At 46.5% G+C, this 288,358-nt stretch overlaps 3 protein-coding genes and 1 long non-coding RNA gene across 7 annotated transcripts; 2 read left to right on the top strand and 2 right to left on the bottom strand.

The window, feature by feature from the left end:
• Positions 1-65,983: 65,983 nt before the first annotated feature.
• On the top strand, positions 65,984-68,390 carry HAND1 (heart and neural crest derivatives expressed 1). 2 transcript variants are annotated; one of them, XM_075900597.1, is made up of 2 exons: positions 65,984-66,714; positions 68,253-68,390. In XM_075900597.1, the coding sequence occupies exons 1-2, from the start codon at positions 66,235-66,237 to the stop codon at positions 68,349-68,351; spliced, it is 579 nt and encodes a 192-aa protein (XP_075756712.1). In that variant the 5' UTR covers positions 65,984-66,234; the 3' UTR covers positions 68,352-68,390. The 2 variants fall into 2 exon arrangements, with proteins under 2 accessions (XP_075756712.1, XP_075756711.1); XM_075900596.1 differs by having other exon boundaries at positions 66,108-66,714; positions 68,250-68,388.
• A 19,224-nt stretch (positions 68,391-87,614) lies between these two features.
• SAP30L (SAP30 like) lies at positions 87,615-102,680 on the bottom strand. Of its 2 annotated transcripts, XM_006138276.4 has the most exons (5): positions 102,369-102,657; positions 99,544-99,610; positions 98,695-98,817; positions 97,042-97,140; positions 87,615-94,060 (listed from the first exon to the last, which is right to left on the bottom strand). In XM_006138276.4, the coding sequence occupies exons 1-5, from the start codon at positions 102,437-102,439 to the stop codon at positions 93,932-93,934; spliced, it is 489 nt and encodes a 162-aa protein (XP_006138338.1). In that variant the 5' UTR covers positions 102,440-102,657; the 3' UTR covers positions 87,615-93,931. The 2 variants fall into 2 exon arrangements, with proteins under 2 accessions (XP_006138338.1, XP_006138337.2); XM_006138275.4 differs by lacking the exon at positions 99,544-99,610 and having other exon boundaries at positions 102,369-102,680.
• Positions 102,681-103,426: 746 nt separating this feature from the next.
• Positions 103,427-204,338, top strand: LOC142818749 (uncharacterized). 2 transcript variants are annotated; one of them, XR_012896403.1, is made up of 7 exons: positions 103,427-103,752; positions 148,972-149,223; positions 199,862-199,944; positions 200,240-200,318; positions 201,910-202,053; positions 202,612-202,745; positions 204,023-204,338. It is a non-coding gene; the product is annotated as an uncharacterized LOC142818749 (long non-coding RNA). The 2 variants fall into 2 exon arrangements; XR_012896404.1 differs by lacking the exons at positions 199,862-199,944; positions 200,240-200,318; positions 201,910-202,053; positions 202,612-202,745; positions 204,023-204,338 and adding an exon at positions 181,981-182,503 and having other exon boundaries at positions 103,431-103,752.
• On the bottom strand, positions 112,845-259,766 carry GALNT10 (polypeptide N-acetylgalactosaminyltransferase 10). Its single transcript, XM_075900594.1, has 12 exons — positions 259,528-259,766; positions 189,388-189,487; positions 187,782-187,920; positions 180,628-180,794; positions 147,954-148,139; positions 144,457-144,640; positions 143,425-143,542; positions 130,199-130,306; positions 126,075-126,296; positions 125,204-125,320; positions 121,600-121,749; positions 112,845-119,419 (listed from the first exon to the last, which is right to left on the bottom strand). Exons 1-12 carry the CDS (start codon positions 259,663-259,665, stop codon positions 119,252-119,254), a joined length of 1,797 nt encoding a protein of 598 aa, XP_075756709.1. The 5' UTR covers positions 259,666-259,766; the 3' UTR covers positions 112,845-119,251.
• Positions 259,767-288,358: the final 28,592 nt, after the last annotated feature.

The following is a 288,358-nucleotide window of genomic DNA, read 5'->3' as shown; positions in this document are numbered from 1 at the left end:
GGGTTTTGTTTCAAAGCTCTTTTGCAGAGAGGGAAGCCCAAACCCATCCTGATGCTGCATGAGAAGCAGGAAGTGAAACTGACTATAAATAGGAAAGAGAAACTGACCAGCCTTTTTCCACTGGGCAAGCTCAGGGAAATGAGAAAGGGAAACAAACAGAGCAATTGGAGACAAGTCAGTTCCATTTAAAAAAAAAAAATCTTCCAGGGTGAATTTTTCCCCACGCAGAGAGACAGCTGCATGCAACCTGCATGGCTCCCAGATCGATTTAAAGCTGTCTCCTGAACATTGCTACATTAGGGAACGTCTTTGCTGCAGCTTGTTTTAAAGCCAAGGCAATTTAATTTTAAAATCTTGTGTGGACATCTTGCTCCAGCAAAGCAACCCATGCTTAACTTTAGCACGGGAATTGCTCGACTGAAGTCCGTGGGATGGCTCACAGGCTTAAAGGGAAGCATGTGCTTAGATGTTTTGTTGGGCCAGGGCCGTTAATGTTGGCTCATGCTACCTTTGGAGGACTTCTCTTTGCAGCCTTAGCCCTGGCAAGGCAAAGCACATTTTTAACAGTCAGGGCCAGGGAACTTTGAAACAACCTACGTGAGGACCTGGAAGCGCCTCTATTACAAATGCTCTACATCCAGATGGGCCATCCCCTTCTCGAAGATGTGCTTAAACTGGAGCATGACTCCCATGTCGATGTCCAGGCCGCGCTAGGCTGGAGGTGAGTCTAAAGAGGACGGTGGTCCCATCTGGCCTTAAGATCTATGAACATTAACAAGTGAAGTCAATGGCTACACGCAGGTGCTCGGGAGTGCTGCTGGATCAGGGCGCCCATAGCTCTGTGAGGCTGCTCCCCTGCCTGTGCGTCTCTTTCCCCCGTTTGGAAGAAAACAGGAGCAAGAGCAACTGGGTGTGATTTTTCTTTTGCCATCAGCCAGCTGATGGAAACAGAAGGAAAAGAGGGTCTGGAAGCTGAGAGCCCTCTCACACACACCCCTCCCCCCATGCTCTTAGAAAAGTGATGGGGGAGCCGGCTCACACCCCCAGGCGACATGCAGGGCTGGATGACCAGGGAGCATGTCCAGCCGGTCCCTTTGGCCTGAGGGGTTAACGTGAAATCCCTAGCAACGCCTGCCATTGGCTGCCCAAGAGGGGGCCTCCAAACACAAGCCAGCTCAGTGGCCGGGATGTTTTGTTTTCCTGGGGGTTCGGCTGTGTTCATACCTGGGCTTGGAGTCAGCGATCCCCCAGAAATTGGGTTCCATTTTCTTCATCTAAATATTGGGGGTGGGAAAGACTCTTTGCCTCCCTGAGCCCTCATTCTTAGTGGAGGGAAAGAAAGAAAGAAAGAAAGAAAGAAAGAAAGAAAGAAAGAAAGAAAGAAAGAAAGAAAGAAAGAAAGAAAGAAAGAAAGAAAGAAAGAAAGGAGGCACCAGCCAAGCTGGCTGAAGCAAGCATCAGAACAATTGTAAAAGTGCTTTCTGCCAGCTGCTAGACTCCTTGTCACCAATCTGATTGGTAGACTAAACAGCAGGGACCCAGGCTGATCTCTCCCCCCTCCGCGGTGAGACAAGCCCTGCAGTGCAGACAGCTCAGGCTATCTAGGAGAAATCAGCACCGTGCTCATGCGTTTTGCTGAAAACCGGAGTTTTGGGGGGCGCGATGGTTAGCATCAAAACTGGCAGCCACGTCATAACGGAGAGGGCCGGGGGACTCATCAGACGGCTTGATTGGGAACAGGGGCGCAGGGAGGGGCTCAGCCTGTCTGGGCCAGCCGAAGCCAGGGAGACCCAAGAGAGGGAAGCGCTCACCACACTAGGTATGAAACATCCAGGAATCTTAGTGGGGCTGAGCGCTCCCCTCCCGCTTACCTTGGAGGTGGCTGGCTGTTGCCTGGGGCAGTAATCGTGGAATGTTCCATAGGCCCTCTCGATAGGGGGCGGTGTCTCCTGAATGAATTCCTTCCTGGCTGCCACGTGGCAGGTTCCACTTTGCCATGGATTTGCCGCATTAAGGCAGGCAGAGCGTCCACCCCGACACACACAGCGGAAGGCTCCTATTGGCTGGTGCACCACAGCCTGGTGGGCGAGGTTTTCTCTTTGAGGACCAGTTAACAACATTAGAATGGCCGTACTGGGTCAGACCAAAGGTCCATCTAGCCCAGTATCCTGTCTGCCGACAGTGGCCAGCACCAAGTGCCCAGAGGGGATGGACCGAAGACAATGATCAAGCGATTTGTCTCCTGCCATCCCTCTCCAGCCTCTGACAAACAGAGGCCAAGGACACCATTTTATCCCCTGGCTAATAGCCTTTTATGGACCTAACCTCCAGGAAATTATCTAGCTTCTCTTTAAACTCTATTATAGTCCTAGCCTTCACAGCCTCCTCTGGCAAGGAGTTCCACAGGTTGACTACACGCTGTGTGAAGAAGAACTTTCTTTTATTAGTTTTAAACCTGCTCCCCATTAATTTCATTTGGTGTCCTTTAGTTCTTCTATTATGGGAACTAGTAAATAACTTTTCTTTATTCACCCTCCTCACACCACTCATGATTTTATAGACCTCTATCATATCCCCCCTCAGTCTCCTCTTTTCTAAACTGCAAAGTCCCAGTTGTTTTAACCTCTCTTCATATGGGACCTGTTCCAAACCCCTAATCATTTTAGTTGCCCTTTTCTGAACCCTTTCCAAGGCCAAATATCTTTTTTGAGGGGAGGAGACCACATCTGTACGCAGTATTCAAGATGTGGGCGTTCCATAGTTGCTGTGATTACCTGAGTCATCCTTATGGCCCTCTCCTTGCTGTGTCTTTTGCTAGACCCTGCGGCCTATTTCCTTGCCTCCTCCCTTCCCCGTGCCGCGAGGGGCTCCTAAGGAACGGCTGGCTGCTGTCGTCTGGAAGGGATGCTCTTATCTGACTGCCAATTTCAACTCCTGAGGGATAGGGTTTGTTTGCCATCTGCGCCCTCAAAGGGGGAATCGCAGGGGGTGTTATCTTGCTGGTCACATTGTCGTCTGGAAGAGCAACAGGAGCTATCAGGAGTTGTATCTCATGGCAGACACAGGCAGGGTGCAGAGGGGCTCAGAAGACCTTGGAAGACCTGAGTTCCCAGCATGCATCCACTCCTGGCTTCCGGTGGGGCTTCAGGCAAGGCATGGACATGCTCCGTGCCTCAGTTTCCCCATCGGTAAGGCTGGAATAATAAACGGAGATGCCCCCCTCCGTTTTCCCTGTACACATTCACTGGCTGTTACCTACATCTGTATGGCCTGCGGGAAGGGAAGGGGTGTCTATTATACATCCTTCCTGCTGCATCTTCTCAGCTCATGGGAGGAATCTCTGTAAGTAACATGGCTAGTGCTTTTTTTGTGATGGTACTACCCAGTACGCAGTACCGGCACCTCCAGACACAGTACCAGCACCTCCAGACGCAGTACCAGCACCTCCACTCAGAGCTTACCTGGAAAGAATGGAGCATACTGGCACCTCTGTACGCAAATGTCCGACAGTCCGCAGGGCCGCGTGTCTTAAAGGGGCCGCGTCTCTTAAAAGGTCAATGCCGGCCCCACCCTGGCTTTTTTTTTTTCCCCCAACAACTTTTCCCCTGGAGTACCAGCACTTTTTTTTTTTATACAAAAAAAAGCACTGAACATGGCTGAGGTCAAATCCTCTTCTCTCACAGAGCCATGGCTGTGTTGTGGGCCTCTGGGTTTGCCTGAGACATCGGCTGGGTTATGTTCACACTGGAGGCCTCCAGAGGGTGCCCTGTGGAGGCTGGGGCAGAAAAGTCGCTCAGCCAGTCGCTGGCTTCTCAGTTCCCTTCAGAGCCACCTAAAAAAATATCAGACTGGGCTGCCGTGTCCGTCAGCTGGTGACACACTTGCTCGTGCTGAACTATGAAGCAGCAGGGGCCATGCAGGGCGATATATGGATGCTCTTGCTCTTATCTCCTCTCTCCCGGGGGAGCAAGGGTGCCGCGAGGGCTCTGTGCGGGGGACACACTCCACGGAGGGACGCGGGGCTCTGTAAATCACAGCTTCCTGTGATTTATACCCAGGCTCACAGGTTAGGTAACTGCAGTAAACAGAATAAACAGAACTCGGGATGGATTTATGGACCAAGCCAAGGACCTTTAACCGCACTTTATAACCCTTTTTCGGTTGGTTTGCCGTCCCTTCCCCACCCCCGCCGCCCAGCAGCGGATGGCTTAACTACATCGAGCACAGGGGCTAGCAACCCTTTCAAACCGCAGAGCCAAATGACATCAACACTCAGAACCAGTGGTGGACAGAGAGCCGGATAAGAACGCCCATTTGCATGTCTGAAAAGATACAACTTCGTAGTATTGACATGATGACTAATAACAGCATCAATGAAACATTGTACTCGCAGACTTTATTGAATGGGACTTCTGCTGCTGCCTCTTTGCACATTTCTTGGAAGTTTACATCGTCACTGGTCAAATCCAGCTTCAAGCGTGCGTTCAGGCTGTCTTCTGTCAGTCTCATGGCAGGGGGTTGGTGTTGGGAGGGTGTAGGATTTTGTGTTGGAGTGTATGAGGGGCTCAGGGCAGAGGACTGGGGGGGTGTAGGAAGTGCAGGAGGCAGGGCAGGGCGCTAGGGCTGGGAAGTAGAATATGGCTACGTCTACACAGCTTCCCTCTTCCACAAAAGCCTATGCAAATGAAGCACGGATTAGCATATTGCTGTGCTGTATTTGCATAATTAATTAGGAGCCATTTTTGCGCCAGAGGTTTTTGCGCAAGAGCCGGTTTTCCTCATTTTTTCAGGAGGAATGGCTCTTGCGCAAGAGGGGGTGTTGCGCAGAACGGCACTGAGTACACAGCTGCCCTGTTATCTGTGTGATCCGAGTACGAGGGCTCACCAGTCTCCTCTCAGCTGCCTGCTCACGCACACGCCTCCCCAAGGAACCAGAGAGCCGCGCTCATGGGATGACTGCTCAGGAACCCTTTCGGGAAGGCTGACTTAATTGCTAACATGCAGGCAACGATGCAAGGCGAGGGCGAGGCATGATACGGAGAGGGGACACTCACATTTCACTAGCCACCATGGTGAGCAGCCCAACGGCTCTGAAGGCGTCTGGAAACAAGGGCAGCTGCCTTTGACTTCGTCAGAACGCAGACTGGCCTTATGGGTGGAGAAGTGTGTCCGGATCCATTCATAACTCTCTCTGAGGCTGGAACTGGAGCACGCTTGCTATCAGAAGAGCATGGAGCCCCACAGAGAATGTGAGACCAACCGACCAACGTACGCCAGGTTTCTGCCATGAAAAAGAGAGAAGATGTCAAGCATGGTTTGAAATAATTGCTAATTATTGTTAGGAATCATTAAGAAAGGGATAGAGAATAAGACAGAAAATATCTTATTGCCTCTCTGTAAATCCATGGTACACCCACATCTTTAATACTGTGTGCAGATGTGGTCATCTCAACTCAAAAAAGACCTCTTGGCACTGGAAAAAGTTCAGAAAAAGGGCAACAAAAGTGATTAGGGGTTTGGAATGGAGAGATTAATAAGACCAGGACTTTTCAGCTTGGAAAAGAGATGACTAAGGAGGGCTATGGTAATGGTCTATGAAATCATGACAGGTATGGAAAAAGTGAATAAAGAAGAGTTATTTACTCCTTCCCGTAAGATAAGAACGAGGGTCATCAAATGAAATTAATAGGCATCAGGTTTAAAACAAACAAAAGGAAGTACGAGGCAGAATAGCTATTCTGGGGTTCCGGAAGTATTCCGAAATAGCACCACAGTGTAGATGTACCCTAAGCCAAGTCTTTAACGTGAGTGTCCAAAGGATAGCGAGCGCAGAAATGCAAGAGCAGAAGCCATGCGGTAGGCGTTGGAAAAATGGGCCTTTCACACAATAGCGTGTGCGCATTTACACGCATTCGCCATTCAGAGAAAAGACAGTTGCTCAAAGTCTAAAGGTCTAGAGAACATGACCTATGAAGCCAGGCTTCATGAACTGGGCTTGTTTAGTTTGGAAAAAAGAAGATTAAGGGGGGACATGATAGCGGTTTTCAAATATCTAAAAGGGTGTCACAAGGAGGAAGGCGAAAATTTGTTCCTCTTGGTTTCTGAGGACAGGACAAGGAGTAATGGGCTTAAAGTGCAGCAGGGGAGGTTTAGATTGGACATTAGGAAAAAATTCCTAACTGTCAGGGTGGTCAAATATTGGAATAAATTGCCAAGGGAGGTGGTGGAATCTCCCTCTCTGGAGATATTTAAGAACAGGTTAGATAGACATCTGTCAGGGATGGTGTAGACGGAGCTTGATCCTGCCTTGAGGGCAGGGGGCTGGACTCGATGACCTCTCGAGGTCCCTTCCAGTCCTATTATTCTATGATTCTATGAAAGTTTGATCCTGGAATCCAACATTACTAAATCCTCCCACTTTATTCAAAGGGGAGGAAGCATCCAAGAAGGATCTGCCTTCCTTCTGTCTGGCACGAACTGTATTTAAAGCTAGATCCTACATCTGAAACAGAACCAAATAAACTCACAAATTGTTCCATGTCCAGGCAGACGGCCACAAACTCAGTTTAATACATGTTGAAATGGCCCATTCCTCCTGTCTGGGGGAGGCACGATGCGGTTACTGAATTACAAGCACAGCCTCTGTTTAAGAAACCTTTATAAGAAGGCTGGCGTGGAAACGCAGCCAGTGTTTTCCGTGGCTGGCTGAGGTGCTGCAATTAGCAGGGTGCTCGGGTGTCGGCAAGGGCTGGTTGGCGTGGCTTTGGGAGAACAGAGACATGGCCAGAGTAACCCATAAACGCTGGTTTGATTGGCGGGGTCACAGCGGCACGCTAAGGAGACAGCAACCAGACCCCTCCAGCAAGTTCAAGATTCTGAGATGCTTTTTCACATGGGAAGCAGCTGGGAGCAGAGGCCATGAGCTCTCCACAGTGCCGGCCGGCAAGAAGGGACAAACGGCAAAGGGGAAAGGGTGAGGAGGAAGAGTATAATACTTGCTCTTGGAATAGCCTTCGGGATGCATTGTCTATGGCCTGCTCCTTCCTTGGGATTCCGGCATCAGTGGCCGCGGAGAAGAATTGCTGCCCAGTTTGGCAGACTAGGCTTGCGTTGACGGGGCTTACCCCTACTCGTCTACCCTTGGGGGCAGCTGCCGCAGTCACTGGCCGCCGGTGGCTAAGTGCAAATGCCAAGTCCAGACAAGGTCATTGGCATCGGCACTCAGCAGGAGTTGGGGCACTGTCGCACTGCTACATAAACGACCCTCCTGACAGCCCTTTCTGGTCTGCTTGCTGCTCACCCAGGCGGTTTAAGAAGTTCTCCTTGCCCGCTACCACCATCCTCACCTCCTGGCATCCCAGCCTTGTGCCCAGACCGTCCACACACACTGCTGGCAAGACAGCGCCAGGCACTGCTCCGCAGGCACAAAAGGGTTAAAGATCAGCTGAAGCCACATGGAAACCAATCAGCATCCAGGGGTCACATCCGCGGCGGGTACCAATCTGCGTTTGCTCCATGGAATGGGCTACGCCAGCGGATGCCAGCTGAGGAGCAGGTCTGATGGGAGCGGCAGGTGATCGGTGCCACTGCAAATCTGGCCCAAGGGGGGGTCTCGGATGGGGGCCCCCGAATCGGAAGAGCCTAAACGTTGATGTGCAAAATGAGGGTTCTTACAGTGCCTTGCATTGCCGGCGAGCAGCAAGGCCCAGGGAAGGCCTGTAACGTGATCTGGGGGTCCTCTGGCAAAAGGTGCCATGCAGAAGATGCTGATCTGCTGATCTGACTTGGCTCTCCTTCAGCTGGCCTCTCCCCCTCCTCCCTTTCATCCTTCTGACTCGCCTTTGCTGTGTGGGGCAGAATGGAGGCTGGTGGCTTTGTGGAGCAGAGCGCTTGCCCAGACTTGTCTTTATTTTGTGAGGGGGTCTAGCACATTTCTGGGCACGTGGAATTAACAAAATAATAATAATTTCTAAAGACAGGTTGAACCTCTCTAGTCCAGACCTCTCTGGTCCGGAAACATCCGTGATCCGGCATGATTTGAGCGAGCCAGATGTCCGCTTTTCATGTGTGTGGCCAAGCTTCCCGCGGTCCTATAAAGGTTGTTGACAGCCCCCAGTCCTGGCTCTCAGTGTTCTGGGCTGTGATTTAGCTCCAATTGACCCCTTAGGGTACGTCTAGACTACATGGCTCCGTCGACGGAGCCATGTAGATTTGTTTGTTCGGCAAAGGGAAATGAAGCCATGATTTAAATAATTGCGGCTTCATTTACATTTAAATGGCTGCCCCGCTCTGCCGATCAGCTGTTTGTCGGCAGATCGAGGCAATCGGGACGCTCCCCTGTCGACATGAAAGCCCTTTATCGACCTCCCCGGTAAACCTCATCCTATGAGGCATAACAGGGAGGTCAATAAAGGGCTTTCAGGTCGGCGCAGGAGCGTCCAGACTAGCGCGCTGAGCCGACAAACAGCTGATCAGCTGTTTGTCGGCTCAGCGCGGCAGCCGTTTAAATTTAAATGAAGCCGCGATTATTTAAATCGCGGCTTCATTTCCCTCTGCCGATCAGCCTAATCTACATGGTTCCATCAACGGAGCCATGTAGTTTAGACACACCCTTAGTGTCTTCTAAGAGCCCAGCAAGCAGGGGAAGTGTTGGTCATGCTGCTAGACAATCTCGACCTCCCATGGTCCAGAAATGTCTCTGGTTGGGAACCAGTCAGGTCCCGAGGGTGCCGGATGAGAGAGGTTCAACCAGTAGATGCTTTGGTCAAAGTGTTCCCAGCAGTCATCTGCCACTCCTATAACCCCTTTCTTTTCCGAGACGCTTTGCCTCACTCCTACCAGCCAGAGAACCGCCAAGATGGTCCTGCTCAAACAGTCCAGCCTAACTAGCCCTGGCAGACAGCCCCCCCTCTTCTGCAACTTTGTTCGGAGACAACCCTCCTTATGAATCAAGGAAGGAGGAGAGGAGAGAAAGAATGAAACAGCTCCAAGCAGCAATGTGTCTAATCTAAACAATGCTTTCCACGATTTCCCAGCAGGCATTAATGGGTCTTTCAGGACATTTCAGGACCAAAGTTCTTCAAGGAGGCTTTCTGTTGTCTGTTATGGTGCCCTGGCTATTCTGCGGACGAAGTAGCCGTCTCCTCCTTCCGAAGCTGGACGTGAAGTCACCATGCTGCATTCGTAATATCGGCATCATCTCCTTCTCCCTGGGACGCGGGGAAAAGCCGGAGTGGGGCAGGAGGAAACGCCCCCTGCAGGGCAGATGGAGGCTCTACTCCCGCGGTTTTCAACCTTTTTTTCCCTAAACCCAGTTGAAGAAAATGGCTGATGCCGCGACCCAACATCGTTTGACTGGAGAATGGGCTCTGGGGTGGGCTGAGGAGGAGCTTTGGGGTGTAGGAGGGGGCTTCGGCTTGGGGGGGGCAGGGCTGGGGCAGGAGGGGGTTACCTTGAGCGGCTCCCGGTCAGCGGTGCAGCGAGGGGGCTAAGGCAGCTTCCTGCCTCTCCTGGCACCATGCACCAGGCTGCGCCCAGAAGCAGCCGGCAGCAGGTTCTCAGCCAATGGGAGGGCGGAGCTAGCGCTGGTGGCAGGGGCAGTGCGCGGAGCCCTGTGCGCTCTCCCACACACACACCTAGGAGCCGGGCCTGCTGGCGGCTGCTTCTGGGGTGCAGCGCAGTCTGCGGTGCCAGGCCAGTCAGGGAGCTGCCTTAGCCCCCCCCCACTGCTCACTTGACCCTCCTCCCCCGCTGCGAGGAGACCCAGGGCCCGACACCCCACCACCCAGCGCTGGGTTACGACCTGTCGTCTGACAACCCCTGGGCTACCCTTTGGCAGCATATTCAAGGCAGCTGGTGAGCAGCCCTGTGTGATACTGGACGGGCGCCCTGGATGCCAATTTGAAACATGAGTCCCTAGCCTGGCAAGTCAGGATCTACCTCCCGCAGATCTCTCCACGCGTCGCCCGGCACTCTCTTGTGCTATCAGACAGGCTGACAGTCCCTGCAGGGCCAACACATCAGCACCCCCCGCTGCACACCTAGGCTCCAGCAGCAGCTGACACAAGCCACCGGCCTCGCTCATGCCACTGAAAGAAGCGGGTCGGATCTAGCCCTGCTCCCAGTGGGAAGGTGTGTTACGTCCCCGCCCCCAACGACAGCTCCATCCCAGAGGGGACAGGGGAGCTAAAGGGGGGTGTGGGCATCTGTGTGTGTGTGTGTGTGAGAAACAAAACTGTGTGTGTGTGTGTGAGAAAACACTGGGTGTGTGTGTGAGTGAGAGAGAAACAACACTGTGGATGTGTCTGTGTGTGTGAGAAACAACACTGTGTGTGTGGTGTGTGTGTGTGTGTGTGTGAAACAACAGTGTGTGTGTGTGAGAAACAACACTGTGTGTGTGAGAGAGAAAACTCTGTGTGTGTGTGTGTGTGTGTGTGTGTGTGTGTGTGTGTGTGTGAAAACACTCTGGGTGTGTGTGTGTGTGTGTGTGTGTGTGTGTGTGTGTGTGTGTGTGTGTGAGAGAAACAACACTGTGTATGTGTGTGTATGTGAGAAACAACACTGGGTTTGTGAGGTGTGTGTGTGTGTGTGTGTGTGTGTGTGTGTGTGAAACCACACAGGTTTGTCAGGATAAAAGTCAGCTGTCAGAAACTCACCAGTTTTGGGAACAAGGGCCTGATCTTTACAGCCCTGCACAGATATAAAGTTTTGTATCAGCACCTGCATCTATATCCGCAAAAATGGACTGTGGCTGCGGCTACACGCAGATATAAAGCGGATTTCTGCGGATTTGCAGAGCTCTCCTGACCCCAAGCCCAGGGAAATCGAGACAGGCAGGCATGAAACTGATTTTTTTTAAATTTAACCTGGACCTAATTCCCCCCGACCGGGCCCTGCTCTGGTCACATCCACCTGTGCAGAAGAGGTGCAAAACGCTGGCCAATCAGGCCTTTCCCCACAGCTGCTGACGTTTGGGACGCCTGGGTGCTCCCCTTGCGCGGCGGGGACTGGCTGGGGCGGGGGGAGTGGTAATGAATCAGGCCCAGCGTGCGGGTGAAGCAGAGGGACCGCGTGGCGTGCCTGGGAGAAGGGGATCCCAGGGTGGGCTGGATGCTGAAAGGGAACCTTGTCAACATGGGAGCAAATCACAGCAGCGGACGGGTGCTGAAATCTGCTATCGAGGCCAGGCTGAGGGCTCATCTGGGATTCATCTGGGAAGGCGGAGGTGGAGGCAACGTTTTCTGCCCCCTTCCCCGGCTGCTTCCCAGCTTCCAAACAAGCATTCCAACGGGCTTTGGAGCAGCTAGACTGTCTCGAGCTCCCAGGAAGCCACTGGGCCACGGTGGAGCCAGCCTTCTCCCCATCCATCATCCTTATCAGTGGCCTCTGGCAGAGCGGCGGTCCCTGGCAGCAGGGCCTGCATGGACGGAAGATGGGGCCAGATTGAGAGTGGAGCCCGCACGGAGACAGGGAGGGGGCAGGCTAGTGATAAGCAACGCTACAAACAAAAACAACTGTCCTCGTTGGAAACTTCAAAGCGCACGGCCCTGAAATTTATGTGGGCCGGGAATGCGCCGGCCTGCATCCACGCAGCCGGGGCGGAGGCCTGCAGGTTGGCCGGGGGTGGGGGGTTCAGGCTGGAATCACGGAGCAGAACGGGGCTGCCGAGAGCTGGTTTGGGGTCTGCCCCGGAGACTCTGAAGTGCAGCGCAAAGGAATTCATTCGCCTCGCCGTGTGGCCGCTCAGGCAAGCAGGAGCAGGGGGGCATAGACTCACCCTGGAAGCAGGCAGTGCCCAGGGGAGCGTTGGCAGAGGGGCCCTCAGTCTGAGCTGTCACGCTGAGGTCCCTTCAGCTGGCTGCCAATGGGAGACGAGAGATTGTGCTGGGGGTGGGGGCAGTGCATGGAGCCCCTTCTCCCCCCCCCCCCCCCCAGCATGCAATGCAGAGAGCAACATGGAGCAGCCGGCCACTTTGCGGCAGGCAGGGAACCTGGCTGAGGGTCCCGCTGGGCTGCTGGCTGGGAGCAACCTAGGTCAGTGCCTCTGAACCAGAGCCTGCCTCTGGCACCCCGCCCCCTCCCGCATCCCAACTCTCTGTCCCCAGTCACCACCCAAACCTTCTGCTCCCCCTGCGCCAGGTCACAGCTCCCTGCCAGACCCTGCACCCTTTCCTACGCCCACCATCAGAATCCTCTCCTGCACCCATACCCCTTCCCAGACCCCTCCTGCGTGGGAGTGCAGGAGTGAGGGCAGGGGGCTGGGTAGGGGAGCTTACTGCGGCCACCTGGGACGGGCAGGGTGGTGCTGCTGCAGGGCAGCTCCTCCCAGAGGACCAGAGCTCCATGGGCCGTCCCCAGCCTCCAGCTGTCTCCCTGGCCCTCCAGCTGGTTCAGGAGGGCAAGTCCCCAGGGGCTGGCCCCGGCTTTGAGTGGCTCCCCTGGCCTGCAGCCTCTGGGTGGAGGCCAGGCTGTGCTTCCCAGCCCGTGGAGTGGTTCTGGGGGAGTCTGTGACGGGTGAGACAGTAGGTGAGGGGGACAAAAAGTGGGGGGCTCCCCTCCCTCCAGCACTATCTGGGGCATAGGGGATGCTTACCTGGTCCAGTGGCCAGTGACATGCAGAGCCCCATCCCCAGCTGGCCTGACTCCTGCTGGTGCAGCTGCCCCCAGTGGTCACTGTGAAGTATAGAGTCTCCCCTCTCTGCCCCCTCCCTTTCCAAGATCTGGAAAACATTCCCATTCCAGGCACATCCCATTGTCCTGGCACAACCAAACCCCGGCCTTGCTTTGAGTTAGGGTAAGAGGAAGCTGCCTGCCAAAGTTAGTGGCCCTGGCTCTTACCATTTTGAACAAACGGACCCACACACAGGCAGACGGATGCACAAGGCCCCCTTTTCACGGGCATAACTGTGTCCACACTAGGGAGGTGAACCAGCATAACTAGAACATCACCTCCCTGACTGGCAAATATTAGTAAAACTGCCAAATGCAGACCAGGCCTAAGGGTTACATTCGCAGTGGCTTTCATTTGCACGCCATGAACCGTGACGCGCTCTCAAGCTCTGGACGAGGCTTCTCACCACCGCTCTGTTTGCAGGTGTCCCTGCTTCCTCCTTGCAACCTCGTCAGGCCCTCGTTCCAAGCATGACATTATCTTCCCGTGAAACCCAAGACACGCTGCACAAGCGCTGGCGTGTCCAGGCTGCAATTAGCAACCTCCGCCGTGCTGTTTATTTGGGGGAGAAGGTAGGGTTGCCAGGTGTCCAGGATTGAATCAGACGGCCTGGTATTTGCGCCTTCTATTCAGTAAAAAAAATTCGGAAAATTTTCTGGTTTTCCCAGCTTGGACATCCAATAGAAGGGCTGTTGGGACACGCAGCTCAGCTTGGGCTGGCTGGCATGGAGGGAGCATGGAGCAGGCCGGGAATTAAAGGGCCACCACTGTATTTCGGCCCTGGTCTGTCCTTTTTTTTTTTTTTGGTCAACAACTTTTGCTGGGCTTTTTTTTTCCCTCAACAGAATTTTTTCCCATTTTGGGGGGGGTAGGGTTCGGTATTTTTTTTTGTTAAATCATCTGGCAGCCCTAGGGGGAGGCAGGAGGATTGGGGTTTTTTTTCTCCCACTGTTTGTTTCTGCTCACTGTTTTCCAAATTGTATCTGCACAGGTGAGAGGCAAATGACCTTTGCCCAGCTCCGGGCCCTGGCAGCCCAAAGGAGCAGACCCTACCCAGGCTGCATTCTGTGTGCCCCCCGGCTCCCGCCGATTGCACCTGATGGAGCCCCAAAGCTGTACTGCATCCTGGCTGAGGTGACAGGTCCCCTGCACACCTTGATCCAACCTATTACTATTGTTGGCCAACACGCTCTAGCTAATGTTTGAATCACTTCCCTCCTTTTATCAATACAAACTTCTTTTTTTCCTTCATTTTTGAAAAATGCAATCATTTACAGAAAGCACGTACGTTTTCCTTTTATTTTCCAAACAAACCCCAAATCTCATTATTTCACTTCAAGATCCGAAGAACACCAGGTACATCTGGTAGTAGTCCCACATAGGAATAGCTACTGTGGTATAAAACACCTTGACACTGATGGAACTACATCCACATGAGGTGGGTTTTACGACTGGACCTATACCAACAGCTAAAGCTGTACAATGTTCTACCGGGGGGAGGAGAGGGGAGGGAAAACAAGCCATTCGCTTCTCTCCAACAGCTCTTGATTCAGCTGTGGCTTGCTGAAAAACAAACCCAGCAAGGACAACAGGAACCCTGTATTTTAAGCAGAAAGCTCTCTGAACGGATTTCAGCTTGTTTTCCACAGAAGAGAAAAAAAGAGAGATTGAAAATGGTTCGGAGGCAAATACTTCAGATGCAGTGATTAAGCAGAGCTGACTAAGAACAGCAGCCACAGTTACACTATGGAGGGTAGAAAATGACAGGTTATTTTCTCTCCTCATGCTTCAGGGCACCGGCCGATTGTGCCTTCAGGTTGGAATGAAAATTCACTCTAATTTCCAGCTGACATCTCAGTTTCTATTTTTCCTGCCTTCTACACTTGGGGGACCAGTGGAAGGTGCCTAGATTAGATGGAGTTTTGGCCTGCCTGAGTATAGCACCTTAAGACAGTAAACCGATAAGAACAGATGCTTTGAGACCATCAAACCTCATGTGAGAATTACCCCTGAATGGTTGGTTAGAAATAATAATGCCCGTTTACTTTACATGTGCAATCCTCTTAACAGAGTGAGATCTTCCCCAAAACCTAGTTTCGAAAACTCTTTTGTGGACACTTAGAGTCATACATGCTACTCCCATGAAATAGTACTCCGAGGAAGAACTACTCCCATGAAACGCTCTGTCAAGTTAAATAGAACCCTTATTCTAACTGCATAGTAAGACCCAGAGTGTAATATCATCTTTGCACTGAGCACAGGTCGCACCTCTCTAGGCTGGCACCCTCGAGACCTGATTGGTGCTGAACCAGAGAATTTGCTGGATGACGGGAGGTCAATATTGTCTAGCAGCACTACCCACACTTCCACTGCTTCTTGGGCTCTGAGAAGACATTTGGGGGTAAATTAGAGCTAAATAACATCACAGAGCATAGAGAGCCAGGACTGGTGGCTGAAAACAAGCTTTCTGGGACTGCGGGAAACTTGGCCACACCATGATAAGTGGCCATTTGGCTAACTAATATCATGCCAGGCCTCAGATGCTGCTGGACCAGAGAGTTCTGGACTACAGAGGTTCAACCTATAGTACCTTAATGCTTGAGTAGTCCCAATAAAATCAGTGAGCCCCCTTGTGGTGCAAGGTGACAACCCATGTGAGGAAAGGTGGCCACACTTGTCATTTGAAACATTAAAAAGAAAGGCGCGAACATCCAATATTTTCCACCATTCCACCAGCTTGTCTAGCAAAATCGGTTGACGACGCTATTGACATGTAACGGCTGACCTGTGTGTGTTTCAGAATCCAGACGACACACTTGTGACCACTTCTGCCACATCTCCTGCTCGCAGACCTCAATTTCTGAGTTTGTGCAGTCCTTCGGGTGCGCAATAGTGTCTCCATCAGCTGGTGCGGCATAAACAGAAAGATCGGATGAAGAATGGAAAAAGTAACTTCATTCTTTTTATGCTCTTCTTTTTTAAACCCAGACTATGCCTTTAGAGAGAGGCTGTGTCTAGACTGGCAAGTTTTTCCGCAAAATCATGTGATTTTGAGGAAAAACTTGCCAGCTGTCTACACTGGCCGTTTGAATTTCTGGAAAAGCACTGACGATCTCATGTAAAATCATCAGTACTTTTCCGGAAATACTATGCTGCTCCCGTTCGGGCAAAAGTCTTTTTCCAAAAGACTTTTGTGCAAAAAGGCCAGTGTAGACAGCATAGTACTGTTTTCCGCAAAAAAGCCCCGATAGCAAAAATGGTGATCGGGGCTTTTTTTGCGGAAAACCGCGTCTAGATTGGCCATGGACACTTTTCTGCAAAAAGTGCTTTTGTGGAAAAGCATCCTGCCAATCTAGACACGATTTTTCCAAAAATGCGGAAAACTTTTCCGTTAAAAGCATTTCCGGAACATCATGCCAGTGTAGACGTAGCCAGAGTGTTTAGATCGACATCGGTCTGAAGCTTCAAGCTTGAGAACCAAACTAGAAACCCGGACCCCTGTTACCAAATAGATGAGTTACGGTGGCACAGATTGTATCTTCGTGTCTGTACAAAGCCTAAAAGTCACACTGGATTATGTGGGCTGAAAATCATGCCCTAGGGTCAGATCTATTAGATGCCTGGCTCTGTCTGGCCTCGCTGTACATTGATTTGTGCACAGGGGACACAATTTCTCTCTCACCTCCTCTGTTACTGGTTCTTGGGCTTTGTTACTGCCCCATAATCTACTTCTCTGAATAATGCCACTCCCTTATTTTTAGCAGCCAGGATTGTGACAAAGAATTATGTATCACCCCGTGTTCACACCAAGCCCAGAGCACTTCTGTTAGTTTTCTTATAGCCCTACCCCTTTTATACCTGTTGCCATGCAGCCTAGCCTTCCTGCTGCAATCTAATTGGCTGGCTGAAGTTGTGGGTGGGGAAAGGATCTACTGGGTCCCACCCCAGCCATCTCAAAGGGACAATGTGTCTCCAACTGAGGAAGACTTGGTTCCACTGGAGAAATCTGAGCCATCAGGGAACGAGCAAAACAAAAGTTTCCCAGCGGAGAGTTTTTTCCTTCTTCTCTCTCGACCTTCCCGCTAGCCGGGAGCGTGCATGCCCATCTACATACCTACATACATTATTATATCTTGTTTTAATTCCATTAAAGCAAATGATTTGCTCGCCCTGTGGTTTACATCAGCTCTTTGGCTTTGTAATTTATCTTGGCACAGTCTAGACTGGAGTCACTTTGAAGCCGTTTCAAACAGGATGAGAACAAACAATTTTTCCAAAGTGGCTGGATTAGGAAAACTGGCCGGCTATTCATCTTTTGGGGAAGGATTGTGTCACGGACAGTGTCCATGCTGGAGTTATGCCAGCTCTTAATATTGTCCCCGTAGGAAAAGGTCTTAAATCCACCTCTGGAGGGGGGAATCACACGGTAGGCTGCTGACCATGAAAAAATTAATGCAGGGTAGATCAAGGTGGCGAAGGGTCTGTTCCGTGGAGGACCTGGTTTATTGCTAATTGTTTACATGTAGTAATTTATTTCAGAGCACTAGAGAACAGACAGCTCTGCAAAGCAGAATTTTGCAGCTCAGCCACACAGAAAGCAGGTCCTTGAATACAAGGAGCCTGATTGGTTCTCTACATTTCTGAATGATGCATGGATCCAGAGCAGGCCTACAATCCCGTGTCTGTCTTTCTCCATTTCTGCAGTAGTCATCAGGGCAGTATTTAAGCCCCATACACATACGAAAGAGTCAGGTCACATTGTTTCTTGAAGTAGCTCCTACTCCTACTCATTCCTGAGCTCACATTAGCATCGTGTGGTTGATGCTGCAGACAATATATATTCTGTGGAGCTGTCAAAACTTTTTTTTTTTTTGGTTGCACAAGCTTTTCTACTAGAAAAATGGCTTTGCAAACAAAGCACAATTTTTGCGCCAAACGTTGTGGACCGTACAGACCTTCCCCCATTCACCTCTTCCCCAACTTCTCCACGATATTCTTTGTAGGAAAAGCATTAACAGCGTTTTTGATATATATTGTGTTTTCTTGCTGAACGCTTAACTTTCGAGAACCACAAAATGTGGATCACGCGACTGAAAACAACTTTGGTTAAAAAAATATCACAGAAAAATGAGCAACAATGGAAAATGGGTCTCTTTTGAATGCTGGGAGATGGGGAATACCTTTGATATTTCAGAATTCTTCAGGAAATAGTCCCTATTTTCCAACCAGTTTTAATACCCTGGGCCTACGTCTACACTGGTGCATTCTCACACAAAAACTCTTTTGCGGAAGAGTTCTTCTGCAAAAACTTTTCCAGAGGAGAGCATCTACACTAGCATGTGCTTTTGCGCAAGAGCATCCATGCCTGTATAGACGCTGTCTTGTGCAAGAAAGCTCTGATGGCCATTGTAACCATAGGGCTTTCTTGCGCAAGAAATTCATGTTGCCTGTCTACACTGGCCTCTTCTGGAAGAGCTCTTGCACAAAAGGGCTTGTTCCTGAGCGGGAGCGTCAGAGTTCTGGCACAAGAAGCCCTGATTTCATACATTAGAACGTCAGTTTACTTGCGCAATGAGAATTCTCCTGTTGACCTCAGTGAGCCAGGATTTATTCCAGTGTCTCTCCCTTTCCCACTTTTCTTTTTTTTCTTTTCCCCTATTATCCTTTTGTACAATCGTCTCTCTTTGGCAGAGCCCACGCCCAGTAAGGTTCAAGCTTGTGCTGAAAATTCAAACCAATAGGCTGCGTCTAGACTGGCAAGTTTTTTTCCAGCTGCTTTTGCGGAGAAACTTGCCAGCTGTCTACACTGGCCGCTTGAATTTCCGCAAGAACACTGATGATCTCATATAAGATTGGCAGTGTTCTTGCGGAAATGCTATGCTGCTCCCGTTCGGGCAAAAGCCCTCTTGTGCAAATGCTTTTGTGCAAGAGGGCCTGTGTAAACAATGCGATATTGTTTTGCGCAAAAAAGCCCCGATCGCGAAAATGGCGATCGGGGCTTTCTTGCGCAAAACCGTGTCTAAATTGGCACGGATGCTTTTCCACAAAAAGTGCTTTTGCGGAAAAGCGTCCGTGCCAATCTAGACGCTTTTTTCCGCAAATGCTTTTAACGGAAAAACTTTTCCGTTAAAAGCATTTCCAGAAAATCATGCCAGTCGAGACGTAGCCATAATGTTTTGAAAGGGTTCAAAATTAGAGCAGATTGGCTCACCTGACCTCCATGTAAGCCTCAAAATGATATTAAGCTTCGGTGTCTGTCACACCCCCTCCCTGCCTTACTCCACAGGTGGTCCCCCTGAAAGCTGTGGGCCTATTTGCACATGGCTGCTCATTGTAAGTCAGTAGAACGGCTTGAAACGCAGCAAGAGAAATTCAGAAAAAACACGTTGTGGACTCGAGTTCCCATTCTCCCTGAATTTCAAAAAGCTAATTGAACGCCCCTAATTTGAAATGTTCCTATGTTGGTTAAAAACTGTTAGGGGAGGGGTGGGCAGTAATTTTTGAAGCAAGGGGGAACCACTTCACAAATTTCTGAAGTGGTCGTGGGCTGCCCCGAAAGAGGCGGAGCCTTGAGCGATAGGGGCGGAGCCAGGAGGTTTTCTGTGCTCCCCTGTTCACAGATTCTGTTTGGCCTGGGGGTGGGGGAAGTGTGTGGAGTCTTTGGCCCCCCCTCCAGTGCCTAGAGCAGGGGATGGGCAATAATTTTTAATGGGGGGGCCACACCAAGATTTTGTTAAGTGGTCAGGGGCTGCACTTCTCTGGAGGGGTCTGGGACGGCGAGTGGGGTGCAGAAGAGAGCTTGGGATAGGGGAAATGGGGTGCAGGAGGGGCTGTGGGGTCTGAGAGGGAGTTTAAATGAAGGGGGTTACGATGTGGAGCAGGGGCTTGGGGTGCAGGTTGCAGGAGGGGATTGTGGCCTGGTATTACACCCCCCTCATTCACATCACCATTGTGGACGATCAGGTCTCAGTGCATCATGCCAAGCACTGAAGATCGGATCTGAAGGGAAGGCAGCTCGACAGAGTCAGTCTCTGGTTTAACAGGTGGGTTTAACTCTCTGTGGACAAGAAGCTTCTTGGGATAAGCTCCCACCCACGTGTCACTGCCAACATGCCTGCTTTTCCCTCTGGCCGGCCAGCTGGCGGTGGCATCCACAGAGGTCCAAGGCCAACAGTGGCATCGCCACTTTGCCGCAGGGGGGAAACTGAGGCAGGGCTGTGACTTGCTCCGAAGAGAACCCAGCCCAGGGCTCAGCCTCCCGTGCGACCTGGCCCCTCCTTCGATGGCGACAGCCTTCCAGGACCTGACCGCCAGTGTCTCATACGGACCCATCCCCAACGTCAGCCCCTCCCGCTGCACCCCTCCCACCCGTCTGCACCCATCACTGCCCTGTGGAGCTGGGACTGGCAGCCAGCAGCCTGCATGTAGGGCTGGCAACCAGGACCCCAGCCCACTGGCTGGGCCAGACCTGCATGTGGGGCTTGGCGGTAGGGCCAGCAGCCGAGCGGGACCCAGGGCCAGCAGCCAAGACCCTTTACATGGGGACAGTGGGGTCGGCAGCAGGATCCCTGGACGATGGGGGCATGTGGCTGATTGCCCAAACCTGGGGGTGCTGCAGCACCCCCCAATCCTCTGCTTCCTGCGCCTGTGCATCCCGGACTGTTTTAAATCAAAGTTGTCTGAGAGCTCTGCTCTAGGAGCTATTCCGTGACCATCTCTGGCCGGTGTCATGCAGGGGGGCAGACTAGAGGCTCGCCAGGGTCCCCGCTGGCGTTGGAATCTCTGAATCCGGGAACCAGACAGGTAGGCTATTAGCCTGCCCTGCCCTTCATCATGGCTGAGAAGTGAGGCTGTTTCCTGCGCCAGACCCCAACAGAACAACCCGGTGCGGGGAGCGGGCACAAAGCCCTCGACAAACATCACCCAGCGACAGCAAAGGGCACCGCGACATTGGGGTGTTCACGTGGCTGTCCGTCTTTCGGGCTGCTGCCGGGCTCTGTTCCCAGCCTCGGGACGACTCCCATGTGCCCGCGTTACGAACGGTGGCACGGCCTGCAAACACAGGCAGCACACGCTGTCAGCTGGAGACACCGGGGTGACGAATGTCTAAGCCCGGCTGGAGGAATTTTTCCATGCAGGGGGAGGCGGAGGGTGGGGCAGGGGTGCAGTTACCAATCCCCTTGCATTCTGTGCTCTTAGTTAAGGCTCCCTCTCTGCTTCCCCCGCCGTCGGGAGGTGCTTCTTTCCAGCGGAGCAGCTGTTTTCTGTCACGGCCCGTCAGGAAGGAGACGGGTGCACGGGGGGAGGTGTTTGCACATTGCAGAGGAGCGATGTTTATTGCTTGCTACCAACTCTGCACTGCGCTGAGCAGGAAAGTCAAAATGGCCATCATTCAAACCCGAAACTCCTGGACCAGCTGGCAAGCAGCAGCCCTGGGCTTGTAGACTTCGGAGTGGACTTTGTGACTCCTCTCTTCAAGGGCTTGGCTTGCAGTTCTCATGTGGAAAAAGACAGAGCAGAAGAGCAGCCAGGCTGGGTCAGCCAAAGGCCCATCTAGCCCAGTGTCCTGTCTGCCGACAGGGGCCAATACCAGTGCCCCAGAGGGAGTGACCAAACCAGGAAATCACTCCCCTGTCACCCATTCCCAGCCTGTGACAAAGGGCAGGAACACCAGCCCTGCCCATCCTGGCTACTAAGTATCGATGGACCTGTCCCCCACGAATGTATCTAGTTCTTTTGTGATCCTGTAAAAGTCCTGGCCTTCACCACATCCTCTGCCCTATGGCCTCCCGCACAATCCCATTGATTTGCAAGGGTGGGGGCTGCACTTCTCCAGGTGTCTCTGGACATTAAAGGGAAGGAGGCGCCCTGGTCCTGCATCTCACCAGAGGCTCTGTCTTTCTGGGGGTAGGGGGTGCCTGACCCCCGCTCGGCCACAGGCCCTGCCTCCCTCCATCACTTCCCCCAAATCCTGCCCCGCCTCTTCCTGCCATGTTCTGCCCCCTTCCCTCGAGCGCATCCCTTTCTCCCCCAGCCACTCCCGCATGCCTCTGAACACCTGACCCGCGGCAGATGGGAGGCGCTAGGCAGGAGAGGGAAGAGCGGATGGGGGAGGCTCTGGCACCCACTCTTTTTTGGGGGGCGTCGGCACCTCAAACACCCGGCAGCAATGTCCTGACGTCAGTGACTCTGCTGGCCTGGCCTGGCACGGCTGTGCGGGTGTGAATTGTAACACTGGCCGACGTTGGACCATGGAACCTGCATGGTCAGCTAATGAGACTAGCAGGGCCGACAGCCGCCACCGGCCCCAGGCAAGGTGTGGGAGGAGCCTGGCTCCACATCCCCGGAAGGGGCGTGGCCTTGGGTAAAGGGGCGGGGCCAGGACAGGCAGCCGTCAGCCCCACCTGGACGCAGCGTGCCCTCAGACATGTGCAGAGCGGCACTCAAGCAGAGATTTAAAGGGCCCGGGGATCCAGCCGCCGCCTTTGAATTGCTGGGCCCTGGGGTCACTGCTCCCTTTACCCGACTCTCTCTCGGCGGGCCTGAATAAGACATCCACCAGTTGTGACCGTACGTGAATGCATGTTCACCGCGTCATGTTTCACCCCGTATGGGCTGCATTTCCCCTCCCCTAGCATCTGACCCACTTAAGCGGATAAGAACCTACTTGTGCTACTGACTGAGGAAGTTCCTCCGTGCGTTCCAATGGTCGGGGCTATGCTTTGTGCGTCAGGCGCCGGATCCCAGGCCTGCTAATAACGCCAGGTGAGGAGTCAGCTTTGCAGGTGAGCAAAAGGGAGCCTTTAGAGACCCCCCCCTTACAGCGCAGTGTTACCGTCTCACAGCTGGAGAAGATGACTCGGAATTCCAGCATCACTGGAAAGGGCCAGTGGAGAGCGGGGATCTTACTGAATCCCGCCGGGTAGCAACGGGTTGGGGGAACACAGATTCCTAGGGTTGGCAGAGACCTCAGGAGGCATCGAGTCCAACCCCCTGCCCACAGCAGGACCAACCCCAACTCAATCATCCCGGGACTTAAACACCTCTAGGGACGGAGATTCCACCCCCTCCCTAGGGAACCCGTCCCAGCGCTTCCCCACCCGCCTAGGGAAATAGTTTTTCCTAATATCCAACTAGACTGCCCCTGCTGCAACTTGAGCCCATTGCTCCTTGTTCTGCCATCTGCCCCCACAGAGAACAGCCTCTCTCCAGCCTCTTTGGAACCCCCCTTCAGTTAGTGGAAGGCTGCTCTCAAATCCCCCCTCGCTTTTCCCTACAGAGACCCAATCCCCCGATTCCACTAGGGAGCGACTTCAAGGCATCCTAAACGTGCGTCTCTCTGGCCGACTCGGGAAGAACATCTGTGATATTGCAGCTTGATTGTATTTTAATCTGTTCTCATCATTGCTCTGGGAGCTCCGCGTGGCTGGTGGATACTTAATACATCAAACGATCATTGTTCTCCATCCCGGAGAGGGACATGAATTGTGCTCTGACGGTTAACGCTAAGGCCTGGAAATCAGGACTCTTTGGTTCCCTCCAGCTCCACCACGAACTGCCCCCTCCATGGGCAGGTCAGTTCATCACCCCGTGCCTCAGTTTCCCTCATGGGGATACTCCTGATTACCTCACAGGGCTCCGATGGGAGTCGTGGCGTTTGGGGCCCGCATCTAAACATCCTTGGCAGAGAGCGGCAAGGAGCAGAACCCAAAGCTTGGTGGGCATGAAAGCCACATTTCTAGCTTTGGGCCAGATTCATCTCTGGAACTGAACCCATCAGGAGTGAACGCTAGTGGCGAGGGGGCTATGCCAGCAGCCTCCCTCCCTTGCTGCCCTTTCGTGCTTCTCCGCCGTTCCTGGACCCTTTCACCTGCCTCTGTTAGAAGTCTAAGAAGCTGCTGTCAGGGAGTCGAGTTAGCAGCTGCTGGGGTGAGAAACAGCCTGCAGCTCTGTACCACTGTGCCCCATTGTGGCCTTCACTAGTGCCGCCCTGTCGTGGGTGGAAAAGCCTGGCATTGCCCTGTAAGCCAGTCAACAATCCCCTTCGTGCAGCCGCAGCCCTTTCGGCTCAGTCCAGGAGCAGCTCCAGCGCCCCAGCAAAGGTCACAAACGCGCATCTCGGCTGCTTGGTTCACCTCCGAGCCGCCCGCTGACAGCGCTTCCCTCGCCTGCCAGCTGCAAAAACCTGGCTGCTGATTTAGGAGCACTCCCGGGGCCCAAAATGTAAACCGCTTTTCACCAGGAATGCATAAGCAAGCCATAAAATAAGGGATGGACGTCTGGTCACATGGGACAGGCCTCCCATAAAATTGAAGCATTGATCTCCATGTGCGTGAACAGCCTCCGGGATGCCTGGGTGACTGAAGGCCCTGCCCCTTAATAAACGCCGCAATCTCCCGTTGTCCCCCTACGGTGGCATGTGTGAAATCGAAGGATGAGTTTTATTTATATTATTTATATCAGTGGTCCCCAACCTTTTCGGGCTGCCGGGCGCCCGGGGGTGGGGCTGTGTACGCGCCGCGCGCCCAGGGGCGGGGCCGCTCATGCGCCGCACGCCTGGGGCAGGGCCAGCCCTGATCACTCGGCGGGTGCACATAAATGCCCCGGCAGGCACCATGGCACCCGCGGGCACCGCATTGGGGACCACTGATTTATATAATAAGCAGTGAAAGGACATTAACCCAAAAGGAGACGCCAATGGCATCTCGTACACACGGGCGTGGCAATGCTGGGTGGGACGCCGCTGGGTGCTAACGCTGCATCTCTCCCTCCCGCCCCCCGCTGGACAGACAGACAACAACTACACTGTGCAACATCATCTCAAGTCCCCACACAAAACAGCGTGAACAGCTGCTCTCAGGTATTTCCTCACCGCACCAACACCGGGGAGCAACCAGGGTGTGAACAAAGGCAGGTTTCCGGCACCAGGCTCCTGGGCTCACTGGACCGTCGGTCTGACCCAGAATTGGCTTGTCTCATTGTCTTACATCTGCAAAGCCACCCCCACTTCCTCACAACCCAGCCCCCTCACCAGGCTCCACCGCCCTAGCCTCCACATCCAGTCAATTTCAGGCCAGTCGCGCTATTGCCTTCTGTTCACAGACTGGAACACATGTCCCTCTCTCCCATACACGAGGGCTGTGTCTAGACTGGCAAGTTTTTCCGCAAAATCATCTGCTTTTGCGGAAAAACTTGCCAGCTGTCTACACTGGCCGTTTGAATTTCCGCAAGAACACTGACGATCTCATGTAAGAAATCAGTGCTTCTTGCGGAAATACTGTGCTGCTCCCGTTCAGGCAAAAGCCCTCTTGCACAAATCATTTGCGCAAGAGGGCCAGTGTAGACAGCACAGTACTGTTTTGCGCAAAAAAGCCCCGATGGCTAAAATGGCGATTGGAGCTTTTTTGCGCAAAACCGCGTCTAGATTGGCCAAAAAAAAAGTGCTTTTGCGGAAAAGCGCCCGTGCCAATCTAGATGCTCTTTTCCGAAAATGCTTTTAACGGAAAACTTTTCCGTTAAAAGCATTTCCGGAAAATCATGCGAGTGTAGACGTAGCCTAGGACTGTGCCAGAGAGACGGCTTGGACCTGATGTGAAGGCAGGGGACCGGACTTGATGACCTCTCAAAGTCCCTTCCACGTTCCATGATTCTATGATTCATTTGGACTCTGACATGCTGACGATGGGATGATCTGGGGCCGCTACTCATTTTTACTGCTGGCAGGGGAATCGTTTTAAAAGCACCCAAGGCATTTAGGAGCCAACATTCAATTTTAAACAGCAGCTCCGGTGCTTAGGAACCTAAGTGTCATGGAAAGCCAATAGGGTTGAGACGCTGAAGCCATTTATAAAACGAACCATGCAGCTATCCATCTGCTCTGTGGCTGTTCTGCCCCTAATACAGCGGTTACGGCTCCGAGGCACTATGGCAATAAATACATAAACACTACGTGAAAATGTTCCTCTGGGTTAGTTATGCCAGTTGGCGCCACATTATAGTGGGGGGAAAGCTGGCAAACAGTTTTCACAAGAATCCCGACTTTCCATCACCAATAACTCGCCAGAACGTACCTTTCGGCCCCAAATGGCCCTTTTTGCAAAGCGATTTTTTAAAAACGTACGAGCAAAGTCCAAGCAACCATTTTTGAGCTACCTGAAAACAAGCCAAAGATTACAATGGACCCATAGTAATGAGTCACTGCTGATGACCCTACCTCTGCTTTTCCTTTGCTTATTCAATGCACTCAGGCCATGTCTACACTGCAAGAAAGATCAACGCTGCCATGGTCAATCTTTCAGGGCTCAATTTAGTGGGTCTAGACTAGACTCACTAAATTGAACTCCGAGGGCGCTCCCATGGGTATGGTTACTCCTGCTCCTCAGGAGGGGTGAGGGAAACCAATGGAAGCATTTGCTCGCTTCGAGTTCCCACTGCATGCACGGCACAGACCATACGTCGACTCTAGCTACGTAATAGCATATCTTAAGTCACCCTCCCACTGTAGTGTAGACTAGGCCTCAGAAAAGTATCACCCCCTAATTTACAGATGAGCCTGTATTTGCGATTTACTGAGTTCCGCTTTGGTACAGCAGACTCTTTTACTTTCCTACACAACATGGTGTGTGTCCGCAAGCCTCTGTAAGGGTCTTTACCCACAGTTGCATTCAGTTACAAAGTGTAAGTGAAGGGTAATTAAAGAGGCATGATTGTATCTCTTCAAGCTTAAGTCTTTCTGTTTTTTCCCAAACTCCTGGCAGCAGGGACCTATAGCTCATGGAAAAATAGAAAACGACTCAGGAATTTTGGCAAATTCAGAAGTGTTTTTTTTTTCCATCCTGTCATATTTGGCAGTGAGTTGATTTTTGTTTGTTTATTTACTGGAATTCTGGATGGCTAGCTGTAACTGGAAATTTTCTAATTTGCAAAACAACCACCAAAAACCCACCATCTTGTTTGTCAGGCCAATCAAAATGTGCAGAAATAAAAACAAAACCCGGAAAAACGTTTAGCAGGACAAGGCAGAAGCTGAATGTTTTCTAAAAGTCATATTGATATTTATAGTAACAAACTCTATGGCCACTCTTGGAACCAAGGAACTCAGGTTATTTGGCTTCATCAACAAGAAGGTTAAGAGGGAACTTGCAGTTGATGTCAGTAAAATTCAAATAGGAAATTACATCCTTTTTCACAATGGAAGTAACTAACAACTGGAACAACTTACAAAAGGATGTGGTAAATTCTCTGTCACGTGATGTAAAATTGGATGGCTCTTTCTTGAAGATATACTCAGGTCAGCAGCAAGTAATTGGACTTGATGTAAGAATTATTAGGTGAAATTCTCTGGCCCGCAGTTCAGAAAAGATGCTCACATTAGTCCCCTATGGTCCTACCGCTCTTTAAATCCATGAACTAACAATCGCTCTACATTTTGTCAAAGCCGAGGCATGCTAACGAAAAGGCCATTAGGGCCAGTCAAAAGTTTTCCCCCGATTTTGGCAGCAAATCTCACTTTTGATTAAATGTCAATGTTTATGGAGCCCATCAGCTTGCCTTGAAACATTTTTATTTCTCACTGCAAGCCAGTTGGTGGTGGCTGCTGTTGTGTCGGCTGTTTCAGCTGAAAACTTTTGGTTTTGGGTGGGAGAAAGGGAAGGTATTTCCTTTGGAAGAAAACTCAACATTTCCCGTGAAATACAACACGCCACTTTCCACTCACTCCGTTAGCAAATCATTGTTAAAATACACGGAGGCCGAGCAAATTATGGAAACTATACAGAGTTACTACTATGCGTTTGACATCTCATCAGCAATTCTACTGCAGCAAAATTAAGGACTCTCGCCTATAAATAGAGGGTGGAATGGCCCGGCCTCTCAGATGATGGGAGCACCAATAGCGGCGCTGTGGTTAAAACGCCTGCCCACTTATGGAAGGCTCAACACTTGAACAAGCAGTGAAGCATATTTCGAATGCTTTGGACCTGATTCGGGCTGCGCCGTTCCCAAGGTCTGATCCAGAGTGCTTCCCCCGCAGTCAGCACTGCCACCCTGCCCGGCCCCCGGGGGAAAGGAGCTCAGGACCGGCTCCTTTTTGTAGCACTGCCCAGAAAACGACAGGCCTTCCCAAAATAGCTGATGTCCCTTCAGCCAAGGTCCGCTGCCCCTCCCACTCCCGGCCAGCCACAGCCCAGCCGTGTCGGCCCGTGTGATGCGGGGACATGTCAGCCGCGTGGCAATGGGTTGGCCCGTATCCCACGGCTTGTCCCACACAGCCGGTGGCTTCGCCAGGCTGCTGGCGCGAACCGGAGAACTGCAAACCGGGCCGGGGGAGGAGGCTGGCAGGCCCAGCAGCACTGGCCTGGCCTCCTTGGCGGGCGGAGCGCAGGGTTTTCCTCCCGCCCGGGAGGTTAGTGTGCGTCAGTGCGACAGCAGTTAGCTTTGGAGAGCAGGGCCGGGGGGTCTGTTTTTCCTCAGGCGTGGAGCGCTGGAGTGAAAACGACAGGGGAAGGCTGGGGCACGGGGGCCGGCGAGCAAGGCTGCCCAATGACGGGCTCCTACCAGATCCCTTGGCAGGCGAGCGAAGGAGGCCCGGGCACCAGCCTGGTGATTAGGAAAGGAGGGGGAGGAGGAAAGCCCGAGTGTGTGTGCATGTGTGGGGGGGGGAGGGGGACTTGATAATGATCACAGTGGGAATGGCTCTTGCAAAGACCAGTTTAAACAATACAACTGGAACAGGGAGTAATTAAGTAGGTGCCTCTTAAGAGCAAGATTAAATGTAAGGCCTGATAAGAGTGCAGGAAGGTCCCCCCCTACCCCCCTCTTAATGACCAGATAGGGTATCTTACAGCCGCAGACTCAGGGGCTGATCCTACATAGCGCCAAGCACCATCTGCTCCAAAGCCACCCAGTGCGGGACCCGGGATCAGGATGAGGCCCTTCCATGGTCCCCTTACCGCTGCTTTATTCTCGGGGTTCCTCAGAGGACCATGGCGCGGCAAAGCCACAATTAACAACAGGCGTTTCGCCCTGTAGGGAAATTGCTGGGTGGTAGTTCTGCAGGGGGTCTAGCAGCGCTTTAATAACACCGCCTTCCATGAGACAGCGTGTGTGTGTCTGTGGGTACGTCTACACTGCGCGGCTATTTCGGGACACTCGAGGTACCCCCAAATCGCTACCCCGCATCTTAACAAGCCGCCCGTCATTTCGAAATGTTTTTCAAAGCAACGGGTGCACGATTTTGCCAGACTCGTAAGCCTCGTTCCACGAGGGGTAAGCGAGGTCTCGAAACAGCGCGTGATTTCAAAACTTGGCGCCGTGTAGACGAAATAGAATCGAAATAAGATACGCCATTGGTGTAGGGCAAATTGTGTCTTGTTTCGAGTTTAGGGTGCTGCGTGGCCGCACTCTGTGTGGCGGGGTGTTTTCACGATGCTTGTGAAGTTTTCTGTTCCGGGGAGGCTGTTGCAGTTTGCTACGTAGCTTTCTACACGGCCGTACTGATTTTATCACTACTCCCCCGATGGTTGGTGTTTTTCTTAAAGCCCCAATCTCCTAGACTCACAGGACCTCTCAGCTTTCATTTTTTAAAGAGAATTACTGGGTTTTTTTTAAAAAAAATCTCATGCTTTTTAAGTCAACTTCATGAGTTTTGCTGGCCTCACTCGTCAGGTTTTTAAAAAATATGACGAAGATGCAGCAAAGCTCGGTGCATTTCAAGGGCCGGATTCTCATGTTCTCAGTAGTGGCCTGACTGTAGTGCACTATTCTGGTGCATCAATTACATACGCATTCTGGGGTGCGCAGGTCACATGAACGCTGTTAAAATGTCAATCCGAGGCGCTCTAAATCCTTTTATTTTATTATACTAAGAGCTGAAAATGATTTCTGACAAGGCCGCTGCGCTAACAAATGTTTTCGTTGTTTCAAATGTTTGGAAAACTTTTAAAACCACCTCCGAGTCCCCTGTTATTTAGAAAATCCCATACAGATGGGATGCATTGAACCACAAGCAATTATTTTCCTCCGCTCTCCTGGGTTAATGAGATCATCAGAAGTTGCATTTGGAATTATTTCCTTGAGGTTCTCGGCTGCCCGTTTCTCCTCCTATAACCGCAGGCTACGTCGTATTCAGATTAAAACCTTACAACCGCTGCAGGAACTGGGGACAACGGCACAGTTTGCTACAACGGACGGAGCAGAAGGCAGACAACTGTTTCTTGCCAGACCGAACGCCGTTGCCAGCTGGTAGAGAAGGCGTCAGGTCTTTTTTTGTGAATGGGTTTGGGTGAATGTGACTCATAAAATATTAGGACTGGAAGGGACCTTGAGAGGTCATCGAGTCTAGTCCCCTGCCCATGTGCAGGATTAAGCATCATCAGATCATCCCTGACAGATGTCTATCTAACCTGCTCTTAAATATCTCCAGAGATGGAGATTCCACAACCTCCCTAGGCAACTTATTCCAGTGTTTAATCACCCTGACAGGCAGGAAGTTTTTCCTCAAGTCCAACCTAAACCTCCCTTGCTGCAATTTAAGCCCCTTGCTTCTTGTCCTGGGGTGGTTCTGAAAGTCAAGGACTCGGCGTACTGCCTGCAGTCCAACAGCTCCTGGGCTCCCCCAACACCGTGCTAGCGACGCACCTCAATCCAGCCCTGCTACTGAGCCAGCGGGGGCTGCTTTCAGCACAGCAGCCGTGTCTGAGAGGAGCAAAACTTGCTTAAGCCCTGCCCTAAATCAGAATCGAAGTAGCTGAAAGCAGCTAGGAATTGGCAGCCTGATCCTGTCTCCATGTCAGCTCCCCTTTACTCGAAAGATGCCGAATCAGGCCGCCAATCAGCAGTGAGGATCGTGCCACGTACCCTGTCTTACCCAGCCTCACTCGCTCTGCCATGGATCTATTTCGAAATAGAATCGGTTCCAATGCAGCTGGGAGCCCTGTTAGCAGCACACTCGGTTCACCAGCCTCCCTCTTGCCGAAAGTGGCTTCGGTCAGCATCCTTAGCAGCACCCGACCCCTAATGTCTGTACTCCAGTAGAATACAGGCGGAGCCTCTCTAGTCCAGAACTCTGCTCCAGAAACGTCCGTGGTCCGGCATGATGCCAGGTAGCTGGTTGTCCACTTTTCATAGGGATGGCCAAGTTTCCCGCAGTCCCATAAAGTTTGTTTATAGCTTCAGGTCCTGGCTCTCAGGGGTCTGTGCTGTTAATTAGTGCTAATTTACTCCTAATTGTCCTCTAACAGCCCAGACAGCAGTGGAAGCATTGACAATGCTGATAGACTATATTGACCTCCTGTGGTTCGGCAAATTTTCTGATTCAGCACCGGTCAGATCCCTAGGGTGCTGGACTAGAGAGTTTAACCTGTCCTCCCGTCTCAGCTGGTACCTGGGGGGAAGGGTTCCCTCCACACAAGCTGTGATGGTCCAGGGTCCAGGGTTGGGCTGAAATCTTACAAACACAATTCCCTCCGTAAAGGGAATTTCATTCTCGGAAGCTTCCCTTGATAAGAAACATTGCTGGGGCGGGGGGGGAGGGCGGTTCGTAGCAGAAGGGGCCTGTCGTACACATGGGATGGCTTGCTGCTGCTTTTCGATGAGGCATGAACTGGGGCTACACATGAGTAGGAACGTGGCTGTGCGGGAGCAGAAGTGAAACTATTTTCTTTGTGGGTCCTCTTTGCCTCCCCCCCCAGCCCCGAGCAGACCTGCCTGCTCCCAGCTCCATGCAGTGACCCACGGACTCCAGTGCAGGATCAGGGCTTTGCACCAGACCCCCAATTTCCCATTGTTGCTCCCCCCGTGGAAGAGCTGCTCTAGTCTGCACCATAGTGGGGTAGTCCAGGGCCCGTGGAACTGAACCTGGGACCTCTGGAGCTTGGTGCAGGAGTCTCTGCAGTCGGGGCTAAGCCCCAGCTAGCTGGGGAGCAGACTCACGGTGAGCGCTCTCTGGAAGTGGTGCAGGTGCCCCAGGCGGGACAGTGCACCCGGCCGGTGTGTGGGTCCCACATAGCGTGGGGGGCTGGCTCTGTCGGTCACTCGTGACTGTGCGATCACGGGCCAAGCACGGTAATGCTCCGTGCCTCAGTTTCCCCTCCCTCACTTTGCCCGTGTAACCGGGAAGCTGTGCAGAGCTGGGGCTGAGGCTGTGGACACACAACACCCAGCGTAACAGGCTCAGAGCCAGGGCCGGCCTTAGGGAAAAGGGCACCCTGGGCGAATGTGCATATTGGCGCTCCTGGCCCCTCCGGTTGTGGTGCCCCCCGTGGGTCCTGGCCTCCATGGGCACCCCCTGCTCCCCTCACCCAACTCCTGCACCTCCCTTCTGTGCCCCCACCCTGCCCCCCTTCCCTCCTACCCCTGCACCTCCCTCCTGTGCCCCCACCCTGCCCCCCTTCCCTCCTACCCCTGCACCTCCCTCCTGTGCCCCCACCCTGCCCCCCTTCCCTCCTACCCCTGCACCTCCCTCCTGTGCCCCCATCCTGCCCCCTTCCCTCCTACCCCCTGCACCTCCCTCCTGTGCCCCCACCCTGCCCCCTTCCCTCCTACCCCTGCACCTCCCTCCTGTGCCCCCACCCTGCCCCTTTCCCTCTTACCCCCTGCACCTCCCTCCTGTGCCCCCACCCTGCCCCCCGTCCCTCCTACCCCCTGCACCTCCCTCCTGTGCCCCCACCCTGCCCCCCTTCCCTCTTACCCCCTGCACCTCCCTCCTGTGCCCCCACCCTGCCCCCTTCCCTCCTACCCCCTGCACCTCCCTCCTGTGCCCCCACCCTGCCCCCCGTCCCTCCTACCCCCTGCACCTCCCTCCTGTGCCCCCACCCTGCCCCCTTCCCTCCTACCCCTGCACCTCCCTCCTGTGCCCCCACCCTGCCCCCCGTCCCTCCTACCCCCTGCACCTCCCTCCTGTGCCCCCACCCTGCCCCCGTCCCTCCTACCCCCTGCACCTCCCTCCTGTGCCCCCACCCTGCCCCCCGTCCCTCCTACCCCCTGCACCTCCCTCCTGTGCCCCCACCCTGCCCCCCGTCCCTCCTACCCCCTGCACCTCCCTCCTGTGCCCCCACCCTGCCCCCCTTCCCTCTTACCCCCTGCACCTCCCTCCTGTGCCCCCACCCTGCCCCCTTCCCTCCTACCCCCTGCACCTCCCTCCTGTGCCCCCATCCTGCCCCCATCCCTCCTACCCCCTGCACCTCCCTCCTGTGCCCCCACCCTGGCCCCCGTCCCTCCTACCCCCTGCACCTCCCTCCTGTGCCCCCACCCTGCCCCCCTTCCCTCTTACCCCCTGCACCTCCCTCCTGTGCCCCCACCCTGCCCCCTTCCCTCCTACCCCCTGCACCTCCCTCCTGTGCCCCCACCCTGCCCCCCTTCCCTCCTACCCCCTGCACCTCCCTCCTGTGCCCCCACCCTGCCCCCTTCCCTCCTACCCCCTGCACCTCCCTCCTGTGCCCCCACCCTGCCCCCCTTCCCTCCTACCCCCTGCACCTCCCTCCTGTGCCCCCACCCTGCCCCCCTTCCCTCCTACCCCCTGCACCTCCCTCCTGTGCCCGCACCCTGCCCCCTTCCCTCCTACCCCCTGCACCTCCCTCCTGTGCCCCCACCCTGCCCCCTTCCCTCCTACCCCCTGCACCTCCCTCCTGTGCCCCCACCCTGCCCCCTTCCCTCCTACCCCCTGCACCTCCCTCCTGTGCCCCCACCCTGCCCCCCTTCCCTCCTACCCCTGCACCTCCCTCCTGTGCCCCCACCCTGCCCCCCTTCCCTCCTACCCCCTGCACCTCCCTCCTGTGCCCCCACCCTGCCCCCCTTCCCTCCTACCCCCTGCACCTCCCTCCTGTGCCCCCACCCTGCCCCCCTTCCCTCCTACCCCCTGCACCTCCCTCCTGTGCCCCCACCCTGCCCCCTTCCCTCCTACCCCCTGCACCTCCCTCCTGTGCCCCCACCCTGCCCCCTTCCCTCCTACCCCCTGCACCTCCCTCCTGTGCCCCCATCCTGCCCCCATCCCTCCTACCCCCTGCACCTCCCTCCTGTGCCCCCACCCTGGCCCCCGTCCCTCCTACCCCCTGCACCTCCCTCCTGTGCCCCCACCCTGCCCCCCTTCCCTCCTACCCCCTGCACCTCCCTCCTGTGCCCCCACCCTGCCCCCCTTCCCTCCTACCCCCTGCACCTCCCTCCTGTGCCCCCACCCTGCCCCCTTCCCTCCTACCCCCTGCACCTCCCTCCTGTGCCCCCACCCTGCCCCCCTTCCCTCCTACCCCTGCACCTCCCTTCTGTGCCCCCACCCTGCCCCCCTTCCCTCCTACCCCCTGCACCTCCCTCCTGTGCCCCCACCCTGCCCCCCTTCCCTCCTACCTCCTGCACCTCCCTCCTGTGCCCCCACCCTGCCCCCCTTCCCTCCTACCTCCTGCACCTCCCTCCTGTGCCCCCACCCTGCCCCCTTCCCTCCTACCCCCTGCACCTCCCTCCTGTGCCCCCACCCTGCCCCCCTTCCCTCCTACTCCCTGCACCTCCCTCCTGTGCCCCCACCCTGCCCCCCTTCCCTCCTACCTCCTGCACCTCCCTCCTGTGCCCCCACCCTGCCCCCCTTCCCTCCTACCCCCTGCACCTCCCTCCTGTGCCCCCACCCTGCCCCCTTCCCTCCTACCCCCTGCACCTCCCTCCTGTGCCCCCACCCTGCCCCGCACCCCCTTCACCTCTCTCCTGTGCCCCTAGCCTGTGCATTGTGCCCCAGTGCCTTGGCTGTGGCTGCTGGGCACCGCTTGTTACTCTCTGAGTAGCGCCTAGTGCAGGCCGGATCCCGACAGAGGCCGGGGTTTTAAGCACTGCCCGGCCCGGCTCTGCTCTGCATGACCTAGAGCTTCCCACACCGGCAGCAACCAGGGCTCAATTGGCCCCACACTCCCGCCCCTCTGAGCCGCGCAGGGTTGCCACAAGCCGCCTGGGGACAGGCCTCCGGGTTGTTATGGTGCCGCTGACTTGCACCAGCACCTGGGCAAACCTCTGCGTGATGGAAACCTTTCGCGGGAAGCAGGGCCCGTTTCCGAGAGATCGACCTGCTTCCGTGGATTTTCAAGGGCTACATTCAGTGGCTCACGTCTCGGTGCTAGTCCGGCTCCCACGGCGCGAAGGCAGCATGCCCCCTGCACGGGAGAGGAGGGGGAATAGCCCAGACAAGCCCATGAAAGGAAATCGTGGGGCTCTTTGGCCAGAAAGCCTCAAATTGCTCCTCCTTAGCCCCCCATTTGGAGAAAGCAGGGTGCTGCCTTCCTCCAACAGCCAAGCGCCCTGGGTGCACGATCGAGCCGAGCTACGCAACAGCCATCAGCGATCGAAAGACGCAAGCTGGCCCCATGCCGCTCGTTAGGACACAGAAATCTGTGAGCGCGACGTGTTCCTGCATCCGTCGGATTCCTGTACCCACCCGCCCAGAGTGCATCAGAGGCTTTGCTGGGAAATCCAAGAGAAGTCACCCACCGGGGTCTTCTCATCTCTCCTGACCAGGAGCAGCCCTGTTATAAGGGGGAACTCTTCTTAAAAATACCAGGGAAGGGAATAAATCTTGGTGGCACAAAAGGTACTGAAAGCCGAGCTGTGAAAGAAATAGAACAACAGGCTGAACCTCTCTAGTCTGGAACCTCGGGATCTGACCGGTTCCGAACGAGAGATTTTCTGGACAACGGGAGGTTCATACTGTCTAGCGGCATTACCAGCCCTTCCGCTGCTTCCTGGACTCTTGGAGGAAATTTACGGGCAAATTAGAGCTAAACGACAGCACAGAACAGTGAGAGCCAGGACTGGGGGCTGTAAACAAACTTGAGGGGACCGTGGGAAACTTGGCCATACCCATGAAAAGTGGACATCCAGCCAACTAACAACATGCCGGACGTCGGATGTTTCTGGATGAGAGAGTTCCGGATTAGAGAGGTTCGACTGGATTAGAGAGGTTCAACCTGTATTAGCTGGATACATGTTGCATGTGCCACAATGAAGCAGATTCCATGAAAGAGCCACGTGAAGCAGTTAAGGAACACAGGTTTGGGGTTTTCCCTCCCCCCTCGTTTGTGTTTCTAACAGCGGTCTCGGGATTTCTGGGAGAAAAATAAAATCGACAATCGAGAAGAATGACTCAGGCAGACTTGCTGTGGCAAGAGGGACTGGAGAAGGTCAAACCACAGCCTCCAGCAAGGGATCTCCACCCTTTCTTGGTTAGAGCTCCATCCTCAATGTTAGGACTCTTACGTTTTGCCCTCCCGAATGCTGGGTTTGAAAGCTCTTTTATATAGGCCAAGGCACGGAGTAGCTGAGCACCAAAGCAAACGTTAACAACTCGAGCCTCACAACACTCCTGTGAATGGTCCTAACACGGCTACCCCTCTAAGACTTTTAAACACTCCCGTGAGGTAGGGAAGGGTTAACATTCCCATGGCAGAGATAAGGAAACTGAGAAACAGAGTGCCAGATCCAAATACACTGCAATCAATGGGAATCTTTGCATAGACTTCAACAAGATCTGGATCTGGTGCTAAGTGACATGGCTAAGGTCACACAAGTAGTCTGTATCAAAGCCAGGGATGCAATCCAGATCTCTTCAGAACCCCAGCCCCGGATCCTAAACATAAGACTATCCTTCTTTCTGTAGACATGTACTGACAAATTTCCCAGCATAATTGTACCTGAAATGATCTTGTGTGACCAGAAAGAAAGCTTGGGAGATAACTCATGCAAGCAGCAAGGAAGGAGAGACTCATCACCGGTGTTCCCTGTAAGCCGTGCGCTTGTGCTGCTGCTTGGGAAAGCTTCGAATGCGCCCAGCTGATTAGCAAATTGCCTACAGCTAGGTTTTGTTTCTACCGATGGTGCACATTTGCACACGCCATGGTGCACATGCAGATTTATTCCACACATGGATAAAAAAGATTAGTGGAAACATTGCTCTTCACCTGCCATTTGCATACGCAATCACCCACCCTGTGTAAGCAGAGGCAGTAACTGCTCATATACACGAGAGATCTGATGTCTCTCAATAAAACACTCCCCATTTGGAGAATCAAGCCTCTCTTCAAATAACCGCGAGTCACTAGTTGTTGGTTAAGACCTGTTGATTGGGTTACTTTTTCCATTGTCAAAAAGAGCGAAGCTTCTGCAGAAAAGGTGCAGGCGTGATCCTGCACCCACCAGAATAGACACTGCATTTTAAAATGCAACCTCGAATAATTTAATCTCTGTGGCCCATGATGCTTAGCTGCTCACAGACCTAGCTCTGTATCTCCATCTAATGGGCACCGTGGATAAATCCCTCCCATCTCAGAGTCTATCTGCTCCCAACTGGCTGGAGCAGGGTTTTCTGCTACTGTGAGTTTAAGGGTAGTAAATCTCACCTCTGCCACCGACTCACTGTATAACCTTGAGCAAATCACTTTACTTCTGTTTCTGTGCTTCACATTCCCCAGCTGTACAAAGGTGGATTTTACTTCCTTGCGGGTGGGGATGAACAAGAATGAAACAGGCAGTGCATTGAGGCTAGGAAGGGATATATTTTTCTAAGCAGTCTTATTACTGACCCCTTCTCATTCATGGACCCTGCTTCTCTATTGCAATCCCCTCCAGCCTGGACACTGGAATGCAATTCATATCTGAGCCTTCCTCCTGACTACAACTAGATCATCAGGCTCATGCAAACAGCAGGCTAGACCCACCACCGGTGTTCCCTATAAGCTGGGCACATGTACGACTGTTCAGGAGAAATTCAAATTCCGCCCAGCTGATCAACAGAATGTCCACAGACAGATGTTTTGTTTCTACTGGTGGTGCACATTCACACCTACCTTGGTGCACATAACAATTTATTCCGCACATGGATGGAACTGATTAGAGGGAACATTGTTCCTCACCTGCCATCTGCAGGAGCAATTGCCCAGCTTGTATATGCAGGAGCAGTAACACAATGCACATAAGAACATAAGAACGGCCACACTGGGTCAGACCAAAGGTCCATTTAGCCCAGGATCCTGTCTTCCGACAGTGGCCAATGCCAGATGCCCCAGAGGGAGTGAACAGAACAGGGAATCATCCCGTGAGCCCTCTCCTGTGACCCATTCCCAGCTTCTGGCAAACAGAAATAGAGGCCAGGGACACCATTTCTACCCATTCTGGCTAACAGGTATTGATGGACTAACCTCCATGGATCGATCTAGTTCTTTTTTGAACCCTGTTAAAGTCCTGGTCTTCACATCACCCTCTGGCAAGGAGTTCCACAGGTTGACTGTGCGCTGCATGAAGAAAAACTGCCTTTTGTTTGTGTTAATCTTACTACAGTACCTATTAATTTCATGTGACGACCCCCAGTTATTTATGTATTAATAACAATTCATTAATATTATTCCTTTATTTGATCATTGGGCTATACACACCTGGGGTCCCTCTTAACCCACAAGATAGCCCTCCTACAGAGCTTGCTGCTCGGCCGCCGGCTCAGAGAGGTGGAGGGCCAGTAGATGCCGAGTGGCGAGCCAGCTGATTCTCAGCCAGGCCATGCCAAGGTGCTGGGGGCATGAGAGGCCCGCGGAGCCAGTCGGAATGGATGGGTCTGGTCTGGTCTCTCCCTGCATGTGCCCGGGAAGAAAAAACTTCCATTTGTTTTAAACCTGTACCTATTAATTTCGTTTGGTGACCCCTAGTTCTTATGTTATGGGACCTTTTCCTTATTTACTTTTTCCACACCTGTCATGATTTTATAGACCTCTACCATATCCCCCCTTAGTCTTCTCTTTTCTAAGCTGAAAAGTCCCAGTCTTTTTAATCTCACTTCATATGGGACTTGTTCCAAGCCCTTAATCATTTTTGTTACCCTTTTCTGAACCTTTTCCAAGGCCAAGCTAACTTTCTTGAGATGAGGCAACCACATCTGCACGCAGTATTCAAGATGTGGACGTCCCATGGATTTATATAGAGGCAATAAGATATTCTCGGTCTTATTCTCTAGCCCTTTTTAAATGATTCCTAACTTTCTGTTTGCTTTTTTGCCTGCCGCTGCACATTGAGTGGATGTGTTCAGAGACCTATCCACAATGACTCCAAGATCGCTCTCTCGAGTGGTTATAGCTAAATTAGTCACCATCATTTTGTATGTGTAGTGGGGATTATTTTTTCCCCAGTGCATTACTTTACATTGATCCACATTAAATTTCATTTGCCAATTTGTTGCCCAATCACTTAGTTTGGGGGGATCTTTTTGAAGTGCTTCACAGTCTGCTTCAGCCTTAACTATCTTGAGCAGTTTGGTAGCGTCTGCAAAGTTTGCCAGCTCACTGTTTGCCCCTTTTTGCCGATCATTTACCAATAGGGTGAATCGGATGGGTCTCAGGATGGATTCTTAGGGGACCCCGCTAGTTACCTGTCTCCATTCTGAAAATTCACCATTTATTCCTGCCCTTTGATTCCCGCACAATGTTTAAAGCAAGGTTAATTGGATTCGACCCCAGACCCTGAGAACATCTCAGTACATCTAAAGGCAGCACCAGTGGGTATGAGCCACTGGGAGGATGCCCACACCGGTCTGTGAATTGCAGACAATGGCCTGGGGGAAATGGACAAGGACGCAGAGACAAGCATTGCCAGAGAGGCAGGAGGAGGGAAATCACAATCGAATCCATCGGCACATATAAATCTCTCAGGCCTTGATCCTGCAAAGCACATCGTTAACTTCAAGCACCGGAGTCATCTCACTGAAGCCAATGCCTGTGGGATTACACAGGTGATTAAATGCTTTGGAGGATCAAGGCCTTAAAGCTTTTTCAATCCTCTGAACATCTGGAGCACAATCATCCGACTCATTCCTTGGCTCCATCCGCAGGCATTCGGGTGACCGCCAGAGGAAGGAACCCTACCGCCGAGTCGGTCCTAAAGAGCCGCTTCAATAAACCCACCTTCTTCAGATTTCCCATGGGACAGTTTGATGTGCCGTAAAAAAGAACGGCCAGTGATGGGCATGGCTGAAAGAGCTGTGCCAAGAACCAATTCTGTCCTGCTTCCCGATGGGTCAGGAACAAAGTTCCCTCTCATCATTTTCATCCATCTGCAGATTTTTTTTCCACACCTGTGCAGAATAATTTTTCGTGCGCCCAGGCATCTGTGAATGTGCACCACAGCCAAAACACAAAACCTAGCTGTGAGCGCTCTGCTGATCAACAGGGCAGCACTGGAAACTCTCCTGAGCGGCCGCACAAGTGCGCAGCTGACAGGGAATGCCGGACAGGACCATTCTGAAATGCCTGGTCCCCACGACCCCAGGCAGCGCAAACACCCGCGTCAGCTTCCCGCTCCTCGTTTCAGGCCAGCAATTAAAATACTCAGCTCACCTGTGCGTCAGCAGCTCTCCTCTTCCTCCCAGGTATCGGCCTGGCCATCACATTGTTCCATGAGACTGGAGTAAAAGTTGGCTTGGAACATTCCCGCCGCTGGCAAGTGTCAAGAGCTGCATGTCGTCTGACAGCCGGACCCTCTGCAGCCAGACAGTCCCCTGAGGAGGTGCGGCACAGAGTAAGCGCCCTGGAGAGAGAGGAAAGGAGGAACGGGCTGGAAGCAGAACCGCGAGATGCGCCGCGGCTGCACTAGCGCACCGGAGGTAGCGCTCAGCGGTTGCTCCATACGTTCTTTTGCCAGCTAGAAAACTGCAGTCACTTCAAAGGGGCAGAACCAAAATCCACTGATGTCAATAGGCTTCCGATCAGACCCTTCAAGTCGGATTTGTATAGGGAGTTAATGTCCCATTGAAAGCACAGGGAGCTAGCTCCATACAGGCCTTTATAAATCTACAGCGGAGCCAACAGCCTCCCTGGGCCCTTGGGCAAGGCGGGGGGCGAGGCCGGCTCTGTGCTCCTAGAAGGGGTGTGGCCTCAGGCAAAAGGGGCGGGGCCTCAGATAGAAGGGGCAGAGCCAGCCAGCCCTCCAGGATGCTCCAGCGGCAATTTAAAGGGCCCAGGGCTCTAGCCAGGTTGGGACCCCCAGACGCCTTTGAATCACCAGGCCCTGGGACAACACCCCCCTCCCCATGGGCAGGCCTGTAATTCTATCCCTAGTCCCTGTGCTAGCCAAGGGTAGCTAGCTGGCAGCTACTGGATATAGTGGCGGGGGTGGTTTTGGGGATGTAGTCACGTGTCCTCTGGGCACTATGCAGACAACATAGGAACTGCTGGTCTGGATCGCTCCTCTAGTTTAGGATCCTGAGACCCGTTCAGAAGCTTCGGGGGATGCTTCTTTTTAGCCCTAGGGAGCTAGACGGCCCGGCAGTGTGGTGATTCCAGCGGAGGTCCTTCTGGTGTGTTTTCAACAGCTGCCAACTGAAGAGACTCGGTGTCGCCCCAGCTCCTAAGGGACAGGGTGGCCCCCTCTAGGAGCACTCTGTGGAACTCACCCCCTCAGCGCGAGTAGGAACAGCTGTCTCAGAGAGCCTTGAATTCTCTCTCTAGGCACCTCACCGTCTATTTTCAGGCCAGTAACATAGGGGCCAGCATTGGCATCATAGAATCATAGAACTCTAGAACTGGAAGGGGCCTCGAGGGGTCATCGAGTCCAGTCCCCTGCCCTCCCGGCAGGACCAAGCACCGTCTAGATCATCCCTGACAGGTGTCTGTCTAACCTGCTCTTAAATATCTCCAGTGATGTAGATTCCACAACCTCCCTAGGCAATTTATTCCAGTGTTTAACCACCCTGACAGTTAAGAAGTTTTTCCTCGTGTCCAACCTAAATCTTCCTTGCTGCAATTTAAACCCATTGCTTCTTATCCTATCCTCAGAGGCCAAAGAGAACAATTTTTCTCCCTCTTCCTTGTGACACCCTGTTAGATACTCGAAAACTGCTCTCATGTCCCCTCTTGGTCTTCTCTTTTCTAAACTAAACAAGCCCAGTTCTTTCAGTCTTCTCTCCTAGGTCATGTTTTCCCTCTAATTTTTTCCATCCATGGGTGGAATAAATTTTGCTATGTGCACCAAAGCATGTGCGTATGCGCACCACTATTAGAAACACATGCTGTCAGCTATGGGTGGGTATGGGTGCTCTGCTAAGCAGCTGGGCGCCACCTGATTCTCTTGAGTAGCTGCCCAACTGCTCATCTTAGAGGTCGCACCGCTCCTGTGCTTAGCTTTCTCCCAATATGTCACAAGGTAGCAGACATTGGCTATGACACTCTCTGGACATCTGTCTGCTGCTTGTCACTCCCATCCCACACTGGCATGTGTACCCTGGGATGTACTATGGAAAAAAGCTCTCCATGAATGCAGTGTATGGCTGAGCACACGCCCCGGAGTCTGACAATTACCCTGGGAGATGGCCCTCTAGAATAAATGCTTTTCCCCTTGCTATTTCCAGGCAGGCAATGGTACCTCTGGAAAAAAACAGGCTTATGCAGACTCCAGGCGAAGCGAAATGTTTGACAGAGAAGCATACGTATTCCAAACAGTGTTTGATTCATGTTTTAAAGTCTAACTTGCAAACATACTTCCGCAGCTCAGACATCAATCACGGGAAATATGTTCTTATAAACAAAGCAACACAGACTGTCTTTTCCACCGATACCATATGCAGGTCACTGGGTAGCTCTCCCAGGGAAGGAACTTTCAGGCACACCAGCCGAAGAAAAGCCTCACCAACTAACCCAGAAAGCCAGGTAGTTAGAAAAAGGGGGCTGGAAACACCCAGGAAGAACGGCATCTGCAGAGGGTACGTTTGCATTCCATTGCTACCATCACCAAGTTGACGTGACGCCGCTGTATACGAAGGTCCGAAGGGCAATAATCTACCCTGCTGATTTGTTAGAGAATCACCAAACAAAAAACCCCAAAGTCGAGGAGTAGACGTTGTCTATTCTTAACAGTTTAACGCGCGGCTGCGGCACGAGTACTCGGTGAGAGATCTCCTAGCGCTCCATGGAAACCGCCTCTGCTAGGGGAGTAGCTAACAGTGCTGGGAGTCAACTCTGGAGAATATTCTTCTTCAGACAGAGGACGTGTAAACGTCACGGGCTGTGTTTCCCGACCTTGGCCTGGCTAGAGGATGGAGACCACGAAGGAAGCGGCTTTTCTCTGCCTGCTGCAGTGATCATGAATACAAGATCTGTAACAAACACAATCTTGCCTAGAACTTGACGCTTGCATTTCTGCTGCAGCCACATCCCGGCTTTTCTGAGTCTCTCCTGAAACTGCAGATCTTCTCAAATGGAGGGCCGAATGCCTTGGACACCGCTAAGGCTGCACTGTTAATTCCCGGCCTGTTAAACCCTTAACCTCTCTGCTCATGGTGTTCACAAGAGTGGCAAGTTGGCAGCTATCACATCTAATGTGGGGGGTGGCTTTTGCGATCTGGTCATGGGTCTTCTAGGCTAAGGATATAAAGGGGGAACCGTTTAACCGGTTATCCAGTAAGCACTGCCTTACTGGCATGCTTGTCAGGGCAACCAGTTAACCGGCTCCTGGCCTGTGCTCGCAGCCCACCATGGGGTAGTGCGGAAAGGAGGCTGTTCCAGCCCAGCTGGGCCCAACATGGCGGACCGAGGGTGGTGGGCCTGTTAACTGGTTCAACATACAGTTTAACCGGTTCAGCATTTTAAACTGGATTTCACATCCCTGTTCTTGGCACTGTACAGACAATGGCAAATCATCTCAGACAGGTGTCTGCAGAGCAATGAGACGTAACATGGCCGTATGCTACGGATCGAGGCCGTCGCCACGCCAGCATCTCCATGGTGACAGACATGGCCATCTCCCCGGAGAGCCCCCTGACCCAGTCCTATCACCACGAAGACATCACTCAAGAGCAGCCCCGCCTCCGACGAGTAACACCAGCTTCAATTCTTGTGGCTCCCACCTCAGACAAACGCGAACCGAGGACAATGGTGGGAAAAGGGGGGGCTGAGTTTGAGTATTTCGGTCCTGGTCACCATTATTATGAGTGGCCTGCCATTTCTGGGGCCAGGCAACGTATCCCTTCCCCTTCCTGCCACTCCTCGACATTAGCACTCGCAAACCAGGCAAAGCCACGCCAGCCCTCTGCGCTTCAGTCACAGCCACGCAAAGCCAGCCTCAACCCCCGCCATGGCCGTGGCTGCGTCCGTGTCACTGTTTTCATCTGGGCTCCAGCGAGGTGCTGCCTTGGATACCACGAGGCGATCGGTGTTTTCTCCACAGCTTCCTCCCCCAGAATTCAGCAGTGTCCTCAAAGGTAGGTTCTGCCTCCTCTCCGGCACATCAACACCAGATTTCTTGGGTCAGACCTCCCGCCTGCCTGGAACTCAGGAGCGCCCCAGAGAGCACACGACACGTTGGATGAAGGCAGGACAGCGCCCCTCAATTGCATTGGGATCCCCTGGCAACAGGCTTCCTATGTTGAGCCTACTCATCTGCTTCCATGGTCACCCCTCAACAAAGACTAGACAAGCTCGTGTTGTGATCAGAGAAATTCCCACAAGCCACCCCGGAAAAATATCGCACGATATGCAGATCTGGTTTTCACACTAACTTGAAAAAGTTTCTTCTGTCCTCAGGCCAGACATAAAGAACCAGGATGTTTCAACATCTCACCCGTTTCTTCAACCTGCATCATATGCGGACGGGTAGTTTCAAAGCTGGGCTACCGCCTGGTTCAAAGATCCCAAGGCCCAGGGATATTGGACCTCTTGACCTAATGGGTTAGGTTGCAAACGGGAGTGTGCGTGGGGAGGGGTGTTAGACCATGGGCCACGGCAGCCAAACCCCAAAGGTCCCAGCAGGCTTGGATTAGTCAGCTCTGGTTATGCGGCCTCTGCACCTCTTCCTGCCTTTCATCTCCCAGCACAGCTGAACCCCACGGCATTCACATGCAAACCGCAGCTATCAGCCTGAATCTGCCCCCTGAGTCATCCTGAAATTGACTACAGTGCCTTACATGCTGCTCCGGGATATCACTGAGTCAATCAGTGGATGGGAGAGGGAGGGTGATTAGCAAGGAGACAGTTCCTATCTTCACACAAATGCCTTCGGGATCAGGAATGCTGGGGGCGGGAAACACGGAAACTCCGACAGGAGACTTACATGAGTTTGGGGCAAAAATCCGATGGGGGTGGGGGAAGAAACTGGCTTGAGAGGGGTGTAATTCCTATTTACCCTGGTGTGAGAAAAGTAGCTCGGAGTCTAACCCCTTTGTGGCCATGCTGGTGGTTGGGGTCATTGGGAAGGATAAGCAAAGATACTGGCAAAAACCTGAAGGCCTTGTTACTGCAGGGCTATTTAAGAGACAGCGTTATCAGCATTGCAAGATCTGGTGCTGTGCGGGCAAATGTGAGATTCTTTGGCTACTGTCATTTTCTCCCACCAGTTATGTAGGAGGACACCGGTGCAGGTCGCAGGAAACCACTGCCTGAGTCTCTGTTCTGCCACTAATCTGCTCTGTGACGTGGCAAGTAACTTCACCTCTCTGTGCTTCACCTGCCCCTCCAACTCTTCTTCTGTTTAGTGTGTTAGCGCTTCCTGCCGCGGGGCCCTGGTCTCAGCTGGAACCTCTAGATGTGCCTGCAATGTATAGAAAGAACGAAATCCAGGTTGAACCTCTCTAGTCCGGCACCCTCAAGACCTGACTGGTGCTGAACCAGAGAATTTGCCAGACTGCAGGAGGTCAATATCGCCTAGCACAGTGTTTCTCAACCAGTGGTACGAGTACCTTTAGGAGTACTCGGGAGAAGTCTGGGGGACACGTCAACACAACTGACATTTGGAGAAAACTGAGAGCCAAGACTGGTGGCTGTAAACAAACTTTTTGGCACTGCGGGAACTTGGCCACACTCATGCTAACTGGACATCCAGCGAACTCTAATGTTGCCGGACCACGGATGTTGCCAGACTAAAGTGCCGGACTAGAGAGGTTCAACCTGTACTAATCTATATGTTTCCATCCTGCAGCTCGAGCAAGTGGGACAGCAGAGAGTTACACGGCCTCTCCTAGACACAATATCCTCCACTCTCCTGTCCCCAGGTTCTTCCTGCTCATGCACTTATAATACACAGCATTGCCGAAGGGAGGGTCCAGAGCCCGGAGACAGTGCGTGAAGATTTCCTGAATAATAACTAGACACAGAGAGAAAGTGACATGGCACCATGGCCAGCAGCAGCAGCAGCAGGAAGAGCACAGGCAGATCTTAGCAAACCAATAGATCATTATCTGCGGTGTCCAGCAGTTCAACAGAGAGCAAATGGCTTTGCCTGAGTGCGGAACCACCACACTTTAACCCACAGACCAAGATTTCGGTTCGTAATGCAGGACAAAACAGCCACAGCACAAGCCCAGTTTCCAAAGCTCTCTCGTATTTCTCGAGGCGCCTATTCTGGTACGAGCTGCGCCATCCGTGACTCAGGCTATGGCTACACTACATGGCTCCGTGGACGGAGCTGTGTAGATTTGTTTACTGGGCACAGGAAAATGAAGCGGTGATTTAAATAATCGCTGCTTCATTTCAATTTAAATGGCTGCCGTGCTGTGCCGATCAGCTGTTTGTCAGCTCAGTGTGCTAGTCTGGACGCTCCGCGGTCGACACCAAAGGCATTTGTCGACCTCCCGGATAAACCTCATCCCACGAGGCATACCGGGGAGGTCAACAAATGCCTTTGACGTCGACCACGGAGCGTCCAGACTAGTGCGCTGAGCCGACAAACAGCTGATCGGCTCAGCGCGGCAGCCATTTAAATTTAAATGAAGCGGCGATTATTTAAATCGCTGCTTCATTTTCCTATCCCGGGTAGCCTAATCTACATGCCTCTGTTGCCAGAGGCTTGTAGTCTAGACGTACCCAAAGTCATAGACAACTTTCCTTCTCTTGGAAAAGCAATGTCAAGATGCCACCCGCACACCCAGGTAGCAAAGGGGCAGAAAAAGAGCTAGGTGGAAACAGCTCCAATGACTGTCTGTCTGACACCAACACACAGTTGATCACAATCTGTCCCAAGCTCCTAACTTTCCCATGAGTTTTTCTCTGGAATAAAACCCCCGTGTCCCAACAAATTCCTTGTGGTTGCCCAGAGGACGGCGAGCTGTACGGCGGAGCAGCCTGTTCCCGTGTTTGGAGAGACGCACGAGATGCCTGTGCCTATAGAAGAGGCACGGTCCAAAGAAGCTCCAGAACAGAATCCAGGCCAGTGACTTTATGGCAGTCACAAGCAGAAAGGAAAAGCTTCGGCGGCTGTCTGGGAGAGCTCAGGAAGTTGCCTGTGTCAGCAGCTATGGGAGCCTTGCGAGATTAAAGTGTTCTCGGGGGATTTCCCCCCTGGAATTTCACTGGGAGGGGTTGCCTGACTGGAGGGAGCACAGAGGTATTTGATAAAAGGCTGGGGGGAGGGAGCACCTCTAATACTTCTAGTAGAGAGGTCGAGAATGGCTCTTACCTGCGTAAGACTCCAGATCTCCGTGCGCCGCCTCTCCCAGACACGGGCTGTGACGTAGTGGGGGTACCTGGCTGGTTTCTATGCTGCTGGCTCTGGGGTAACCCCCACTGGCTGCCGTGGGTACCACGACCCAGCAAAACAGGATGAGTCACTATGCAAACGAGTATGGCCAGCCACCCCCCATGGAGAGGAACAAAGGAAGGTGGAATGCTGCCCTGGCTGGGGGGCAGGGCTGGAAGAGGGTTAGTGAGTTCCTGTCTGGAAAGCAGGGGAGAAGGAGCTGGGGAGGGGGGCTGGGACTCCCCTATCTCAAGGGGGGCACTGAGGCCTCTTAGCCCCAGTTCCTGTAACCAGATTACATCTGTGCTATGCTGTATCCTGGAGGAGCAATAAACCACCCTCAATTCCACTGGCTGGTGGAGTCTGTTTGTGCCATTTTGGGGTGCAGGAGACGGGGGACCCCAACGTGCCGTCACACGGGCCATCACCTCCAGGCGGTAGGATCCATCGCCCTCTGAAACCAACAGGATCCTTCCCGCTGACATCAGCAGGAACCGGACTGGGTCCTATCTCAGCGAGGGGCCACCGAGGCTAGTGAGCGGGCCGCAGGAGTAGCCCTCCTCCACCTCCATGGGGCCGCAAGCTCGTCGGAACCCAGACGGTCTCCTGGGATGGGGCCGTTTTGCTCACTGCGCCCGCGTGTCTCGGCAGGGCCGGCCCACAACATTTGGGCACCTGAGGTGGGGAGCTCACATGACGCCCCCGTGGCTTGGGCCAAAACGGAAAGGTCTCAATTCTGGCTCCTTCCTGGTCTACTCCTCTCATGGCACTGCCCCAGCTCTGTGCACCAGCAGCAGATACAATTTTCTACACTCTGGGGCCTAGTGGCGCCCCCCACAGTCTGGCACCTGAGGCGGCCGCCTCAGTTCGCCTCATGGTAAAGCCAGCCCTGTGCCTAGACTGTGTGTGTGTGTGTCGGGGGGAACGACTGAAGCGTAGCGGCTCGGTGACAGGTCGCAGAGGAAGCACCCGGCTCTCACAGCGTTGGGGGCCACCAGCCCCCATCTCCCGTCCCGGGCCCTGGCTTTACGTGCATGTCACCATAGCAACACCGGCAGGAGACAAACTGCATGGATGGAAACCAGCGGAATCTGGCAACCCTGTCCGTGGGCAACCGTCAACCACACATCCCCTGGGCCACGCATAGAACCCCAAAGGGCTCCACGTGGCCCTACACTGATACCCACAGGACCTCCTTTGTGGTGGTTCCTCTGCCCCTCCGGGAAATGCACTTCGCAGCCTCTCCTCCCACTGTCCCATGGCCTCGTACACCCTTGGCTCTTGCAAAGGCACTTGCAGCCGGAGGATTGCCATGTATTATTTGCACCACGCTAGCACACGGAAGCCTGAGTCAGGGGGGCAGGACCCTTCTGGACTGGGCCAAACACAGAACTCTGGTCCTTCTCCATTACTCCGGTCTACGTACTCCTCGTCCTTTGTCTCCTCCTGGCCTTTAATGTATGGAGTTGGCCAAGTGCTGGCCAAAGTTCCCGGAAGAAAAGGAGAATCTTTGCCCTCAGCTAGAGGGGGTGGATCAAGTCCCTTGGGAATGTCCTTTAAAGAGAAGTTGAATCTATTTGAAATTGGCGATACCGATATCCTGGAGTTTCCGGTGCTGGGGGGGGGGGCGGTGCCTTGCCAATATCCGATTAATTGTTAATCTCCAGCATGCCTCCATCGTGCGAGAGAGCAGTGGCTACCCCCAGCCTCCGTGCGCGCAATAATAGCATCCATATGAAGAAAAACGGACCCCCAAAGGCCCTTATCTGGCATAATCAGAGAAACATCAGCAGCAAAGCGCGAGGAGAATGTGCTTTCCACAGGAGACGCGGCCTGTCTCGAGTTTCGGGTCTGGTTAATGACACTGGAAATTCGGCCTGTCATCTTTAGAAATGATGTTTCTGTTCAGTTGGGGCTTAAGAAAACAACAACAACCTTCCAAACCTGAGATTCCGCAGGAACCGGCCTCCTGCCTGCCCGGCAAAGGGAAAGAGCCGTTGTGGCGGGGCCGTTCCCTCGGAAGAGGACACCGGAGAGAGCAAGGCCCGAGCAGGCAACGAGTCCACAGCGGCCCTTCTCAATGGGATTGTCTTTCCTGCCCAGAGCGGATGAAGGCGAGACAGCCTCCTTCAGCAATTTCCCCTCCAGAATAATCCCAACGAGGGACGTTTCCACTCCAGAAGGATCCCAGAGCACGCCACAAAACCACTTACTGACTCATCCGCCCCATTATTTATACATATTTCAGCAGAGCCGGGAGGCCCATGCTGAGATCGGGGCCTCATGTGTTGGCATCTGGGCACTTAGACATATTGTAAGAGACTGTTCCCTCCAGAGTTTACAGTCTAAATCCCTGATACTGCAACGAGACTTTTCTGGGACTAGTCACGGAGCATAAAGTTAAGCACATGCATAGGTCTTTGGGGACCAGGCCCAAAGTGCACAAGACAAAGGGAGAGAAGGGAAGTGTTCTTATACCCTGTTTACAGATGGGAAACTGAGGCACGGGCGGATTAAGTGACTCACCTGAGGTTGCATGGAAAGACTGTGGCAGAGCCAGGGACTGAACTATCTCCCGAATCCACCCACGAAGGTCACCATTCCTGGTGGCTGTCCAGTGCGGCTGCGTATTGTTAAACAGAAGCCACATTTCAGTGGTGACACGAAGCCGATAGGTATGTGAACATACAATGGAGCACCTGAGCTAATTTAACCAGGACTCAGCCTGAACAGTGGTTCTCTGGGACACCTTCCGCACATACATTGAAATGCAGCCACCTCCGGAAAAAAATGCGGCATCGCTTAACAGCACACAGCAACAGGGCAGGAACTGAGAACGCTGCAGCAAACTGAAGCTACAGGTGGGAAAGAGAACACCGTTGTCACACCTGAAATTCAGACAGGGTACTAGACTGAAGACTCCAACTCAAGTGCAGAGGAATCATTAAGAACACAGCTGGCCGTGACGGTCATTCGAAAGGCTGATTCAAAAGACAGCACTTCCTTCAGTTTTCCATCTGTAAATGGGGAATCGAAATACCTCACGTCTTCCCCTATTTTGTCTGTCTTGTGCACCTAGGTACGTCTACACTCCACGCTTATTTCGAAATACGCAATTCCAGAATAGTTATTCCGAAATAGCTTATTTTGAAATAGCACATCTAGGGTACGTCTAGACAACATGGCTCCATTGACAGAGCCACGTAAACTAGTTTACCCGACATAGTCAATGAAGCGGGGATTTAAATAATCCCTGCTTCATTAAAATAAAAATGGCCGCCGCTCTGTGCCGACAATCAGCTGATCCGGCACAGCGCGGCAGTCTAGACGTGGATCGGTCGACAAGGGAAGCCTTTGTTGACCACTCCTGTAAACCTCGTTTCATGAGCCATAAAGGAGCAGTCGACAAAGGCATCCCTTGTCCACCCATCCGTGTCTGTGCCGGATCAGCCGATCATCGGCACAGCATGGCGGCCATTTTTATTTTAATGAAGCGGGGATTATTTAAATCCCTGCGTCATTGACTATGTCGGGTAAACTAGTTTACATGGCTCCGTCGACAGAGCCATGTAGTCTAGACATACCCCTACACTGCAGGGAAACCTCAAAATGAGTCTGAGGCAGCCTTCTCTAATGTAGATGGGCTACCTTCACTTAGAGCCTCAGGAGGCAGTGGGGAGGAATAACTTAAAATGGCCCTGGTGGGGGGTTATTTCGAAATAGCAGCAGTGGAGCGTCTACACACGCCCTATTTCAAAATAGCTATTTTGGAATAGACTTTGTTCCTCGTAGAATGAGGTTTATAGATTTCAGAATAAGCCATCTGTTATTTTGAAATTATTTTGAAATAACGGAAAGGCTGTGTAGACGCTCACATTGTTGTTTCAAAATAACGCTAGTTATCTCGAAATAACGGTGCAGTGTAGATGGACCCGGAAACACCTTCCTGGGTCATTATCTCAATATTAACTCAGAGGGAAAACATCACCCCATAAAATCTCCAGTACCCACTCCCTGGTCAACCAGCTTTTTTTTTAGATGCTTCTGCCAAGTAGTGACCAGTTTCAACCCTGGTTAGTTTGGTTATTTGGAAATATGGAGGAATTTTGTCCTGTGAAAAAGTTTCATGAAAACAGAAGTGTTTTACTTTTCATCAATTGTTTTCTTATGTGTTTGGGTTTTTGTTGAAAAAAATTACAAACACGTAAATATTTTAGGCAAGTTTCCCCTAGAAATGCCTCTTTGGATGAAAAAAATAAGTTTTCAATGTAAAAAAAAAAGCATTTTGAGTAGAAATGGTGGGAAAAAATTTTTTTGGATGGAAATTTTTTTCATGGAAAGTATTTGTCTAAGTACTTGATATTTTCTCAGAAATGCCATTTCCTTCCTTCCTTGTCCTCACTACGGGAGAGCCTCAAAATTAGTCCGAGGGAGGCTCTGTTAATGTGGACACACTACCTCGACTTAGAGCTGCAGGAAGCATTGGGGAGTAATTAATTCAAATTACGCTGGGGGCTGATTATTTCAAAATAGCGGCACCAGAGCATCCGTGCTACTGTTATTTCGAAATAACTATTTCAAAATTAGCGTTATTCCCCGAGGAAAGCAGGAGTACAGATTTCGAATTAAGTGGCCCGTTATTTTGAAATAATGGGCTTCGTAGTGTGGACGCTCCACTTATTAATTCGACCTAAGGGAGGTTTATTTCAGAATAAAGTCCTGGGGGCTGTGTCTACACTGGCATGAATTTCCGGAAATGCTTAAAACGGAATACTATTCCGTTTTCAGTTTTTCTGGAAAAGGAGCATCTACATTGGCAGGCTGCTTTTCCAGAAAAGCCCTTTTTCCGGAAAAGCGTCTGTGGCCAATGTAGACGCGCTTTTCCGGAAAAGAGCCCCGATCGCCATTTTCGCGGTCGAGGCTTTTTCTGGAAAAGACTACTGGGTTGTCTACACTGGCCCTTTTCCGGAACAGTGTTTCGGAATAAGGACTTATGCCCGAGCGGGAGCAGAATAGTTTTTCCGGAAAAGCGGCTGATTTTGTACAGTAGAGCATCGTTGCTTTTCCAGAAATTCAAGCGCCAGTGTAGACAGCTCACAGCTTATTCCGGAAAAGCGGCTGATTTTCTGGAATAAGTGGCCCAGTGTAGACACAGCCCTGGTGTCGCCCAGGACCGTGTGTCCACACAAACACCGGGTGGGAGCGATCTCTTGGCTCGGTACAACAGTTCTTTTTACTCACACAATCTGGGGCTTTTCACACTCACGATGTCTATTTGGTCGCAAATACCCTAACACAGCCCTGGACAGGGAACGAAACATACAACCGCAGTCTTCTCCTGGAACCTTGCAAACCGCGCTTTGACAATCTTCCCCACAGCTCCAATCACCTTTTGGCTCGTTTTCCATTGTTGTGGAACAGTGGGTTCTAACTGCCGGTCCGCAGACCCACAGCGGGCCATGAACGCTCGACTGCCGGGCTGTGGCAGATTGCCAGGCCACGCCCCCAGCTTGTCGTTAGCTCCTCCCACTGGGGTTCCTAGGAAATTCCCTTCCCACCCACTTCCCCAGGCAGCAGCAGGGTGAGTGGGGCAGCTGGCAGTTGAGTGTATTGCGGCCGGAGCTGGTACCACAGTGAGGCTGTCTCTACTGCAGCAGCTTCACCGTGGCCCTAGTTCCGGCTCTGGCAGCCGCTACGCAGCCCGGCTGGTGGGGCGCATGGAGAGCAGCTGCCCCAGCTGGCAGGGTCAAGTGCCGCACAGCAGCTGGGGCCAAGCACCCCATGATGAGCAGCTGCCCCTGCAACGCCATTCTCCTCCCTCCGCGCTCGGCGGGAGCCTCCTCCTGGCCTCCAGCTGCTCTCAGCCAGTGGGCACACACATTATTATTAGGCGTTATTAAGTGATATGCATGTGCAGACTGTGTCAGCACGGTCAGACCGGTTAACTCTTGCCCCTTTCATTCTGGTGCAATTGAGGCCAAAGGTTTGGACTGGAGAATACTCTTTAACAAGTATTAGCAACTATTTTACTGGTTTTTTAACATGCGTGTGTGCAGCAGTTTTTCAAACTTGTGTCAGCCATCATATCCCCCCTCACTGATTTGCCTGAAATACCATTGGCTACAATCACCATAATGAACATGCAAGTATGCAAATCAATTAATTACCATGTTGAATATTCAGATATTTCAGTGCCGGTCCACCAACAGTTTTTGAATGCGTATGCCGGTCTGCGGTATAAAAAGGTTGGGAACCAGTGTTGTGGAAGGGATGGTGATTGACATCACCCAGTGACTGGCAGGTATTTTCTCTACCATAAACGCTAATGAAGAAACCACAGCTAGGAAACTCGGCTGTCTGCAAAAATGCTGTGATGAGTTATGGGGAGCTTAATGTTCCACCATGATGCATTCTGGGACATCGGCAGCAAACTTGGAACTGGCTAGTGGACTTTGCATGGACTCCAGACACAATTAGATTAGACAATTAATCTAACAAGGCTGTGCTGAGCGGCCTTCATAGCCCGGGCAGCAGGAGACTGGACACATATTTCCCTTGTCTTGGTTCCCCTTGCAGGTCACCTTTAAAAGGAACCAAGGGACATTCTGGCTTTAAGATTCAGTCCGGATGACAGTTCTTTTACTAAACCAACTAAGTTTGGGGCACTTTGCTGCAGGCGCTGACAGGCAAAATGAAACAGAGAAGGGTGACAGATAACAACACCATGTAAGCCACCTTCTTGTGATGTCCATTCGTACCGTATTGTCGTGTCTGTAATGCTTTTCAGATTGTGTATTTCAAAAACGCATTCCAGAGTAACGCCTGACATGCCGGCCTTGGAAAAACAGTTATGCACAGGCACCGAAGTGCGTTGTTTCTAAGTGACTGGCTCAGCTCTTCCAGCAGCTACAGGCATCTTACTCTTTTTAACACAGTTTCCTATGGACTTGTCTTAAAAAACCAGGTATGATGACACAGCAGTATTGCTATCGAGTAAAGCCGGTCATGTTTTTTATTGGAAACTTTTTTTTAATGAAAGTGGTTTTGTACTGCCCCCTTCAAATCCAGCTGCAAAATCTTCCAGGTTTTGAGGGGGAAGTACCAGATTTTTTCTCTCCAGTTTTTTAAATGAAAAATGAATGATTTCAGTTTTGGGCTCCCTGTCTCACCTTTTTTTCAGGTGCAAAATGGAAGAGGGGAAGAAGGAAGAGAAAGAGGAGGACGGGAGAGACTCCAACCCACACTGAAAACCAAAGAGTTTTTGTTTTCACTTTTGCGGGCCGGGGAGCGCCTGGCCCCAGGTGGACTTGGAAGAGAACGAGAAGGTGATAAAGAAGCAATGAATCCGTGTGGGCTCATGGTTTCCTGCCTGGCACATAGACAGAGGAGGTAAAACTTGCCACAACTGACCAGAGAAACAGTCCATCTAGTTTAGCATTTTGACTCCAATCAGGGCCAGAACCAGATGCCTCAAAGAAAGGTGCAAGAAACTGCCCTATAGACAAGGATGGACTGGTTTCCTCTGGTGTAAATTTCATCCCATCCCCATCCATTGGCACCTGTGTTATGCCCCTTATAAATATGGTCATTTCATTATTGTCCCTATTGTCATGCACGGTCTGGTAGCATTCCTCACGCTGCTTGCTTGAATGGGGAAGAATCAGTTACATTCTATCATCCAAACCCTGTACAACCCCCTCAGACTCTGGTCTCAGTTACACCTCTGTGTATGTTTGGAATAAAGTCAGCCCCTTGTGCAACCAGAACCCAAATGCAGCCCCATGCAAGTTCCCTCTAACTTTTTCCCACCCATGTGCAGAATACATTTTGTTATGCTCACTGAGACATGTGCAGATGTGCACCACCCATAGAAACACAGGCTTCTGGCTGTGGGCGCTCTCCTAAGCAACTAGGCAGTATATGACTCTCTTCTGGGTGGTTGTTCAAGCACTCAGCTTACAGGGAACACTGATGTGGCTTGAAGACTGAGAGTACCTTGCTTGCTATTCTTTTCTCACTGAAGTCCAGGAGAGTTTTGTCACCCATGTCAAGATCATGCCCAGGACTGGTAAAGTATCTGTAAAGAAACCAAACCAAGCCAAAGATCAGATCTATCCCCACATGAGTGATGCTCAGAGCATGCCAGCCTGTTTAGAGAAATGGGTGTGAGCTTGTTTCCGACACAAGGAAGTGAGGCTGCTGTCCGTTCCCCATTCCCGGTTGCATGTGTCCAACGTAACATGAAATAAACCTTATGCCTCACTGGGGAACACCTGCTCTGTTCCATCAGCCCAACGACCTGCCGTTGATGTGGCTGCAGAAAGTTTCTGGGTGAATTTATGGCTGCCACGCTGCATTAGCAGCAATAAATGTGGAGACGGGTTTCACCAAAATGGTGAGTTATGATTTTTCAAATAAATACGTTTTCCTATAAACCAGCACTCTGTTTAGTTTGAATGTTCCCCGCAGACACATCCATCGGCATAAAATACACATCAGAGGAAGCTGAGCTGTGACTTTGCTCTGATGACATAAAAACTTTTGTAAACACATTGTCATTTACAGTATTAGTACAGGGCGGGGGGAATAAACGCGAGCAGCCAGGCCCGTCCCTCCTGGAGCACATGGAAAATTTAATATTCTTTTTCCACAAAGCTTTGTTTGCGTTTTGATTTATCCAGGCCGTTCAGAGAGGGCAGTGGCTGGTTTACCATAAATAGGTTGTAGTTCTTTACAGAGAAACGTTGCTCTCACCGTGTACGTGGCTTTAGGAGAAGTGTATACAGAAGAGATGCCATAGATAGCTGTCTGACAAAACAACAAAGAGTCATACCACCAAGAAGGGAATTGTTCAACACCACAGAGCTGGCCACATCCTCTGCCACCTGCTTTCAGAGAACCCTTCTCAACTGCACTGGCATTTACTCCAGAATCGCTCCCCTGTCCTTTGATGTAGCTTGGATCCCTTAAGGCCTGACCCAAAGCTCTTTGACACCAATGGGAAAACTCGCAGGCTATGTCTACACTGGCGACTTCTTGCCCCAGAAATATGCAAATGAGGCTAATATCACCAAGCCTCATTTGCATACCTAATAAGCCGCCATTATCTACACTGCTCCTTCTGGCGCAAGAGCCTCTTCTGCAAAAATGGTGGCTCATTAGGTATGCAAATGAGGCTGGGCAATATTCTACGCTTAGCCTCATTTGCATATTTCTGGGGCAAGAAGCCGCCAGTGTACACATAACCCCAGTGACTTCAGTGGACTTTGAATCCGAGCCTGTTTCTGCCACCAGCACTTGTATCCAGTGGTACCTGACTCCCTACGGAATCTTAATTTTTTTCATTCGCAGCCACATAAATCAGATAAGCCTACAGAGCATCAAGATTTCAATGGGACTAGCTTGGTGGGGAAGGTACCTGCCAGCTTTAGAGCAGCAGAATGAGCTTCTGAGGTTTCCCTGGTGAGGGGACTCATTAGCTCTGGGCTCGTTTGGCTTTATTTGTATTTTTGGAGAGGGGGCGAGCGAGCAGGTGCAGCGGGGTGCGTGTGGCCCATGGCTCTGTGATATCAAAGGTGCTAACCATCACAACATTCACCCTCATCCAACGCAGCTGTGCAAAATTCTGCTCTCTGGGGAAGGCGGCTGGGGTATTTTGGCTGACGTCCTTTACTCAGCTAATTATAAATGACGTTACTTTTTTCCAGCCGGCTGGCAGTGAGTGAGCAGGTTTTGGGAGTAGGCTAGTAAAGGTCCATACCAGTTTTGCACGGCCACCATGTGTGTGAGTGCATGCGTGTGCACACACATGTGCAAATTTACACAGCCCTTTACTGAACACACGGATGGTTTCTTCCCAGCCACAAAGAATTCAACAATCCAAACAGTATTTATAATCTAGTGTCTCTGCAGGCTAGTAGGCGGCAGAGATAACTGGCCTAAACCCAGGACTACAGGTGGGGTGGGGAGTTTGAGTCAGCACTGATTTACTTCCATTGGAGGCTGATGTCTTTTTCCTGACTTCTGTGGAACGACTCCTGATTTACACCAGGGTAAGAGTGTAAAGGGGAGGAGGATTGAGCCCATGTTTTGACTGAGTCCTTCTTAGTGGTGGGGGAGTGATCCGAACATTTCACATCGCTGGCCATTTTAAAAAGTCCAAGAAAACCATTTCCGGTTGATCCGAACATTTCCTTCTGATGTTGAGCATTTTAAAAATGGGTTTGAATAAAACAAAATACGATCAAAGGCCATTTCAAGACAAAAACGTCATTTTGGACCAAAAGAATCTGACTCTCTTTCACCTTTTTCTGTTTTTTTAACCCTCTCCCTCACGTCAACAATGTGGCCAAATCCGCACCAATAAATGAAATGATTCCCTGTCACCACAGCTGTGCTGTTTGCTGAAAAGCAGCAGCTGAAATGTTTCACTGAGTGCCAGTCACATCCTACAGAAGGGGAAAGTGAGGGCAAGCAAGGCCGAAACTGCTGGCTGTCTTCTCCTGTCTTTGAGAGTGTCTCTCTCATGCCTCAGTTTCCCCATCAATAAAAAAACCCCAAGGGGAAATAAGACTTTCCAAGGGCTGGTGTTTGGGGGGTCCCTGAATAATTATTATTGCATAAGAACAGCCACTCTTGGTCAGACCAAAGGTCCATCTAACCGAGGATCCTGTCTTCTGACAGTGGCCAATGCCAGATGCCCCAGAGGGAGTGAACAGAACAGGGAATCATCAAGTGAGCCCTCTCCTGTGACCCATTCCCAGCTTCTGGCAAACAGAAATAGAGGCCAGGGACACCATTTCTACCCATTCTGGCTAACAGGTATTGATGGACTAACCTCCATGGATTGATCTAGTTCTTTTTTGAACCCTGTTAAAGTCCTGGTCTTCACAACACCCTCTGGCAAGGAGTTCCACAGGTTGACTGTACACTGCATGAAGAAAATCTGCCTTTTGTTTGTGTTAATCTTACTACCTGTTAATTTCATGTGATGATCCTTAGTTACTTCTGTATTAATAACAATTAATTAATATTATTCCTTTATTTAATGGGGAATAATACACACACCTGGGGACCCCCTAGCCCATGAGATAGCCCTCCTACAGAGCTTGCTGCTCGGCCGCCGGCTCAGAGAGGTGGAGGGCCAGTAGATGCCGAGTGGCGAGCCAGCTGATTCTCAGACAAGCCATGCCACGGTGCTGGGGGCATGAGAGGCCCGCGGAGCCAGTCGGAATGGATGGGTCTGGTCTGATCTCTCCCTGCATGCGCCTGGACCCAGCTCAGCATCCTGGCTTGATCTTGCTTTGCTTCCCCCCCCCGATCCCCGCCCCAGGGAAGCCAATTGACATTATTTATACCTAGGAAAATATTCAAGGGCTTTGCCCATCCCTCATGCTGGTGGGGCCTGATTTATGGGCTGCTCCAGCGGGCCGTCCGGGCAGAAGACAGGGCGAATATTTCACCGGGCTGCAATGTAAACAGCGCTGGAGCAGAGCCCCGTTTTATGGAGTCCCTGTCCTGACAGGGAATCTGACACGGGCCTGATTTACAGCCCTATTTAGATAAGGGAGCCCGGGGCCGGGCTGGCAAATGGCGTCAAGGTCACAGGACGCACCAAGCTACGGCTTGGCTGGGCTGCAGATAAGGAGCCGCTGCAGTCCCGGGCCAAGAATGCAGCCTCGGCTCCCGGGGATTGCAGCCCGGGGCACTGGGGGAAGGGAAGGCCAGGAGTCGGGGCTGCAGGTGATGTGGGAGCCAAGCCAGGGGGCAGCTGGCAAAATGCTGCATCCCTCCTCCCCCACCGGGGCTGGGGAGGGGACTCCGTGCCCACTCAGAGAATGCCCAGCCAGGCAGCTGACATGCAGGGGGCACTTGCCCCGGCCTCTTGCCCCCCGAGCAATGTACCCCCGAGGAAGCCAGCAGGGAGACGGGGCGTTGCTGCAGGTGTGCTGCCTGCAGCCTGTGTGTGTGAGTGTTTGCTCTTGGCATGAGTTATCCATGTGGGACAGGGCATGATTTACCTTAGCTGCGTGTGCGTGTGTATGTTTGTCGTGCATATTGCGTGTGTCCCTCGATCCACCCACACACCGGGCCATAAAGCGGGCAGAGCTGGAGCCGAGGAGCCAAATGCTTCTCCGGAGAAATGAACCCATGAAAGGAGACCCGGCTATTGCTGCGACCACAATGCACAAGGATGCAGCGGCGACCAGCTTTCCCCCCAGCCGGCTGACACATGCACAAACACGTGGGCCTTAGGTTTACACACAACATTGGCCTCTGAGGAGCGTTTAGTTGGAGTCTCAGGGCACGTCTACACTAGGAAATTATTTCAAAATAACTAAATTCGAAATAACTCAGGAAATAACAGAATTGAAATAGCGTGTCTCCACTACAGGGGAGCCTCAAAATTAGTCCAGGGCAGGCTCTGTTAATGCGGACATGGCTACTTGACGTGGAACCCCAGGAAGCACTGAGGGGTAATGACTTTGAATCGCCCTGGGGAGTCGTTATTTCGAAACAGCAGCAGTGACGCATCCACATAACTGCTATTTCCAAATAATTGTTCTGAAATGAGCGTTATTCCCCGAGGAAAGCAGGAGAACAGATTTCAAAATAATCCGCGAGTCATTTCGAAATAACGGGCTTGGTAGTGTGGATGCTCCGCTTGTTATTTTGAAATAAGGGGGGTTATTTTGAATTAACTCCCTTGTGTACACCAGGGCTCAGAGGGATACCCCTGTTGGTACGGCCACACTGCACGGCTATTTCGGTCTCCACAACCACCCATTATTTTGAAATATTTTTCGAAATAACGGGTGCACTATTTTGCCACCCCAGTAAACCTCCTTGCACGAGGGATAAGGGACGTCTCGAAACAGCACGCTATTTTGAAATCTGGCGCTGTGTCAACATGCCAACTTTCAAAATAGCTTAGCACAAATTAGCGCAAATAGCTTGTCTTATTTTGAGTTTAGGATGCCGTGTAGATGCACCCAAAGTTTAAAAACAAGGCCTCTATCTAGTCTAATCTATCTGTCTACATCAGTGGTCCCCAACCTTTTGGGGCTGCCGGGCGCCTGGGTGTGGGTGCCGCTCACGGGCCATGCACCTGGGGGCAGAGGTCACCCATGCACCTTGCGCCCCGGGGCCGGCACCGGCATGTGGCACGCGCCCAGGGCAGGGGCTGCCCATGCGCCTCGCACCCGGGGGCAGGGGTCACCCATACGCCTCGCACCCGCGGCCGGCTCCGGCATGTGGCTCACGCCCGGGGCAGGGGCCACCCATGCACCTTGCACCCGGGGCTGGCACCACCATATGCCGCGTGCGCCCGAAGCAGTGGGTGCCATGGCAGCGTTGGGGACCACTGCTCTACATAGTAGCATGAGCCTTTGTGGGCAAACCCCACTTCCTTAGATGAGCTGGAGTGGGGGGGGAAGGAACCCAGAATTTATAGCAGAAAAAGAAGGGAGGGAGAGGCGAAAAAGAAGTTGGAGGAGGGGGGGCAGGAAAGCAGGTACAGAAGCTGGGTTCTTCCCGGAGATCAGACCCACCCCCAGCCCCAAACCTGGGGTCTTTTCACAAGCCTGTGGGCAGCAGCCACATGAAAGGAACCCAGGCGCAGCTGGAAACGCGCTAAGCTGGACCAGGTCACCCGAGCCGCCTGGCTTGCTGGGGAAGGCGTGGGACTGGCAAAGTCTCCTCTCCCACCGGCCTAGGACGAGGAGGGCTGGAAGGATTTTCCACAGGAAAATCAACCCACGTGTCTCCGTATTTACTCCGCTGAGGCCTCCACATTCCCCACGCGGTCCTGTCCTTTAGAAACAATTATTGGGTCAAAAGAAGCCAGAAAGCTCGGGGCGAGGGCTCTAGAGAGCCTGCTCTGGGTATTTCAGAGGGTGTTTTCTGCAGACACAGCCTCGCCTCCCAGCCACCCACCCGCCACCCGGGGAGTAGCTCTCCCTCCGCTGGACAGCCCAGGGCAGTGGGTTTCTGGAATATTGTCTAGGCTGGGCCATTCTACCGTCCTTCGGCGCCCCCCCCCCCCGGCACCGGGGCGCCTGTACCTCGGCGCTTTTCCAGGGGAAGGAAAAGGATCCGCAGCCGGCCGAGTTTTAAAGGGATCAGGGCGTCAAATGCGGACGCGGACGTGGCGATTCGTATCTGCCGCGCCGAAAGGCCGGGCGGAAACGTGGCAGGCGCGTCCAGTCTGTCAATTTCGGGGCCGTCCCATCCACAGGAGGCGGAATGTCTCCTGCTTCGGAGCCGCGCTCGGGGGGGCTACTCCGAATTGAGCCGGGCACGGTGGCCATGCAGGGGTTAATGGAATCCCCTCTGCCCCCCCCCCCCATACATACCCTGGTTTCTTAAACCCTTTCGCCCAGCCAGCTACTCCCTTATCAATGAGATTCCTAGATCCTGGGTAGGTCGCCTCGGATTCAGCGCGGCCGGGCGCTACTGAGGATGGATCACTCCCTAGACTTCGGGGGGCGGAAAAGTATCACCAGAGCCAGGGGAAATTGCAAGGAGAGGGACTCGCCTTTCTCCCCCTCCCCCCCCCATAAAAAGCAGAGTGGGCTGAAGGGTGGCTAGGAATTGGCCCAGGGTGCAGATCGGTCTCCAGAAGGGGTCAATCCGGAGCAAAGCCCACGCGCGATTCAATCCCTTTCCTGCCCCGCAGCAGCGTGGGCTGCGAAACAGCGCTCCTGGGACGGGCCCAGAGGTGCCGGTGCCAAGCGCAGGGAAAACCTCCTGGTCCTGCCGGCCCAACGCGCCGCGTTACCCAGGCCCCTGGCACCAGCCCTCCGCTTCGTTTACACGGAGGGTGAGGGCGGCAGAGCGAAGCTCTTGGCTCCGAATTCCACCGGCGGCCGACCAGAGAGGATCCGGCCCAGACCGACAGTGTAAAGGCAAAAGCAGGTCTCGGTGGCGGTTCACAAGAGGGGCCGGCTCAGAGACCGGACCTTGCTCCACCCGGCCCAGACGGGGCCTTGGTTCAGGGGCCGGAGCTCTGTCCAGGACCGCGCAAAAGAGAACAGCATGAAATGGGAATTCCCTTGGTGCTGGGCGGAGGGGGAGGGGGAGAGAAGAGGGGCTGACGAGGTGTTTTGTAGGAAAAATCTTGCTGGACAAAATTGCCCCTGCTAGAAGGAGCCGGGTTTGAAATGGCCCCGTATTCTCCAGGTCGGACCAGGGTCTAACGCTGCCTAATTCAGACGGACAAATAATCAGGAACAAATGTTTTCCCCGCGCTCATTGAAGGAGGCTGTAAAAGCGAGGAAAGTTTGCACCGTTCTAAGAACAAAGCCACGCCGAAAACCCGAGACAGGGAAGCCACAGTTGTAAGGGAGACAGACCCGGGCTCTGAAAGGGCTGAATTCAGGGCTCACAAGCAGATCGCTATTTTTAAACCCCCCCCCCAAAAGGTATTTGCCAGTCGGAAAATCAGATGGTAACAGATCCGATGCAGACGAAGCTTTCGAGCCAGGACTTACTGGCTTTAAAACTCGCAGGGTAACAGATCGCCACGGCTACCGAATTCGCTGGAGACGGCCCCGGCAGCTGTAATTGAAAGAAGTCAAATCAAATTTGTCATCTTTAAAATGTAAAAAAGACATTAATGGTCTGTTAGGTGGGGTGATTAATACACACGCCTGAAAACAACCCGCCCGCCTTCCCACCCTCCGCTAGCAGATTAATCATCTGAAAGGGGATTTTAATCGTTAACATACCTCTGGGCTCAAACGCTTTCACACAGCACCGCCTTGGTTCGCTTTGCAAACGGGTTCCCCTCGTAGGGTTGCAAACACACGCGGATCCAGCGCCCAGTGTATGAACAAGGCGTCCTGTGGCACCTTCCAGACTAACACATTTATCGGAGCATAAGCTTTGGTGAGCAAAGACCCACTTCCTCACATGTATATGGGTCATCCCCTGCTCCACCCAGCTAGACCGGTCCATTTCTGTGCCACACAATTATTAGAAGGTCTACACAGCAGGGCAAAAGTGTAATTAAGCCAGTCAACTCCAAAGAGGATGTCGAAATAGCTTAATTCGCTTTGGCGCTGTCTACACAGCAGGAAGTGGAAGGAAGATCACTTTCCCTTCCACTGCCCTTACTCCTGGTGAAATGAGGGCTACAGGAGCCGGAGTAAGGAGTTCTCCAGATAGACATTATTTCAAAATAATGGCTTGCTGTGTAAACATTTCAGAATAACACTGCAGTGTAGACATATTAGGGTCTACCTCTAGGCTACATGGTTATTTGGGGATACCAGAAGTATCCCAAAATAGCTACCCTGCTATACACAAGAAATTATTTCAAAATATTTTTTGAAATAAGGGGTGTGCTATTTCACCATCCCAGTAAACCTCATTGCATGAGGGATAAAGGATGGCTTCAAATAGAAATGTGGTGCTGTGTAGACACGCCAAATTTCAAAATAAGCTATTTTGAAATAGATTCAAAATAAGATTTAAAATAGATTTGAAACCAGATTTGAAATAAAATACAGAATTTGTTGTTTACACAGCACTTTAAACTCCAAGTAAGATACGCAATTTGCCAATTTGCGCTAGGTAAATTGCCCATCTTATTTAAAAACTATTTCAAAATAGCTTATTTTGAAATTTGGCCCATCTACACAGCGCCAAGTTTCAAAATAACACACTATTTTGAGCCATCCCTTTCCCCGCCCATGATTTCAAAAAAATTTTTCAAAATAAACAGAGGCTTTCAAAGACGCAAGCTAGTTATTTCAGGATACCAGAGTAGAGGTACCCTTAGAGACGGGAGAGCAGGGAATATCACAGCTTTATGACACCTAGATTATGTGGAGCGGATCATCCACAGAGCTGCCACGTATCCGAGGCTTGGAAGAAGCAGCGCGCAACATGCAGCGAAACCCAATTAATGACTAATTACTGTCCTAAGTTGCTCTGTGATCGAAATTCACATCCCAGGGCCCGATCCTGCGCCCCGAACTCCTATCCCATCTGGTGCAGGATCGGGGCCCGAACCCCTCTTTAAACTGGCGGCCGCGGCGGGTTCCCCCTCTTCTCCAGCCGCAGCTTCGCCAAACCACCGGACCGAGCAAAACAGGCCGGCCGCAGCCTCCGCAAGGCAGTGCTCGGGGCAGTACACCGGCGCAGAAGACATTAGCCACTCCGGATTTGAATCCGGATTTAAAGCTGCTGGTCGGGAGGAGCCGAGCGGACGCAATCCGATTTGTAACGAAAGGAGCATTAGCGGCGGGGGCATATTTATTACCCAGGGTCATTACTGCCCCTTGCAATGGCGCGCGCCCTCTAATTAGCGCCCTCCCCGGCTCATTCGCGCCCGGAGATGCCCCGCTAGGGACCGGGGGAATCCCCCTAGGTGCGTTCACACGAGCGCACAGCCCCGCACCGGAGTGGCAAGTTCTTCGGTCCAGGCTCCGCACCAGGAAATTCTCAGCCCGAGCTGCGGGGCCATTTGGAGCTGGGGGACGGGGGTTGGCCTACCCCAAGCCACCCCCCCGGCCGGGGTGGGGGGTTGTTCTGCCCAGCGGAAGGCTCCTGGACTCATCTGGTCCTAAACGCTTCCGAGCTCCGCTTGCCCCTTGGCCACTCGGGGCTCCTATTGCTCCTTCTGCGGGCCAGGGAGGCGGGGAGCCCTCCCCCCCCAGCAAAGGGGAGGAAGTGGGGGTCTCGTTGGCAAACGCCTCGCCCCGTGTCCCAGGCCGATCCTGCGCGCCCCAAATCCCAGACCCACGGGCTCGGCCCCCAAGCGCCGCTCCGAATGGCCCCGCCGCTCGGGCCGAAGAACGTGCCACTCCGGTGCGGGGCTGTGCGCTCGTGTGAACGCACCCAGGGAGATTCCCCCGGTCCCTAGCTGCCGGGGGCGAGCTTCAGCGAGCCCAGAGCCAGGGCTGTGCGGGGCCCAAGCCCACCGCCCCCCACCGCTTCCCTGGGTCTGGCCAGCACACACCTGGGGCGGACGCTCTTTGGCGAGCTCTGCTGTCGGGGCACAGGGGCTCGCCAGCCCGCTGGGATTCACCCCCGGCCCGGCAGAGACGCGGGCGGGAACGAACCGCGCCGCCTTTGAATCCCCTTGGCCTTGAATCTTACCCCCAGCTGGCCACCCCCGGCCCCCAGCGCGCCTCTGGGTGCTGCGCCCACCCGGCGTTGTCAGGGCCGCGGGAGCCTGCGCAAATCTGGGAGGGTGGGGTGTAAGTATCTGCCTTGCTGGGGGAAAGCCCCGATCCCTCTCCCCGAGGGGGAGTTTGCAGCCAAGCCCACAGAGAAGGCACCAAGCCCCGCCGGGTTCGGTTCAGTCCCAGCTCTTGCGTTTACACGGGGGTCTCCGCGCGCTGCGTCTAGCCGGTTCTAAGCGGCCCCACCTCGCTCTTCTGAGGCAACGCAAGCGCGGGGCAGCGGGGGTCCTGACAGTGAGACACCCCCGGGCAGAACTGCGGCCCCCCAGCCCTGGCAGCGCCCCCAGCCACGTCGCTTGCTTAGCGCCGGCCCAGAGGGGTTAGAACTAGGAACTTTCCAGCCCCCACCACGCCCGATTCGCTTTTCCTGCTCGCGCCTGGCCCTTCCTTGTCGCCAGACACCGGCCCCAGGTCAGGCAGCGGGGCTCTGCCTGAGGCCTGGCAGGGCCCCGGGCCCGTGTTTGGAAAAGAAACCGCTTCGCAGGCGGGAGCAAACAGAAAGGTGCGAGGGGAGCGCGGCGCAAAGAAGCGCAGCGGGGCAAAGCAAACAGCTCGGGGGCGCGTCTCCCTCCTCCGCCCCTTTCGGCCCCGGGCCCTCCCCTTTGCAGCCGCGCTGGGCACCGTTGGACATCAAAGCCCCCTTCCCTATATAAAGGCAGCGCCGGGAGGCTGCAGAAGGGTTAAAAAACTACCCCCCCCCCGCCTCTTTTCCCCGCCGGCGGAGCGGGGCGCGCGGCACCAAGGTCCCAGCGGAGGATTCGCCAAGGAGCCGGTCCAGGCGCTGGCTGCTCCCCGCCCCAAGTAGCAGCTGCGCTGGGGAGGCGCCCGGCCAGGCTCGAGGGAGCGGCCCGTGGGGAAGGCGGGGATGGCTGCCTAGGAGCGCCCGGGGCACGGTCCCTCTCTCCAGCCGCGCGCCCGGCGCAGACCATGAACCTGGTGGGGAGCTACCCGCACCCTCTGCTCCACGACCCCTTCCTCTTCAGCCCGGCCTCGCGGTGCCACCCGGAGCGCTCCTACTTCCAGAGCTGGGTGCTCAACCCGGCCGAGGGCCCCGCCGACCTCCCCGGGCCGCCCGCCTGCTACGGGCGCGCCGAGCTGGGCGCGCCGGGGCCCGGGCGGCTGGAGGCGCTGGGCGGGCGGCTGGGCCGGCGGAAAGGCGCGGCCCCCAAGAAGGAGCGCCGGCGGACCGAGAGCATCAACAGCGCCTTCGCGGAGCTGCGCGAGTGCATCCCCAACGTGCCGGCCGACACCAAGCTCTCCAAGATCAAAACCCTGCGCCTGGCCACCAGCTACATCGCCTACCTCATGGAGGTGCTGGCCAAGGACAGCCAGGCCGGGGAGACCGAGGGCTTCAAGGCGGAGCTCAAGAAGCCCGACAGCCGGGAGAGCAAGCGGAAAAGGGAGCCGGTAAGAGCCGGGGGCAGCGCGGGCGGAGGGCACGGCCGGGCGCCCCAGCAGCGAGTCCCCGGGCCCTGGTTCCTCTCTTGCAGGGAGGACGCTGGCGGGGGAGGGCCCGGGGGTTCGCTCCGGAGGGTAGCGAGCGTTTCTGTCCGGCAGAGCAGGGAGTGCGCGCAATACTGCGCCCCCGCGGATCTACGTCCTGCGCGGCTGCGGGCAGCAGCAGCCGAACTTGTTCGCGGGGGGCCCGCGCAGCGCAGGTGAAGCGAACTTTCAGCGAGTGCAGCAAAATCCCGTTGCGTGCGGCTGCGGCCAAACGCGGGGGGCACGAGCCAGGGTGGATCCAGCAGCCCCCATGGTAGCGGGATCTGTTTTTCGACCCCCCCCTAATAAGGCGCGGAAATTCCGCGTGCATTGGGGCTGCTCCAATAGTGCGCACTTCTGCGCGGGGCGACCCTTGCAACTACACCGAGCCGCTCCGAGGAGCGGGCTTGCCAGAGCCGGCCCCAGCCGCTCCGCTGGGCCAGGGAGGGAAGGATTCGGGGCCCTTCGCTGCCATTAGTTTCCCGGGGTTCCCCCCTTTTTTCTGGACACCGCAAACACAGATCCCGCCAGGGCTGCGAAGGGGGAACTGGGCCCATCCTGTTCCAAACCGAGACCGACCGCCGCGTCCACACCGCCGGCCTGGTGCCCCGCTACAAACCGCACCGGGGGGATTTCGCCGCGGGCTGCCACGTTTCCTTAGCCCCCCAATCCAGGCCTCGGCTGCTTAACCCTCCCCGCAGGCCCGCTGCGCTCTAGTCCGGATTTTCAAACCAGCCCAAACTCCCGCAAGCCCGGAGAACAGGCCGGCTGGGGCGAACCGAATCCAGAGACAATTCGCGGCTGGATTCAAACGAAATCGCTCCTTGATCTCGTAACCCCGAGGGCACGAGCATCCCGCTAGCAAGAGCCCGCAACTGGGAGGGAAGGACCCACACCAGGCTTGCCAGTCAACCGGACCTTGTGCGGGGAATCCTTTCTCCAGCCAGCCAAATGCAGAACACCCCGCGCGTCCCTTGTTGGCCTCCCTAGTTATCTTAGGGCCCGCTATCTGCCTGGGGTTGGCCCCTTCTATTTGCCTCGCTGGGAGTTTACCTGGGCTGGTGGGTTTTTTTCCGCTCTCCAAGCGCACTTTCTTGTTTCCAAGCCTGCATTCCCGGCCGCCCAAAGGCCCTGCGCACCCCGCCTGGGTCATTGACTCGCCTCCCGGGCGTATTTACCAACAGGCGCGTGGATTTACAATAACACCCCGTCCAGCAGCCCTAAGAGCGCTGCAAATAAAGGCAAATTTATGACGCGCGCTCTCCCCTTTATAAACATTGGCCCGATCCAGGAGCCGGAGCGAAATCTCCAAGTAGAACCCAGCCTGGTTGAGCCTCGCTGGTAAATATTTGACCCCCCCCCCCCCCAGCCCTTAATCTCTTACAGTTTTGCATCTATTTTGGCTACCCACTTACCCGCCTTTCCTGCTGTGCTTTCTCCCCCTTTGCGCTTCTCCGCAGCAGCCCGATGTTTACGCGCCTTCGCTAGGCGCTGGAGAGAAAAGGCTGAAAGGCAGGACGGGCTGGCCGCAGCAGGTCTGGGCTCTGGAGCTAAATCAGTGAGAAGAGACGCACCAAGCAGAGACTGGACTCGCTTCTAAAAGGCGACCCCGAACCAGATGCCCCCGAGCGGTAACCCGCCGGCTCTGTCATGTGCAATGTTTAAGGAGGAAAAAAAAGGGGGGTTTGGGGAGAGCCGGGCAGAACCAGCCCAGAACTCGTGGGGACCGGGGACTCACCCCCACGCCCTCGGCTTTCAGGCTGGATCCGTCCCCCGGGCCGCGTTCGCCTTTCTCCCGACACGGATGCAATAGGGATGCTCAGCCCCAGCAAAGCTAAAACCGCTCGGCAGGCTCCTACTTCCCCCGGCGGCGGCTGCCCTCGGTAAACACAGCGCGGAGCGCGCCCCCGGGAAGGGAGCGAATGCAGGATCGGGACCGATCTTTGTGCGTAGCCTCCCCCCGTCCATGTATTGTGTAGCCGGGGTCGGGGTGGCTCCTGCCCTTCCGCCCAGCAGCCTGAGGGAACCACGTTGTTGTTATTTGGTGTAAATCTCTCCCCCTCCTCCCGCAAGTTGTTGACGTGGGTGGATGCCTTTAAACTACCTAACGCGTTTGGGAAGGTCTCCCGTGGCCGGGTTTTCTACCTCACAGTTGTATGACCACTTGCCGAGAAAACAGGTTCGCCAAGCCAAATATTTATGTGGATCGAAAAAAAAAAAATAAAAGTTTTATGAAAATGGAATTCGCCCTTGTCGGCCAAAGCTGGCCCGGCCGGTAACCGCTTTGCTGCGGGTGAAATCGACAAGGACTCCCGCAGGCGGTCTCAGAGCGGCTGGAGAAGGATGCTTCTTCTAAACTCGGATTTACGCACCGAAAGGAGCATTTAGCAATTGGCCCCTTTCGGCTTGGCGCCCAGAGCTGATCGCACCCACTTTCGGTGTGTGCATGCAACAGAGCCGGGCTGGGGTGGAGGTGTAGCGAAATCTACAGGCACATGCTAAGCAGCTCCAGCTAATTTTAGAGCGGTGTAGAATAGGTTAGGCTCTCGCCCTAATTAAATCGACATCTTTAGATGATTGTGCAGCAAATATAGTATGCTAAACATAGACAAGTCCTGTAAAAAAAACTAGGAAGAGTAGTCCTGGGGGGAAAAACGGTCAATAGTAATGCTGGAACTAAATGCAGTAGTAAGTATCCCATACTTAGCTTTTGATGTCGTTTGGGTGTTGGGGTAGCTGTGTTAGTCTGTATGGTAAAAACAACCAGAAATCCTGCTGCAGTGTAAAGACTAAACAGATTTGTTTGTGCATAAGCTTTTGTGGGCAAAAACAAAATGGCTTTTTGCCCACAAAGTCTAGACCCAAATACATCTAAGCTAGGTCGCCAGCTTAGGCTGTATGTAACTTTAAAACCGAGAGGTCCCCTGGCACCTTACAAAACTCTCTATATTTCTGCTAGGATGCATCAACATTGCACTGCTACTTTGAGATAGCTAGCATTATTTTGAAATAACCAGGCGAGTGTCTCTACAGCCAGTCCGTTATTTTGAAATACAGTTGAAATCACGGAGGGTTTATTCCGAAATCTGTAAACTTCATTCTACGAGGAATAATGCTTATTCCAAAGTAGCTATTTTGAAATCAGGCATGTGTAGATGCTCCATTGTTGCTATTTCAAAATAGCCCCCCACCAGGGCCATTCTAAGTTATTTCTCCCCCGTTCCTCCTGAGGCTCTAAATGGAGACAGCACACTAATTTTGAGGCTTTTCTGCATTGTAGACGTACTATTTTGAAATAAGCTCTCTCAGAATAACTATTCAGGAATAGTTTATTTTGAAATAAGCGTGGAGTGTAGATGTACCATTAGTCTCTAAGGCTACATCTACATTAACCAGGTTATTTTGAAAGAACTTATTTCAAAATAACTCCCGAAATAACTATTTTGAAATAAGCTTATTCCTCTTCACCAGCAGGAGTTATTTCAAAATAACAAGCCCAATATTTTGAAACAACAAGCTGGGTAGCGTGGATGCTTTGCTTGTTATTTCAGAATAAGGGGAGTTTTTTCAAAACAACTCCCCAGTGTAGACATGCCCTAGAAGTATGTCTACACTGCACGCTTATTTCAAAATAAGCTGTTCTGAAAGAAGCATTCTGAAATAGCTTATTTTGAAATAGCACATCTATACTACAGGAAAGCCTCAAAATGAGTCCGAGGTAGGCTCCCCTAATGCAGACACACTACCTCAATATAAAGCCCCAGGAGGCAGTGGGGAGTAACTAGCTTGAAGGGCCCTAGAGAGGGGACTTTTTCAAAATAGCAGCAGTGGAGCATCCAGGCTACTGCTATTCTGAAATAGCTATTTCGGAAGAGGCGTTATTCCTCGTGGAATGAGGTTTACAGAAGTCAGAATAAGCCGCCCGTGATTTTGAAATTATTTCAAAATAACGGGATTTCCATGTGGACACTCGCACTATTTCGGAAAAACGGCCGTTATTCAGAAAGAACACTGCTGTGTAGATGCACCCGAAGGTTCCCACAGGACTGCCCATTGTTTCCAAATAAATCTGTTAGTTTTTAAGGTGCTGCAGGACTCCTGGGTGTTTAAACATAGACAAGGACCTACTATTGGAGCGTTGGAACAATTTGTAGAATGGGGAGACAGAATTGTTGACCTACTTGGTAAACCTTGGATATGACAGAAACCATTTCAAGCCAGGGTCTAACGGCTCCCTGCTTTATAGCATAGGGGTGTGTGTGGCTTTGCTCTGCTGTACTGATAGCTCTGCTGTAGCCATATAGCTGCCCACAGAGAGGAGAGCAAGCACGGGGCAGATCCTACGACAGTGTGTTAGTGGCTGTACCCACACATCGATGGGACATACTCAGAAATGTATAGCTACTGTATATATTGGCAGCAGATTGAGAGGTGCTAGGTTCAGAGGAGTCCATGGAGTTGTGACCTTCTGCGTTACAGAGGCCTTAGCAATGCACCCAGAGATACGTGGTTATTTTTATTACAGTTGCGTGTGTGTATTTTTATTATCTAAGGATCTAAATATTCCTACAACACACAGACAATCTATTACCAATCCATCTAGAGCTATCTGTATCTAGCCTCGACATTTATTGTGTAGCCACACACACATTCTATGGATTTGAATGTACCTATCAACTCACACAGTGGCCATGCTGTGCAGTGTACAGATGTGTGGGTATGTACAGCATCTGTGTGTGTGTGTGTGTGTGTGTGTGTATAGGCATGTGTACGCACAGATAATTACTGTGGGGAACCAGGGACTTCTCAGAGCCGGAAGAGTTAATCCCCTGTGTTTTATAGGGGTGGAAACTCCATTAGTGTTAATGTGGCAGTCAAAGGAAACCTTTCTGTGGATTTCAAACGCGACGCGGACAAAACCAAATCACTAGCCCCCTCCGACTTGTGCAGGGATAAATAACCCGCTTTCAGCAAAGCCAAGAGACGCGAGATCAAAAAGCAGGGCACATTTTAATGAGGAAAAACACCTCAGCAGTAACGACCGCGCTGGGACCACGGAGCGCCAGCCGGGAGTGAGAGACCCGGAGGGCCGGGCGGCCGTCTGCAAAGGCTGCCGAGACTCACCACAGAGGCTCTGCTAACGACAGGCGCTGAGAAACACCGTGATCAGACGGCGCCTGGCGTCACTCGCCAGCGTGGGGGTGCGGTCTTTCGGACTTTTCCCTTGAATCAGGGCTCTCCCCACACAACCCCCAGGCTGGTGTGTAATTAGAGGCCTCATGCCTCTCTCCTTATGCCAGCGCGACACCACGTAACCTCTCCGGTGCCCGCGCAGTGAGTCCCGATGCACACGGGCGTCCGTCAGATGCAAATCGGGCCCAGCGCCGAGCTTGGGACAGTCAAAGCACCCGAAGCTCAAGCAGTTTGCCTGGGTATTTCCCCCTCTTTTATTTGCTGATTTAGGGGGCTGCCCATGCAAGGCCCCTGCCCTTGGTGGGCGCTAACCAGGCCCCCTCCCCAAAGTGCACCAGGGGAACGGGGAACAGGGCAGAAAATGGTGCTGAGCTCCCCCCTGGAAGGAAACAGCTGCCTTTGTTCAGCGCTTGGCAGATCTGGCATCCCTGCCGGCGGGGGAGCTCCCCCCTCTGCCTCTCGAAGCCATGCAGGGGAGGGCGAGAAACCCACAGAAGCCAGCCTGACGGGCCTGCCCTGGTCTCTGGGTCTTGGCTCCTGGGACCCGAGCGCCCCTTTGCTGTGGGAAATAGACCCAAAGCGGCTGGTGAAGCCCAGGGAAGTCTGCCCTGGGGAAGGACGGAAGGGTTAGACCCTATACGGACGGCGTTTCCCGGGCCCCGATTCAGCGAGGGGCTGCTGCAAGTGCTTTTTGACCCATCCCCAGCCAGTGCAGCACTGAGCCATGTGCTTACCCCGCAGATTGACTGTCAGCACCCCCCACTGACGGGCTGGGCGGAGCAGTTAACCCCCTGGGTCCTGCCTGGCTTGCTCAGCTGGAGGCCGATGGGGGGCAGCGACCCAGCGAAGAAACCCCTGGGGCTGCAATTCACGGCACCCAGGCCGACTGGCTCCGGCTCCGGCTAAAAAGAGCCATGTAGGGCCCAGCTCCGAGAGGCTCCCCGCCTCGCTGGGTCCCCAGCCTCGGCCCCGGCCGGAAAACCCACCCGGCTATTTTTAGAGCCCGAGCCCAAGTCAAGCGGAGAGCCGTGGCAGCAGGGCGTCTTGGCCGTCCCCTCCGCCTCCTCTGGGAGCCTGCCCCCCGCCGTGGGGCTCCAGGGGCTGTTGGGAGGAGGAAGTTACCTCCCTGCAGGCAGCGCGCCACGATCCAGGCGTCTCCAGAGCTGGAGACCAGCTCTCCCCTTCCATCGCGCCCCTGCCTGCGGGGGGGCGCGAAATAGAAACCCTGCTCCAGGCACGTTTCACAAGCGTTAGGCACTGGTGCTTAGCGAGCCTGCGGCTGGCACCCTGCCCAGGGTCAAGCACGCTCTGGGGCTGGGAGGGCTGCGTCCGAGGCCTCGCTGCACACACAGGTTCGGGCCCCAATCCTGCCTTCCTTGTGGACTCCAAACCGCCGTTCAAATCACTGCCGGCGGGGGAGGGCACGTGGAGATCACGTCAAGCCACGTCTGCTGCTGCATCTTCAGCACCCCTGGTTGCAGTGCACGCGTGCGCACGCACACACACGCACACATGCACACAAACACACGCATGTGCACACAAACACGCACACACGCGCACATGCAAACACACGTGCGCACAAACGCACGCGCGCACATGCAAATACATGTGCACACAAACACGTGCACACATGCACGTGCAAGCACACGTGCACAAACACATGCGTGTGCACACACGCACGTGCACACAAACACGCACGTGCACGCAAATACGCACGTGCACGCAAACACACGCACGTGCACACGCATGAGACATGCGCACTTGTGCACACAGACTTTGGGCCTCTTAGCCTTGGCTGTGGCATTGAGCCCTGTGGCTCTGGACACAGGGGGCTGTAACTTTGTAGGGCCTTTGGGTTATTTCAGCGGGAGCCGGCCTATTTCAAACTCAGGGTACATCAAGCCTGCGGCCACGTACTCTCAGCTGCGCTCTGGAGGGTTCTCCCCAGACTGCAGGGCAGCACCATGTCCCGCTCCGGGGCCAGCTCCATTGCCAGCTCCCCGGCAGGCGAGGAAGGGGGAAGTGGTTCCCGGATTGTGAGGCCAGGAGGGATCATGACGTCCCTCTAGTCCGACCGGTCTCACACAGGCCAGGGATCCCAGCATCCTCTGCAGCCTGTGGGTGAGCTCATAACAGGGAGCAGCCAACTCCTCCGGGCAGGGAGGAGGGGATCCAATGGCAGAGAGAAGGGATGGAGAGAGGGAGGGGCTTGGGGACAGGGAGGCAGCTGGGGAGGGGCACCGAGGGGGGTGCAGGGACGGACAGAGTCTTTTATCCACTTGAGAAAGTTGACCCACTTACAGTGTTTTCAGTACAACAGGTGAGATGCTCAGTTTTCCACCAGGATCAAAGCCACCTCTCACCTCCTCCAGTGTATAATGGCCCCTCGTTTCCCCTCACACCCTTCAACTCCACCCACCTGGGTAGAACTTACCCCGTCAGACCTCAGCCCCAGGGAGAACTACCCCCCATTTCTCCTCTCCCCATTACTACCTCCTGCCCCTCACCTGCAGATATAGCCGCTCCCCCCGTGCCACACTGTACCTCCTTCCTTCCTCCCAGTCCAACCGTCCCCCCCAACTCCTCTGAGCTGCCAACAGACCCGCTAGAGTTTTTAAGCAGGGTAGCCCCTCTGCGGTGGGCCTTGTAAAATGCCTGGCCGGGCTCCCTCCGGCAGACCTGGGACACCAGCCTGATTTTAAAATGCTGGTGATACAAAAACAAACAACCGCCCCCCCCAACACCTCAAAAACCCCAAAAAAGCAAAACGAAAACAAAAAAAACCCCACAAAAAACAAGAACAAACAGACAAACACAGGGAAATTCCCAAGTAAACACCTTTGTTAGAGAACAGCTCAGGGTTGAAACTGAAATGAAATTAATAGATAGCAGGCTTGAAACAAACAAAAGGAAGTATTTCTTCACCCAGTGCACTGTCAACCTGTGGAACTCATTGCCAGAAGATGTTGTGAAGACCAGAACTTAAAAAGGTTCAAATAAGAACTAGGTAGATGCATGGAGGGTAAGTGCATCAACAGTTATTCAGCAGGATGGGTAAGAATAGTGTCTCTAGCTTCAGTTTGTCAGAGGCTGGAAATGGGTGACAGGGGAGAGATCACCTGATGGTTCCCTGTTCTGTTCACTCCCTCTGGGGTATCTGGCATTGGCCACTGTCGGCAGACAGGACACTGGACTAGATGGACCTTTGGTCTGACCAAATACGGCCGTTCTAATGTTCTTGCGTTCTGCAAATGAACAACTATGGGATCTAGTCTGTTCGCCTCTGACATGCAATCCCTCATGCACCAACAGCGCCCCACCATCGGAGCAGGAACGTGGCCAAGTTCACGAGCGGGGAAGCAAGTCATCACCTGCAACCTCCCACCTAGGCAGCACGTCCACATGTGGGGGGCTGTCTATTAACCTAGAGCTGCTGAAACATACCACCAGCTGGCAAACAGCATGCAGGGGCGAAGAGCTAAAACCAAATTAAGTAACAGCCGCGGACTCGTGCCGTGCTGAGTTCTTGTGCCGTAGCTACTTTTGTCCACTTTTAATAAAGTGAGATAAATGAGCTTGTTCGACACAGGGTGTTTCCTTGCTTAAGCTAAGCCCCATATGATTTCCCCCTGCCCCAGCATCAAGAAATCAGAGTAAGGCCGGCTTAACGCTGAGGAACCAGGGGAGCCCAGGGAGAACCATGCTCTGGTTTTCAGTCTTACCCCGAGCTAGCTGGCTCTGCATTCGCCTGACTTATTACTTGTGTTATTGTGGTGCTGCGGAGCCCTCGTTACAGACCGGAGCTGCAGTGCGCTAGGTGCTGTACAGAGAGCATAATGCAGTCTGGCCTGGTGTTACGTGCCAGGAAAACTCTCTCTGTCCTGTGGAATAGATGGACTGGCCCCGGCAGGGACCTGTCCAGCCCTCTTCAGCCAACAGAGAGAGTCCCTGTGAAGCGCCACCTTTGAGTGTGGGCCATCATGGAATACAGAGGGAAGCTCAGAGGTGCTCGCACCCCCAAAAGAGCATCTTGTCCATCCAACCATTATGTCTGCTGGCCCACCACAGCAAATGCCACTCTCGTGTATGTCAGGGAGACAGGCAGCAGATGCACAATTCGCGCCTCGCCCAGTGACTCATCTCTGCCCTCCCAGGAATTGCACCTTTTGCCTTCGCCTTCTTCCCCTCTCCTCCCAAACACTGCTTGTTGTTGTTCTAGGTATTTATGGGCCTGTTTATCTGATCTCGCAGGAGCCTATTCTTATCTCAGAAGCAGCAAGGGAAGGGTTAAACCAGGCAGCCCCTAGACAGCAGGGAGCCAAATAAAATACCAATCTGACATTAAAAAAAATACACTCAGGAGTGGAAAAGGTAAACGAAGGCAAAGCCTGAAATGAAGGGGGCATGTTTTGCATTTCTGCGCGCGCCAATCCCACAGCTCCCAGGGCCCGGCCTGCGCAGGGCTACAGGCGAGCTTCTTTCACTCCCCGGCCTTTTCCCAGTCTCCGTTAGAAACCACAGAACATACCTTGTCACCGGAGAGAGGGACGACACCAAGCCCAATACGCTGACGTAAGCAGCAGCCTGGGACGCAGGACGTGTCCGCCTGCGCCCACCTGGAGCCAGCACCCGCGCTCAGTGCATGGGCCAGGGAAGGGACCCCACTAACTGGAACAGCAGCTGCCTGCATCAAAGGGACAAATTAAAGTGGTTGAGAAGGACACACACACACACACACACACACACACACACACACAGTGGATGAGAAGGACACACACACACACACACAGTGGATGAGAAGGACACACACACACACACACACACACACAGTGGATTAGAAGGACACACACACACAGTGGATGAGAAGGACACACACACACACACACACACACACACACACACACAGAGAAAAAAACAAACATTCTGTAGAGTTCCACCTGGACTGTGAAAGGCCATCTCCACGCCCCGGCTTTCCCTCGGTTGTGAGGCGCCGTCTCATTTTACACAGCACCAGACACTCTCGCCAGGAGCAGGCTCCACCGTGTTTTGGCACTGATCAAACACAGCCAGTCCCTGCCCCGAAGAGGGGGGAAACTGAGGCACAGAGGAAGGCTGGGACTTGCTCATGGTCCCTTGGTAGGCCAGTGGTGGAGCTGCGGAATAGAACCCCAGCCCTGATCCAGTGATCTACCCACTGGACCTCGCTGCCACTCACACACAGCATTCATTTTCAGTGGCAGCTCAGAGACAGCGGCCAAGGCTTGAAAACACCACAGAAAGCAAATATCACCTCTGCCTTGCTGGGGTTACCCCAGGGCAGGCTGATGGGAAAGCCTGCGTCATTCCCCTCATGCCCTGCTCCTGACTCTGTGGCTAGGCACCGTTTGGCTCCAGGCCTGCACACAGACTGTAAGTTCCTGGGGGCAGAGACCTTCCAGCTGTTCTCAGTTCATCCAGCACCTCGCACAAGCAAGTCCTCCAGGTGCCACTGCACAGAACTAAATCCCAAATAAAGCCAGATCACCCCTCCGGCTCCAGGGTTGGGCTGGAGCTGCAAAACTGGGACCCGGCTGCTCTGTCTCCATGGGGCCGGGATGCAGAAGACTCGCAGATTCACGCCTCGACGACTAGAGGCAGAGGCAAATCCAGCCACTGCATCGTCTCCCCTGGCCAGGCCGAGGGGGAACGGGAAGGTGGGTCTCTGGCCAGGTGGGTTTGGGGTTCCTGGCACTGCCAGCCCACTCTCCCCTCTTCCCCATCCCTCCTCCCCTTCCTACCCCCTTGTTTACCTTCTCTTAAGGAAGCGCCTGACAGTTCTTGTCATTTAAGGTGGCCCCAGCCCTCTGGATCGCTCCGCCGGGGAGGGTAATCGGGCCATAATTTGTTTTCTATGTCAAGATGGCGTCAAAGATAAGACAAAAATCTCTAGGTTTGGGGGCTAAAGAGACAGGAGAAAGCCTGACCTGGGGCCGACCTCTGGGTAATGGCCACAAACCCCAGCGAGTAACACAGCAGGTGAAAGATTTATTGTCAGGGGAGACGTTTGATCCCATCCCAGAACTCGGAGCCGCTTAGTCCAGCTGCAAGCTCCCAGATCAAACCCGTCTCCCCTGTCGTCTCAGGAGGTAACCATGACTCACTCTCCTTCCCCTCTCAAAGACCTGCAAATACCCCCCCTCCTCCGAGAGCCCTCCCTGAGCAGTCCAGCCAAAACCCTGCGTATCTGAGGGATTTTACCTGGGCATTGCAGAATGTCCTCCTCCCACCTCTGCAAAGTGCCATGGGCCGGTACATTGGCAGGGTTAAAGGGGCCAGATGGAGACCTGGAAGAGAAAAATCAGCCTGGTCAATCCTTAGACCTGTCCTTCAGGTCTTCCTTTATCTACTATATATTTCGAAGTTTGTTTGTTTGTGAAAAATGAAGTCCTATTTCCCGATGACCGACAGAAACCAAATTTTGCATAAACAGTCCTGCCACGTGAAGTAGCTGAATGTGCTACCTTTTACACCGGAATATGCTGGGTGAAAAGTGCAAATCAGTGTGTCTCAAAGGGGTCCGTGGACCCACTCTGAGAAAGCTGCTACCAGGCTCTTCCAGTTTGTTTACCTACCCTTGTGGCTCCCATTGGCGCTGTTTGCAGCCAACAGGAGCTGCAGGAAACGGCGTGGGCTGGGCCGTTGCTTCCCATGGCTTCCCTTGGCTACAAACGGCAAACCGCAGCCAATGGGAGCTAGGATCCAATAAGTAAACAAACCGGAGCAGCCCGGTAGCAGCAGACCACTTTGAAAAACACTGGCCGAAGTAATTATTTTTGTTTTTCATCGGAAAAAAGACCATGGTGGATAGAGTTCATAAAAAAAATGTTGGCTAACAAAATTAAAATCGAGTCACTGGTTCGACTGTCATTGTAGTGCAAAGAACGTTTTTTACTGTGACAAAGCACACAATAAATCAAATTAGTTATGGAAAGAGCAATGGAAGCTTTACGAGTTTCTGATTTAAATTTACGGTGCAGGGTAACGATTCAATAAAACACATAATGGTTGAAGTTGAAATCCCACAAATTTAAAACCGTTCTTCTACTTCCTGCATGCAAATTCTATGACATGTATTTCGTTTCTTGAACTTTCCTGTAAGTACAATCTATGCAAAATGACTTTCCCTGGTCCATGATGGGCCTTGCATGCTAGTGCTCTACAAAGACACGACTCTGGCAAGCCACCTAAGCTATGTCTACACTCGCAGCTTCTTGCGTGAGGGATATGCAAATGAGGCTAAGTGTGGAATATTGCCGAGCCTCATTTGCATACCTAATAAGCCGCCATTTTTGCAGAAGAGGCTTTTGCACCGGAAGGAGCTGTCTACACTGCCCCTTCTTGCGCAAGAAAACCCCTCTTGTGCGATGCCGTTACGCCGATTATTTTCAGGAAGAACGGCATCGTGCAAGACGAGTTTTCTACCACGCTTAGCCTTATTTGCATATTTCTTGCGCAAGAAGCCATGAGTGTAGACATAGGGTGTTTGGTGCTCTTAAAGACCCAGGTCCTGGAGTCATGTGACAACAGCCGGTTCCATTTTTTTTTTTTTTTTTTATAAAGAGGAAAGCTTCCTGCCCTGGGTAGAGCAGGGAAAAGCTGGCAAATAGGAGCCCGCAGGACTCAGAAAGCAGGAAGCAAAGAGCCAACGCTGATTTTGGCTTTTCAGTGCTTGAGGCTGGCTGTGCGCACCCGCAGCCACGCCCCGTGAGGACTTGGAACCCAGACGTGAATTCATGCCGTTACCGCTCAGTGGCGCCTCCGTGGGATGGAGGAAAGAGAGCATGAGACTCAGAGGGCGGCTCTGAATCCCAGGGGAGGGGGGTGTCTGACGCTCACGCCTGGATTCCATCTCCGAAGTGCACCAAGGCGGCACGAAAGGAAACCCCGGCACCCAGGCACCGGAGCTGCCGTGCCAGGCTCTGGCGGAGCCGTAGGCTGTCTGGGCTTTGCTGTGCAGCGGGCTCCTTGGCGAGCCGCACGATAAATGTCGGTGTTCATCTTGAACCGATGCTCCCTGGCTTGGCAGCTGGGCCGGCCCTCGTGGGACTTCGTCGCAACGGCTGGGCCGCAGATGGCAGCTGCGGAGGAGCGAGGGGGCCAGCCCCTCGACAGAGCAGCGAAAAAGCAGCACTCTGAGTGGGTGTTTGAGTGTAGCGCAGGTGCCCTCCCCCGACTGTGCGTCTGGGGTGCTCAGGCCTTAAAGGCAGAGGCTCCAATACCACAAAGCCTCCTGAGAAGCAAAAGATCGGGGAGGCGCCCTGACAGCTCGTGTGTGAGGTGGCAGAGAAAGGGGGAGCCGTTGGAGGGATTCAAAGTGAGGGTCAAAAAACTCGGTTTCATCTCCCTTTTACTGGCAGGGAAGCCAAGACACCCTGAAGGAAAGGGACGTGCTCCCGATCACACAGGGAGCCTGTGGCAAGGCCAGGGATAGAAGGAACCTAGGAGTCCCGGCTGCTATCGATGCTGCTTTAACCACTAGCCTCCGTTCCCTTTTCTGAGATTGACGCTCACAACACCTGCCTCCTCCTGGCGCCTGCAGCCAGAACCAAACTCCCGCGAGGCAGCGAATCCGACCATAGGACCTGGCAGGGGCAAGCCGGTTGGTTTGCAGTCTCGCGTTCCACGTGGAGCGGCGGGGTTTTAATAGCCGTCCAGCGCAGTGCTTTGCAAACGTCTTTTCTCACGACCCAGTTGAAGAAAATTGTTGATGCCGCGACCCAACGTCATTTGACTGGAGGGCGGGCTCCGGGGTGGGGCTGAGGAGGAGCTTTGGGCTGTAGGAGGGGGCTCCGGCTTTGGGGGGGCAGGGCTGGGGCAGGAGGGGGTCACCTCGAGTGGCTCTCAGGCAGTGGTGCAGCAGGGGGGCGAAGGCGGCTTCCTGCCTCTCCTGGCACCGCAGACCAGGCTGCCCCAGAAGCAGCCAGCAGCAGGTTCCCAGCCAACGGGAGGGCGGAGCTCGTGCTCGGGGTGGAGCAGAGCACGGAGCCCTGTATGCTCCCCCCACACACCTAGGAGCCAGCCCTGCTGCCTGTCACTTCTGGGGCGCAGCGCAGTCTGTGGTGCCAGGACAGGCAGGGAGCTGCCTTAGCTCCCACTGGTCACTTGATCCCCCTGCAGCCACGAGACCCAGGACCGGACATTCCTCCACCCACGGTTGCAACCCGTCGTTTGAAAACCCCTGGTAGAACTCCTGTGGCAGTGGTCATGTGCGCACAACAGAGTTGGGAAAAGAGATGCCCTAACCAGCTGTGGAGCAACACGAATACGTCCGACGCCCAGCGTGCCAGGGTCAGGTATTGGCACACCAAGCGGCTGGAAATCAAGCGTCTTTTCCACCAATGAAGCCCCTCCTCCATTGTTTGTCACACATCTCCGTACGTGCCTCAGGTGAAGCTGAGCAGGCGCCCCCGTTGGTCTCCGGACATCAACCATATTTAGCTCACAGGGCAGGAGAAACTGGACGTGCATCTCGTGAGCCGGGAGTTCGCTGCCCACTATTCTGCTCAGCAATTTCAACAGCACGGATGAACGCGGCAGGAACAGGCAGAGGTGCTGCAGAACCGGCGTGCGGCTGGCCCGGAGGCTGTATGCGTCTGGACAGACCTGGAACGCGGTGTTTGCTCAGCACTAACCAGCAACAGTGTGTGCTGGGCCTCTGCTGCACAAACTGGAGGGACAAGCCCCAAGAGGCCTACAGTTCAGGCCGACAAGCAAGACGATGCAGGCCTAAAATGGACTGGAAGCTAAGTGTGGTGAGGCTATGGATTCTAGCTGCAGAGGCGATGGTATATTTACTGAAGGGTGTTAACAGGGGGACCTGCCAACTGGAAATATGTGCTTCTGCCCCACTGTTGTGAAGGATCTAGCAATCTGAAGGATTGTTTTAAAGGTTTCTTTTTTTAATTGCATTTTAATGTTAGGTATTCAGGTCCTGGACACCCTGAAAGATTCCACGATGCCTGGAGAGCTAGGAGAATTACGGCATTGCTGGTGGCTAACAGGTTTGAGTGATGAAAGGGCATCTGAGGCTGCAGCTACTCTGCCAAAAAGTTCCATGCCTCTAAGATCGCCCATTAGCAGTTGTAGTGTTCCCAATGACAGGCTGATTTAACTGCTGGAACCCCGGAGCATTCGCCAAAGCTGGCACCCAGCAAAGCTCCAGCAGTGGCGCATTTATAAGTCTCATTGTGCCAGTGCAGATGCCTTTGCTAGATTCTTCTGACTGTGTTTGTGGACATATTTTGCTCAAATGCCTAAAGAACACTGTGGAGAAAGGATGTCCACGTGAAGTGCAAGGCATGCTTTTTGCCCATGGCGACGCTCAGTAAATCACCTCGCAAAACCAAGAACCGCTAGATGGGAAATTTCCAAAGCTTAAAACCAGCCTTTCTTTTAGGATTGTTTTGTATGCAGCCCCATACAAAAGTCTTTTGCCAGCCACCTCTAACAGCAAAAAGGTGGGTTTTGGAAAGACTGGAAGGGAAGGGATACAGCAAGGGATGGGGAGGGATGTCCAGGCAGCATGGAGGAAGGTTGGAAGATGAGAGCAGGAGTTCCCAGAAGGGCTCCATTTGTCCCACCACAGTGAGGCCTCCCCTCTAGTTATCGATTTGCTGTCACCGATGAGGGAGTTTAGCACCTTGTCCCTTTCCTCCCTAGCTCGCAAAGCACTTCCCCTGCTCTGAGTGAAGATGAGAAAACAGAAGCTCAGAGAGGGGGAATGACTTGCCCAGGGTCACCCAGTTGGGCAGTGGCAGAGGTGGGACTAGACTGTAAGCCTCCAAGAGGCCAGTCTAGTGCCCAGTGCTTAGCAGGGAGTTTAACCCCAGTAACGCCAATAGAAACGCCAGCTTGATATTGCATTAGGAAGCTACATTTTTTTTTGCCCAATGAGCACATCAATCAGCTGCGTCTTGGGGTTCCAGCGCAAACCAACAGCGAGCAGGCAAATGTTTGAACGCACCTTCTGGAGTCTCCACTGCAGCGCTAGCGGCCCTGCTCCCTTCATGGGGACTTCTTTCTTGTGGGGCCAGTTTCTCCCAGTGCCCAAATACAGAGGGGGTCTGGGATGCTCAATGCTGGCCCCACAGCATTCTGCAGGTTTGCCCCCTCCCCCTAGCCCCACTGCCCTATGGGTGGGGGGAGAGGTGGGCTATCGCAGCTCCTGCCAGCGGGGATGTGTACTTTGGAAAGCTGCACCAAGCCGCCGTTGGGGCTGCTCAGGGCTCCCTGCCAGGGCGATGGCCGGCTGGCGTCCGCCCCGCTAGACAGGCAAAGAAGCTGGCAAAACTCAGACTCCACAATGAATTTATGAGCACGCTGGCTGTAAGTGCTTTGGACACATCCCACCTCTCCCCTCGCTCATTAGTTATGGGCTGGCAGGGCCCAGGGGCTAAGACAAAGAGGATACACAGACGACTTTCATAGACACTGCCCAGCTGAACCCTCTCGGGGGCTTACTACTCGCGCCGGTCCTTGGTGCGGCACCCATCGCCGTGGTAACGGAGCCCCTCACGGCTGCCTTGCAGGATGCTCTTGCATCGTTTGGATCAAGCCAGACGTAGCGTATCAACGGGCGGCCGGGGTGACAAAGAGCCAACCCCTCTCTGACAATCCCATGCCTGCTGCCCTAGGATTTAGGGCCTTTTTGTTACCGACGATCCAGTTGCATTCCAGCTTCTTCTGTGGGCACATCCTGCATTGGTCTTATGTCTCCACTTCACACATGCCCCTCTTCCCCCCCGCCCCCGGGCTTCCTTTTTACTGCTGCATGGATCACATAAAAACCTCCAGGACTACGAACAGGAGGCCCATCCTGGAAAGCAATTTTCAGACAAAGCTATTGTAAGCCCCTTAGGGAAGAAGTCAATTCTACCTGGTGGGATAAAAGAGATATGCTATCTACTTCAGCTCTTGGACAAGTGAGATTAAGTGCTGGTAAGGCTGGTTAGTCATCACTTATTACATGCATTGGAGAGAAAAATAAAATAAAATCAAAGCAACAGCGGAGAGGTTGTTACTAAATACCCAGCCTGTTTGATAATGGACTGAGTCTATAAAACACAAAACCATTAAATCCCCATTTACATTTTTCCCCACGCCGCTGATGTGCCCTTTATAATGGAGCTGCAGAGAAGAATCGAAGCCTGGTTTATATCAAACTTGGAGGAAAGACTCCAGCCCGGCGCAGAGTATTGTACATGTTCAATTTCATTCTCCAGCCGGCTGTGTAAAAAACAACCCCCTTGCTTTATGAGATCCACAGCCCCTAATACAGCATAATCCCACTTCCTGTAGCTGACAAGTACAACCAACTCAGAGCGAGGAGCTGTTTTTGTGACAGGAATATGGCTCTGCTCCCTAGAACAGCTGTGGGGAATATTCTCTCTGCAATCAGCAAATGAACTCATGATCGGGGGAGCTGCAGCTGACTTGAGTCTTGCCTGCTTACATGGAGTTGTGTGTTATTTGGGTAACACTGCCACCCTATGGTGACGGGGAGTATACAAGGAACCGGTGGTTCTAATAGTGATAGAAATGTAGCCGTGTTAGTCTGGGGTAGTTGAAGCAAAATGCAGGACAATATAGCACTTTAAAGACTAACAAGATGGTTTATTAGATGATGAGCTTTCGTGGGCCAGACCCACTTCCTCAGATCAAAAAAAGTTCTAAGTTTATAACCTCAGCAGATGCTCGCTCAAGCTGCCAGGTTAGCATGTGAAGAAAACAGGGCGCCCCTCACCAGGTCCTGAGCTCGCTTGCTCCGCCATGTTTTCTTTCAGGGAGTCAGGATGAAGACATGACTTTGCACATCTATTAGTCTTTGTGTTACTGTCATGCCTACGAGCCCCAGGGCAATTGGTTGTCCCTCCATGACTGCATTACACCATGTTAGCTGCATCCTGGGAACGCCGCTTCTGCAGCTGCAGTAGCTGAAGCCCCACTGTCGTGCACAATTTGGAATGTGATTCTGAATTAAAAACCATCGAGAAATCATATTCACCATGGTGCTGCAACAGGCCGTGCCCACAAGTCCTAGCACACAGGGAGGGGATGGGTAACGTTCGACAAGGCTTGGAACATTTAGACAGAAATCCCAATGCTCACGTTCACCGTTAGCCCCTAGAAATCCCCCCTTGAAGAGTCACGCAATGTATTGTTTGTTTGCACACGATACGGTATTTTTGCAAAAGATTTGGTGCAAAGGGGCTACCTGGATACTGATGGGGTGGGGGAAAATATTTAGAGTAGGATTGCGGAGAGCCATTGAACTCATCTGTTAATCCTGAATAGGATGGAAGCCATTTCATGCCAGAGGCTGTGGTAATCCTACCCTCTCTCCCCCTCGCCCAGTCCTAATTCCAACATCTATGGTTACTCACCCGTCAGCCCTTGGTTCTCAGTTATGTAATTCTGACAGAGAGAGTCACATTTGCTTATTCATTGTATATTATTTGTAAGTTATAAGCATACAGCGGAGAAGTCTGAGGATCCCGGAGAACTGAGGGCCATTATTAGCTAATCAGAACTCAATCTTGCACAATTACCATATATTATTTGCCATTAAATCGAACAGGGTGGTTATAAATGTTCCTCCATCCTTCAGCATTTCCGAACCAACCACCGTTAACAAGCACAGCGGCTGCACAGCTTCTCAGTCTCTGCCCCCAGCCATCACTCCATCTAATCCTAGCTATTGAAAACAATTTAAACGCAAAAAAAAAAAAATTGCTCTGCATGTGCGGAGATTGCTGGACAAAAAAAAGTGCCTGAAGGTAAATGGACAGGTGCTCCAAGTGTGATTGCTTGTGCGGAAATAGAACGGACAACAAACATTTCCATCGATAACTGAGATTCACCAATTGGCAAAGAAAGAAAAATGTTGCTTGAGATATCAGAATGTGATTTAAGGATACGGACTTTGTCTATTTTGACACGTGATGTTGCCTTTCTCCTACAACTTCCGGCAAGTGTGACAATTTAAAACAATTTTTTCAAAATCCTTTAAAATACACATCAACATTATCCACTGAAGTTATAAAAAAGTAAAAACTGAGCGCTGCCAAGCATACTAGTGAAAAGGAACTGCAGCAGTGCATGTTCTCCTATCCCCCACCGCCAGTTCACGGCACCTATGGAGCATGGCATGGAGGAACTGACAAAACAAATGACCCTCGAGGTCCCTCCCAGTTCTAGGAGTCAATGAACCGGCAGCCAAGAACTCAGTTCCATGCCTGGCTCTGTCACTGACTCTGGGCTTGCAAAACTGGTACAGACACATTTCAAGTGTAGTTTACCAGGGTAAATCACCCCGACACAATGCAGCTGTAATACTGACAGGAGGAACACCAACCCTGGGACCCCTGGAGCTTAGTGCGTGAGCTAGAAGCCAGCTGGCACTCAGGTGAGGCTGTAGCACCCTCATTCGCTCTCTAAGTGGTCTCAGTGCGAGTAGATGGGACAGTGAACCACAGCCAGAAGGTGCATGGGTTACAGAGCTACACTGGCAGCTGTCCCAATGTAATTATGACAGCGCAAACCATCCCTGTGCCCTACAAAAAGCACCAATATAACCAGAGCTAACGATGTCACAGTCTCTTGCCTAACAAAACCAAACGAACAAAAAAAAGGGTAATTACTACTTCACAGCAATGTCAGGAGACTTTGTTAAATAGTATGTGTAAAGCGCTTCATCTCCCCCGGGCTACACAGTGGCTGAACGTTAAATATTCATCCACAAGGCAACTCTGGTCATTGTTCCCTACTTGGGAAAAACCCGTTGCGGTGAAAGATGATGGATGCCGTGCTGGGCCTAGAAGAGGAAGCGAGAGTGAAACGGGAAGAAAGATTGATGGGATGAATGGGAAGGATCCGGATACAGAGCACTTCAGGGAGTGGAAAACGAACAGCTCTTCAGGTCCTTTGAATCTTGGGATGTTGTGTCCTGCCATTTCGGTGTCAATCTTTACAGTGTGAAGATCCACTCACCTTTCATCTGGTGAGCACTCCTCAAACACAGACCCACGCGAACGGTGCGTAGAAGGATCTTTTAGCACAGTCTTTGAATTGAGGGACAAGCACGGCCCTACAGACAGACACATAAGAGTGAGTCACAAAGGAAGAATGAACCAAATGGGAGACGTGGTGGATTTTACTGGTTGCCCATGGGCAGGGAAAATCCCACACGACGGAAGGTACGCGGTCCTCTAAATAGAAGACTTACGAAGCGGTCCACTTGAACAGATCTTATTTAATCATTGTCTTCTTTACATAACACGGGGAACATTTCTTGGCTTGTACCACTTCTGCTGTAAGAGGCCTCATGTCAGATGAGCTACCCAGCCAGCTCAGGAGTTGGTGGGACTTTTAATTCGATACAGACGGAGGGCACTTTTTCGTTACTATACAGCATTTTCCCTCACACCTTTAATTCCCCTCCCGTCTCCGCACTACTTGGAGTCCCCATCAACAGACTCCCACGGAACCCAGACATCCTGCATGGCAGTGAGTCAGCCCAGGAGCCAAACCTCCTAAGCCAGACACCGGGAAAAGATCCCACTCCGAGAGGCAAACAGAGGGAACGTGAGGCTTGCTGCTAGATAGATCATTTATTAAAAGTGAAACTCAGGCATTTATATCCTTGTCTGATGCACAGAGAAAAATCTCATACACAAAGGGAGCAGGACATTTTCTACATCTCAAATTATACAGTTTCACTATAAATTACTAGAGTTACTTTGACAGTACACAGCTATAGTACATAATTAAAAATACACGTAATCCAAAACATTTGGTATAAGATCAGCACAACATGTGGGAGGCCGTAATGAAAGGGGGAATGATTGCTTTTTCCTCCCAGTAAGCCTGGTACAGAGTAAATGGATTTTTTTAAACTTCTATGATAGCGTCCTCTTGATGTTCTGGCTGGAATGGGGCAAGACAGGAGAGATGAAGGCAACGAATGAAAGGCAAAAAATTGCAAACCTACTTCCTTTAAAAACAACCTTAGAAATCTGTTAGGTTAGAGACCTTAAGACAGTGTTTCTTAAACTGTGTTCCATGGCACAGTCGGAGATGTGCCACGAAGAACAACAGAGTTCAAAATGATTGCCCTTAAAGGGGCGGACAACCTTTTTTTTTTCCTCAATAACTCCCCCCCCCCGACACTTTTCTTTTTTTTTTGCTCAAAATAAAAAAAAATCCTTGGTGTTCCTCATAAAAAAAAAAGTTATTGTTTGGTGTTCCTCGATCTTAAAAAGTTTAAGAAACACTGCCCTAAGAATTCACTGCAAACTATTCTAAGATATGGACCTGATTGTAAGTCAAATTCAGAATTTAAGGCAAGAGCCCTCCCACTCCAGGAACACTGTTCACTGTCAAGCCGAGATGGGGGCAATGGGTAACATGGAAGCGTGAGCAGGGCTCTGTTGCCCAAGTGAATGGAATTAGCCTGTGCTGTAAGCGTTCCATTTAAAAATAGAAAGCAGAAACTGTAAACGGAACATTATCACCTCTCTTATGCTCGGTAAGTCCTAGCTGACATGAAGGAATAAAAAAAGAGCCCTCATTAATATTCTATTGTCTCTGCATGATGGGCCCGTTAATTGACTAGCCTGTAAGATGGCTCCCCAACCTAAAATTTCAATGTTCCCTCCCTTCAAAAGTTTAAACTGGAAAGAGAAAATGCTAGGGCACCACAGGAGTAAAAAAGTTTTTTCTCTCCTGTCCCCCTCCCTGATCACTTCCATTTACCGACCATAATTTCCCACCAGCGTTTACATCAGAATTTACTTACAGAATAAAGTGCAAGGCTCACCCTTTCTCCTCCCCACAATATTTGTGTTTGGCATAAAACACTCATTGCAAATTTAACCCTGTTTAGGTGACACATTCCTCTCACTCACTCTCTCTCTCTCACAATTGTAATTAGCCCATGTATCTTTACAGTGTAATTATGTATCTGGTTTTCATTTGGACCACGTCCTACTCGGAGTTCTCTTTGCTATGCTACCTCGTCTGAAACATACGCCTAGTGTGAGTTTCTTTGGCTCTACATTTCCTAGCTTGTTTGGGTAAGAAGCCATCCTACTCACATGCCTTTCAAATACCAGACACATTTTTTGGGTTCAGCTTTGTGAACGACATCAGTCTGCTAGAGGTGGCTGGCAAGGGCGGGGGAGGGAAATGCGTGTAGTCTATAGCATTAACCTAGAAGCTTTTGCTTATTCGTTAATCAACTACATTATAACATCCCTAGAAGGTACCAGACTATTGGGAAAAGTCGGGACAACCTTTATCCTCCATTTTTCTGAATCTTGGGACTCCTATTCACTACAGCAGCTAGAATAGCACAGCTACGGTGCTGCAGTTGTGCTGTTGTAGCACTCCAGAGTAGATACTTCCTACACTGACAAGGTGGCCTTTCACCATTGATGTTGGTAATTCACCAAGGAAAGACAGCTGGTAGACCAACAGAAAAAAGTCTTAACTGCGTCTCCAGTGAGGTTAGATCCATCTAATTATGTTACACAGGGGATTAAAGTTTTGCAGTCCTGAGAGAGACAGCTAGGTTGACCTAAGTTTTAGGTGTAGATTAAGATTTAATGCCCAAACATTTTAGAAAGATACACTCAGTTTTACCACAACTATTTGCTCGTGATATGCAGTATTCAAGATAGACACAAAACTAGGCCTTGAAAGATGAACACAGAATATCTTAGAATAAAATGCCCCTTAAGGACTTGCCCACTTTATGAGCTGCACTTTCCAGTCATCACAACGTCCCTGCCTCTAATTTACTTCTATCACAGAACACTTTAAATGTCCTTGTTTTTTTTCCACTGAGCCCAAGGCATAAGATAATTTCTTCTTCTTCTTCTACAAATACTGGTGACCAGCATAAGACCACTGCACAGGATGAAATCAACTCACTAAAGGCATGTCTACACTAGCGGGAAGATTGACCCTCTGGAGATTGATCTTCTAGCGTTCGATTTAGCAGGTCTAATGTAAACACCGTAAATCAAACACTGAGAGCAGTCCCCCTGGCGTCCCGTACTCCCAGTTCTACGAAGAGTAAAGGAAACTGACAAGAGCATGTGCTCCCATCGGCCTCTCGTTGTTGGACGCTGCCATGGCTCGGCTTAAGGTAAGCCGACTCTAGCCACACATTTTGCCATCAATAAGGCCTGCAGGAAGCAATCCACATTATCACCATTCCATCCTAAGGGCTTACGGGTTTGATCCAAAGCCTAGTGAAGTTGACTGGAGTCTCTAATGGGCAGGGCTTGACAAATCCGTTTATCTACTCGCCTGTGGTGAGTAGATTTCGGCCGGTCGGCCCGTTTACCGGTGGTGCACGCATGCGCGATGCGGGGCTGGCGAGTAGATTTTGCCGTGGTTTGTCGAGCCCTGCTAATGGGATTAGGCTCTTACCTGGACAGAAGGATTTCCTATGGACCCGCTGCACCATGTCAATTCTACTCACAGATTTGGAACAATTAATACGCCACTACTGAAGTCTGTGTGCCGCGGTTCAGCTGGACAGCATTTAAGGCCCATCTGTGAAATACAAGTTCTAAAAAGTATCAAGGTACAAACCTACGACTTGTGTGAATGAACCACGCCAATCAAAGCAATTCTGCACAACTGCATCTCAAACAAACCCTGCTGAAGCACTGAAAAATTTTGCTACCTCAGCTTTCATCACACCTCTGGGGCTCACAAAATATTTGCTGCTGAGGATTTAAAATACGTTGGACGGCATCTTTAATTGGCACGCAGCATAATCAAATACACACAATGGCATTACACAGAACAATTGCATTGTTGCGTTCCAGGTTATTAAAGTCTAAATGCTTTGAGACCCACAGGCACTCTGAACACGGATATTGCTGCTGAATTGACGTGATGTCAGTTTCTAGTATGGGAAGAAGACACACGAGGGACCAGTCCCTCCTTCAAGACACTTGCTCTCATGCTCCAGGCATGTTACTCTAGCTGAGTGGAGAACAAGCAAATAAGGCATCTCCAAGTGTTTATAAGGCAATGGGATCAAGGGATCTGAAAACCAAAGATTCCTCCACTTCCTTGGTGTCCCTCCTCCAACCTTTCCACCTTATAAACTCCTGCTAATGGCTGGTAAACATCTTTCCATCACCACCCCCTTAGAGAATGAGATTTTTTTAAAAATCTAATTGCTTAAGTGAAACCAACAGCAATCATACATTTTATACCAATTTTGATTAGTTCAAAAAAATTCCCACCTTCTCACAAACACATTCCAACAAACACACCAGAACAGCTGGAACCTGCCAACTTATTTCCTTTGTAAATAATCAATTTGCTGCTGTGCAGCTAAAACACGACAACACATTAATTGCTCTTAAAACACACCCCCATCTATTTTTACAATTTTGGCCAGGAAGTTAGGATGAGGCATAACCTACTAATAGTTTGAAGACAGATTTTACCTTAATCATTCTCTTCCAGTTGCATGCATACAAGCTCTGAAGTTAATCATGCACCAGAGAATACACCTTCAAGGCATCTGTCTTGAGTTATCCTTCCAATACAGAAGGGACCAGAATAATGGAAACTCTTAAGACACTGAAGAAATATCGATGTGAGACATTTGCTCATCATTCTCTATGCTCCTTCACTGTGTCAAATCCTTCTGGGGGGTTTTGTCTACACTGAAATTAGTCACCTGCAGCTGGTCTATGCCAGCTGATTCAAGGGTCTGTTTAATTGCACATTTGGGCTCAAGCTTGGCTACAGCCGAAGCCTGAATGGCTACTTTGCAATTAAACAGCCTCTAGGTTCTAGCCCCAGCCCCATGAGCAAAATTCTCTCTGATCTTTTCCATCCATGAGGGGAACACATTTTTATGTGCAAATGCGCACCACCAGTAGAAACACAAAACTTAGCATTAGGCGCTTTGCTAATCAGCTGGGTGGCATCTGACTCTCTCCTGAGTGGCTGCACAAGCGCACAGCTTACAGTGAACGTTGCCTACGAGCCTGTATCAGCCGGCACGGGCCAACCACAGGTTTTCAATTTAAGTGTAGACATACGTGAGATCTAAACAGTAATAAGGTTCTTAAAATTCATACTGAATTGGCGACTTTGAGGATACTAGAAACAATCCACATCTTCAGAGATGTATCAGATTAAAATTTCTAGCACAAGAAGTATTTTCTGCATGACACTGGACTTATTTTAAAAAGGCCGAAGTTTCTTGGACTTCTATTTGGAACATAAGCAAATACTTGAAGACCATGTGGTGAACTTATTCTTTTCACAAATATTTTGGGAAAGCTTAAGATTTCCAGAAATTATTGTCTGAACTGCCCGTCTTGCACAATAAAGGATAAATACAGTATTGAGTAGTCTCTCATGTTTAGCTATTCAAAGTTACAGCCAGTTTCTGCATGTTCAAACCCACAACTGAGAGTCTAACCAAAGTTCTCCACTGTTCACATTGCTGATTAAGGCTTATTTTATATATGATCATCAAGTGGGGCCTTGCATCTTAGAACAGAAAAGACAAAAAAAAAAAGTTAAAACAGCAGGGGAGCAGAGTGACTAGGTTGAATTGAATTTGAGGTCACTGAAAAATTTTAGCCTCCCTTTGCCAATTTCGTTTAGGCTATGAAGATCTGTAAGGATACCTTGGCTTCAAAATGACAATGCTAGGTTTAAATATCAAGTTACAAAAAGGCCAGTCTGTGCCATTCTATTATCCGCCTTATTCCTAGGAAATGTACATGTAATGCTTATGAAAGGTTAAGTGGCTTAGCTCCATGCATTGCTGAAAATGCTGCAGACAGATGCGGTTCAAATATCGTGTATGCCCCTGTTTGTACACTGGCGATACATCTGCTCCTTCTGTAATGATTTATCTGAAACAGACTGGAAGTCAGATCAATCTGCGTATCTGTTTTGTGAGGTAGACCTGCTGAAGACCAGATTGAGAAAAAAGTCACTTGTGTGACCTACACCTAATTTGACCCAGTCTAGCGGCCGGTGCCATAAGCCATGGCTTCACCTATCCCCTTGAGCCTAGAATTCAAGAGACAGAACAATGACTTAAGTGAATTAATTGGAGGCATTTCTAACAACATGGTCAAATCAGAGAATTAATTCACAATATTTGCCTAGATGCCAAATATTTCCTTAAATGCCCTAAATCCAGAAAATGCAGACAGACATTCTCAAATGCTAAAAACAATGCAATTAAATAGTGAGTTTTAAATAAGGTAAAACAGATCAAAAGGTTGGCCGTACTGGTCTGATTTCCATCTGATACAACGTGAGAAATCCATCTTCGAACCAATCAAATAGCAGTCACTGAAGCGGATTTGGCGAACTGTAGCATTCACAGAAGTTTGGGACTTGTCGCATAGAGCAAGGTGGAATGTACTCAGGTTGTGAGTAACCCTCAAGCAGACTTCTGACCTGTGCACCTTGATTCTGAATTATAGCTCCATTGCTGTTTCAGTCCAGAACCAAAGCATGTTGCACGATGGATTTATGATGCAGACTGAAACCACTGAATTCTTTTTACTCATCACCTAAATCACATTCAGAAGCAGGCTTCCAGAAGCACTTTACACACTACATCAAAGAACTCCAGAGTCAGAGTCCTACTGATATCTATAATTCTTCCTATGACCTTTATTTCTTCATTCCAATGTTGGCTTTGATTGGGAAGTTAAGTCTTCTCAGGCATGTTGGATGCATGTTTTCAGATACTCCTGATCAAGAGAGTCTTGATTATGTCATTTACACACACACAGCATTAAAACAAATTTACAATATAGTTCAAGAGTCTTTACAAGCTTAAAATGCGCCGCACCACCTGTTCCTTCAATACCATGCTTATTCTCATCCGAAGTCCAATTCATCTTCATTCTAGATGCTTGCTGCTTTCTGATTTCTGGTCCAGCCTGCTCTTGTTGCTCTTTACCATGTAGATGAAATAAGCAAGTGTTTCCTTCTCATTCACAGGGATATTTCTGAAGTGGCGGCTAATGGTCTAAACATGAAAAAAAGGCAAATTCTTGAATTAAATGCAGAAATAAGCAGAGCTACAGTTTGACCTTTGTTCATCCTGACATTGATTTAAGGCCGTTAAGTGAAACACTTGTACATAAACATGCACTGATTTGAATAGTCAGTCCTCCTTTACTCTTCACTGTGGCTAGAACGTGCATATGAGCAGAGAGTTGTCTTGCTAGATCAGCAATTTCAGCAGCCAATTCACAAGTGGAATTTGGAAGCTAGGAAGTCCTTTCTTAAGAAGGCATTACAAGAGGCTAGCTCTTTAGTTAGTAGTAGAAACCACCCCCCTATATTCATTCCGTGCCAAGTTTGCTTGGAGAGTTTCCCCATGACTCAGTATTTTAAAGAAGGGTGATGGAAAGCTATTGCCAAACTTTGCTAAGGGAACCAAAAGAGGGCGAGACATGGCAATGTAAACAATGCAGCTTCAAAGGACCTTTGTCCACATTAAAACATATTGGGGAAGCTTTCAAAGAGACTGAAAGGGGATCCACAACAAACGCACGCTAGGGCTGCTACCTCAAACTTTGGCAGAAACCCCGGACGGTTAAGGTTGCTTCTCTCATCCAGAGGAGAAATCTAATGTTACAAAGATCTTGTTGGGGCAGGAATAGGAGATGTGCTTTCCCTTAGGGTGGAAACATCTTTCAGCACTCAACACAACTCCAGAATTGACTTTTGTTGCAGGTTGCACAATATGAATCACTCCAAGACGACTTATGGAAGTTTGAGTTTTCCTTACGGTGGGTTAGAAGCAGATGTCTAAGAGCCTCAGGCAGAAGTGATTCAAGCATGGGAGCTGGACGAGGATCCAGCGTAGGGTCAAAGCTGCTCAAACTTCACAGGAAATCTGGGAAGTGTGTGACAATTTTAAGTTAGGCTCCCCTTAAGGTTAAGCTCTGCTTGCATAATAGTTTTGCTGGGGATACTAACACAAATGTGCTTCAGTACATAGCGCTTGCCAACAAGAGGTAGTTGAAAGACTGCTTACTAGTCAGACAGAACACTACAAATAAACTAGATACAAATGAAGAGCTACACCCCACCCTTCACCTTCTTACGCCATGCAATACACTGTACAACATTAATTCAGTACTCGACTTTGAAAACACAACACATAATAATTTCCCAAAGCTGCCAGAGCTCTGGGTGTTGTATGGTAAAAGTCCTGGGCTTGCAAGAAACTCACACTGCATTCTCCTCAGAGGTAATGGCTAACCTGATGAGCGCAGAGCTAACCTGGAAACACATTCAGGTGAAACTGAGGCAGGAGAGAGGATTCTAAAAGTGGCCTGAAGCAGAACTGCCATGAACATTAGAATACCAGTTAAGGACACCACAGCTATCTGCAGCAGTGCGTGTATAAAAGAGCTTCCCAAACTCTTGTCTCAAGTGGAAGACTGAAGGAGGAGCCAGCTCTTTCATGGCTTATTAAGAACATAAGAATGGCCATACTAGGTCAGACTCCATGTCCATCTAGCCCAGTATTTGGTCTTCTGACAGCAGCCAATGCCAGGTGCTCCAGAGAGCATGAACAGAACAGGAGACCACTGAATGATCCATCCAGTCACCTACTCCCAGCTTCTGGCAGTCAGAGGCTATGGGACACCCAGAGCATGGAGTTGCATCCCTGACATCATTGACGGACCATCTCTCCACAAACATATATGTTTTGAACGGTTTTGTTTTTAACCTTCATGACATCCCCTGGCAACCAGTTCCATAGGCTGACCCTGCACTGAGCGAAGTAATATCTCTTTTTGCTTGTTTTACATCTGCCGCCTATTAATTTCATTGGGTGTCCCCTAGTCCTGATCCATGCGAGGACGTTCCCTCTTATCCCATGACTGATTACTTTGCTTAAGAGCCCTTGGTGAGGGACTTTGTCAAAGGCATTCTGATAGTCTAAATACATTGTATCACCTTTGTCCACGGGTCTGTTGACCTTAAAACCTCAAAGAATTCTAATAGCTTGGAGAAACATGATTTATATGCATCAGAGGGGTAGCCGTGTTAGTCTGGATCTGCAAAAGTGACAAGTAGTCCTGTAGCACCTTATAGACTAACAGATGTATTGGAACATAAGCTTTCATGGGCAAAGACCCACTTTGTCAGATGCATCTGACGAAGTGGGTCTTTGCTCACGAAAGCTTATGTTCCAATACATCTGTTAGTCTATAAGGTGCTACAGGACTACTTGTCGCTTTCGCATGATTTATATGGTAAGCAAAGTATGTCAAGATCAGGGGAGGCAAGGGAAAAAGGAAGGACTAGCAATTGCACTAGGCAGAGAATGGAGAAAAACAAGCCATATGACATTTAAAATGACTGTTAGATGATGCTGTACACAGAATAGTTGTACTGATGTTGGACCAAAAATATTAGACACACAAAGGTGGTGAGATAATTTCTTATTAGACCAACTTCCAGTGGTGGGAGAGAGAGAAGTTTGAGCCACACAGAGCTCTTCTTCAGAGGATCTGGCTCAAAAGCTTTTCTCTTTCATCAACTGAAGCTGGTCTAATAAAAGAGAGATTACCTCGCCCACCTTGTCTCTCTGTTAGAATGTGCGTCAGGCATTGGGTTTTGCATTGGTCACCAACTACAAATGTTCTAATTAATAACTATACGGGACAGTAAGAGTCCACTTTCCGATTCTATTTATTCTGCCATCACTAGCCATTCATTTTATAATCAATTAGAAGGATGGGAAGAAAGGAGAACAAATAACTGCTACTGCAAAATATTCCTCGGGATCCTTTTCATGGGAAGAAAATATGCCTATAGACTTTTGCTGGGGCAATTCACTGGAAACAAGTAGCAGAGCTTCTGGATGAACTAGTGATAAAAATCAATGCAGGCACTTGAGTCCAGAAAGTGGATGCAAGGCTGGGGGAGTGAAAAAACACATTTTTCTTATGTTATATAAAGTGACTGCCCCGCACCCTCACTTACTTCTGCTAGCTGAGCCTTATTGAGGCCAGGCCTGGTCTGTAACTTGTAATGTCTTTTGTACCGTCGCAGCGTGTTCACTTGCAGCTGGAACAGGTCAACCTGGAAAACAGATGCAGGATGACTAGAATGCAGATGCATCTGAGGAGAGTATCTCAAAAAGGCACTAACTTAACAGGCCTGCTCTGCCTGTATTCAGAGCCACATCCCCCTGCTTTTGTGACAAATATAAGTCTATTTTTTATTCTTGTTGATGTTGCAGAGCGAAAATAGTCTCAGGGGAGAGAAATTCTGTTCCGGCTCATGTACCACAACAGAATGGCTAGTCAATTTCCAGTTGTAAGGCCAAACTGTGGTCTCAATCACACCTCTGTATCCTCAGCAATCCGTTCACTTGTAAACTGAGTAAATCGGAAAAGCAGGTCATTTACACACAGAGAGCCCCCAATGCCATTCTTACAGAGAAGAACCACACTAAGAATTATCGTTTTTTGTTACAAACAGAAATCACATTCACTGCAATTCTCAGTGGTTCCCACAGAGTTTAGAAATGTGTGCTTGCAATATCAGGCGGAGGCAATATCAGGCAACACCGCTGAGTTTGTGTCACAAACTGATGGGATTTCCGGGTATCGTTAAATAATGAACTCAGTTAGGGATATTTCAAAATGTAAAATGCACAATTTCTAGAGAGTGGAAAAAAATGAACAAAGGGCAGGCAGAAAGTGTGTGCTCTGTTAAGTAATTATTTCAATTTATTAGCATACAGCACTTCAAAGTATGCTCAATGGCTAAAATACAAATAGTAATACCATCTAATACCGTTCGTAGATCTCACAGCACTTTACAAAGGAGGTCAATTTCATAAATACCATTTTACAGATGGGGGAAACTGAGGACAAGAAAAACCAGGATATGTGGCTCTTGTCTCAAAGATTTTATAATTTTTAACTCGTTTGAGAAGTATTATTAAATAATGCTACTGTGGCATGTAAAAAAAGACTGTTTATATACCAAAACTTCATAACATCCTTGAAAGTTGTTTTTTAAAAAGTGTTAAAAAGCATAACCCATCTACAAATGTAACAAAATAAAAAAATAGTTTTAGATCCAATTAAACATTTTGTTTGACCCAAAGCCAAATTTTTATTTTTGTTATGGCAAGAAAACCCACAACATTTCTGTTTAAAACAAATTACCTTATTTAAGTGGTTTGGCCCTTGAACTGAAAAATCAATTACTACTGCCTGCATATAGTGTTGTAGGGATGAACTCCCTCCCACCCCCCACAAACCTTTGCATTTCCCCTTTTATAGAAAGCTTTAAGTGGACAGGTGCACAGAAGAAATCTAAGAAATCCAGGAAGTAGGTCATTCCAGCATGATGAAAAAATGGAATATACTCACAAAATAAATCAGAATCACCTACCCCAATAAAAAAAATAATTCCTGCACACATTGCTACTTCCATAAGAATTTAGACAAAGATGCAATGACAGGGAAAGACATAACAGTCTTCTCAGCTCAAATGTCCCCATTTCACAGACTTGGAAAAATGTCCACCCATCTCCTCACCCCAAGATAATATGGTTCATGAAATCTGAACACGGCAGACATTGGCAACAGCAGTCAACATCCACTTTAATAAAACACTTACTTCTGGAACATCCATCTCGTGCTCAGGAGAGTCTCCTCCATCATCACTAGTTTTCCTTTTCCTTTTGTTTCGGACACTCTGAATGAAATTCTTGTGGAAATCACAAATGTACAGGTGCCTTACCTGAGTAAAAAGTAAGGCAAAACCAATCACAGTAATTGCTGTATAAAAAAATCTGTATAAGACTACAGTCAATTACAAAGCAATAATACAGAAGACATGTTTGCTGCAGTACATTTAACACTATGAAAATTACTGTCTTTTGAATCATGAGTTTGATGCCATACTCGTGAATTATGGAAACAAGCTCATCAAATGAACGTCAAGGGCTGGGAAAAGACAGAGGAAAATGAACGATTCCTAACAACCTGAGCTGAAATTCAATCTTTAGTAATAATGCTAAATTTATGATGTCACATTCACTTTCATAAAAGCAATCGAATGTCATAAAATACAGGACGATTTCTCTACATCCAGTTCTGAAGCAGGAGCCACTATAGTGGCTACTGCTATAGCAAACTCGCCACACTCAATCGACCAAATAGCCACACGTGGTTAGCATGATGGACACTCTGGCTCTACAGGATCATGTCTCTTCACTTCCAAAATGAGCAGTAGCTGGGCTGTGAAAATGTATGCATGTATTTACCTTGATGTATACAAGTGATCCCAATGATGTCAGTGAGATTACTAACTTATAGTGAAAGCTTTGTTATCCTGCACTTTGTTAACGGGAAAACTTACTTAACTAGTATAGCCCCCAGCCACAATACCGTTGCATCTCTAGGTGTGCAGCTTACCTTGGCGGAGCTTCTGACAGCGGGCACTGTTCCTTCCTTCTCAGCTTACCTTGAGCTGCCGGGAGCCGGATCTGCTCGAGGGCTCCTGAGTAGCTGGCCTGCTTGTCTTCCTGCCACTTAGGCGGACACAAGAAAAATACCCCAAGTGAGCGAATGTGTGTGTTGGAGCGGAGTAGCCTGCTTCCTCATTCCTCCAAGCTTTGTTAGTTCGTTCTTTCTGGTGCACAATACTTCCTTACGTGGCATAACCAGAGTGACAAACTAACCATTTGCCTTCAGAGCGTATATTCTGAATAACATTCTGAATGGCCATGCATTCCCAAGGGGTGGTCATCGCAGGACGGGGCAGGGACAAAGCAATAACCTTGAGTATCTGGCACATTCAATTAACCAACAACCCCCCACAAGTGCTGGATAACAAAGCTTTCACTGTACATGTTTTCAGGATCAGGGCCTCCCTTTAGCACAGAGGAAGGAAGACTGACTGGCTGCTATTTGTACATAAAAGTTTCTTTCTAAAAGTTCACCCCAATATGAAAGTTTTTCTTAATAAGGATGTTAAATTGCATTTAATCAGCTAATTGAGTAGTTGATGGAATTTCCATCAATTACTCAATTAGGTGGTAAGTACAGAAACAGTAGAGCTGTAGCAGAGTAGCTCTTACTACACTTAAAAGGCAGAGGTGCAGCAGGGGACCAAGTGCGAGCCAGGACGCAGCTGACTCCGTTCACACCTTGTCCCCCGCTGCATCTCTGTCTCCCCTGTTGCCCTGTGGAGACAGTGCTGGCGGGGAACCGGCTTTTTGCCTCTGATGAGGGGCAGAGGGAGAAGTGACTAGTCAAGTAGTGACTTGACCAGTCACTTACATTCCTGCTTCTTAAGAGGGTTGGAATGAAAACAGCCTCTCTCTAAACTGACTGTAAACGATGGAAATGAGTTGATGCTATCTAATACAAATGCCTTTAAACTGAAACATACAAAGAAAGCACTTCCTATCTAATTAGTTTAATTCTTTCTGCCTACATAGTTATTTTATTAGTCTGTTTTCCCTTTTTATTTCTGTGGTCTTTAACATGTAACATTAAAAAGAAAGCATCAGAGAGGTAGCCATGTGAGTCTATATCTGCAAAAACAACAAAGAGTCCTGTGACACCATAAAGACTAACCAAATTATTTACCACAGGACTCCTCATTGTTTGGGAAATAAAATACTTTTTAAAAAATAGAAAAATATGACTCACATTAGAAAGTTTCTGGGAGTACTCTGGGTGGGTGAAATGTATTTGTTTTTAAAAACAAATTTGCAGATTGCAAGTTGAATCTCTCTCTTTAAAGTGATTTTCTCCCTTGATGCTGTGTGAAAGATGTTCATAAACAGGAGAAACAGTGATATCAACCATACACAATATGCCATTAAATGGACAAAAGTAAACTCAAGTTAACTTCTAATTTATTTTAGTTGTCTTAATCTTATAGTTACCTATAATAGCTATAGGCAACAACAACAAAAATTCTGATTGAGTCTTATGCTGACAGTTACTTTAAATAGACATGCCCTCCATAAAGACTATGGCTGCTGAGCTCAGATGTGTCCTCCACCCAGTGTGGGTCTCATTTAAAGGCTTGACTGATAGATGTCACTTAACATGAATAGTCATTAGCTGACAACAGATAAGCCTGCTGGACACCAGCCAATAAACAAGCAGCATTCTTTTTCATTTAAAAATGATTGTGTGAACTTTTCTGTCAGATGACAGTTTTTAAATTACTGCTTCATGGGAACAATCCATGAAGCAATACCACCCAACTGTAGGCATCTGTAGAATTAAAGTTACTTCTTAAGTAATAACAGCAATAACAGGTATCCATCAGTGGTTAAAGTGGTACTACTGCCTCCAAAATCAAAAGAAAGTGGCCTGTTCTCTATCCTTCCACACAACAGGTTCACTGCAAGATGCTTCTCCCTAACACCAGCAATTCTTTTAAAATCTCTACTAGCTCTACTTCTCACTAATCACCAGTTGAAGATCTTTCTCTCTCTCTCTCCCCCCCCTCCCGCCCCCCAGGTCCTCTACTAAAGTTGTAAAAGAAGTAGTTCTATTATTTAAAACTAAAATGTTCTGGAATAAAGTCTGCAAAATAGTGACACACCACATATACCATCACTACAGTTAAGGGGGAGAGGAGGCTAAGCATCATCAGTCTGGTGGATTAAACATTGCCAATGTACAATGACAGGTACTAACTATATATATATATATATATATATATATATATATATATATATATATATATATATATATATAAAAAAATCAGAGAGGTAGCCATGTTAGTCTGAATCTGCATAAGTGGCAAGGAGTCCTGTGGCACCTTATAGACTAACTGAAGTGTTGGAGCATAAGCTTTCGTGGGCAAAGACACACTTGCCTCTGACAAAGTAGGTCTTTGTCCACGAAAGCTTATGCTCCAACGCTTCGGTTAGTCTATAAGGTGCCACAGGACTCCTCGCTGCTTTTATATATATATATATATGCTTGTTATTTCCACTCCAATTCATCTGATGAAGTGATGCCCACGAAAGCTCATGATTCTATATATTTTGGTTAGTCTCTAAGGTGCCACAGGACTTCTTGTTATTGCCAATGTGGTTCAATAAACACAATACAATTCAACTCACAATGCCTATCTTCGGTTTCGTCCCAACAGTCATGCCACGTTAGGTATAACTGTAGGATGGTACCAAATTGTTGGGCAAGGCTGCTGTGCCCTGTAAAGCAGACGTTGGGTTCCAGCCCAGAAGAGACCACACTGCAGCGGCACCTTAAACTCAGGACGCACAGCTAGGACGCATTCACAGCAAGGCTGCAACTCACACTTTTGTCAATATCCAGCTTGAGCTTCTTCTGGGAGATGCTCTTCTGGATCCTCTTGCTGAAGGAGGCATTGCCGGCTGGGCGCATGCAGCGGTCCCCGTCGTCGATCAGGCAACAGCTCTGGCCGTAAAAGGGGGCAGCAGGGGGCCCATCCCGGCTGTCCTCCTCGGTGCTGAAACCATTCATCGCCCAGCTCAGCCCAGCCCGGAAAATAATGGTAGGGAGAGACCCGAGGCCTCCCAACAGCAGAGAGAGTGGGACCCCGACAGTGAGAGCACCCGACACCCCCCCCCACAGCCTCCTCTTCTCCTTCTGGGCCCCTAGCCCCCCCTCCCGCCCCCAGCAACCTCCTCCTCCCTTCCTGGGCCCCTAGCCCCCCCCCAGCAGCCTCCTCCTCCCTTCCTGGGCCCCTACCCCCCCCCAGCAGCCTCCTCCTCCCTTCCTGGGCGCCTAGCCCCCCCCCCCAGCAGCCTCCTCCTCCCTTCCTGGGCCCCTACCCCCCCCAGCAGCCTCCTCCTCCCTCCCTGGGCCCCTACCCCCCCCCAGCAGCCTCCTCCTCCCTTCCTGGGCCCCTAGCCCCCCCCCCAACGTCTCCTCCCCCCTCCTAGGCCCCAGCCCCTAGTCACCCCTCCCACGAGTAGCCTCCTCGTGCGCCCCTCTCGGGGCCCTTCCCCCCCCCCGGGCCCCTAGACGCTCCCAGCTGCCTCCCCCGCGGCCCCCCGGGCCCAGCCGCAGAGCAGAGCCCAGCCCGGCCGGGCCCCGAAGCGCCGCCACCAGCCCGCCCCGCCCCCTGGGCGGCGGAAGTACCGCCCCCCCGCGCTCACATTGGCCGGCGGCCGCAAGGGGGCGGGGCTCCGCCGCCGCTCGCGCATCCCATTGGCGGAGGCGGGCGCCCGCCCCCTCCCCGGCGCGGGGCCGCTTCCTGCGGGAGCCTGAGGGGGATTTGCGCGGGGGGGGAGGGGCCCGACCAGCCCCCCCCCCTCAGGGCCCAGAGCGCTCTCCCCCCACCAGCCCCATGACCCCCCCCACAGGTACCCCTCCAGCCAAGGTGTGACCCCTCCCCCCTCGACACGGGCCGCCCCCCCCCCCCGCTCAGGCACCGCCGATAGCGCCTGGCAGCCCCCTGAGGGGCGGGGCTACCCCCCTCGTGCACAAGGGCGGGGGGAGGGGCGGGCTCAGCCCCCTGTCCACACTCAGCTCTTCACAGCCTCAGATTGGGATGAAACAGCCCCCCCCCCCCTCACTACACCACGTGACCAGGCTGGTCCCCAGCACAGATGGGACCCTCAGTGCCCCCCCCCCCCCCGGACTCGCGCAGGAGAGGGGACCTGCCCACGGCGCAGCCTGCGGAGAAGGCGGCAGCACCTCGCCGGAGAAAGGCCAGGTAGGGACCCGGGGAAAGAACATTCCTTGAAAACTGCCCCTCAATAATACCCCCCCCCCCCGGCTACAACAACGCTGACTGACCTGTTCGGCTCCAGGCTGAAGGAGGGGCAGGTTCCTCCAGGCACTATGTGCACAGCGGGTCCAATCTCCTCTTCAGACAATTACAAGGATTATACAAGACACCCAATCCTGACCCCAACATGCCTCTTACACGTGGGCCTTATGCCCTTTGCTGCTGGAAACAGGCAGTAAAAGCCCCTGAGCCAGCCTCTTGAAATCATTCAGAATCTTAACCAGTAATTAAGTACATTAGATCATCATTGTATGGGGTCAGACCAAAGGTCTGCCTACCTCAGGATCCTGTCTTCCAACAGTGGCTAATGCCAGGTGCTCTAGAAGGAATGAACAGAACCAGTAATCATCTATCCTATCACCCATTCTCGTCTTCTGCCAGACAGAGGGTAGAAACTTAGGCTGTCAATCACAATTAACTAAAAAATTGTGATTAAAATTAATCAGGATTAACCTCCGGTTGAATTGCCTTCTTAAACAACAGAATATCAATCGAAATGTATTAAATATTTTAGAACTTTTTCTACATTTTCAAATATAATGATTTCAATTACGACAACATAAAGAGTACACCACTATTTTTGTTACAAATATTTGCGCTGTAAAAATAAGAGAAAGTATTTTTCAGTTCATTTGATACAAGTTTTGTAGTGCAATGTCTTTGCAGATTGTGTGTTACGTAACTGCATTCAAAAACAAAACAATGCAAAAAGTTAGCACCTGCAAGTCCACTTAGTCCTACTTCTTGTTCAGCCAGTTGCCAAGACAAACAAGTTTCTTCACATTTTCTGGTGATAATGCTGCCCACTGATTTACAGTGTCACCAGAAAGAGAACAAGATGTTTGCATGAGACTTTTGTATCCAGCATTGCAAGGTATTTATATGCCAGATATGCTGAACGTTCATACGCCTCTTCATGCTTTGGCCACTGCTCCAGAGAGCATGCTTTCATGCTGGTGACACTCATTAAGAATGTGTTAATTCAGTTTGTGACTGAACTCTTTGGGAGTAGAATTGTATGTCTCTGGCTCGGTTTAATACAGTCTGACATATTTCATGCTATAGTAGTCTCAAATGACAGCTCAGCACATGTTCATTTTAAGAACACTTTTGCTGCAAATTTGACAAAACACAAAGGTACCAATGTGAGATTTCCAAAGACAGCTACCACACTTGACCCAAGATGTAAGAATATGAAGTACCTTTCAAAGTATCAGTCAGAGGTACAGGATATGGAGCATGCTTTCACTCTGATGTGGAAACTGCAGAATCCAAACCACCAAAAAAGAAAATCAACCTTCTGGTGGCTTCTGCACTTCTATCTAGCAGAACCTGTCAACAGAATGGACACATCCTCTGGAATGACGGCAGCTACAATAGTGCCATGTGAACATCTGTTCTTATTTTCAGGTGATGTTGTGGGGGAGACGCACCTCTGCTCACCAGCCCTAGCCCCGACCTGCTGCATCCGAGGGGAGGTGCCCCTTTGCTGGTCCCCACTCAGTCAGCCTAACCCAGACATGCCACAGCTATGGAGTGGTGCCTGTCCCCACCCCGGTCCTGCCAAAGCTGCAGTGGCCATAGAGAGGTGCTTCTCACCTGGCCCTGCGCTGCAAGGTGAAAGAGGACTGGGAGTAATCTTCTCTCCCTGGGGCAGCCTGTACCCCCTCCAAATGCCTTATTCCCAGCCCCACCCTAGGGCTGGCATCCCAGCCCTTAGCCCCCCCTCTGCGCCCCAGACCCTGCATTCCCAACCAAACCCTCACTACCCCACACTCCAACCCTCTATCCCAGCCCTGAGCCTTCTCCTACACTCAACCCCTCATCCCACTCCCACTATACCCCATCCATGTGAGGAATGAGTTTTGTGACGTGCACTGGTATGGACATTGTGTGCCACACATCACCTCCATATTAGTGCACATACCAAAATTCATTTTGCACACGGACATGAAAAACGAGAAGGAACGCTGCCTCTCTGTGCATTTGGCATAGGATGCTGTTGGAGCAAGGTTCAGTCAGTGCCTGGCATATGTTGCTTTTCCTTTTGCCTATTTTTTTTCTTTTGTGTTGAAGCAATATGAAATGTTTGTTTCAAGAGCAGGCCCTCAGCACTTGCTGGGGAGATGTACTTGTGCTGTCTCCCTCTTCGCTAAATTAAATGTTAAGTACTTGCAAACGCAATGCTCTATTGATTGCAAATCTGTCTGGAAAAAGCATGGAGGCCGCCTACAATTACAATACAGTACAGCATGTTTATCTTCATGAACTTTGTCACTCTGCTAGCCTAAAACTAGCTAGCTGTAAAATACCTGGCTTAATGGAGATATCCATCCTTTATTGGGTGCACTCACTAGCCTGATCTAATAGCTCCTTGTGCAAACAGCAATGAGGTGAGAAATGATGTTTCATAAACCCATCAGATTGGAGGCAGGTTAGTGCCTGTGGAGATATAATAATTGTCTGCTCGTCCAAGCCTCCCTCGAGTTAGAACGCTCTCTGCGCAGATCTTTAAATCTGACTGGGACACTTTCATTTAGACGCTGATTAATGGCCAAACAGGTAAACCTGCCACACAGCCGCCTCCCCTGAGAACTCACTGTTTTAATGCACTCGCTCAAAATCCTTGGGATATCCACTCTGCTTTTCTCAGCGACGGTTTGCTGTCGGAAGGCAGCTCCACACGGGAAGCAGAAACCCCTGGCAGATGTGGGCTCATGGGGCTGAGACTAAAGTATTCAAAATAGTTGTGTAGACTTTGGAGCTCTGAAGCCTACTGAGGGGCTGGGTTTCAGAGCCCAAGCTTGAGTGTCTCCACGGCTATTTGCAGTGCTGGAGCGTGAGCCTGAGTCAGCAGACCCAGGCTCTGAGATTTGCTGCTGGGGGTTTCTGCTCGCTGTGTAGACATACCCAGGTTTTCTAGGTGGGGCCTCACACCCTGCTCACTGAATCATGCGCCCAAAGTGGGGGTCACCAGGGTTGGCATTAGACTTGCTGGGACCCAGAACCAAAGCCCTAGCCCCATTGCCTGGAATTATGGGGCTCAGGTTACAGGCCCTCCCACCCAGAGCTGAACTCCTTTGTCTTTGTCCCCTAACTGGGGCAGTGGGGCTCAGGCTAGGTGCCCCTTCTGCAATCACGTAGTAATTTTTGTTGTCCAAAGGGAATTGCAGTTCAGTTAAGTTGGAGATGCTTGAAAAACCCTCTGTGGATCACTGCTGAGTTCAGAGTCTCTTGTATGTTGGATTTTCATTACATTATTCCCTTTAGAAAATATTTACTCTCTTTACATAAGGGGATTTGTGGCCTCTATATAAAAAAGGTTACTTACTTCTGTAACTGTTGTTCTTCAAGAGGTGTTGCTCACGTCCATTCCAATTAGATGTGCGTGCACGGATTCCAGAGCTTTTTCCCTTAGCAGTACCTGTTGGGTCAGCCAGGGAGTCCTCTGGAGTGGCGCCGCTATATTGGCACATATATATCCCTGCTGGCCCTCCACCCCCTCAGTTCCTTCTTGCTAGAATCTTCCGACCAAGGGGAGGTGGGTGGGATTTGGAATGGACACGAGCAACACATCTCGAAGAACAGTTACAGAAGTAACCAACCGTTTTTTCTTCGCGTGCTTGCTCATGTCCTTTCCAATTAGGTGACACCCTAGCAGTATCCTAGGATGTGGTGTCAAAGTCTACCACCACCTAATTCACAGTGGATTGCAGCACAGTCCTCCCAAAGGCTGCATCTTCCCTGGCTTGCTGAGCAATTGCATAGTGACTGGGAAACATGCGCACAGAGGACCATGTAGTTGCTCTGCAAATGTCAAGAATAGGCACCTGTGCCACAAATGCTGTGGATGACGCCTGCGCCTTTGTGGAATGGGGCACTGGCCTACTAGCAAGGTTGTAGCGAGCTCTAATGCAGGAAGTGATCCAGGAGGATGAGCACTGGGTCGATACCGAGTGCTACGGAAATAAAAAGTTGCAGGGATCTACGGAACTCTTGTCCTCTCTATATAAAACGCTAGTGCTCGTCTAACACCTAGAGCGTGCCTGCTCTCTAGGCGTAGAATGAGGTTTCGGGAGGAAAACCGGTAGGTAAATGTCTTGGGACATATGAAAATGTGAGACTGCCTTAGGGAGGAAAGTCACGTGGGGATGTAGCCTAACATTGTCCTTAAAAAAAACCTCTGGATGGGGGCTCCGGTGTGAGGGCCCTCAACTCAGATATTCTCTTGGCTGAGGTGATGGCAATCAAGAAATCCACCATCCACGATAGGTGCTTCAGCGAGCAGGTAGCCAAGGGCTCAAAAAGGGTCCTCATGAGATCTGTCAGGACTAAATTCAGATCCCATGGTGGTACAGTTGGGTGTGTAGAGGAGAACAGCCTGTCCACCCCCTTCAGGAATAACTTCCTCCCCTGGATGAAAAGCTGCAATTGTGGCCAGGTGGTCCCTCAGGGAAGATGTAGCAAGGCCCTGGTGTTTGAGGTGGAGGAGGTAATCCAAAATAAGAGGGATTGAGGTACCCATCAGCCATCCCTGCCTGCTCTGCCCAAGAGGCAAAGCGTTTCTACTTGGCCTCATACACTGCCCTGGTGGAAGGCTTTCTACTTTCCAGGACCTTCTGCACCTCCTCTGAGCCGTCATTCCACCCACATTAACCACGCAGGTTCCATGCTGTGAGGTGGAGGGACAACAGGTTCGGGTGCATAGCCTCCCCTTGCCTAAGTTCTGAGTAATTAGGTCCAGAACCAGTGGCAGTATCTCTGGGTCTTCCACTGCCAGGTCTAGTACAGTGATAAACCAGTGCTGCCGGGGCCATGCTGGCACCACCATAATGACTGCGGCCCCAAGTCTCCTGATCCTGAGTAGGATCTTGTGAATCAGTGGGAATGAGGGGGGAGGAGAAGCATACAATAGCTCCTCAGGCTACTGAATGTGTAGGGCATCCTCTCAGGATCGTTCCCCTTGACCCTTGTACAAGCAATAGCTCTGGCTCTGGGCATTCTCCCGTGTGGCAAACAGGTCCAGATAGGGATATGTCCACCTCTGGAAGGCATCTGATGGGATATCTGGTCCGATATCATGGGCCCGACATTCCCGGATGTTCTTGTTCATGGAACTCAGTCATGAATCTGACCTGGGGAAAACACACCCCTTCCACAGTGGAGGTTAGGTGGGTCCTCACAAATTCTATTATTTGCGTGGGGTTGAGTGCTGATTTCTCCTAGTTTATAATGTAGTAATGTAAGGGAATATAATCATATTTAATATTATATAAGTCAAATCCTTTAGTTAAGTATATCTCTCATATTTCCTTGTTCTAAAGTTTAGTAAGTAAAGAGACAGGATCTCATATTGTGTCTATGTCAATGAGATTTGAAATATTGAAGGCCTGGGCCTTTGTGAAAGACGTACGTGTGTGTGTGTGTGTGAGAGAGATATTAAAACGCATTTGCAACTGTTGTATTCTCAGTAAATGGGGCGTACTGCCTTTTCTCCTATAAAAGATCTCGTGTGCTTCGTTTAAACGAACAACATAGGTTCCTTAGGTCTAGAATAGGACGTAGTCCCTCTTTGGACTTAGGGATAAAGAAATAGCAGGAGTAAAATCCCCTCTCTACGAACTCCTCCGGAACGGGTTCGACCACCCCCACCTGCAGAAGCGAGGACACTTCCTGCCTCAGCAGGTGCTCATGAAAGGGGTCCCTGAAGGAGAACTGGGAAGAGAGGTAAGGAAGGGAACAACATAACTTCTTCCCACTAGGTCTAGAACCCACTGATTGGAGGTAATCGGGGACCAGGCCTGGTAGAAAAGGGAAAGTCAGCAGCCAAAAGGCGATGAAGCGGAGACTGCAATGCTGTCCTCGAGCGAACCCTCAAAACGAGGGCTTGGGCTGCTGGTTGGAAGGTGAGGCAGAACCTCCTTCCAAGTTCGATCTTGAACCCCTGCACCTGCTTCTGTTATTGCTGTTATGGCCCGTTATGATCATGAGGGATAGCCAGCAGCCTGGGGACTAAGGGGTTAACATACCTAGACCAGGTAGAGTTGGTCAATTGGAACATAGGTAGGAATTTCAAACTGGGACAAAGGAAGTTTTGGTTTTTCCCTCTCCTTTGCTCTAGGCAGTTTCTGTCGAGCTACTGAGGGAGTCAGACAGAATGTCTCCCTCCAAGAATAGACTCTTCACTATCTGTAAGTAGGGTAAAGTTTAGATCAGTCTGTTAGGTTTTATTGTTTTATGGTTTGGGAAATGGGATCTGGTGTCTGTGCATTTAAAATGGGATTTTCTCTTTTTTGCAACTAAGTTTGGGCCCATGGTGGAATTCCCCAGGAGGATATTCATTATACTTGCAACAGGAGTATTGTGGTGATAATAAAAGTTCTCTCTCTCTTCATTAACCTGGTATCGGTTGACTGTGTCCTGGTTTGTACTTTAGGGGTGAGATTACCCAAGTGATCTCTCCCCTGGTTTTCTCATCATTACTTGGGTGGCGGCAGCAGAGTATTTATCGCCAAAATCTAGGTTAAGATTTTGGGGAGAAGTTTTTTTAAAAACCAAAGCCTGGAAAGATAAGGTTTTGGGGTACTTTTGCGGGCCCCCACTTCTGCATTTATCGTGCCAGAGTGAGGAAGAAGCCGATGACACGGCCATTATTCCTTCCCCTTGGGGCTGGCCTGGGGGTGAACAGCCTCCTCTGCAGTACTAGAGTATGAATCCCCAGAGACTTTAGAGTAGCCCTAGAATCTCAGAGGCTATGCAGCCTTGAGTCCACCTGGTCCGAGAAGAGGTTCGACCCTTCAAATGGCAGGTCCCGCAGTGTGTTCTGGACCTTGGGAGGGATACCCGATACCTGCAGCCTTGCACCGCTTCTCGTCACTATACCAGTAGCTAGCGTATGGGCCAGAGTCAGCAGCATCCAGAGCTGTATACAGCCGTCCCCAGCATCCAGAGCTTGCAGAGACGTACATTCCACTGTCCTACCCTCCTCCACCAGGGCACCATACTTGTCTCGAGTCTTGGAGGAGACGATCCTTAAATGGATCCATGGCTGCCCACGTGTTGTGGGCGTACCTACTCCGCATCGCCTGCTGACTGGCAGTGCGGCGTTGCAGGCCCCGCATAGCATAGGCCTCTCAGTAAGGATAGCTCAGAGTGGTGCTTAGTTTGCAATGAAAGATGCTTGCGCTTCAGCAATTGTTTTTACATTCATACCTGATGAGGCTAGCCCAAAGGTGCTGTGGCTATGAAATGTAAGGAAACCAGAACCCTTGGCAACAGTTACAGAAGTCAGGGAAGATACTGCTCCTGCCATGAGTGTTAAATGTGAACTTTAGTGTAAGATTCCCGACTCATTTGGATCAGGGACGAGTTCACCACCCTCCTTCACCTGCGTGGGTGAGAGAAAGGGGATCTGTGAAAGCAAGACAGGGGTTTTGGACCCTGAGCCTTCTGCTAACTCTGGAGAAACTTCCTTTTCCCAGACCACATCTGTGGTGTAACCTTGAAAGTGTAAAATTCCTGGCCAGCTCATGCAGTTTAGCCAGTTTGTACAGGTAGTTCTTTCCCTGCCCTGAAGTGGGGCACATAAATGGATTGTTCAGTTTAAATCTGGCTCCCTCAAAGCGCAGCTCACAGTTGATACCTTTGGACACATTTCCAATAGAGAAGGTCGTGGCTCGGGTGAGGGTCATTGCTTTCTTGGGATTTTTATTATGTCTTTGACAGAGATGTTCTCTGTGTAGATGATGTCACGCAGCAGCCCAGAGTGAGCAAGCATTCATCTGGAGACCGATTCAGCACAGGCTGTTTACTTATCCAAGTAGCATCTCTTGAATGTGGTCTGCTGATCCTTTGAAAAACTTCATCCATCTTTCTCGGAGTATTTGCATCTGGGAGAGCAAGACAGATACCTATATTACATCTACCTCAGTTTACTTGCTTGATTTAATGCTGTCTGCCCAAGGAGTGAAGTAAAGAGAGAGCAAGAAACAAAACAGTATTGAGAGTAGAAATATGAAAGGTTAACTAGTAAGCATCACCCTGAACAGGTGATGCTTACCAGTTCCAGCTAACCAGTAGGGGCTGCTCCAATGCCACGGGGCTCCCCGCTGGCAGGGGCTGCTCTAGCTGTCGATGGCCTGGTCCCCTGCCACAGGTTACATGCTGGCTCCCCGGAGACTTCGCTGGGGTCTCTGCAGTCTAAAGCTTATGTAAGTACTCAGCTACCATTGCTGGAATCAAGAGAGCTGGAAACCATAGATCCAGTGGGAAAGTAGTTGAACCATTGGGTCCCACCTTGAAGGAAGGAATCTAAGTTTGTCATCTGAGGGGCACACTGGCAAGGTGATTGCAAAGAGGCCTAAAGCACAGTTCACCTTCTAACCATCCCATTCAGTTTCCTTTGTGGAATACTAGAGCATGCAGCATTCAAACCTGGTTTCTAAAACATTCCAGAATTAGCGCCTTGGATTACCAGGGAAGTTTGCCAACATTCACAGACAAAATGAGACACAGAGCACTTGTCTGTGGAGAGTGAGCCTATAGTTTAGCAGTGGGTCCATGTATGTGTGGGGCAAACTGAGCTCCAATGTTGCTGAGTTGGGCAGCTTAAAGCAGCTCTCTCCCAAGAAAGCAGGATGCGAGTACACAGTGAAGGATGCATGTGGGGTGGTGAGAAACGAGCTATGTTCCCGTAAGTTGCAAATCAGGATATTTACTGCAGGGAGGGATAGCTCAGTGGTTTGAGCATTAGCCTGCTAAACCCAGGGTTGTGAGTTCAGTCCTTGAGGGGGGCATTTAGGGATCTGGAGCAAATCTGTCATAGGGATGGTACCTGGTCTGTCCTGAGGGCAGGAGACTGGATTTGATGACCTCTCAAGGCCCCTTCCAGCTCAGATATATATATATGGAGATATGCCTACACACACACACACTTTGTACTCACAACAAGGAGGGAGGTGCCAAGGAAAGCAATTGCTGAAGTAAAGGAGGGAGAGTAATTTCTACATACACAAAGGTTCAGAAAAACATTAAAAATTTATTTTAAATATTATAAAAGGAAGTCCATTCAACTTTTAAAAACACTATGCATTATCTCTGAATGACTCCAATTTATGAAAGCTACTACATTAAAGTGCTAACCACCCTTTCCTGGCCCCACATATTAGGAGTGTGGTCCTAACGTGCCCAGAAATAAATACACACTGATTTATTAGGCACTATCCTGTCCAATTTGAAATAAGTTAAAACGCACGTAATACAAAGAGCGAATCAACTTCAACCTCATCACTGATACCCTTGTAGGCTCCCACCATAAAAAAGCTAAATCTACTGGTTACCGTTGTTTTAAGGGCCAGTGTTTTAGTCTGTTTGAATTGATTAGTTTCTCTGTCATTTTGTAGGCCAGGGTCACATATGCCTACTTGCTATTTGGAATCAGAGCTTTCTTCCTAATGCTGAATGAGCAGTTTTAAGACCAGCATGGATCCCAGTGGCTTCCAATGAAAAAGCACACATCTGTTGGAATCATTGAAACCTTCTGGGTAATACAGAAGCATCAGGAAAGCTCAGAACGAAATGAATAAAGGAAGGGCCTACTCGACTAGCAAAGGCAGAGTCACAGAAAAAACTAGACAGATCTTTTATTACGATTTTCAGGAATCATTACCCCAGTTTTATACATGGATGTCACTGTAAAGAAACAAGTGGAGTGTGGGTTCAGTGAGGGTCAGTGACACCTAGATAAGGCAATCTGACTTGGCTGACCAGTAAAATGAAATGAATTTACAACTCAAAAATAAGTATCCCATACTGGTGGAAGCTTCCTCTCCCAACTTTCCAATACCTACCCTATTTCCCCAAGGACAGTTAGTAGTCCAGTCAAAGCTGTGTCCATGAAAGCCTCTCATTTGTATTACACTATTAAGTTGTTCTTACATGATGCTTTTAATTTGTAGATAATTACCAAAGCACTTTACCAAAGACACACATTACCCATGTTTTACAGATGAGGAAAATGTAGCACGGGAGATGTGGGGGAGAGTTAAAGAGCAAGTCAGAGGAATTGCTGAGACCAGAATCCAGGTCTCTGACTTCTAGTCCAGTGCTTTTACCTGCTAGCCCACACTGCCTCCCCTCTAAAAAACAGCAATTAAAAAAATACACTGGATATCACAGAAATTAGCCTCAAGGTATCCACTGTAACAGTGCTTTGCCAACTCGCTTGCCACAATATTAAAACAACACACCACCACTTGATACTAAACAAGCCTTTTGTAGTGGAAACAACAACTTGTTCGCTGGTTTGGATAGGCCAGGTACCGACTGGCTTGGGCACTTAATGCTCCATTTGCTGTGGGCTGTTAATTCTGAAAGGTGACTTCTATATTTCACTACTTATCTGCTTATGAAAATGAAGCAGCCAGGCAAAACGAAAGTGTGGCACGATGCTCTGACACACAAGAAAGCAATCCTACAGCCACTGGCTGTTCTAGATCTGCTAGCCTTGACAGGCTCATGTGATCCCATGTATTACTGTCTGGCTGCAGCAAGCTGTCCACACTCCACAACCACAAACATGTCAACATCCTGCTCGTATCTGACAAGAGACAAATGAAAGCTGCTTCTTTTTTACCCAGTGATGTATTCTGACTGTTCACATGGTTCTTCCTCACGCCTACAAGGACCATGCAGTTACCATAATGATACGGTGGTAGCTACAGGAGCACCATGCTCCACTGTGTTAGTAACTTTCAGTGCTTATTTAAGTGTGGATACTAGTTTAACATACCAGACTTCCAGCTAGACAAGGAGAAAGATGTGCTGACCTGGCATTCCATATATATAAATTACCCCAGGATGCAAGAAGAGTGACTAAGGAATTGCTTTCTTGCTACTTCTGTATTACAGATTTGCTCCCCACTGATCCACAGTGTTGAATTTATGGAAGATCCCACATTATCCTTTCACTTAGATTCTGATATGCTGTTGGAACCATTTATGAAATGCTCTGTATTTGAATACATTGAGTATGAACTGTGAACATCTGGATGCTGCTCCCTTGATTAAACAGATATTCTATGTGCCTTTATCGGGGATTAAACGTACAACCGCCAGCCCAAGACATCCTCGGGTCTAACGTCAGTTTATCTCCTACTCTATGTCCCAAGTGTAATTCTCAGTGGATACAGCAGAGACCATCATTCAAAGAAAAATGAGGCTTCTATCTCTAGACTTTATATGGAGTATGAAGAAAAGCACAGCCATTACTGGATATTCTTAATACAGAAACCCCGGAGCCCATGCATCTCCTGGCCAGTACCTTCTGTCATCCTAAAATTTGTTCTTAAAAATCAGATATTTAAAAACAAACACGCACATATACCAGAACAAGAATTGTACACTTCATCACACCCTGGTACACCCTCCTGACCTGTCCACTTCCCTCACGTCCAGCAAGGCACTAGGAAATGGTTCAAGTTTAGGTATTTGCTGCACATCTGCATTTAAAAAGGCACACCTTTAATGAAAAGGGAATACAGCATCATTAAAATAACCCCCCCTACAACATTCCACTATGGAGGAAAATAGACTTTTGCCAAAGCGCACAGGAAAACTCCCTGCACTCATGTGCAGGACCCAAACCCATTTCATTTACTCACAGGAGTCAGACAAACATTACTATGAAACAGGTGGCAGATGGAAGGCATTTTGGGCATTGAAAGGTCAGTGAACACCACACACCTCCCCTCTTCCCTTCAGAATTCTTATATGCAGTTTTGCCACTAACTAGACAATTTATGAAACCCAGAAGAACATTTTCAAATGACAGTTTTTGAAATACCTGGATATGGAAAGCATACGTTTTCTGTTAGGTAATTGATGGCATTTGAGCCCTGATCTTGACTTGCATGCAAACGTGAGGATTTGTTTATGGATTCATGCGTTGGTGATTTTTGCTTTTAAATAACTAAATGGGATTGGAATAATTAGCCTGATTGCTCAGCAAAAGCTCAATTAAAGATGAAGATTGAGAAATAGAATTTCTATTTCTCAATCAGTGGGTGGTCAACTATGGTAATACTTCCCATTAGTCAGCAAAGCCTCTGGGGCACTGAATGTATAATTAATGTAATAGCTCAAGGAACACTACTGAGACATCAGACACAGGCACAGTGAATTCATGGGACATTCATGATTGGCGCTCCACTGCTCTGTGAAATGAACCAGATGGACAGGATTGCACCTGACCTGGAGAGACCAGCCTTAAAAGAGCCTGTTTAGTTTTTGGCCCCTGTGCTGAGCCTGGCAACAGTGGTGACAGAGGTCCTGTGACCAATATCTGTCCTGTAGGAACTGCATTAAGATCACCGAGGCTTTTAGTGCACGCTGCCAAACAACCGCCCTTGAGCCTAAGTCAGGTCACTGACCTAGGTATCAAAGGCTTCCTATCCCATTACCAAACATCTCAGAGGCTTGTAGCCAACAGACCAAGTACCTAAAAGTGTCCAAAACTTTGCTCACAAGGTGAATCCAAGTACACAGAAAGTCATGTAATTTAAACAGAAGCTAATCCCCTAATGAAGTGGAAAACTGCAGGCATTAACGTTACAGCACTATAGGCTGCAGCAGAATGATCAGATAATTTACTGTGTCCCCCAATTATAATAAATTTGTACTCTTTACATACAGCCTCTTGTTCCCCCGGCATTAAAACATTCATGAACACATTTAGTCAGGCCATTCAGTGAGCCACAGTAAGTACAATCAGACTAATGAGAGCAGTAATAACTTGAGGAAAACACCTGACCGCTACTTGCAAAGCACTAGATACTGGTGCTTTTCCCCAAGGTATTAAAAATGTTTCTAATGAGATGTTACAAATAATTAAAATATAATGTTATGTTTTAAGTGATGAATGTTAACTCAGTGTGGCATTGGTGTAGTTTCTATAGCACCTCTTGCTGTAGTATGCTGGCAGCACATAGAGATCACAGAAAAAAAACCCCACAGACTATCCCAAAGGACAGTTAATTCTCTGCCCTCCTAGCCCTCCAAAGGAAGCAGTGCTTGGCTTCAAAGGGCTGTGTGACTCATTTGCAACAAGGCTGCAACTAGCCACATCGCAGACGTGAAATCTGGGTTTATTCTGATTCCACGTGCTGTGCAGCAAGCCACTCTGATTTCTGTGGCAACGCTGCATCATATTCTGAGATCATAAAGTCACCTGATCACCCCTGCAGCACCTGAACTGATGCAGCAAGAAACAGGCAGCAGCAGAGGGGCTGAATTACTGTCTTGTCGTGAGCAAGGGGAGGCTGGCACCTCAGAGCATCTGCCGTAAGGGCCTCTTAAGCCTGATCAGAACAAAAGCTCTTGTGAAACTTAGGAGCTACACATCACGGAAAATGCCTGAAATGTGAGCTTCACGCTCCTGCAGGAGCGGAGATCAGCCTGCTCTTCATAGAATCCTAGAACACTAGAACTGGAAGGGACTTCGAGAGGTCATCGAGTCCAGTCCCCTGCCCTCACGGCAGGACCCAGTACTGTCTAGACCATCCCTGATAGATGTCTGTCCAATTTGCTCTTAAATATCTCCAGAGATGGAAATTCCACAACCTCCCTAGGCAATTTATTCCAGTGTTTAACCACCCTGTCAGTTAGGAACTTTTTCCTAATGTCCAACCTAAACCTCCCTTGCTGCAGTTTTAAGCCCATTGTCCTATCAAGGTGAACAATTTTTTTCCCTCCTCGTGACACCCTTTAAATACCTGAAAACGGCTATCATGTCCCCTCTCAGTCTTCTCCTTTCCAAACTAAACAAGCCCAATTCCTTCAGCCTTCCTTCATAGGTCATGTTCTTTAGACCTTTAATCATTCCTGTTGCTCTTATCTGGACCTTCTCCAATTTCTCCACAACTTTCTTGAAATGCGGTGCCCAGAACTGGACACCATACTCCAACTGAGGCCTAACCAGCGCAGAGTAGAGCGGAAGAATGACTTCTCGTGTCTTGCTCATAACATTCCTGTTAATGCAGCCCAGCATCATGTTTGCTTTTTTTTGCAACAGCATCACTGGAAACTTCTCAAGACAGTATATATGCTGGTCATTTCAGCCCCTCATGCCGCTGCATGCCTCACAATCCCAGAACTGTTCGCATGCTGCCTACTCCCAAAGAGGGCCTATTCGGATAGGTGGACCAGCCAAGCAGCTGGATGATGATAGGAAAGTGGTTAGGTTTGGTTGATTTCTTCAGCAACTTAGCAGAAGGTTAACTATGCAGTCATTTGCTTGGTCCTGCTTTGAGCAGGAGGCTGGGCTAGATGACCTCCTAAGGTCTCTTCCAACCCTAATCTCTGCTTGTATTTGTGAGAGCATGATGGCCTTGTGTATGGGCCCTGAATGCTACCTCCGACAGATGGATTCCTGGCCAGATGCAATCCCGGGTAGCAGTCTCAAATCCATCAGCTTCGGTGTAATTGCAGCTGCTCATGCTAAGTGTATACTTGCCCCATATCTCGAGAGGAAAACTGGAGATTTTCTCATGCAGTAGATTTTATGGGAAGGATTCTTGGAATGATTCCACTCTGAGAAACTCTGCTGTAAGTGACTGTGCATTGATACTAGCCATCTAAGAACATGTAGTAAGAGTCACAATTATTTTAGCTGCAGGTTGTCACTTTAGTTGGAAAACCTTTTTTTAATCCTATTACTTTATACTGAAGAGACCCAACAATGGGGTAGCCGAGAGCAAGGTGCATGGACCTGAAATGGTGTTTTTTTTCTACCCATGACTTATACTCACTGGAAAAACTGGTCTCAACTGCGTTTAGTTCTAACTATATTCTGTTAACAGATCTATTCCTTTGGAAGGCATAACAAGGCCAAGCTGTTTGTTCTATATTTTGGTTCAGTGCACAGAAGAGACACACGCGTTTTATTTTTCTATTGCATTCTACGTTTTGATGCACTGGAAGTCACTGTATTTGTGGGGTACTGGTATGCTGTCTCTGCATTATAATTTGGAGTGCAGGTTTTGCTTGGGAGGTAAAGTGACTATTTAGGAACGCTTTAGCAGCTACATAAAGTTGTACTGCTCTTGTGTGAATCATGGAGAACATAACCATTTATGCCACACGTGCTCTGAACCAGGTTCAGAATTGTTTAGAAACAAACAGTTTCTGATCTGGTCTTGACAGACAAGTGGCTCTGGTAAAGCCTCATGGAATTCCATCATCTCCATAGAGAGAAACATGCAGCATCTTCAAAAGTCGACTGGCCAGCTAGTCACCCCTTCTCCTGAGATTCTCCCTTTTACCTTGTTTGTTTAAAAACAAAATCTTTACAATTTTTTTGTAACCCTCCCCAGTAAAAACTATAACTGTAAAATATATATATCTATAAATACATATATATTTTCAGTCTTTAAAGATCAAGATTTCTATTAAATTTTTCCAAGATGGTTGAGTTTGTGTGTTCAAATATCCACTGCTGTGTTGGAGAAGAGGGGTTGCAGGTATTCATAAAGATCTTTCGGTCACTCTCGCTGCAGTCCATACAGCTGCTGCTTACTGGGTGGTAAAGGGTCTTGTCCTGAGGAAGAGAAATTCAAAATCAGTTTGCTTGCCTAGGGAACATTCTGGGGGTCTAAGGGAAAGTCCCTCTAGGGAAACAAGCCTGAGCCTATTTTACCTGTTTGCTTCCCTAGAACATCTAGAAACAAGCCTTTTAATGGAAGGGCACGTGTCATTTTGTTGCACCCTTCGAGCAACGTTCCCGCTAATTGTTTCCATCCATGTGTGGAATACATTTTATTATGTGCACCAAAGCATGTGCAGATGTGCACCATCAATAGAAACACATGCTGCAGGCTGTGGGCACAGTGGATGCTCTGCTAATCAGCTGGGTGGCATTTGAATCTCTCTTGGGTGGCCGCCCAAGCACTCCTGACTCAGTAGGGGCTGGAGACAACTCACAGAATGAACTTATGTATCAATCCAATCTAAACAACTGTAAGCTCTTCAGGACAGAAATTTTCTTATTTGTGCATGGATCTGTAACCAGTTATTTACGGTATTCCACATATTAATAGTCCATTCCCCTTCCAGTGTAGGATGGTTCCTTGCATTTTATTGTGCTTTGTCCAGTCTTCTTTAAAACTTCTCAAAGAGTGGGGGTCCGATACTTCCCTGGGGAGACCATGACATGCCTCACCTCCCACTTCTGCTGCAAACACTGATGTTACTTTGCTGTCTGTCTACCTCACTTAGTCATAGGTTCCAACTCCACGGGTGCTTTGGGGACTGAAGCACCCATGGAAAAAAAAAGTGGGTGCTCAGCAGCCACCAGCTACAGCTGTTTTGTGGTGGCCTTGATCAGCTTATCTGGGATTCCACCAAACAGCTAATCAGGGACACTGCCAAACAGCTGATTGTTGGCTGGGGGAGAGCAGAAAGCAAGCAGGACCCTTGGGGAGGGGACGGCGTGGGTGCTGGAAGAGGTGGACAGCGAGCAAGTCCTCGGGGGGCAGGGATGGAATGAGGGTGAAGCCTTGGAGGAGGGGCGGGATGAGGCAGAACGGGGGCGGGGAGGTAATCCCTGGGGAAAAGTAAATCTACACCTACACACTCACTTATCTGGATGAGCAGTAGAATGCATCAGCTTGCAATGAATTCTGGGACTGGCTCAGAAACCAACATTTCCAAGCGAGTCCTGCCTGCCTGAAAAGCACTGGAATGCTGTGTGTCTGTCTACGTTTTCTCCCCTTGCCTCTGGCACCCTGGCCAACCCTTGCAACATCTGCCAGGCAAAGCAAAAGTAAACCAAAGCTAGATTGTTCTGCCCGTGGGCTCATGCTCTGCTGTTTCCCTCCAGTCACAGCGGGCGTACAGACGGGTGGTACTGAGGTTTGTGGGAGACGAGCATTCTAAATCAATCCTCTTCCCCTGTTGCTACCCACACATTGCTTGTACAGCATTACTAAGTCACCGCCACTCAGGGCACGAGCAGCCACATTACCACCACAAACCTGGCAGGCTCTAGTACACTTCGGAGGCAGGTTCTGCCTGGCAGGTATGGCTTTGTTATACAGCCAGGCAGCCATGGGTGGACACTGCATCTGGTTTAACACAGAGGGTCTCCGCGCTTGCGCTCTCTCGTTGGCTCAGCCCAGGAGGCATCATACTTCACGATGTTCCCTCCCCATGTTAAATGAAGATCCAGGGGGCCTACTACATCTAGCGAAGGCGTGGTGAAGGGGACACGGGGAGCCCTGCATGCCGTAAGCAAGTGAGGCAGGACTGACTGCAGCCTGCCTGAAGTCAATCTGCAATCCAACAAGAACAGAAATGGGATGCAGGAAAGGCAGCGGAAGACCGAGTACTTGGGTTTGCATGTGAGCCTGCATGGATCCAGAAGCAGTGTCATGTAAGTCACTGAAGTGGTGCATGAAATGTGGTTCTTGTGCCCACATTAACAAGACTATGATACCAAGTGCAACCTGGGGCAGGCTCTAGAGAACCAACATGAGAAGCCGGCTGCTTTTGCTGACTCCTAAGGGATTCTATACCCTCCTTTTTACACTCATGAGCTGCTCAAGGAGGCCTTTTCGTCAGGAAGGTGAACAAAAAAGCTTCTAGCCCATGCTGTTTTTATTAATGCTAAATGACAATGGGTTTCTACAGTCTCGTCACAGCGACATGAATCACAAGAGAACACACAAACCATGTTACTACAAGGAATCCCAAGTGTTCATGGGACGACGTGACACTCACTTTCCTGTATCTCCACAGCTGGTTCCCCTTCATTCCGTGACAGTCATAGAGGGTCACAGGGCTGCTGTGGGAAATGGCATCGAAACAGAACTTCTTGGTGTGCTGAGGGTCCCCGGGACGGATATCTTCCCGCCAGCTGAAGGTGAACACCTGCCAGGACAAAGGTAACCTCCTTAGAATGGAATGAGTAAGAGCAAAGGAAGACAGATTCAAGAGCTGCAATTCTTCTGTTTCCCCACAGGGCGTAGCACTGCTCAGCTGGAAGGCAAGTCAAACTCTTTTTGAAAAAAGCCACTTCCATGGTCTGGTGGCTCCTCAGCTGGGTACTCTGCTCTCTGACGGGAGTGTTAAGCTGATACTCACTGATCACAGCACTTGCCAGAGCAGACAGACTCAGCAAAGAGCTGCAAGGCACCCCAGTTAATAATCGTTCTACATCTGCCCTGGCAGCCTGTCTAGTGCCTCAGGCAATCAAAGATCAAGCCCTGAGTTCCCCAGGCCTCCCTGGAAGCAGCATGAGCCACCCAGTGGGAGGGGCACAGACCAAGATTGGGAAATCTATGGAATGGACGGTATGATAATCTACAGTAACACGTGGCCAATCCACAACTGCTAGCAGCAAATATCTCCAAGGGCCGGTGACAGGACACTCCACGAGGAGAGCTCTGAGCAACTACAGGGAATTCTTTCCCAGGGGTCTGGCAGCTGAATCTTGCCCACATGTGCAGGGCACAGCTAATCACCATGACCTCAGGTCAGAGTAGCAGAGACCCTGGGGCTCGCTCACCTTCCTCTGCAGCATGGGGCACGGGTCACTTGCCCTTTTAACCTAGTACAACTGGCAGATTCTCTGAAACAAAGTTTTTAAATTATGATTTGAGGACTTCAGTAAGTCAGCGGTTAGGGCTTCATACAGGAGTGGAACTGCTGTGGCCTGCACGTGCTGGAGCTCAGCCCTACATGACCACCACGGTCCCTTTCTGATCGTAAAATCCAAGAGCTAAGAAGAATGGTACCTTCAGCTGCCCCAGGAATGGCACGGAGCACCCTGATTGCTTTGGATTGTGCCGGCAAAAGACGGACTAGGATTAAAAGGGGATGGCCAGAGAGGGAGAGCTGCAGGCCTAGGGGCTTGGTGCTGCCAAGAGGCATAGCCTGCAGGACTGAATCCCTTGGGGAAGGGAGTTGTAAGTTTGAATTTTGTTATCAGCATAAAAAGTGTTCATCTTCCATTTGGGGCAGGGACTTTTTATTTGGTATCATCTGACACAATGGGGTCCAGGTTCACGACGAGGGCTCCTGGGGACGGTGGTAATACAGATAATAATCAGGGATACAGGTTCCCCTATGGGTGGCACATATGAGCCTTTCCCCAAAATAAAAAAAAAGGTTGGCCGTGCCAGAGCACATGACAGACAGAGGTCGATTCTCTTTGGAGCAGCAGCAGAAGTGGGAGACGTGGCGCTTGGACTGTGGCTCCACCTCCACCTCTTCACTGACTCTTCCCTGCCTGCTCCCTGCAAGTGTTTCCCTGTGCTTGGCGCGGTGGGGAGCCCAGGGCAGGACACTGGGGGGGTGCAGTCAGCGTGGCTGCTGGCATGGCATGGGGGCCAGGTCCAGTTCCTCTTGGTGCTGACGTGGCCAGACAGCATCTTCCTGACTTGGGTGCAGCCCCTCGTCCCTTGGGCAGTTGGGAGAATGAGCTGAGCAGCCCTCTGCAATGCAAGGGGAAGTGGTGGCCAGGGAGCTTCCCGCATGGCTGCATCCCCTGAGCCACCCTGCCTCTGCCAGCTTCAGCATGGGCTTCTCCCATCCCCCTTTCAGGGTCTGAGTGCGGGGAGAGAGGAGGACAGGACTGAGCCCTGGGATATGCGGTGGAGCAGCGATAAACCCTGAGGATGGGGCAGTAAGGAATCAGGGGCAGCACAGAGAAAGGCAGGGGAAGAGGCAGCGTAGGGAGGGACTTTTGGGGAAGAGACCAGGTGGGGGCGTGGGCAGGGCCACGGACCAGGCACTGTTGGTGCCCCACTTGAATGGAGTTTCCAGTGCTCTGTAGGCTCCCCAAGGAACGTCTCAGGCATTGCCTATGCCCCACTTGTGACACTCGCAGGTGCTGGCACTGGGAATTTGCACAGGCTGTGGGAATTCCTTTCCAAAGTGACGATGTTCACTCCCAATTAGGAGGAGACAGTCTACACCAGAAGCTGCCTACCTCCTGCATTCTGTAGTGAGCAGGAGCTGCTCTGGGCATGGGGCTTTGTGACCAGGGAGACAGCTGAAGAGGAACTCTTCAATAACACACATGCCTCAGGTATCAGAGGGGTCGCCATGTTAATCTGAATCTGCATAAACAACGAGAAGTCCTGTGGCACCTTATAGACTAACAGATATATCGGAGCGTAAGCTTTTGTGGGCAAAGGCCCATGGTGCATCTGACGAAGTGGGTCTTTGCCCACGAAAGCTTCTGCTCCAATAAATCTGTTAGTCTCTAAGGTGCCATGGGACTTCTCGTTGTTTACACATGCCTCAGTGTCAGCAGGAAGGTGAAGCTAATGCAGAGGGACTCTTGTGGCTTTGGCTCTACTAGTCAAAGAGATGCTGTTAAAACTCCCTACACAAAAGAACCAACCCTCCCCCTTTCTCTCTCCTCTCCCCTCTCCCCCAAGAAGAGAGACTAGTTCAATAGAAATTACCGTGGCTATTCAGAAATGAGTTATACAAAAAAATTGACAATATCATCCTACCTTTAAACAAACTGGGAACCTGCTGGCAAAGCAAACAATTGTTTCTGAACTGCATCTCACAGTGAATTGGTTTAATTTCCAGTTTTCCTGGATCAAAATTCATATGCAACGGACTGTCTTCTGATACCCAATCCATTTCCCTGAAGTTATGTATGGTTCCATAATAGATGCTTTGTAGCCTTGATCTTTCTTCAATTTGACTGCTACATTTTAAGGCTAACTAATATCTCTCCTCTCCCCCCACCCTGTTACAATAAAGCTGTCATTTCTGGCACCTAATGCATCAGGAGGGTGGATCGATAGCCCAGCCGGTTTAATCTCTCTCCCAAGCATGATTAACATCCCAACCATTGTATTTGCTTCCTGTCAGAGGAACAATAGTAAGTGCTTATTGACTGTGCCTGCAGGTTCACCAATATGTATGGTGTTCCTTTTTATCACTTCTTTCAGCAGACACTTTGACGTTAATAGTCCCTTTGTTACGCATCATAGTTGGCTTGTTACCTGTTCCTCGTCTTGTTTTGGCATCATCTTTTCCTTTGCTAGTCCCTTCTGTTCACCCCAATACTTCAAATACTAAAAGGTGAAAACTCCACAAGGAGCCGTACAGTCTCCAGCTCCATTCCCTCCTGCTGCTTGCTTTACACCAACAGCCGCAGTCTACTAGGAACAGCATTGGTACATTTTGTGCTTAGGTCGATGGATAACAGACCACATTTCATTCATTCGCTGGCACAACACCCAGAGGTGTTAGTTGTAGGTTCTAATTTTGATCCTGGAAAAGGTGTTTGTGTTTCATATTGCTGGCCCTCACCATGCTCCTTTTAAAAACGAGCATGTTATGAGGAAGGCTCCATTACCTGGATGTTGTTCCAAGCCGCCTCTCCTCTGCCTTTTACACAGGTTTCCAGCCTCAGTGGGGAGCCCAGAGTTCCGTGTTTAGTATCTGCACATAGACCAGTTCCTACGTTCCGGATCTGCAATATTAAATTGTCATTGAGCTACGTTACACTTTTGTCCAAGTGACAGAATGATTTAAGAAGTTACCTAAAACAAACTATGGTAGCTACTAGCACAAACGTACAATGCAAAATGCCTGGCATTATACAATTGAGGTGACATTGATACAGCTGGAAAGAGGCATACAAAGTTTATAAGTCAAAATAGGACTGTGTACAGCATTGTAATCTGTTTTAAGTACCCTGCATTCAACTTAAAAGAAAACATACTAAAGGATGACAGAGTCTGTTACTTATTAAAAGCTGTAACAATTATGAGCTTCTTATCCTTAGGCTAGACACTTTACAATGAGGGGTAATAGTATCCCCTTTTACAGGTGGGAAAGAGGAGGTGCAGAGTAACTAGTGGACTGGTCTGCAGGATCACAGGACATCTGGATTTCATTTTTATCATGATTCTTACTTCCCCAATCCCATGTCCTAATAACCAGATTATGCAGCCTCCCCTAATTGCAATCTTACAGAACAAGCCAGCATATGGTGTCTGTTTATGATCATCAGCCAAAAGGTCTGCTCTGTTTCTGAGCAGGCCAGTACAATGAAGCATACAGGAATTCTGACCTCTCGAGCATTCAGTGCAGAATTTTTAGGAATAAATATGTAACGTCTGTTCAAAGGAATGGAGCAAACTAATATCAGAGCTCACGATAATCTCTATTATGACTATCAAAACCAGCCCGGGCAGATCTAGCATTTTATGAAGTGAACTCACCTCTCCCCAGGCAGCAGCCGGGGGCTCCACTGGTGGGTAGAATTTTGGCAAGTCCCAAGCTACTTCATTCATGAACCATTTGAAGCTCTTGCAATTGAGACTGTTGCGAAGTTCCTTCTGAACCGTCACATCCCCCGCAGAGAGGTGCCGGTACTCAGGTCTACGCTGGTAGATGTACTCTGAGTATTCATCCATCCACACTTCAGCCACACGCTTCAAGTTCTATGTAAGTAGTAGGCATAGGTGGAAGGAATGAGGGGGAAAAGTATATAAAAAACTGCATCCATTCCAACTCTCTGCGTTAGAATTCAGAGCAGGTCTGATATTTTTGCTCAGAAAGGATTTCCATTACCACAGGCTCTCTCGGACTGCTAGGAGCAAGATCTTTTTAGCATTATTCGCTATTTCCAGGGGAGTTACAGGGAAAGGTATGTTTGGCTGATGTCAAGAGAGACTCCTTGGTACTTGGCCATTACACGTGGTTCCTTGTGGCTGTGGAAACAGCACTTCAGCAGAAGTTGTTTTAAATACAAGACGGAGCAGAGACAATAACTGAAAATACCACTGGGCTTTGAGGTCTGAGGACAACAACTTCCTGTTCTAATCCATCCTGCCACATTCTCTCTCAATGAGATCTTCAGAACCCAGTACTGGAAAGCACCTTTTCACAGAACAACGGCGGAGAGAATTAATTCTTTATATAAAAAAACTAAGAGCAACTTAACATTGAGGCATAGTAAGGGGGAGCATATACAAGCTGGTGATGCAGTCCCTTCAGAACATCCCCCACTGTTTGCTTCCTGTTAACAATACAGGCATCACAGATTTGCCCCGGACCAAGTCACTTCACCACTACACCCCAGACAAAGCCTCTCATAGGTTCTATTTCTGAACTGGTTCTAAAATGGGATTTACGTCCTCATCAGAGAGAAACACGCAGCTATATTAATATGAAGCAGGCAACTGCACACACTGAATTTTAGTTTCGATACATTCCTAGATGAGCAATTTAATCATGTCTTTGCAAATAGTTAGCCAGCATTACATCGACAACGTGGTGATACGCAGCATGTTAGCTGCTGCCAAACACATGATACATCCAGCACAAGAATCTTCAGTGCTGCCCAAGAGAGTGAGTGCAATATGTCATTAGCTCCCTGACAACATTCAGCACTCTCACTGGAATAAGCCAGCAGGACTGCGGAGCACAGGTAAGACACCTGATGTAATGTACCAATTTCAATGGAATATGCCAAGTAAGATTAGAAGCAAAACCAGCTAAGGCAATTCTGAGCAGGTGACATTCTTATCCTGCTCCAAATACGCTGTAATTCTTAGTCAACTTTCTCCAAGTCTGGCAATTCCAAGGTTTTCAGCAGAATCCCCTCCCCTTCCCCTGAGGTCTGCTACTAAATCCCTGTGACATCCTGGAGGAGTTAAGATGATTCTAACATTACAAGGGAGATGGCCAGAAGAACATTGCATCTCTCTGAAGTTATTACTTTGTCACGGTAACCGTCTAAATATATAATCAAGGCACAGTCTTATTCAAGAAAGTTTCCTGGCTCTCTGATCTAGATATAGCCATGTAAAAGCACTATTTCATGATTAAGTTTTATAACCTGTTTCTATTATCTTTTCCCACCAGAGGGCACTACTGCCCTCTCTCAATTTACTCGGAAACAAGCAGAAAACTGCAGAGCATGATACCAAGAACTTAAATCTTTCTTCTCTCTCAGCTACAAACATGTAGATATTTGCCTGAGTGAGACCTTCTCTTGCTGGTGAACTGCAGTTTACCACTCCAGTACAGTGTGAGGTATAAGGAAGAAGGAGCTTTTTTCCTCTTCTAGGAAGATTTAATAGATTTGCAAATCTTTCCCATGTAAACATCAAACACAAAACAATCATTACAACATTGTTTACAGTGTGGTAGCCAGCCATGTTGGTTCCAGGTTATTGGAGACACAACGTGGGTGAGAAGATATCTTTTATTGGATCAATTTCTGGTGGAAGACGAGACATTTATACACAGCTCCTCTTCAGGTCTGGGAAAGGTACACAGATACAAGGGGATACAGATTATTTAGCAAAAGGGGGAAAAGTGATGCAGGAGGCCATTTAAGAGGAAGTAGGCAATTAATTCCGTGGCCACAGGCCAAGGTAGGTTAATGAGTTACTGACTGCTGTAATGAGTCATAAAACTAATATTTCCAAGACCATCATTTTATGAATTCAAGTTCCCAGGCTTAACCTGAAGAAGAATCTTTCACAAGCAGAAGTTCCTGACACCTTGTGGCTCTCATATCCTGGATACCAACATGGCTACCCCACCACTGCAAAAACCCATGTAAGGGTGCCTAGCAAATACAATGATGGATGCCAGAAATACCTCTTCTGCCTTCCTTCACTTTGTAATTCTAGCACCCACGCTGTCCTATCACCTTACCTTAGTGACGGAGGATTTATTCTGGTGACTGCTGTGCTTCGCTAAGTCCTTCTCCAGAAGCATCACAAGTAAACACTTTCCCTATTGCCACAACACGAAGTATGTTGCATGTTTTAAAGTCTAAATACTCCATAGTTGCCACCTGCATGGTTCATGTCTCCGTGTCCTCCTGCCACCCGCCTATCCCCGCAGCACGTCTGATTTCACATTTCACCATTGGCCTCACTGCAGGTGCTTCGCGTAGGGCCCAGCTGCCAAGGGATTGCATTAGACAATGTCGCTAGTCTCATTGCTCAAATTAGCACTCATTGTGAGCCTTCGCTGCTTATTCTGAGCATGTTCTCAGGCAACTCTCCAGCAGCTCGTGTTTGCCCACAGTGGAACAGGCCAGGCATTCTCCTGCTTTCTCTTTAGTCAGTACAGAATTCTGGAGGGGCTCAGATCTGGATAAAGGGCAGCCTCTTTCCCTGCTCCCATTCTTTTGAAAGGCAGAGTTGATCTCAGCCTACCACCTAGCATTACAGTCTCTATCCCTGGTTGCTAAAGGAAGCCTGGATCAGGCTGCAAACTAGTTTCCTACCAAACACCAGGAGGAAGGTGGAAAACAACCCAAAAGGGGATTACTGGACATTGCTGTTGTTGCTATGTCAAATGCTCCTGATGGTGGGGAGGGGGCCCACTAGAAACGCCTGCTGCACAAGGGAAGTGCTGTGTGCAGAGCTGCACACAATTCCAGATTTCTTTCTGCTATCTAATCCCCTCTAGAGAGAGAAGCTGCAGCTTTGGCGGTGGCAGATGCTCCAATAAGTGGGGCATATTTGCTATTTCTTGATGCTTCCGTTGCTCCTACCTCCTATACAGATAATCCCCTGATCTATCCACTGCCCCCGTTCTCTCCCACCTGACACCAGCAACCCACTCTCCTCTCCACCCACTTGTCCCTTGCTTTCCTATTCCCTTGTAGATAATAGAAGGAGGGCCTGCTCCATGATGCAACGTACTTCTCTGCAGAGTGTCCTTGTTGGGTGAAGGTGCCTGTAAGTGCGTTGAGATGTTAATCCTGGATATTTTACTGGGAGCAGAAGTTGGTGGTACCTGTGTGATTCTAGACACAGCTCCACAGCTATGCTGATCAATACTCTAGACAACACCCCTTTCAAAATTCACAGGCCCTACACCGCACATAGGAGCAGGCATGTGTAAATGCCCCAGTAACAAATACGTAGCTGAAAGAAGGCCATCACTACGCTTAAGAGGACTAACAGAAAAATGATAAACTTCTCCCCCCGGGTGAATGTTTTTCACAAAATGATCATCCATATCGGACTTCTCAAGCCTCATCTTCAAAGGAAAACTGCACACCATCTTTAAAAGACACACCTGGGTGCTTATAGGACGTATTTCCGAATACAATAATGACGCCCCTTTACTTAACGGAGTATTACCATATTTCAGAGCGAGAAGACCCCTGACATGCTAGGAGGCTGAAAGGTCTTTCCATCATTGCAGCAGTACAATCGCTATCTTGTACCACAATGCTCAGAATGTCTAAGCTAGGAAAACATTGACATTTACGGAAATGATACAAGCTAGGGACAGTCGGGCCTTGTCCTCCACATGCGTGTCACTAGGCCTCTCTAAGTTGCCAAGGAAGGTTAGCTCGAAAAATACGTACTCTTGCCAGGCTGACTCCGGTTGGAACTTTGTAAGGAACATATTTCCTGTAGATATGACCCACTCGGGAGCAAGGGATGTCCTCCATACGACCCCCACACATCCACACCTGTAGAATGGCAGAGAAGAACAGAAATACAATTGCAATTCACTTCAGCTGAATAGCAAAACTTTCAATATAGAACAATTTATGGAATCAAAGATTGATTTAGTCTCTCCCTCAAACACTAACTTCAAACCTGACTGCTCAGAGTCAGGCATCTTTCAGTTTAGCCAATGGATTAGCATATTGGCCGTAGAGACACTCTTTAGATCCTTGGCCATCAGGTGGGAGAAAGCAAAGGACTCTTTCTGAACAACACAGCTCAGACACAGATTGTTTCCCAAGTTAATGTAGAATGATGTATTACTGCACATAGCAATTAAAAATTGGACCTGCAGGCCAAATTTTGTGCTGTCAGGAAAGAGCTCCAAAAATAGCTTGGGGAGCAGAGGAGAGAACACGATAGGTCAGATCAGGTGCTACACTTACACTCTAGATGGAATTATTCACAAGCCTGCCTATGCTTCAAATCAGAAAATACTAGCTCCCGTGTTTTTGTACTACTGCTGGGTATCAGAGTAAAGTCTGAGTCTAGGAGCTCAATGCTATGCTTTTAACACAGACATGTTCCTAGCTTCTGCAGTCTCCAATTAGTGGAAGTCCCTGTCTGGTGAAAACAATTATGTTTTAAAAATAGGAAGAGAGAGTCAGTAGAAGAGAGCATTAGTTGCAGAATAATGACCTGATGCTTGATTAGTGGTCAAGGTGAGGCCAAGAAGTTTATTTTCCATGCAGAGACATTGATTCTGTGCCAACATCCTTAAACATCTTTCTTTTATACCTAGATTAATGCGGATGTAATTTTTTTGCCTAAGTGAATGAAATAGAGTGAATGCTGCTCTATGTATAATAAATGCATTCCAGTAGATGTAAAGAATATATTTGGGAGCTTCAGCTAATCAGAGAACATCTAATCTATAAATTAAAATAATGGTACTTATTAGAGGATTGGCTTCTGATTCAGTTGGCTTTTTTTAAGTGCTTGTCTTAGTGTGGGGGCAGACAAACATTTAACTATCTGACGGATGCTCTATACATTCCTGTTTCCTTTCCATCTTCAATCAGCTTCTTCCATTTCCTCCTGCTTTCATTTAGTATGACATTTGACACTTGATTTGATACCCAAATCTCACCTCAATACCCAAAAGCTCTATGTGAGGTTTATGTTCGAAGATGGTGATCACTGGCCTGTATGCTAAGGCAGTGTTATTGGTCCATGCCTTCATTATGGCTAGTTTGGACTCCTATAATTCACTGTACACAGAGTTTCCTCAACGGCTTCATGCATAGAAGGCAATTCATTAATATTGTATGGCTATAATATTAAATATTTATGAAGGGAACAAAATATTTGGTCAAGGCTGCTGCATAATTACTAGTTATAACACAAACTTCAAAAGGGCTTTATCTGTATCTCCTAGCACCTAGCTATTTAACAATCATCGTAATTACCTTTGCTTAGCCTAATGAAGTTTCTTTTTATAGTAATTGGTTTCCTGAGACCAGAATTCCACCAGAATATTTACATCAAATGTTTGTGTGGTTGTAAAGAATACAAAAAGGAATTTTGACTGAAAATGTGATCTATGGATTTTTGTCCCTTTAGTATTTTTTTTGATTACGGATATGTCTTGAGAGACAGGACAGCTGTTGCAGACAAAATCTACTCCATTTAACTTTTGGAGAGCTTCCATTTGTCCTTTCCAATGGTATTATCAGAGTGGTGTTCCTTATTCTAACTCCTGCACAAAAGAAGCTACATTAGTGGCAAGTTGTAGCAGTGGCTGGGATAGGGTTTCACTTTTTGGACATGTCATAAGTTCTACTGACCGAGGGGCCAAATATTCAGTGTTATTCGGTGACATTTTAAGCCCACAAAATGCAGATCTGCTACAAACTCAAACGACGTTTGGGACAGTCAGCAGGATTCAACGTATGGAACGTGGGAAACAAGGATGGTTGGAGGAGCAGAGAGAGAAACCTGGAGTTTAGGTGTTACACAGACTGTCTACACTGGGAGGAGGAGGAAGACTGCAGAGTCTTCTGAGCCAGGGAAAGCCTTCAGAGTGTAAGTGATCACATAAAGCTGAAGGATCCATGAAAGTCACGAAATAATGGCACCTGATTTCTACCTAAGGTACTAGTCCTGTGGGAGGCTACACCAGCTGTGCTCTTCCTCATTGCAAGGCATTAGCACTGAACCCAAGTGCAAGCAGTCTCTCCCATTCCCAGCAATGTGGTTGAGGGTAAATTCAAGTATATGAGTTTATCAGTTCTTATTTAGAGAATATAGAATTTAGTTTAAATAAGTACAGGTTGAACCTCTCTAGTCCAGCTACATCATGGTTTTAATTAGCCAGATGTCCACTTATCATGGGTGTGGCCAAGTTTGCCACCATCCCATAAAGTTTGTTTACAGCCACCAGTCCTGGCTCTCCATGTTCTGTGCTGTTATTTAGCTCTAATTTACCCCTAATGTCTCCTAACAGCCCAGGAAGCAGTGGCAGTGTTGAGAATGCTGCTGGACAACACTGACCTCCTGTGGTTCGGCAAATTCTCCAGTTTGGCACCAGCCAGGTCCCAAGGGTGACAGTCTAGAGAGGTTCAACCTGTCTATCCACTTCCTTTTTTTAAACTACACCACCACTGCCCACCCCTGTTCCAATGACTCATTCTCCTGCCTCACCATTCCATGATCTACATTCACTCCTCTCTCCACCTCCTGATCATCACTGTGTGCAGGAGATATGAAGGGGAAAAGGAAAAAAAGAGCAAGAGAGCCAACACATGCGCCCTAGAGTCCCTTCCTCTTCAGCTTCCAAGACACTATCATCCTTGGACTCCTAACACAGGTCACCCACACAGCAATCAGAGTAATGCAAGATTTCTCCAGCTGGACAGAAGACTGCATCGCATCATGTCAGACACAGGCCTCGCCACCGTGATCTCACACACGCCTGCCAGATTAAATAGTCACAATACATTATACTTGTGGGTGAATCCATGGAATCTAAGGAACCCCCATTGGTTCAGAATGCAGCTGCCACATTAACATACAGATTGACAGGAGCACATCACTTTTTTGCCCAGGAGCTACCAAATCCTGGTCTTACTCTTCAAGACTCTCAGTGCACTGGGACCAAGCTATCTAAAGACTCTCCCCCCTCTGGTACTATGAACTCAGGTAATGTACAGTCAGTAAGAATAAGATCAGCAGCCATCTGATCTAGATGCTAGATGAGCTAAGGCAGGCCACAGATTTACAATATCGGAATAGTATTCAGATACTATTGGGTTTGAGAACCTACGCAGAACAGAGGAAAAGATTTCGACTAAACAGTCACCCCTAGCTCCTCTATAGCACTTTTCATCAGTAGCTCTCAAAGCACTTTACAAAGGAGGTCAGTATCTTTGACGTAAGAAATCACCTGGCATCCGAGAAGATTACAATCGCAGTAGAAGACATTGTTACAAAAGATCCCAAGGGGGGGAGAGACTATTTAACGAAATAAATTGCTGAAAGAACATGAAACATAAAAATGGTAAATTTCTGCATCCATTTTTCTGACCATGATTAAACATATTTGGCTGTCTACTGGCTTTTGTGCAAAGATGAATGAAGTTGCAAACTTCATGAGTCCTACTGACATACCATAAGGAGCTTTTAAATATATTCAGCTCAGCTTTTGGTGCCTTTTTAATATTTCCTCATTCTGTAGGTGACAATGTAGCACTCAAAAAATACAAATCTAATTTTAAAATATGCTTCCCATTCATTTTCATTGCTGCTTTGATTTGTTTTATTAGCCAGCTTCTTTGTGTGATGACAGAATTCATTACAGCCTCCATAAAGACAATTACCAGCTCTTATCTATAAAAGTAGAGGAAAGAGATGGGGTAGGGGGAGTGTGACATGCATCAGCAAAACACAGCTAACAAAGAATTAGGAAGTTAACATTGCACAAAAAAACATACACCTAATCAAGACTCTGCCAAGGAATAACAGCAAGACAAACAAAGCCAAAGCCAAAGCCAGCTGAGAGAATGGATGGGATCAGTTACCCATGTTTGGTAGGTTTAAGGAAGGAGTACAGTTAATCCATATGGGTATGTCTACACTAGCCACACTAGTTCGAAGTAGGGTGGCTAATGTAGTCATTCGAACTTGCAAATGAAGCCCGGGATTTAAATATGCTGGGCTTCATTTGCATGTTCCCGGGCGCCGCTATTTTTAAATGCCCGGTAGTTCGGACTCCCTGCCCGCGGCTACACGCGGCACAGGCTAGGTAGTTCGAACAAAAGCCCCTAATTCGGACTACCGTTACTCCTCCTGCAATGTTCGAACTAGGGTGGCTAGTGTAGACTTACCCCATGAGACACAGCACTACACTAAAATTACACCATTGTAAAATGAAGCGCTGAGACAACTTTTCCTTTCTGAAGGCTGGACCACCTGCCTTCCCAAGAACGTGTGTCATGACAATTTGTTGTTTTGCTCCATATTAAAGTCCTAGCTGGGGTGGCTCTGTGTTTATTCTGAGTGGTGTGGTTATAGTGTTGAGCTCCCTATCTCCTCTGGCTATCATGACAGTAGATCTCAAAGTTTCATTCTGATGAGATGAGCTTCTACGCTCTCGCTGCCATCACTAAAGCTCCTTGAGGACTACGGATGAAGCCAGTCAGGACCGCCAGTAACTCATCTGGTGATCGGATCAGATGTCTTTTGGGAATAATGGTAACTAACACTCACTACTGCATTTCTGGGTCTTGAGGAAAGCCGATGTAGAATCAAGAAAACTGGGGTGAAATCCAGGCCCCAATGAAGTCAGTGAGAGCGTTGCAATTGACTGCAATGGGGCCAGGATTTCTCCACCCTTGGTTTCTAGCCTTGGCTGTGTGATTTTAGGCAAGACAGTTAGTATTATCCCAGTCTTCTCTGGGGGACTGCAAGGCTTCATTCCCTATCTGTAAAGCAATTTAGAGCTTTTGATGGAAAGTGACAGGCAAAGGTAACACTGCACCCCTTCTCTACTATCCTAACACTGTGCCAGTACATTCTTTTGCTGCCACCACAAGTACCAATGTCATAAGATTTTAGGGGGAAACAAGTACCATCATATAATTCCAAACTACTGTATTTAGATGCATGTCTACAATTTCCAGAGAGTGTGCCTAACTGACCACATGCTGACCCATGGAGAACTGGGAAGCAGCAAAGGGGTCAGGCAGACCTGGAAAGAAAGGCAACCATCTACGATCTACAGGGGAATAGGAAAGCAAGAGACAAGTGGGAGGAGAGTGGGTTGCTGGTGTCAGGTGGGAGAGAACGGGGGCAGTGGATAGATCAGGGGATTATCTGTATAGGAGGTAGGAGCAAAGGAAGCAGCAAGAAATAGCAAATACGCCCCACTTACTGCAGCATCTGCCACCACCAAAGCTGCAGCTTCTCTCTCTAGAGGGGATTAGATAGCAGAAAGAAATCTGGAATTGTGTGCAGCTCTGCACACAGCACTTCCCTTGTGCAGCAGGCATTTCTGGTGGGCCCCCTCCCCACCATCAGGAGCATTTGACACAGCAACAACAGCAATGTCCAGTAATCTCTTTTGGGGTGTTTTCCACCTTCCTCCTGGTGTTTGGTAGGAAACTAGTTTGTAGCCTGATCCAGGCTTCATTTGGAAGGATAGAGACTGTAATGCTAGGTGGTAGGCTGAGATCAACTCTGCCTTTCAAAAGAATGGGAGCAGGGAAAGAGGCTGCCCTTTATCCAAATCTGAGCCCCTCCAGAATTCTGTACTGACTAAAGAGAAAGCAGGAGAATGCCTGGCCTGTTCCACTGTGGGCAAACACGAGCTGCTGGAGAGTTGCCTGAGAACATGCTCAGAATAAGCAGCGAAGGCTCACAATGAGTGCTAATTTGAGCAATGAGACTAGCGACATTGTCTAATGCAACCCCTTGGCAGCTGGACCCTAGGCTAAGCACCTGCAGTGAGGCCAATGGTGAAATGTGAAATCAGACATGCTGCGGGGATAGGCGGGTGGCAGGAAGACACAGAGACATGAACCATGCAGGTAGCAACTGTAGAATATTTGGATTTTAAAACATGCAACATGCTTCATGTTGTGGTAATAGGGAAAGTGTTTACATGTGATGCTTCTGGAGGAGGATTGAGAGAAGCACAGTTTGTGATCAGCAGAGCAAGAGGCATTATATGTCACTACGGAAGGAGACAGGACAGCATGGGCATTAGTTAAGCTGTATCTACAGTGGCAAGGTTACGGTGGCACAGCTGTGCTGCTCTGCAATTGCTTTTGTAACCGCTCTATGGTATGTGTACACATAGGCTTACAAACCAAAGGAAAGCAGAAGAGGTATTTCGATGGTACTCACTGTAGTCTAGGTACTCTTGCATGGGAATGGCTGACAATGTGGCTGTACTGTATTATGCAAGTATGCTCGTTTTTCTTATTTGTGGAGGTGGGGGGAGCAGAAAACAGGAAGGGAATTTTTTTTCATACATTCCTCTTGGCTGCCACATGAGACTGAATAGTGGGGTAGTCAGATGGCTCATTGGCTTGGAGGCAATCATAGGAAAAGGAAACCAGCTAAGAAGTCAGTTTGCAATGCTCTGATTGCAACCAGGGATCAGGGCAACTAATTCCTACTTTTTAAGATTTGGGGGGTTTCCACCATTTAAGAAGAAAAATCCACCCCAATAGTGTTTTTCACCAAATACAAACATAGGAAAGGCCAGTTTTCAGTGTGTGACCCCACATCAGCCCATCACTCTGTCCATGGGCCTACCCTGCTATGTCGCGCAGCACTGGCTATGTACATGGTTTTTCATCTATCTGGGTCTGTATGTGGTGCCCCTCACAGATATCTAACTGCCTTACAAAGCATAAATAAGGTTTATGAGTAGTCTACATTAGGAAAAGTTTGCAGAACAACTACATCAGCAAATCCTGCTAGCCTAAATACAGCTTATTATCAAAAGAGTACTTTTGCCAGTACAGCTTATACCCATTCCCAGAATGAAACAAACGATAGAATCACTTTTGCTGAGACAGCTGTGTGGTACAGATATAGTGTGATCCTCACCCCAAAGCCCACGTAACATTACTATAATGGGAAAACTTTCCTGGTCTCCATGGAACATCATCTCATTGACTTGTGCAGTAAGAGTAAATATCCGTGTATGTGCTATGTAACATTTTTTCAAGACTGGATTTTATGGGCAAGTTTAACACTTATGGTTTGCCCAACACTAGGAAAAAAAAGTCACAATCAGGGATGCGAAATGGTCAGAATGAAGAAGTGATTCAACAAACATGGCATTCCGGTATTTCAGAGTGTCTGCCTTTCATACATCTAAATAGTTACCCTGTTAGGAATTTGCAAAGGTAATTAAGGCCTTCTCACATTCCTGGCTTACAAGAATTCACTCCGGCCATAAAGCTGGAATAGCTGTTTTGCTTCCAGCCTTAGTCTGCCCTCCCAGCATTTTGGGAGGTTCGACTACACCCGCCCCCCCATACAGGGAACAGACTGTCCCCTCTGCATACAATATCGGACACCTTCCTCCTCCTCATTGCCTGTGCCCAGCAGGGTGCGAGAGGTGTCACTGAGTGCAGAGGTAAGGGTCTCCCCTCCATTCAAGCCACATCTGCACTAAACAGAATATCGACGCTGCCGTGATCAATCTTCTGGAGTTCGATTTAGCAAGTTTAGTTAAGACTCGCTAAACTGAAATTAGAGGGTGTTCTTGCTAGTGGCAGCCGCGGTGCTTGGGGTGAGCACATCCCTTTGCTGGAATGGACATATCAGATGTTAAATTGTTCAGAACAGGTATTACACTTGAGCTTAGCTAGCTACACAGACTGAGAAGCAACAGAAGCAAGCACTCAAAGAAGAATTTAACAGGTAAAAATATAAAAAAATTCAAATTAAACAATCTGTTGAAATTATGAAAATAAAATGCAAATTCTGCCAAACCCAGTAATAAATAATCCAAAGGTAGGTCTCTTAGCTTTAAAACCAGGGCCTTAATTATTTGACAATGTTCCTTTTGCCAAGAAATTCTATAGCTTCAAAATTCTATCTACATGGCTTTTGATTATGAACAAACATTCTATTCTTGCCATTCCTGCACAATTATTAAATCTATGAGCCATCGATGAATGTATCAATTTATCTTAACTTCTGAAATACAGTGAGCCTCTTTCAGTTGAAACTTCATTTTTGTCAATGAAAGAAGGGACTTTGCTGAGATTAATTAGAGTAAATTTAGCCCTTCATAAATTACCATCTCTGGACTGAAATAAAACAGTGTGTTTCAGAGAGGGTAAGCAAACAGATGAATGAAGTAGTCTTGTTTCCTGCAGATCAAGCAGTGTGACTGTCTGCTGCAGCATGAGAGACACAAAGGGCTTGCATAGCCACTGTCATCGCTCTTGGAAACTAGCATTTTCAAAGGGGGACCAAGAAAAAGAAGATGAATGCTGCCTCTGCCCTCTCCTGCAGAGAATTTCAATATTACACAATTTCACTACACAACTCTGAAAGGGATAAATGGATCCAATTATAATGGAATCTCCAAGGGAAAATTTTATTCCCCTCTTTTCTAGTAGAGGAAAAAGAGACCTCCAATATGGCTTTATTACTTAGCCTTTTGTAAATAAACAATGGGAGGACAATATCATTTACTGTTTGGTAACTGCTTGATGAACAGAGTTTGATAGGTATTTAAAACAGCATAAAGTCATTCAGATTTGTGAAACTACTTGGTGAAAGAAACTAACAAGATATGAATTGGCACAGGGACTTTGGCTGTCTCAGCTGAACTGTGCATTGTTTGCATGGTCATTGCTACCATCTGTTGGACCCATGCTGACAATATTTTCTTTCAGTAGCATCTAGGACTGACTGTAAGAATCAAAATACTAATGCTATCTGTTAAAGGAAAATTGCTAATTAAAGCAAAATGGAGTCAAACAGATATGGGGTTGAATTTCCTCTAGGATGTAAGGAGGCATTCTGTACAGAAATACATTTTAACTAACCTTTAAATAAAATTCATTCCCCCTCTCTATGAAATCCACTGCCACTTCCCGATTCACTGAAGATATCTCAGGATGCATCGTTTCACAAGAACATAGGTAACAGAAGTCAATGGACTGTAATGACACCATTTTTGCTTGACAAATTCATGAACCACACAGATTCAGTGTCTTGGGCTCATGAAATCAGCAGTAGTGCCCTGAGCCCCTCCCCACCCCTAACTCTGGAAAGCCCCCACATCCCAACCCTCTGCCCATAGCCCCTCCTCACACCCACCAACCCTGACTCCTGCATCCACCACGTCCTCACCCCCTCCTGCCCTAAGCCCCCTACACCCCATTCCCATGAGCACCCTGCACTCCATCCCACATTTACATTTTTTTACAGTGGTATCACAACTCCCCTTCCCTCAACCTCCTGCCCTGAGAGCCCCTAGGGGAGGGGAAATTGAGATACAAAAGCACCTGTAGGAAATGTAAGTTATTTTCAGCCCTGGAAAGAACCCACTGGTAAATGTGGAGGTGTGTCTATAGCCACTGCCCATGCCATGTATGTTTTGTGAAAAGACCACTTCATTCATCAGAATCTATTGATCCAATGCTCCCAAAGAGCTCTATGTTCACCAGAAAACAAAATGAAGTCAGAGTTCTGCAAATGTCATCAGGAAGAAAACATATACTAGTGGGAGGTCAGAACTGCCACATACTTCCACGGTTTCAGAAGAATGGAAGTTTACAAAATATATAGGTATCTCAACAGTAGTAAAACATGTACAACAGAGGGTTTCCGTATGTTTTCCTCGAGTGTTTTACAGTCGCATAGAATAGACTCATTCATACGAATGAGCGCTATCAGAGCCTCAAACACATATGCACCGCCATCCTGGATTAGACCAGGTTTCCATCTAGACCAGCATCTGGCCTTTGGCAGCAGCTGGGCACTTCAGAAGAAGTGCAAGAAACCTCCTGGCAAGGAGAAACGTCGTTCTAATCCACATCAGTGCTCAGTTTGTACCTGAGGCATGACAGCTTATATGTATTAAGATATAAAAATATCCCAATATAACCATGATCTTACTGTCCATATAAATACCTATTCCTCTTATGAATCCTACCAAGCTTGTGGTCTTACTGATATCCAGTTGCACTGAGATCTATCAATTAATTATGCATTGTGTATACCTCCCCCCCCCTTTTTTTAACCAGTTTTAAATGGCAGGCTCACTGATATTTTCTTTTACGTGTATCATGGAAAATAGCATGTTCCTATCTACCTTTTCTTATGTCATCCACTTTTTTATACCTCACATAGGCCTCCTAATATATACATATCTTTCCAGGAATAGAGGGGAGGGGAGCAGAGAGAAAAAGGCAAGGTTTGGTTTGCAGTACCCACCTACAGTACCCCTGCAGAGGCACAATTTCAAATTTTAATGGGGGGGGGGAACTTTCAGTGGGGGCTCAGGGCCACTTAGATCTGTGGAAGCTCTTGCATTTTTTGAAATGGCAGAGAACATTAGCACATCAGAAATGTAGACAATCTTCTCTGATTCTGGGGTGAACTCTTGGCCAAATTATTATATTTGCCTCCTGCTTTACTCCCATCTCCACTCCCACCTCCTGAAGGTTTCCCACCATTTGTAAATAGATAGGAACCCACATATTAATTTGGATCCCATCTTGTGGTAGGTTGCAGCTGTCGCCTCGATAAAGGTGTGAAGTCAAAAGAACGATGGAGGTAAAGTGGAGAGAGAAAGGGGATGAGAAGACAAGGGAGAGAATACAAACAGGAGAGCAGGGGAATCGTATCGAGGACAGAAGACGACCAAGAAGGGGCACAATAAAAGGGGAGTTGCGAGAGAAGAGATGATCCGATTGGTTTCATGGTGAAGTGTGGCCCTTTAACCCAGCAGCACTAGTTGCTGATATTGAAGCATTTTGGTGCCAAGCGGCTTCTACTTCTGGGGCACAGCAGACACGAGCCACCAGGGCAAAGATCCTCATGTTTCTGCCTCCCACAAATCCCCACATCCCTCCACTCCGGGCTCTCCCCACACAGTTGCTGCTTGCGAGCCTCTGAAGAAGAGCCAGAGGGGACAGTTCTCCAGGGGCCCTGGAGGTGCCTGCACACCAGGGTGTAGAGATGCCAGGAACCTACTCTCTCTCAGAGCCTGATTTCTCTCTCCCCTAGTCCCAGGGAGGGGATGGCTCATCAGACTCTGCAGTCAGGAAAATAGGCTGAACCAATGCCAGGGGCTAAGGAAAGATCAATGCTGTGGCTGACAGGACCCCACTCATGGCAGCTTCCCCAGCACCTTGGGAGGAGCAGGGAATCTTTTCAGGGCCTGCAGCATCCATGCCATTGAGGGAGCCTGAGAATTAGCACAAAGCCCCCAAAGAGCCCCTGCTCCAGCTTCATGCGGTCATGAAGGAGCCCAAGGCAGGCGCAGCAGGCCCATCCTGGCTCGCAGCGCTGGACAGTAAGGCACCACAGGTGCTGCTGCCAGGGACCCCTTCAATGCCTGCCCTCCCCCATCCCACTGTCAGGGAATCCTAAAGCTCCAGTCCCATGTGGCTAGCTGGGCTCAGGTCCCTACTCTGGACATTGTGACTGCCAGGGTGGCAGTGACGCTCGGGTTTGGACTAGTTCTCACATTCGTGGCCCAGCCCTCGCATTGTAGTCTGGCATATGGGGACATCACTCACTCAAGTTTGGCCTGGACAGCCTCCCTAGTTGCGAGGATCAGGGCCAAACGAGTGGCACTGACCCCAAACACAGGTTGTAACTTCCAGAGTAGGGAACACAGTCTGGCTAGATCCATGGGATCCAAGCTGCTCGCAAGTGTTTTGGTGCATTCTGGCACCCAATTTTGGGCCACCATCCACAGGCAGAGAAGCCCTTTTTTAGAGGAATGTGTACTACTGATGTATAGAGGCATAAGGCTCAGTATTTTCCTATCTGTCCGCAGTTTTTCCCCACTGATACTATTATATAGAGCAGAAATTTTCACTGACAGTCATTCATCGGTCTTTTTAGTAAAGGGTTTTCATTAATTTGGAAATCAGTAAAGGGAGGATGAGTAGTTCAAATGATCCCTTTCAATGTTCACTAGCTTAGATATGTCAACAATTACTTTTGTCTGCTTTGTGTTTTCATTTCCTAACTTGATTAGGTTCCCTCACCATCTTCAATGTCAGACTTAATCCAAGAGCACAGTCCCATTTTTGCCTGCAATGGCTGGTAGTTACCACTACAGGAGCATTGCTCCTGTAGTCCTTGCCTGAGGTAGCACACTCAGGTATTCCATGGAGATGGTACATTGCAGTGTGCTCAGCTTCATCAGCTATGAAGGAATGGAGCATGCTTAACGAGGATGGACTCTTCGGAAATGTTAGCTACTAAAAATCAAAGATGGCTGAGATGTGTCATTTTTCAAAGTCTTATAGCTTGACCAAATTTGGATGGATTTTCACAAGGACATCCCTCGAGTCCTTCTCCAAAGCATGGGGGCATTAGAGCTTTTCAAAGAAAACATTGCCAAACGTGTTTTAAACAACATGGGCAAAATGTATTTTTCTATAACCTTGTTCTAGAACAAAAATGAACTATTTTGGCTGGAGCTTTCCAGAAAGCATCATCCTAAGGAAGATACCTCAGCATAGAAATTTCTAGCACAAACAGCTAAAGTTTGAGGAAGTGCTAAGCAACTGAAAGCAGGACCTTGTAATGAGAAATGTCACAAAACCTTACTAAGATGGAACTGCCAGCTTCACTTATATTGAATACTGGTCCTAAAATGGACTCTGTGGTACCATCAGAGTTAATATTGTCTCACATTGCAAATTGACTATGACTACTGCTTTATCTTCTGGGTCTTAGCCAGTTTTGAATTTGTGACAGTGCTGTCCCTATCCACTATCTTAGAGCCACCCATATTTTTCAAATGTCTTGTTATATACACACACACACACACACACGAGAGAGAACCTGTGATCCATGCTTAGAAAGCTTCTTAGTTTTCAAGATCTTTTCAAAGCAAAAGTAATTTTCAGAGAACATAGCTCACCTTAAAGGATATTTCATACTGTTCTCCTCCCCATATCTCCAGACCTGCATCATACCCTCCCAGCTCCCAGAACCACTTTCTATCGACTGCAAACAGTCCTCCAGCCATTACAGGAGACCTTAAGAAAAAACCAGACTCCGTATTACAAACATATTCAAGATACAGCTTTCACGCTGAACATTAAAAAAAAAAAAAAACAAAAACAAAAACAAACACGATACCATTAATATTTCTTTTACCACCCACTTCTCCTAGTGCTTCTGCACTTCTGTCAGAGCATCTACCAGTTATCTTTGCTTTACAACCTTTTCCCACTCTTTGCAACCCAGGAGGATTGGAGAGGGCTCCCTTTGGAACCAGTCAACGCCACTCCTCACATTGGTTACTTGGTTCACTGTTGAGTGACACAAGGAATTCCCCTCTCCTGGAGGGATCCCGACATATTAAACCTGCAGTCTTCCTTGCCCCACCAGTCTAGGAAGCAAGAGACCAAAAATCAAGTTTCCTAGCATAATTGCAAAGTTACTGGGCTTGCAATCATAAGGTGGCTCTTCAGTTTTGTGATGCAGAAATGTGACACAGTTCTATCGCTCTACAAGGCTGGCAGGCACAGCAATAACAAAGCAGTTTGATCCCAAATTATTACTTCTATAATATACACCAATCACCAAAATTGCTCTATAATTGTATTCTATTTATATTTTACCTGAGAATGACATACGAGCTATTTGTTAGTTGTTAATATCCTTAATGCCATGCCACAAACTTAGGTTCCAAAGATTTTTTTAACTTGATAACCACATTAGACATTGCATTTTTTATTAACTTAACTTCTATGGAGATTAGATTTCCAAAAAATAGCTACAGACTGTTTTTGTTCTAAATGAAACTTATTATCCAACAAAGTAAACAGCTGCCAAAAACAGAGCAACCTACCACCAACTTGTAACTCTCAGTACAATAAAGCGTAAGAAACCCTTTAACAGGGCACCTTTTGTTAGCCACTTGTCACTCTGCATGTCAAACACTTACTCAAAGGGGTCGCTAGGATCAGGTTTCTGTAATTCAGGAGGGATAGGGATCCGCTTGTAATACATCTCCCAGTCAAATGCCCCTCGCATTGCATCTCCAGCTTGGGTCTCATATCCAAAGTGGTCATGGTCAATTACATCAATCATTGGGCACACAATAGTCTTGCGGTTCCGAGCAATGCGGTCTGAGGATCACAGAGAAATAAGTCAGTAAGCAGCTAGCTTAGTGGCCCCATTCACCAATTGTTACAAGAAGAGCATCTACGAGTATGAAGCCAATATGAAAACAAGAGCCTATTTCATCTCACTACCACAGAACAACCACCATACAGATAGTTATAATTCAAACATCAAAGCCCAGCTTTAATGTATCACTGAATACATGCAGCTCTAGAGCACCTGTCTCACTAAGAATGGCTGAATTTTCTGCTTTGTTGTGTTTCTATTTTTTCCTTAAATCTGAGCATGAGGAACCAATTTATTGGCAAGAATTAGTCTAGAATTATATTTATCAGGTAATGTGCACCTAGTTCTGATGCGTGCTATCACTTCCCCTCAAACTAAAAGGGCTTATCTGCATTACAAAGTATGAAACTGAGCTAGTTTTAATTCTAGCGAGGCTGAGGGCTGGGGGCAGTGAAGACACAGCAGCACAGACATCTGTATGGACTAGCCAACCAAGTAACTATCCAGGGTTCTGCATAAGTTTGTACAGCCCATGTTGAAACCCACATGGCTGCAGCTTCACTACCATCATTACCTGAGCTACTCACTGAATAGTCTAGCATAGTGGTTCCCAACCTTTTCGATCCCTTTTTAATCTATTGTGGTTGTGCCCACGAAAGCTCATGAGATCATCTACATGTTCTGTTAGTCTTTAAGGTGCTGCTAGACTATTAGTTGTTTTAAGTTTTTCCAGTTACAGATTAACTCTGCTCCCTCCCCCCACGAAGCTTTTGAGCTACTCAGGTATATCTACAGGAGCTGCAGTTACACTCCATGACTGCTTTGCAGACCTGCCCTAAATCTTTTATTTTTCAGAGGCTTCGCATCATTCCAAATTATCTGGTGTTATATGTATTTATGACATCAACTAATTATTTATTATAAATGATACCTACACGATATAGAAAACTTAGGTGCTCTCTATGGTACTAGTCACCCCTATAGTCTGAGAGAAAAACTGAACACATCATAAACGTAAACAAAAATACCTGGCTATCTCCCTACCCTTCCCATCTATCTATCAGTCCTTTGGGCTCCTAATGGTGCATAGGGCCTCCACAATCATTCCCCATCTCTTGCGATCCTTAGCGATAGTCTTGATTTGATCCCATGTTAAGCCAGCTGCTTTTACTTCATCCAGGCAGCTTTGTTGCCATGTTTGCTTACATTCCATGTGCCAATCATCATACATTTCTTATGTGAAAGCAGCTTACTCCCCAGGGACATCTGAGGTCGACTAAGGGTCATCGGTACGACAGCGTTGTTCCCGGTTTGACCGTGGTACGTCATAAGCCTCCGCTGAGGAGCCCTTGGTCTTCCCTGGACTGAGATGGTTTTGATTTTGAAAGATGTAGAGGTTTCCATAACAAAGTTTTTTTTACAGGGATGAGTTGTTAGCCCATCACCCAACCCCCAACCTGGAGGACCAGGGAATCGCTTTTTGTCTGGTCTCTACCCGTTGACCTGTCCAGCTTGGGTGGCCTTATTAGGAGCAGTCAGCTCCCACCGGCATAGCTCTAAGGGTCCCTGAGACATGCAAGCCCCCCACCACATCAAGGTAGCGATCCCATTGGGGGGCTATCCTTCCCCTAGGCCACTTAAAATGCCAGATTAAACACACTATCATGCATGTTCTAAGGACTTTGTGGAGTCCACAAAACTCATTTACACAAGTGACCTGAATATGAACCCCTTCTGCACTGGTTAAAAGGTATAATAACCCATAATAACCCATTATGCTACCTAACTCCAATATGCTCTGAAGTGTCATGCCAGAATCTGGCAGGAGGTGATTTAGACTAATGGCATAACTAATCTTGGCAGGCTCTAAAAAATGTACATCTGTTCCTCCCCTCAATCTTTAATTCCAGCTAAAAAATATGGAGATAATTCCAACCTAGACATCTGGAACGTCTTCAATATTCCTTTTGGTAACAAGTTTTCTTAAACAGAAGTTAATTTTAAGAACCAAAGTGACAGAAAATATATTTTCGTTTCCTAGAAACATTTGTAAAAAACTGTTTTATATATTTTTAAATTAAAGCATACTGTATGTGCTATCATTTACATGACATTTGGACTACTTTTGTTTCCATTTCCTGGGCTCAGGAAGTTGCAAATGTTTTACACCATGTAGAATTAATACCACACACACAAACTGACAGACTGTGAAAGTGACAGCATTGCTGTATGAGAAACAAGCAATTTTTCATTTCAGTTTCTGACTGCATTTTTCTTCACCTCCTGGTGCATCCTGTCATTATGTTCTAGACAGATGCCATGTTACATCCCAGAGGTGGCTGCATTCCAGTGGCACATATGTCATCTGAAATAGGCTTGTAGAGCAGTCTGATATTCTTCAGGATTAAAGATGCTATAAAAACAAATAGCATTGCAACTTTAAGTAAGCTGGAAACTCCAAGATGCCCGTTGTAAGTCATGTGGTTGGTTTAGTGGGCACAATCTTTCTGGTCCTACAAGTGTCCTGAGTGAAAAACCTGGTGGTGGTCTACTTCCCATTTGAGCATTGAACAAAACTAACGTGCAGTTTGGTACAAGTATAAGTGTTATATAAAGAAAAGGTCCAGAATTATACTAGTAGGGTGCTGCAGGCCAGAATTAAGATGCATGGAAAAGAGTCAGTTCTCTTAAAGAGAATATTGCCCATTTAATGAGATACATACAAAAGATTTTACTTTATGAAATCACAATCCCGTAAAAGACTATTTTAAACACCATATACACATTGTAGGTGTACAGAGCAGTGGTTCATATTATCCATAAAAATGATTTTCCACATGCTTGAAGATTATGAAGTTACCTTAAATATATTTCCATAGAAACAGAGTAAAGAGCTATTTAAAAACCTACAAGCTTAGCGTTATATCCTACAACTAATTTCTCATTATGAACTGCTGAATGACTATATGAATGGTTTGCTCTTCCAGCAAACTATAAATTATGCAAGATTTCTCTTAGTGGGGCAATAACAGAACCTGATCTCTGCTTTTAATTAAACAAAAAATGTTTTTGGGGAAATTGTTGGTTTTAATCACTCTTCCATAGAGAAATGCATTGTACTTAAGGCTACAGGTTGCTGACAACCCTCCCAAGATTTTCTTTAGAAAATCAGTTTTCCAGGAAGTCATTTATGTTCTCCTTTGGACATTTCTGAATAAGACAGCAGTATGGACATACAGTAAAGCATATGTTGACATCTGTAACTAGGTTGAAGATCAGTTTTGGGCAACACACTTGAAAGAACCTCCTTACCTAGCAGAGGTGGCAGCCAGTTTACATTAGCCTCACAGTGAGAGTCCAAGAAGGTGATAACATCTCCTATGGCCACAGAGGCCCCCAGCATTCGCGTTCTTATTAGCCCTTCTCTCTTCTTGGTGCGCAGAATTCTGACATTTGGGAACTGGGCCATGTAGTCTTCCAAACGTTTCTTCAGGTGTTCTGGATAAAAGAGTGAAGTTAAAGATGGAAACAATCATTCCATAAGATGCATCTCCCCCTGCAGCTGTTAGATGTCTTTGGAACATGATATTGAACAGCCTTTAGCTAATCCACTTATAGGAAGCATTCAGGTAATACAGAAGTAAAAGTAATCTTTAAACAAAATTTACTCCCTCTGAAATTTCCGTGAACTGAGAAAGGGAGGAAAAATGGATGGAGGAGCTTAAGACTAGAAAGAAGCTAGGAGTTAAGATAACAGAGATCAAAAACTAATTAACAGAACCTTGGGATAACAACGCAACAACTGACTAATAGAAGGGATGCTCATGAGAGTAGGAGACCAAGCAAAAGCATGGAAAGAGCACTTTCAAATTGTATACAAGTCTTACTGAATTAGTTTTCCCTGAATTTCTTCAAGCACACAAAGCACATCCACTCACAAACATAAACAAGGAAAAAAAATCCCAGTCAAGTTGAATCTATATGCTGGGAAGGTATGGAGATCAAGACTGAATACTGTACCTGTTTGCAATTCAGATACTACTGTGATAGGAGTACAGTCTGTCACAGTTGCATGGCCCCAAGTTCATCACTTTCACAACACTATGAGAATTTTGTACAAAGTATGCTTTGTGAGGTATCATTAGAAAAATCAATCTACTGGTAAAATGTGTGTAGCAACATTATGCATAAAGTTACAAGAGTCTCCTGTATGACATTGCAGAGACATGCTCTAAGTTTAAAAAAGCAGCCCAAATCAGTTTTAGGAGATAAAAAGTTAGCCAGTATCTAAACCAGGTGTCAATATAATCAAGCACTCATTCTTCTGCAGGAAAAGGGGCTGTGAATGAAAAATTTACATCTTGGCAAGCTGACTTGCTGTCCCCTGACAAACAGCTGGAGATGATTAACAAAAAGGAGAGAAATACTGTAACAAGGGAGAACAGAGGAACCAAAAAAAAAAAAAATCACCTCTGCCCCCCATCTCTACTCATGCCATTAACAATGTTTAAAAGACAAAAGGAACATTACTGAACGGGGGTTGGGAGTTATGGCTGAAGAATACAGACTTCTTGATCACGTGGTGAGAAAAATCTTTTTGCTTTTAGTTCATTCAGCTTAAGTTGGGTATTACTTTGCATTGTATCTTTTATTTCTTTGTAAACAATGCTGACTTGTAATCACTTAAAATCCACCTTTCTGTAGTTAAACTTGTTTTATTATCCCATCTAAATGAGTGAGCATTTGGACTGAAGTGTCGGACACCTCCATTTGAGATAGCAGAGTTTGTGCATATCAGGTTTTTTTCATGAAATGATGGACTGCACATAAGAAAAAAGAGCTAGGCATTTCTAGGACATGTCAGGGACAGGGAGTTTCCTGGTGTCACTCTGCAGTATAATTCAGGGGTGGCTGGCTAAAAGCATTCATATAATTTAGCTGGGAATGATTTTGCACACTGGAGTGTATGTAAACAAGAGGAGGAGTGGTTTCTCCCAGTAAAGCAGTAAAAGGCACCTGGATTGGAGAGTTAAGTAGACACATTTGTCCCAACAGTTCAGTTCATCCTGGGGAATGGCACAATAAATTCCTACTGAGTTAGCCAAGGATTTCTTCCCCCTAATATTAACCCAGTTATATCACCTAGAAGGCTAACTTATTCTGCGTATCTTGGATTTTATTTTGGAGGTAGTGAGTCAAAGCGGGAGAACATCTTGGGAGTTACAGTACACTTCACAACTCATCTTTGATGTTGCCTGTAGCTGTAGTGATGCAACTAGCCAAAATCTGCTCTTGAATTCCATTTAAATATTTTTACAGTATTCCTTGTGCAAAGTAGACATATATGTTTCTTCAGAGCCTGACTGTAAATCTCCAATAACTTTAATACCACCAAACTCATTTTGGTGTTTGTCTGATATCTGTACAGGTGGAACAAATAAAATATTTTTTTAAGTAAAAACAGGTTGATCTGTTTTACTACTTACTGCTTTCTAGCAAAGACTACAGGCAGTCCCCAACTTACATCGGATCCGCACTTACGAACGGGGCTCTCTCGCCCCGGAAGTCGGGGCGAGAAAGCCCCATTGGTAAGCTGCTCCGGTGCCCCTGGTCTGCTGGAGACCGTCTCCAGCAGACCAGGGGCACCGGGCGGGTTCCCGCGCTTCTGAGGCTTTGCCAGAGCAAAGCCTCAGAGGCGCGGGGAACCGCCGCTGCTGCCGCTTCAATCTGGGTGCCTGTGGTCTGCTGGGGACCGTCCCCAGCAGACCACAGGCTCCCGGACTGAAGCCGCAGCCGCGGCGGGGTCCCTCGCCTCTGAGGCTTTGCCAGAGCAAAGCCTCAGAGGCTCTGCTCCCCGTGTCCCTGGTCTGCTTGGGGGGGGGGGCAGCTAGTATGCTCCCCCCCCCCCAGCAGACCAGGCTTTTGTTTTGGACTCTGGGGCAGAGCAGCTGGGGCGCTGCCGATTGGTCCTGCAGCGCCCGCTCTGGGCACTACTGGACCAACCCGGCAGCACCCCAGCTGCTCTGCCCCAGGTCCTGATTCAGCCGCTGCTGGTCAGTTTCAGCAGCGGCTGAATCAGGACGCCTGGGGCAGAGCAGATGGGGTGCTGCTAGGTTGGTCCAGTAGCACCCAGGAGCGGCGCTACTGGAGCAACCCAGCAGCACCCCAGCTGCTCTGCCCCAGGCGTCTCCAAGTCAGCTTCTGCTGAAACTGACCAGCGCTGACTACAGGAAGCCCCAGGCAGAGTTGCTCTGCCCCGGGCTTCCTGGAATCAGCTGCTGATCAGTTTCAGCAGCAGCTGACTTGGGGACGCCTGGGGTTCTTAAGTTGATTCTGTATGTAAGTCAGAACTGGCGGTCAGTTTCAGCAGTGTCTGAATCTGGACGCCAGTTCCGACTTACATACAGATTCAACTTAAGAACAAACCTACAGTCCCTATCTTGTACGTAACCCGGGGACTACCTGTAATACCTTTTCTTTACCCTTTTCAAGTCACTTTTGAACAGATCTTCTGCAGCAACCAGGAATCAATTTGCTTTAATTGAATGGATAAATATTTCAAAAAAAGCGACGAGGAGTCCTGTGGCACCTTATAGACTAACTGAAGTGTAGGAGCATAAGCTTTCGTGGGCAAAGACCCACTTCGTCAGATGCATGTCAGATCAGACCCCTCTGATATTTCAAAAAAAGTGATTCTCTGGGAGACCAGACAAGATATTTACACTCATTCCTCACACAGGATTATGTAGGGTGTGACTGAATTTAAAAAAAGTAAAAAAGCAACCATCAGTCATTTAGTGCAGCTGTATCATTCCTTGCCATTGCTGGAAAAAAAAATTCCCCACTCTATGTCCAAAAAAGTCACCCAAAACAAAGTTCAAGGTATAAATTGTACCTTGATTCTAATAATCTAAAATCAGAGTAAGGTAATCATCATCAAAACAGCCGATATTGAGTTATACAGTAGTAAAAAGGAAGCAAAAAGCAGGAGCTAAGCACCTGATCCTCCCAATATTGACTTCATAGGACAGCAGGGTTTTCATGATCAGGTCCTATAGTAATTACTGCATCAGTTTCCTCCACAAAAAATTCAGTGGGTCTTGAAAGACTGCTGATATTTCATAGACTCTTAAATGCTCAGAGGTAACTATACAACTTCTCACGGTTTTTGATAGAGCACAGGTGAATAAAACAAACCTATCTGATACTTAAAGAATTTGTGCCTCCCGTTTATCTCCCACTTGCATTCCAATGCCTTCTACGCACTCCCATCTCCTTAATGTCCAGTGCAGGCCCATATTGCAGCATTTCCACACCATGTCACCTACACCGCTGAGATGGATCTTTCTAGCTCTGTCTTTGGAGGAGCTGAACTAGGAATCATGGCAACCTGGGAACAATTTAAGAACACAGCAAAGGTATATTTCTCCATATGTGATGAGACAGTTGTTTCTATAGCAACTATGTCAAAGATAGATAATTAGCAGCCGTCAATTAGCAGCCGTCAACAGTTAAGAAGAACGAACAATTAATGGGAAGTTACTCTACTATGATAAGAGAAAGGACGTACGAGTAGCCAAATAAAAATGCTTTCCAGAAGACATCATCTGATCTAATCCATCTAGATTACCATACTGCAACCATCACTATAAAATCGAAGGGGCACATTCTTCACCCTCCACTTAGTTTTCAGGGTAAGGAACCTTGAGCTCTTTACTCCTGTGTCAAATCATTTAAGCAGTGAAATGTATGTTTCCCCAAATGCAATCCAACAGGTGACATAATGGGTAGCATTATATATGAGACAGATGTAAGTGGGCTTTGAAGAACACAACAGTATCCTGCTGTTTTGGCTGCATTGATAAGAGAGGCTGGCTTGCCGGAGACAATGTTTGAAACACCTTCCTGTTGTGTTTATTGTCCTCCCAGCACGTGACTGGGAATATAAGTGTCTCATTCCCAACCATCAAATAATAAAGTTAAAAAACCAAAATGAAGAGTAGCATAGCACTATCCAGATCTTTACAAGGATGCTTTTTTCACTGGTTGGAACAGTCCCTCAGATCCCTACAGCTCGGGAAGGTTCTCTCTCCATCTGCTAAATACATCTTTAAAGCTCCCCGTTACTGTGGGGTTGGTCATAACTATTTAGCTGCTGGCACCTGAACTGCCTCTTGCAATACATTTAGTTTACAGGGCTTTGCAGCAGAGATGGTAATTTTATTGACAAAAGATATTAAATGAACTTTAAGTATTTTAGGAGTTTTGTATTAAAACGCAAAATGTTTATGTATTATTGAAGGATTGTATGCAATGTTTGGGGGGAGGGGAAGAAACAGCATAATAAGTTCCAAAGATTCTATTAGCATGTGTATAGGTTTCTTTTCTTGTTTTTAATAGGTGTTCTTTATAATGCTTTCACTTGAAGAATAACAGTGGGTAATTATACTGTTTATAGCCTCCAAGGAGAAAGAGAAACAGGCCTAATCTGACATTGTAAAATACACAGTATGGACAGGGAATTGTGTAGCTTGGAAATACCCCATACAAGAGAGAGGACAGCTGAGGAGTTAAAAGTCAGAGTGGTGCCCTTGGTTGGTGACCACTCGGAAGGAATAGAGGTCCAGCTGCCCTGCGCTATGATTCTAGGAACCTCCCTAAACTGCATTAATGGATTGGAAAGTTAGTGCTGCACAACAGCACACAAAGTCTTGTTGAGGTCAATGCAATGTTCTTCCCTTTGCCAACTCAAACATGTATAAGAGCTGCCCCATTTCCAACAGTTGAGGAAAACATCAGGATAACTTTTTTTTGCAAATTAAGCACTCTGGTTTATTGCAGTGCAAACTAGATAAGTTCTACTATGCCTGTAGATAGATTTTCCCTTACCAAAAAAAGGTGGTGTTGAGTTAAGGACAATGCTCACAAGCAACCCTGCAGAAAAAAAAATTTTTTTGCAAAGGAAAAGAGGGCAAAAATAGAGAAGGAAATAAGGAAAGCATACTCTCCCTCTGCTCTAATTATCAGATCACATGATGCCCAGACACCAACATTTAGAGCGATACAACCATTTATCAAAATGATGACAGTGTTTTATATTTTTGTTTTTAAAAGAAAACCTGAAACAAAGGAGTTTGATAACTAGGCATGATTTGCTACAAATGTTATGGTGCTTTACAAAACCCCACATTGATTATGACACCTTCACATGGATTGATTTTTATTAGAAGGGCAGTTTATTTTAATGAAAGGTAAGTTGGATGAATTCCAAGGTCTCCACATATGTGCAATGTAATTTAGCTGCACAAATCATAAGGTTATATATAGATTAAAAACTAAATTGGTAGCTTCCTGGCAGACTAATAAATGTGATATACAATTAAAATATTATTATTAGAGAGACCTACTTATAATCTTTTGTTTTCTTTATTTTAGTTGTAAATAAATATTTATGCTCAGGAGGAAGAGGAGCTCTTAAAATCATCACTAATAACGTGGCTTGATTAAAACAGAAGTGGGCAATGCATTTTGAAGGGGAGCCACTTCACACATTTCTGAAGTGGTCACAGGCTGCCCTGGAAGGGGCAGGGCCTGGTGGCTTCCTTTGCTCCCCTGCTCACAGACCCTGATTGGCCTTGGGGTGGAGGGAGCATGTGAAGTTCCTGATCCTACTCCCCAGTGCCCAGAGAGCCACCAGCTCTCCTGTCCCCAGGACTTGATTGGCCTGGGGGTGGGGGAGTGGCAGGGCTGCTGTGGACTAGATCAACCAGCTTGGTGGGCTGGATCTGGCCCAGGAAGGCTGTCTTGCCCACCCCTGAGGTAAGGGATTCGGGTGCAGGAGGGCCTGTGAGGGAGTTTGGGTGAAGGAGGCAGTTGTGACCTGGGGTTCAGGACTGGGGTGCAGGGACTTGGGCTGTGACCTAGGGCAGGGGACGGAGGTGGAGAAGGGGGTACAGAGGTTTGGGCTGTGACCTGCTGCATCCGGGGACTGGATCTGGTGGCTTGGCGGGTCAGGTCCAGCTCGTGGAGGGTATTTCTCACGAAACTAAGTGATCGGGCAACAAAACGGCAAATGAAATTTAATGTTGATCAATGTAAAGTAATGCACACTGGAAAAAAATAATCCCAAACACACACACACACACACACACACACACACACACACACACAAAAATATGATGGGGACTAATTTGGCTACAACTACTCAAGAGAGATCTTGGAGTCATTGTGGATAGTTCTCTGAAAACATCCACTCAGTGTGCAGCGGCAGTCAAAAAAGCAAACAATGTTAGGAGTCATTAAAAAAGGGAGAGGATAAGACAAAGTATCTTATTGACTCTATATAAAGCCATAGTATGCCCACATCTTGAATACTGAGTACCGATGTGGTCACCTCATCTCAAAAAAGATATATTGGCATTGGAAAAGATTCAGAAAAAGGCAACAAAAATGATTAGGGGTTTGGAACGGGTACCATATGTACAGAGATTAAAAAGACTGGGATTTTTCATCTCAGAAAAGAGGAGACTAAGGGGAGATATGATAGAGGGCTATAAAATCATGAGTAGTGTGGAAAAAGTGAATAAGGAAAAGTTATTTACTTATTCTCACAAAATAAGAACTAGGGGTCACCAAATTAAATTAATGGGTAGCAGGTTTAAAACAAACAAAAGGAAGTTTTTCTTCACTTAGTGCACAGTCAATCTGTGGAACTCCTTGCCAGAGGACGTGGTGAAGGCTAGAACTTTAACAGGGTTCAAAAAAGAGCTAGATAGATTCATGGATGTTAGGTCCATCAATGGCTATTAGCCAGGATGGGCAGGAATGGTGTCCCTAGCCTCTGTTTCTCTGGAAATGGATAACGGGAGGGATCACGTGATGATTACCTGTTGTGTTCACTCCCTCGGGGGCATCTGGTATTGTCCACTGTTGACAGACAGGATATTGGACTAGATCAGCAGTTCCCAACCTTTTCCTGATGGGGACCTATTTTGACAATTCAGGAAGACTTGGTGACCCAGGGCAATTAAAAATATGCGTGAATGGCTCCTTAAGAGCCACCTGGTGACCCTTTTGAAATGTAATGGTGACCCATATTTGGGTCCCAATCCACAGGTTGGGAAACCCTGGGCTAGATGGACCTTTGGTCTGACCCAGTATGGCGATTCTTATGTTCTTCTTATGTTTTGCCCAGGCCTGGATTAAAAGATGTCTTCTGACTCAAATTTATGTGGACTCTGCATTCGTAGTTTGTATACAAAGTATAAGAACTGCTTCCAAGTTACATGAAGTTCCTGATTGCCTGCCATACTGAAAAGCCTTCCCAGAATAAAAAGATTTTGTTCACATTTTGGCTACTTAGTCAAGTGGCCCATAGCTGTAAGGAGGAGGGAGAAGAGAGAGTTGTATTGCTTAGAAATGCCACGACTCTTCAGAATAAGATTATATAAACTCCACATGGAGTGCAGAGACAGTTACAGGTTGGACCTCCCTGGTCTGGCAATCTTGGGACCTGAGCCATCCCGGACAAGGGAGTTTGCCGAACCAGGGGAGGTCAACGCTTCCCTACTGGCTGTCCCGCTGCTGGCTCCTCTCCTTGGGGCTCCCTGCTCTATTGCTGGCGGGGCTCCCCCTGCTGGCTGCCTGCCTGCTGCCACTGGGGGTTCCCTGCTGCTGCTACTGAGAGTTTCCACGCCAGGGCTGCCTGGCTATCACGCAGGTTCCCTGTCTGGGGCTGCCAGGCTGGCCCCGCTGCCATCAGGTATTTCCCTACCAGGCCGTGGCTTCCCAGCTGCTGCCTGGCACCGCTGCCATTGGGGGTTTTTCAGGATTCCCCAGACACCACCACTGGCTGGCCCCGCTGCTGCTGGGGCTCCCTGCTGCCACCTGGCCCCACTGATGCCGGGGGTTCCCCCAGTTACTGGCTGGCTCTGCAGTCCTGGATTTGGGAGGTTCAACCTGTATTAAAGTTCCAGGATTACTGGTTTTTTTGCTTAAAAAAAAAACCCCAATACCACACAAGCATACTGGAATCCATGGGAATTTGAATTATTTCTGTCCTAACAAGTGATTCTTTCAAATGGCATTATAGGTTTCAGATTAACTGGATCTCAATTTTATAAACTGATAAAATTTGCTCGGTCTGCCAGCAAAAATATTTTTTTAAAACAGGTAATTGCTCAAACTCTCTCTGCACTCCGACAACTGAACTGGATTCTTTCCATCTCCTGCATCAACACTTACCAAGCCAAGTTATGCCCTTAATGTCACCTGCATAAATCCACCAATTGATTTTACAGCTTATCGTAGTGTGACAGGGGTTTTGGAATAAGGTAGTTTCCTATAGAAGTAGCTGGACGAGATACCCAATAAGCCTTAGCCTTATGCTGTGGGTTTAAATACAATTCTGCCAGGCATAGTTTAAGTTAGGAAAGATAAACCTCCTCACAATGACAGCTTTGGGGCTACAAAAGGACTTGATTCACTTTAACTCATGCAGATCGGGTTAAATCAACTCTACAGACAGGAGTGGACCAGTGTAATAACAGCTCAGAGTAGTACAAAATGCCTAGCTCATCCTTTATATCTCAGTTCCACCATAGACCAAGAGCTGGAGACGAATAATAATAAATAGCAGCAACAGTCAATTAAGCCAGTGGCCTGCTTGATGTTCATTAACACACACCTCCTCTCACTGTACAGAAAATACACTCTGCCTTTTTATAGTGACCTGCAGTCACACGACCTTAGAGTGGAATTATTTTAGATCCTTCAACTAGCATTGGGTCTAGCAAGTGCTTGGGATATTTCAAGGAAGAGGTAGACATTTTAGAAAATGGAGATGGTTACTCTGTATAGTTCTCTTCAGTCAGCCGTGAAGTCAGTACTGACTGGGAAGACAATAGGCTCTTTCAGGGGAGATTTAAAACAGGACGTCTCAAAGGAGAGTTAAAAAGACTCCCAGTGGAGAAGGGGGGAGACAAGGCCAGATAAACCTTTGTTGAAGCTGCGTTGATTCCTGAATAGTTGGAACTCTAAGACTGCCATAGACAAGGAACCACCATAACTTGCTGTTTTTATCCTCGAAGGAGAAGGGTTGTGTGTTCTGAATAATTTGCCATTGCTCAAGCTTCTGGTGATTAAAATGAAGTTACTAATGGCTTCCCCCATTGAAAGGTGATGAATTTATTCAACAGGTTGAGCACAAATAGATGTATAACAACCACAGCAACAAACAGCAAGTGCACTTAGGACTTGTCTCCACCCACTGGGAGATTGACGCTGCAGAACTCAATCTTCCAGTATTCGATTTAGCAAGTCTAGTAAGGACCCAATAAATCAACCACTGATGATACTCCACCGGGTTGCGAGGAGTAAGCGAAGTTGAGTCGAGTTTCTCCCATTGACCTCCTCGAGCGGGGACACTGCAGAAATTCAACTTAAGGAACGTCAACTCCAGCTATGCTACTCTCATAGCTGGAATTGTGCATCTTAGGTCCAATTTCTCTCCTAGTATAGACCTGGCCTTAGAAGCCTAGTCAGGAAAACATCTTCTCTTGGGGCTTATCTTCACTACATGGTGGATCAATGCTGCAAGCAATCGATCTACCAGCAGTGAATTTATTGCATCTGCTTGGATAAGATAAACTGATCTCTCGGCTCTCTTCCATCTACTCTGGTACACCACCAGGACGAGAAGAGTAGCTAGAGTCTACAGGAGAGCAGCTCTTGCTGACCTGACTGCACAGAAGACACCACTGTAAGTATGGTGACTTCTGTTATGCTATTTGCGAAGCTGAAATCGTGTAACTTGGATTGATGGGGGAGTAGAAGCATGTTAGTGTGAAGAAGGCCTTAGAAGGAGAGACACACATCTGAAAGATAGGACTTTCTAGAAGCATTTTGTTTGGCACAAAGTTCAAACAGGCACATGGGCAACACTGACATTCGGTTGCATGGCACATCTGTTGCGTTTGACAGGAAACAGACTATTTACAAGAATCTTGAGTCAGACTGGGCCAAAAATCGTGTGTGTTAGTTAAGGTATTAGCTACGTTGTAGCTTTCTGTGCTGGAAATAAGGGGGAGAAGTCAGGTTTTTTTCCCCTGAGATCTTGGTTTAAAATGTATTTTGATTCCCATCAAACTTGACCTTCAAGGTTTACACAATAGAATGCATGGAGTGCATCACTGTAGCATGAGACACACTCAAGAGGCACAGGGAACGGTCCATGCTCTTAAAGTAATTTCCAATCCACCGTGACTATCCAAGCAAACAACTAAATCCCAAAATATTTCTTTGACAACAGAATTTTGGCAATAGAACAGCCAGTCTCCTGCCTGCTGGTGAGATGGCATTTTAAATGTAATCTGGTTCATAATAAGGGGGAGCAGGATAAGGTTTTAAGCACTGTCAGGAGAGACAGCCATTCCTTACACTTTGAAGATTCAGAAAGCTGCTTCCCTATGCAGTTGAATAGCATCAAGGATGAAACTGAGATAATAGAAAAAGTTCCCGATTTGTGGTTTAAAAACCTTCACTACAGCTTACCAGAGATAACGACCCTTTAAATAACTAGTACAGAAAGCAAGCTCAGCTATATTTTTTCCAGAAGTTACCTTGGTCAGCCTCCAAGTGCCCCTACCCAAAACCCTAAGGTAACTGTTTGCCTTGCATTTGTTGTCAAAGTACACTCACACCACTCTTTCCTCCACAGTCTTGTTTAAGATTATAAATGACTCCATTCATCTTTTACTTAGATATTTAGTCCTAACGTGCCATTTAACAATGTAAGAATGAATTACATTCCCTCCTGAACAATCACCTCTAAGTCAGGGCTCCCTGAGACAGAAAGCACTTCATCATTGAAATTAACTCCTTTACCCTGTTTTGGTAAAGATGAGTAATCCTTTTAAAAAGAGGGAAATGTGCTTTTATCCAAACAAGCAGCACTTACAACAGTTTTAATTTTATTTCAATGTTTTCCATCCTCTGTTCAAGAGGATAATAAATTGATTTAATAACCACAGGACACTTTCAATAGTAGCAGCTACACCATTAAGCTAATCACAGCCTTTCCTATTTTCCCCATTCTTTTAACTTCCTATGCCAAATCTGTTTGAAAACCAGAGAGGCTGAAAATGGAAATTACCACTGCTCCGTGAAAGGGATTCCAGTACAGAAAATGCCTTTATGAAAACCAAGCCCCCGCAGGATTTGCATTCCTAGTTGATTCACTGCTAATGTGTGGCAGGAAACGGAGGGCCGGCTTGAGTTGCCACATTTCTAATGGCTGGTCACCAGACACTGGAGGCTCCACTCTTCACCAAGGACTCTCGCTCCTCCTCAGCCTGTTCCTCCAATCGCTTGCTCCTCTCTCTGTCACTTGCTGGATCATCTCAAAGAGCCAACACGTAGACAGGAGGATGACAGGATTTAATGATTGAGCACCTTCCCTCACCCCACAGTAACCAGACTCCTGATCTGGGTGCCATTTAGGGTTGCCAGGGCCTCCCTTCTATAGGACTTTCTGGTTGAAAACCAGCCACCTGGCAACCCTAAATGCCACAGATTCAGAAGCCAAACCCAGAGTGTCTGGATAAAACCCTGATGGTGGCAGCCTGAGTTCTCAGAAGTTCCTGAAATCCATTCCCCATCCCTCTGAGGGATACAGAATGCCATGCTTTAAAGCCCTTTGCGGAAGAATAGACTGGAAAAGATGTATGTACGTTGACCAAGAAGCTGGGAATCTGCCCAACTAGCTTTCTAACAGTCATCACTATGTGGTCTGTTCGTACTAATAAGCTTTGTCTGGATCCCAGATTTCTAAACATTTTCATATTTGCTTTATTTTCTTCCTACAAAAAAAGGTGGCATCGTCTGTACTCCTGTTTTGGAGAGAGAGCGCCTTTGCTTCAACCACAAACTCCAACTGTTGAGAAGGGATAACATGAAGTGTGGTATTTGAGAAACTGCTGTAAACTTGGTTAGGTCAACCTATGTTATGCCAACTCACAGCCACGGCAATAATTAAACTGCTTTTGAATGTCCATACTATGATCCTTGTGTCAACGATGCACACACTCACCAGGAACACATGCACCGATTTAACTGTCAGCATGGGGCACTGTGGGACAGCTTCTCAAAGGCAGCCAGAGTCGTAAGCAACTGGTGCTTATCTTGACACTGTCAACCTAACCACATCAGCTTTAAGTGTTATGCTTCTCATGGAGCCGAGGTTAAGTCGGTGTAGTGGGGGAGTTAGATTGCTGGAGATTCATCTTAGCGTAGACATTTAGAGGTTGACATAAGGCAGCTTATGTTGACCTACCTCTGTAGCGTAGACCAGGGTTTAGACTATATGCTCTTTAGGGCATAGAGAGTGTGTGTATCTTGCTCAGCATGAAGCATTTAAACCTCCCAGACTGGGTCCCCCTCAACAATGTCTCTGAAGAACTGCTAAGGGATCTTACAGCTTCCTCTGCTCTAAATTGGGTATATTAGTCTACTCTAATGAGACTGGGAGCCCTCTCCTATGTATGCAGTGTTGTAGCTGTGTTGGGCCCAGAGTATGAAGGACACAAGTGGTGAGGTAATATTTTATTGGACTAAACTCTGGAGATGAGACACAAGCTTTGGCACTTACACAGCAATCTCCTGCATGTATGAGACACTTACTTGGTGTCAGAGCTAAACACAACAGAAGCTGGTCCAATAGAAGATATTATCTCACCCACTTTGCCTTCTCAACTCTGCTTTGTAAGGTCAGAATTCAGGTGTCTCAAAAGGAGATATGCACGGTCTCCAATTGTGCTTATCTTGCACAAAATCAAGGTTTATCAACCTAATATATAAAATGTACCTACACACAGGTAAAACTATCAGACTGGCACAAAGCTTGCAGTTCAAAATATTCCCACCTGCATGACATAATCACGTCTCCCCTTTAGCGTAACACTTTACCCTTCTGCCCTCTCAACCTCAACGAAAAGTCCAGTTAGCAAAGGAAGGATAGGGGAGCGTAGGATGTTCTTCTTTCTTTTTGCGGGAGCCTACTTGAGTCATCTGTGTGTTTAGGATGGGTTTACATAAGTTCAGTACATCACAGAGAAGTCTTTGCTCTTCAGTCAATAACATGCATTTTCTCCTGTAAATAACAATCTTATCAGAAAACTAAGTTCACAAAATTGATTCTTAGTATTAAGAGCTCATTTCCCTTCAGGTTTTGTTAACATCAAGATTAAAATCACACGTTAAGTTTCTTCTTTTCCTATGACTACACTTATTCTAAAGAGGTGATCTTAGATGGCTTAGTCTCATTTCCTTGTTAATTGCTTTTAACATCTTCCAGGAGTTTTCAGTTTCATAAAAACACACTGTTTTCAGGCTACACAGCTGTTTTTATGCTTCATTTGCAGAGTATAGTATACAGGCTATTCAGTAGTTAATTTAGGATTCCTATAACAGTTGCAATGGAAACAAAGCATCATTTGCTTCACCTGGAGCCCTCAATTTCGTGGTTGTGTGCTATAATTCCTCAAGCTTTTTCAAATAGCTGTTCTTGATGAACCAGTTGTCTAGGGCAACCGCACAAGCTCCCATTCTAGGATATCCTTCCAATGGCTCAACACCATGAGTCACATTTTAATGCATCAAAAATACCTAGACATGCCTTCATGCCTATCGTATAAACACTTAGGAGGACCAGGAACTCACAGATGCAGAACATACACTAAACCCAGTGCTGGCAGATCTTCCAAACGTTTAATATTTCCTCTGTTAGTTTAATGAGGATCAAGATAATTAAGCTAGACCAGACCTGAAAAGGTCATCTTGCCCTTACTTAGCATCAGCAACCAATTTCTGCATTTGTTAAAATGAAGTCTTAAAAGAGCATAAAGGGTCCCATAGTGTTTGTCCATGTTGCAGAAGAGTTACATGTTTAGTAGAAAGGCCCAGGAATACACCAGGAGCACAGGATGCAAGAAAGAAATGGGATGCTGTGGCAGAGCTGTATTGTTGGATAAGACAATTCAAATTGAAACTTTGCAAGCTAGGTTGATTATAACTCTCCATTCTAACAGCAAGGTGCTGTGCCTGAACGCACTAAAGTTTAAGAGTGTAAATATAAAAGCCACAACTTGAAAAAATTCACATCAACTAAGATCTGCAAGTATCAGAGGGGTAGCCGTGTTAGTCTGAATCTGCAAAAGCGACGAGGAGTCCTGTGGCACCTTATAGACTAACAGATGTATTGGAGCATAAGCTTTCGTGGGAAAAGATCCACTTTGCATCTGACAAAGTGGGTCTTTGCCCACGAAAGCTTATGCTCCAATACATCTGTTAGTCTATAAGGTGCCACAGGACTCCCAAGATCTGCAAGTGGTTGAAACATTCAGCACTTCATCGTCAGACTAATAAACAGATGGAAAATGTAAAGAAAATGTGGCTGAAATGTCACAGCTGTTTGGGATTCAAAACTTCAAATGGTGCAGATGTTTGCTGCAAAACAATCCTTACTGACTCAAATGTTTGCTCTTACCATCCATATTGGTTAAAAATGAACACCTTACCCAAAAGAATTTTTGGTTTTGTACAAAAATGTGCCAATGTACCAGATGATAATACAGAAATGGAAGATCTCAGAAACAGTGCTTATTAGGGATGTAAAACTTTAACCAGTTAACTGATGAGCTGATACGTATTGGTTACTGTCAACAGTTATACTCTGCCTAGGGTTCCTCTGGACTGCCAGCCCTGCAGTTGGGCTCCGATATAGCTGCTGGCTTTGTGGCTGGGTTTTCTCTCAGCTGCTGCCTGGTTGCCAGGGCAGCCTGATGCGCAGGGCTGATAGTTGGGACTCCGCACGCCCCCAGGATGCCTGCCAGAGGCAGAACACGGCACTGGCAACTGGGACTTCGTGGCACACCAGGATTGCAGCCAGCAGGGACCAGCAGCCAGGGTCCTGAGCATGGGAGCACCCTTCCAGTCCCCTTCCCTCCCTACCTATAGGTCCCCAGGTAACTGTTTAAACAAAAGAATTGTGATTGGTTATGTGGTTACTGTTTTCATACATTTTTTACATCCCATGTGCATATATTAGTGAAAGGAAGAAATCCATTTCAGACCCTCAACTAGGATACATGACTTTTTTAAACCTTAAAACAAGTCTGTTGTAGTTTAACTTCAAGTATTAAACCATCTTAAAGCTGTGGTGAATTGGTAGAGAATATGCTGTGGAGTAAAAATTTAAAATACAGCATTTACAAGTGTCTGAGTAGTGTGGTTAAAAAGGAATGAAACCTACAAGCAATGAGTTAGCCACTGTGAATCTTCAGTGGTTTTGCTCTACAGTTTTATCAGTGCCTGAAATTAGGGAGAGCATAAATTAATAATCCCTGTTCCCCTAACCGTGCTAACAACTAATAGTCACAAATGATAAGTAAACAAAGCAAAGCCATGTTGGCTTGTGTTCCATTTGTCAGAGTAGAAAAAAAATTGGCAAATGGAAAGACGACCAATCTGGTGTGAGAAAAAAAATACAGTCAAACATTTGAGATGTGACTGCCAACGCCACAGTGCCAAAAGCTGGCTTTATAGCTTTTAGAAGCACTTGACAATGTTCTTCAAACAGATTTTTCTTTTTAGCCAGTTCCTGATTAATGTCTGGAAAATGGAAAGACAGAACTAGTACAAGAGAAAGTTATGAAGTCACAGACATCTGCCAATACTGGTCTCCATTTAGTAAATCCTAAAGTATAAATCTAGGGCTGTCAACAGCTAGATTAGTATCAGAACTGAAAGTCTAAAGATAAAAATTAGAATTGCCCAATCAACTGCCATGCTTGTTTTAACTGCATCATGTACAGGTGAGAGGCTAAGGAAGAAGACAGAAGAAATAATCCAGGAGGTAGTATAAATGGCTAAATTTTGCTTACTCAAGTGATTTTTTTAAACCCTGCTTGGGCTTGCACTGACCAGCTTGTTCACTCATTGGCATCACATGCATTGCACTTTTGTAATAAGCAACAGTGGTCCTGAAGCCAACCATTAATTGGACTATCAAAGCATCAAGTAGAGCTGGTGGAAAATTATATTGTTTTTCTATTGGAAAATATCAAAAAATACTGTTCATAGACTCAGACTTCAAGGTAAGAAAGGACCATCATGTAATGTATGTTCATCTAATCAGACTTTCTGACCACCATAGGCCACAGAACAGGATCCACTCATTCTTGCAGTAGAGTCATAACCTCTGGTTGAGTTGCTGAAAACCTCAACCCATGATTTAAAGACTTCAAGTTGCATAAAATCCACAGTTCACTATTTCAAACCACCAGGTTTTCAAGGGACAAGAAAACGGTTTCCCACCCAGCTCTTGTTATGAGTAAACTTTGATGGCTAATTACTTTTGTTCCCAAAATTTGAGAAAAAAGTTACGTACCTTTTGTGACTCTTGTTTTGAGAGGTGTTGCTCATGTCCATTTCAAGTTAGGTGTGAGTGTGGCACGTCCACAATCTGGAGGTTTTTCTCCTAGCAGTATCCATAGGTCAGCTGTGGAGACCGCTAGAGTGATACCGATATTGCAGGGGTGGGCAATAAAAAAAATCCGGCAGCCTGAAAGTTTAGTCCCTGGTTGGCTGCCGCTCTGTTTACCTGCGCCTCCACTGGTATCGGAGGATCACAGCTCTGGTTGACCACGAATCACCATTTGAAGCCAATGCAAGCAGTGGGAAGCAAAATTGAATGATTTGCAGCCAATGAGAGCTGCAATCCTCTGATACCTGTGGAGGTGCAGGTACACATGGAAGAGGGGGCCCTCCAGGGACTAACTCTGTGGACCGGATCCGGCCCATGGGCCAGAATTTGTCCACACCATGATATGGTGAAATATATGGTCCACTGCTGACCCTCCCCCTGCTCAGTTACTTCTTGCTGAAATTACTCTGACAGAGGGGAGGTGGAAGGGTCCAGGAACGGACATAAGCAACACATCTCGAAGAACAGTTACAAAAGGTATGTAACTTTTTTCTTCTTCGAGTGATTGCTCATGTGTATTCTAAATTAGGTGACTCCCAATCCTCTATATGGTGGAGGGGTTGGAGTTCACTGGTCTGCTGACTGCCACACAGCTCTTCTGAAAACAGCATCATCTCGTGCTTGTTGTTGAATTGTGTAGAGATGTGAAAGCACACAGAAGACCAGGTAGCTGCTCCACAAATGTCCTGGGCAAGGAATGCCATTGAAGAGGCCTAAGCCCAGGCAGAATGAGCACATAACAGAGGAGCTGGAACGTATCCCAGGTCATAGGAGGGGCGGATATGTGAAGTGATCTGAGAGGAGCTCCTTTGGGAGATCACTGGAAGCCTCTTCATTCCATCTGCCACTGCAATGAACAGCTGAGTTGATGTCCTAAAGGGTTTGGAGCACTCTCGGTAAAAAGCTAGCGCACATCTGACATCCAAGGTGTGTAGGGAGTGGCATGAGGTTTCACGTGAAAGACAGGCAAAGAGATGTCTTGCGAGATATGGAATTGGAAAACCACCTTTGGCAGGAACACTAGGAGAAATCTGAGTTGTACCTTTTCTTTAAAGAATACCATATAAGGAAACTCAGACCAGGGCATTGCACTCCATGACCCTCCTAGCGAGTTGATAGCCACCAAGAAGGCTACCTTCAGAGACATGTACAACAGAGAACACATCGCTAGTTGTTCAAAAGGTGGGGCTATCAATCTTGTTAGCACTAGATTTAGATCTCACTGTGGCACAGGGCCCCTCACATGTGGGTATAATCGTCCAGCCCTTTGAGGAAACCACTCACCAACTGATTTACAAACACTATAAAGCTAGGGAACACTTGCTCAAGGCAAGACAGCAGGTAAACAACAACTGTCACTGGCAGAAAGAAAGAACTGAGTGGGAAGAGGGTCAGCAGTGGACTATATACACTTCACCATATTGGCAGCAGTCTAGGGGTCTCACACAGCCGACTTAGAGATACTGCCGGGGGAAAACCTTCCGACGACTGTGCACGTGGCATACATACACCTAACTTGGAAGGGACATGAGCAATCACTCGAAGAACTGGTTGCAACCTAAATCGGATCTTCACCATGGAGGTCGTAATTCTTATTCTGGTAAGTAGTACAGAATTAAGCCAACTTATGAAGCAGCAGTTTGGCTACAAAAAAAGCTGTCAAATAGGCAAGCAATCTGATTCATGCTCAAATGTCAGCATCTGCATTGAATTTTATTTAACTGGCAATAAGCTTGTATTTAGTTTGACACTCCTTAGCAGAGATGCTTTTCTGAATTGGACGATAAGTTGGCTGTAACTCAGTCTTTTCAGATTCCACATCAGATCACCTACTTCAATAGGTACTAGCTTCATTTCTTTACTACAGTCTCCCTTACTAATGTACAAGATGACTGAATTTCTCCTGAACGACAAATCAAGAATTTCAAAGGCTATATATGAAAGTAGAATGGTGTCCTTTTTAACAAGAATTGGTGAATGTGTCATACTCCTCTTAATTGCATAGACATTTAACCCTTAGGAGACAGAACTCCTATTATTCAAGTGCCCGTATTGGAATTCTTGCTTTACCAATGCCTACTAAAAAAGAAAATTATAAATAGACACATCACACATAACGAGGGGTGACAATGCCCAAATCACATTTCTAATTAATTTACACAGAGAAACAGCTGTAAAGTGTTAAAGTGCTCATTTCTAGTGCAGCTGGCAGTTATCTAGATACTTCACTCTTAGCAGCTGAAGGCGCTTGCTTCAAGGAGGGGGGAGTGAGGAGAAGAGGGAGAGATTTGCCACAGTCCACAGCCAATACAAGCTACATATATAATGGTGTTCATAGTAACAAAACATGTAGTTGGGATCCATTTCATAAGCTGAAACAGGGATGAAAAATGTGCCTCACAATCTTGCTTAGCTAGCCAGACATCTCTCCAACCGCACAGTAATTAGCTTAGAAACAGAGTTTGCTTGTAATAAACTAGGTCCTTTCCATCAATCCCTACAGTCACCCTTTCCTGATCGTTCTTCCAGCTGGGAGTAACTCTGATTTTACAATAACTAATTGCGAGACCTGAAAAATGAATTGTGTAGAACCTGTTTTGCCACAGGCTTGCTATGAAACAAAGCAACTAGGACTCTAAATACCAGCTCATTTTCAAAGGCATGGGAAATAGAGAACAGAATATTTTAATGTTTTCCAGCTGGTTACGAAATACAGAACATTGAAGTTTTCAGCTGACTGTCCTATCTAGACACATACATTTGAGTATGGAAATACCACAATATCAGTGTTTCAAGGTTTAGAAAAGTCTCAGGGGGTGGCCATGTTAGTCTGTATCTAAACAAGCAAGCAAGCAAGCAAGCAAGCAAACAAACAAACAAGAGTCCTGTGGCACCATAAAGACTACCAGATTTATTTGGGCATAAACTTTTGTGAGTAAAAACCACTTCGACAGATGCATAGGGTAGAAATCAGAGGTAGGGATTGCATGTTCAAAAGTTTCAGAGGGGTGTGTTAGCCATGTTACTCTAACTGAAAAAAACTTAAATAGTCTTGCAGCACCTTAGAGACTAACAAAAAAAGGTAAATTGTAACACGAGCTTTTGTAGGCACAACCCACAAAATTAAATTTAAGTTTTTTCAGAGGTAGGCATAAATATGTACTAGCATTTCAAAAGAAGGGAATTACTTATCGGCAGGGCTCGACAAACTATGCAATCTACTCGCCCATGGCGAGTAGATTACAACCTGGAAGAGCCGGGTTCGGGCAATCTGCGCATGCGCAGATCGCCGGACAGCGCAGCTGGAGAGCAGGGCTCGCCGGGGCTCGGCAAGCCCTGTTTATCAGGGTAGGACCAGTGTTAACATGGCCAATTCAGTTAGGATGTATGTCTCTCTCTCTCCCAGCAGTTGATGGGGAAGTGTGAATATCAAGTGGGAAAACTGCCTTTGTAGTAAGATAACCATTCTACGTCCTTACTCAGTCCTAATTTGATTGTGTTAAATATTAAAATAAATTGCAGCCTTGCTGTTTCTCTCTGTAGTCTGACTTTGAAGGGGTTTTTTTTTTTTGGGGGGGGGGGTTGTGAAAAGGATGGCTACTTTTAAATCTGTTATTGAGTGTCCAGAGTGGTTATCAGATACACGAATTCATTGATAAGGCACTCATGGTCAGACATCTGCAGATGTTCTTATCCTAAAATATCCAAAAAGTTGGCATCAGTTCAAAATGGCTAGCTGCTATAAACTTCCCTTTAAACACACCTTTCCCAGATCCTCAAAATTTAGAGATGACCATAAGGGCAATAATCTATGCCAAAATTCACAGGTTTCAAGCCTTATATCAAGTGCTTAAGACCATGTCCTACAGGACACAGACCTGTAGGTTCCTTGAGCTGCTGCTAAGTAAAATAAACACTAAATCTAATTCTATTGGTTATAATAAGCTTTCTGCAGTTTACATGTTTGAACACCAGGGACCATTGAAAAGGCTCTGAGCCACTTATGACAGAAAAATGAAGTATAACAAAGGCACTTAAACACCCCCTTTTTTTTTTTGGAATGTCAAACACTGGAAAAACTGCTTCTATGTATGAGGTATGCTTGTTCACAGGGAACGCCATTTCTCCATTCCCCCAACTGTAAGGAGGAGCAGTGGGATGACCGTGCTATCTGTGGATGAATGGATTCAGATGTAAACTCTCTAAAATAGCTACATATATATTATAAAGTGTGTCTGTCTATGCGTCTGAGTCCATTTGTTCAAGAACTCCTCCTAAACTGCAAGAGCTTGGACCATCAAATTTGGTATGCAGTTCTCTTTTACCCTAACTTAAACCATCGTAAGAGGTTTGGGCTGTGCCAGGAAACATGAAGTGCTGGGAATGGGACTGTTTTCCATAACATGGAAAGGAAGGGGACAGAGAGAGGAGGAATGTGAAAGGGAGGGGCATTGCGAGGATGGATGCGATACGGAGTGCGACCACTGAGGGCAGCTGCAGCACCATGAGAGTGGCCAGCAGGTCTGGGGCTCCACCATCTTTCCTGCCAGCACATGAGTAAGGAGGCCCGCTGCTCCAAATCCTGGCACCTGCCTCTCCCTGTGAAGAGCCTGCAGGCCGTGGGGAAGTCCTGGCAAGAGGGAAATCCCTGAAAGCCTGGTCCCTCCCCAGATAGCCTGAAGGCCGCAGGGGCCCAGCATCATCCCTCAGAGCCTCACTGACCCCTGACAGCCTGCAAGCTGAAGGGAACACTACTAGATGGGAGTAACCTTTGGAGCCTCCCCCCCGACAGCCTGCAGGCCTTGGGCAGGGAGCCCCGCTGGCAGGGAAGCACTGCCCTGTCCCCTTGTGAGGGTCGCCATCAGAGTAACATCACCCTTGCAGTTCTGGACGTCCCTGGTAAGCCTCCCCCACCTTCCAGGCCCTTGTCCTAAGCCCCCTACCATGAGTCCTGCGCTCCTTCTCCCTGCCCTGAGCCTCCCAACTCTCACTGTAGCCTTCATTTGAGAAGAATTCAATCACTGAAATAAAACACGTATATTTTTCATTAAAAAAATACTTCACTTAAAGACCAACTAGAGAGAGTGTGTGCGTGTGTGTAGAGAGAGTAAATGTTCTTCAAGGGTTAAAGTAACACAAGAGGTCACATTTGAACTTTAGTAAGACTACAAGCAACTGTCACCACATTATCCCAATACAATCACTGCATATTAATATGCATATGCTAACCTGATGTGCTTCAATGCATTTTAGGAGAAAAGTGACTTGTACAAGATGACAAGATAATGCTTTTAGCTCAGTAAATCCTTTACCATGCCATTTTAAGATTAAAAAGAAATCAAGTATTAAATCCTTCCCCATTTGAGATATGAAAGGCACAATTTCTGTCAATTAAAACCAGGCACATATGTTTAATGGAACCAGGCTGCTTTCAATATGCACCTGATGTTGCACTCATTGTCAAATCAGTTTACATTAACAAGGTTCCCTCTCCTCTCTCCTTCAGTCAGCATGCTGCTTGTAATGATTCCTATGCACGTATAACTACTGGGTTCTACAGACCCAGGGGGCAAAACCGTACTGCATCTGGTACTGCCCAACAAGGCTTGTCCACATCCATTTCTTTGTATAGCATATTCCAAATGGGCATCTGCTCAAGATCACTTAAATACGGTATTTAAGAAGAGATTCAAACCACAAGTGAGGGGGACAATCTGGTAGTAGTTGCGCCTAGTGTGTCTGGCACAGAAGTGAATGGGTAAGACCCATATTTAACAGCAGCTTTAAAGCCAATGGTAACTGGAGTCTCTCCCATGAATAAACTTTTGCACAAACAGCAGGGCTTTGTGAAGAAAGATGACAGGATACAGCAAAGAGTGCTGGCTAAACAGGAGGAAAGACAGCAAGATACAGACAAAGCAAGAGTTGCTGAAGACGATGCCGAAGAAGAAAGAATTGCTATTTATGGGGAGTGAAGGGTCCTCGGCCCACATCACTTCTTTGTTTTAAAGATGCCTCCCTGAGAGATGTAACAAGAGTTACGCTAGCTTACTAATACAACAACACATTAAAAAGCAGCAGCTATAATTAAGTGAACACTTAAATGGTCAAACACAACCTTGAAAGAGGTGGTTTGGAGATTGAAGAAAAAACATCAGAATACCAGGACAATAAATATACCCAGAACAGTTCAATATGCAAAGTGGACAAAATTCTTGGAGGTAAGAAGAGAAATGCCCTGCTGTAGCCAGTTACGTTGAAAAAGCCTAAAGGAAACAGTTCACATTTCGTTAGAAACAGAGAGAAGGTATTTTTTCCAGCTTTCTGAAGATGCAAGGTCAATGGGATGCTCAAGCAGAAGCCTAGCTATCCCAAAGTAACAGAACCCAGGTGTCCCGATTTCCATTTTGCCGTGCTTAGCAGAAGGTAAGAGTCTTCAAACAAGACAAAAATCTTGCTCCTGGGCACGTCTCAGGTAACTGGGTCCCAGAATAAGTAGGGCTTGTATATATTGTTTGTAACATCGGGCTCGTATGAAGTGTCTCGTTGCAATGTTAGACTGAACTAGTGGAAATGGCATTCCGTTGAGGTCAAGTTGTGGTTATAGCAATTGTGTCATCACAGGAGTTATAGCTAACCAATTACTTGTGGCAGAATGTTATATCTTAATGAAATACAATAATTATTGAACTCAATAAAATGGCAAAACTGGCAACACAACAGAGTAAACATTTCCATAGGAATCTTAACATTTGGAGAGTGGTTTTCAATGCTTGATCTCAACTTTTAGTGCATTAATGTGGAGTTTTAATTAACATATAAAAGCTTTAAAGATGTGCCACCACATGACTTTTTATTGAAGCTGCAAACGTCATGCCTGAAGAAGGGACAATACCTTATTTAAAACACAGTTATTTATACAAAAGCAGTTTTAAAAATGGATAAGCATGGGCAGTCAGTCAACATGCAACTAATTATCAAAAATAAGTGACTAATGTACACAATTATTTCAACATTAAGTAGTCACCAATTTTACTTCTATGGCGCTATATAGTGAAATAAGCAGGATTATCAGAGGCTGTTCTGAACCACCTCTGCTACATAAATTTTCTTCTACACAGCTTTTTTTTTTTTTTTTTTTTTTAAAGGCAGCTTACACAGTAAACCAGCTCTCTAAATTATGTTCAGAAATTTTACATGATAGCCATGTGGCAGACAGTAAAGATTCCATGTCCTGAATAATTTTAAAATTTCCAATGGCATGAAGGTGAAAGGAAAGAAAACCACATGGTTTTCATCAGAGAAATCTGACACATCCAATGTTTTATTTCAGACAAAAATTTAAACAATGGCAATTATTTTAACATTTTGCTTTCATAGGCTGACTTTCCTTTTGATAAAGTGAGGAGTCCTGTGGCACTTTTGAGGCCAACAGATTTTTTCAGGCATAAGCTTTCATGGCTAAAAATCACATTGACAGTTGCATCTGATGCAATGGTTTCTATATACCCACAAACGCTTATGCCAAATAAATCTGTTCGTTTTAAGGTGCCACAGAAATCCTTGTTTTTGCAGATACAGACTAAGATAGCTCTCCTATAAGACTTTTCCTTTTGATGACTGACTTGATTACTCATAAATTCTCATCCAAGATGACTGCAGCAATGAGAACTATGGACTGCCATACATTATTGTTCAACTAGGTGTAATCTTCCAACATGTTCCAACTCATGAACACTCTTAAATTTCTTACCGATAAATGGCATTTTGCTGCTGTTCATCTCTACCCTTAAGGTGGAGGTTTTGCTTTTAACCACCATGAACAAGCAGAACAACTAAAAGAACAGTGGAATTTGAACGCCAGCGCGCACGGAGATTGTCTGATATTCTCTAGGCTACTCTACACCAACTATGTTGGACAGGTGAATCATCGAGAGAGGGCGATGAGGTCAAATAGGGCTGCATAGCTTCTCTACAAAAGGAATACCCATCTATTCGCCTTCTCTGGTTCTGCAGTGAGGCTGCTTCCAGTTGAGCAGGAGGTTACTTCAACAACCTCAAAAATTGAGGAAACTGAGAAGCTTCCACTGCCCTTCCCCTGCCGTCAGTCTTATGTTCAGTGGCACTTTGCTGAGTCTAATGTTCAAGTCTGGACAAACATGAGGAAGATGACATTCGGTTTTCTGATCCAAGGTAAAGAGTGTTCACATACAAGCCACTTACTGGAAGAGAGCGCATATGGTTTTGCCTAGATGGCCTATAAGTAGTAAAACCACAACATAGAATGGAAAGTAGGCGCATTAGTTTAATGTTCTTAATATTCATGAACGATTCTGTCTTGATAGCACTCAAAACCAAAGTCCCATTTAACCACAAAACCAGAGCAACAGGCAACAGCAGCACAAACTACTCACCTGTTGGTCCTTCTGGATGTGCTGATCTGGTTTGGAAAGACAATATACCCTTATAGGAGTGAGGTGCCAGTGTGAATACTCCTCCCATTCCACTTTTAACATAAGAACATACTGGTTCAGACCAAAGGCCCATCTAGCCCAGTATCCTGTCAGTGGCCAATGCCAGGTGCCTCAGAGGAAATGAACAGAACAGAGAATCATAAAAAAAAAAACCAACAACATACAGTCTTGCAGCACCTTAGAGACTAACAAAACACGTAGATGGTATCATGAGCTTTCATGGGCACAATCTACTTCTTCAGATGAACCGAGTTATTCAAGGTCCAGTTCCTAAATAAATAGGGGATGGGGGGGGGGGGGGGGGAGAGTTAATTAGAGAGTCCAAGCTACATGAAGCTGATAGAGAAAGTGCTAAGTACCCATTGCTTGGTTTTTTATGTCATTAGGATGTGGAATGTAACGGGCCATTTACATTCCACATGGTTTTGTAAGAATATAATTTGATCTGATCTACTATACTACAGGAATGGGAAGAAAACAGGATGAAAAACAGTGCACAGTTTTTAAAAGAGGGAGGTGTTGGAATGAGTAAACTAAACACTTCAAAAATCCTGCTACTAAGGTTTTTGCTAAAGCATATTAAAATGTACTGTAGTCAGAGTAACATATTTTGGTTGAAAAATGTTTACTGCTATAGGCCACAGAATTGCTTCCTTCCTTAATTCAGAAACAATATGACACTTCCATATAATGATTCATTAATGAAAAAAACAGTTGCCTTTTACAGTATGCTTTGGTCCACAATTGGCAGACACCAAATCTTCCCTCCTCCCTCTGCATTTTTCCCTCTTCTATTTCTTATCTACTTTCACTCGCTCGATGATTGACTTCCCTTCCGTCTTCATAGCAGCAGAAATTCCCAAACAGTGCCTATGTCCGAAGCTGAACACTGATTAAAAGTGAAAGATGGATTTAACGCCTGGTAAGAAAACTATCTGCTGTAGCTATGTTACTGTATTAATTATGGTAGTCACAAATGGAATTCCCAGCAACATTTTCGGGCTGAAATACAAACATTCACTACCAATGAAGAGACTGATTAAACGGTATTAAAATACACCAAAATGTAAGCAATGGGGAAAAAAAAGACCATCTCGCTGTTTACTGTATTCTGCAGACAAATTCTGCTAAAATATAGACTGCAGTCCATGCATGGAAATCCTCAGGGACTTTCCCAGCTCAAGCTGAGTTCAAGCCCACTGTCCAATAGATAGGCTTGCTAGAGGTGCTCAGATTTTCATATCACTACAGCTTTTCTATATCACTACACATACTTATATCAAAAAGGTCTGGCACTCTAAACTTTCCTCGCTTTGAGATGCAGGAACACTTGAAATTTTACTACCTTGATCATACTTGTACAGAGGTGATCTGCTGGAAAAATCCTCTTAAGCCAACCTTGAAAATATACTTCATTCTTACAGGCAAATCAATTCCCATCTCTTTTCACTTTGTGTTTGCCTGGCTTATTTAGGCTGGAAGCTCTTCAGGGCAAGGGCTGTCATTCTCTCTGTACAGCACCTTGCACAATGGAGTCCTGATCTCAATTGGAACATCTAATTAGAAACAATTGATCTGCAATTCAGAGAAGGTCAACTGGGAGAAATTTATGGAGCTCTTGGCAGGACCTCCAAGTGAAGGGAGAAGCTTAGCGCCACATATCCCTGTCTCAAGGCACTACCACAAGTTCCTTGTCCTCCACAATATTAAACTGATTCATGTTTTAGAAAGACAAACCGATTTAAGGGCCAAATTTTTAATTTAAGTGTTCACGGGTTTGACTATTTTTGGCAGTGCTAAGTGAGCGGTTGTAACTCATATATGACAAGGTCTTCAATTCTCATCTGTCTTAACATTAGGCCTCAACTGGACTAGTGTGTCCATTTCTGGGCACAACATTTCAGGAAAGTTGTGGAAAAATTGGAGAAGATTCAGAGAAGAGAAAAAATGGTTAAAGGTCTAGAAAATGTGACCTATAAGGGAAGACTGAAAGAACTGGGTTTGTTCAGCTTGGAAAAGAGAAGACTGAGAAGGGACATGATAGCTTTCAAGTACTTAAAAGGTTATTACAAGGAGTAGGGAGAAAAATTATTCTGCTTGACCTCCGAGGATAGGAAAAGAAGCAATGGGTTTAAATTGCAGCAAGGAAGGTTTAGGTTTGGCATTAGGAAAAACTTCCCAACAGTAAAGGTGGTTAAGCACTTGAATACATTGCTTAGGGAAGTTGTGGAATCTCCATCATTGGATATATTTAAGAGCAGGTTAGACAGACATCTCTCAGGGATGATCTAGATCAGGGGTCCGCAACCTTTTCAAACCAAAGAGCCAAACTACATCAAAATTCAGAACAAGTGGTCAAAGAGCCAGTATAAGAATGCCCAATTGCATGACTGAAAATACACAAGTTAGTATTACTAATTGACATGATTAATAATAGCACAAATGAAACATTGCATTCAAGGACTTTAATGGGACTTCTGCTGCTTCATCTTTTCACACATTTCTCTGAAGTGTACATCATAACCGGTTAAATTCTGCTTCATGCAAGTATGCAGTTTGTCTTCTGTCAATCTTGAGTGCAAATGACCTTTGATGCGATTCAAATGGGAGAAAGACTGCTCACACATATAGGTGGAGCCAATCATTGAAAGTAAGGCCACGATGACATTCTGCATGGTGGTGTATGTGACAGGAAGTTCTTTCCAAATTGGCAGAATCAGATTATCATCACACTCCAATTTCTTCATGTCAGTCCATTGGTGCAGTTTTGCCAATTCTGCACGTTGTCACGCAAGGCATTCTAAAACAGAATTCATCTTGGTGAATTTTTCCACCCAGATATCTGACTCCTTGAAATCTGCTATTTCCATTTCCAAATCACTGAGTTCTTCAAATCCAGTTCAACGGACGCTTTATGTGGACAAATCATAAACTTAAACAGAGCACTGTTTGCAAAAGTCAACAAAACAAGACCTGAATGCCATCAGGAGCTCAGAAACAAACCCAACAAACTGCTGCAAATGAAGTCTGTTACTTGGATTCTCTCTCCGATACGAATCACGAAACAGTCGTAATTTTTCAAAATGTGCCAGTCTTCCTGTCTCGATATCTTTGAAGAAGACAATCAGTTTTGACTCAAATCCAAACACTGTCAGCTGCAGAGGCAGGTCTGTATTTCCTTGTCCTTGTAGCTTAAGATTTAACTCACCCGTAATGTCTCAGTTAGTAAAACTTGAGCACCCACAGTCTGAAAGCTCGGTATGTTTGTCATTTTTGGATATGAAGGGTGTCAATCTCATTAATGCAGGTGGCAAAATGAGACAAAACTTTGCCACAAGATAACCCGAGAACATTGTGTATTAGTAGATCAGGGTATTTGGAATCTACTTGCTCAAGCAGTGACAGAAATTGATGGTGATTAAGGACTCGGGCAAGAATCCAACTGACAATCTGAACAACCAGTCCCATTACATTTCTGAGGTTGGTTCCACAAGATTGTGCACAAAGTGCCTCCTTATACACAATGCAATGAAAGTTTTAAAGTAGACGTTTTAGCTGTTCTGACAAGAGTAAGGAATCCCCAGCATTTGCTGACCATGCTAGGTGCACTGTCTGTACACACTGACAAGATTATCCAACTATTTCTTTCTTGTTTACAAAGTTCATTGCAGTTTTAAGGATGTCTTTGCCCCATTTGATTTTTCATTGATAATATCTCAATCATTTCTTCATGCACAGCATTTCCATAAATATATCATCCCAGAATACACAACGTCACACGTGTCAGTTCATTTTCTTTGCACAAGACAAAATTAAGTAGCTGTACTCAAATTTTGCATTTGTTCCTTGTCTATTTGATGGGCCATTTTCACAGCTTGTCATGAAATGTTTTTCCCAATAATGGCATGTCTTGAATTTTCTGTAAGATTTTGTCCTTGTTGTGAAACTCAGTCATAGTTCATCACAATTTTTAGCATGCATCTCTTCACATAATCCCCGTCAGTGAAAAGCTTCCCCTCTCCAATAATGCTGCATGAGCCGGCAAAACTTGCAGAGTTTAAGCTCCCTTCTTTTTTTTGGACCATGCCAGCAGGCTATTTTGTCCAATGTTCATTTTTCGCTGCAGCAACTTTCAGGCTTTTTTTCATGCGTCACCCTCGGGGTATTTTGTAGCAAATGCAAGTTTTGTCATGAAATTCATTTTTTGTTTGTTTGACAACAGTCTCTCACTATAAATGAGACAGTGTGAAGATCCTATCCACAAATGCATACAAATCTGTTAACTTCTTTTGAAAATTTCAGTACTCATCTCTTTTTCTTCACCCTTTTTACTGTTAGGGGGTTTACAGAGGTCACCATTAGGTATGATGATGGAAACATTTCTTGACCAATCAAATAAAAAGAAAATATGCATGACCCTCAATGAGCGGAGAGGGTGGATGGTTGTTAAAATGAACAATTAAAGGATATTTGGTTCCATATTGAGCCATATTTGGCTCTAGAGCCATAGGCTGCAGACCCCTGATCTAGGATGCTTGGTCCTGCCATGAGGGCAGGGGACTGGATTTCATGACTCTCAAGGTTCCTTCCAGGTCTAGTATTTTATGATTCTATGAACATGTGGCCAGAGCAGTGTCCTAACTGGATCCAAACCATAGGAAATTACGTAGCCTTCTAAGTGCAATGTTTAAAGACAAAGCGCCACTGGAGGGACACACATGATGCAGCTGTTAACTTTGCAAGAATTTTCAGTCCTAGAGCCAAGCAGTTTAAATATATTTTTTAAATTGTGCTCCCCCCTCTCACAAAAATAGGGCTGAGTGGCACACTTTCAAGTGAAGATCACACGTTTAAGAATTTTCTGCTGCCACTGCTTCCTTAAAACTTTGAAAGTTTATTTCGGGACAGAGAGGGTTTTGGAAACTACTTCAGTTGGTGAAGAAAGAACACTAGTCACTGGGAAAAGCAATTGGGATCAGCAGAGAATGCTGCCGTGCATAAAAGAAGACTAAAGAGAGGAATACAACTTAAAGAAAAACATTCACCCTGGACAGAAATAGTTCCCATCTCAACAATTAAGTAGGATGCAGAAAGTGAAAGTTATTTATGTAATGCAGATCTGGTTACAGCATGAGAGCAGATACAATCACCTGATTTCACTAATCTGTTTCTAGACATTTATGCGAAGATGATGAAAAGAGGCCTTGCGGAAAATATATATTTTTTCTTATAGTCTCAAAATACTTTAAACATTGATGCCATCTATCTATAGCCTAATGAGCTTTTCAAACTACCGAATTTTGCCTGCAAGTTAGTGAAAGTTACACTTTAGAAGTACTGCCGTTGCAGAGCAACACTTAGCATTTCAAAGTCAGTATGGATCAGAGCACCCTGGCTGGTGTTTAACTTAATGCTTTAATACAGGGGTGGGGAACCTTAGGCCTGGGGGTCGGACAGCCACTGGCTTGCCTGAACCCAGCCCCTGAGGGCTTAGCATGGGGAGCCTGCACTGGCTCTCCAGCCACCCACCTGCAGGGCTGGAGCACACAAAATCTATTAGCCTGGACCCCCCAGCCTCTGGTTTGTGAGGGGAGTGTCTTTCTCCTTCTCCGGGTCTTCTCACTTGTGTGCATCCTCCAACTGCTTTTCTGTAGGTCAGTGGCCCTTGACCCAAAAAATGTTCCCCATCCCTGCTTTAATATGAGCTTCAGAATCAGTCATAGCCACCGTCTTCCACCTTCAAGACTTTTACATGGAAATGCTTCTCCTAATAGCATTCTCATGGAGAGAGCCATATGTTCTTTGTGTAATTCCAGATGGAAGGATCTTGTTTACCCTAGGTAGTTAAATCAATGTAATTTAATACAGCATAGCATATGGTGGTCCAAACAGATCAAAAGGAACAAAATATTTTGGCAAATGTGCCAGTCTCGTTATAAATTGAGCACTAGGTCTGCAACCACAACAAAATTAATAGACAGAGCCATGTGGCGAGTACAGGAAGTCTTAATACCACCTAATCACTGTAAGGGTTTTCAGATACAAATTTTGTATCCATGCAGGGCTCTGCAGGTGTATCTGTACCCACATGGGTATCTGCAAATATATGGATGCTGATACCCATGGATATCCATGGATTTACAGGGATCTAGATACAAAATTTGTATCTGCAAAAATGAGCTGCAGATATATATCCACATCCATATCTGTGGATGCAGATACCCCGGATATAAAGTGGGTATCCACGGATTTGCAGGGCTCTATACATCTGTATGAATCCAAATCATAATATAAATGGATACAGTGATTCTCCATTGCCTGGTATGGTGTGTGCCTGGAGAAGGGGAGAGAGAAATGGGGAGTACTTTATATACAACACAGTCAACCTGTAGAGCTCCTGTCTAGGGGATGTTGTTGAAGGCCAGAAATATAACATGATTAAAAAGAAAATTAGATAAGTTCATGAAGAATAGGTCCATTAATGGACAGAAAGCCCCAATCCTCTGTCAGAAGCTGGGAATGGATGACAGGATGGATCACGTCACTGTTCTGTTCATTCTCTCTGACTAACACTATGTGGCATGCCTTACTTACCTGCAAAATGGAGATGTTACTGGCTTCCACTGAAAATACTGGATCTACTAGGAAAAAGTACTATATGAGAACTGGGTGTTATGAAGTTTATAGATTTGTCAAATTTGTTTTTACTTCTGGAAAGTTAAAAATATGGAAACATGTCGTCTCTGAGACTAAACTCAGTTATTGTGAAACATCACTAATGCCACCAATACCTAAACTAATGCAAGTGCTGCAGGAAATGGATCTTCTTGCTCTGATGAAGGTCTTATGGAGATACTAAAACCCTAAAACCGGCTCTTGGCAGATAACAGTACTTTTGTTCATCTTTGCTATATTTATGGGCATTTTGTCAGGTAGTTTATATGCACGTAAATATTGATGCCACATACTGTACCTCTGTCACTAAAGTCATCCACCAGGACAATTTCTGCTATCAACTCAGGAGGGGAGCGATTTAGGATGCTGTGCACTGTCCGGAGAAGAGATGACCACCCTTCATTGTGGAATGGGATTATCACGCTGGTGTTTGGGAGCTTCTCCAGGTACAGCTTGTTATTGCAGCTAGACAGGGATAAAGCAAGTTAGGAACATACCAAGTAAATAGACATCAGTTACCTTCCGACTAATGCTCACTTAATCCTCAACAACCTATGAAGCAGTTTCTGATGTACATCCTCAAGCTACATGTTAAGCACTCAGCAGTGAATTTTCTATACTTCTAGATTAATAACACAGATTAGAAATACTTGTCCATACTGTCATGTTACAAGTTTCAAAAGTGGCATTAACCATAATGCAGAACATTCTGAAGATACAGAACATCACATAGGGCCTGCCATCACCTGCCAAAGCTGCCTTTAGAAAAGATTCTCTTTACAGTTCAAAAGCGCAGACATCTATTGGCAACTCTCTGGTTGTTCTGCTTTTATTCCCATTGTCCAACAACCTTCAGAAGAGGAATTTCTCTAAAACTATTATTTCAAAAGGTGAGAGGCTCAGTTCTGCTGTCCTAAGTACAATGCTTATTTTAGTTACCAGTCTGAAAGAGAGGCTTAAACAGGACTACCCAATAACTATGTTCTTTTAATATTCATCCATCTAAAACTTAAGTATTTCAGCTGGATGCAGGTTTTATCTAGCTAGTTGCCTTAAGATTTTTAAAAAGTAATGTCTATTTACTTGGGCTAGTTACACCCTAGAGCCCCAATTCTGCAAACTCATCTGCCATGTAGGAGGACACCCACTTCCTCACTAATAAGGGGACAGCTTACACTGGAAGAAACTGATTACACAAGTATTTCCATGGAGGTGGCCGTATAATCTCCCAACTCATCCATGCACAGTATTTATTATCCCGATAATCAAAGCAAGCACCCTTGATCTACAGGCATATTCCATGGAGTTGGATGTGCGCTTCCAAAGCCTCATAGAATCTGTTTAGCCAGCCTCTCAATCAGAACATTTTTCTACTGTTGCCAGGTCTTGTATTTAATAAGGGGTCTTACAGAGAAAAGTGGACATCATATTCCACATTCTTTATGAAAATATCATGATATGAATATACCCTAACCGACATATGCTTGATGCAGGATCATTCATGTAAGATCAGTGGAAAAGTTATAATTTACTGAAAGTAATTATCCAACTTGTATGTGTATCATTTTTGTATCTGAAGGTAGGAATATTGACTGGTGTATCTGTATTTCACCTTTGCTACTTTCGGTGACTCTCACTGCTTACACTTCAGGTACTACAATGGACAATCCAAAGGCAGCTGATGGCTCAACAAAAACCATGGACTGTGAAAAGGCGTGGCCTTCCTTGGACTGTCCATACTGCTTCTGACTGACACTGGAAGGTGGCAGTCAGGTGATCTGGTCATTTGATACTAACCACCACTTGGTCCGTTGTACTGAGCAGTGGAGAATTAAAGGATTCCTGCCTTATGGAAATTCTATACAAGACTGGGGAGAAAAACAAGGCTTCCCCTGTGCCTCCGCACCCTAAAGAGATACTCAAACACCTGGAACCCAAAGAACTATAGCTGAAGGCGAGGGGAAAACTGCTGGACCTAGGCTAGACCACCACCTTTGGCCTGTGAAGGACTCTACTTAAATCAATATCTAAGGAATTATTGTTTGTAACCAGTGTATTTAGTGAATCTAGTTTAGTTTGCAATCTTTGTATTTTCTTAGTTCTGATTCCTACCTCACTAATTACTTACACTACACATTTTGATAGCTAATAAACTTATTTCTGGTTTAACATACAGCCCTGTTTATGTAATTTTTAACCTGGGGGGGAGGAGAGGGAGGAAGTTCGGCACACCTTCTTCCACATTGAGAGGGAAGCAAATTTCACATAATTTTGGGTTTGTATTCCAGAGGGGGTGGACATCTGGGTGCTGATGTAAGCCCCTTAAGATGAGCCATTCCAGAGATGACCTCAGTGTTTGTGTCATTCTGCAGCTGGTGTGACCCTGCCTGTACGTCTGCTGGAGAAAGTTTAAGAGCCCAGCTCAGCGAGACAAGGATAAAGCGTGCCCAAGTTGGCAGAAAAGATGGGCTTAGTGGAATCTTCAGCACACCAGGTGATATCCCACAGGGCCCAAGACTTTACACTAGTTCTCCACTGCCCTAGGTTTTCAGCTGGGATGATTAATATGTCAATCAGGACAAAATCTGCTCTTCTTAGAAGTAACATGGTATCATATCTAACCCTACTGGCAAAACAAGATCTCATCTGAAAAACCTCATGTGCTAAACTGTACTGCAACCCAAAGTCAAAAGGATGCAAAGCTGAGTCAAAGACATCTATGTGCTGAGGCTAGCTAAGAGCAAAGCCCTTACCACAGATGTGTAGACTAGCAATCTAAAATTGCACATCTTTCTCATGCAGCTTTGAGTCTGGGTGGAGGGAGGGGCTATTTCCAATAACACTTTTGAGGATGGCATCAATATATTTATCTTTAAACCTTCATTAAGCAGACTCATTTGCAGCAACTCATAGTACAACATGGTAGCACACAAAATGTCACATTTCTCACAAATGCATGCAGCAAAGAACGTTCAAAATTGCTGGAATGTCAGCATTAAGTCAGAGGGACACACATATGGTTTTGCTGTAGACAGAGATAGCACAGAATGCCAGCCTTGCACAGAGACTTTGTGGGTAAGGATGTTAAGGAGCAAGTATTTACAAATTGTATCAACTACACAATTAGTCGATAAGAGGAGGTACTATGTAGAACCACAGCGAGGGTAGCTCCAGGAGCTGGCAGGAGCTGGCTCCGGGACTGCTGTGGCTCTGCATTTTAAATTTAGTAAGAGCCACTGGGCTTTTACTACATTTAAAATGCAGAGCTGTGGCGCAGGTGGCTCCCAGACCAAAGTGTGAGCTGGGACTGAACAGTTCCCAGTGCCAGTGAGAGCCGGATCGCTGTGGCTTTGCCTTTTAAATGTAATAAAAGCTGGCTGTCTCTTACTACGTTTAAAATGCAGAGGTGCAGCGGTCCTGGACTGGCATGAGCCAGGGCTGCTCAGTCCCGGTTCGCATCAGGTCCAGCAGCCCATCCACACCGCCACGAACAGGGGCTGCTGCTGGAGCAACCTCAGGCTGCTGCAGGCAGAGGCTGCTTCACAGCACACTTTCCTACCTCTGATACAGGCAGCAGCAGGGGGTGGGAGGGAGAGACAGCACCAAGGAGATGGTGCTGGGGTGAACCAGCTTTTAAGCTGGCTCCCCCCAGCACCAGCTCCTGTTCCCCCCCTCCTTTGCTGCCTCTGGGTGGGGGAGGAAGCGAGTACTCGACTACTCACATCCCTATTTATGGGATGCTTAAGAAAAGAGTCAGGGAGAAATAAGGGAAGTTGTTTGGATCTCTCTCTTCGCATGCTGCACAGAAATGACGCCCTCTGCCCCCTCCCTTCCTATGTATGATCAAGAACAGGGTTTAAGCTCTCCTACATTTTGCTCTGATCCCCACCCCGCAAATAGGGAGAAAAGGAGGATTGGCTCTAGGACAGCTGCTCTCCTATGCCTCTAAGGCTCTTAATTACCTGGCCGGGTATGGGACTGGATCTCCTTCCTGGGATCCTCAGCTGCATTCCCTCTTTCCTCCTCTGCTGCTACTGCCTCCTTCCACTGCAGCTTCTTCTCCTGCATGGACTGTGCAGCGAGGGTTGAATAGGAAGCAAGCCACTCTGAGAGTTAGAGGTTTTGAGGGCACTGGATTCATCACTCAAGTCTCAGGTAGCATGTTCCATTTTGTCCCTTGTCAACCCATGTGGTAACTAGAGTGCACTAGCTGGGTCCACACAGGGCAGAGTGCAACATACACCCTGTAACTTGGGCGGCGAATCCAGCAGTGCTCCAAACCATTGAAAAGTCACTGTGGCTTACCTCCTGTCAGATCCTTACTATTGCAGTCTGAGCACGAACCACAGTGAAGAAGAATGTCACATACCACCACCACAAACCACAGCACTATTTGATGAGCGACACACAAATACGAGTGTGAGAGAGAAAGAGAGTGTGCTTGCAAAATTAGCACACTGAACCCTAAATTAGTAATTTTGTAGTTATAAAGCAAAAATTGGGAGGATAATGGAAAATTAGGGACGGCTGGCATTTTTGCAATCTCAATGTAACTGAAAAATTGAGCAATTCATGCTTAATTCTCATCTACTGCATAATCCAGTGTCTTGTCTTATTTAACATAGACAGTGTCAAGCAATCACTACAAAGCCCAATATGGAAGGTCTGCATTTACTTCAATCACTGAAATCACTTGTAAAACTCATGCTTGAGTCTAGTAAAAATCTTCTACTGTGACAGCTCATTCAAGATAAACCACCAACTCTACTACTGTAGAAGATTTATTCTATGACTGCAATTTGATGATCAAGAGTACATTTCGTGGCATTAGGAAAACATCTGTTGGCCATTTGTTCACTGTTAAATCTGCTTGTTATTGGAAGAGAAAAAGTGAAGACTACATATCAACTACCTCCAATTTTTTTTTTAAACAAGAGCTTTGCTGACCATGCAGACACACAAGACTACAAATGGTTTATTTGAAATCGTAAGTGGTGCAGCTTCATTAAAATCTTTTACTCATCCTCTCTAGCTACACTAGAACAGAGTCAACACAGAAGTACTAGCAGCCACAAACAGCTGCGAAACAGCAGATGAAAAAAATACAGTGGGAAGTTACAATGAGGCAGAATAAAGCTATTTAGTCTGAAAGGTTATAAATGGGAGGGGCTGTGGATAATCTGTGCCATTTTTAACTGCTATCACTGTTAAGTTTGCAAACAAATTTATTCTCTCCTGTTTGTACAAATCACTTTAAAAGCTCTTAGATTACCGTGCAATGTATCAAAATATCTACTTCACATACTGTTTACAAAACCCAAGAAAAATGAACTATAGAAGCAGAAAGTTATACCTTACTGGCGATCAAGGTGACCTAGCACTCTGTACTAGAGCATCTATGTTTAAAAGGCCAACAAGCAGTATCTGGTGAGAATATTAAATCTACACCCATCTGCTTAGCCATGGTGCCTAACCAATTCCGAAGCAGTAGCCATTATACAAACTAGCCACGCTCAACCAGTCAAATAGGTACATTGTTCAAGCCAACTAGCCACACTCAAGCAGCCAAACAGCCACACGTGGCTAGTGGCTAGCGTGTTGGACTCCACGGGCTTAGAGCATATTCCTGAATAGAAAACCAATTTCAGATCCTCTTCCAGGAATGAATGGGGTGGGTGAATTCAGAATATTTTACAACATGCCCAGTTCTTTGTTAAAATACTCTTTATAGACTTCATCTTACGCAAACTTCATTATATCTTATCACACCACTATAATATAATAAATACTCCATTTCTAAAAACATCTTTTAATGAGGGGAGAAGGCATACCAAAAACTTTTGATCATTAGTGCCTTTACTTCAAATCTCATTTACATAGAAACCCGTTCATCCCTCTAACTAATCCTTCAATCAATTATATTCAACATGGTTTATTCTCTTCTTGAGACCCCATAATAATTATAACTTTCTATGGTAAGGGAAGTTTAACTCAAGGAACACCATGCATTGGCATTATTAGTCACATCTTAAATTACTGGTGAACCAGACACGTTACTTATTAATTTTAACTAGGGACCAGACTCTGAATGTAGACATTAAAAAAAAAAAATCAAAGTAGCAGAATTAGCAATCAAGCCAACAACTCCACGAAACATTAGAGAACATGAGCCAATTTATTAATTCTTGAGGTTAAGGGAGACTGGAACCATCTGAAGCCTACATTCTCAAAGCCGAAAACAATCCAAATGAATACAGTTTAGTAGAGTGGAAGTTGCCTGAAGCTCAGTTATGCTCCTAATGAGATATCAAAGCTGAGACAGAAAAAGAAAAAAAAAATTTTTTTTAAAAGGTCGTAGCTTCTAATTTGTTTGTAAAACTTCTAGATGAAATTACTGACATCAGGGTTGAAAAAAAAAAAAACTTTCCTTAGAAGAAATTTGCATCCAAGCACATTAAAAAAAAAAAAAAAAAAGATAGGTTCATAAAATGGCTAAGAACCAAATATCACCCATAATATAAAGCACTCTGTGGCATTGTTTAGAAACGGCTTACATTTTCGAGCCTTTCATGACCACATGAACATGAAGGATTTTCTCCTTAGCAATTAGAGAAAAACAAAGTCAAATTTGACGCCACTCCAAGACAAAGACATTCTAATTAGCTGAATTCAAGAGTCAGTCATTTCTGACTGGAGCTATTTTGTGGCCAGGCATATAATCCCTAAAAAGAAGTCCTGAGTATCTGAAGAAATTCATTTCATAGACCATTTACAATGCTAGTCATCTCTTTTTGGAATGCTCCAAAATTTTCCCTCCTAGAGGTTTCAAGATTGTGAAACTTTGTTTGTGACAGACTTCCAAAAGGAATTAATGGCTGAAAGAATTGTACAGTCTCACATCCAACCGATCACTTTAGCAAAACTAGCTGAGTTAATCTGTAACAAAGTCAGTGCCATCTGATGGTTCTTCGGTGCAGTTCTCAAGTGAGCTAGACATTTAAATCCATTTTACAGTAGAGAGATAACTATAAACATTTTATTTTAAATTGCGCTATGGCTGAGGCCATTTCAGTACCCAAGAAGTTAATCAGCATGAAAAGTAAACTATGAGGCAGGAAGTAGTCATCTCCCCGAAAGAACTGAGGCTCATTGGGAAGTGCCAGTTTGGAGAAATCTTTGTTCCATCTGCTCACATGACATTTATTTTCCAGCTAAATGTAGGTTTTCAGGCAGCGTTCCTCAAACACATTTTTGTGTGTGCACCTATTTTTATGCTAATTAGTGTACAGTGTATTATGAAGACACCTGAGTCAATAGGTTCCAAGCTTTGGAAGCCTCGCATTTGAAGGCCAGATTGCAACATAATAAAACCCAGAAATAGAATAAAGTCTGTTGGGAATGGCAAATTAGGGCATCTACACTTTCACTAAGAGATTCAATGGGTATACTCACTTTGGGTGCCTGATATCAGGGAGGGAGCGATTAAGAGAAATTTTATCGCTAACAAAGATATTAAAGCCATTTTCCCTGTATGCTTGGTCCACTTGCTCTGCATCAGTCATCGGGTAAGGTTTCCCCTGTTCTCCATTTCCTACAAACAGATACAAAATAAACCTGAATCATTATGGCCGATCATAGCCAAAGTGGCCAGAGTTTTCTTTGAAAAATTTTCCCTCGACAACATTTTTTGTTCATAATTCAATACTCTGCATTCTAAGAAATTCTTAGCACTGGGTTAACTTCAATTTATTTTAACAAGTACAATAGATTTTGCCACTAACACACTACTCAGCTGTGCAAATATGAAGTAGCAAGTTCTTCACTCTGAAGCCAGAATTAAAGGGACCAGAGACTAGTAGGGCCAAAAGTTTCTGCTGGTTTACAGATGTGAGCACATGTACATTGTACAAACACTTATCTCAGCCTCATCCTAAACCAGGCACTGACATTTTTAAATGGATATCTTGGCAAAGGTTTGTTAAGGTAAGTGAGGCAACCTTAACAGTTTCACGTGTTCATCAATGTACTTCACACTTATGTTAGAAATTAAGCATTCTGAATTGGGTATCAAACTATGGAACAGAACAGATTCCTCTAGATGACAGTGCTTGCAGATTTTATAAAACAATGGCTCTCCTTTCATGGGTCTACAATATTTGTCAGCATTGTAATGGTACTGTGGCAGGGCGTTGCCCTGCACTGGCCCTTTAAGGGGCTGGGAGACTTGGAGTCTGGGGAAGCCCAGGTGAGGGCAACTAAGGATGGCCCAGCTGGAACTTATAAGAGCAGCTCCTGGGAGGAGGAGAGGGTTCTGCCTGTCTGCCCTTGTCACAGGGCCCCAGGCTTTGGGCCCAGCAAACCCAGACTACCCGGCCTGAGGCTCAGTGCTGCATGGAGGCAGTCATGAAGGGCAGGGGCTTGCATGGAGGCAGCCCTAAAAGGCTGGGCTGCAGGGAGGCAGCCATGGTTCGCACGGAGACAGCTGCGGTAGGCTGGGGGCACTCAAGCCAGGGAAGCCCTAGGCCAAATGCAGCGGTGCAGGAGGGAACCGGGCAGACCGAGGAACCAGGTGTTCCAGGAAGGAACTGAGTGCTCCTGGGAAGAGGTAGGGGTCCCCAGGAGTAAGGAGGACCCTGGGAATACCGGAAGAAGAGTGACTCCCACCTGGAAGGGGGCGTGGATGAACAGCGGAGTGGTCACTAGACCTGAAGAGGACACCTCACCCAAAGAGGGTGCGTTGGCGTCGGAGAGGCGGGTGACTTCCCCACAAGCCACCCTGAGGGAGTCATCCGGGCAAAAAAGTGAGAAGCCGTGCAAAAAGTGAGTGAACCCGCTACAGTACCTATAATTTTTTTCAATAGTACCAACCCTCAAAGTGCCCATAAACTGCCACCATCTTTCTACTCAAGAGACTGATGAAAATGGTCTTTATTCACAATCACTCCTGAGTGGTATAGATGTTGAGCTGCATTAAGAACATTTGAGCATGCTCTTCTACTATGTTCAGTCTGCTGAATAAGAGACCACATTATATACATTTATAAGTGATCTTACATACCTATGCGTTCCAAGTCTCTCCTTATAGCTTCTTTATCGTGCCAGTCCTTTTTCTTTTGTCCATCAAAGTAAATTTCTTTCTTTTGCCTCACATGTGAGACCTTTTAACAAACAAAAGATTAGAACATTACACCTCAAACACATTTACACATCCACGCCAAAATGAAGAGCAAATATCCTACTTCTCCTTGCCCAAACCAAAACTTCAAGAGGCAACTTTTATTTGCAGTTCTTTTAAACCCATAAGGCTGAGTCCAGCAGAAGATTTCATATATGAGAAAAAAGTTACTTATCAAGTGTTAATGAGGCTAATCAAGTCAAGGTGGATGTGTCTCATTCATTGCAACTGACGGGAAGATGTGAATATCAAGATTGGGGAAGTTGCCTTTAGAGTGCGTTAACCAACTCAAATCTTTATTCAGGCCTAATTGGATTATATTACATTTGCAAATGAATTGCAGTTCAGCTGTTTCCCTTTGTAATAATTTTGAAGTTCTTTTGTAGAAGGATGACTACTTTCAATGGGCGGTTGCTGCAGCTAGGGTTAGGCAGGCACCCACCTACAGCCTGCCCCCTCTGCTGAGACCCCAACCTCCATGGGGAGGGGAGGAGGCAGGGCAGCTTTCTGAGTGAGGCCCCCAGGAGCAGAGGAGACAGGGCAGCAAACTGAGCACACCCCACCTCCCTGGAGCAGTGAGGGAGGGGACAAGAGATGAGGGAGTGTGCGCGCATGGTGGTGGAAGGGAAGCGAGGCAAGGGAGCACCTGTGCACAGCGAAGCTCCCCCCATCTCCCTGGAGCACTGGGAGAAGGGAAGAGGCTTTGCTGCGCGGCTCCCAGAGCACTGGGGAGGGAGGAGGCCATGTGGTTCCAGCCTGGAGCACCAGGATGACGGGTGCTGGGGACAGCAACACTCCGCTCCAGAATGCCTACAGCAGGCAGTCTGAGGGCAGAGTGTGGGTGTTTAGTGCTGGTGAGTATTTGCTTCAGGTTAGGGGGCTGCCTGTAAGCAAAGACTGGTCTATGTCTAAGGTCTGTGGGAGTGAGGGATCATTTGAGCAATCCTTTCCCAGGATAGGTTGTAAATGGTCAGTGATGCGCTGGAGGAGTTTTAGCTGGAGTCTGTAGGTGATAACCAGTGATATTCTGTTATTTTCTTTGTTGGGTTTGTCCTGAAGTAGGTGATTTTTGGACACTTGTCTGGCTCTGTCAATCTGCTTCTTCACTTCTCTAGGTGGGTATTTAAGTTTTAAGAACGCTTGAAAAGATCTGGTAGGTGTTTGTGTCTGCCTGAGGGACTGAAGCAAGATACGGTTATATCTTAGGGCTTGATTGTAGACAATGATCATGTGATGTGTCTTGGACGGATGGAAAAGAACATGCTACTGTCCATTCAGCTCATTAGGGAAGGCTGCTGCACTTGCGGAGATGTGAAAACGAGGAGTTAAAATACTTTGTGGGACACTCCAGTTCATTTAACTCACGACTGACAGAATTTAGTATTGCGAAATGAGCTGTAGCTCAGACATTTCTACAGTCTCTCTCAATACAGGTCAACAGCTACATTCTTCACGGACAAATCCTAGGTGTTCTTTATAAACAAGTGGCAGATAACATGAGGTGAAGGTCAGACAGAAGCAGTAAAAGTTAGGGTAGCTCAGTTCTTTCTGGAGCAGAAGTCTGAATGAGTTTTCTGCATGACTAAGTATACTTTGTTGTTGTGCCACAATTGCCAAAACAGTTTATCCTGTCTACCAGATTTACGTCCAGTTTTTCCAGACAATATGCCACCAATCATCAAACATCAAGCAGTCTTTCCAAGGCTAAACAATGCAAGGTTCTTTTCAAAATGCACTATAATGTCAGAAGATGTTTATTCTCTTAGCAGTCTGTTTAAAAAAAAAGCCTTGTCGGCTCGCTAACCTCTCCCTATTTGTCAGGGTGTTTTACCTGTTCAATAGAAGTCATGGGAAGCCTTGGCAAATAGAAAAGTTTCTTTGCCAAGTGAGGTGTTGGGTTTTGAACACTGCTATGCATGTTAACAAACACGAATACTGTATTGGGTACTACAGCAACTTGCCAAGTACAAACCAACTTGTCAGTAACCTCTGTGGCCCCGTTTATAAAGCTCTTGGCTTACACAGCATGGCAGAGAACCACGCTTACTTGAGCCATTTTACTGTTTGCTGTGATTTGATACCCACTACAGAAGCATCACTGAAATTCAATCCAGAAATTGTATCTACTCACATGTTATAACTTAATACAATGAAGATTACATTTCTAGACATACAAGGGTCCAGTTAGTTTCATACCAGCATTGTCAAAGGAGGAGGAGAGAGAATAACATGGGACTACTTGTCCTCCACCTTCTCCCCAATCCCTTTTTGTTTCTTCCACCTAACAGCAATACCTGGTAAAACTATAATGTCAGAGCGGAGTTGCACAAAAAGGGCAAATGTTAATCTGCTTTGGACACACACATCTCTTTATAAAAGCTATTGAAAATCTCAAATACAAGGCTGATACAGAATGATCTAATAGCATATACTATTTTAGATCTTGATCTCAGATCTGCACAAATTACATTATTCACTCCCAGACAGGAGTACTCCATTATATTTCACTGAATTCAGATAAATGTTACCAAATATTTTCTTCAGTTGTGACACTTACAAGCAACCACCATTTTCACAGGTTTTGCAGGTATCATATTCAGAGTCCCTGGCAAGAATGTTATCAACATTAGCAGTGTCTAATGAATGTGGCTAGGTCTACACTACAAAGAAAAGTAGGAAAAAGATATGCAAATTGCTAACTGCAATTTGCCTATTTTTTCCGCTTTTCTTTCAAAAGAGGCTTTTCCAAATTTGGCCCGCCTCCACAGGGCCAAATTTTGGAAAAAGCTCCTCTTTCGACATCCCTTCTCTTTCATACAATTAAGATTACAGATATGGCAAAAGAACACATCCACTTTTTTGGAAATTGTTCAAAAAAGTGAACACGTTCCTTGGATATGGCGTAGCTTTTCTGGGATATCTCCAGTATCCCGGAAAAACTCTGCAGTCTAGACATAGCCCGTTAGTTTGAAGGCTACTGGTATTTCTTGACTAATTCCAGTAGTCAGCCTCATTAAAGTAGTCTGCTTCAGTTTCAGTGAAACTTCTCAGCATTCACAAGGCTCACATGCTCAAAATACACTAGGATCCTGGCATCAGACAAACTACATAAGTCTGCTGAAGCTGAGTCACCAAAGTCTGGGACATTTTTTTTCTTCTTCTGTGTACTGCACTGTTGTGAAATGTATCAGTAAATGCTACCCAAACAAGGAAAACTCCTTTTATTATACGATCTCCCTCCTCCTCATACTACAAGTCTTATGCTTATGAAATGCAATTAATAGTAGCACATGGTGTAGGACTACAGACTTCCTGTCACTGATTTCAGGGGTGCATGTGAAACTATCAATATATTAAGAGGAACAATCAGGCTGCTGGGGCCATTTAAGTATTGTTGGACACTGATGTTATTTTGCCAAATATATATTTTTATTCATCTTTAACACTTTTTATAAAGAGCATTTGAGCTTCAGAAATCTAACACACAACTGAGGATCAGACTATGCACCTTTTAAATTGCATTCATCAGGCATGCTGTTTGGAATTTATCTTTAAGTACATGTTGAATCTCTCTGGTCCGGGACTTTGATCCGGCAACATCGACCATGGATGCTGCTGGGCCAGAGAGCTGTTGGCTGGAGTCCAGCAAGGAGCCAGCAGTGGAGCCCAGCTGGCTGCCTGGCAGGGTCCAGGAGTACAGCCTGGCCAGCCCCTGCAGTCCCTGGGCAGGTAGCAGAGCCAGGTTGGCAGTCACTGGGGGGGGGGGGGGGGGGGGGTGAGGAGCAGGGCAACAACCAGGACGGAAGCTAGCCAAGAGGCCAGCACTCCTGAGTGAGCCCTCATCTCCCCTGATCCAGCAAACTCCCTTGTCCAGGACCCCAAGGTGCCAGACCAGGGAGGTCTAAACTGTAGCAAGATATGGAAATTCAGTAGTCTGATAATTTCATAAGTCAAAAATCTAGACTAAGTACGAGCATGCTGCAATACATAGGCAAATCCTTGAGAGTGAGTTCATTTCTAAATATTAAACAAATGCCCTTGCGGATATACGTTCATTCCTTAATACTACTTAACTGGAAGTTTCTTGTGTTAGGTCACCATTATTATGTACTTCAACTACACATCAAAAGGCACTGCCCTATTTTTTCCAAGAGAATAAATATGACTGTGCCTTACTGTTGTTTAAGAAATATATTTTTTAGTTTAGAAATGTAGAGGACATTTTTGATACCTGTATTTACAGAATCTGTATATGCAGGATAAGTAGATAAATATTTTATAGATGAGGGGGGTTAACTATACAAAGTATAACTGCAAATTTAATTGTTTAGATAAGGTCTATGTAACGTTGTAAATTTGTGTTTTGCAAAAAAAAGAAACAGACAGAGCATAATTTTATATATATGTATGTATGTATGTATTTAAAGTCAGCTAGAGAGAAATTAAACATTTTATAGATCTCTAGGCTGGAAAGGACCATCTAGTCTAACCTTCCACATAACGGACAAAATTTCCCCCAGTAATTCCTGCAGCAAACCCATAACTTCTGGTTTGCCTAAAGCATATTTTCCTTTCCTAAAAAATGAAGTGTACCACTAAGAAGTGATTATTTTTGTAGCTGTGTGTTAAACTAAACTAATCTCCTTTCTCTTTGTTTCCATCCTTCATTTTTAGTAAAAATGAATTAAAGTAGAAAGGCATATTAAGCAATCCACTAAAAATGGATTTAGACAGATTGCTGTAAATAGCCCCTTGTGTTGTCTACCATGCTTTTACTTAACATTCCACCGAAGAAATCGATTAGCATTCAAACACCAAACATACAAAAATGGAATTTTAATCTTTTGTTTAATCACTATTTAGTGTGCCTGGCTCCAGCAAGAATAAATGGAGAGGATAGAGATGTAAACCAAGTGTTTTCTGTACGAGGAAAAATACTCTAATCTGAATGATGCAGTTTTCAAAACCTGTTCGGCAAACTTTTGTCAGTCCTGAATCTGGTAGAAATGACAGAAGAGCAGCTGTATACAAAGTCCTATAAGCAGCGAGGTTATCTGTTTTGTCTCCAAATCCATGCATTTCAGTGCAAATAGGTTTTTTTTTTAAAAACAGGACAGAGGATGCAATTACCGGACTGTCCGGGCAAAAACCGGACACCTGGAAACCCTAGCTATACATCCGGAGCAGATATCCAGTGATGACAGCTCAGCTCTGTGCTTTGGTTAGCCTTGGGTGCTTTGTGGAATACCTTCCTAACAGAATTCTGGGACTGGAGGAGTGATGAATCCTAAGTCTTCTTGCATGCATTTATTCTGGCACTGCCCTTTTTTGAACTGCTGCCAGACAGCATGGAAGACACTGCTCAGTGCTGTAATTATGACAGTCATTAATATGAACAGGAGTTTACACATGCCTTGGCAGTGATTCAGACAAATAGATTTGACTGTATGACTCTGGATTCCACAGCAACATGGCTACAGAGAGGAGGAGCAGCCACAAGAAACAGTAGTTACATCTGCCGACCATGTACCTGCAGCACCCGTACTTGGTGGAAAGCTACTCCTGGACTCAGAGAACTAGCAGTCAGTAGGACTGGACAGGACAGTGATGCAGAACTGGAATGGCCAGCAATTGCAGCAAAATTTCAGCATGACACAGAGCACTTTGCTATAAATCTAGGTGGAGAATCCTGGAGCTACAGTGACCGAACACCAACGTGACAGACCCCACGGCAGACCTCATTAATAAACTAGGGAAGGCACAACCTGGTTGGAAAACTCTTCTCAGAGTAGTTATCGGTGATTCACAGACAGGTTGGAAAGGAATATCGAGTGGAGTCGCACAGGGATCAATTCCGGGTTTAGTTCTGTTTAATGGCGACATCAGTGATGTAGATGACGACAGAGTACATTTATAAAACTGTTATCTAGAGGATCCGATCAAAATTCAAAATGGTCTGAACTGGAGAAATGGTCTGAAGTAAACAGAATGAAACTGAATAGGGACAAATGCAAAGTACCCCACTTAGGAAGGAAGAATCAGTTGCACATACAAAATAGGAAGTGACTGTCTAGCACTCCCTGTAAGCTGGGGGTTTAGGCAGCCACTCAGGAGAGATTCAGGTGCAATCCAGCTGATTAGGCAAGTGCCCACATCCAGCAGCATGAGTTTCCACTGGGGGTGCACATCCACATGTGTCTCTGCACACAACATTTATTTTGCACATGGATGGAAAGCATGACCTATGAAAAGACTGAAAGAACTGGGGAGAGGTCGATATGTTGGAGGGCAGGGATCGGGTCCAGCGTGACTTGAGACAGATCAGAGGATTGGGCCAAAAGAAATCTGATGAGGTTCAACAAGGACAAGTGCAGAGTCCTGTACTTGGGACAGAAGAATCCGAAGCATTGTTACAGGCTGGGGACTGACAGGTTAAGTAGCAGTTCTGCAGAAAAGGACCTGGGGATTACAGTGGATGAGAAGCTGGATACAAGTCAACAGGGTGCCCTAGTAGCCAAGGCAGTGAATAGAATGACAGGACAGCTATAACCCCACTGGGCTAGCAGGGGATAAGGGTGGAGCTGGGGACAGCTATCTACTATATATTTCAGAGAGTCTGTCTGCATGTCTGTCTATCCCCCTCCTAGACAACATGCACCCATCCCCCCCACTGGTGCAGCAGCAGCTATAGACAGGTGCTTCTCACCTGGCACCAAGCTCTCTCCCCAGGGTAACCTGCATGCTGAACCCCTCTTCCCCGGCCCCACCCCAGAGCAATGATTTAAATGAAGAAAAACAAAACTTATCTGAGTTAAGGACACAAGCAATGCCAGGTCTTTTAATATCTCATCTATTTACTATAAGAACTAGAGGTACTGAATACAGTAAAACTCCAATTGTCTGGCATCCAATGGTCCGGCACTCCCAATAGTCCAGCACCAACTGGAACCCGGAAGTGCTCCGGCCAGCCAGACAATTGGACCTACTCCGCGCCGCTTCCTCAAGTCCGCTGCTGCCACTGCCGAAACTGACCAGCTGCGGACCTGAGGAAGCAGTGCGGAGCAGAGCATCTGGGGTGCTGCCAGGTTGGTCCCGCAGCGCCACCCCTCATCCCCCTGCTCAGTGCCTGGCAGCACCCCAGCTGCTCTGCCCCACGGCTTCCCCGAGTCCGCCGCTGCTGAAACTGACCAGCAGCGGACTTGGGGAAGCTGTGGGGCAGAGCAGCTGGGGTGCTGCCTGGTTGGTTCTCCAGCGCTGCCCCTCACCAGCACCTGGTTTGCCCCACACTGCGCCATTCCCCTCCCGATTTCTCCCCCCCCCCCCCGCAGACCCCTCTGCCGGAGTACCTCCTGATACTTCCGTATATCCGATAATCCGGCACCCCCTGGGTCCCAAAGGTGCCGGATTATCGGAAGTCTGCTGTATTGTCTTGCAATGCTTTCTGTTCTACATGCTTACTGATCAATGAATGTGCTTCGGGTCTCACAACAGTATGATTTTTTTCTCCCAACTTCAAGTCATTGCACAGCTGAACACCTCTGGATTTTGGCATGCCGAGTGCCAGCACAGCTGTCCAAATGCACACAACTATTTAAGCCTCAGACCAGGTTTTCATTTAGCTGGCCTATTTTACTGAATTCATTCAGAACAGAATGAAAGTAATTCATTGCTTTAATGTGTTCCTGAATAATGTTGATGTGGCTTTCATTGTCTCTTCCATCAACTATATAATCTAAAATCCTTCTAAATAATTGTCTGGGCAAATGTGTTTCTATGCTGGAGATAAAGCTTTCTTGGGTGGTCCGACTGACACTCTGGAATTAATTCCCCAAGGAATCAAGGCCCATCACAAATCTCCCCACCGTTCTTTATGCAAGGCATATTTCTTTGACCTTGCCTTCTCCAACAGGAACATAGCAACACATTTTTTAAAAATTCCAAAACAATAACACTCCACTGCACATTTCTCCCCCATGGGGAGAATGAGAACATGAACATGTGACAGATGCTAATCACAATACCTTCCAGGAGTGTATTAAGTATTTCAGATACTATTCTGTGAGAACCTTTACAGAACAGAAACATCATTCCAAATGGTAATTTAGGTTTTTTTATATTTATGCTGACAAATTTTGAAAGGCTTTATAATCTCTGGAAACTGTCAAATGAATTGAATGCTTTCACATGTAACTTCCAAACCAACAACTTTTTGTAGCATTTTCTCTGCTGACTCAATTAGTTTATTTCCAGAGTTGGAAATTCAAACAAAGTTATCAAATCTTTAAAAGGTGCTTAGAGTTTTCCACAGAATTTACTAATATGCTGAAAAAAAGCTATTTAAAATTAGAACTTGCCTTATTCCTATACCCACAGAAACAAAAAGGTCATTTTCTTGCAAACCACTTTGAAATCACGTGAATCACCTCAAACAGTAGTTAACCATCAGAAGCCCCATGTATATATGCTCCATTTATATGCAACTAAGAGCACATAACCTGGACTATTTTCTTTGTAGCAATCCTTTATAGCAGGGGTGGAAACATATGGTCTGTAGGCTGAATCTGGCCTATGAGGCTTGAGGTTCTTCCCACCCTCCCCGCTCCCCCTCCCCCCCCCGCAGCAGGGGTGCAAGCCCACACAGAACCACCTTCATGGCACTACACAAAGTTGCACCTGGTAGGCACCCCAATCCCTTCCACCCCTCCCATCAAAACCTCACACCATCCCCACCCTGCTCTTACACCCCCTTCCAGACTCAACCCTCCCAGGCTCCCCACCCTATCCTGCACCCCATGCTGTTCCTGCCCCCTACTTCCAGTCCACTTCTGCACCCTACCTTCTGCCAAGACCCTACATCCCCCCCCCCCAACAGCCCACTCACACGCAATGAACCCCTCATTTTTTTGCTCTGTCCCCGAGCTTGGAAGGCCCACAAAATCTTTTAGCCCCAGTACCCCTAAGCTCTGGGGTCAAGCTTGGGGGTTTATGAGGTGAATGTCTTTTCTGCTTCTCAGTTGGGGAGGGGGTTGTCACATCCATGAAGATTACTTGGGGACCAGGTCAGTGACTTTTTTCCCCTTCTCACTTGCATGTGGCCCCCAACTGATTTTTCTGTTGTCAGTGGTCCCTGACCCAACCCCCCCACACACCTTACAGAAACGGAATATAGCACCTCATCATGTTTGAAAAACTTAACTTGTTGAGGCATGAAATTTGCCAGACCAGAGAGGACCAACCTGGATATCACAGCTGAAACTCAGAGCTACAAAGAGGCAAACTGAGCAAATCTGTCTACGAGTCTGTACATTTAAAACTGTCAAATTAAAGAAATAGCCTAATGTTTCCAACAGCATCTAAATAAGCAGGACGACTGGAATTTAGCAAATGACTTTTGATCTCAGGACTCAAAACAGAGAGAAAACTGAAGGGGGCTGGGGACAAGAGGAATACAGTTAAGTGCCACCACAAAGGTAGCGAAACACTACGTCTCCTGGAAGCATAAGGCAGGAATCCTTTGTTTTGTAGTTTGACCCTCACCCAGCTTCTCATGGAAAAATAAAGAATTCAAGATGGGTTTCATCACTGGGCGACAATGTCGCATGTCTCTGTAGGACCCTGTAGTCATTCTTCACAGGCTGACCCGACATGTTCCCAGGATGATTAAGTTCTCACTGTTCATTTTCTCTTGCCGATGGGCCATCAGCACTGAGGTCTCTTTCACGGTTGCGCCTGAAGTGTCCATGGGTGCAAACCAAAGTAGCAAATATAAAGTTACAGATATACAGATCAATTCCTAACTTTATCTACAAAAATGATACATGCAAACATGGGATAATTAGTCAGTAAATTACAACCTTTCCAATGATGTGTTACATGAGCCACCTTACATCAAGCATCTCTCTGTTAGGTCATATTCACATCATGAGCATATTTTCATCAAGCACATGGAATGCTCAGTCACAACATTCTCCCTGGAGAAGTTCAAATTAAAAGCTGAAGATGGTAAGTGATGATAGGAGGTTACTTACCAGTAATGGAAGTTCTTTGAGATGTGTGGTGCCAATCTGTATTCTACTAAGGGTTTAATATGCACCACGTGTCTGGAGTCAGAGAATTTGAAAGTCCATTGGTCTGCACATGTGCCTGTGCTTCAACTCATGGTTTCATCTGAGACCATAAAAGATAAGGCAAATCAACTGCTGTTCCAGTTCCTTCTCCACTGCAAATCAAACAGACCTGCAGCAGAAGAGGACAGTGGGAAGTGGAATACAGATAGGGATTGCACATCTCAAAGAACCTCCAGGTACAGATTAGTAAACGCCTTTTTGAGTGATGGTCCCTATTATATTTTACTTAGGGTGATTAACAAGCAATACTTAATTTGGAAGATGATGCCAGGAAGAAGATGGAATGGTGGAGTAGAGAGCTGTGCCAAATGAGGTATCCATTGCTGTCTTGCACCAAGGCATAATGCGTAGTAAAAGTATGTACCAACCTTCGTATGGCTGTCCTACCGATATCTGAAAGTGGCATATTGCGCAGAGTGGCTGTAGTTGATGCTTGTGCTCTTCTGGAATGGACTCTCATCCCACGTGGTGGAGACAATACTAACAACTGATGAAGTGCAATGCATTCCAAAATCCCCTTAGAAGTCCTCTGTTTGGATTATGCTTGCCACTTAATCCTTTCCGTTATCCTGATAAACGGTCTTCCTGAATGGTCTCATCCTCTGCAGGTAGGAGGCCATGGTCCTACGGCCAAGAGGGTGAAAGCACTGCTCCCCTGGGAGCGGAGAGGATTTGGAAAGAAAGTAGGTAGGTGTACGAGTTGGTTGAGGTAAAAGCAGAACTGTTGGCAGAAGCTTGAGGGACAAGCATAGGAAAAGTCTCTCCCCATGGAATGTGGTTAAGGGGGCTTTTCTGGCACCATGGTTCCTAGTTCACTTAACTATTATTCCACAAGAAAGGTATCAGGAAGGCAATCAATGGAAAGAAGGGATAGGAATATAAAACATGTAGCTCAAAGGGGGGCTTCATTAATGTCAAGAGAACAATGCTGAGGTTCCACTGGGGAGTTACAGGTTTAATAGGTGGAAAGATTCTGAGGAGTCCCTTTCCATGGATGTACAAATATATAGCGGGAGCAGGTGAGGGGGGCACCGATATCAGCTAAGTGGACCTTAATGGAATTGAGAGCAAGTCTACACATCTTCCAGAACAGAAGATGTTCCAAAAGAAGGGAAGTGCCCACCTTCTCAAGGGCAAATCTTGTGGATGATCTGTGGCGGGAGTGGTAGAGGGGAAAAAGCCATAACTGATCTGGTCTGCCTAGCAGAGGCCCAGGGTATCGCCTTGAGAATGGGTGCTGACTCTCCCTTTCCCCTCAGGAGGCCCCCGACTTGCGACCGCCCGAGTTCCATTTTTTGTAAGTGCGGAATGGGTCGGAAACCCCCGACTTACGTCCTCGGTCTGCATTTACAACAGCGCATGGAGCTTATCGTAAATGCGGGTTCGAGTTATAACACCCCCCAACTTGCAATGTTTCCCCCGAAACCAATCGGGTCGTAATTCAGGAGCCTCCTCTACTTGCTGATGGACAGGAAAGCAGAGGCTCCTGATCAGAATTCCCCACAGGCTGAAAATTAACTTGAATGTCACAAAACTCCTAGTTGTGATTGCACAATCTCTCAAGGTAATTTTTGGCCAATCACTTTAAATCCCTGGAAGATAGTCCATTGAGAACAGGATGGTATCAATGCACCAATCCCACAGAGGAACTGCTTCCACACAGAGCAAAGTCAACCTTGTGTCCCCCTCGTCTGTTGATGTAATAAATGGTGGGGATGTTGATGGACTTGAGAGCAAATGGATGAAAAATGTGCAACACACTCCATACCACCTCAAGCGCCAAGATGTTGAGGTGCATTCAAGATTCTCAAGAGGTCCAAGTCCTTTGCATCATGTGCTCACCCATGGGGGCACTCCATCTGGCAAGCGATGTGTTATTCATGATGGTCATGTCTGGGATGGATAGGAAGTAAAGTATCCCAGTGCAGACCTATCTCGGGTCCATCCACCACTGGAGGGAACTGAGCACCATGAGGGAGACTGACAGCAGAAAGTCCAGGGTATTTCACATGGGTGAAGAGAGTCTCTGGAGCCACACCTAAAGTCAGTGAAGTCTGAGGAGAGCAAAGGTGGTGCCGCACGTGTAGGATGCTATGTGGTCCAGGAGGGATTGGCAAGGCTAGATCAGAACAGAAGGACAACTATTTCCTGCAGGGTCTGGAACCTGTCCCTTAGTAAGCAAGCTTGTACAGCTACCGCATCAGTGCAGGCCTCTATGAAATCCAAGGACTGTGGGGAGAACTGAAGTTGGTTCTTAGATATTTATGCTTATCCCCAGGAAGGAAAGGAGTTGGAATAACATGGAGGTCAAGGATTGAGCCTTGTCCCTGGATTATGCTGCTTACTACCAGTCATTGAGGCAGGATACAAGAGGTTGGCCACTACAACAGGGAAAACTTTAGTGAAGACCTGTGGAACAGTGGTGAGTCTGAATGAGAGGACTATGTACTGGAAGTGCACAATTCAGAATAGTCTGAAGACATTTTCAACAAATTATTTTTGAAGGTTTCTAACCACTAGGACTGATAGTGTACTAACATACTGCTTTGCACTGCTAAATTAGTTAGCCTGAAGAGTCTGACAACTAGAAAGTTATTTTCATAGCTCAAATGAAGAGAGGAATTGTATAATTTGTCTGTCTGCCCTCCATTCTACCCTTCCAATAGCATCTTAGTTCCAATAAAGCCTACTCTCCCTACAAATTTTGGCAGACAATACCTGTAATAGTCATCATTGTGGCCTTGATTTAGCAAAGCACTTCAGCACCCGAGTAGCCCCACTGAAATAAAAGCACATATACAAATGGAATCTGGAAAAATATTTCTAAGTCTGCGTAAGCAGTTTGGCTTCTTTTGTTCATCATCTTGTTTGTGCTCCTGCCCCCCCAGTTTAATCACATAACTTACAGAGGTGAATTCCTGCTTTAGAATATCTGCAGCACAAAACATCTAATGATTTTTTTTGTTTTCTGTGTTTTCAGCCCTGAAATATTAAGGTTTTGCTTTTAAATATTCAAGAACATAACAAAATTCTCCATAAGTCATGGAAGATCTAATTCTGGGCTTCACTACTTGACAGTGCTACTTTTTGCAGAGAATGTGACAATCTTAAATGGTATGTAAAACATTTCTTCTCCCCTTCCCAAAAAAAGATACTTATCTGCTATGCAAACTAATATACAGTACTCGGCACTTACAAGTGTGTAGATCTATGCAAGATTTTTCACACTCTCCTCATAGGCATACTTCCTGCTGTTGCCTAGGTTACTTGAATATGTAGCTTATCACATTGTCTACATTTCCCCTATTTACCTTTCTTAATTCATCAGCTATGCCCGTATGCTGTTTGGATTTCCAAATGCCACTTCGATGGAGTTTAACAATGAAATTGGTGCACTCTGCAGTGACAATACAGTATTCTGCATATTGCAAAGGGAAGTGCTTGATATTTGGAGAGGCTGAAATATAGTTACTAGTTTCTGAAAGGCTTCTTATGAAAGTTTCATTTTGTCAGAAAATTTCAGCCATCACTCAAAACCAAAATAAACGGTTTATCTCAGGCATAACAAATAGTGTTCTCTCAGGTATGCAAAAAAAAGCAGTCAGATCTAAGAAGGGTGTTGAATGTGTGAAAAATACTAATTCAAGTTTCATGTATTTGAACTGTTCTGGAGGTGGGGGGCTATGTGTGAAATTGCACTATGAGATCATCCACATCCCATTTAAAATAGATTTTGCAACTCACTAAGGGTACGTCTATACAGCAAGGCTAAACTTGAAATAAGCGACGCAACTTGAGCTATGCTAATTGCGTCACTTAAGTCGAAATAGCTTATTTCAAAATAGAGCACTTTTCCTTCAACTTCCCTTACTCCTCATTCAATGAGCGTTACAGGAGTCAGAGTAAGCAGTCCTCCAGCTCAACATTATTTTGACATTATGTCAAAATAACTAATGAATAACTGTGTAAATGTGGACTATGTTATTTCAGAATAACGCTGCTGAGTTGACATAGCCTAAGTTTACATGGTTAATGACTTAAAGACTCAGGACATGGCAGAGTTAAGAGATGCCTTTATGTATTCATTTACATTTAAAAAACTGAAGTTATTCCATATGAAAAGCTCTGGATGCCCTAGACAGTCAATGTACCAAAACAGCAAAATAGCCTGCCACTCAATCTTCCCCCCCAAAATAATGTCTCAAATGGCTTTTGCAGTAAACCTGAACTATTAAGTCTGGGATATTTTGAACATTAAGATACAGTCTTCACTACATGAGCACATTATTTCCAAAATGTAACTTTCAGTTTTTCTCCCTTAGATACATATTACAGCAGGTAGCAGTATTTAATTTTTACACTTACACTGATTTTTCTATTCTATTCCACAGAGGGTGCTGGGTTTCTGGGAATGTCACTTTCATGTTGCCAAACCGGCAGCCTGCACTTTTTACGAGGGTAAGTTCCACAACCCTGCTAATCTGAGACTAGGTCCCTAGTTTCAGCACCTCTTTCTTACCAAAGCTCCTTCAAATATGTTCAAATAGCATGAACTACTTGGAGACTTAATCTCTTGGGAACAATACAACCAGCAGATGTTTGCAATAATATAAACAAGACAGAAACTGGAATGCAGCACACAGGACTGCAGAACACCCACGTGCAGTTATGCTCATACTACACTCATTAAAATTTAATTCAAAACTAGATAGAGCTTGCAAAGTGCAGAGACTGCATCATGAGTTTCACTTCAGGCAAAAGAAATGAAACAGAGCAAGAATGCTGCCACCAGAAGATTGGTGAGTGGTCGAGAAATAACAGATTTATCTGGCTAAAATTATCAAGAGATACTCAGGGTGTGGAATCCACAGTGACTCAACAGCAGCATGTACTCATGACATTGACTGTGGTACACATATGCAAGCATCTCTTTACACCCACTCTGAAAGATGAAATACTGTTCATTTAATCGCTACACAATGTGTAAAAATAGAGCAAACCGTAGTAAGAGTTTATTAAAACATTTGTCTTCATAGCATTATGTGGCAATTTTATTAGAAACCCAGAGACAGCCACATTACTTTGAATAGTGCACTGAGCGTTAATGTGAGCCTTTGTCCATAACAAGGAGTGAGCTATCTGGATCCCATTTCTGGCAAGCATATACCAGATCTATGGAGACTGGCACATTTACGCTTAGCACAGGGACCAATAATCAAATAGGAAAGAGTTCTAAACTCTTGTATCCTGGCACTCTTGCACGTGTGCTTCCAAGATCCGAAAGTGGGACGAGCTGTTAGTATAGTATTAACAAAGGCAGTGCAAAGTCCTATCAAACTTCAGTTAAGTTATAGACTTTTCAGAAAACTTGGTCCTATATTCATTACAGTCTCAACCACATTACACCAAATTTATTTTTTGGCTTGCACAAACTTGCCATTTCTGATAATGCAACATTCATACCATGACAAAAGGTATCATTAAAAAAAGGGCTGTCAACAACAGTTAACTTAAGCAATTTACTCAAAATGAAGTAACTCAATTAAAGATCAATTGCATTGTTTAACAACAACTGATTACCAATTTATATTATAAATATTTTGAATGTTTTTCTACATTTTCAAATATATTGATCTGAATTACAACCCAGTACAAAGCATACAGTGCTCACTATATAACAAATGATATTATTAACTAATTAAAACTATGGTTCATCTACACTTTTTAAATCTTGTGATTAATTTAATCATTTGACAGCCCAAATAAAAATGTACATAGCCAATACACCAAAAGGCAAACGCTGTTACTCACATGTGTTTACTTAGCATGTTTAGAACATTTCAGCTAAGTAGCCTCTGTACCACAGTATTTGAAGAGAACTTTTTGAGTTTTTATTTATCATACATTAGAAATATTTCACTGAGTGTCAGTCTCATATAGCAAGGCTACAGTGAGAGGAAACTAGAATTAAGAGATGCAGCTAATGTTAATAATTATAATGAACCTATCTTATGTCTAAAGACCATAGCTTAAAGTGAAGCCTATGCCATATGTGAACATCCACTATCTGTCACAGAACAACTCATCACTGCTGAAGGAAAACCCAAGAGCTGCGAGTTAATTACAATTATTCAAGTAAAGAAGCATCTCACAGAACCATGGTGACCAACCAGTTCTGAACTAGCCATAGTCAGCACGCCAAATAGCCAGGTTGTTCAAGCCACACTCAACTGGCCAAATAGCCACATGTGGCTAATGGCTAATGTGTTGGACACCCTGGTCATAGAATTACAGACCGCTCTAGACATGGCAGTAGCCAACATTGACAAATCTTCCCCTTGACAACAGAAAATTGCATGCCAAGTGACCACTTGTCTGTTTTACAAGTTTACTTACCCTATGTCCATGAAATATATTGCTATGTGATTTCTTTGAGAATCACTTTAATGAAATTGTAGAAATGGAGGAAAAACCACAAAACAAATTTAACATTTTCCTATTCCCTGCCCCCCTCCACCTTCTGAAAAAAAATTCACTTACCACCTATGCAAATAGAAATATCAAATTATTCAAGCTGTCGTCTATAATGACAGACTGGTAAGATGAACATCTTGCAACCTCTCAATGTAGGAACTGCTAAAAAGTTTGACTAACTTTGTTTGCTCTTGTAGTGGACTTCCTTAACTACATCTCTGTGTTCCATCTGACCTTACTAATAATCACTCAAGCTTCAAATCTGCTACTGAAGTCACTATGTAAGCAATTATTTGCCTCTGTACAAAAATGTTAATTTCATGCTCTGTAAACATATCCCCTTCTAAAAGACCAACCTGCCTATATAGTTTGACAGCCTGATGACAATCTTTTGCGGCAAATGTCTAAAATGCCTTTTAGTTGGTAACATCTGTTATTTTCCACCCCACGGAAAACATGAATAGACAGATGTTATGTCCTTCCTTTCTGGTTATGGTTCACTTGTAGAATTTTTAAATTAAGTGCCAGTTTAATAGATTTTAGGCACCTGGAAAGCTCATCACAGGACACTAATTCAAAAGCAGCTTCTCACACAGTAGAATTAAAAAGCTAACAACAATGTAACAATATTGTATTACAACATTACAGCACTAAAAATACTGTGGATATGACCATTTTCACGCTATTTTACACAGCAAGAAATATAGTAGATGAACAAGAGGATGTGTGGTTAGGAAAGAATTTTTAAAAATTAGTCATGGGAATTTCAAGAGGAAAATGATATCAAGTTTAGGGGTGAGCATAAACTGAACCCACTAGTGAGAAACAGCTATAATATTCTCTGTCACCTGCAGTTCTGTATAAATTACCCAGAACACATCTTGTACTTACTAGTTGTGACACTAGAGAGCAGATCATACAACAGTTAAACATGTAAAACAAGCCTCTCCCCATCTCCAGGATCTAGACAAGTTCATACTGCAGTTTCAGCGCAGTGGTTTTCATTTGCTGACACCCCCCACCAAACCACAACTGGACATCCAGTGTTTTACATCAAACTCAGGATACTGTACCCACACTGATACATAGTTCAAGATAGCTGGTCACCCCCAACAATCTAGCGAAGAGAAATTAGACAACTCAGTGTGCCAAAATATGCCACAACAAAAGTTGCCCTCCTTGCAGAAGAAATGGCACTTGAATCCCAAATATGCATAGACTTCTTCTGTTAGGAAGTAGTAAGAAATTATTTGAACCTGAAATTATTAGAGATGCACGATGTGAATCGAGATTCACGTCACTCCGTAATTCATAGCTAATCTGAATGCTGAAAGTCAGCCTCAGTACTGCATGTTAAGTTATTAGCCTATGAAGCCCTGAATATACATTTGAATTTGTAATGCGTCCTCCCCCCCAGCTTTTACTTCTTTCCTAGTATACTTCACAAGTACCTTTAACCAGACCTGCTTTCCTATAAATCATCCTATAATGAACTCCTTGAAGGTTAATGTGTTAAGAGAGCCAGCCTTACTTCTGAGAACTTGATTCAAATTTGGCTTAAGTGACAAGCAAAGCAACTTGAAGATTTAAGTCCCTATATAATGCTTACAGATTATAAAATGTCTATGTAGCACCATAAATTTACACTGTGCACACAGATAAGACAGGTTCCATGACCCAAAAGAGCTTAAGCCACAGCATTCAGTACACTATCAATTATGGAAGTGAAAAGCTTTCAGACATTTGATGACATCTCAATAATGCCTTTCAAAATAAATGACATTTTCTGTTTGGGAGATGATTACACGGGACAACCGGTCTATCAGATTGAAGTGCAATGGGGCAATACAGGGGAAGCGTCTGCAGCATTTATAATCACTTCATTATTGCTTAAACTTAAGTTGTCAGTCATTCACTAAAATCCATCTGATTCTATAAAGACAGATTCAATACATACAACAGCAGATTAAAGTCTCAAAGAACCCAATAGCATCAATAAGACGGCTGTCCATTTTTTCGAGTGTTTAAGTGAGAAGTCAGATTTGCACTTGCACAATATGCCACAGACGACTGCCTGTCACCCTATATTCTTCCATGGCCAAACAACACTTGTAGGAACATGACGCAGTCCCTAAAGCAGTAGCAGCACCAATAGCCTCCTTGAGATAGATTACAAGCTCACCTGCTCTTATAGAAAAGTATTACCCTAAATGCATAAAGCAATGCCAGTCCCAACCAGAGATGTTAAAATGCAGTTATTCAAGTAAACTTGTAATTGCTGAAAAGCGTCAGTGGTTATATGCGGGGAAAAGGGCAAGGCAGCTCCGTGGGAGCTAGTGTGCCAGCCTGTCTGCCCCTCACACTGCTGCCTCTGATACAGGTTCATCGGTTAACAGTGTACACAGTTACACTTTCACAACTCTAGTTCCTACTAGATTTGAGAAGCCTATTTACAAGGGCATTTGAAGCCTTCAGTAGGATTTGCATTAAGGGTACACCAGTCTATAGCACTTATTGACATTTTCCATGGCAATCTGTACAATCCTATCACAGTAAGTACACTTTCTGGAGAAGGTTGAACAAAGTCAATTTGTGGTTGACTAGCAACCCCTAGCAAGCTTTTCTTTACGGGGTTGGGAAGTATCATGTGGTCCATAACCCACTCAAGGGTTAATGGAATGAAAATCATTGCCCAAGAAGGAAAGTCTTTTGTATCTTCTATGGCGCTCAAGGGAGGGAGATATAACATCAGCAACTCTGGAAGGCAAATATACCTCTTGATTGGTAATTCTTGCACTGAAGAAATACAGTTTTGCAAGGTTACTTTTGTAGTGAGAGTGTTTTGGTACCAGGGACCATAGTCCAGCACACTTTACTGAGGTCATTCGCTGGAAGGTTTAATAGCAAAGTCAGGGCATAGAGAAAGAAGACGACATCAAGCTCAGCGATTTAAAAGGTGTCAGTACCAAGTTCTCATGGTTGATTTGTAACAAACAGTTTTGCCAAGAACTCTATCTGCTGGGAACAAGAAGCAGCCTTCAATTCCAACTCTCTTATGGTATCTTGGTCTATACTTGGCACCACTGTTTGTACTACTGCAGCCTACTGTGGCTTTAACAGTTACCCCCATTTTATTAGACACTGGAAGATGTATTGTGTCAGTGCACTTAAATTCACCCATAATAATTTGATTATGGGGGACAGTTTTTGACCTTAGATATTAAAACATATCAATGAGATGAGTTCAATTTTGTAGACACTCCTACTATTAGACTTCAAGAACTTTATGGCCAGTATCCTATCATAACCACCTTACTAGCTATACTTTCCTGTGCTATAGAAGACTAATTTATAAATTCATATCCACAATTGCATACTCTTTATTACAGCAATACTTCAGATTCCAGTTAACTTGAATTTATTGAGTCAAACGGTTAAAAACCACTTACTCAAGGCAGCAAAATACTTTCAGAGAAAGGAAACTTCCATGCCACTTTCAAGAACAGTGCCTGATATTAAGGTGGAAAAAGCAACACATTATTAGCTACTTTATTAAATTCAGATTTTAAAAGTTTCTAGCCAATTGAATCTCAATTGATTAGGAAATAAACACTTCTATGTACCACTGTTTTAAAAGGTGTGCGCTCCCCTTAGTTTTCAAGAGTGCAGCAAGTCCATGCTAATATTTTCAGCTAAGGGACAACTGAAGAAAAGCCCAATTAAACAACAAAGGCACTATGGCAAAGTCATGTTCTATTTCAATAATCCTCTTTGTGAGCTTCAGAAAGATCACTGAATGCAAAGTGGTAACGCACATGTAGTTAAAGCCTTCATTGCTTAATCCTCCATCCTTAGCGAGGAGTATTCTAATAGTGTCAGGAATAATAATTTATATAGTAATTTATACCGTGGCTCTAATTATAGGAAGCTAAAACAACTCATCCATGAAGGACAAGTATGAAGATTCTTTCAAACATAGAAAGACCATAACTTTTAAGAGCTGTAGACATTAAAGTATTAAAAAATGTCTCAGCAGTAAAATTGCTTTGGACAAGCCCAGGCATCCCAAGACTGAAGGAACAGGAAATTTCCCAAAACCTATATCCAAACAAATTAAACTTTTTTCATATTGTTTTAGCTAGAGAGATAGGATAAGATCACTTGTGTTCTTTAACAGAGGAAATGGAACAAGCCAAATTTTTAGCTTTTGCTAAGATGCTTCCTATAAATAAGTCTAATACATCTGCAAAGGAAATACAAGAGCATTTTTTCTAATGCTGCGCACACTCAATATTTGTTTTTAAGCAAACAAATATCAACTTTAAGTCTTAGTTCTATTATACAAATGACAGAACATTACTATATCATGTATCCACCCTGTTTTCCTCCTACATTATTAAGGCGGATGCTTTGTAGAAAATGTCACAAAATAGTTTTTAGAAATGACTATCAAACTCAGGTGACATACTTGTGAAATATTAAAGGCTTAAAGGCTCCAGTCATTACAGGAAATATACACAGTACATCAAGTTGGTGCTTAATCCAGTAGGAGGCACCACTGACATTTTGGGAGGGTGGATGACCCATTAAAATTTCACTAGCATTCAACTTTCTATTGTCTCATTCTCTTTAGTAAGGACATTTATATGAAAAGTAGGATACTTGAGGTGTTCTGCTTTTTGTGGGTTTGTTACTTATCTTAGGTTATAATACTCTGATGTCTTTTCCACAAAAAAGCAAACAAATATATTACCTAATAAACAATGTGAGAGCAGCACAGAAGATGCAGACTTTTTCTAACAAGACTCCAATCCTGCAACAGGAGCTATATTAAATGTAAGTGTCTGAGATACCAGATTTGCAGAGAAAATGTTTTTTTTTCCAGTTTCCCCATAGGATGCCAGCAGGACTAACAGGTGAACACATTTTCACAGATGAACATAGCATACTGTGTGTTATAGCAGGTTCTCCAATTTCTATTTTTGTATTTAAAACCACGTACAATATTTTAACTAGTAATTTCCCTCCACCCCACCCCCAAAATCAGAACCTGGAGAATGGCTTTCTGCAGAGGCACTGTCTGTGTGGATGGCAAAAGGAAAGAAAAAGGTACTTTGTGTTCCTGAAAAATGTCTCATCCTGGCCAACAAAACAGCAGCATAATGGGGCTGCCAAAGGCCTTTCTGTCTAATTTTCACTGGTATATTGGGAGACCCTAAAGAGAGGCCTAAAAGATGGGAACTGAAATTCATATTGCAGGGAGTTCTCAGGGCTCTCACAAGGACAGAAGTTGCCTGAATGGATTCAAAGGTAACTTTTCTAAGGTCACAAGACTACGTAGCTTTAGATGACTAAACTTAAAGTTTGTAAGCTGTTTTCCACTAATACCCCTTGCAGCTAAGAAAAGTCAGCATGGTTCTCTAGCAAGACTGGCCCTTAACTAAGCTCCCTGGCCTTAGACCAGGCTTGCACATGCAGCCCTCAGGGGCTCACTGTACAGCCCATGACAACTATGGGTGGCGCGGCCCCATCCAATCCGCCGGCCAGGCAGAGGAGTGACACGCTGCCGGGGAGGGGGAAGTGCGGCAATTCTTGCCGCTGGGCTGCCTGCGTGTAGCTCCAGCGCGAGGAGGCGAGCCAGAAGGCGGGACTCCAGCAGATGCTGGCGTGAGGTCACAGCCAGCGACCGCCGGATTCAAAAAGGCAGAAGCCAGGTAGGGGAGGGAGAAGGGACTTGTGCAGAGGGGAGTGGGGCAGCTCAGGAGAAATGGGAAGACACCAAGGGGCAGGATGAAGGAAACAAATGCCAGGGGGCCAAGTGGAGAGACCCCTTTTTTTTTTTTGGCTCAACAAACATTTTTAGCCACGTGTGGTATTTTTTGGGAGAGCATCCCGACTTGCGGCCCGCAGCTATTTCCTTTGGAGTAACAGGGCCATCGTCGCTTTCTGAGTTGTGCAGCCTGCCTTAGACAGTCTTTGGTCAAAACATCAATGGATGTTCTCCCTAGAAATCCAGATCAATGACGCCTATTGTTTCTGTATTATCCATTCAGTGTTCAGGCAGGTGCTGAATTTGGCGACATACATAACAGCTGTGCTTGTCATTTGCTTTACACGTTATTTTGTGCTTATTGCAGAGACTGTTGCAAACTGTTTTGCACAGTACCTCTTGGAACTTCTGTAGAAGCCAGTCAGGATAAAGCAAAGGGACTGGTAAAATATTCACGTATACTTAGGTTAAATTGTGTAATGGAGCTACCCTGAAATATTGCACATTTACTATATCATCTGTTACCTTCTGAGGGTATATGTCTACACTACAGTTTTGTTGGAAAACCAGCTGTTTTTCCAACAAAACTTGAGCAAGGTCCACAGTGCAATTGCATTCTTTCGCAAGAAAGTCAAAAGAATAGAGGGGTTTTTCCAGTATTGGTAATCCTCATTCTTTGAGGAAGAAGCCTTTTTGTGAAAGAGGTCTTTTGCAAAAAGGCACGTATGGACGGGGAAAAGGGAGTTCTTTGGGATGGAGAGGAAAGAGGAAAAAGCACAGGTGCCCTGGTGGCCATTCTGTCGATAACAATCACATGTGAGAAGGTCCATTCGGTCTGGATGCTCTCTTTTAAAAAAGCAGACTGCTTTTTCAATGCACTTTTGCAGTGTGGGCGCTCTTTCAGAAGAAGTTTTTTCAGAAGACCTTGTCCAAAAAAAGCTTCTTCCGAAAGAAGCCTGTAGTCTGGACATAGCCTTGTTTTCAGAAGATTCTTTACAATACAAAAATCAGATATACAAGTCTTGTACCTCTCAAAAAACCTACCCCAATACCCTATCCACAGTGCCTGTCTTTACTCTTACATGATAGATGGTACTCACTGTTGTCTCACTCAACAGCTCTGTATTATATAAGTAAACTACAGTTAAAGCTTCAGATCTAAAGCAATTGGGTCAAAATAGGGTATTGATACCAATAACTAACCTGCCCAATAGAAGAAGCAATCATTAAAAATAGTTTACGGTGTATGTAATCAATATGTTCAGCTAGGGTTGTGAATGGTTAATTGGTAAGCATCATCCTTAATGGGTGATGCTTGCTGGTTACAGTTACACAGCAGAGCTGGAGCTGTTCACCACCTGGCTGCAGGGCTGGAACAGCCCCTCACCTGTCCCTGTTTAAGCAGTTAACCAGATAAATGTTACATTTAACTGGTTAACGGATTTAATGGGATTTTATATCCCTATCTTCAACCCACTTCTAAATGCTCACTGAACCAAGAAAGCACATCTAGTCCAGAGGATACACCTCATGGCTCTGCATCAGTCCAAGCTTTCCTTAAAGAACCCTCCTTTAGATAAGTATAACTACTCATACCATTAAGTGATTGGTAAGGGTCAAAACTGAATAAAACATTCATCCAAAGGCTTAACTTCCATGAACACAAGGAAGCATTTTCAGCTCCTGTACAAATAAGAGAAATTTGCTTTTTTGGATCCTCTTTTCTAAGCACCAGCGAATGCTTTCGTTCAGCTGTAACAATTCAGTCAAACCAATCTGTGTTCAAAATCAGCAAAACAGCAATGCATGTTTGTTTCCTCAAAGCACAAAGATTTGCTAGGAGGATTATGTATAAGCTGTTTTAAACACTAATGCGAAGTTACAAAGTCCAAATCATTAGACTTACACTTCATCTGATACGTCTCCCTACTGGAACACAGGGTGCCATGTTCCTTCAAGCAACAAGTTGGGTCCCTGCTCAAACAGTCACCCATCGATGCTTCTATCTCTAATCTTTTCTTAAAATTATTGTTCCCCACTGGGATAAGGATGAGAGCAAGCCACCTGATGTTTAAGCTAGTTAATCAGCTAGATAAAAAGCTTGAGGGAGGATCTTGAGTTTATAGTGGAAAGGAGTGAAAATTTCTTTTAGCCATCTTGTGTACAAATTAGCTGCAGCATGTACATCTAAAGATGCCTAGCTCTGAGACACTGATGCATCTACTCACCACAAGAGCATCCTTGAAAAAAATAATAAAAACTGAAAAGTTTTCTTTAAATACACAATCCCTCTATTCTCCTGGTCAGACTTTCAAGAAACACCTTACTGACAAAGGAAGAAGCACATTTCAAAGAACGTGATCACTATTAATTGGGGGAGTTTAATGCATATTTAATTAGATCGTTGTGGGCAGTGACTCCTTTGTCAACTGTCATGTTTAATGGAAGGGCAGAAAAAGTTTCTGAAGGTCAACTTCCAGATTATTTTGTCTTGTCAAATCTGCTGCCTCCGGAAAAGAGGTTTCTGCATGACTGAGGAGAATGGATGTCTCAGATTAACATAGTTGCTTTCTGTGTGGATACTCAGCTGGCAACCATGAGGGGCAGATTGTGTTCTCTGAGATGGCTGGTACTAGGAGGTTTTTTGATAGAATACTGGAATATAAACACAAAACATTTAACAGTGGCGCTGAAAACATTGAGGGGTTGCAGGAAGAAAGCACATCTTTCCACTCCAAAGAATTACACTACACAAATGGAGCTTGATCATTTATTATATGAAATTAGAAGTTGGCCGAGGAGATCCTTATCTTTTGAAGACCCCTTGGTAGATCTTGCCTGGTCTCTCACTGCAGAGATGAGCAATCCCGTGACATATGTATATAGAAATGATAGCACTTTTACACATGCTATTCAGTAGGGAGAAATGAGCCAGCATGTGCCACCACAGACTTTTGCTGGATCTAGAATTGACTGGAAAGGCAATTCTTGTGGGTGCATGAGAGGGACTCCACTCCAGGATCTGTAAGAAAGTTGGCCCTAATAAAATCAATGTGGCCATGGCCAAAGATTGCACTGGTACTAATAAGCTACAATCTGGCCCTTCCATTGCCAGTCCTGTCAAGCGCTACAGAATATCCTTGGCATACAGTCTCTCTCAGGCAAGGGTTCCCTGCTCAAGATTGGGGAAAAGGAATGACATGACAACTAGCAGATGACAACTAGCAATGGAGGCACTAATGGGTGCCATTCCAGGGCTTATTGTAGGACTGATGCCAGTACTGGTTTAAATGACAAAAAGTAAAAGCAGCTCAAAGACATAATAGCCATTCTGGGTCAGACCAAAGGCCCATCTAGCCCAGGATCCTGTCTTCAGACAGTAGTCAGTGCAGTAGTCAAGGTACCTCGGAGGGAGTGAACAGAACAGCTAATCATTAAATGCTCGATCCCCTGTCACCCATTCCCTGGCAAACAGTTGCCCTTCCATCCTGGCTAAATGTCATTGATGGACCTATTCTCTGTGAATTTATCTAGCTATTTTTAAACCCTATTAAAGATATGGCCTTCACAACCTCCTCTGGCAAGGAGTTCCACAGGTTGACTATGCACTGGGTGAAGAGATACTTCATTTTGTTTGTTTTAAACCTGCTACCTATTAATTTTATTTGGTGACCTCCTAGTTTTTGTGTTATCGGAGCAAGTAAATAACTTTTCCTTATTTACTTTCTTCACACAAGTCATGATTTTATAGACCTCTATCATATCCCCCCTTAGAAATCTTTTCCAAGCCGTCCCAGGCTTATATGAGGAGAGATTAATGACAGCCATTCCATACCCTAACATTCCTGTGGCCTTTTTCTGAACTTTTTCCAATACCAATATATCTTTTTATGAGATGAGGCGACCACATTTGCATGCAGTAGCAAGATGTGGGCATACCATGGATTTATAAAGAGGCAATAAGATATTCTCTCATTCTCTATCCCTTTTTAAGTGATTCCTAACATTACTGCGGCATCGAACTCACCTTGTGTGATGACCGTGTTGAGCAATGAGCTGCACTGGGACTATGTTCAGGAGCATTGTTCAGCCTCAGAAGATGGCACCAGTCTCTGCAGATATCAGCACCAATGTATTCAGGCATACGTGGTATTGAGAATCTCTGTGCTAGTAACAACCCCCTCAGGTTTCGTGTCTGTGCTGGAACCAGAGGCGTGTTGTCTAGTAGCAGCACTTGCTGAAAACCGTCATCTTGGTTCCAGCTGTTACTCTTGTGGACTGCTCTCAGCTGAACAACGTGACATTGTTTCTTGGCATTTCCAGGTACGGGACAAGGAACAGCATCAGATGCATGTATTGTGAATGTGTTTTTCTGAGCCAGAAAGAGGATCTCCTGCATCCATTGACTAAGAGGACTAGGCCATCACAAGAAGGAAATGGGATAAACCCGGTAGTTTTACAGACCACAGTTGCTAACAGTTGGGTCTCTCCTTCCTTATGTGTATGTGGGGCAGAACACCCAACAAAACTTACTAAAAACCAAACAAACTTAGAACAAAAAAAAGAGAAGTGGTCTGACAGTCCAGATTCTGTCTTACTCCCATTGGCAATAAAACAGAACTTAGGAAAGTTTAGGCTATCACACGGAGGCACATATCCTGCCTGCTGGATATGGCTATTCAAAGATTCTGAGCTTGCAAACGTAATGCATATACACGGCCTACAGCAGGATCCACAATGTACTCAAAGCACTCCAGTGGGTAAGTGTTCAGACTGATGTTTTAAGCATTTTTGTTGTAGTGGCAAGATGTTAGCATGCCTCTGTCAATTATGAATGTTCTAATTTAGAGCTGGCTGATCCTGTGTCTGGAACCAATCAGACCACTTTGCCACACAAATAACAGTCACCTTTAAAAATGTAGAGAGGCTTTAACAAACCCTGTCAGAAGACACATGGCAGCAGCTATTCCCCAAACCCTGCTATTCAGGCTGTCCTTAGGGAGGCCTGGGGCCACTCCCTCACCACAAGTCTCACCCCCATTCCACCCCCAAGTCCTGCCCTTGCTCCACCTGCTTCCCAAAGCCCCCTCCCCAAGCAACATGAGTCATAGGATTACTGGAGGGCTTAGTGCAGAGGTCACCCAGCTTCTGCCACCACGATGAGGGGGAAGCAACCCAGCAACCTGTTCCAAACACCCGCCCTCTGTGTCCACTGTGTTCTGTTTCACCGCCGCCATGGTGAGGTAGAATGCAGTAGACTGGGATAGGGTGGTCGGGAGGGGTGCAGGACAGCGGAGCAGGCTACCAGGTAGCTCCGACTCCCACCATTGCAACGACGGTTGTGTGTGTGACCCCTGCTGCTGTCCCGTACCAGCCCCCTGGTAATCCCCCAGGCTGCCTTGGGCCCCATCCACAGGGCAGTTGAGGCAGCTCCCATGACCTCCCCCAACACTGTGCAGGATCTAGAGCAGCCACCCCAAACCATCATATGGTCAGAACAGGACAGCTCTGCCTGCTGTTCCCATCAAGTGAAGTTTATACCTTACAGCAGGGCTACTCAACTTCAGAAGCCCCAGAGGCCACAACGATTCTCACAGCACATACTGAGGGCTGCAACTTAAGTGTGGTTGCAAATATATATCAAATATATGCAAATAGCTTCTTTCACACTGACAGGCACGAATACAGAGATGAAGGCAAGACTACACAACACGCAGGCCCCATTTAAGTCAGTTCTGCTGCTATTAATAAAATGCAAGATTTACCCCATTTCTACCAGCATGACAGCACTTTTAATGAGCAATGACAGGCCAGAAATGTAACTCCTAAAACACATCTCAACAGAAGACCATTCTATTGACTCGCCGTTGTCACATTTTTCCAGTGGAGGCCATGTTCAAAAGATCCCCCCATGGACTTGCATGTTGAGTAGCCCTGTCTTACAGGATCACAAAAGATCCTTCCACAGAAAAAAACCTGAAGAAGGATATAGGATAAATTTCCTGAGTTCAGACACAGGAAGCTTGACTTTGTTTTATTTTTCCCATTTCCTCATAAAGCAGCACATATAATATTTAATGAGAGGTTGCTTTCCATTTAATGAAAGTTTGTCAAAGCCTATTTAGAAGTGACAATGTCCACAACATCTGCAGATGATTATAATACATCAGGAAAATAACATTGTCTGGCCCCAATTCTGCCAGTGTTTGAAGAGAAAAATCAAAACCATATGCCTGATCCTAGCTTAGTCTCAAGTGCTCTATTCTTTATAAGGTAAGTTATTGTTATATTTTTAAAGGCCCGTGAATTAGTTTCCACTAATTGGACTTCTTGGGCTTCCCAGTGTGATTTTTTTTAAACTCCCATCTCTCATAAGCTATGCTAGTTTTAAGTCTGTATTAAAACAGCATTCAAGTCTCTTCCAACAATTTGTAACAACTAGGATTAGGGATGTTAGGTATCATGTAATTGAATAGTTGTGTAACCACATGAAATCTTAGTCGACTCTTCAATAGTCCCTGAAGGCGGGGCCAGTATCTGATAAGGGGGGAGGCGTGCCTAGGCTTATCAGGTTAACTGTATAGTCGACTAAACGTTAGCATATGTAACTAGGATATGTTATTTCTTTAAAAGTATTTTTAAACTAGGAAGGGAAGGAGAAATGGGAAGGAAGAGACTATGCAAAAAAGTTAGCAGGTGGATTCAGGGGCTGGTATAGTATCTGAAATTAGTCTTTGAAGCAGAATGGATTTCAAGGTGATAATTTAATATAGGAGGTTTCTGGGGGCACGGCCATGAGAGTCAAATCGCTTAGAGACAGGGATACTTACAGTCTAAGACTATAGATCCTCCACTATAAGGCATACAAAGAGCATTTCTGTTTACCACTGGAGTCATACAAGAAATTCCCTTCCGACTCTCCAGTTCTCCTGTGCCAACACCAGTACCACTCTTTATACAGATGAGAAGTTATGAAAACCAAACAAATCAGAACTGGTTCTTCTGATCACAAAGGACAAGCCACATTCTCAAGTCAATTTTAACTCTGACCTAATCCAACAAGCACGCTATAGCCAATCCTTTAGAATCTAACATTTAAAGGTTTAATTCATAAGAAGAGTGAGTTAAAATTGTTAACGGAATCAGAATACATACACGGATTGCAAATTTCTTGGTGCAAGCTTTTAAGCAAAGATAGAATGATCTGTCTTAAATCAAGGTTCTGGAGTTCATCCTCTGTTAGGATGGGTCATCAGTCCTTTCAAGCTTTAGTTCATACCAGAGATCCTTCAGGAGGTGATGAGCTGGACTGAAGACAAATGGAGGGAACTCTCAGGGCCCTTTTTATAACCTTGGAAGGACTCATTGTTCTGGCTGTGTAAAAATTAGGGATGTGAATGGTTAACCAGTTACCCAGTAAGCATCAGCCAATACTCAGCGGGTACCAGTTAACCAGCACCCAGGAGTAGCCTCCCACCAGCAGAGCACTGCTACAGGCCCACAGGGGTCAGAAGCTGCCTCTACCTCCCTGCACAATGGGATGGAGAGTAGATGCTAGCAGCCCTAAACATGCGAGGAGGTGTGGGTCCCGATTTCTGCTTTGTGCCTTCTCCACTCCACGTGAGGTGCTGATGGCTGCTGGCAGCCCAAAGTGCCAGGGAGCAGAAGCTGCCCCCACCCTCCGTGCAGGATCCCACTTATTCGATTAACCAGTTAAATCTCAGGTTTAACTGGGATTTTACATCCCTAGTAAAAGTATGTCCCAAGATGGAGTTTCTCATGGGACACCCCTGTCTGTGCATAATTGTCCTTTTTATACAGCAGTCATTGCTCCCATGCTGGTATGAATGTTCACAGAGAAGTTCATCAGATGTGGAATGGCACCTCGCAAGGGGCATTGTCAGTCAAGTACTTCTACTCACTTGACTAATAGTCCTTTTACAATAGGCTGGCCCAGCCTCTGTTGATCTCTGCCAGAAGTAAATACTCAACTTCAAATACAAAAATGATATGCGCATATGACTAATATAAAGAAATCAGTGAATCAAGCTTTTCATAGTCATATTATTTAGCATATTTTGTACAAGATTTGGTGCAAACAGAACAGTAGTTGCAACAACTATCTGTATGTTCATTACAATCCAACTTTGCAAATAGCATCTCTATTTTTTTCTGGCTCCTTGCTTATATATTTGCACAGTGCTAAATAGAATTTTTTCCCCAGAACAGTTTGTAAATTTCTCCATTTCAACGTGTGTATAGTTTGCAACTACATTCACTAGACTAGTGATTAAGATTCTTTGGGGAGTGTACAAGTTGAGCTGTTACCCTTCTAAGTTACAATATACACAAATGGATTTTCTGTACAAACCACTCCCCTTTTACCAACCTTTATGTAAGATAACTCGGGTCAAATCAAATCTCAGTTTTGAGCTTCCCTACAAAACCTGATTTGCTCCTAAGGTTTCTGTCTGACATCCACTGTCCTGGCTCCCTAGAGCTTCCTCTGATCTAAAGAAACACACCCAACCCCTTTATATATTTATGGGGGTTGGATCTAAATGAATCCACCTGCCAGCATGATTGATTAACCTGAATCCTAATCCAGAGGTTCAGCACAAGACTATGGCATGTCAACAGGAGAACCCCTCTTTTTTATCATCCTACTCTATCATCTTGTGCGGTGAGACAGAGAGAATAATGCCTGCTACAAATTGTATTCAAAGTAAAATGTTTGTTCATTTTTTCAGTGAAAATGAATGGAGAGACTAAATCTGACCCATTTCTCCTATCCAAGAAAACTTCCATCAACATTTGGTCACTTATTGACCAAAAGGCAATGATTGTTGAAACCACTGTGCAATAAGAAAAGCTGTACAAGGCAAGCTTAGGCCAGGTCTATTCCTCTCAGTAATCTGAGCACATTAATGCTTTGGAGATAGAATCTTTCAGAAATTAAAGCAATTTATTAAAAGCTCTCTTAAGCTTATACCGAACACATAAGTAAACTGAATCAATAGGGAGACTCACTAAAACTGGAAAACTACTTCACCTCCAGGTGAGAAGTTTTAAAATGAGATGTTATCAAAGGAAGTGGAAGATGATGTCAAACACGTACCATGGTAGTCCCTGGGAAATTTAGGGAAGCTTTAATAACTCTTTATTATACCTAGTTTTCTAAAAATATGAACTTTTAAGCAGTTTCATGTAAATAAGTTACTTAATTACCTTTAAATAATGACATGATGGAGTCTTTAATCTCAGTTAAAAATCCTGGCTAGCACTCTTATAATACATAAGTTGTATAATAGAGCTACCTCCCATACTAGTTCTATGACTCACTGTAAATTTCAAGGTTCATTATTAATTTTAAAAGCAAGATAACTGGTTGGCCCTAGCTTTTCAAGCAACGCTTTCTTTCATTGCTTAACCACTTATGTCTCTCCTATGCTTAACAGTAATTGCACAGCAAGCAGGTGAGATACTGCCTTTAATTAAGGACAGAATATTAAAATGGCAAAACATAATGCTTATTGATACAAAATGCTAAGAGGAAATTATAAATTAATGTATTTGATAAATTCAATGACTTACATTTAATGAGCTATATAATTTGGCTAACCTAAGTGGTCTAACAGCACCACAATGTCCTGCCATGCAGATATCACAATTCCCAATCTCTAAACTATAGAGCTGTGCTCTATTTCAGCATGCCGGAGATTACTCACTTTTCCCACCCACAAGCAGGCTCTATTCCTGTCAATTTCACAAAAGGTTCTGAATGGTAACTGTGCAAATTGACAAGACCTGAGTCAATATTTACTTTCATCTCTGAAGAAGTCTACCTGCAAACTAAGGAATGCAGCGTTTCACTGACTTACATTTGGGCTATGTTTGGAAAGTTATCTTGATAACCACATGAACTAAAGCCAACAACAAGAGATGGAAGTTTAGGTTCTGCAGAAATTAACAGAACTCGCTGGGGGAGTGATGCTTGCAGGTCCCAGGCAAAGTAGATTTTCTAAGCTCTGATTTTGAAAACAAGTTCTGTGTCTATTCTAGCCAAAAAAAAATCCAGTTTGGGAAGATTGATACCCTATCTCAAATGTAGTCATATTTGTTAGACTAAGAATTCTGCCCGGATTCAATCCAAATTCAGCTTGCTCAACACTGGGTCTATTCTTCACTGTTTTAGAAGGAGCCCAAAAAGAATAAGCATCAGGTTTTGGGCAACTGCCATTTCCATTCTCACAACTGGGGAAATTTCTACTCCTATAACCCAAAATCATATTTGGAATCGGTGTTAAAACGTATAAGGCTCCAAAATGCCAAGCTGCCAATAGAAATACACTCACAACCCAAATGCAAAGTATTAGCATAAAATGGGAAAATACACCAACATTTAGATGCTGGCTAATTCCATTATTTATGGCATGCGACTGAGAAAGAAAGCTCTTTTCACAGATATTTACTAAAGAACGAAACATAGGCCAGTATAATTTGTATTTACAGTACAACCTTTTAAGGGCTTGTTGTCCCAAATCACTTACAGTGCATTAAATACTTGACCACAGCAACTGTGGGGGCTGCCAAGGACTTCTGATAATAGATTCTACACAAGGCAATTTTATTTTTAAGAATACAGAAACTGTCATGCAAAATATCGACAAAATGTTTTAGAGGCAGTCAAAGGCTGCAGAAAAAAAGGGTTTCAAGCAGCTCTAACTTGGACAGAGTTCCATTTTTGTCTTCAGTAGCACCATCTAAGATCAAAACTCACATCCCATGGGATCTAATCTCAAATCTCCACATGGAATGCATTTCTAAAATATACCTTATATCCATTACCATCAGCAGAGAGAGCTGTAACTGCAACATCGTAAATACCCAAAAGTGGCTGTTAATGGCTGTGTCAGTCTGCAAAATGCCAAACGGCTGCAAGAAGAGAACATTATATATTCCATTCTGACTTAACTGCGACAGCCAACTGTTCTATGGACTGCAAAGAATCGAGCTAGTTTGAAAAGGGTTTACTACTGGCTTTCAATGACTTCAAGAAATGACTGAAATGTATTTGAATAACTTAAAGACTTAAATTTCTTTTTAATTAAGATAGAATTTAAAATCATTTTCAGAACAGTAGGGAGTCCCATAGAATGTCTTATAGAGCATACAAGGAATCTTGCCATGTGTAAATACTCTGAGATCACACATGGACGAGGAGAAGGAAAGCCAAGAATTCATAAGGGTGCCCAACATAGTAAGATGCATATATATAGAAGGTCCTTTGTTAACTTTGTAAGGACCTGGACAACATGGTTAAAATACATGTTATGTACTTTTTCCAAAGTTACCATGCTTACTTAGCATGATGTGCATAAAATTCCCCCCCCCCCCGCCCCGCCCCACCATAAAGTTTGCATTACCTGAACCATGGCCACAGATGGCTTGATTTACAACTTGTACGCTGGAAACGTACTCTTCAACACGCCAAGCTAAGTACTATAAAATATACTGTATTATACAGCACCTTTGGTATGAAATATAGAAAGCACTTGTTTACAAGCAGGCAGCAGTCAACAACACTTAAGTCAAGCTTACAAGGATTTTGCCTTTGGAAAGAGAAAATGGATACAAAGGAACTTTTCTTTTAATATGTAGAGATGGTTTATGCTTCCCTTGCAATGGAAATTACAGATATTTGATAAATATATTGTGAGACTGTTTACACTGAATAGTAAGTTATCCCCAGGCAAAGTGCTGTTTTACAACTTCCACCAACTATAACCTTACGTGCATTAAAGCAGATATCCAACAGTATTCAGTCCAGACAGCAGAGGCTGGGGAAAGTCTATTGTTCAGCACTACTGGGATACTACAACAACTATGGTTCTCTAACTATAATCCAGCCACAGCGGTGCCCGCGGGTGCCATGGTGCCCACTGGGGCATTTATGTGCGCCCGCCAAAACATCTGGGCTGGCCCCGCCCCCGGCAGCCACAAAAGGTTGGGGACCACTGATCCATAGCAAAAGCTCAGAACAGTTGGCTGATCACGTCTCCATTATTTCTAGCTGCTAAACTACATTAAAGGACAACAAAATATCTACAAATCTTTGCCTAGTGTCCTCTGCCACTTATGCAATTGCCAGAGTTGTTGCACATAGATTCTTCTGTCCATATAAACTAGTCAACCCCACCTTACCCAAAGCGTCAGATGGTAGAACAGTGGTCTCCAACCTTTTAAACTGAAAAGTGATCTTGTGGTTAAAGCAATGCAAGATCTACCTCAAACCCAAATACTTTGCCGGCCTGCTTCCTTCCCGACCCTTCTCTGAGGCTCTGCCCCTGCTCACTCAATCCTCCTTCCTCACTCACTTTCACCAGGCTGGAGGAGAGGGTTGGGGTGCAGACTCTGGTCTTGGACCACAGGATCTAGTCTTGGGCCATGGGGTTTGGAGTATGGGAACAAGCTCCAAGGCAGGAGCAGGAGCAGCATGACAGTAAGAAGAGGGGCAACTCAAGGGCCAGTGCTTGATAGCTTCCTGGCCAAACCAATCAAGATCACCTGTCTCAGGCTCCAAGGTCTACCAGTAGATCCTGATCTACTGGTTGGTGACCAATGCTGTAGAAGTGCACATTTTATTGCATATTTATTTTATATCTCAATAAGGGCCACAGAACCACAGTTTCTCAGTGCACTGGACTGCCTCTGTAGCAGAGAATTGAGAGATGAATTTGTCCCTTCATGAGTGAACCTATAAGTAAGCAGTTTATTGATCAGACATATTAGTGTCTTAGTATGACATTTAACCAATATACTTTATTTCATGTAAACATGACAAAAGATGTGATTTTGCTAGACCAGGGAATGGTACAAACCTTCCCTATGTAGGCGGATTTACCTTTGACCTCCCCAATATTACTACTTGCATACTAACACAGCTTCGCAGCCCACTTTGTGCTCTCCCACAGGCAAGCCATCATATCCCAGGGAAAGGCAACTTTGGTGAAACAGAAGCTGATGGCAAAGAACCAAGACCTTGTGGTGAAGCAGACGCCTGATCCCAGCGACAGCGCACTCTACATAGAGAGGATTTAACTAAGCCTCTGTCTTTTGACTTTCACTCCTGCTGCAAGTTAATCCAAGTTCAGTGTTCTAGGAATACAAGCCAGTCGCTGTGACTATTGTTCCAGCTGCAGTAATGCTTTCTGAAAAGCTGTTTTAGCACTTTTATTTTGCTGAGGGGTATTACTTAAGTGTTTCCTCCATTCTGGCTACAGAACAGAGCAATCTCTTGCGTACTGACTTCAGGTTGTCTCAGCTGTTCTTCAGAACAGGGGGAAATGTTCTAGTTTAAAAAAAAATGGTTGGGAAGAGAAGAAAGGGGGAAATTGCTAGGACCGGTAGGACCTCACAGAAGGGAGGAAGGGTCTTTGCACATTTCAAAAGCAGGGGAGCACGGTGCCAGTGGGGGACCACCTGAGTACCCTGCTAGTCCTGTGCTCCCCTGTGGCGCTTCCACCTTTGAAAAAGCCACCAAGAATCTTGCTACATTTCAAAGACGTAAGTGCCCTTATCGACTAATCCATGCAAATTGCATTGACTACAGCCGGTCCCCGAGTTGCGAACGGTCAAGTTACGACCATTCGCATTTATGACAAAAGCTCCCATGGAGCGGTCACAAAGACGGTCCCCAAATTACGAACGCAACCCGCACTTACGAACAGCGTGGTCGCTATGTAACTCAATGGGGTCCGAGTTACGAACAGATCGAGTTACAGCTAAGCTTTTGGTCCGTAACTCGGAGAAAGGCTGCATTTGAATAGTTGGTTAATCTAAATTTAACATCCTTAGCCTGCAGCCCCTGTACTTTTTGAAGCTGGGTGAACCAAGAATGTCCCAGAGAGCAACAAACTTCATGCAAAGCTGCTGTTCCTGCTTAACTCGTCTACAACTAACACTATTCTTTGCAACTATGTAAGAAACTGTCTCTAGAGAACAGAAGAAAAAATATTTTTTCAACTGCCGTTCTAAAAGGAAACTAAACTACTAATTATTCGATAAGGATTTCTGAGGTAATAGCTATCTAAAAGGCTATCTAACTATATAATTTGTCAACAAGGCAAAGGGTGACTGCTGATTTAACTAAGCCTGTGACTGAAGCTGACTGTGACTGAAGCTGGTGGTGGTTAAGGAGGAACCAAGGAGGTGGCCAGCTGCACATGCGCAGTAGCCAGTTCAGATCACATGCGCCGGCTCTCCACGCACACAGCCAGCCGCGGGCACTGCTGTCACAAATCTACAATCAAGCACAGCAGCGCTGGCGCACCTACAGGGGAAGCATGCGCAGGGACGCGCCTCGAAGAAGAATGTTTATTTTAGTAATCATGAAGCCACAAAAATATTTAGCGGTTACACAGTTACTAAAATGTTCCCCTTGGGAGCAGGGCCAGCAGCCATTGCGCTCCCGGCTCTAGCCCCATTCCCAGGGAGCCCCCTTCCATCCTATGCTGCTGCCTCTGATAGAGGCAGGAAACAGTATGCGCAGGGAACTAGTTCAAAAGCTGCTTCCCACATGTACCAGCTCCTGCCTGCCTCCCCTCTCCATGCTGCTGCCTCGGATAGAAAGACTTAGCCAGTTCCCCCCCAAGCACTGGCTCCCGCCTGCCCCCCATGCTGATGCCTCTGTGGGAGGCAGCGGGGAGGCTCCGCAGGAACTGGCACACACGGAGCACCAGCTCCCACCTCCCTCCCTTTGCTGCCTCTGATACAGAGGCAACAAAAGGGGGTGCATGTAGTCATTTGGATTAATTGCTAAACACAGGCTTATCAGTTAATCATTTAAATGACCATACACTAGCATCCCTACCAACAACATGCACAGCCCCAGCCCCATCCCCAGCCAGTCAGTCTCGTGCTGGTGGGACTGTCTTCAGTGCTTACTTTACAGCAGGGTGGAGGGGAACCTTTTGTGGGTTGGGGGCTACTGACCCCACAAAAAAAAAGTCGGGGGCTGCACACAAGTGAGAAGTGGCCCCTCAACTGAGAAGACAGACACTCCCCACTTTCCCCTCGCACACCGGAGGCCGAGCCTAATAGATTTTGTGCGCTCCAGCTGCACTGGGGCAGAGGAAGGCTCCCCAATGCTGGTGAGGGCCCTGAGCTTTGGGGGCTGGATCCAAGTAAGCCAGGGGACACATCCAGACCCTAGGCCTGAAGTTCGCTTTACAGTATCCCATCCCTGCTTGCTGCCCCCTGTGGTGAATGTGAGCATCACATCCCTCCTCTCTGCCCGTTCCTTTCAATGTTGTGGAAACCTGGTACAACCAAACCCTGACCTTGCTTTAAGTTAGGGTAAGAGGAAGGGGGTACACACACACACACACACACACACACACACACACACACACACACACACACACACACACACACACACTCTATTGTCCAGCAGCCTTCACACACACACACACACACACACACACACACACACACACACACACACACACACACACACACACACACACACACACTCTATTGTCCAGCAGCCTTCTGAGGTCTCCTGCATTATCCATAGTATGTCTGAGAAAAAAATGCTCAAAAGTTAAAGCTGTAGAAGTTCTTTATCTAGGGTTGTTTTTAAGACATGTCCCTCCTTTAAGCAATTACCATCCTTTTTTACTGACTACCTAAAGCACAGGATTAACTACTAGAGAAGTAAGGAGTAATCGGTTAACTGGCTAACCGCGCCCACTGCGACTCACCACTGCTCCAGTGGCCCTCCACCCATAGTGCAACATGTGGGCTGGTTAACCTGTTAAACATATGGTTTAAATGGTTAATGTTTTTTATGGGATTTTTACAACCTTATTACATAGTTTACATAGCCACCGAACAAAGCAATGCATTATACATTGTTCTCATTTAGAATGCCAAATCGATCCTAAGTTAATAAATTCAGCAGCACTGAGCACATCTGCAAAACTCACATTGAGCTCATTCACTGTAAGTTTGTGATGAAATTACATTTACATATAAGACAGAACAGAAGCAACATTTCTGTTATCTACTGATACAATGAGATTGCTAGAGTTTACACACACATTTATCTTAATGCATCAAGTAAGCTGTCTAATGAACATATACACACAAGTACCTTAGCTTCATTTAATTATCAATGAGAAAGAGAGAAAGGGACGAACCAATGCTTTATTGCTACTCTTCTGATCATTGTCTTTACCTTTCTTTTATGTCCAGGAACGAACAGCCTTTGTAAAGACCATTTTACTGTTAGTTCTGTTCAAAAACCAATTACCAGCAGGGACAACCAGAACTCCATATGAACTGATTCGCAATTGATCTAACTTCAATAAAGTTCAAATATTCACTAGCAGCCATGCTATTACTGTTAAGGTATGACACACAAATGAGGAAAGCTGATATTTGTTTTAATACTGTTGTTGGTCTAAACAAGCAAGGAATTCCGTGGAAAAGTAAAAATGGCCATGCTGGGTCAGACCAAAGCTCCATCTAGCCCAGTACCCTGTCTGCCGACAGTGGCCAATACCAGATGCCCCAGAGGCAGTGAACACAACAGGTAAACATCAAGTGATCCCTCTTTTGTCATCCATTTCCAGACAGAGGCTAGGGACACCACCCTGGCTAATAGCCATGGATGAACCTAACCTCCATGATTCTATCTAGGTCTTTTTTTTAACCCTGTTAAAGTTCTAGCCTTCACCACATCCTCTGGCAAGGAGTTCCACAGGTTGACTGTGCGCTGAGTGAAGAAAAACTTCCTTTTGTTTGTTTTAATCCCACTGCCTATTAATTTCATTTGGTGACCCCTAGTTCTTATATTGTGGGAATAAGTAAATAACTTTTCTTTATTCACTTTTTCCACACCAGACATGATTTTAGAGGCCTCTATCATATCCCCCCTTAGTCTCCTCTTTTCTAAGATGAAAAGTCCAAGTCTTTTAAATCTCTCTTTATATGGGACCCATTCCAAACTTCAAATAATTTTTGTTGCCCTTTTCTGAACCTTTTCCAATGCCAATTTATCTTTGAGATGAGGCAACCACATCCATACGCAATATTTAAGATGGACGTACCATGGTTTTATACAAAGGCAATAAAATAGTCTGTTTTATTTTCAATCCCTTTTTTAGTGATCCCTAACATTCTATTTGCTTTTTTGACTGCCGCTGCACAGCGAGTGGATGTTTTCAGAGAACTATCCATAATGACTCCAAGATCTCTCTTCAGTAGTTGTAGCTAAATTAGTCCTCATCATATTGTATGTATAGTTGGGATTATTTTTTCCAATGTGCATTACTTTACATTGATCAACATTACATTTCATTTGCCATTTTGTTGCCCAATCACTTAATTTGGTAAGATCTTTTTGAAGCTCTTCACAGCCTGCTTTGGTCTTAACTATATTGAGCAGTTTGGTATCTGCAAATTTTGCCACCTCACTGTTTACCCATTTCTCTAGATCATTTATAAATAAGTTGAATAGGATTGATCCCAGGACAGACCCTCAGGGGACGCCACTAGTTACCTCTCTCCACTCTGAAAACTTGCCATTTATTTCTACCCTTTGTTTCCTGTCTATTAACCAGTTATCAATCCACGAGAGGACCTTACCTCTTATCGCATTAGTTTACTTAAGAGCCTTTGGTGAGGGACCTGGTCAAAGGCTTTCTGGAAAGTTTAGAGGTCAGTTCTCTTAAATCTGACTAAGGAGGAAACAAGATGCAGGAAACTCATTTAGGAACTAAGAAGATTTAAGCAAAAAGCAATCAAAGCCTTAGGAGATGCTCTCTGCATAGATGTTTGAGAATTCCTAAAATATTTAAGCACTGGGTTTAGTTACCTGTGAAAACCCAAATGTCACTTTTCATGAAGCTGGCAGAACGTGTGAGAATATTTGCCACGGAAAGACCATCAGAAAGGGGTCTAAACTAATCTAAGTTTCCCAACTGGAGTTATTTTGAGAAAGAGATCTTTTCCATTTGAATACCATGCATTTTCCCCATACAAATTTCCCCACAATTCCCACAATGATGTAGTTATTCCTCCCACCGAACCACAGAAAAAATATTTCTATACTCCTAAATATTTCTGTAGTTTTGAATGATCATGTTATTGGCCACAAAGAACGGCAGACACATGATTTACAATAAAAACAATCTGAAAAAGTTTCAAAAACTGCTATGCAGGAAAGATCTGCACAGACTGTGTTGTAGGTAGACAAGTCAATTATGAGTACAGGACAGGAGTCATGACTAATCAATACATAACTTATTTAGGTAGGAATAAATGAGTTGCTTGCTACTGAAGAGGAGATAATTATGCTCAATTTAGCATCCACAGTAGCAAGACCAAAGCAGAAATCCCTTCTTCCTGTGTGGTAAGCAGGTCTGAGAATTTTTTTTTAAAAAAAGCTTTTAAAATATGAGTTATTCTGGAGCTTGGGCTACTCCAACTCCAAGTTTCTTTCCTTTCACTTAGGCTATACATAAAAACTTTACTTACCATTAAATAAGCTTGGAATAAGGATTAGTACACAACATGGGGGCTATTACAATTTATCAGGAAAAAAAAACCTGTTTTGAGCCATTTAGTATTTGAGAGCTGTGCAAGCAACAGGAAGTACTGCAAGGTACTACTGAACTAATCTTTCACCTTTTATGGCAAGAGTTCAAGTGTAAACTTCAGTCTGCACTTGCGCATACAAGGAGGAACACCAGTTCAATGTATTTCATCATGACTGGCAGCTTCTGGTTAACAGAAATCCAAGGCAGGGAGAAGCAAGATCGCCAGTTGAGTAGAATTAAGAGGAGGGGATGGAAAACGGTGTAGTGAAGAGTAGGTATGTGAATGTTTAATCAGTAAGACTCAGGTTAAGGTCAACTAGTGAGGGCTGCCTCCAGTCCCATAGGGGGTCCACTGCAGACAAAGGCAGGGCTCCCTAGCATCCCAGCCAGAGCAGACTCTGCCCCCTCTGGACCAACACGCTCTGCAAGCAGGAGTTGCTCCAGCCTAGCAGTGCAACCCCTGCCTGTGGAGGGGGAGAGGCTGTTCCAGCCCAGTGGCAGGCAGAGGAGTCGCTCCAGCTGGGCTAGAGCGACACTCTCCTCTTTAATTGGTGAACCAGTTAAATATATTATTTGGATATGTCTGGATTTTATATCCCTCGCAAAGGAGAGAATTGTTCCTGACACCAGAATGCTCTATCGGCTTTAAACGCACTCCAAAGTAAGCAGAAAAGGAGAGATGCAAACAGCACACGCCTAAGTCATGATTAATGCACAGGGTAAAAACCAAATTCTGTAGGAAAGGATTTTTTTAATAAAATGGGACATATAAACAATATGCAGAGAAATCTACCAGACACTTAGTTAGGGGACGTTGCTTCTCAGCAAGTTAAACCTGAAATGACTTGCAAGAGACGTACCATTGCAAAGACAGAATCTTAAACATATGTTGACATTATTATTCCTTTAACATTTTAAAGCCAATCAAAAACCCACTACATTCCTTATTCTACATTTTGCTCATTCAGCTTTTCCACATAGAGCAACGTTTCTCCTATTTTGTCCTGCAGTGCCAGTCCCACTAATCACTAACATGTGTTTCAACGTGGAACATTTTCTCTGGTATGCATTAAAAAGAAGCAGTGTTGCAAAGTGATAAGAACTGGCAAACATGGGCAATTATTTTTGTTTCAACAACTACAAAAACAGCAGAAATGTGTTCTAAGTTATGGGCTGAAGTTGATGGATAGTAATCATCTTCTGCTAGTTCCCAGCTCCCTTTTTTGGGGACCGAACTAGAGGAGTGATTGAGGTCCATTCCAGTTCTATACTTCTATGACTTCACAGCATTCACTAGGATAAAACATACACACTCATTTTTCAGATTTTTTGTTTTATTTTTAAGTAGATGGAGAAAAAGGTTGGATTTTTATACAGTTACTATCTTCCAGTTAAATTAATATTTGAGCTTTTATGTAAGACTACTGACAATTTCTAGTTAAATTTATCAAATGTACGACTGCACCAGATTCATAGTCTCCTCTCAATCGATTTACTCTATCCAAAGTCTCCTTGTTATGAAAAATCTGAACTACAAAAACCACAAGTACTTCTCCCACCTTCAAAATGACATTTTCTTGTTAATTTAAAATTATCTCTACTGATAATTAGATAATATTCCTCAGAGTTTAACCAGAGTCTCTTCTTGCAGGGATTCTGAATAAGTCTTGATTATCCTTCCCCTTATGTCTCATTTTGAGGTGATCCCAAGGCAGAGATGGCAGACTTAGTGAACTTTTTCTAAGTAATTATGAGAAGCTAAGTCTTCCACATCCCTATTCAGAAAAGGGTAACCAGAAGATTCAGATTAATTCAAGAGAGTAGAAATTATTTGGCTAAAGCTTTAAGAAGCAATTGTTTCTTCTGACAGACTCCTTGAACACTAAGCTCAGTCACTAAAATAGATTTTTCTAGCGGTGTTCGTTTTTTAGCTTCTGCTGGCTGTACTAAGTACTACTGCCAGAGATTTGCAGAATGCATATCAAGGACAACTATGCAACTTGAGCTAGCAGAGGAATAGCAATGTGCACCATCATCTCTGCCAAACACACTTAGTAGGGCCTATAGAGGAAAGAGGAATTGGTTCACCATCGGATAAATTATCTGAGGTTTTGGTTCAACTGTTTAAGCTAAATGCATCATTGGAACACTACTTTCTTGGCACAAGTGACAGACAGCAATCACAATGGGGAGCAAGAAACCACATGCTGTTTTTCCCTTTTGTAAAAGTGTGCCTGAGTGGGATGTGCATGCATATGCTCATAAGCCTATGGGGAGAAACTGGCTAGAAATGCTAGAAAACAGGAGCTGTTTCCAAAATCCCTGGATCAGGTTCGAGGGGAAGGCTGCTTTAAGGACCCGAGAAGGGCACCACCAACATGTGGACAAAGCATATAGAAAACACTTTTATCTTGCCTATGTGCTTATTTCTTCTGACACAGCCATTTTGAAACTACACCAAGGAAAAAACACACTAAGGAATAATTCTTTATCTCTAGTTTAGCAAAGCTGCTTTGCCTACCAGGATGCTGCTAAGTCAGCAAACTCCCAGCTAGGGGAGAAGCCTAAAGGCAAACGTTTGCTTCTGTGCAGGAAGATAGAACGCTAAGGTTTCAACATGAATATAGCATTGCACAGATGACCAAACAAGGAGCCGGGAACACTGGCGAAGCTCCAGCTCATTCTAAACAGAGAAAAATCCAATAAACCCATCACTGTCTTGAAACTGTGCATCTTTCACCAACAGAAGTTGTCCAATAAGAGATATTATCTTCCCACCTTGTCTCTCCAGTATCCTGAAACCAGCAAAGCTACAACATTGCAAACATCCCTATCTTGAGACATTAGTGGAAATCTACAGTAGGGAATAAGATCTATATTAAGTGAGAGCAAGATTGGACTTAATATTGTTAATGAAAGTCACAAAAAGGAATTTCAGAAGTAGTCAAGCTTGAATATTCTTCTGTGTAACCAAATATGTTAACATCTTTACTTCATATGCAAAGAGGACAGAAGACGTTGTGACAAAAAATAGCTGCATCAACCGAGCAAAGAAATCTAATTCTTGTTCATGTGCTCTTTTCAGGATACTTTATGACAACTGTAAAATTGTTATCAGATGGTTGCTCCAGCTCTACACCTTCTATCTGTACCCAAAAGAAAGGAATTAGCCACCGCTTAACAAGAATTAGTTAATTATTTAATTAGAATTAGTGGATATGCTCTCAGCCACAGGGAATATAGCTTTGAAACTAGGGATGTAAGCGACTAATCGACTATCTGATAAGCAAAAGCTTATCAGATAGTCGACATATTAGTTGACTAGTTGCTTCCCCTTCCTTGCTGCCTCTATCACACAGAGGCAGCAAGGGAGGGGGGAGATGAGAGAGGGGATGCTGGGGAGAGCTGGTCCACAAAGGGAGCCAGGTTAAAAACCAGCTCCCCAGACAGACTGGCTGCCTGCCGCCCCACACGACTGCCTCTGATATAGCAGCAGCAGCCCCTGTCTGCAGGAAGCTTGGACCCGCAGCAGGCCCAGGCTCACCACAGAGGGGCTACTCCACAGAATGCGGAACAGCCTCTGTCCACGGAGAGCATGGATGACTCCATGGACAGGGGCTGCTTCATGGCAGCCTCCCATGCCACCCCCCACCCCAGGGGAGGAGGGAGGCAGCTCCAGGGAGCTGGTGCTGGGGGGAACTGGCTTTTAAGATGGCTCCCCCCAGCATTAAGTCCTGCCTCCACCCACCCCCACCCTCTGCCTCTATAGAAGGCAGGAAGGGGGTGGGCAGGCAGATCCATGGAGCCAGTACATGCAAGGAGCCTGCTTGAAAGCCAGCTCCCCGCACATATCGGCTCTGCCTGCCTCCCCTCACCCTCTGCACTGCTGCCTTCGGCAATAGAAAAAGTTCAGAGAAGGGCAACTAAAATGACTAGGGGTTTGGAACAGATCCCATATGAGGAGAGATTAAAGAGACTGGGACTTTTTAGCTTGGAAAAGAGGAGACTAAGTGAGGATATGGCAGAGGTAGATAAAAGCACGAGTGGTGTGGAGAAAGTGAATAAGGAAAAGTTATTTACTTGTTCCCATAATATAAGAACTAGGGACCATCAAATGAAACTAATGAGTAGCAGGTTTAAAACAAATAAAAGGAAGTTCTCTTTCACACAGCGCATAGTCAATCTGTGGAACTCCTTGCCTGAGGATGTTGTGAAGGCTAGGATTGTAACAGGTTTTAAAAGAGAACTAGATAAATTCATGAAGGTTAAGTCCATTAATGACTATTAGCCAGTATGGGTAAGGAATGGTGTCCCTAGCTTCTGTTTTTCAGAAGGGGGGGATGGATGGCAGGAGAGAGGTCGCTTGATCAGTACCTGTTCAGTTCTGTCCCTCTGGGACACCTAGCATTGGCCACTGTCAGCAGACAGGGTACTCGTCTGGATGGACCTTTGGTCTGACCCTGTATGGCTGTTCTTATGCTCTCTCTATCAGAGGCAGCAGTGCAGGGGTGGGGGCAGGTAGATCCAGTGCTTGTGAGGAGCTAGTATTTAAGCGAGTTCCTCACGGGCACCGGCTCCTGCCCCATCCCTTGCTGCCTCTGACACACAGGCAGCAAGGGGAGGGGAAGAATGTGTGGAGTCGACAAGATTAACCAATAAGCCTAGGTTTATCCGTTAGTTGTGTAGTCATCTACACATTGACATCCCTAATGCAAGGCCCCCACCTCCTGTGCTGCTGCCTCTATCAGAGGCAACAGTGTGGGGGACAGGAGGAGGAGCAGGCAGGCGCCGATGTTTGTGGGGAACTGACTTTTAAGCAGGCTCCCTGCAAGCACTGGCTCACAGGGAGCTGCTTGTCCCCCTCACACCTGTGCTGCTGCCTCTGTATTAGAGGCAGCAGCAGGGGGCAGCATGGCAGACAGGAGATGGTATGCACGTAGAACTGCCTCCTCCCACCCCTGTGTAAACATGTAACTGCTGAAAAAAAATTCAGCAGTTACATGTTTACTCAAAATCCCTAGTACAATGAAGTTTTCTTCTCTCTCCTCTGGTCCCCAATCTCCTCTGACTCAGCAGTCCAAATGATTTGCCAGAGTTTAAGGTAAAACTGCAAATCACTTCTTAACACTTTCATTCATGTAATGAAAAAGTCTAAAGGAAATTCATATATAATGATATACCAAAATAGATGATTCGACAAAACTATACAAAAACTTCCCAAAAATCTCATCTGAGGAAAAGACTGCATGCATAATCCTTGAGGACACAATTTAGTGTCACATTAAATACAGCTCTACTCTTAAAATGATCAAAACGTTGGTGTGATTCTATGCTTCTCGCAATGACTCCTTACTAAATATGCTCTGTTCACAGCAAATACTTCACATCTCCCCGACTGCCAGCATGCAAATGCAATCCGAGAGCTGAAAGTCAATCTAGGGACCTTCCTTTCTGCACATCTCTCTAGTAATAAAGGATGTGCAAGGAAAACTATGCCCGCAGTTTCATTGTATTGAATCGTTTTGTACTGGATGAAATCTCTGAATAGCTGTGTTGACGATGCACAACAATTTCTGGTTCCCTCTTAGCTGCAACGGGTCTGTCATGATAGCAGGAGCAAAGAGGAATTAAAGTGATTTCTATCACTGAAATCATCAGATCTGCTTCCAGTTAGTGTGTTCAAAATTAGCCATGCTGAGTTAATCAAATACCGTCCAGTACCATTTTTACAGCGTTATTATTCAGCATAGGGCCTACCACTGATCTGTGTAACTCAATACAACTTGCTACAAGTTGAATCCCCTATATAACCTTAGTAGTATTTACAAAGGTTTTTGACCTGGTCAGCAGAAAGGGACTTTTTCAATTGCTGTAGAGAATTTGCTGCTCCCCTCTCTTCCCCCATTAGATTTTACCATTTCATCATGGGATGAAGGCTACTGCTCAGTAAGATCAGTGATAGCTTTGAAACCCAGAAGGAATCAAATAGCTGTGTGTTTGAAGACCAACACTCTTCAAAATATTTTTCTTTTTGCTGATTTGTCATGCTCGCTCATCTAGCACCCAGGGTATATATTTCCATACAAGAGCAGATGGAAATTCAACTATGCAGATCTATGAGAAAAAAGCCAGGTTAAACATCTGTTGATAAAAGAGCTCCTTTTCACCAACAAGAGTGCTCTTCACACATAGCGTAAAGGCACTCCAGAAACTTTAACGGGTTAGCATTAGCTTATGATTAATTTGGAGTAGCCCTCACTCTAAAGGCAACAATGATTATGATTCAAAATGTGTTTACTATACCAGAAGTTTTAATAGTAGCACAATACTAGAATCCGTGCACAAATTCTACTATTTAAGATCAACTGTATCAGATGAGTTTCTCCTGGTTAGGTTAATTCTTCCACTGGAAAGGCAACCACCACATTTGATCAACTATTTGTGGAATAACAGAAAATTGACACTGAACACCTAATTGAGGGGTTTAGCACATATGTGTCCGAGCACATTGGTGTATGGTGGCAAGACACAGTAGGCATAAGTAGGCACACTCAGGGGTATGAATGGGTAGGTAACTGGTTAACTGCTTACCAAGTGGATAAAAATCAATGATTTTTTTAAATAAAAATGTATTATTTAAAATAGGATTTTTTTTTAATAAAATGTGTTTTGAGGAAAAACTCTAAAGATAGTTTTAATTAAGATCATTATAGCTCAAAGATATCTCATCATAGAATAGGGATTATAAATTCTAATTTTATAGTATGAAACCATACATTCATGTAATGTTTAACAACTGTTTTGTAAATTCGTTCCAATTGCTCATGGATTAGGGACCCAATACATTTTCATACAAGAGTTCCAGAGGCTTCCGTATAGATTATTTATGTTATTCTTTCTATCTACCCAATGGGACTCAGTGCTCAGTCTAGAAGATACCACCAGAAATGCATAGTTTTGCAGCTGTCAGACTGTGTATGTGTGTCTCTAGAGGTAACATGCTTGTTAACAGCAAAAATATTTTTCAATAAATATATAGAGAGGTGAGAAACAACAGACCTCAACCCTATTGTCCCTCTGCAAATTTACGTGCACAGAGTCAAACCCTTACCTCTCTCTAAGTGCAGTTTCAAAAAGTTCAGTGAATCCAAGATTGTTGGGGGTGGAATAGATTTGGACAAATAGAAGAAGTCTGGAGATAAATGTGAGGAAAGAGGGACAGGAGGTAGAAACAAACGTGAAATTGTCCGAACAGGATATTCCAGAAGTCTTGAGGTCTTTCTGATGGTAACCTTCATTGTTTTGAGATCTACCATACCGTTTTCTCACTAGCAGGAAAAACCTATAATGGCAGAAGGCCATAAGAGACCCAATTTGGGAATATTATAATGAAGTTCCTCTACTTGTGGGGTAAGACAGGCATGTGTGTAAAATGAAAACAATGCAACAAAGAAATGCAAGGCCTGATTGCCTGAAAAAACAACAGCATAGAGTATTTCTTCTCAGGAGGAAGCTGTGTTGAAGATGAAAGGAACATGTCTGAACATGCAGGATCTTCAGGTGGTAAACTTTTTTATTTCATACTTTTTTCTTAAGGTCTGCCTGTATTCCTTCTGGACTATTCTTGAATTCCCATGTTTGAGAAAAAACTATAGTAGTTACTCTATAGTACTATCATTTCTGATGCAGTTGTGATAAAAAATAAATAGCTGAAATAGGCAGATCTTCTTTATACAAATTTCACCTTTAAAGTAATTCTGAGTGCCAGTGAATGAAATGAGTAATACTAAATGAGCAGTACAGTAATAAAAATTAAATAACTGCAATGACTTATTTTGTTTAGGATAATCCATCCTCAACATACAGGATTCATTATAGTTTCAGAGTTATTTGGCAATGACAGGGTTTCAGTCACATAGTTTACAACAGCAAAAAGAAAAAAAATGATCATCCAGAAACAGCCATAGGTAAGTTTGTGATAAGAACAAGCCGATTACAAAAAGAGGTAATTGATGAAAAAATTGCTGGGTTTGTTTATGTAAAACTCTCCTTTCTGTATGTTTAAGAACACACACTTTACCAGGATACAGTCCACCCAACAGAGCTGATGTGGCAGGCAAATTGCTGGATATGAAAGAGAAACTGAGCAGTGCGCAAAGTCTGTGAGAGTGCCTGAGTCTTGATGAGTGGAGCAATACCCACAAAGATCCTGTTACATGTCCTTGTGTGACAACAGAAGAAGGGCATGTCTTTCTTACAGAAACAATTGATACATCCGCAAATGCACAAACAGCAGAATACTTACAAGGAGCAGTAAAAGCTGTAACAAAATTGTCAAAAAAATTCAAAGTCTAGTATACAGGCAATGCTGCAAACGTGCCCTAATAAGAAATTTAGGAGAGAGTAAACAGAGTCCTAAGCCAGTGGTTCCCAACTTTTTTTACACTGGGGACCGACAATCCCATTCACAAACTTTTGGCAGACCGGCAACATTTTATTTGCATGTTTGCATATTCATTATGCATATAATGAATATGCAAATGTACAAATACAATTACCTGGCCGCCTAGCCCCAACCCATCCCCTTGCTCCCCAGTGCCTAACACCATTTGACCCCCTCCCATACTGCATACCCTTTGACCCTTTAACCTCTGACCCCTACAGCTTATGCCAACAGCATGCCCTCATCCAACACCCTTTTGCCCCCACCCCACTTCCACACTCCCTAGACTAGAGCAAGGCTGCCCCCTAAAGAGTGTGGCTGTTACTGCCGTGAGGGCAAAGGGAACAGCCATTGGTGGCGCGCACACTCCTTCCTCCATCACACCCCCTCCTTCCCCAAGTGTGAAGGGGGAAGGGAGAGGAAAGCACCTTCTGCCATGCCTCAGCCACCATGGCACAGACCAGTGGCTGGTAACCGCTGTCCTAAGCTAGTGACATACAGTTGTACAGCTCATTTGATGCACTCCCAGCCAAAGACTTCAGTGTTCCAGAAATAAAGGCTAATGTTTTTGAAATTGCAAAATACTTCTGTAACAACTGTAACGGGGTGCAGTCACAGAACACCTGTGGGAGGCTACTTCCTGGAGTGCTAACAAAACCACAGACACTCACCAGATTTCCTGGTCTTCCCCAGACAAGGCACAGAGATGAGATCACCCTCCTCTCCCCCCAAAAAGAGCAATATAGATATTGAACCTCTTCGTCGGAGGAGAATGCAGTTTTTGGCACAGCGTTCAGGAAACACACTTCTCGAATGGGTTCACAAGCCCAAATAAACCATTCACGTAAGCCTCCTTTAACAATGAAAGGAGGATGTCCACACTAATTGCTCCCCCAGGTAACAATTATTTACACTGGGCTGGATAGCAAATAAAAGTGATTTTATTGAGTACAAACAGTAGGATTTAAGTGGTTGCAAAAGTGAAAGCAGGCAGCGCAAAGCAGATTACAAATTTAAAACAGAAAATACATAGGTAGTTCTAACACTAAAAGCTCTGTGCAAGCTTACGATAAAACTGTCCTTATTACAGCTAAACCTCCCAGCCAGGGAAAATCTTTTTCCTAAGGTCTCTGGTTCATTCTGTTGGGAGTGACATGCCAGCCAAAGACTAAGACCCTGAAAACTTTGCATCCCAAATAGCCTTCCTTTTGGATAGCAATTCTGTGTCTATATTTCACCTTTCCATGGAAAGTTACCTGGTCAGACCCTACTAGTTACATAAGAACACGAGAATGGCCATCCTGGGTCAGCCCAAAGTTCCATCTAGCCCAGTATCCTGTCTGCCAACAATGGCCAATACCAGATATCCCAGAGGGAGTGAACAAAAATAGGGAATCATCAAGTGATCCCTCTTCGGTCATTGATTTCCAGCCCCTGACAAAGAGAGGCTAGGGACACCATTCCTACCCACTGTAGCTAATACATATGGAATATTATAAGCAAATTTCATAATTAACTTATGTAATAATTGAATGTAAGTTAGGGTGGTCACATGCTTTCCTAAGATCAACCACTGCTAAGAGTTAAAGGACATAAGGGGTGATCACCCAGATATTGAGGGAAACACCTCTGATGGCTTTCATTTGCACATTTAAAACCATAGAGTAGGGGTTCTCAAACTTGTGATACCGCGACCCCCCTCTTCATTGCTGCAACCACCCTCTCAGTTGCTCGCAACCCCCCTCTAAGTTGTTCGCAACCCCCCAGGGGTCAGGACCCAGTTTGAGAAACGCTGCCATAAAGCATACCATACTCTATATTTCTAACTTTAACATACAACAGACCCTGCAGATTGTGACATTAAAATTGATAGATTACATGAGGTATTTTTTCCAAAGCATCTTCAAGCTATGCATATTTATATCTGTAAGACAATGTCAAAGCATGGGGGGGAGGTGGGGGGAAATACCATCACAATAGCCACTTTTCAGCAGCTGCCCTAAAAAAAGTGGGAGGAAACTAACTCTCCCACAAGACGTGCAATGGAACTCAGTAGCGTACTGTTTGGAGCACTATATCAAGAACTGGCCTAATCTGATGACAGTTTGTGAACAAAATCATGAAAAAATAGATGGCACTGTCACAGCCAAGTTCTCAACATTGGGCTTAAGAGAAATGTTTAACACATGCTGAGTACCCTGAAGCCTATTTCTGTAGCCTTTAACAAAATGCAAGGAAATTGCTGTTTTACTGCTGATGCTGTTAAAATTTGGAAGGAACTGAGAGATCTTAAGAAGACAAATATGCAGTGACAGAGTTAAATTACAAACATTAAAAAACCAAATGGGACAAGCACTATCTCCAGCTCCTTTTCTTGCAAATATTCTCAATACCCATTACCAAGGTTAAACCTTAACTGCTGAGGAAGAGGAGTCAGCTATGACACAGGCATCCAGCAACCATCCGTCCATAATGCCAACTATAACAAATTTCAGAGCTATAATAATAAATACCAGTGTCTGGACTGGTAGAAGACACGTACGTACTTGGATGTAGGGACTGTTGAATGAATAATCTCACTTAACAGCAACAGCTTCTTTGGCTAGTGCAGAAAGAATATTTTCTTCCTTTGGACAAATTCATTCCAAAATAAGAAACTGTTTGGGAGCTTAAAAAGCAGGAAATCTTATTTTTCCCCCTGATTATGAACAAACAGGAAAATGAAGGTGACGACAACTGAATTAGCTGCAGAAGCCACTATTTAAAGTTTTTCATGCTGACCTGGCTGACACAGTAAATGAAAAATAAAAATAAAATCAAATTAAACTAAACTATTTTAGTTAAAACAATTTTAAACAAACCTAATTTTAAAAGGTTTAAATTAAAACATTCATATGCTTGTTTTGTTAAAATATTATAGGTTTGCTGTTGAAGAAAAACAATCCAGAATACATCATGATGTTTAGTTAAATAAAACAATTTAAATGTCTGGTGAGTTCTCCTCCTAATACAGCATGGTAAGAAAATCCTCCAAACAGTCATGATTAACCTGTTGAATTGGAGATAGTTCACCTTCCAATGACTTCATAAATATCTTCTTCAATTACCTTTGGTAAATGAAACAACCAATCATTCATTTTCTGATATAGCTGTAAAACTAATCTGAAAAGTTTTCACAATAAATCACTTTGATTAAATTGAGTCTTCCTGACTAGTGATTTAAAATATTGAAATCAATTTGATTTAAATCAAATCCATCCTGCTAGTTACCCAGAACCCAGGGAGCCAGAAGCCCAGAGTGGAGTCAGAAGCAGCTGGGCTAAAGCAGCCCCTGTTCATGGCACAGGGACCACTCCAGTCCAGACATGGGGCGCGAGGAAGAAGAAATGGGGGGGTTGCTCCAGACCTGCAGGCTGAAATGGCTCCCCACCCTCCTCACGCCTGCCTCCATTCAATCAGTTACATCCCTCGCTTCCACACTCACTGTCTATCTTGTATTTTAAATCTCAAGTGAGAAACCAAACTTTTTGATACCAAAGTACTTGAGAAAGCAAAATTGCCAAACCTAATCCCTATTCTTAAATACAAACATTGTCATTGGCTCAGACATATGTACTGGACAGATGCATTCCCAAGTACCTCCTATATGCAGAACTTGTGGATGCTGCTCCAAGACCACAGGGCCAACATAGGTTCAAGATTCAAGTTTATTTGCAGGTTGGGTATAGATCAATGATTTTTGTAAAAAACATGATTTTTTATTTAAATCTGATTTTTTTTGAATAACCAAAATACTAAATTTTTCATTTAAAAATAAGTTACAATTAAATCTTATCACAAAATATGCTATACCTACACTTACAGTCTCATCGTAACGAATTCATGGCTCTAGTCAGTCCAGCCTAACAACTAACCCTTGCTTCCTGAAAGTTCTTGGTCTTCGATTTCTGTTTCTCAGCAGACTAACACATGGAAAGAGACACACAGGTTAGGTAGGATTTTTTTTCCCCTATGCTTATGTGGTGGACTTTGGCCAGGCATGGCAGAGTTAGTTTAAACAATACCTTAAGGCAGAGACACAATATAATGTAAAGGACGGAAGCAATACAGAAAAGAATAGTGGACTGGACTGAAAAGAAAAAGGCCATGTGTACACAGAACTTCCTATATTCCCCTACATATTTGCCATAGAAATTGTCATGGCTTGTGTTCTGTGTGTAAGAGAAACCCTATCTGGAAATATTTTGAAGAAATTCATTCCCTGGGCAAAAAAGAAAAACATGTCAATTGTATGCAATGCGCAAGAGGACAACGCAAGGCCTAGCTGCAAGAATGCAACATATGGAAAACTGCTTATTGGGAGAAAACGTGGATGAAGATGTATGTATGTCTGAAGAACAATGTGGATAAATTTTGCAATGCATCATTCTTCAAGTGTCTCTATCCCTTTCAGTATAGGTGTGATTTAAGAAGTAAATTCCCAAGCTTTTTGCTACATTGGGTGTTGCTAGGGGGAAAAAAAGTTTAGCTTAGCTAATCCTTATGGCTTGTTTAATTAGTTAACTAGATTTAGACTATATAGTACAGAAAGCTGCAATAAGATAAATCTAGAATTGCCTGTTGCCACTGAGTGCCACTTTCTTATTTTATGTTACATAATACATACCTCTTATTTTGGAACATCATGGCCACAGACCATAATGATGAAGCCATAAATCTATTCTATATTTTACTTCAGCGTCTCTCAGCTTTCCCAAAGGAACCCAATCCTCTAATTGTTTTCAATAGGGCATACTCCAAAATTAAGTGCACTCTAAGCAAAGTCAGTCTTAGCTGTTTTGGTAACTTAGAATCAGATCTGCACCAAAATGACAATTGGAGTAGGGAAGATGAGAGATAGTTGAAGTAGTTTTAAGGACATTGTACATTAAGGCTACGTCTAGACTGGCATGATTTTCCGCAAATGCTTTTAACGGTAAAGTTTTTCCATTAAAAGCATTTGAGGAAAAGAGCGTCTAGATTGACACGGACGCTTTTCCACAAAAGCACTTTTTGCGGAAAAGCGTCCGTGCCAATCTAGATGCGCTTTTGCGCAAGAAAGCCCCAATCGCCATTTTCGCGATCAGGGCTTTTTTGCGCAAAACAATACCGTGTGGTCTACACTGGCCCTCTTGCGCTAAAGCATTTGCGCAAGAGGGCTTTTGCCCAAACAGGAGCAGCATAGCATTTCCGCAAGAACACTGACAATCTTACATGAGATCGTCAGTGTTCTTGCGGAAATTCAAGAGACCAGTGTAGACAGCTGGCAAATTTTTCTAGACGCAGCCAAAGTGTTCTGAGGACCTGTCTGGTAAGAGTTAATAAAATCTGAACATTTAAAAAAGTTTAAGGACAACCGTTAGCTGGTAACTCAGGAGACTACTGCAACTGCAAATGTGAAACATGTCTGTAACATTTAAGATTTAGTTTAATAAAATGTAAGTGCTATGATGCTTGTGTGCATGATTTAGTTCTTACCATTCTTAAAGCATTGCTGCTGCAATTGCAGCTTGACACAGGTAATCAGTATTATGCACCATTTCCTAAATTAATAAAAATCAAGTTCTCTGAAAAACATTACACAAAGTATAACCTCTAGCCTACAGCTTAGTTTATCCTAAGCTGTAAATTAACATTTTAGTGATCAGATTTGCACCATCATGTGAAGTATCAGTGGGAAATTTGATTTAAATCAATTATTTTTATGGCGATTTAAATCAATCCTCTCTGGTTATCTACAAGAAAGATCTGAAAACGTTTAAGGCTGACACTGCAAGTTGTGAATAGGTAGCTAGCAACAGGCTATACTGGAAGGCTGTGCTGCATCAGAAGTCACAGAAATTGAAAATCAAGGTGCCTGAGGAAAAAAAAAAATATCAAAACATAGCCAAGATGAGAACCCAGGTCTCAAGCACCAGTACTGCGCTCATTTCATCTTCTGGCCCTGGGCCTTATGTCTGAACCATCTGTGGCAAGGACTGCTGCTTAGGAATTGAACTTTTTAGCAACTCATAATTCTGCAGCATGACAGTAGCTGAACTGCTTTGGTGCTTGTTTACACAATTATCTTTTGAGATGGGCAGGTGCAATCTGGAGTGCTATTGTTATGCCTAGTTATTTCAGTTATTTACTCTGTGTAAATAAGGTCATTGCCTTCATTTCTCATATAACACTTTTGTCCTCCACCTAACCACCTCTCATGGTATCACTGCTTAAGGAAAAAATGAGATTTTTTTAAAAAGTTGCAAAAGTGGCTCATACTAAAATGTAGTCTGTTTACAAAAGACTGGTTTAGAAGAAATCTGAAAGTCTGATGACCCCCAAGTAGTTCTCTCTCACATACTAAGACTATTACACCATCACAAAAATGTTTATTAATCTATGCAGAAGTTAGCTGCTAAAATATATGAAAACTGGTAAATTAAGGTTGTTCGCAATATATTATTTTTGCACCCTCTAAGTTATAAACTAGAGAAGCAACTTTGAACTCTGCAGTTCTATTTGATTTCTACTTTCACGTGTCATTCTCATTAAGTTCATAGCATTTTCATCAAAATCTACAATAGCCAATTGAATAACTGCAGGAACTGCTAGGTAGTAATTAAATGCCATACAATCTAGTGGATGAGGTGTCTGCTTTTCATTCCAGAGCAAATTTTAAAACTAGAAAGTTACAGCAGGTAAAGTTTAACAACTGGTTTTCACCTGTTTTGCTATGGAAGATTTTAATCTGTGTTCTAAGAAAAAATGATCCGGAGGAATTTCAGTCAAATTAGATAGTTGTACTTATTCATTTGGATGTTAAGAGATTTTCCATGCACAGAGGTTATGGAAATCAACTCTGTTCCCCTTGCACATAATATTGTCTACTAATTATGTTAACTTCCAGTAACAGTCATGCAATTTAATAATGTCAGAAGGCACCACATAGAGCTAGCTGCCTTTCAGCTACTCCAGATACACGCTGCCAATTTCAAGTGATGTGTAGGGGTTCTATGGCTAATGCACATTGTCAAATAAACAGGAGCAAACCGGGAAAACTTGAAGTGCTTGAGGACAGTATGAAGCAGTGCTGCCCACATGCTGAGGCATCTGCATATCTGGATTATGCCACTTATATTCAACCATAGTGCTGTAATAAAAACTGGTAAGAAATTTTCCAACCTCTCCTAGGCCTTGTTTACAAGTTTCCCCATCACTGGTGCAGCTACAAGGAGAGCAGTAGCTTAAATACAAGTTTCACATATTAAAGAATACTTGAGTCCTGTCTATATTAACACCTATGCAACTTTGGTGCATCTACATCAATACTGAAAAACAAGTGCAAGATTTTTGGTTTACATACACGCCTACAAATGGGAGCTCTGCATTAAGGAAGGGGGTGATGGAAAGTACCAAATTAGCTCCGTATCTGTTTTTCATAGATATGTTGGTATATAGCCAAAATGTTTTGACTACCATTTTCTTTAATTTAAGCAATGTATTGAACCAGACTGAACCCTATGCAGCACATAATTCTACTTTTAGCGACATATTGGGCACGGTGTAATTGGACAACATTTCTTGCTAAGATCTAACTTTTCCGAAGGACTAAAAAACCTGTCTGTTCCACCAGTACAAGTTAGAGAGAGAGAGAAGTACAAACAGGACTGAATAGAGAGGACTTGTGCTTAGACTGCCATTCAAGTAGCAACGTAACTTACTCAGTTTTCAGGTCAAATGAAATGTCACACATGAAATGTTCACCGCACTTTTTGCCTGCATGACATTTATTTATACAAGTGTCCTGATAATATCCACTAAAGCTGGTTAGGGATGTTAGCGACTGGTCCACCATCCAATAAGCAAATGCTTAATGGACAGTCAAGTAGCAACTTGACTAGTTGCTTCCCTGGTGCTGAGGGGAACCGGCTTAAAGCTGGATTCTCCCAGCACTGTCTCCACAGGGGGCAGAGGAGGCAGAGGCACAGCAGGGAAACGGCACAAGAGGGGACTCCTTCAGTCTCCACTGTTGGTGCTTCTGCTTTTGAAAAAATTTACATTTCAAAAACAGAAGTGCGGCAGGGAGCACAGGGAGAGAGAGGACTCAAGCAGTCCGCTCTCGCCATGTGCTCTCTGCGGCACCTCCCCCCCTTGCTGCCTCTATGAGAGGCAGCAAAAGGGGGGGGAGAAAAGAGACAGAAGCTGGTGTTGGGGGGAGCCAGTTCCACCCAGCACCGTCTCCGGAGTACCGCCTGCCCCCTGTTGCCTCTATCAGAGGCAGTTGGAGGAGGAAGGGGAAAGAGCCCAGCAGCACCTACTTCATTTAAAATGCAGAGCCGCAGCACCGGTGGCTCCAGAACCTGCTTATTCCCGGCTGCAGTCGGCTCCAAGAGCTACCCCCGCTGCAGCTCTGCACAGTGGCGCTTATTGGCTAAGCATATAGTCGATACAGACTGTATTGACTATATGGTTAACCAGATAATCACATTTTAACATCCTTACTGCTGGTTATACTTTCATTGCGACACACAGAATGTGTAGTTGTAGAATTTGAAGGAAACACATTTGGGGTTGAGTTCATTATATTCTATGGAAGCTCAGTAGATACATTAATTGATGAATTGCCATGAAAACTGTCATTGATGGTAAGCTTCCTCCAATCATTCATTCCACCAAAAGTGTTGAATAACTATCTAGAAACTGAATTTGTAACGAAGTTTGGTTGTACGTAAAGCTTGATTGTCAACATCTGATCTATATTCATAACAAAACAGAAAAATAGACTATTACACGATACAGAGTTCAATGACATGATGTAAAAAGCAGCCCAGATGTTTCACGTCTGAACTGTTTTATACAGTCTTCAAAATAAAGAAAAGGTCTTCCACCAGCAAAGAGAAGATTTAAAAAACTGCAAAGGCTTTCTAAGGGGTACACCAAGTCAATTTAAAATGACTAAAGACTGAGCTAGTCTCTAATAAAAGGAAGAGACCTCAAAGAACAAACGGAAAGAAGAGTAATCATTTAAAGCTCATGCAACATAAGGTGCCTGGAATACAACCCACCTATTCTCTTATTTCTACATCCCTGGTAACTCATCTTAGCTGGAGCCGTCAAGAAAACTAGGCAAAAGAAATCCCAAAAAGTGAAATTTTCCACTCCCCTATCTCAGTCAAAATTTTATTTTGGTTCCAGCTATCAGACACACTTCAGCTCCATTGGATGTTCCAACCCCTTCTGTAACTTCAGCAGTAGCAATAGTTTTGCCATCTGTGGAAGGAACCTTGTAGCTACAACCTAAAGCTCATTTTATTAAGCGTCATAGAGCCTCTGTGCTGCTTAAAAAGTCTAGTCTCAAAACCATCTCCCTGTTGCACAAACACATTGAAATAAGACAATGGTTCCCAACCTGTGGTCTGTGGACCCCTGGTGGTCTGCAATGGTATTGCAGGGGGTCTGTGGAAAGTTTAAAAATAAGGATTAGGCCCGTGGGCCTATTCCTTAATTTTGTTTTCTTTTTCTTCCCTTCCTTTTCTTTTCCTTTTTTTTCCCTCCCCCAGAAAGGGGAATCTAACATTTTAATAGATTGAAAAGGGGTTCATATGTTTGAAAAGCTTGGAAACCACTGAAATAAGAGATCTCTGCTGATCAGCCCTAACTGAAAATTAATTGCTCTCAGAACAGGTTTGCTTTCTTGTGGCGCTTGGACTTCACCGCATGAGCATGATGTAAAGAATACATGGCTACAAAAGTGAAACTGTTTTACCAGATACTGGGCTAGCCAGAAGTACAGTAGATAGTGAGAGAATCTAAGATAACTTCCAGTAGTTGGGATAGACACTGCTCCAGTCCCTACTTAAAGATCTTTTCTATCAGGCTTTGGTTATAGGTATCTGACCAATGTGAAGTTCTAGTCTCCATCAACTGCCCAAAAATAAAAGTTGTCTTTTCTCTCCTCTGAACTCACCTGACTGCTGTAATATAGCAGGATCCTAGCCATCACTCAGCTACTATGTCTTAGGTCCTCCTCCCCAGTGAATAGTTCCACTGTTACTGCTTATAGCTATATTCCTGCAAATTTGAGGATCTCCACTTTATATCCACGAGTATACGGGATGCACATATCTGTGGATCATTTTTACAGATGCAGTTGCCAATTTTGTATCCATGCTAGGAATGTCAATGAGTAGTCAACGAGATGATTAACCAACAAGTCATTCTGCCGCTCTACTCTGCACTAGTTAGGCCTCAGCTGGAGTATTGTGTCCAGTTCTGGGCGCCACATTTCAAGAAAGATGTGGAGACATTGGAAAGGGTACAGAGAAGAGCGACAAGAATGATTAAAGGTTTAGAGAACATGACCTATGAAGCCAGGCTTCATGAACTGGGCTTGTTTAGTTTGGAAAAAAGAAGATTAAGGGGGGACATGACAGCGGTTTCAAATATCTAAAAGGGTGTCACAAGGAGAAAGGAGAAAATTTGTTCCTCTTGGTTTCTGAGGACAGGACAAGGAGCAATGGGCTTAAAGTGCAGCAGGGGAGGTTTAGATTAGACATTAGGAAAAAATTCCTAACTGTCAGGGTGGTCAAATATTGGAATAAATTGCCAAGGGAGGTGGTGGAATCTCCCTCTCTGGAGATATTTAAGAACAGGTTAGATAGACATCTGTCAGGGATGGTGTAGACGGAGCTTGGTCCTGCCTTGAGGGCGGGGGGCTGGACTTGATGACCTCTCGAGGTCCCTTCCAGTCCTATGATTCTAAGTCTAGGCTTATTGGTTAATTGGGTCAATTACTTGCATTCCCCTCCCACCCATCCCAGCAGCCTGTATGCAGGGAGCTCAGACTCTGGCACAGACATGGGCTGCTGCCAGCCCATGCTGCTGCCTCTATCAGGGACAGAAGCATGGGTCACCAGGCAGCTAGTTCACAAGAGGAGCTGGTTTTCAAATTGGCTCCCCTCACAGATCAGCTCCTGCAGGGCACCCCATACTGCTGCTTCTCATACAGAGGCAGCAGCACAGGGTGACAGGTGGCTCCCTGGGACTGGAGTCAGAAGTCACTGGCTACCGGCCCTGCCCCTGGCAACTACAGAATAGTCGACTAACCTCTAAGAATTCATGCTGTTAGTCGACTATTATATTACCCGCTATGTAACATCCCTAATCCAGGCAGGGTTCTACATATAGCCTTCTCCAACAGCAAGAAATTGACAATTCTTGACAGTTTCACAGCTGCCCAGGATTTGGAATAGCAAGGTCACTTTAATTTTATTTTGTGGTTTCTTGACAGAGACATCGGCAACAACAGCAGCATGACAGTTTGGCTACAGACACAGGGAGACAACATCGTCTCACTTCATTTTAAATTCATAACTGAAGGTCATTTTTGCAACTGCAGCAAACCTTTTAAAGTCAAACCTTAAATTTTGCTAAAATGCATAGTTTAATCTCCCAAACTCACCAGGGAAAGCTTTTTACTTACAACTAGATTTTTTAATTATAAATAAGTTTTCAATAAACTTACTTGTGAAAATTGTCAAACTATATGCTTTGCTTTTCTCTTTTGTACTCAGAGAGGATGGCAACAAATGGAATAATCAATATACACATCACATACAGAAGAGAATGTATAAAGTAAATCTTATTGCTACAACCAGCTAAGGTTGTGCTGTAAAACAGCCATACAATTTGATAACAAAAGCAGCTACTATGCAGAAGAGGCAGCTTCATAACAATACTCTTATTGTTTGGCAATTCTGAGCAATACATAAAAAGCAATTTGTAGTCCTCAGGAAATTTCCCCCAAAGATGACTTACAAACTATATAAATGACAGGAGGGAAAGAGCATTTGAAAACCCCTGTATACCCCTTATGATACGCTCTGCAGAGAGAGAAATCTGGTAATTGTTACTAAAGAAGTATAATGATGAACTACAATCTAGACTGGGGTGGGCAATAAGATGATGGTGGTTCACCAGGGTTCGCCCAACTAGGCCACCTCCACTTTACTTACATCTCTGCAGGTACAGGCGCTCGCAGCGCCCATTGACTGTGAATCGCTGTTCCCAGCCAATGGCATCACCCATCGCTGATCTAGACCATTAGAAGACTAGTTCTATGTAAATATTTACCTAGCAAGAATCAGCAGCACCCAAATCCACGTGGATAACAGTGCATTTACACTGGTGTGGCATGCAACAGAAGCATTTCAGCTATCCATACCTTCCTCAAACACCACCAGCACAATCTCCAGTCCTTAACAGTGAAGGAGAAACCCATTGTAAATTGCCAGATTTTAAGTCCTGGCAATCAATTTTTAGTGGGGTTCAGCTATACTTTGTTTTTATCAAGTGCATATTACCTTGTTTTTCTCTCTCTCATTCATATATAATCTAAAAATTTCTTGTGGGACAACAGAGTGACATTATCATGTCATCTGCATCCCATCACCCATGTCCGCACCCGCACGCCCTCCCCGGTGCTGCAGGAAGACAGGAGCCATGTAGCCTCCCCTCTCCCCCCGCCTCTCTCTTTGCCAGGGTAGCTTCATGCCCACGGGATCTGTCATTCTGAGTATGGGGCACTGGGAAAGATGCCCCAGCCACGAGACCCTGACCTACCTGCCGCCCCATGCACAGGGCATCCCCAGAACCCTTTCCTGGCACAGCCACATGCAGGGCCCGGGGCTCGTGGCACAGGCCCCAGGGCCACAAAGGAGAGAGTGGGGGTGCACCAGGTAGTTGAGCAAAGCGAGTGCGTGTGTGCTGGCAGAGAAGATGGTGGGGAGCCCCAGGCAGGTGTGTGGGGTGTCTCCACTTGAGACGAGAGGTGAGTCCCTAAGTAAGGGGCGGGGACCGAGGGGAGACTGGGGCAGGGGCTGACAGGACAGGAGGGGGTGTTGGGAGCACTGGGTGTTCAGGAGGATTTGCCCACGGGGACATGGGAAGGGGAAGCATTGAAAGCATATGGCACAGGGAGCAGGCTTTGGAATTTGAAGGGGGTGTGGGGAGGTGCTGAGTGGATGGGGGCAGGAAGGGGGATAAGGATGGGAGTACAAGATCTGGGCCATAAGTGGGGCGCAGGAAGGGGTGAGGGTGCAGAGATTGACCATAAGGAAGGGTGCAGGAGCAGGCTGGGGGTAAGGTATGGGGCCAAGGGGAGGGTGCAGGAGTGGCTGGGGGTTGGCAGGCGTACCAGACAAGGCGAGGAGAAGGGGTTGGCAAGTGAATGGCCCGGGCTTTGGGGCACGAAGCAGCCGGGATGGGGGTTGGCGACTTCCTGCACCTTCCTTGCTCCTGCACCTCCCCCCATTCTAGACACCCTACCCACCCCCAACATGCTCCTGCATCCTTCCTTCCTCCTACACCCTCTCTCTTGGCCAGGCTCCTTACTCCCAGCCTGCTGCTACACTGCACCTCCCACCCAGATCCCACACGCCCATCCCTATCCCTACCCCACCCACTGACAGTCCTATCCCACACACTGCACCACTCATTTTTTGCCCCACCCCAGTGCCTAGGGAGGCCCACAAAATCCATTAACCCTGGAACACCCAGAAGAGGATTAATCTAGCCTGAGGCCTTGGACCTCAGTCCTCCCTCTCCCCCACCATGGGGCTGGAGCACCAGAGAAGGTGTCTCAGTTGGGGGCCACATCAGTGAGGGTTAGGGGGGGTTTGGAGAGGCTTTTTTTCCCCTTCTCACTTGTGTGTTCGACAGATTTTTCTGTGCCCCTCCCCCCCCGATCCAAAAAAAGGTTCCCCACTCATGCCATAAATAAAGACAACGATGAAACCTTTTTTGTTGGACATAATATTCTAATTTATTTCAAATGGAGCATGGCCAGCAAGGCCCCAGTTGGGCCCCAGCCCCCTTCCTGTTCCCAGCCCTCCTCCTGCTGCGGCATGGGTTGGAGGGAAGGCCACAATACGGCTGCAGCAGACAGAGAGGGGTTGGAAAGCATATCGAGCAGGGGGTGCTATTTTTCTAATATAAGCAACAGTTATAACAGTGCTCATGGCTGGGAAATCTTTCAGTCTGCAGCACACACTGACCTACCATACATTTACTTATGAAAGGGGGAAAAAAAAAATCAAGAACACATATTCCTGCACATCCAGAAATATAATTTATGCTATCATGTGCCGAAAGTGTCCGTCTGCTATGTACATTGGACAAACGTCTCAGACACTTCGCCAAAGGATCAATGCCCACAAAACGGATATCAGACAGGATCACAAAGAAAAAACAGTTTCTTGCCATTTCAACCAGAAAGGACATTGTCTCAACGATTTGATTACCTGCATCCTGCTTCAAAGGTCTTTTAAGACTTCACTTGAAAGAGAATCCTCTGAACTGTTATTCATGCTTAAATTCAACACTTTACACTCAAGTTTGAATAAAGACGCTAATTCTCTTACCCATTACAAAGATAGCTTCCCCAATTATCACCTCTAATATCATTAACACACAGACATTTACCTTCCTCCACCTCCATCCCTCTTCTGTTCTGAAATTTGATTTGTCCTTTTCATGTGTGTTCATTTTTTAAATTGTATCTTTTGGTATATATGGTTGTGCCAATTTTCTTCCACTATTTGATCTGAGGAAGTGGGTCTGGCCCATGAAAGCTCATCACCTATTAAACCATCTTGTTAGTCTTTAAAGTGCTACATAGTCCTGTTTTTTGTTTCAGCTACACCAGACTAACATGGCTACATTTCTATCACTGATAAAATTTACAAACTGTATTACCTGAGCATCCTAAGATTTGGATACCAGTTTGGTTATAAAGTTTGAGGCTAGCAGGTAAAACCTACTGAACTAGTAGCCTTGTAGGTTGTCAACAAAAGGGATAGAATACTTGTAGGTTGTATAATCCCCATTTGATAGTCCTATATTAAATCCCACCCCTTCATTAGCACACTTACATATAACAAGAGAAAGAGAAACACTAGACTTCTCAGTTGATAATTTCTGATGAGCAGTTATATCAATATAATCTACTATATATTTGAGAAAACTCATCTATCCATTTGTTCAAGAACTCCTCCTAAACTGTAAGAACTAGAACCACCACATCCAGTATACAGTTCTCTCTTATCATAACTTAAAGCAAGATAAGGGCTTGGTTGTGCCAGGAAAATTGGATTGTTTCTCATAAAACTGCAGAAAAGAAAAAGTCACCAGGCAGAAGAAAGGGGCCAAACGATATGTTTAACCAATTAACCAGCTTGCCATATCGCACTGCAGAGCAAACCCCGCTATGCTGTGGGCTGCTGTGGACAGCCATGCCACAGGGGATGTTTGCTCCAGCCCGGTCAGGCCTTTCTTGCCACGGACTGCTCCAGCCATCCGCACCATACTGCGCCTGCCGGCAGGGTGGCTACTGCAGCCAGACAGGGCCCACGATACCGTACCACAGGACTGCTTTAGCCGGACAGACCAACAGTTAACCAGCTAGGATGCCAGTAAGGTGAATGTTTACTGGGCAACTGGTTAACTCTTCACATCCCTAATTGCTGGCTGTTCTCCTTTGTCAGGAAGCAAGGGAAAGCGCACAGTTTGCGGCTTTCCTTGCTCTTACTGGGAAGCGCAGGGGACAGAGGAACCTGGACCTGCTCCAGTCAGAGGACATGCACCTCTCCTCTGGCTGTGCCCAATGGAGCACACATGGACATGGAGAGGCACTTCATCCTTGGCCCTAAGTTGTTGCAGAGAGGAGGCTGGGGTCATCCTCTCTCCCTGGGCAGCCTGCACACTGAACCCCTCATCGCCAGCCTAGAGCAATGATTCAAATAAAACATGCACACCTTCATTTTATTTTCCAAAAAACAAAAATGAATTGAGTTAAGGACCTGAGCAATGCCAGGTAAATCTTTTAGTATGGTATAAAGATGCGTCTGAACAGGCAGTTGTAAAGTATAACTCATTACATCAGTATTGCCAACATCTGCAAACCCGGTGATTTCTTGTGTCCCTATCCTCTCATAGCAGAATAAAAACTTACATTAAAAGCTCCAAAACAATTCCAATGGAAAAAAATGAATGCCAGCACAACTAATTTATTTTAATACATCAATATTCTTTTCAGCCAACATCATGTTTCACCTGAGCATGCAAAATATATAAGTGATTAGCTGTCTACTCATTTATGTGGAAACAATTTTGCATAATCTTTCTTGGAATATATTTACATGGTTTCTGAATACTTAATTCTGATACATTTATCAGCCACTAGAAAGATTAAACAGGGTAAAAACCTGTCTATTAATTTAATGCCACACGAAAGGTAAAAGACATCATGAGGAAGACAGACAGATGCCTAGTACAGTTTAGAATTTAAGGCACTGATACTGCATCTTTGTATTTCAGGAACTGTTTATATTTTAATCCAACTGTTACTTTGAATGTTTGTTCTGTGTAGTTATTCTGAAAAAAAAATTATGTGATGACTGTAAACATTATATCCTATCTAAAAGGGAACGAGACAGGACAGTTCTATTGAATAGTTCAATTTCATGTAACATTAAATAAAAAACAGGACTATGTAGCACTTTAAAGACTAACAAGATGGTTTAATAATGATAGAAAAGATGGTTTAAGGCATTTCATATGCCACTAAATCTATTTATAAAATCAGAGTATATGAAAAGCCAAAATTAAAGACAAAAACGGGCAAATATTTTCTCCTGTTCTGTCTACACCCTTTTGGCGAACACAGTCTTCCATAAAGTCATAAGTTTTGCTGTGAACAATTCACTTGTCTGGTATGGCTTCACCACAGATGACACTGCTGGAGATTTCTGTATAGATTACCTGATTCGGAAGCTGGAAGCTGCTAAATAAAGAGGACAAAACTATGAATACTTATCAGCTCTGAGGGGAAGATGCCAAAAAAGAAATCTGACCAGGCACCTGTGTGTCCAATCAAACTTCTTAATCAGTTAGGGGATAAATCTATGACAATAATAAAATTGTTTTTGTTTTTTATTCCATTGAATCTAAAGTTATGTCCCAATGTAACCATCTGTTTCCTCCAGGATAATTTATTTAAGTGAAAACAGGATTTATTATCTAAGGGCGTGATCCTGCAGTTTACATATGTATATAATTTTATTCCTTCTTTCTGTAAAACCATATAATTTTGTGATTTGATTTAAACAGCTGCAGAGATTATTTATGTAAAATGTAATTTTGCGCTATAAATAGAGTAAGCAGCCTGTACGCAATATGTTCAGTATCTTTTTTATTTTCCAAAATTAAAAATAGGATTTTAGATAAGTTATAGTTTTAGTGCCTGGAACAAACACAATTTGAATTATGATTGAGAGCTCCCTAAGCCACGGATACCACCTTTTTCCCTATTAGAGCAACAAGGATGTTGTGGATGCTATTGGGAGCTAATCAGTACCAGTATTTCAGTAACAATTTAGCTATCCTACGGATTTTCCAAACACCTAGGCTGCGTCTACACTGGCATGATTTTGCGCAAAAGATGTGTTTTCGCGCAAAAGCATCCGTGCCAGTGTAGACGCTCTCTTGCACAAGAAAGCTCCGATGGCCATTTTAGCCATCGGGCTTTCTTGCGCAAGAAATTAACGTTGCCTGTCTACACTGGCCTCTTAGAGGACTTATCCCTGAGTGGGAGCATCAGAGTATTTGTGCAAGAAGCACCGACTTCGTACATTAGAACATCAGTGTTCTTGCGCAAATACTCGCAGACAGTGTAGACAGGTGGCAAGATTTTGCGCGAAAGCGGCCGCTTTTGCGCAAAATCTTGCAAGTGTAGACACAGCTCTAGTCGATATACTTTCTGCCCTGTACAGTTTACAATCAAAATTGAAGGCAGGTCAAAATATGGTGACATTTTTGCCATGCATGAAATAGGTGATAATATTTTTAACATTAATAAGAAACAGCACATGAACTCCACTGTTCAATAAGGGCAAAATGAGGTTCTTACATATGGAAAACTCAAAGATATAGCGGGAAAGTAGTGGCAGGCCACCTCACTGACTCGTTATTTATCCAAAATTAAGGCAAATCTACAGTAATGATACTGAAAGATCAAAATAAAAAAATGCAACTTTGTTATTTCGACGTAAGAAAATGTGGAAAATTATCCTATCTTGCATCCCAGTCAGAAATTATGAAAACTTCCTTTTGGATAAAAGCCAACTTCACTTTTCCTTCCACACATTCTCCAACAGGTCACATGATTTTACATTTCCCCCTATTATCAGAATAGCAAATTATGCAAAATGGCCAGTTTAACCTGATTTTTATAATCAAAGCTCTACAAAAAGTCACTACATGTAACTGAATGCAGGTGTAGGACAGGAGCAGCAGGAGCGCCTAAAATGTAATATTCATAGGGCATATTTCTTAAACTCTGCAGATTTCAGAAGCCATAGCACATACAGGAATCATAATATGTTTCATTACAACTAAGAATACCATAAAGACATGTCTATAACTATGCCTATATCAATATAGTGTATTGAAAAGGCTTCTATCTACCAAGTCCTTTATTCTGAAAAAGTATTTTTTTGGGAGGGAACAGCTAATCTCCAGCTTGAGTCTCTCAGAGAGCTCTCTTCCACACTAAGGAGTAGTTAGAATTCTAAGTTCCCACACCTTCATGGCACAGTTGCAATGGCAAATCTCCAAGGAGGTAAAGATTTAGATAACTAAAAGCATAAGTGATTCTGAACAAAGACAGCTTTGTAATGGAGAAGTTAAACTGATAGTTACAGAATAATACTTCATGCTCCTTAAGTCCCAGTCCTTAATGACACAAAGACAAACCAAGAAAGGGACACAGAAGAGAACTCAGACTAACATAACGAAAGAGAGAGGAAGCTTCAAGTCAGATAAAGCTACTCTGAAGGTTCAGGTACCCAAGACACCCCATTACAAAAAATGTCATCAAAACAAAGGAGCACCTACCCCTTTCCCCCTCCCCCTCCCCCCATCACTGCCACCTCCTTGGAATAAATCTCCTGTGGCACATTAGAGACTAACATTACACGTTACAGATTAATATGGCTACCCCCTGAGACCTCCTTGGAACGTCGCCCCATCTCTCCTCCTTCCCAAAGGAGGAGAACAACATTTGGATGAGCCTCAACCTCTAATCCTTCCAGAAATACAGGCAGTCCACTGCTAGCCCCCTTGATCCTCTTACTCCCCTAAGAGGGGAACTAGGAAAATCAGGTAATATGTATTGCCCCATCACCCCCCACCATGCTAGGAAGGCTAGACAGCATGAAAGTGAGGTAAAAAGCCCAACTACATTATCCTTGCCCCATAAGGGAAGTAGAAAGAGGGGACCCCTTCTCCTTTGTAGGCATCCAGGGGGAAAACCAAGTAAGCGGAGCATCCCCCTTCAGTCCCTTCCCAGTGGCAGCCAGACTGCCCCTCTCTCCATCCTAGGGATGTTAGATAGTGTGTAACTGAATAACTGTGTAACTGCATCCAATTTTAGCAGTTACAGGACTATTCGATAATCCCTGGGGTGTAGCGGCAGCCAGTGCACCTCCAGCCCCATTTCCGGGAACCCTCTTATCACCCTGCTCTCCTGCCTCTGTATCTATGGGAGGCAGCTCTGCGGGAGCCAATACCCATGAGGAGCTGGCTCGAAAGCTGTTTTCCCATTTGCACTGGCTCCCGCTTGCCCCCTCACACTCCACGCTGTTGCCTCTCTTATCAGAGGCAGCACCGTGGGGATTGAGGAGGGGAAGGCATCTCCACAGGATCCAGTGCTTGTGGGGAGCCAGTTTAAAAGCCAGCTCCTCACAACCACTGGCTCCCACCTCCCTTCTTCCCCTGCCCCTGATACAGAGGCAGCAAGATGGGGGGGAGGGGGGGGGAGAGCAGGAGTGGAGTGGACAGTGCGCGACATCCCTACTCCATCCACACATCTTATAAAAGAACCTTCCCTTATAGGGGCAGCAGGTTCCCCTCCTCGCCCCAAGAGGCCAGCTGCTCCGGCTCAGCCATTCTGCTCCCTCAAAGCCCCAGGTCCTATAGCAGACGCTGCCCCACACACTCATGCATTGGTGACTGTCCAGGTGCCCCAGCTCCTACAGAGGATGACCCCGCCCTAACCTCTAGAGGGAAGTCTCAACCCAGCCCCCATGGCAGGCCCTGCTGCTCCCCAGACTCCCTTATAAGACAGAGGACACCCATGCTCTCCCCCCATGCCCTACAGGCAACTCTGGCTCCAGCCCCTACAGAGGGTACTGCTGCCCCCAAAAGCTCCTATAGACGACTCCCCCCCTCCCCACATGGAGCTGCCCCCCACGCCCCTATAGGTGATCCCCTCTCCCCACATGTAGCCACCACCCCTATAGGCAACTCACCCTCCCCACATGTAGCCGCCCTCCCCACACCTCTATAGGCGACTTCCCCCCCACACACGCAGCCCCCCCACCCCTATAGGCGACTTCCCCCCCACACACGCAGCCCCCCCACCCCTATAGGCGACTTCCCCCCCACACCTATAGGCGACCCCACACACACACGCAGCCCCCCCCACCCCTATAGGCGACCCCCCCCCGGTCCGGGGCGGCCGCTCACCTGCGCCTCCCCCCCGGCCGCGCCGCCCTCCAGCTGGCGCTCGCGGTAGAGGGACCAGAGCCCCACGTTGGGCAGGAAGACGAGGGCGGCCAGCGCCAGCCCCACCGCCTGCAGCAGCCGCTTCTGCTTCCGCCGCATCGGAGCCGCCGAGCCCGACCCGCCGCGCAACTTTCCCCGCGCGCCGCGCGAGCCAGCGGGCGCGAGCGGCCACTCCGGCACTTCCGCTCCGGGGGGCGGGCGCTACCACTCCCACCGCGGGGGGGGGGGGGCACGGAGCGCCCCGCCCCCTCCCCGCAGGCCACACCCGCCGCGCTCAGTGGGCAGCCCCCACCTTCGTCCCTCCCCCCCCCCACGTGCGCGAATGGTACCGACCCGCCCCAGCCAGCTGGCTGCAGAGCGCGTGGGGAACCAGCCTGGGGAGGGAGAGGAGCCAATGGGGGAGGGGCCCCGGGGGGGTCCCGCCGCTGGGCCAGCTGCGAAGGCGGAGCTTGCAAGGGAGCGGGGCTGCACATGTGGCTGGTCCCGGATAGCAGCAGCCCCTGTAGAGACCCCTGCTTCAGAGCGGGCTGGGCACCGCAGCAGCAGAGTAAGGAGCGGAGGCGGTGCCTGGGTGCAAGTGCACAGAGGGGTGCGGTAGTGCAAAAGGGGAGGCGTGGAGGAAGTGCGATCATTCAAAGGGCGGGGGGGTGCACTGTGCCCCAGAGTACAGGATTAGAGGCGCAAAGAATTCCCGGATGCCAAGAGTTGCAGGTTCAAGGTGTGACCCTAAGGCATAAGGTTGGAGCGCCAGGGATGCAAATAGTTCAAAGGTTGGGGGTGCAATGGAGCTAAACCTGCAGTGGTGCATAGATCTAGTGAAAGAGTGAAGTGCCTGATCTTCAAACTGCAGCTCCCCCAAACCCAGGTGAGTTGAAGTTAGGGGGGACTATAGGTGTTCAACACCTCTGAAGATCAGCAATGTTCCCTCTATTTTTTTTCTATATGTTTAAATTAATGGAGATTGCCTATCTCCTAGAGCTGGAAGGGATTTTGAGAGGTCATCAAGTCCTTCACAGCCCCAAATCTCTAAACGGCCTCCGCAAGGATTGAATTCACAACCCTGCGTTTAGCAGGCCAACGCTCACACCACTGAGCTATCCCATCCCATGGCAGAATAAATGTTATGCACACTGAAGCATGTGCAGATGTGCACCACTAGTAGAAACACATACTGCCAGCTGTGGATACTATGGAGGCCTTCCTAATCAGCGAGGTAGCATTTGAATGTCTCATGGGTGGCCACGCAAGCACTCAACTTACATGGAGCATGAAAGATCAGGTGCTAAATGGACATGTGCAAAAAAAAACCCCCAGAATTAGCTTTAGTGTTATAATGAAATATGTTTGCATTGGTGGGGAAGTGCAGATATAAAAAATTGAATGTACAGCAGTGAAGTTAAATAGACAAAAAGGGCAGATGTGCATTGAAGCAGAGAGTTAGACGTGCTATCTTTTCACCTTTAGCTTCTTGCAGAAATACCGAATTAATTGTGCCTGTGGTGCAGATACTCATTTTGTTTGCCGACAACAGTGAGGTTTTAAAAAAAATCATGGTTTGCCTGCTAGAATATTCTTATTGTTAACAGCTGAACATTCTTATTTTGTCTTTATAAGACTAGTCAATAATTATAGGCATATTGAGGGGTTTAATACTTCTCTCTCACACCCATTGGGAAATGTAAATAACTTTCATTACCATAAAAAAACAGCAAGCAAATGGTCTGGTAGCACTTTATAGACTAACAAAATATGGAGGTGGGATCATGAGCTTTCGTGGGCACAGCCCACTTCTTCAGATGACCGGAGTTACCATGAAAGTGATAATGTAAAACTAGTTTGGGAGGCAGCTTTTTTTTTTCTGTGAATCTGAGGACAATACTTTTTTTATGAATTGAACCCAGAATCCAAATTATGATGTTAACAAAGAAATCCAGTTTGCAATGTCTTTATAGTGGTGTAATATCTAGACACAGCAAAGGTGGATTTAAGGTAGAGCTAAAACCCTTAACTGCTTGCTTTTATGAAAAAACAACAAGGGGATCGATGGCACTTTAAAGACTAACACATTTATTAGGGCATAAGCTTTCCTGAGCTACAACTAAGGTCCTCAGATGCTGAAGAGAAAAAGAAAAAGGGAAAAAAAGGAAGGGATACAGAGATGGGAGTGATGTTATACTCTGATCAGGATATCCCTTTTTCCTTTTCTCTTCTTCAGCATCTGAAGAAGTGAACTGTAGATCACGAAAGTTTATGTTCTAATACCGTAATAGATGTGTTAGTCTTCAAAGTGCCACTGGACTCCTAGCTTTTGCTGAAACAGACTAATACGGCTATTTCTCTGAACATTGCTTTTATGAATTTAAAATCTTTTGTTAACTGCTGAAGCAAAAGCAAAACGTGTGTGGCAATTCAGACCTTATGCAGTCGCACACAATATTACCTATGCACCTGTAGATCACTTAGCATATAAATGCCAAATTCTTTGTCCTTTTCCCTGCTGCATATGTGCATCACTTCTTGAAATCAGTGAGAATTGCCTGTGTAGATAAATGCAGACAAATGGTACTCAAAAAACACTTGAAAAAAGTGACACTGTCCCTAAGCCCTGCTCCTTCAATGGATGCTCCATGGGCAAAGAGGATACACATAAGTGGGCCAAAATTGTAGGATCAGGCACTGTTTTCTTATTCCATTAACAATATTACCTATGCAATTGCAATAAACCAAGTAGCATCAATGCATACTGCTGCCTATCCCTGGATGGAAGCAGAACTGCTTAGCTGACTTTATTGCACACAGCTAATGGTCCTTCTTTTCCACAAAGTGTATATATCTGTGCTTTTTAATGCAGGCAGATCTAAGTTCTCCACCTGCTATAGCCATTACGTCCCGAGTAGCTGTGGTGTGTAGCATAGTGTCAAGTGTGAGGTTCTTAGATGGCAATGAATTTACTTCCTTTTTAAGAGCGTCATTGGCATTACAGCTGACCATTTTGCAGCATTTGTTTTGACTGATTTTGTGTGTGTGTTATACTCAGTCATTTGAATCTGCTTCAATGGGCTGCAGAATGACACCCTATGTCAAATAATATCATAGAGCACGTGTGTATGACCAAACTGTGTGATGACAGAGTAGAAATGGCTACATGACTTTTAGTTATAGTGGTGGCAAAAGGCAGCTATAGCCAATGTGAAGCTGATATGTTCTTTGCTTATGAAAGGTAAGATAGAATGCCTTCAGTAAACATACCAGTGAAGTGATGGTCCCAAATAGTGGAAACTCATAGGGCTACATCTACACTGCAGGCTTTTTGCGCAAGAACTTACAGAGCCTCTATACTGCATGTGTGTTCTTGCGCAAGTAAATTTACAGTAAAGCATCCGAAGAGAGGGCTTCTCGCGCAAGAGTTATTCCTTTCCCCATGAGGAATAAGCCTCTTGCGCAAGAGGTCTTGCAGAAGAAGGCAGTGTGGATGGACAACAGGGGTTTCTTGCGCAAGAAACCCCTATAGCTAACATGGCCATCAGAGTTTTCTTGTGCAAGAGAGCATCCACGCTGCCATGGACGCTCTTGTGCAAAAGCACATGGCAGTGTGGACACACTTTTGCGCAAGAACTCTTACGTAAAACAGTTCTTGTGCAAAAAAGCCTGGAGTGTAGACATAGCCTTAAGAGTTTCCTTCTTCTACCGCAAGAAGACGTTCACTTAATTGTAATGCATGTCCTTAAAGATAGGCAATTTACAAAACATGGAGCACTTGTGTCTGACAGCAATAATACTGCAGTGGATGGAAACACAGTGAGAATCATCCCTCAGGCTTAAATGATGCCCAAAGGCCTTGTGCTGGGCTTTTTGCAGTGAAATACAGTGCAACCAAAGTGAATAAGGCCCACCAAATGGAATCACAATTAATATCAACTGACTGTAAACCAGTTTTGAGGAAATATTGTGTGTACCATTTAAATAGACATCCACAACTTTCCCTGCCATTAATCCATTGGCTGATGTCATTGACATAAATGATTTGCTTAAATCAGTTCTCTGGAAATAGTCGCAATTAAGAAAGAATGTTCTTTATCAGGGTACTAATTAAATGAATTCCACTGTACCATAATCTGAATGATTTATAATCACAAACCAGTATTCTAAAAACAAAACAGACTTTCCAGAAACAGTGTGCTGATTCATTTCTTAAATTAAGAATAAACAACCTACACAATTATGAAGATGCCCTGCAAGCATAACAGCAGTAAAGCTGGGCTAATGGAAATAGCAGATCTGGGGCAATATAGTATCCTGCTGGGGTCACAGCTAATGCAAATATCAGGTCTCTTGCAACAAGAGCTTAGATTCTACATTTTTATTTCCTGTTATAACATAAAAATCTATTTTAAAAAAATCTGTTTTCTTCACCCACCCTACCTCTCATGGAAGGATTTCAGTTTCAATTTATTGTGCAATCCACTAGATGGCACCTTCCAGCAGACTTCAGCTTCATTACGTGGCTCTAAATTACCAAGAAAACATTTAATTTAGAGAGCAGGTTACAGCTCCTAAGTCTAAATATGTAGTAAGACAGCTTGTACTTCCATTTTAATCTGCCCTCAGAATTTGGCACTGGTTTATTTCTTTTTAGAAATCTTAATGTTTTCGTTAAAGAGACAAGATGGGATGAGGTAATAGCTTTTCTTGGACCTCTCTCACCTAGGTTACATCTAGACTACAGGGTTCTTTCAGAAGAAACTTTTCTGGAAGAGATCTTCCAAAAAAAATCTTCTTCCGAAAGAGAGCATCCACACTGCCAAAGCACAACGAAAAAGCGATCTGCTTTTTCGAAAGATAGTGTCCACACTGAATGGACGCTATCTCGCATTTAAGCTGTGATTACCAGGGCTCGACAATTAATGTGATCTACTCGCCCATGGTGAGTAGATTACAAGCTGGCACAGCTGCGCAGCGCGGTCAGTACATGCGCAGCGCGGTCTGCGCATGTGCAGCGCAGCCTGCACATGAGCAGCATGCCGAACCGCGTGGCTGGTGAGCAGGGCTCGCCACCTCTTGGCAAGCCCGGATGATTACTATGGACAGAGTGGCCACCAGGGCACCTGTGCTTTTTCCTCTTTCCTCTTCTTTCGAAAGAACTCCCTCTTCCCTGTCCACACACGCCTTTTTCCAAAAGAACTCCCTCTTCTCCCTCTTTTGGAAAAAGGCTTCTTCCTCGTAGAAAGAGGTTTACCAATGTCAGAAAAACCCCTCTGTTCTTTTGATATTTTTTTTCAAAAGAACACAATTGCAGTGTAGACGTAAGCGAGGTTTTTTTGGAAAAACGGCCTTTTTCCCGAAAAAACTCTGTACTGTAGACATAGCCCTTGTCTCTTTAGTTAGTGTCATGGGCCCAACATAGTGACCACAACACAGCATACAATATTTCCAATTGTCCTTTCATATATTAGAAGGACACAAACCCAAGAATTCACTTTTCTTTGGTCTTTTCAGCTAAATGTATGCTCTTTATCTGCACTGAATCCCTTCCTGAATAATACATAGTTACTAAAATTGTACAACAATAAAGATGTACATGGCATTTTCTGTCTGAGGATTTCTGTCTGGGTTACAAAGCTACAGTACCTCTGATGGAAGACTGCAGAACTATTAATGGGCTTGTATTTCCATATGCACATGTATATCATGCAAAAATCCTTTGAAGTGGTTGTGGCACAACATATTGTCTTGCAGGTCCATACACAGGACTGCATTTGGCCCTTGGCAGAATATCATCCTTTAGAGAGATGACAGTGACAAAGTTTGAACTAATTTAAACAAAGATACTAGCCGCTCTGCAATATATATAGACATAGGAAAAGCAGCCTGCCGGCTAAATTAAATGTTTGACTTTGACAGCAGAATTTGTCCCATGCTGTATGTAGATCAATATTTGGTACATGAGTGTCTTGCTCTCCAAATTACTTAATCATCTAAGTTATCTTGATGAAAAGTCTGCCAGTTTGTAAACACTCTGGAAATGAACACTCATTTTAGAATGAAATCTAACTCTCGCACATCGAGTTGTCTATTCTTATTGCACCCCTGTGAAGTCAGTGAAGTTATTCGGGTGTAAATGAGAACAGATTTTAGCTGTCATGACTATTTGTGCACACCCGGCAGAGAAATTATTTTACATTATCCTTAGCTGGATAGTGGTGATTCATACGCGTGACACACAGTGTGCAAGAGAATGTGTGTATAGCTACCACTCTATTCTACTCCAAGGCTGTTCCGTGGGCCTTTGATCAGTCCAGCTCTCTGGGATGGGGTCTTCTCCACACCCCACTGCTCTTAAAGGGCCATTACACAAAACTTGTAGCCACACAAAGGGCTTTTCTTTGGGACACTTCTTTCCCCTCCGGTATTGATTAAGTTCTACTCATCTCCCAGGTGAGCCAAAGCGGATTGCTTTTCTGATGAAAGACCAGGCAGCTTAGCACAGGAATTGGGTCACGTGTTACAAGGATAAAAATGCTCCACTGTTCAGGCCCGGCCAAAGAGTTTGCAGGGCCCAAGCGGCATGCAGACAGCGGGGCCTGGCTGGTGGATGCTGTGGTGCAGGCGGAGCCCCGAGGAAGGGATCCAGACAAGGAACTGCCACCTCCCCCCCCAGCCTTCTGCAGGGGGTGGACCAGAGAGCTCCCCTCCCAGTCCCACCTGACTGCAGCCTCGGATGAGCTTTGCTCGGGCCACAGGAGCCAGCCTAGCCTCATTCACCTGGGCCAGGCAGCAAGCGGCAACAGCCGTCGGCGAGGGCCAGCAACGGCAGGCGGTACGCGGCGTGCCCATGGAGACAGGAGGGAGCATGGGGCGAGCAGGCTGTAGTAGGGCTTTATCCCCCAGGGCCCTGAAGATGTGGAGCCCAAGGCAACTACCTTGCCTTACGGCTGGGTCTCCCATGGTTCAGTATTGTGGTATGTGCCGCACTGTCGTGTTAGCTGGGCTCCTTCGAAACGCAGAACCAATTCCGATCCGCACGCTGCGCTATGAAAATGCAAATGCACGAAGAGCCCCAGGAGCAAGCAGGAATAACTGCACTTTTTAAAAAGTCTCATGCTCTGTAACCACTGGTGGCGGCCCATCTCTTTCCCACCCCTCCACGGAAAACAGCGGAGAGGTGCTCCTATCTGGACTCACTGTGTTACAAGGATCGGGGTCTGGGAGCGATGCTAAAAGGGGATGCGGTGAAACTGGGTTTTGCTCAGTTCACATGAGTACGACATGTTTTTTTTGTTCTCCTGATCAGCCCGGATTAGCATTGTTTATTGCATAAAATAAATCCCCAATGTCAATGTCAAAGGCTGTTACAGTTTTCTTTTAACAAACACAGACTCTGCCTATTGAAAATTAAGGCTTGGTTGGAATAAGCTTCATTTCCCGCCCGGAGCAGCCAAAATATCTAGGAAACAAATCTATGGCATATGTCTGTCTGGGGCCCGAGTAGCTCTAATTTCCAAGGTCTGGTGGGAAGATAGAGGAGAGGCACGAAGTATCTCAAAACATGGCTAGGTATGAAATCATATCTGTCTTTTGGAAGAGTCTCCTGAAGTGTAAGACTTTCATCTACTCCTGCTCTTGAGTTAGCTAGAGAATTCGATTATTTCCTATGGCAGGCAGTGGTTGTTTCTGTCTAAGGCAGGGGTGGGCAAAAGGACCTCTGCGGGCTGTATCTGGCCCGCCAAGCAGGTTGATCCACCCTATGGAGATCTGCTGCTCCCCCGCCCCCAGACAAATCAGAGCCTAGCGCAGGGGTGGCCAACCCGTTCTGGACGAAGAGCCAAGATATTAGTGGATCCAGCGCAACGAGCTGGGGCAAAGTTGTAGAGGGAAAAAAAAAGGCCCCTTTAAGAAGCACGTTTCTATTCTTTTTGGCCTCACCAGGCTCCCGCCAGCCACCACCATATTGGAAGCACCAAATTGGAAGCACTGGACAGCTCCCCTACCCTGCTGAGAACAGGGGAGCCGGGAGGGGGGGGCATTCTCAGGGACATGGGGGTGGCTTCACGAGCCATGGGGGAAGCTTCGCAAGCCGCGCTGATGGGGGGGGGGGAAGAGCCGCATACGGCTTGTCAGCCGCGGGTTGCCCACAGCTGGCCTAGGGACATGGGAGCATTTGGCGCTTAGAGTCAACCCTGGCGGTTGACTTTAAGCACTGAGTGTCGGAGGGCAGGGAGTGAGAAACTTTGTGTTCCCCCAGCCCCCAAGCCAATCAGGGCCTCAGGACAGGGGGCAAGTGCATGAAGTCTCCCCCGGCCCTGCAAGGGACTTAGCATTTAGTGTCAACTGCCAGCTGCTGCTCAGCTGGCGGGTGACTCTAAGCACAACGCTCCCTTGCAAGGCGGGGGCAGACTCTGTGTGTTCCTCCCACCCCCGGGACCTGATTGACCTGGGGCAGGAGTGGGGGGAAGAGTGCGCGAAGTCTCCTCCCACTGCCAGGGGCACGGGCACCTAGACAAAACTGCCGCCTGTTCAGAACAGCTGGTGGTTCTCTCTGTGGGGGTGGGTTGGGGGCAAAGACTTCACATGCTCCCCCACCCACAAACCAATCAAGGTCTGTGGGTGGGGAAACACAGAAGTGTCCTGGTCCTGCCCCTTCCCCGGGAGGCCCTGCCCCTTCTGGGGCAACTCAGGGCCAATTAAAAAATTTCTGAAGTGGCCTCTGGTCAAATATTATTGCCCACCCCGACCTACGAAATAGGCAGGTGCATCATTTGTTCCTTGTGTTGCAAGCATTTGGCTTGCTCTTGTGAAGACATTCTCCTAATGTTTTCTCAAGTAATAACCAGTATCCCAAACTATTTTTCCAATTACTCTTGTGGGCTGTGCAGTGGACATAGAAATAATGCGAGTGTAAGTTGTCATTTGACTTGGCAAGCGTAATGCAAGTGAGGGACTTTATTATAACAAATAGTCTAGTAGCACCTTAAAAACTAACAAAACATGTAGATGGTATGAGCTGTCGTGGGCACAAGTCACTTCTTCAGATGACCAGAGTGTTGAAAGTCCCCAAGAATAAATCCATTAGTTTGCGCTTGGAAAGGAAGATGACAACACCATATTCTACACAGCACAAAAAACCCGTTGGAGAACACTTTAATCTTCCTGGACACTCATTAATGGACCTCCAGGTCGCTGTTTTGTTTCAGACCAACTCCACAAGCCAAATACACAGAGAAGGATTGGAACTTAACTTCATTCACAAGTTTAATTCTCATGCAAATGGCATGAATCGTGATATAAGATGGCTTGCACATTACCAACCAACCAACCAATGAAAGTGCTAATGGTTCTTGATGTCTGTATAGAATCTGGTGTGGGTCATCTTCCTTTCCAAGTGGAAGCTAATGGTTCTTATCAGCCTCTTGTAACTATTTAGTCTTTAAGGTGCTATTAGACTATTTGTTGTTTTTTTAAAAGAAACAAAAGACAGGACTGTGCAGCACTTTAAAGACTAACAAGATGGTTTATTAGGTGATGAGCTTTCGTGGGCCAGACCCACTTCCTCAGATCAATTAAAGTGCTGCATAGTCCTGTCTTTTGTTTCAGCAAGACCAGACTAACACGGCTGCATCTCTATCACTGTTGTTTTTTAAGTCTTTCCTGTTACAATCTAACTCGGCTATCCCTCTGAAGCTTATCTACTCTTTTTTCCTCCCCCTCCCCTCTCTCCTTCCCTTATTTATTCTTGGATCTGGACTTCCAACGCTCCGGTCATCTGAAGAAGTTGGCTGTGCTCACGAAAGCTCATGATACCATTTACATGTTTTGTTAGTCTTTAAGGTGCTACTAGACTATTTGTTGTTTTTTAAGTCTTTCCTGTTACAGTCTAACTCGGCTATCCCTCTGAAGCTTTTAATTATTATAATTATAATTATTATAATAACACTAAACCAAGAATAGGGCTCCACTGTGCGTGGGGCTGCACATACACAGAGGAAGAGACAGTGCCTGACCCAGAGTGGTTACAATCTGGATAGACAAGACAAAAAAGAATGGGCACGTAACAGGTACAGAGACAAGAAATTACATGGCCAAGATTCAGTGGCATCGCTGGGACTAGAACCCCAGTCACCTGAATCCCCATCTGATGTACTGTCCCCATTGGCCTTTTCATAAGCAGAACAAATTCTGGCTTTGCAATCCCAATACTAATCAAGCCTAACCCCCCAAATGAAGCACACACCTTGCAGGGTGACATGTCAGTCTCATTCGGTTCAATCTTTTTTAAAGCAATGTTTTTTAAACAGTGTAGCACAGTGAGAGTACAAGGAAATGGGAAGTTTCTTAAGTCATCCAACTAACCTTGCTATTTTAAATTTTAAAAAACCAACAACAACAAAGTCACTTGTTGCTGTCCTTCAGACCGGAATAACTAATCATTCTTGCCTAGCCTGCCTGCTCTGCATTCAGAGATGCTGCCTTACCTGGAATGAATCCGACAGATTTTAAAATAGGCAGAGCTAGCTAGCCAGAATGCTCTAAAGCATGGGTTCCCAAACTGGGGGGCATGAAGAAATTCCAAGTTTTGCTGCTGTTGGAGGTGAGGGGGGAGGAAAGGGGGCGTGAGGGTTTCTCAACAATCAAAAAGGGTGCATGATGCCAAAAAGTTTGGGAACCACTGCTCTAAAGTCACCTCAGAAAGACTGTAGCTCCTGCCATGTTGAACTTACCATTCATCTTTTCAGGCTAATATTTTCAACATTGCCTAAGGGGTTTGGAGGCCCATGTTCAAATCTCCTGGGCAGTGCTTGAAAGTGTCAGCCTTCTCTCTTACCATCTTGCTCCACCAACCATTTTTCAGTCCCTCTTCTGGGTGCATAAAGTCCTTCCAACTGTGCTTGTCGGTAGGCTCACAAATTTTTAATAGCGAGCAGCCAATCCCAGATCCTCCTGCACTTAGATCCCAGAAATTGGCAACTGGTTAGAAGTGACTACCCAAGAGGATTTGTGGCCTTTCTTCGAACAAATGTTTGCAAATATCTTGTGTGGCACTTACCCATTTTGAAAGGGAAATGCAGGATATGTCTATTACGCCTCCAACTCTTTGAATACAGATTTGTAGGTTAGGGACATTGATTCAACCATGAAGTCTTCTTCAAGATTGATTTGTAATGGAAAAATCATAGTTGGGTAATCAAGTCCTCCATCCACACACTATTTGCATAGTGTGATGAACACTAATTGCCCCATTTAAAAAAGTCTCTGAAAGGGGAAAGAGAAGGACAATGAAGTTTAACCCAGCACTAACATATTATATAATGATGAAGCTAGAGGGGGAGAGATAGAGAGAGAGAAAGAGCTGGTTATGAGAAAATTTAAGTGAAGTGAATAAAATCTTAAATGATATAGACAATGTCATCTTGAATTACTACACTCAGCCCTGCGGAGGGAAGAGGACTAGGAGCTATAAAATGGAAATTGAGGCAAATCAGATTCAGAACAGATGTCAGGAAGTACTTTCTCAAGCAGGGGCATCGTAATGCGTGGAATGACCTACTACTAGGCAAGGTTGTTGAATCTATCACACCTGGACCTTTCAGGAAACAATCTGATGACATCAGGGAAGACTAGACATGCTTACAAGGCATGGAGCATATGCTTTGATGCTCCAAATGGCCCCTGCAAAATCTGTTTGCTTTGTTTTTGTTTCTTACACTTCCTTTAAAACAATTCGATTACAAGACTTGATACATTTGGGGGAAATGGCCATTCGCGTGTGTGGTCTCAGTAGTCTCCAAGCAGATCCAGCAGGACTCTGACTTTTAGGGTACGGCCTCAGTGTCCCCACAACAGTGACCTATGGGTTTTTTTCTCATTACTGGCTGGGCAGCTGCTACCTGCATCATGACACTTCCCACCTTCCCTCAGCTCATCAGCTGCATCTTGTATATGCTCCATCTTTCAACATTTTGTTTTCTTGCCTTTTCTTGAGAAGCACTTTGTTGCTGAAGGGGCTGCTAGCATGTGTCTGAAGTGCCAGATGAGACGGCACAGACTGCCTCTCTGGATTAGTTGCTTCCGCAGGGAGACAGCTCCCCGCTCAAACAGAGGGTCCACTCCAGAGTCTCCGGTGAGAGTCACGGAAAGAGAGTCGGCTCCTTTTCCTTTTATATGTGTTTTTTTTAAAAAGACAAAAAACTTGTATTGAAGGAGAAGGCAGGCAGCACAAGAGCACAGTGAAAACAAAAGAAAAAATGCTTTGATGGAGAAGCATCTTCCTGTGATTGTTCCTGTGACTTGGCTGGATTCTAGAAGGTTATGCTAAATGTTGACATTCGCAAGACACACCTGCGCTCTATTTGCCTAGGGTAGGTATGGGCAAATTCCGGCCTGCAGGCGAGATCTGGTTCTCAGGGTTAGTTCCTGGTGGGCCTCCCCACCTTTATATTTACAAGTGTCTGCACAGGTAGCGGCTATCACAGCTCTCATTGGCCGTGGATTGCTGTTGGCAGCCAATGGGAGCAGCAATCAGCAGTCTCTGGGTCTGCACTGCCTCCGCCACTCTCATTGGCTGCGAACGGCCATCTGTGGCCAATGAGAGCTGTGATTGCTCAAGACCCACAGAAGCGCAGGTAAATATACTGGCAGTGGCCCACCAGGGACTAACCGTGCAGGCTGCTGGTTTTTTTATTGCCCACCCCTGACCTAGGGCTAGATCCTCAACTGGAGCTTCTTCCTACAGTGCTATGATATTTCACACCATCTGTGGATCTGCCCACTAAGCTACTGTACCTCACAATCTCCTTGTCCTGTTTCCCCTATATCCCCATCCATCGTTTGCCATTTTGTCTTCCTTGTCTTAACCTAGATTGCAGGGGATGGACCTTCAGCCGGGAGTGCCACAGGTTACCTGCGTGCTATGTAAATACGCATTTCCTTTTACTGGTTTTCACGTGGCTGCCTTTCAGCGTCATTGTTCTTTTACTGTGATAGACAGTAAATCCAGGCACCACACGCCACACCTTGTCCAAAGGCTGCGAGTCACAGGAGCCCCGAGATGCTCCAGCACCGTGAATGCTGACGGTTCACAGCTCCTGCCAGCAACGTTAACTGCAAGTGAGGCTATGATGGATTTGCAAGCTGGGCCCAGCACGACCTTTGCAGCAGGGAGTGTGTTTATAACCAGAGGCAGGGTGATTAAGGTAACAAAAGGCTTGACATTATCATCAACTGAGGATCATTACATGATCCCAGAAGCACTGTCAGGAACTCTAGTCAAAAGAGAAGACACAAAGGGGGGCTAACGGGCATTTTGCCAGGGAGATTAGAGGCAGAGTTTTGTGGGGGGACGGGGCTAGATACACTTAACACTAAACATTCTTTACATCCTAAACTAAAACCAAAACCACCCGATTTAAAAACAAACAAACATCAAAACAGAATTCGCTCTAGGAGTACGAAGAGGATGCAGGCAGAAACTCAGCAGCAAAGTGGGGGTTATCCTGTTTATTGCACCCAGTGTAGCAAGTACGATAACCTGCCGTATGGCCCGGTGGTGTCTGTGTGCCTTCCGTGCAAGGAGCTCCTGGCCCTCACAGACCATGTACAGGGTTTGGAGGCCAGGGCGACTGAACTGGAAAAACCAAGGGAGGCAGAGAGGTACATAGGTGAGACTTTATGGGCTACAGTAGAGCTGTCTCACCTCTGGTCAGAGAGCCTCTGAGCTGGCGAGGAGGGTGAAAGTCTCAGGGAAGGAGAACATCCAACTGGAACTTCCTTCTGGATGATGTTGTGGTATCTTCTAGCACTGAGGATACCTTTCCTGGGGAGAGAACTCCAGTTATTAGGAAGAGACAGGTGTTAGTAGAGGGGGGTCATTAGAAACAGATAGCTGAGTTTGCAATGACCGAGAGAACCACATGGTGACTTGCCTGCCTGGTGCGAGGTTTGCGGATTTGTGGAGTCATTTAAATATGTAATCTCCGGGAGGAACCGGTGGTCATGGCCAGGGGCGGATATAGGGCAGGGTGAGCAGGGCGGCTGCCCCAGACCCCTCGCTTCAAGAAGCCCAGCAAATGCGCCGTGGCAAAGGGGGCCCCCGTGAAATTGTGCTGCCCTAGGCCCCGCAAAATGGTCATCTGCCCCTGGTCATGGCACATGTAAATACTAATGACATAGGGAAGGGTAGGAGATAGATCTCAGAGGCCATATTTAGGCTGCTAGGAAAGAGACTGAAATCCAGGATCTCCATGATAGCGTCCTCTGAAATGCTTTCAGTTCCACACACAGGACCAGGTAGGCAGGCAGACCTATGGGATCTCAATGCATGGATGAGATGATGATGTAGGGAGGAGGGGGTTAGATTTATTAGGAACTGAGGAATTGTGGGAAATGGGGAGCCTAGACAGGAAGGATGGGCTCCACTTAAACCAGAATGGAACCGGATTGCTAGCACTTCACATTAAAAAGGTCATAGAGCAGATTTTAAACTACAGACTGGGGGGAAGCTGACAGGTGCAGAAGAGCACATGGATCAGACAGACATCCCTTAGGGGAGGGTCTATTAATAGACTTTCTCCGTGTCCTAGTAAAGAGGAACGAATGGAAGATGATAAAATACAGCTAAGATCTGGTGAGAAACGGTCAAACGACAAAGAGTCCTATCAAGTCCGCTATGTAACGGCAGACAGCTAAAAAGTGAGAAGTTCTTTTAAGTGCTTATCTACAAACCCTAGAAGTCCAAATAACAAGATGGGTGAACTACAATGCCTTGCACGAAAGGAGGATATTGACAGACAGGGCATCATAGAAACTCAGTGGAATGAGGATAATCAGCGTGACACAGTCATACCAGGGTACAAAAAATAAAGGAAGGACACAACAGGTCATGCTGGTGGGCAAGTGGCACTATGGGTGAAAGAAAGCATAGAATCCAGGTAAGTAAATGAAACAAATTGTTTCAGAGAATCTCTATGGATATAATTCCATGCTCTAATAAGATGAATTTAGCAGTAAGGGTATGGTCCAGAAGGTGAATATAGCTGGACCGCTTGGAAATAGCGAATTAATTAACTGTAACATCCCTGTGGTGGGAAACACCACAGGAACCCAACTCCATGGCATTTAATTTCAGAAAGGGGAACTACACAAAAATAAGGAGGTTAGTCAGACAGAAATTAAAAGGTACGGTGTCAGAAGTGGTATCCCTGCAAGCTGCATGGAAACTCTTCAAAGACACCATGGTAGAGGCTCAATTTAAATGCATGCCCCCAATTTAAGAAAACAAAACAAAACAGTAAAAGAACCAAAGAAGCGCTACTGTGGCTTAACATCAAGCATAAGAAGCAGCGAGGAATAAAAAGGCATTGTTTAAAAAGTGGAAGTTAAATCCTAGTGAGGAAAATAGAAAGGAGAATAAACGACGGCACATGAAGTTAAAAATATAATTAGGAAGGCCAGAAAGCAATTTGAAGAACAGCTAGCCAAAAAGTAATAGCGATTTTCTAAGTACATCAGAAGCAGGAAGCCTGCTAAACACATTCCCTCCCAGAGCCTTGAGGGTGGGGGCAGAAAGTAACTGGGCCTCTGGGCACCTCCAAAATTTCTGCAAACCTACTGCCTGGACCTTATCTGGGCAAGTCATTGTGTTGTTCTGCTGTATCACGGCTAGTCTCTATGGAAAACAATTCTGACCGCTGCACTCGCTCGTCTTGCGTAAAGGATCGAGGGGGGGGGCGGGGTTGGAGAGCCCTTAGCTCACAGAACCCTCCTGCTACCAGACCAGGTTTCACGCTTGCTGAGCCAGCTCACTCGCAGGGTCATTCTGTCGGAGTTCTCTCGATGAATCCAGGGAAGCAGTTTTCAGCAGGGCGAGTGGCTTTATTTTAAGCCTTCTTAAGCAGATAAAACCTCACAGACTCTTTCTTCAGTCTGTGCGAGGAAAGCATTCCCGTCTCCAAATCCGTCCCTCAGACCAGGAACGTCAGCAGCCCCGACTTTGCTGGCTGGCTGTTCCTGACCTCAGATTTACACAGTCTCCCTTCTGTTCATTTGGTTTCTGGAGCAATTCCTCGCTGCTCTAGCTCCAGTAGCAGCTCTCTGGAGAGCATTGCAGTCTCCCCGCTCCATCTCCTGCTGCCCTCTTCTATAAAGTTCAGCTAATTAAGATCCAGCTCTTTTCTCAGGTGCCGTGGGCAGAGCTAAGAAGCCAGCAAGCCAGCTGCAGGCCTCTGACCCTAGAGGAATGGTATTCCTTATATCCTCACATCTTGGAGCTAATCACTGTCATCAACCATCTTTGGACCCTTTCCCCCATCTCTCTCTCTCTCTATCTATTTATACACACACTGCAGGCCTACCCCCAGACAAAATATTATATTCAGTCCTGCTCAGCCGATTGCCAATCTATCTGTCCCCATACACCCCTATCGATCCCAATACACCCCATCTATCTATCTATCTATCTATCTATCTATCTATCTATCTATCTATCTATCTATCTATCTATCTATCTATCTATCTATCATCCATCCCCAGGCACCCTATCTATCTTGCAATAGGCTGAGCAGAACGGAATATAATATTCCGCCTGGGGGCACGCCCACAATTTTTAGACTGGCTTCAGTATTATTTTCTGTCCCGTTCTTTATATCTCCTTGTCGGATTCCGTTGGCTGCACCCGACGTGGCCTGTGCTTTGCGGCAGATGTGCTCTTGCTCTGTTTCATACTGACTGTAAAACAAAACAATTAAAAGTAGGGAGGTGAAAAGTGGGGGAAAGCTTCTGGGCCGGTGGACTGCAAAACATGCCGAAAAGGGAGCGGATGCGCCCAGAGGCAGACACCATTCCAGCAGCTGCTAGCTGAGCCGCTGGTGGCCGTCACAATGCTGAGGCAGAAGAGAGAGGCCTGGTGCACTGGCTAGAAGCTTTTCAGCTACCCCAGACTAACACGGCTACATTTCTATCACTATGCTAGTGACCGAGCTCTGAGAACAAGCTGAGAGGACGGGGCCCTGGGCGTACTCCTTCATTAAACTCATGTTGGACTGAATGGGAAGTGGCCGTTCAGTGTCCCATGGAGATTGGACTGGAATAATGAGCAATGGAAGCTCGTGCAATTAGCGAAGGCGGCAGGCGGCAGCTACACCTGTTTTTGAAGAAAGCTCCTAATTCGTCTTGGCTGTCACAGTGGGAGGGCGCTCACCGCCGCGACGAGAAATCCAAGAGAAGGCTGCTTACAGCTGCTCCAACTAATCAAATCCAGCCCGCCTTGCTGAGGCGACTCGGCTGCCGTTCCTGCCTTCCTATTGGACGGGGTTGCTTTCTGTTCCCACGGCAGGTTTTGTTTACGGGCTTTTCTGTGTTTATGGCTCCCCCAGCCAAGTCGTAAGCGGAGATTTGGGGAAACGTAGGAGATGGGTGAAGTTGCCACAAATCCTTCACTGCATCTGCTCTAATTTCCTCCAGCTCCCTCCACTCCCCTCAAGTCACTCTGAGTCCTAACTGCCCCCTTTATCTTCTCCCCCATGCCTCCATAATGTGCAGCGGAGTCTCCCTCAGCAGGCAGCTAGCTCCAAACTCCCTCCCCTTGCCTCGGGGTGGAGATTGCTTCTATGCCCTACGAGGCAGAAATTCACCCAGACCTCACTTCAGCACCTTGGCTAGCAAGGGGTTTCTTTTCTTTAGGGCTCTGGCTGATTCTTCAGTGTGCTCAGGCTCATAGTGGCCACACAGATAGGTTGCGTCCCAGGCCAGTCCCCAGCCAGGAGTTCAGATGCTGGGCCCGTTGTGGTCCAGAGACAAATGTCCAGCTCATGCAACCCCTTCTCAAACCGCAGTTGACAACTCACAGAGGCAGGGTTGTGGATTCGCTTCAAGACAGAGTCGAGTAGGGATAGATAGTTGCTTTTATTAATCTCATTACGTCACTGCTATTACAGGCTTAATCCTGCCAGATGGTTACACAGCTACTGCAAAGTAATACAAATAAGCATAGGCAAAGCAATGCATCTAAGAGTAACAGGCACTTGGAAATGCTTATGCCCGTTGAGATCTGTGGGGAGTCCTGTTCTGGTCACCTCCCACCCGGCCGCAGTGGACGTCTCCACTTGAACTTGAACTTGAACTTGTCTCCAGCTAGGGGGATTCAGGACACCCTTGGAGGTCTAGGTCCCAGTTGAGACTCAATGCACACGGGGCTTCCTACACTGGTTATACTACAAGTATTTACTGGTGTGCACGTACCTGGCTCAACACTATTCTTATCACTCTTAAGAGCTGAGACCAAGGCCAAACTTGTTGACTGCTCAGTAGTTTCCCAGCTCAAGGAACGGGTTAGAACTGATAACGCCCAGCTGCTGTTTGGGCTTGCAGGGTCCCACACCATGCTAAGCTGGGTACAGGAGGGATGGAAAATTCCATCCCATGCCTGCTAAGCTGCATGGCCCACACATGACTTTCATGTGACAGCAGTCCCACCTGACACTCTCTAGCCACTGGGCATAGGGGAGGATTCTCCTACCAGCTTTCTAGCTAACCCCGGCTTTGGGCTGTAGGGAAGGAAAGACCAGCTTCTCTAGTCTACCTGTACCCCACCCAGCCAGGGCGCAGGGCCAGACTTCACAGCTCTACCACTGATCTGTGACATGGAGATACCAACTCTTGGAACAGGCTCTTGCGTCTCCAAAACTGGAGGCACAAACCTGTGAGCCATCTGCTTCATAAGAATGAAGAATTGTGTTTAGCAAATCACAGGCATTTCAATATTACTTATGTAACAAGCAAAGCTTCCCAGAAAAGCATGCACTCTACACTGGAGGATACAGAGGAGATGGTCACCGATACGGAAAATGGAGAAAGTGACATGTGTATTCATAATGGGTGTAGTGGTCTGTCTCTTCTGCTTTCTTTTCCCCACCAGTTCTCACGTAGAACATAAAGCCATCTCTGCACTGTGGCTTGCAGAGACTTGAACTTGTCTCTGTTTTATGTTGCTTTTTATCATTTTGCCAAGACATAAATGGATCATCCTTTTCCTTAAGGAGCTTTGATTTCATCATGGTTTTCATCAAACCAACCCTAGTGGTGTCTTTGAGTTTCACCTAGAGTTTCTTCTGAGGCTTGAAGGATGGCCAATTTGAGGCTATTCCACTTTATGACTGCCTTATTGGATGCTGCTGCAATGCTATCACTTGTTTCCACCAGGTTTGCCAGATGAAATGGATGTCTTTGTCCAATTTCAGTTTAATCTGTTCAGACAGTGAGGTTTGCAGTGCTGTAATGAAGAGGAATGGAGCCAGAAACAAGAAAAGTGATGGTCTCCTCCGTAAGTGTACAGAGTACTTGCTCGATATGTCTTAGGAAAGCTGACAAAAAACCAAAACTTCCTGGATACATCTGAGACCTGACTGGCCGTGTCAGTCAATGGCACAGCGGGTATCCAAGACATCGTTATTAACGGTGCACAGTCATGCTGGGAGGGCAAAACAAGTGGGGTTCCGCGGGGGGTCTGTTTTGGGAGCGGTTCTGTTCACTATCTTCATCAACGAGTTAGATATCGGTATAGAGTGAGCTTATTACGTTTGCAGATGATCCCAAGCAGGGAGGGGTTGCGAGTGCTTTGGAGGACAGGGTCATAATTCAAAGTGATCTGGACAAACTAGAGAAATGGTCTGAGGTCAATAGGATGAAACGTAATAAGGACAAATGCAAAGGGCTCCACTTAGGAAGGAACAATCCATTTCACACACACAGAATGGGAAGTGACTATCTAGGAAGGATACTGCAGAAAGGGATCTAAGGGTCATAGTGGAGCACAAGCTAACTATGAGTCAACAGTGTGATGCTGTTACAAAAAAAGCAAACATGATTCTGGGCTGTATTAACAGAAGTGTTGTGAGCAAGACATGAGAAGTCATCCTTCTGCTCTACTCTGCACTGATTAGGCCTCAGATAGAGTATTGTGTCCAGTTCTGGGCACCGCATTTCAAGAAAGATGAAGAAATTGGAGAGATACCCAGAGAAGAGCAACAAAAATGATGAAAGGTCTAGAGAATATGAGCTACGAGGGAAGGTTAAAAAAACTGGGTTTGTTTAGTTTAGAAAAGAGAAGACTGAGGGGACATGATAGAAGTTTTCAGTGATCTAAAATAGTGTCACAATGAGGAGGGGGGGAAATGGTTCTCTTTGGCCTCAGATGACAGGACAAGAACAATGATTTGAACTACAACAAGGGAGGTTTAGGTTGGACATTAGGAAAAAGTTCCTAACTGTCAGGGTGGTTAAGCACGGGAATAAATTGCCCAGGGAGGTTGTGGAATCTCCATCACTGGAGATATTTACGAGCAGGTTGGATGGACATCTATCAGGGATGATGTAGATGGTGCTTGGTCCTGCTATGAGGGCTGGACTTGATGACCTCTCGAGGTCCCTTCTAGAGTTCTATGATTCTATTCTATCATCACCGGAACCAAGTGAGGTGCAAACTGTTGGACTGATCACATAATCCACCATTTTCAATTTCCATGTTGTTGGCTCTCAGCCAAACAATGCTGACCCAATTAAAACATTGGTGTGCTTTGCATGTTTGCACTGAGCTGGTAAACAGCAGCCTCCTAACAATGGGACTGAACAACAAGAAAGTTGCACAGGGCTGTTAATTACAAAAACTAATCTACTTTAGTTAACTTGTTTGATGTTGTGACGGCGCGATGGGGTTCCCCCGTCTCCTGCACCCCGAAATGGCACAAACAGACTGCACCAGGCGGTGGAATAGAGGAAGTTTATTGCCTCTCCAGGATACAGCACAGCATAGATGTAATCTGGTCACAGAGCTGGGCTAGGATGCCTCAGGCCCCCTTGAGATGGGGGAGACTGGTCCCCTAAACTCCAGTCCCTTTCCCTAGGCTGTCTCCTCCATGCTTCCAGCCAGCAACCCACTAACTCTCTTCCAGCCCTGCCCCCCAGCCAGGGCAGCATTCCACCTTCCTTTGTTACTCTCCATGGGGGGTGTCTGGCCACTGGTTTGCATAGTGACTCATCCTGTTTTGCTGGGTCGTGGTACCCACGGCAGCCAGTGGGGGTTACCCCAGAGCCAGCAGCATAGAAACCAGCCAGGTACCCCCACTACGTCACAGATGTTCTCAGATATCCTAGGCTGAAACTGGTGCAATGTGTTTAACTTGCTTCAAAACAATGGATTAAAACTGTACGGCTACGTCTACATTGGCATGATTTTCCGAAAATGCTTTTAACGGAAAAGTTTTCTGTTAAAAGCATTTTCGGAAAAGCACATCTAGATTGGCAGGATGCTTTTCCGCAAAAGCACTTTTTGCGGAAAAGCATCCGTGGCCAATCTAGACACGGTTTTCCGCAAAAAAGCCCCGATCGCCATTTTCGTGATCAGAGCTTTTTTGCGGAAAACTACTGTGCTGTTTACACTGGCCCTCTTGCGCAAATGATTTGCGCAAGAGGGCTTTTGCCCGAACGGGAGCAGCACAGTATTTCCGCAAGAACACTGACGATCTTACATGAGATCGTCAGTGTTCTTGCGGAAATTCAAGCGGCCAGTGTAGACAGCTGGCAAGTTTTTCCGCAAAATCAGATGATTTTGCGGAAAAACTTGCCAGTATAGACACAGCCTACAAGTGGTGAAGTTTGGAAAGACTCCTTTTCTGTCTGTCATCCCCTTATCCATTATGGTAGAAAGCAAAATAAGATGGGAGACTTTTCCTGAAGATTTCAATCTGCTTTGCTGAGCTACCTTCAGTAGAAAATCTGGGAACTATAGCCTTAATTCAAAGGAAATTAGAAAAAGATGTCAGCGCTGGGAGTTCAGGTTTTAAATCGGGGACAGGTGTGAGTGTTTTTCTGACAGAGAATGAGAGCGCGAGGGAGAAAGCACAATCTTATTCTGCTGTCAGGCTGTTTCAAAGGGGGAAATGCAACTGTTTATCCAATCCAAGCATTGTGCCGGGCCCCGGCCATCTCCCCACAGAGCAACAATTGCACTCACTCCAGCGCAAAGCAGAGTCAGCAAGCGGGCTTTTCATCCAGCAAGACCCAGCGTCCTCCAAAAAGTTCTTTCTCCCCAGCGGATGAAAGCAGGTCTTGCCTTGCTAGCCTGTGGTCTTTCCAGCTCCTTCAAAGGAGATGTATTCAGCATCGGATTATACTGATTCCAGTGCATTTAACAGGGATTAAGATGGATTTTTCTCCCAATGGGCAGCCCCCCACATGTCCTTAGGATTGATGGGGCCCCTACACAATACTATTAAATGGGTGCCTGATTCCCAATGACAGCCCTGAGGGTGGGGGCGGAACAATGATTTTTTTAGAGATGTGATTTTACCGTCTTCCTGTAGATTAACACAGCACAAGCACAAATTGCCAGGACAGACCTGGGGTTGGCAAATGCCTGTTAAATGGCTTCATTACCACTCTGAGGGCTCTTTCCCAGGTTCAAAGTTCTGCTAATAGCCCTGGCAGGCGTTGTCACTTGTAAATTAACTAGATCCTCTCTGGAGAAAGCAGAGCCGCAGACTAGGGAGAGGAAGCCTGGGTGGGTGGATATTAAGACCTAAGTGGTGCCCCAGATTTTCAGGTACCTTAAGCAGCTGCATGTTCAGTGTATGGGTAGGAACGGCCCCACTCTCATGGCCCAAAGGAGGAGAGAGAATGAGTGACTGAGCCGTGGAATCTGCCTGAAATTCCACAGGGTCAATGTCTTCACCAACGATTTAGACGATGGAATAGAGCAAGGCTACTCAACTTTGGAAGCCCCAGGGCCACAATGATTCTCACAGCACATGCTGAGGGCCTCGACTTACGTGTGGTTGCATAGACATGCAAATATATATGCAAACATATGCAAATCATGTCTTTCACACTGACGGGCATGAATACAAAGATTAAGCCGTAAGTCATGGTGCTGGACCCAAATGTGGCCAGTGTGAGCCAGGCAGCACTCTGCCCACTAGGCTAAGCAACCAGCACTTCCCACAATGCCCTGGCGCTCCTGGTACTTCCTCCCTGGGGGCTAGAAACACCGACGCCCTATACCCATCTGTTCCAGCCAGCCCGTCCACTTGCGTCTTTCAGGGCTCCCCCCTCCTGGGAGACTCCTCACTGTTGTGGGGCATGTTCCCAGTGGGGACACGTTCAAAGGATCCCACCCACGGGCCACGTGTTGAGCCCCGTGTAAACCCAAACCACACCACGGGCCGCAAACAAATGGGTCGGCTTGCAGGCTGCATGTTGAGTAGCCCTGGCAGAGAGAGGACATTTATTAAGTGTGAACATGATCCCAAGCTGGGAGGGGTTGCAACTACTTTGGAGGATAGGGTCATCATTCAAACGATCAGGACAAAGTAGAGAAATGGTCTGAGGTCAATAGGATGAAATTTAATAAGGACAAATGCAAAGGACTCCACTTAGGAAGGAACAATCAGTTTCACACACAGAATGGGAAGCGACTGTCTAGGAAGGAGAATGGCAGAAAGGGAACTAGGGGTCACGGACCACAAGCTAAATACGAGTCAACAGTTTGATGCTGTTGCAAAAAAAGCAAACGGGATTCTGGGCTGCATTAACAGGAGTGTTGTGAGCAAGACACAAGAAGTCATTCTTCTGCTCTTCTCTGCACTGATTAGGCCTCAGTTGGAGTGTTGTGTCTAGTTCTGGCACCACATTTCAAGAAAGATGTGGAGAAATTGGAGAAGGTCCAGAGAAGAGCAACAAGAATGATGAAAGGTTTAGAAAACATGAGCTATGAGGGAAGGCTGAAAGAATTGGGCTTGTTTAGTTTGGAAAAGAGAAGACTGAGAAGGGACATGTTAGCTGTTTTCAAGTATCTAAAAGGGTGTTACATGGAGGAGGGAGAAAAATTGTTCTCCTTGGCCTCTGATGATAGAACAAGAAGCAATGGACTTAAATTGCATCCAGGGAGGTTTAAATTGGACAACAGGAAAAACTTCCTACCTGTCAGGGTGGTTAAACACTGGAATAAATTGCCCAGGGAGGGTGTGGAATCTCCATCACTGGAGATATTTAAGAGCAGGTTGGATAGACATCTGTCAGGGACGATCTAGACGGTGCTTGGTCCTGCCGTGAGAGCAGGGGACTGGACTTGATTTCTTGAGGTCCCTTCCAGTTCTAGGGTTCTATGATTCTATGAAATATTGTTAGACAAAAGAGACAAAACAAATTCCTACGGTGACTGTGTATGCAATAAGAGTAATGAATCTCTGTCATGAGCTTATGTATGTACCCAGGCTGCCTTGAGTACACCATCCCCTGGCACGAGACAAATAAATTTGGATAACAATAAATCATTCTGAAGCCAACTGCCAAATCCCAGAATTAAGATTGCATAGCTGTGCATTTTGAACTCACCGGCCCAGCAGCCTTCCCTGGAAAGCTTTCCTTTTTAAGCAGAAAAAAAAAAGTCACTTCTGTTTCCTGTAGGTGCAATTTGTGCCTCATGTAAAAAAATCCATCCGCTTGCAGCAGCCAGTTTGCAGAGCAAGGCGGGGCTGGAAACACCAGCCACCAGAATAAATAAAAGGCAGAGCAACGATGATTAATAGTAACATGGGATAATACCTGGAATTAGCAGGGATGGAGAAAGGCGCAGAGAAGACCTCCCTAGGGGAGAAAGTGTGTGTGTTAGTTCTTGGAAGAAAAATTATGGTGACCATAATCTACTATATATTTTAGAGTTTGTCTGTTTGAGCAAGAACTTATCCTAAATTGTAAGAACTAGGACCATTAAATGTGGTAAGCAGCTTCCTCTTACCAGAACGTAAAGCAATGGAAAGTTTGGGTTGTGCCCGGAAAATAGGACATGCCTTGAATGGGATGGCTTCTCATAAAACCAGGCAGAGGAGACATAGAATCACCAAAGCAAGTGCAGTCCTCCAAACTGACATAATTGAGAGAATGCTGAAAGAGACTGAACCAAGACAAGCCAGAGACATAGGATGAACCTGAAATAGGATTGCTTCTCAATAAACCTTACACAAAAGAGACAAAATGGAGAAATTTGGTGTAGTGCTAAATGAATGCTTAGATCTGAAAACGGTTAGACAATGTTATTGGAAGCCAAATTGACTTTTTTTTGTTAAACTGCGAACAATAAGAGTCTATAGAAACGAAGAAAACAAATACACTTGATAGAATTCCTATTTAAAACATTTACTAGACATAGTTAAATGGAAACATTCTCTCAATCCCTTTTTTAAAGGAATCTAAAATAAAAATTAACTTCATAAGAATGACACTGTGTTTTTGAAAAATACAATCATTTAAATAAAGCATGTACGTTTTCCTATTATTTCCCAACCCCTCCCCAACCCTTAAGTGAGTTAAGGACCCGGGTACATCTACTAGTTATTAATAAATTACTTTCCCCAGGATCCCTCAAACACCACCCATCAAGGAGCCCCACCTCCTTTTTTTGGGCTGTTTTACAGTTCAGATGGTGGAAAATTCCCTTCCTGTTCCTTGTTTAGCAGGTGCGGTTCCTGTTGGTCACCTCAGCCTTGCCTACTGCAGGGGCGCAGCACGCTGCCCTCCCAGCACGGCCGGGTGGGAGAGCTCAAGGTGGCGCTTCGGGGGCAAACCTGTCTCTCCCGAGTGGAGAGCTGCAATGCGACTCCAATGGACTCAGCCCCACGGCGTGTTCCGGTAAAAGTGAAGTGGGCTGGAGCCCTGGAGCGGCAACTCAGATTCCTGAAGCTGCCAAGCCCTGCCATGAGCCGCCTGCAGGAAGCCCTTTGCATGGTACAAAACCAGGGGCAGCGGGTATGCTAGGCGGGGAGGGCTTTGCCCTCCCAAACCACCAGGCCTGGCCCTGCCCACACCTGCTGTAGGTGCACTGGGGGCGGAGTGTTGCTCCCCGAGCGCCCGCCCTGCCTGTGCTTTGGGGCTGGGGCCATGTGGCCTGCTCCCTTCCCGTGGTTTGGGGAGGGGGACAGTTTGGCTCCCAAGGGACGGTGACGGGGCCTGGGCAGAAGAGGTGGGGTTGGGTGTGGGGCTCGAGGGAGGGGCTTGCCTTCACCCGTACCAGGCCTGTTGATGGAGAGGGGAGGGGCCTTGGGGCCTGGCGATTCAGAAGGGCCCAGGGTTCCCAGCTGCTGCTGCCGCTACCACAGAATCTGCGGTGGCCAGACCAGCGGACCCTATCAACCGCCACTGGAGCGCCACATGGCGCACTTCGGGCATCGCTGAGGGGTGGGTGTGGCACGTTCTGGTTGGCACTGAGGGCTGCCTGGGGGGAGGGGCTCACTCCAAGTGGTACTGAGGGCTGGCTGCACCAGCCCCGCCCTGTCTACTTGAGGCCCCGCCCCTTCCACCTGAGGCCCCGCCCCTTCCAGGATCACAGAGCCACCCCCGCTTGCCCAGGGGCACGGCAAGTCTGTCGTCCTCTCTTCACAACACCAACAACTCCTCTTGGCCTTAGAGTCTACACCAGTGGTTCCCTGGCTTTGTTGTCCATGCCCCTCACCCTACATCAGGGCTACTCAACACGCAGCCCACAGCCTGGTTGTTTGCAGCCCACGGTGCGGTTTGGGTTTATGTGGGGCTCAACACGCAGCCCACATGCGGGAGCCAAAACAAAAAAGTAGTCAATATAATAGTCTTCTGTTGAGATGCGTTTTAGTAGTTAAATTTCTGGACTCTCATTGCTTATTAAAAGTGCTGTCATATGTGTGGAAATCAGATAAATATTGCATTTTATTAATATCAGCAGAACTGACTTAAATAGGGCGGGCATGTTGTATAGTCTTGTCTTAATCTTTGTATTCATGCTCATCAATGTGAAAGAAGCTATCTGCATATATCTGCATGTCTATGCAACCACACTTACGCTGCGGCCCTCGACGTGCTGTATCATTGTGGCCCCTGGGGCTTCCAAAGTTGAGTGTCCCTGTCCTACATGGTCCATGTCCCCCGGGAGTGATTGCCGAGAAATGCTGCCAAAAACTGGAATAAATGTAAACAGGAGAATTTATTTTTGAAGACATCAGCATCTATTCATAAAGAAGACGCCCTGACTCATGCAGGAACCAAAGCAATTTCCTTGTACAAATCGTTTGAGGTAAAATGTTAGTGAACGATGAGTTTGTCTTTTTAAAAAAATGGAGGAATACTGTTTACCGAACCAAAAAAAAAAAAATTGAAATATTTGAATTTCACTGCAGAAATCTAATCACGGAAGAGGCTTTGGAATCATTTTTAACCGATCTGAAGATAGGAAGCCAGAGCTGCAATTTCCAGCATCTGAGTCAATGACACGAGAGGAAATTGTGATGGGTGCAGAGATCGGTATAAGAAAAAGACTGTTAAGAGGAGCCAAGTCTAGAGCAAGGAGAATTTGCCAAACTGCTGAACTTAATCAACAATGATTGCACATTTTAGAAAGGGCTGGAGGAAGCAGCTGATTACACTGGTTTTAGATTACACTGATAGATTGACCTGAACTCAGATGCTCTGTCTCTCTATATTAACTATGCATCTAATAAAGACTGTTGTTAAGTCACTAGGACTGTGTTATTATGTCTAGTGGATTACTTGAATACAAAACACAGCAACACAGGGACCTTTGGGGGTGAAATAAGTAAGGTCCACCTACATGATGGTTGCTGGAAAGTTATGACATGGAGGCAGGGCTGTTGATGGGGCAGCAAAGGGGGCAGTTGCTCATTTAAAAGCAGCAGCAGTGGTAGCAGTGCTTAGGGCTGGGGGGGGAGGTGCAGTGAAGTCTGGGCAGCACTGAAGGCTGGCCCCTCCCCTTCTGCCCAAAGCCCCGCCCCTTCCGGAAGGCTGGGAGCTGAGCCCTCCCCCCATACATGGCTTGGTGAAGTCTGTCACCAGCCCTGTCCCCAGGGCCAAGCGCGAAGCAGTCCCTGAGCATGCAAAAGAAGCAGCTGTGAAAAGTTGGGGGGGTGGGGGGGACTACAGGATTTTTTGACGCTAAGAAAGCATTTTATGCCTGTCCCCTTGCCCATAAAGCAAGCACGGATGCCTGGCACTGTGTGGCCATGGGGGGTGATATGGCTCCCCGACATAGTGGTGTGAATCGGGACACGCTACTGCCCTTAATGGAATGACACGGGTGAGAAGTCACTGTGACTGTGGTGAAAGGCAGCAAGGCAATGTCCCGGGGCGCAGGCTGCCTGGGCTCACAGGACAGTGATGCTAATAACCTCGCCGCCCACTACTGCACAAAGACATGGTAAGGAATGGGTCAGAGGCAGTCTTGCCTAATGGTGAGGGAGGAAGGCTGGCTCAGTGGCTGGAGCAGGCACGAGCCGGCCCAGGGGCCACTGCTCAAGTCAGCAGCTGGTACCAAGTCCAGGGAGAGCGTTGGGGTCCAGGGTCAGGGGTCAGGAGTCAGGCACCAGGACCGAGGAAGAAGCTGAGAGCAGGGGCACCGCTATGAGCACAGGCCACTGCTGAGTGGCCAGAGACCCAGCCCTGCTGCAGGGTTCAGCGTGGCTGGAGATACCCGTAGGCACAAATGGGGGAGGTTCCTTAGCTGAATCAGCTGAGGACTGCGAGCTGGGCTGGGCGCAGCAGCGGGTCCCCAGCGGACCCTGATGTTGGCACCCATTCCTTGGAGAGTGCAGAAAGGCTGCTCCTCCTTCTGACACCCCATGGCTCCCCCACTAAACGGCTTCCTGGTGGATCTCACAGGCGTCACCCCAACACCCGCCCAGTCTCATCAATTTAAGGGCAGCAGAGACCCTCCCCGCCCATCGAATTCCTCCCACTGGGTCGTGCGTCAAGCCCGGCGCGTCTGCATGAG

This window comes from Pelodiscus sinensis, chromosome 17 (assembly GCF_049634645.1).
Source record: "Pelodiscus sinensis isolate JC-2024 chromosome 17, ASM4963464v1, whole genome shotgun sequence".
NCBI lineage: Eukaryota > Metazoa > Chordata > Testudines > Trionychidae > Pelodiscus > Pelodiscus sinensis.
Note: the sequence above shows the minus strand (reverse complement) of the source record. Positions and strands in the feature narration are given on the sequence as shown.

Bases quoted from the DNA above. Each gene is read 5' to 3' on its own strand.
- SAP30L (XM_006138275.4), bottom strand. From the start codon at position 102,554: ATGAATGGTTTCAGCACCGAGGAGGACAGCCGGGATGGGCCCCCTGCT. The intron at 98,818-102,368 runs GTGAGTTGCAGC...CTTTTTACTCAG, and splicing joins AGCTGGATATTGACAAAAGT to GTAAGGCACCTGTACATTTG. The intron at 97,141-98,694 runs GTAAGTGTTTTA...TCTGTTTTCCAG, and splicing joins ACGAGATGGATGTTCCAGAA to GTTGACCTGTTCCAGCTGCA.
- HAND1 (XM_075900596.1), top strand. From the start codon at position 66,235: ATGAACCTGGTGGGGAGCTACCCGCACCCTCTGCTCCACGACCCCTTC. The intron at 66,715-68,249 runs GTAAGAGCCGGG...GCTTCTCCGCAG, and splicing joins GCAAGCGGAAAAGGGAGCCG to CAGCCCGATGTTTACGCGCC.
- GALNT10 (XM_075900594.1), bottom strand. From the start codon at position 259,665: ATGCGGCGGAAGCAGAAGCGGCTGCTGCAGGCGGTGGGGCTGGCGCTG. The intron at 187,921-189,387 runs GTATGTAAGATC...ATCTGTTTGTAG, and splicing joins GAGAGACTTGGAACGCATAG to GAAATGGAGAACAGGGGAAA. The intron at 144,641-147,953 runs GTAAGGAGGTTC...TGTGATCCTCAG, and splicing joins CTGGCTGCCACCTCTGCTAG to ACCGCATTGCTCGGAACCGC.